We start from the raw sequence: 288,358 nt of genomic DNA, 5'->3' as shown, positions 1-288,358 counted from the left end.
GCAAATTAAAATTCCAAACACTTTTTGCATACGACATTTTTTAGTAGGATTTTATTTAGCAAAGTTATGACACTTTGAATTTTTACGATAGCCGCCATTTTGAAAAAAAAATTTATATATTTTTTTTTAACATAACGTATAGGGGCTGCACGTTAGTTCTATGCGATATTAAAAATTAAAATTTTAATTTTCGAAACCAAGCAGTTAAGAGCGTTAACTCTTCCGAAAGTCTCAAAATGGCTAGTATGGGGGTACGATCGAACTGATACATCGCTTGTTTTCAAGCAAAAATATATATTTTTTATATTTTACTTAGATGAGCTTTAGGCTTCTCAACATTTCATGTATAGAGACCTTTTTGACAAAATCAAACACTACTGAGTTATAAGTGATTGAATTTTAATACTTGTCGCCATTTTGCAAAAAATTGACAAAATGGATTTTGCTAACAAACATACACAGGATGCTTAAGAATTCTATACTGTCACAAAATTTTGAAATTCAAATATGTATAAATAAGCTCACACTGACCTTAACTATATTGAAAATCTTATGAGCGTATGTATGGTGGGTCGATCGACTCATCACACTAAACGTGTTTTGAAAAAAAAATACTTTTATTTTTTAATTTTTAATTTTTTTGTATAGTATCGTAAGTATAGTTGAAAGCTCTATTTGGTATAAAAAATTCAAGTAAATTTCTTAAATAGAAGCTTCATACGAGCGTTAACTGTATGCAGATTCGCATAAAAGCTCGTTCGAGGTCTCGGTCAATATATGGTAAGACTCGGTTTTTATTAAAAAAAAAATAATTAAAAATTGCTTTTATATGCAAATTAAAATTCCAAACACTTTTTGCATACGACATTTTTTAGTAGGATTTTATTTAGCAAAGTTATGACACTTTGAATTTTTACGATAGCCGCCATTTAAAAAAAATTTTATATATTTTTTTTAAACATAACGTATAGGGGCTGCACGTTAGTTCTATGCGATATTAAAAATTAAAATTTTAATCTTTGAAACCAAGCAGTTAAGAGCGTTAACTCTTCCGAAAGTCTCAAAATGGCTAGTATGGGGGTACGATCGAACTGATACATCGCTTGTTTTCAAGCAAAAATATATATTTTTTATATTTTACTTAGATGAGCTTTAGGCTTCTCAACATTTCATGTATAGAGACCTTTTTGACAAAATTGAACACTACTGAGTTATAAGTGATTGAATTTTAATACTTGTCGCCATTTTGCAAAAAATTGACAAAATGGATTTTGCTAACAAACATACACAGGATGCTTAAGAATTCTATACTGTCACAAAATTTTGAAATTCAAATATGTATAAATAAGCTCACACTGACCTTAACTATATTGAAAATCTTATGAGCGTATGTATGGTGGGTCGATCGACTCATCACACTAAACGTGTTTTGAAAAAAAAATACTTTTATTTTTTAATTTTTAATTTTTTTGTATAGTATCGTAAGTATAGTTGAAAGCTCTATTTGGTATAAAAAATTCAAGTCAATTTCTTAAATAGAAGCTTCATACGAGCGTTAACTGTATGCAGAGTCGCATAAAAGCTCGTTCGAGGTCTCGGTCAATATATGGTAAGACTCGGTTTTTAATAAAAAAAAAATAATACAAAATTGCTTTTATATGCAAAATAAAATTCCAAACACTTTTTGCATACGACATTTTTCAGTAGGATTTGATTTAGCAAAGTTATGACACTTTGAATTTTTACGATAGCCGCCATTTTAAAAAAAAATTTTATATATTTTTTTTAAACATAACGTATAGGGGCTGCACGTTAGTTCTATGCGATATTAAAAATTAAAATTTTAATCTTCGAAACCAAGCAGTTAAGAGCGTTAACTCTTCCGAAAGTCTCAAAATGGCTAGTATGGGGGTACGATCGAACTGATACATCGCTTGTTTTCAAGCAAAAATATATATTTTTTATATTTTACTTAGATGAGCTTTAGGCTTCTCAACATTTCATGTATAGAGACCTTTTTGACAAAATTGAACACTACTGAGTAATAAGTGATTGAATTTTAATACTTGTCGCCATTTTGCAAAAAATTGACAAAATGGATTTTGCTAACAAACATACACAGGATGCTTAAGAATTCTATGCTGTCACAAAATTTTGAAATTCAAATATGTATAAATAAGCTCACACTGACCTTAACTATATTAAAAATCTTATGAGCGTATGTATGGTGGGTCGATCGACTCATCACACTAAACGTGTTTTGAAAAAAAAATACTTTTATTTTTTAATTTTTAATTTTTTTGTATAGTATCGTAAGTATAGTTGAAAGCTCTATTTGGTATAAAAAATTCAAGTCAATTTCTTAAATAGAAGCTTCATACGAGCGTTAACTGTATGCAGAGTCGCATAAAAGCTCGTTCGAGGTCTCGGTCAATATATGGTAAGACTCGGTTTTTATTAAAAAAAAAATAATTAAAAATTGCTTTTATATGCAAATTAAAATTCCAAACACTTTTTGCATACGACATTTTTTAGTAGGATTTTATTTAGCAAAGTTATGACACTTTGAATTTTTACGATAGCCGCCATTTTGAAAAAAAAAATTATATATTTTTTTTAAACATAACGTATAGGGGCTGCACGTTACTTCTATGCGATATGAAAAATTAAAATTTTAATCTTCGAAACCAAGCAGTTAAGAGCGTTAACTCTTTCGAAAGTCTCAAAATGGCTAGTATGGGGGTACGATCGAACTGATACATCGCTTGTTTTCAAGCAAAAATATATATTTTTTATATTTTACTTAGATGAGCTTTAGGCTTCTCAACATTTCATGTATAGAGACCTTTTTGACAAAATTAAACACTACTGAGTAATAAGTGATTGAATTTTAATACTTGTCGCCATTTTGCAAAAAATTGACAAAATGGATTTTGCTAACAAACATACACAGGATGCTTAAAAATTCTATACTGTCACAAAATTTTGAAATTCAAATATGTATAAATAAGCTCACACTGACCTTAACTATATTGAAAATCTTATGAGCGTATGTATGGTGGGTCGATCGACTCATCACACTAAACGTGTTTTGAAAAAAAAATACTTTTATTTTTTAATTTTTAATTTTTTTGTATAGTATCGTAAGTATAGTTGAAAGCTCTATTTGGTATAAAAAATTCAAGTCAATTTCTTAAATAGAAGCTTCATACGAGCGTTAACTGTATGCAGAGTCGCATAAAAGCTCGTTCGAGGTCTCGGTCAATATATGGTAAGACTCGGTTTTTATAAAAAAAAAAATAATTAAAAATTGCTTTTATATGCAAATTAAAATTCCAAACACTTTTTGCATACGACATTTTTTAGTAGGATTTTATTTAGCAAAGTTATGACACTTTGAATTTTTACGATAGCCGCCATTTTGAAAAAAAATTTTATATATTTTTTTTTAACATAACGTATAGGGGCTGCACGTTAGTTCTATGCGATATTAAAAATTAAAATTTTAATCTTGAATACCAAGCAGTTAAGAGCGTTAACTCTTCCGAAAGTCTCAAAATGGCTAGTATGGGGGTACGATCGAACTGATACATCGCTTGTTTTCAAGCAAAAATATATATTTTTTATATTTTACTTAGATGAGCTTTAGGCTTCTCAACATTTCATGTATAGAGACCTTTTTGACAAAATTGAACACTACTGAGTAATAAGTGATTGAATTTTAATACTTGTCGCCATTTTGCAAAAAATTGACAAAATGGATTTTGCTAACAAACATACACAGGATGCTTAAGAATTCTATGCTGTCACAAAATTTTGAAATTCAAATATGTATAAATAAGCTCACACTGACCTTAACTATATTGAAAATCTTATGAGCGTATGTATGGTGGGTCGATCGACTCATCACACTAAACGTGTTTTGAAAAAAAAATACTTTTATTTTTTAATTTTTAATTTTTTTGTAAAGTATCGTAAGTATAGTTGAAAGCTCTATTTGGTATAAAAAATTCAAGTCAATTTCTTGAATAGAAGCTTCATACGAGCGTTAACTGTATGCAGAGTCGCATAAAAGCTCGTTCGAGGTCTCGGTCAATATATGGTAAGACTCGGTTTTTATTAAAAAAAAAATAATTAAAAATTGCTTTTATATGCAAATTAAAATTCCAAACACTTTTTGCATACGACATTTTTTAGTAGGATTTTATTTAGCAAAGTTATGACACTTTGAATTTTTACGATAGCCGCCATTTTGAAAAAAAAATTTATATATTTTTTTTAAACATAACGTATAGGGGCTGCACGTTACTTCTATGCGATATTAAAAATTAAAATTTTAATCTTCGAAACCAAGCAGTTAAGAGCGTTAACTCTTCCGAAAGTCTCAAAATGGCTAGTATGGGGGTACGATCGAACTGATACATCGCTTGTTTTCAAGCAAAAATATATATTTTTTATATTTTACTTAGATGAGCTTTAGGCTTCTCAACATTTCATGTATAGAGACCTTTTTGACAAAATTGAACACTACTGAGTTATAAGTGATTGAATTTTAATACTTGTCGCCATTTTGCAAAAAATTGACAAAATGGATTTTGCTAACAAACATACACAGGATGCTTAAGAATTCTATACTGTCACAAAATTTTGAAATTCAAATATGTATAAATAAGCTCACACTGACCTTAACTATATTCAAAATCTTATGAGCGTATGTATGGTGGGTCGATCGACTCATCACACTAAACGTGTTTTGAAAAAAAAATACTTTTATTTTTTAATTTTTAATTTTTTTGTATAGTATCGTAAGTATAGTTGAAAGCTCTATTTGGTATAAAAAATTCAAGTCAATTTCTTAAATAAAAGCTTCATACGAGCGTTAACTGTATGCAGAGTCGCATAAAAGCTCGTTCGAGGTCTCGGTCAATATATGGTAAGACTCGGTTTTATTAAAAAAAAATAATTAAAAATTGCTTTTATATGCAAATTAAAATTCCAAACACTTTTTGCATACGACATTTTTTAGTAGGATTTTATTTAGCAAAGTTATGACACTTTGAATTTTTACGATAGCCGCCATTTTGAAAAAAAATTTATATATTTTTTTTAAACATAACGTATAGGGGCTGCACGTTAGTTCTATGCGATATTAAAAATTAAAATTTTAATCTTCGAAACCAAGCAGTTAAGAGCGTTAACTCTTCCGAAAGTCTCAAAATGGCTAGTATGGGGGTACGATCGAACTGATACTCGCTTGTTTTCAAGCAAAAATATATATTTTTTATATTTTACTTAGATGAGCTTTAGGCTTCTCAACATTTCATGTATAGAGACCTTTTTGACAAAATTAAACACTACTGAGTTATATGTGATTGAATTTTAATACTTGTCGCTATTTTGCAAAAAATTGACTAAATGGATTTTGCTAACAAACATACACAGGATGCTTAAGAATTCTATACTGTCACAAAATTTTGAAATTCAAATATGTATAAATAAGCTCACACTGACCTTAACTATATTGAAAATCTTATGAGCGTATGTATGGTGGGTCGATCGACTCATCACACTAAACGTGTTTTGAAAAAAAAATACTTTTATTTTTTAATTTTTAATTTTTTTGTATAGTATCGTAAGTATAGTTGAAAGCTCTATTTGGTATGAAAAATTCAAGTCAATTTCTTAAATAGAAGCTTCATACGAGCGTTAACTGTATGCAGAGTCGCATAAAAGCTCGTTCGAGGTCTCGGTCAATATATGGTAAGACTCGGTTTTTATTAAAAAAAAAATAATTAAAAATTGCTTTTATATGCAAATTAAAATTCCAAACACTTTTTGCATACGACATTTTTTAGTAGGATTTTATTTAGCAAAGTTATGACACTTCGAATTTTTACGATAGCCGCCATTTTAAAAAAATTTTATATATTTTTTTTAAACATAACGTATAGGGGCTGCACGTTAGTTCTATGCGATATTAAAAATTAAAATTTTAATCTTCGAAACCAAGCAGTTAAGAGCGTTAACTCTTCCGAAAGTCTCAAAATGGCTAGTATGGGGGTACGATCGAACTGATACATCGCTTGTTTTCAAGCAAAAATATATATTTTTTATATTTTACTTAGATGAGCTTTAGGCTTCTCAACATTTCATGTATAAAGACTTTTTTGACAAAATTGAACACTACTGAGTAATAAGTGATTGAATTTTATTACTTGTCGCCATTTTGCAAAAAATTGACAAAATGGATTTTGCTAACAAACATACACAGGATGCTTAAGAATTCTATGCTGTCACAAAATTTTGAAATTCAAATATGTATAAATAAGCTCACACTGACCTTAACTATATTGAAAATCTTATGAGCGTATGTATGGTGGGTCGATCGACTCATCACACTAAACGTGTTTTGAAAAAAAAATACTTTTATTTTTTAATTTTTAATTTTTTTGTATAGTATCGTAAGTATAGTTGAAAGCTCTATTTGGTATAAAAAATTCAAGTCAATTTCTTAAATAGAAGCTTCATACGAGCGTTAACTGTATGCAGAGTCGCATAAAAGCTCGTTCGAGGTCTCGGTCAATATATGGTAAGACTCGGTTTTTATTAAAAAAAAAATAATTAAAAATTGCTTTTATATGCAAATTAAAATTCCAAACACTTTTTGCATACGACATTTTTTAGTAGGATTTTATTTAGCAAAGTTATGACACTTTGAATTTTTACGATAGCCGCCATTTTGAAAAAAAAATTTTTTTATTTTTTTTAAACATAACGTATAGGGGCTGCACGTTAGTTCTATGCGATATTAAAAATTAAAATTTTAATCTTCGAAACCAAGCAGTTAAGAGCGTTAACTCTTCCGAAAGTCTCAAAATGGCTAGTATGGGGGTACGATCGAACTGATACATCGCTTGTTTTCAAGCAAAAATATATATTTTTTATATTTTACTTAGATGAGCTTTAGGCTTCTCAACATTTCATGTATAGAGACCTTTTTGACAAAATTGAACACTACTGAGTAATAAGTGATTGAATTTTAATACTTGTCGCCATTTTGCAAAAAATTGACAAAATGGATTTTGCTAACAAACATACACAGGATGCTTAAGAATTCTATACTGTCACAAAATTTTGAAATTCAAATATGTATAAATAAGCTCACACTGACCTTAACTATATTGAAAATTTTATGAGCGTATGTATGGTGGGTCGATCGACTCATCACACTAAACGTGTTTTGAAAAAAAAATACTTTTATTTTTTAATTTTTAATTTTTTTGTATAGTATCGTAAGTATAGTTGAAAGCTATATTTGGTATAAAAAATTCAAGTCAATTTCTTAAATAGAAGCTTCATACGAGCGTTAACTGTATGCAGAGTCGCATAAAAGCTCGTTCGAGGTCTCGGTCAATATATGGTAAGACTCGGTTTTTATTAAAAAAAAAATAATTAAAAATTGCTTTTATATGCAAAATAAAATTCCAAACACTTTTTGCATACGACATTTTTCAGTAGGATTTGATTTAGCAAAGTTATGACACTTTGAATTTTTACGATAGCCGCCATTTTGAAAAAAAATTTTATATATTTTTTTTAAACATAACGTATAGGGGCTGCACGTTAGTTCTATGCGATATTAAAAATTAAAATTTTAATCTTCGAAACCAAGCAGTTAAGAGCGTTAACTCTTCCGAAAGTCTCAAAATGGCTAGTATGGGGGTACGATCGAACTGATACATCGCTTGTTTTCAAGCAAAAATATATATTTTTTATATTTTACTTAGATGAGCTTTAGGCTTCTCAACATTTCATGTATAGAGACCTTTTTGACAAAATTGAACACTACTGAGTTATAAGTGATTGAATTTTAATACTTGTCGCCATTTTGCAAAAAATTGACAAAATGGATTTTGCTAACAAACATAAACAGGGTGTTTAAGAATTCTATACTGTCACAAAATTTTGAAATTTAAATATGTATAAATAAGCTCACACTGACCTTAACTATATTGAAAATCTTATGAGCGTATGTATGGTGGGTCGATCGACTCATCACACTAAACGTGTTTTGAAAAAAAAATACTTTTATTTTTTAATTTTTAATTTTTTTGTATAGTATCGTAAGTATAGTTGAAAGCTCTATTTGGTATAAAAAATTCAAGTCAATTTCTTAAATAGAAGCTTCATACGAGCGTTAACTGTATGCAGAGTCGCATAAAAGCTCGTTCGAGGTCTCGGTCAATATATGGTAAGACTCGGTTTTTATTAAAAAAAAAATAATTAAAAATTGCTTTTATATGCAAATTAAAATTCCAAACACTTTTTGCATACGACATTTTTTAGTAGGATTTTATTTAGCAAAGTTATGACACTTTGAATTTTTACGATAACCGCCATTTTGAAAAAAAAATTTTTTTATTTTTTTTAAACATAACGTATAGGGGCTGCACGTTAGTTCTATGCGATATTAAAAATTAAAATTTTAATCTTTGAAACCAAGCAGTTAAGAGCGTTAACTCTTCCGAAAGTCTCAAAATGGCTAGTATGGGGGTACGATCGAACTGATACATCGCTTGTTTTCAAGCAAAAATATATATTTTTTATATTTTACTTAGATGAGCTTTAGGCTTCTCAACATTTCATGTATAGAGACCTTTTTGACAAAATTGAACACTACTGAGTAATAAGTGATTGAATTTTAATACTTGTCGCCATTTTGCAAAAAATTGACAAAATGGATTTTGCTAACAAACATACACAGGATGCTTAAGAATTCTATACTGTCACAAAATTTTGAAATTCAAATATGTATAAATAAGCTCACACTGACCTTAACTATATTCAAAATCTTATGAGCGTATGTATGGTGGGTCGATCGACTCATCACACTAAACGTGTTTTGAAAAAAAAATACTTTTATTTTTTAATTTTTAATTTTTTTGTATAGTATCGTAAGTATAGTTGAAAGCTCTATTTGGTATAAAAAATTCAAGTCAATTTCTTAAATAAAAGCTTCATACGAGCGTTAACTGTATGCAGAGTCGCATAAAAGCTCGTTCGAGGTCTCGGTCAATATATGGTAAGACTCGGTTTTATTAAAAAAAAATAATTAAAAATTGCTTTTATATGCAAATTAAAATTCCAAACACTTTTTGCATACGACATTTTTTAGTAGGATTTTATTTAGCAAAGTTATGACACTTTGAATTTTTACGATAGCCGCCATTTTGAAAAAAAATTTATATATTTTTTTTAAACATAACGTATAGGGGCTGCACGTTAGTTCTATGCGATATTAAAAATTAAAATTTTAATCTTCGAAACCAAGCAGTTAAGAGCGTTAACTCTTCCGAAAGTCTCAAAATGGCTAGTATGGGGGTACGATCGAACTGATACTCGCTTGTTTTCAAGCAAAAATATATATTTTTTATATTTTACTTAGATGAGCTTTAGGCTTCTCAACATTTCATGTATAGAGACCTTTTTGACAAAATTAAACACTACTGAGTTATATGTGATTGAATTTTAATACTTGTCGCTATTTTGCAAAAAATTGACTAAATGGATTTTGCTAACAAACATACACAGGATGCTTAAGAATTCTATACTGTCACAAAATTTTGAAATTCAAATATGTATAAATAAGCTCACACTGACCTTAACTATATTGAAAATCTTATGAGCGTATGTATGGTGGGTCGATCGACTCATCACACTAAACGTGTTTTGAAAAAAAAATACTTTTATTTTTTAATTTTTAATTTTTTTGTATAGTATCGTAAGTATAGTTGAAAGCTCTATTTGGTATGAAAAATTCAAGTCAATTTCTTAAATAGAAGCTTCATACGAGCGTTAACTGTATGCAGAGTCGCATAAAAGCTCGTTCGAGGTCTCGGTCAATATATGGTAAGACTCGGTTTTTATTAAAAAAAAAATAATTAAAAATTGCTTTTATATGCAAATTAAAATTCCAAACACTTTTTGCATACGACATTTTTTAGTAGGATTTTATTTAGCAAAGTTATGACACTTCGAATTTTTACGATAGCCGCCATTTTAAAAAAATTTTATATATTTTTTTTAAACATAACGTATAGGGGCTGCACGTTAGTTCTATGCGATATTAAAAATTAAAATTTTAATCTTCGAAACCAAGCAGTTAAGAGCGTTAACTCTTCCGAAAGTCTCAAAATGGCTAGTATGGGGGTACGATCGAACTGATACATCGCTTGTTTTCAAGCAAAAATATATATTTTTTATATTTTACTTAGATGAGCTTTAGGCTTCTCAACATTTCATGTATAAAGACTTTTTTGACAAAATTGAACACTACTGAGTAATAAGTGATTGAATTTTATTACTTGTCGCCATTTTGCAAAAAATTGACAAAATGGATTTTGCTAACAAACATACACAGGATGCTTAAGAATTCTATGCTGTCACAAAATTTTGAAATTCAAATATGTATAAATAAGCTCACACTGACCTTAACTATATTGAAAATCTTATGAGCGTATGTATGGTGGGTCGATCGACTCATCACACTAAACGTGTTTTGAAAAAAAAATACTTTTATTTTTTAATTTTTAATTTTTTTGTATAGTATCGTAAGTATAGTTGAAAGCTCTATTTGGTATAAAAAATTCAAGTCAATTTCTTAAATAGAAGCTTCATACGAGCGTTAACTGTATGCAGAGTCGCATAAAAGCTCGTTCGAGGTCTCGGTCAATATATGGTAAGACTCGGTTTTTATTAAAAAAAAAATAATTAAAAATTGCTTTTATATGCAAATTAAAATTCCAAACACTTTTTGCATACGACATTTTTTAGTAGGATTTTATTTAGCAAAGTTATGACACTTTGAATTTTTACGATAGCCGCCATTTTGAAAAAAAAATTTTTTTATTTTTTTTAAACATAACGTATAGGGGCTGCACGTTAGTTCTATGCGATATTAAAAATTAAAATTTTAATCTTCGAAACCAAGCAGTTAAGAGCGTTAACTCTTCCGAAAGTCTCAAAATGGCTAGTATGGGGGTACGATCGAACTGATACATCGCTTGTTTTCAAGCAAAAATATATATTTTTTATATTTTACTTAGATGAGCTTTAGGCTTCTCAACATTTCATGTATAGAGACCTTTTTGACAAAATTGAACACTACTGAGTAATAAGTGATTGAATTTTAATACTTGTCGCCATTTTGCAAAAAATTGACAAAATGGATTTTGCTAACAAACATACACAGGATGCTTAAGAATTCTATACTGTCACAAAATTTTGAAATTCAAATATGTATAAATAAGCTCACACTGACCTTAACTATATTGAAAATTTTATGAGCGTATGTATGGTGGGTCGATCGACTCATCACACTAAACGTGTTTTGAAAAAAAAATACTTTTATTTTTTAATTTTTAATTTTTTTGTATAGTATCGTAAGTATAGTTGAAAGCTATATTTGGTATAAAAAATTCAAGTCAATTTCTTAAATAGAAGCTTCATACGAGCGTTAACTGTATGCAGAGTCGCATAAAAGCTCGTTCGAGGTCTCGGTCAATATATGGTAAGACTCGGTTTTTATTAAAAAAAAAATAATTAAAAATTGCTTTTATATGCAAAATAAAATTCCAAACACTTTTTGCATACGACATTTTTCAGTAGGATTTGATTTAGCAAAGTTATGACACTTTGAATTTTTACGATAGCCGCCATTTTGAAAAAAAATTTTATATATTTTTTTTAAACATAACGTATAGGGGCTGCACGTTAGTTCTATGCGATATTAAAAATTAAAATTTTAATCTTCGAAACCAAGCAGTTAAGAGCGTTAACTCTTCCGAAAGTCTCAAAATGGCTAGTATGGGGGTACGATCGAACTGATACATCGCTTGTTTTCAAGCAAAAATATATATTTTTTATATTTTACTTAGATGAGCTTTAGGCTTCTCAACATTTCATGTATAGAGACCTTTTTGACAAAATTGAACACTACTGAGTTATAAGTGATTGAATTTTAATACTTGTCGCCATTTTGCAAAAAATTGACAAAATGGATTTTGCTAACAAACATAAACAGGGTGTTTAAGAATTCTATACTGTCACAAAATTTTGAAATTTAAATATGTATAAATAAGCTCACACTGACCTTAACTATATTGAAAATCTTATGAGCGTATGTATGGTGGGTCGATCGACTCATCACACTAAACGTGTTTTGAAAAAAAAATACTTTTATTTTTTAATTTTTAATTTTTTTGTATAGTATCGTAAGTATAGTTGAAAGCTCTATTTGGTATAAAAAATTCAAGTCAATTTCTTAAATAGAAGCTTCATACGAGCGTTAACTGTATGCAGAGTCGCATAAAAGCTCGTTCGAGGTCTCGGTCAATATATGGTAAGACTCGGTTTTTATTAAAAAAAAAATAATTAAAAATTGCTTTTATATGCAAATTAAAATTCCAAACACTTTTTGCATACGACATTTTTTAGTAGGATTTTATTTAGCAAAGTTATGACACTTTGAATTTTTACGATAACCGCCATTTTGAAAAAAAAATTTTTTTATTTTTTTTAAACATAACGTATAGGGGCTGCACGTTAGTTCTATGCGATATTAAAAATTAAAATTTTAATCTTTGAAACCAAGCAGTTAAGAGCGTTAACTCTTCCGAAAGTCTCAAAATGGCTAGTATGGGGGTACGATCGAACTGATACATCGCTTGTTTTCAAGCAAAAATATATATTTTTTATATTTTACTTAGATGAGCTTTAGGCTTCTCAACATTTCATGTATAGAGACCTTTTTGACAAAATTGAACACTACTGAGTAATAAGTGATTGAATTTTAATACTTGTCGCCATTTTGCAAAAAATTGACAAAATGGATTTTGCTAACAAACATACACAGGATGCTTAAGAATTCTATACTGTCACAAAATTTTGAAATTCAAATATGTATAAATAAGCTCACACTGACCTTAACTATATTGAAAATCTTATGAGCGTATGTATGGTGGGTCGATCGACTCATCACACTAAACGTGTTTTGAAAAAAAAATACTTTTATTTTTTAATTTTTAATTTTTTTGTATAGTATCGTAAGTATAGTTGAAAGCTATATTTGGTATAAAAAATTCAAGTCAATTTCTTAAATAGAAGCTTCATACGAGCGTTAACTGTATGCAGAGTCGCATAAAAGCTCGTTCGAGGTCTCGGTCAATATATGGTAAGACTCGGTTTTTATTAAAAAAAAAATAATTAAAAATTGCTTTTATATGCAAAATAAAATTCCAAACACTTTTTGCATACGACATTTTTCAGTAGGATTTGATTTAGCAAAGTTATGACACTTTGAATTTTTACGATAGCCGCCATTTTGAAAAAAAATTTTATATATTTTTTTTAAACATAACGTATAGGGGCTGCACGTTAGTTCTATGCGATATTAAAAATTAAAATTTTAATCTTCGAAACCAAGCAGTTAAGAGCGTTAACTCTTCCGAAAGTCTCAAAATGGCTAGTATGGGGGTACGATCGAACTGATACATCGCTTGTTTTCAAGCAAAAATATATATTTTTTATATTTTACTTAGATGAGCTTTAGGCTTCTCAACATTTCATGTATAGAGACCTTTTTGACAAAATTGAACACTACTGAGTAATAAGTGATTGAATTTTAATACTTGTCGCCATTTTGCAAAAAATTGACAAAATGGATTTTGCTAACAAACATACACAGGATGCTTAAGAATTCTATGCTGTCACAAAATTTTGAAATTCAAATATGTATAAATAAGCTCACACTGACCTTAACTATATTGAAAATCTTATGAGCGTATGTATGGTGGGTCGATCGACTCATCACACTAAACGTGTTTTGAAAAAAAAATACTTTTATTTTTTAATTTTTAATTTTTTTGTATAGTATCGTAAGTATAGTTGAAAGCTCTATTTGGTATAAAAAATTCAAGTCAATTTCTTAAATAGAAGCTTCATACGAGCGTTAACTGTATGCAGAGTCGCATAAAAGCTCGTTCGAGGTCTCGGTCAATATATGGTAAGACTCGGTTTTTATTAAAAAAAAAATAATTAAAAATTGCTTTTATATGCAAAATAAAATTCCAAACACTTTTTGCATACGACATTTTTCAGTAGGATTTGATTTAGCAAAGTTATGACACTTTGAATTTTTACGATAGCCGCCATTTTGAAAAAAAATTTTATATATTTTTTTTAAACATAACGTATAGGGGCTGCACGTTAGTTCTATGCGATATTAAAAATTAAAATTTTAATCTTCGAAACCAAGCAGTTAAGAGCGTTAACTCTTCCGAAAGTCTCAAAATGGCTAGTATGGGGGTACGATCGAACTGATACATCGCTTGTTTTCAAGCAAAAATATATATTTTTTATATTTTACTTAGATAAGCTTTAGGCTTCTCAACATTTCATGTATAGAGACCTTTTTGACAAAATTGAACACTACTGAGTTATAAGTGATTGAATTTTAATACTTGTCGCCATTTTGCAAAAAATTGACAAAATGGATTTTGCTAACAAACATACACAGGATGCTTAAGAATTCTATACTGTCACAAAATTTTGAAATTCAAATATGTATAAATAAGCTCACACTGACCTTAACTATATTGAAAATCTTATGAGCGTATGTATGGTGGGTCGATCGACTCATCACACTAAACGTGTTTTGAAAAAAAAATACTTTTATTTTTTAATTTTTAATTTTTTTGTATAGTATCGTAAGTATAGTTGAAAGCTCTATTTGGTATAAAAAATTCAAGTCAATTTCTTAAATAGAAGCTTCATACGAGCGTTAACTGTATGCAGAGTCGCATAAAAGCTCGTTCGAGGTCTCGGTCAATATATGGTAAGACTCGGTTTTTATTAAAAAAAAAATAATTAAAAATTGCTTTTATATGCAAAATAAAATTCCAAACACTTTTTGCATACGACATTTTTAAGTAGGATTTGATTTAGCAAAGTTATGACACTTTGAATTTTTACGATAGCCGCCATTTTGAAAAAAAATTTTATATATTGTTTTTAAACATAACGTATAGGGGCTGCACGTTAGTTCTATGCGATATTAAAAATTAAAATTTTAATCTTCGAAACCAAGCAGTTAAGAGCGTTAACTCTTCCGAAAGTCTCAAAATGGCTAGTATGGGGGTACGATCGAACTGATACATCGCTTGTTTTCAAGCAAAAATATATATTTTTTATATTTTACTTAGATGAGCTTTAGGCTTCTCGACATTTCATGTATAGAGACCTTTTTGACAAAATTGAACACTACTGAGTAATAAGTGATTGAATTTTAATACTTGTCGCCATTTTGCAAAAAATTGACAAAATGGATTTTGCTAACAAACATACACAGGATGCTTAAGAATTCTATACTGTCACAAAATTTTGAAATTCAAATATGTATAAATAAGCTCACACTGACCTTAACTATAATGAAAATCTTATGAGCGTATGTATGGTGGGTCGATCGACTCATCACACTAAACGTGTTTTGAAAAAAAAATACTTTTATTTTTTAATTTTTAATTTTTTTGTATAGTATCGTAAGTATAGTTGAAAGCTCTATTTGGTATAAAAAATTCAAGTCAATTTCTTAAATAGAAGCTTCATACGAGCGTTAACTGTATGCAGAGTCGCATAAAAGCTCGTTCGAGGTCTCGGTCAATATATGGTAAGACTCGGTTTTTATTAAAAAAAAAATAATTAAAAATTGCTTTTATATGCAAATTAAAATTCCAAACACTTTTTGCATACGACATTTTTTAGTAGGATTTTATTTAGCAAAGTTATGACACTTTGAATTTTTACGATAGCCGCCATTTTAAAAAAAATTTATATATTTTTTTTTAACATAACGTATAGGGGCTGCACGTTAGTTCTATGCGATATTAAAAATTAAAATTTTAATTTTCGAAACCAAGCAGTTAAGAGCGTTAACTCTTCCGAAAGTCTCAAAATGGCTAGTATGGGGGTACGATCGAACTGATACATCGCTTGTTTTCAAGCAAAAATATATATTTTTTATATTTTACTTAGATGAGCTTTAGGCTTCTCAACATTTCATGTATAGAGACCTTTTTGACAAAATCAAACACTACTGAGTAATAAGTGATTGAATTTTAATACTTGTCGCCATTTTGCAAAAAATTGACAAAATGGATTTTGCTAACAAACATACACAGGATGCTTAAGAATTCTATACTGTCACAAAATTTTGAAATTCAAATATGTATAAATAAGCTCACACTGACCTTAACTATATTGAAAATCTTATGAGCGTATGTATGGTGGGTCGATCGACTCATCACACTAAACGTGTTTTGAAAAAAAAATACTTTTATTTTTTAATTTTTAATTTTTTTGTATAGTATCGTAAGTATAGTTGAAAGCTATATTTGGTATAAAAAATTCAAGTCAATTTCTTAAATAGAAGCTTCATACGAGCGTTAACTGTATGCAGAGTCGCATAAAAGCTCGTTCGAGGTCTCGGTCAATATATGGTAAGACTCGGTTTTTATTAAAAAAAAAATAATTAAAAATTGCTTTTATATGCAAAATAAAATTCCAAACACTTTTTGCATACGACATTTTTCAGTAGGATTTGATTTAGCAAAGTTATGACACTTTGAATTTTTACGATAGCCGCCATTTTGAAAAAAAATTTTATATATTTTTTTTAAACATAACGTATAGGGGCTGCACGTTAGTTCTATGCGATATTAAAAATTAAAATTTTAATCTTCGAAACCAAGCAGTTAAGAGCGTTAACTCTTCCGAAAGTCTCAAAATGGCTAGTATGGGGGTACGATCGAACTGATACATCGCTTGTTTTCAAGCAAAAATATATATTTTTTATATTTTACTTAGATGAGCTTTAGGCTTCTCAACATTTCATGTATAGAGACCTTTTTGACAAAATTGAACACTACTGAGTTATAAGTGATTGAATTTTAATACTTGTCGCCATTTTGCAAAAAATTGACAAAATGGATTTTGCTAACAAACATAAACAGGGTGTTTAAGAATTCTATACTGTCACAAAATTTTGAAATTTAAATATGTATAAATAAGCTCACACTGACCTTAACTATATTGAAAATCTTATGAGCGTATGTATGGTGGGTCGATCGACTCATCACACTAAACGTGTTTTGAAAAAAAAATACTTTTATTTTTTAATTTTTAATTTTTTTGTATAGTATCGTAAGTATAGTTGAAAGCTCTATTTGGTATAAAAAATTCAAGTCAATTTCTTAAATAGAAGCTTCATACGAGCGTTAACTGTATGCAGAGTCGCATAAAAGCTCGTTCGAGGTCTCGGTCAATATATGGTAAGACTCGGTTTTTATTAAAAAAAAAATAATTAAAAATTGCTTTTATATGCAAATTAAAATTCCAAACACTTTTTGCATACGACATTTTTTAGTAGGATTTTATTTAGCAAAGTTATGACACTTTGAATTTTTACGATAACCGCCATTTTGAAAAAAAAATTTTTTTATTTTTTTTAAACATAACGTATAGGGGCTGCACGTTAGTTCTATGCGATATTAAAAATTAAAATTTTAATCTTTGAAACCAAGCAGTTAAGAGCGTTAACTCTTCCGAAAGTCTCAAAATGGCTAGTATGGGGGTACGATCGAACTGATACATCGCTTGTTTTCAAGCAAAAATATATATTTTTTATATTTTACTTAGATGAGCTTTAGGCTTCTCAACATTTCATGTATAGAGACCTTTTTGACAAAATTGAACACTACTGAGTAATAAGTGATTGAATTTTAATACTTGTCGCCATTTTGCAAAAAATTGACAAAATGGATTTTGCTAACAAACATACACAGGATGCTTAAGAATTCTATACTGTCACAAAATTTTGAAATTCAAATATGTATAAATAAGCTCACACTGACCTTAACTATATTGAAAATCTTATGAGCGTATGTATGGTGGGTCGATCGACTCATCACACTAAACGTGTTTTGAAAAAAAAATACTTTTATTTTTTAATTTTTAATTTTTTTGTATAGTATCGTAAGTATAGTTGAAAGCTATATTTGGTATAAAAAATTCAAGTCAATTTCTTAAATAGAAGCTTCATACGAGCGTTAACTGTATGCAGAGTCGCATAAAAGCTCGTTCGAGGTCTCGGTCAATATATGGTAAGACTCGGTTTTTATTAAAAAAAAAATAATTAAAAATTGCTTTTATATGCAAAATAAAATTCCAAACACTTTTTGCATACGACATTTTTCAGTAGGATTTGATTTAGCAAAGTTATGACACTTTGAATTTTTACGATAGCCGCCATTTTGAAAAAAAATTTTATATATTTTTTTTAAACATAACGTATAGGGGCTGCACGTTAGTTCTATGCGATATTAAAAATTAAAATTTTAATCTTCGAAACCAAGCAGTTAAGAGCGTTAACTCTTCCGAAAGTCTCAAAATGGCTAGTATGGGGGTACGATCGAACTGATACATCGCTTGTTTTCAAGCAAAAATATATATTTTTTATATTTTACTTAGATGAGCTTTAGGCTTCTCAACATTTCATGTATAGAGACCTTTTTGACAAAATTGAACACTACTGAGTAATAAGTGATTGAATTTTAATACTTGTCGCCATTTTGCAAAAAATTGACAAAATGGATTTTGCTAACAAACATACACAGGATGCTTAAGAATTCTATGCTGTCACAAAATTTTGAAATTCAAATATGTATAAATAAGCTCACACTGACCTTAACTATATTGAAAATCTTATGAGCGTATGTATGGTGGGTCGATCGACTCATCACACTAAACGTGTTTTGAAAAAAAAATACTTTTATTTTTTAATTTTTAATTTTTTTGTATAGTATCGTAAGTATAGTTGAAAGCTCTATTTGGTATAAAAAATTCAAGTCAATTTCTTAAATAGAAGCTTCATACGAGCGTTAACTGTATGCAGAGTCGCATAAAAGCTCGTTCGAGGTCTCGGTCAATATATGGTAAGACTCGGTTTTTATTAAAAAAAAAATAATTAAAAATTGCTTTTATATGCAAAATAAAATTCCAAACACTTTTTGCATACGACATTTTTCAGTAGGATTTGATTTAGCAAAGTTATGACACTTTGAATTTTTACGATAGCCGCCATTTTGAAAAAAAATTTTATATATTTTTTTTAAACATAACGTATAGGGGCTGCACGTTAGTTCTATGCGATATTAAAAATTAAAATTTTAATCTTCGAAACCAAGCAGTTAAGAGCGTTAACTCTTCCGAAAGTCTCAAAATGGCTAGTATGGGGGTACGATCGAACTGATACATCGCTTGTTTTCAAGCAAAAATATATATTTTTTATATTTTACTTAGATAAGCTTTAGGCTTCTCAACATTTCATGTATAGAGACCTTTTTGACAAAATTGAACACTACTGAGTTATAAGTGATTGAATTTTAATACTTGTCGCCATTTTGCAAAAAATTGACAAAATGGATTTTGCTAACAAACATACACAGGATGCTTAAGAATTCTATACTGTCACAAAATTTTGAAATTCAAATATGTATAAATAAGCTCACACTGACCTTAACTATATTGAAAATCTTATGAGCGTATGTATGGTGGGTCGATCGACTCATCACACTAAACGTGTTTTGAAAAAAAAATACTTTTATTTTTTAATTTTTAATTTTTTTGTATAGTATCGTAAGTATAGTTGAAAGCTCTATTTGGTATAAAAAATTCAAGTCAATTTCTTAAATAGAAGCTTCATACGAGCGTTAACTGTATGCAGAGTCGCATAAAAGCTCGTTCGAGGTCTCGGTCAATATATGGTAAGACTCGGTTTTTATTAAAAAAAAAATAATTAAAAATTGCTTTTATATGCAAAATAAAATTCCAAACACTTTTTGCATACGACATTTTTAAGTAGGATTTGATTTAGCAAAGTTATGACACTTTGAATTTTTACGATAGCCGCCATTTTGAAAAAAAATTTTATATATTGTTTTTAAACATAACGTATAGGGGCTGCACGTTAGTTCTATGCGATATTAAAAATTAAAATTTTATTCTTCGAAACCAAGCAGTTAAGAGCGTTAACTCTTCCGAAAGTCTCAAAATGGCTAGTATGGGGGTACGATCGAACTGATACATCGCTTGTTTTCAAGCAAAAATATATATTTTTTATATTTTACTTAGATGAGCTTTAGGCTTCTCGACATTTCATGTATAGAGACCTTTTTGACAAAATTGAACACTACTGAGTAATAAGTGATTGAATTTTAATACTTGTCGCCATTTTGCAAAAAATTGACAAAATGGATTTTGCTAACAAACATACACAGGATGCTTAAGAATTCTATACTGTCACAAAATTTTGAAATTCAAATATGTATAAATAAGCTCACACTGACCTTAACTATAATGAAAATCTTATGAGCGTATGTATGGTGGGTCGATCGACTCATCACACTAAACGTGTTTTGAAAAAAAAATACTTTTATTTTTTAATTTTTAATTTTTTTGTATAGTATCGTAAGTATAGTTGAAAGCTCTATTTGGTATAAAAAATTCAAGTCAATTTCTTAAATAGAAGCTTCATACGAGCGTTAACTGTATGCAGAGTCGCATAAAAGCTCGTTCGAGGTCTCGGTCAATATATGGTAAGACTCGGTTTTTATTAAAAAAAAAATAATTAAAAATTGCTTTTATATGCAAATTAAAATTCCAAACACTTTTTGCATACGACATTTTTTAGTAGGATTTTATTTAGCAAAGTTATGACACTTTGAATTTTTACGATAGCCGCCATTTTAAAAAAAATTTATATATTTTTTTTTAACATAACGTATAGGGGCTGCACGTTAGTTCTATGCGATATTAAAAATTAAAATTTTAATTTTCGAAACCAAGCAGTTAAGAGCGTTAACTCTTCCGAAAGTCTCAAAATGGCTAGTATGGGGGTACGATCGAACTGATACATCGCTTGTTTTCAAGCAAAAATATATATTTTTTATATTTTACTTAGATGAGCTTTAGGCTTCTCAACATTTCATGTATAGAGACCTTTTTGACAAAATCAAACACTACTGAGTAATAAGTGATTGAATTTTAATACTTGTCGCCATTTTGCAAAAAATTGACAAAATGGATTTTGCTAACAAACATACACAGGATGCTTAAGAATTCTATACTGTCACAAAATTTTGAAATTCAAATATGTATAAATAAGCTCACACTGACCTTAACTATATTGAAAATCTTATGAGCGTATGTATGGTGGGTCGATCGACTCATCACACTAAACGTGTTTTGAAAAAAAAATAATTTTATTTTTTAATTTTTAATTTTTTTGTATAGTATCGTAAGTATAGTTGAAAGCTCTATTTGGTATAAAAAATTCAAGTAAATTTCTTAAATAGAAGCTTCATACGAGCGTTAACTGTATGCAGATTCGCATAAAAGCTCGTTCGAGGTCTCGGTCAATATATGGTAAGACTCGGTTTTTATTAAAAAAAAAATAATTAAAAATTGCTTTTATATGCAAATTAAAATTCCAAACACTTTTTGCATACGACATTTTTTAGTAGGATTTTATTTAGCAAAGTTATGACACTTTGAATTTTTACGATAGCCGCCATTTAAAAAAAATTTTATATATTTTTTTTAAACATAACGTATAGGGGCTGCACGTTAGTTCTATGCGATATTAAAAATTAAAATTTTAATCTTTGAAACCAAGCAGTTAAGAGCGTTAACTCTTCCGAAAGTCTCAAAATGGCTAGTATGGGGGTACGGTCGAACTGATACATCGCTTGTTTTCAAGCAAAAATATATATTTTTTATATTTTACTTAGATGAGCTTTAGGCTTCTCAACATTTCATGTATAGAGACCTTTTTGACAAAATTGAACACTACTGAGTAATAAGTGATTGAATTTTAATACTTGTCGCCATTTTGCAAAAAATTGACAAAATGGATTTTGCTAACAAACATACACAGGATGCTTAAGAATTCTATACTGTCACAAAATTTTGAAATTCAAATATGTATAAATAAGCTCACACTGACCTTAACTATATTGAAAATCTTATGAGCGTATGTATGGTGGGTCGATCGACTCATCACACTAAACGTGTTTTGAAAAAAAAATACTTTTATTTTTTAATTTTTAATTTTTTTGTATAGTATCGTAAGTATAGTTGAAAGCTCTATTTGGTATAAAAAATTCAAGTCAATTTCTTAAATAGAAGCTTCATACGAGCGTTAACTGTATGCAGAGTCGCATAAAAGCTCGTTCGAGGTCTCGGTCAATATATGGTAAGACTCGGTTTTTATTAAAAAAAAAATAATTAAAAATTGCTTTTATATGCAAAATAAAATTTCAAACACTTTTTGCATACGACATTTTTCAGTAGGATTTGATTTAGCAAAGTTATGACACTTTGAATTTTTACGATAGCCGCCATTTTGAAAAAAAATTTTATATATTTTTTTTAAACATAACGTATAGGGGCTGCACGTTAGTTCTATGCGATATTAAAAATTAAAATTTTAATCTTCGAAACCAAGCAGTTAAGAGCGTTAACTCTTCCGAAAGTCTCAAAATGGCTAGTATGGGGGTACGATCGAACTGATACATCGCTTGTTTTCAAGCAAAAATATATATTTTTTATATTTTACTTAGATGAGCTTTAGGCTTCTCAACATTTCATGTATAGAGACCTTTTTGACAAAATTGAACACTACTGAGTAATAAGTGATTGAATTTTAATACTTGTCGCCATTTTGCAAAAAATTGACAAAATGGATTTTGCTAACAAACATACACAGGATGCTTAAGAATTCTATACTGTCACAAAATTTTGAAATTCAAATATGTATAAATAAGCTCACACTGACCTTAACTATATTGAAAATCTTATGAGCGTATGTATGGTGGGTCGATCGACTCATCACACTAAACGTGTTTTGAAAAAAAAATACTTTTATTTTTTAATTTTTAATTTTTTTGTATAGTATCGTAAGTATAGTTGAAAGCTCTATTTGGTATAAAAAATTCAAGTCAATTTCTTAAATACAAGCTTCATACGAGCGTTAACTGTATGCAGAGTCGCATAAAAGCTCGTTCGAGGTCTCGGTCAATATATGGTAAGACTCGGTTTTTATTAAAAAAAAATAACTAAAAATTGCTTTTATATGCAAATTAAAATTCCAAACACTTTTTGCATACGACATTTTTCAGTAGGATGTCATTTAGCAAAGTTATGACACTTTGAATTTTTACGATAGCCGTAATTTTGAAAAAAAAAATTATATATTTTTTTTAAACATAACGTATAGGGGCTGCGCGTTAGTTCTATGCGATACTTAAAATTTAAATTTTAATCTTTGAAACCAAGCAGTTAAGAGCGTTAACTCTTCCGAAAGTCTCAAAATGGCTAGTATGGGGGTACGATCGAACTGATACATCGCTTGTTTTCAAGCAAAAATATATATTTTTTATATTTTACTTAGATGAGCTTTAGGCTTCTCAACATTTCATGTATAGAGACCTTTTTGACAAAATTGAACACTACTGAGTAATAAGTGATTGAATTTTAATACTTGTCGCCATTTTGCAAAAAATTGACAAAATGGATTTTGCTAACAAACATACACAGGATGCTTAAGAATTCTATGCTGTCACAAAATTTTGAAATTCAAATATGTATAAATAAGCTCACACTGACCTTAACTATATTGAAAATCTTATGAGCGTATGTATGGTGGGTCGATCGACTCATCACACTAAACGTGTTTTGAAAAAAAAATACTTTTATTTTTTAATTTTTAATTTTTTTGTATAGTATCGTAAGTATAGTTGAAAGCTCTATTTGGTATAAAAAATTCAAGTCAATTTCTTAAATAGAAGCTTCATACGAGCGTTAACTGTATGCAGAGTCGCATAAAAGCTCGTTCGAGGTCTCGGTCAATATATGGTAAGACTCGGTTTTTATTTAAAAAAAAATAATTAAAAATTGCTTTTATATGCAAATTAAAATTCCAAACACTTTTTGCATACGACATTTTTTAGTAGGATTTTATTTAGCAAAGTTATGACACTTTGAATTTTTACGATAGCCGCCATTTTGAAAAAAAATTTTATATATTTTTTTTTAACATAACGTATAGGGGCTGCACGTTAGTTCTATGCGATATTAAAAATTAAAATTTTAATCTTCGAAACCAAGCAGTTAAGAGCGTTAACTCTTCCGAAAGTCTCAAAATGGCTAGTATGGGGGTACGATCGAACTGATACATCGCTTGTTTTCAAGCAAAAATATATATTTTTTATATTTTACTTAGATGAGCTTTAGGCTTCTCAACATTTCATGTATAGAGACCTTTTTGACAAAATTGAACACTACTGAGTAATAAGTGATTGAATTTTAATACTTGTCGCCATTTTGCAAAAAATTGACAAAATGGATTTTGCTAACAAACATACACAGGATGCTTAAGAATTCTATGCTGTCACAAAATTTTGAAATTCAAATATGTATAAATAAGCTCACACTGACCTTAACTATATTGAAAATCTTATGAGCGTATGTATGGTGGGTCGATCGACTCATCACACTAAACGTGTTTTGAAAAAAAAATACTTTTATTTTTTAATTTTTAATTTTTTTGTATAGTATCGTAAGTATAGTTGAAAGCTCTATTTGGTATAAAAAATTCAAGTCAATTTCTTAAATAGAAGCTTCATACGAGCGTTAACTGTATGCAGAGTCGCATAAAAGCTCGTTCGAGGTCTCGGTCAATATATGGTAAGACTCGGTTTTTATTTAAAAAAAAATAATTAAAAATTGCTTTTATATGCAAATTAAAATTCCAAACACTTTTTGCATACGACATTTTTTAGTAGGATTTTATTTAGCAAAGTTATGACACTTTGAATTTTTACGATAGCCGCCATTTTGAAAAAAAATTTTATATATTTTTTTTTAACATAACGTATAGGGGCTGCACGTTAGTTCTATGCGATATTAAAAATTAAAATTTTAATCTTCGAAACCAAGCAGTTAAGAGCGTTAACTCTTCCGAAAGTCTCAAAATGGCTAGTATGGGGGTACGATCGAACTGATACATCGCTTGTTTTCAAACAAAAATATATATTTTTTATATTTTACTTAGATGAGCTTTAGGCTTCTCAACATTTCATGTATAGAGACCTTTTTGACAAAATTGAACACTACTGAGTAATAAGTGATTGAATTTTAATACTTGTCGCCATTTTGCAAAAAATTGACAAAATGGATTTTGCTAACAAACATACACAGGATGCTTAAGAATTCTATGCTGTCACAAAATTTTGAAATTCAAATATGTATAAATAAGCTCACACTGACCTTAACTATATTGAAAATCTTATGAGCGTATGTATGGTGGGTCGATCGACTCATCACACTAAACGTGTTTTGAAAAAAAAATACTTTTATTTTTTAATTTTTAATTTTTTTGTATAGTATCGTAAGTATAGTTGAAAGCTCTATTTGGTATAAAAAATTCAAGTCAATTTCTTAAATAGAAGCTTCATACGAGCGTTAACTGTATGCAGAGTCGCATAAAAGCTCGTTCGAGGTCTCGGTCAATATATGGTAAGACTCGGTTTTTATTAAAAAAAAATAATTAAAAATTGCTATTATATGCAAATTAAAATTCCAAACACTTTTTGCATACGACATTTTTTAGTAGGATTTTATTTAGCAAAGTTATGACACTTTGAATTTTTACGATAGCCGCCATTTTGAAAAAAAAATTTATATATTTTTTTTAAACATAACGTATAGGGGCTGCACGTTACTTCTATGCGATATTAAAAATTAAAATTTTAATCTTCGAAACCAAGCAGTTAAGAGCGTTAACTCTTCCGAAAGTCTCAAAATGGCTAGTATGGGGGTACGATCGAACTGATACATCGCTTGTTTTCAAGCAAAAATATATATTTTTTATATTTTACTTAGATGAGCTTTAGGCTTCTCAACATTTCATGTATAGAGACCTTTTTGACAAAATTGAACACTACTGAGTTATAAGTGATTGAATTTTAATACTTGTCGCCATTTTGCAAAAAATTGACAAAATGGATTTTGCTAACAAACATACACAGGATGCTTAAGAATTCTATACTGTCACAAAATTTTGAAATTCAAATATGTATAAATAAGCTCACACTGACCTTAACTATATTTAAAATCTTATGAGCGTATGTATGGTGGGTCGATCGACTCATCACACTAAACGTGTTTTGAAAAAAAAATACTTTTATTTTTTAATTTTTAATTTTTTTGTATAGTATCGTAAGTATAGTTGAAAGCTCTATTTGGTATAAAAAATTCAATTCAATTTCTTAAATAGAAGCTTCATACGAGCGTTAACTGTATGCAGAGTCGCATAAAAGCTCGTTCGAGGTCTCGGTCAATATATGGTAAGACTCGGTTTTTATTAAAAAAAAAATAATTAAAAATTGCTTTTATATGCAAATTAAAATTCCAAACACTTTTTGCATACGACATTTTTTAGTAGGATTTTATTTAGCAAAGTTATGACACTTTGAATTTTTACGATAGCCGCCATTTTAAAAAAATTTTATATATTTTTTTTAAACATAACGTATAGGGGCTGCACGTTAGTTCTATGCGATATTAAAAATTAAAATTTTAATCTTCGAAACCAAGCAGTTAAGAGCGTTAACTCTTCCGAAAGTCTCAAAATGGCTAGTATGGGGGTACGATCGAACTGATACATCGCTTGTTTTCAAGCAAAAATATATATTTTTTATATTTTACTTAGATGAGCTTTAGGCTTCTCAACATTTCATGTATAGAGACCTTTTTGACAAAATTGAACACTACTGAGTAATAAGTGATTGAATTTTAATACTTGTCGCCATTTTGCAAAAAATTGACAAAATGGATTTTGCTAACAAACATACACAGGATGCTTAAGAATTCTATACTGTCACAAAATTTTGAAATTCAAATATGTATAAATAAGCTCACACTGACCTTAACTATATTGAAAATCTTATGAGCGTATGTATGGTGGGTCGATCGACTCATCACACTAAACGTGTTTTGAAAAAAAAATACTTTTATTTTTTAATTTTTAATTTTTTTGTATAGTATCGTAAGTATAGTTGAAAGCTCTATTTGGTATAAAAAATTCAAGTCAATTTCTTAAATAGAAGCTTCATACGAGCGTTAACTGTATGCAGAGTCGCATAAAAGCTCGTTCGAGGTCTCGGTCAATATATGGTAAGACTCGGTTTTTATTAAAAAAAAAATAATTAAAAATTGCTTTTATATGCAAATTAAAATTCCAAACACTTTTTGCATACGAAATTTTTAAGTAGGATTTTATTTAGCAAAGTTATGACACTTTGAATTTTTACGATAGCCGCCATTTTAAAAAAAAATTTTATATATTTTTTTTAAACATAACGTACAGGGGCTGCACGTTAGTTCTATGCGATATTAAAAATTAAAATTTTAATCTTCGAAACCAAGCAGTTAAGAGCGTTAACTCTTCCGAAAGTCTCAAAATGGCTAGTATGGGGGTACGATCGAACTGATACATCGCTTGTTTTCAAGCAAAAATATATATTTTTTATATTTTACTTAGATGAGCTTTAGGCTTCTTAACATTTCATGTATAGAGACCTTTTTGACAAAATTGAACACTACTGAGTTATAAGTGATTGAATTTTAATACTTGTCGCCATTTTGCAAAAAATTGACAAAATGGATTTTGCTAACAAACATACACAGGATGCTTAAGAATTCTATACTGTCACAAAATTTTGAAATTCAAATATGTATAAATAAGCTCACACTGACCTTAACTATATTGAAAATCTTATGAGCGTATGTATGGTGGGTCGATCGACTCATCACACTAAACGTGTTTTGAAAAAAAAATACTTTTATTTTTTAATTTTTAATTTTTTTGTATAGTATCGTAAGTATAGTTGAAAGCTCTATTTGGTATAAAAAATTCAAGTCAATTTCTTAAATAGAAGCTTCATACGAGCGTTAACTGTATGCAGAGTCGCATAAAAGCTCGTTCGAGGTCTCGGTCAATATATGGTAAGACTCGGTTTTTATTAAAAAAAAAATAATTAAAAATTGCTTTTATATGCAAAATAAAATTCCAAACACTTTTTGCATACGACATTTTTCAGTAGGATTTGATTTAGCAAAGTTATGACACTTTGAATTTTTACGATAGCCGCCATTTTGAAAAAAAATTTTATATATTTTTTTTAAACATAACGTATAGGGGCTGCACGTTAGTTCTATGCGATATTAAAAATTAAAATTTTAATCTTCGAAACCAAGCAGTTAAGAGCGTTAACTCTTCCGAAAGTCTCAAAATGGCTAGTATGGGGGTACGATCGAACTGATACATCGCTTGTTTTCAAGCAAAAATATATATTTTTTATATTTTACTTAGATGAGCTTTAGGCTTCTCAACATTTCATGTATAGAGACCTTTTTGACAAAATTGAACACTACTGAGTAATAAGTGATTGAATTTTAATACTTGTCGCCATTTTGCAAAAAATTGACAAAATGGATTTTGCTAACAAACATACACAGGATGCTTAAGAATTCTATACTGTCACAAAATTTTGAAATTCAAATATGTATAAATAAGCTCACACTGACCTTAACTATATTGAAAATCTTATGAGCGTATGTATGGTGGGTCGATCGACTCATCACACTAAACGTGTTTTGAAAAAAAAATACTTTTATTTTTTAATTTTTAATTTTTTTGTATAGTATCGTAAGTATAGTTGAAAGCTCTATTTGGTATAAAAAATTCAAGTCAATTTCTTAAATAGAAGCTTCATACGAGCGTTAACTGTATGCAGAGTCGCATAAAAGCTCGTTCGAGGTCTCGGTCAATATATGGTAAGACTCGGTTTTTATTAAAAAAAAAATAATTAAAAATTGCTTTTATATGCAAATTAAAATTCCAAACACTTTTTGCATACGACATTTTTTAGTAGGATTTTATTTAGCAAAGTTATAACACTTTGAATTTTTACGATAGCCGCCATTTTGAAAAAAAAATTTATATATTTGTTTTAAACATAACGTATAGGGGCTGCACGTTAGTTCTATGCGATATTAAAAATTAAAATATAAATCTTCGAAACCAAGCAGTTAAGAGCGTTAACTCTTCCGAAAGTCTCAAAATGGCTAGTATGGGGGTACGATCGAACTGATACATCGCTTGTTTTCAAGCAAAAATATATATTTTTTATATTTTACTTAGATGAGCTTTAGGCTTCTCAACATTTCATGTATAGAGACCTTTTTGACAAAATTGAACACTACTGAGTAATAAGTGATTGAATTTTAATACTTGTCGCCATTTTGCAAAAAATTGACAAAATGGATTTTGCTAACAAACATACACAGGATGCTTAAGAATTCTATGCTGTCACAAAATTTTGAAATTCAAATATGTATAAATAAGCTCACACTGACCTTAACTATATTGAAAATCTTATGAGCGTATGTATGGTGGGTCGATCGACTCATCACACTAAACGTGTTTTGAAAAAAAAATACTTTTATTTTTTAATTTTTAATTTTTTTGTATAGTATCGTAAGTATAGTTGAAAGCTCTATTTGGTATAAAAAATTCAAGTCAATTTCTTAAATAGAAGCTTCATACGAGCGTTAACTGTATGCAGAGTCGCATAAAAGCTCGTTCGAGGTCTCGGTCAATATATGGTAAGACTCGGTTTTTATTAAAAAAAAAATAATTAAAAATTGCTTTTATATGCAAATTAAAATTCCAAACACTTTTTGCATACGACATTTTTTAGTAGGATTTTATTTAGCAAAGTTATGACACTTTGAATTTTTACGATAGCCGCCATTTTAAAAAAATTTTATATATTTTTTTTAAACATAACGTATAGGGGCTGCACGTTAGTTCTATGCGATATTAAAAATTAAAATTTTAATCTTCGAAACCAAGCAGTTAAGAGCGTTAACTCTTCCGAAAGTCTCAAAATGGCTAGTATGGGGGTACGATCGAACTGATACATCGCTTGTTTTCAAGCAAAAATATATATTTTTTATATTTTACTTAGATGAGCTTTAGGCTTCTCAACATTTCATGTATAGAGACCTTTTTGACAAAATTGAACACTACTGAGTAATAAGTGATTGAATTTTAATACTTGTCGCCATTTTGCAAAAAATTGACAAAATGGATTTTGCTAACAAACATACACAGGATGCTTAAAAATTCTATACTGTCACAAAATTTTGAAATTCAAATATGTATAAATAAGCTCACACTGACCTTAACTATATTGAAAATCTTATGAGCGTATGTATGGTGGGTCGATCGACTCATCACACTAAACGTGTTTTGAAAAAAAAATACTTTTATTTTTTAATTTTTAATTTTTTTGTATAGTATCGTAAGTATAGTTGAAAGCTCTATTTGGTATAAAAAATTCAAGTCAATTTCTTAAATAGAAGCTTCATACGAGCGTTAACTGTATGCAGAGTCGCATAAAAGCTCGTTCGAGGTCTCGGTCAATATATGGTAAGACTCGGTTTTTATTAAAAAAAAAATAATACAAAATTGCTTTTATATGCAAAATTATATTCCAAACACTTTTTGCATACGACATTTTTCAGTAGGATTTGATTTAGCAAAGTTATGACACTTTGAATTTTTACGATAGCCGCCATTTTAAAAAAAAATTTTATATATTTTTTTTAAACATAACGTATAGGGGCTGCACGTTAGTTCTATGCGATATTAAAAATTAAAATTTTAATCTTCGAAACCAAGCAGTTAAGAGCGTTAACTCTTCCGAAAGTCTCAAAATGGCTAGTATGGGGGTACGATCGAACTGATACATCGCTTGTTTTCAAGCAAAAATATATATTTTTTATATTTTACTTAGATGAGCTTTAGGCTTCTCAACATTTCATGTATAGAGACCTTTTTGACAAAATTGAACACTACTGAGTAATAAGTGATTGAATTTTAATACTTGTCGCCATTTTGCAAAAAATTGACAAAATGGATTTTGCTAACAAACATACACAGGATGCTTAAGAATTCTATGCTGTCACAAAATTTTGAAATTCAAATATGTATAAATAAGCTCACACTGACCTTAACTATATTGAAAATCTTATGAGCGTATGTATGGTGGGTCGATCGACTCATCACACTAAACGTGTTTTGAAAAAAAAATACTTTTATTTTTTAATTTTTAATTTTTTTGTATAGTATCGTAAGTATAGTTAAAAGCTCTATTTGGTATAAAAAATTCAAGTCAATTTCTTAAATAGAAGCTTCATACGAGCGTTATCTGTATGCAGAGTCGCATAAAAGCTCGTTCGAGGTCTCGGTCAATATATGGTAAGACTCGGTTTTTATTAAAAAAAAAATAATTAAAAATTGCTTTTATATGCAAATTATAATTCCAAACACTTTTTGCATAAGACATTTTTTAGTAGGATTTTATTTAGCAAAGTTATGACACTTTGAATTTTTACGATAGCCGCCATTTTGAAAAAAAAATTTATATATTTTTTTTAAACATAACGTATAGGGGCTGCACGTTACTTCTATGCGATATGAAAAATTAAAATTTTAATCTTCGAAACCAAGCAGTTAAGAGCGTTAATTCTTCCGAAAGTCTCAAAATGGCTAGTATGGGGGTACGATCGAACTGATACATCGCTTGTTTTCAAGCAAAAATATATATTTTTTATATTTTACTTAGATGAGCTTTAGGCTTCTCAACATTTCATGTATAGAGACCTTTTTGACAAAATTGAACACTACTGAGTTATAAGTGATTGAATTTTAATACTTGTCGCCATTTTGCAAAAAATTGACAAAATGGATTTTGCTAACAAACATACACAGGATGCTTAAGAATTCTATACTGTCACAAAATTTTGAAATTCAAATACGTATAAATAAGCTCACACTGACCTTAACTATATTGAAAATCTTATGAGCGTATGTATGGTGGGTCGATCGACTCATCACACTAAACGTGTTTTGAAAAAAAAATACTTTTATTTTTTAATTTTTAATTTTTTTGTATAGTATCGTAAGTATAGTTGAAAGCTCTATTTGGTATAAAAAATTCAAGTCAATTTCTTAAATAGAAGCTTCATACGAGCGTTAACTGTATGCAGAGTCGCATAAAAGCTCGTTCGAGGTCTCGGTCAATATATGGTAAGACTCGGTTTTTATTAAAAAAAAAATAATTAAAAATTGCTTTTATATGCAAATTAAAATTCCAAACACTTTTTGCATACGACATTTTTTAGTAGGATTTTATTTAGCAAAGTTATGACACTTTGAATTTTTACGATAGCCGCCATTTTAAAAAAAAATTTTATATATTTTTTTTAAACATAACGTATAGGGGCTGCACGTTAGTTCTATGCGATATTAAAAATTAAAATTTTAATCTGAGAAACCAAGCAGTTAAGAGCGTTAACTCTTCCGAAAGTCTCAAAATGGCTAGTATGGGGGTACGATCGAACTGATATATCGCTTGTTTTCAAGCAAAAATATATATTTTTTATATTTTACTTAGATGAGCTTTAGGCTTCTCAACATTTCATGTATAGAGACCTTTTTGACAAAATTAAACACTACTGAGTTATAAGTGATTGAATTTTAATACTTGTCGCCATTTTGCAAAAAATTGACAAAATGGATTTTGCTAACAAACATACACAGGATGCTTAAGAATTCTATACTGTCACAAAATTTTGAAATTCAAATATGTATAAATAAGCTCACACTGACCTTAACTATATTGAAAATCTTATGAGCGTATGTATGGTGGGTCGATCGACTCATCACACTAAACGTGTTTTGAAAAAAAAATACTTTTATTTTTTAATTTTTAATTTTTTTGTATAGTATCGTAAGTATAGTTGAAAGCTCTATTTGGTATAAAAAATTCAAGTCAATTTCTTAAATAGAAGCTTCATACGAGCGTTAACTGTATGCAGAGTCGCATAAAAGCTCGTTCGAGGTCTCGGTCAATATATGGTAAGACTCGGTTTTTATTAAAAAAAAAATAATTAAAAATTGCTTTTATATGCAAATTAAAATTCCAAACACTTTTTGCATACGACATTTTTTAGTAGGATTTTATTTAGCAAAGTTATAACACTTTGAATTTTTACGATAGCCGCCATTTTGAAAAAAAAATTTATATATTTGTTTTAAACATAACGTATAGGGGCTGCACGTTAGTTCTATGCGATATTAAAAATTAAAATATAAATCTTCGAAACCAAGCAGTTAAGAGCGTTAACTCTTCCGAAAGTCTCAAAATGGCTAGTATGGGGGTACGATCGAACTGATACATCGCTTGTTTTCAAGCAAAAATATATATTTTTTATATTTTACTTAGATGAGCTTTAGGCTTCTCAACATTTCATGTATAGAGACCTTTTTGACAAAATTGAACACTACTGAGTAATAAGTGATTGAATTTTAATACTTGTCGCCATTTTGCAAAAAATTGACAAAATGGATTTTGCTAACAAACATACACAGGATGCTTAAGAATTCTATGCTGTCACAAAATTTTGAAATTCAAATATGTATAAATAAGCTCACACTGACCTTAACTATATTGAAAATCTTATGAGCGTATGTATGGTGGGTCGATCGACTCATCACACTAAACGTGTTTTGAAAAAAAAATACTTTTATTTTTTAATTTTTAATTTTTTTGTATAGTATCGTAAGTATAGTTGAAAGCTCTATTTGGTATAAAAAATTCAAGTCAATTTCTTAAATAGAAGCTTCATACGAGCGTTAACTGTATGCAGAGTCGCATAAAAGCTCGTTCGAGGTCTCGGTCAATATATGGTAAGACTCGGTTTTTATTAAAAAAAAAATAATTAAAAATTGCTTTTATATGCAAATTAAAATTCCAAACACTTTTTGCATACGACATTTTTTAGTAGGATTTTATTTAGCAAAGTTATGACACTTTGAATTTTTACGATAGCCGCCATTTTAAAAAAATTTTATATATTTTTTTTAAACATAACGTATAGGGGCTGCACGTTAGTTCTATGCGATATTAAAAATTAAAATTTTAATCTTCGAAACCAAGCAGTTAAGAGCGTTAACTCTTCCGAAAGTCTCAAAATGGCTAGTATGGGGGTACGATCGAACTGATACATCGCTTGTTTTCAAGCAAAAATATATATTTTTTATATTTTACTTAGATGAGCTTTAGGCTTCTCAACATTTCATGTATAGAGACCTTTTTGACAAAATTGAACACTACTGAGTAATAAGTGATTGAATTTTAATACTTGTCGCCATTTTGCAAAAAATTGACAAAATGGATTTTGCTAACAAACATACACAGGATGCTTAAAAATTCTATACTGTCACAAAATTTTGAAATTCAAATATGTATAAATAAGCTCACACTGACCTTAACTATATTGAAAATCTTATGAGCGTATGTATGGTGGGTCGATCGACTCATCACACTAAACGTGTTTTGAAAAAAAAATACTTTTATTTTTTAATTTTTAATTTTTTTGTATAGTATCGTAAGTATAGTTGAAAGCTCTATTTGGTATAAAAAATTCAAGTCAATTTCTTAAATAGAAGCTTCATACGAGCGTTAACTGTATGCAGAGTCGCATAAAAGCTCGTTCGAGGTCTCGGTCAATATATTTTAAGACTCGGTTTTTATTAAAAAAAAAAATAATTAAAAATTGCTTTTATATGCAAATTAAAATTCCAAACACTTTTTGCATACGACATTTTTTAGTAGGATTTTATTTAGCAAAGTTATGACACTTTGAATTTTTACGATAGCCGCCATTTTGAAAAAAAAATTTATATATTTTTTTTTAACATAACGTATAGGGGCTGCACGTTAGTTCTATGCGATATTAAAAATTAAAATTTTAATCTTCGAAACCAAGCAGTTAAGAGCGTTAACTCTTCCGAAAGTCTCAAAATGGCTAGTATGGGGGTACGATCGAACTGATACATCGCTTGTTTTCAAGCAAAAATATATATTTTTTATATTTTACTTAGATGAGCTTTAGGCTTCTCAACATTTCATGTATAGAGACCTTTTTGACAAAATTGAACACTACTGAGTAATAAGTGATTGAATTTTAATACTTGTCGCCATTTTGCAAAAAATTGACAAAATGGATTTTGCTAACAAACATACACAGGATGCTTAAGAATTCTATGCTGTCACAAAATTTTGAAATTCAAATATGTATAAATAAGCTCACACTGACCTTAACTATATTGAAAATCTTATGAGCGTATGTATGGTGGGTCGATCGACTCATCACACTAAACGTGTTTTGAAAAAAAAATACTTTTATTTTTTAATTTTTAATTTTTTTGTATAGTATCGTAAGTATAGTTAAAAGCTCTATTTGGTATAAAAAATTCAAGTCAATTTCTTAAATAGAAGCTTCATACGAGCGTTATCTGTATGCAGAGTCGCATAAAAGCTCGTTCGAGGTCTCGGTCAATATATGGTAAGACTCGGTTTTTATTAAAAAAAAAATAATTAAAAATTGCTTTTATATGCAAATTATAATTCCAAACACTTTTTGCATAAGACATTTTTTAGTAGGATTTTATTTAGCAAAGTTATGACACTTTGAATTTTTACGATAGCCGCCATTTTGAAAAAAAAATTTATATATTTTTTTTAAACATAACGTATAGGGGCTGCACGTTACTTCTATGCGATATGAAAAATTAAAATTTTAATCTTCGAAACCAAGCAGTTAAGAGCGTTAATTCTTCCGAAAGTCTCAAAATGGCTAGTATGGGGGTACGATCGAACTGATACATCGCTTGTTTTCAAGCAAAAATATATATTTTTTATATTTTACTTAGATGAGCTTTAGGCTTCTCAACATTTCATGTATAGAGACCTTTTTGACAAAATTGAACACTACTGAGTTATAAGTGATTGAATTTTAATACTTGTCGCCATTTTGCAAAAAATTGACAAAATGGATTTTGCTAACAAACATACACAGGATGCTTAAGAATTCTATACTGTCACAAAATTTTGAAATTCAAATACGTATAAATAAGCTCACACTGACCTTAACTATATTGAAAATCTTATGAGCGTATGTATGGTGGGTCGATCGACTCATCACACTAAACGTGTTTTGAAAAAAAAATACTTTTATTTTTTAATTTTTAATTTTTTTGTATAGTATCGTAAGTATAGTTGAAAGCTCTATTTGGTATAAAAAATTCAAGTCAATTTCTTAAATAGAAGCTTCATACGAGCGTTAACTGTATGCAGAGTCGCATAAAAGCTCGTTCGAGGTCTCGGTCAATATATGGTAAGACTCGGTTTTTATTAAAAAAAAAATAATTAAAAATTGCTTTTATATGCAAATTAAAATTCCAAACACTTTTTGCATACGACATTTTTTAGTAGGATTTTATTTAGCAAAGTTATGACACTTTGAATTTTTACGATAGCCGCCATTTTGAAAAAAAATTTTATATATTTTTTTTAAACATAACGTATAGGGGCTGCACGTTAGTTCTATGCGATATTAAAAATTAAAATTTTAATCTGAGAAACCAAGCAGTTAAGAGCGTTAACTCTTCCGAAAGTCTCAAAATGGCTAGTATGGGGGTACGATCGAACTGATATATCGCTTGTTTTCAAGCAAAAATATATATTTTTTATATTTTACTTAGATGAGCTTTAGGCTTCTCAACATTTCATGTATAGAGACCTTTTTGACAAAATTAAACACTACTGAGTTATAAGTGATTGAATTTTAATACTTGTCGCCATTTTGCAAAAAATTGACAAAATGGATTTTGCTAACAAACATACACAGGATGCTTAAGAATTCTATACTGTCACAAAATTTTGAAATTCAAATATGTATAAATAAGCTCACACTGACCTTAACTATATTGAAAATCTTATGAGCGTATGTATGGTGGGTCGATCGACTCATCACACTAAACGTGTTTTGAAAAAAAAATACTTTTATTTTTTAATTTTTAATTTTTTTGTATAGTATCGTAAGTATAGTTGAAAGCTCTATTTGGTATAAAAAATTCAAGTCAATTTCTTAAATAGAAGCTTCATACGAGCGTTAACTGTATGCAGAGTCGCATAAAAGCTCGTTCGAGGTCTCGGTCAATATATGGTAAGACTCGGTTTTTATTAAAAAAAAATAACTAAAAATTGCTTTTATATGCAAATTAAAATTCCAAACACTTTTTGCATACGACATTTTTCAGTAGGATGTCATTTAGCAAAGTTATGACACTTTGAATTTTTACGATAGCCGTAATTTTGAAAAAAAAAATTATATATTTTTTTTAAACATAACGTATAGGGGCTGCGCGTTAGTTCTATGCGATACTTAAAATTTAAATTTTAATCTTTGAAACCAAGCAGTTAAGAGCGTTAACTCTTCCGAAAGTCTCAAAATGGCTAGTATGGGGGTACGATCGAACTGATACATCGCTTGTTTTCAAGCAAAAATATATATTTTTTATATTTTACTTAGATGAGCTTTAGGCTTCTCAACATTTCATGTATAGAGACCTTTTTGACAAAATTGAACACTACTGAGTAATAAGTGATTGAATTTTAATACTTGTCGCCATTTTGCAAAAAATTGACAAAATGGATTTTGCTAACAAACATACACAGGATGCTTAAGAATTCTATACTGTCACAAAATTTTGAAATTCAAATATGTATAAATAAGCTCACACTGACCTTAACTATATTGAAAATCTTATGAGCGTATGTATGGTGGGTCGATCGACTCATCACACTAAACGTGTTTTGAAAAAAAAATACTTTTATTTTTTAATTTTTAATTTTTTTGTATAGTATCGTAAGTATAGTTGAAAGCTCTATTTGGTATAAAAAATTCAAGTCAATTTCTTAAATAGAAGCTTCATACGAGCGTTAACTGTATGCAGAGTCGCATAAAAGCTCGTTCGAGGTCTCGGTCAATATATGGTAAGACTCGGTTTTTATTTAAAAAAAAATAATTAAAAATTGCTTTTATATGCAAATTAAAATTCCAAACACTTTTTGCATACGACATTTTTTAGTAGGATTTTATTTAGCAAAGTTATGACACTTTGAATTTTTACGATAGCCGCCATTTTGAAAAAAAATTTTATATATTTTTTTTTAACATAACGTATAGGGGCTGCACGTTAGTTCTATGCGATATTAAAAATTAAAATTTTAATCTTCGAAACCAAGCAGTTAAGAGCGTTAACTCTTCCGAAAGTCTCAAAATGGCTAGTATGGGGGTACGATCGAACTGATACATCGCTTGTTTTCAAGCAAAAATATATATTTTTTATATTTTACTTAGATGAGCTTTAGGCTTCTCAACATTTCATGTATAGAGACCTTTTTGACAAAATTGAACACTACTGAGTTATAAGTGATTGAATTTTAATACTTGTCGCCATTTTGCAAAAAATTGACAAAATGGATTTTGCTAACAAACATACACAGGATGCTTAAGAATTCTATACTGTCACAAAATTTTGAAATTCAAATATGTATAAATAAGCTCACACTGACCTTAACTATATTTAAAATCTTATGAGCGTATGTATGGTGGGTCGATCGACTCATCACACTAAACGTGTTTTGAAAAAAAAATACTTTTATTTTTTAATTTTTAATTTTTTTGTATAGTATCGTAAGTATAGTTGAAAGCTCTATTTGGTATAAAAAATTCAATTCAATTTCTTAAATAGAAGCTTCATACGAGCGTTAACTGTATGCAGAGTCGCATAAAAGCTCGTTCGAGGTCTCGGTCAATATATGGTAAGACTCGGTTTTTATTAAAAAAAAAATAATTAAAAATTGCTTTTATATGCAAATTAAAATTCCAAACACTTTTTGCATACGACATTTTTTAGTAGGATTTTATTTAGCAAAGTTATGACACTTTGAATTTTTACGATAGCCGCCATTTTAAAAAAATTTTATATATTTTTTTTAAACATAACGTATAGGGGCTGCACGTTAGTTCTATGCGATATTAAAAATTAAAATTTTAATCTTCGAAACCAAGCAGTTAAGAGCGTTAACTCTTCCGAAAGTCTCAAAATGGCTAGTATGGGGGTACGATCGAACTGATACATCGCTTGTTTTCAAGCAAAAATATATATTTTTTATATTTTACTTAGATGAGCTTTAGGCTTCTCAACATTTCATGTATAGAGACCTTTTTGACAAAATTGAACACTACTGAGTAATAAGTGATTGAATTTTAATACTTGTCGCCATTTTGCAAAAAATTGACAAAATGGATTTTGCTAACAAACATACACAGGATGCTTAAGAATTCTATACTGTCACAAAATTTTGAAATTCAAATATGTATAAATAAGCTCACACTGACCTTAACTATATTGAAAATCTTATGAGCGTATGTATGGTGGGTCGATCGACTCATCACACTAAACGTGTTTTGAAAAAAAAATACTTTTATTTTTTAATTTTTAATTTTTTTGTATAGTATCGTAAGTATAGTTGAAAGCTCTATTTGGTATAAAAAATTCAAGTCAATTTCTTAAATAGAAGCTTCATACGAGCGTTAACTGTATGCAGAGTCGCATAAAAGCTCGTTCGAGGTCTCGGTCAATATATGGTAAGACTCGGTTTTTATTAAAAAAAAAATAATTAAAAATTGCTTTTATATGCAAATTAAAATTCCAAACACTTTTTGCATACGAAATTTTTAAGTAGGATTTTATTTAGCAAAGTTATGACACTTTGAATTTTTACGATAGCCGCCATTTTAAAAAAAAATTTTATATATTTTTTTTAAACATAACGTACAGGGGCTGCACGTTAGTTCTATGCGATATTAAAAATTAAAATTTTAATCTTCGAAACCAAGCAGTTAAGAGCGTTAACTCTTCCGAAAGTCTCAAAATGGCTAGTATGGGGGTACGATCGAACTGATACATCGCTTGTTTTCAAGCAAAAATATATATTTTTTATATTTTACTTAGATGAGCTTTAGGCTTCTTAACATTTCATGTATAGAGACCTTTTTGACAAAATTGAACACTACTGAGTTATAAGTGATTGAATTTTAATACTTGTCGCCATTTTGCAAAAAATTGACAAAATGGATTTTGCTAACAAACATACACAGGATGCTTAAGAATTCTATACTGTCACAAAATTTTGAAATTCAAATATGTATAAATAAGCTCACACTGACCTTAACTATATTGAAAATCTTATGAGCGTATGTATGGTGGGTCGATCGACTCATCACACTAAACGTGTTTTGAAAAAAAAATACTTTTATTTTTTAATTTTTAATTTTTTTGTATAGTATCGTAAGTATAGTTGAAAGCTCTATTTGGTATAAAAAATTCAAGTCAATTTCTTAAATAGAAGCTTCATACGAGCGTTAACTGTATGCAGAGTCGCATAAAAGCTCGTTCGAGGTCTCGGTCAATATATGGTAAGACTCGGTTTTTATTAAAAAAAAATAATTAAAAATTGCTTTTATATGCAAAATAAAATTCCAAACACTTTTTGCATACGACATTTTTCAGTAGGATTTGATTTAGCAAAGTTATGACACTTTGAATTTTTACGATAGCCGCCATTTTGAAAAAAAATTTTATATATTTTTTTTAAACATAACGTATAGGGGCTGCACGTTAGTTCTATGCGATATTAAAAATTAAAATTTTAATCTTCGAAACCAAGCAGTTAAGAGCGTTAACTCTTCCGAAAGTCTCAAAATGGCTAGTATGGGGGTACGATCGAACTGATACATCGCTTGTTTTCAAGCAAAAATATATATTTTTTATATTTTACTTAGATGAGCTTTAGGCTTCTCAACATTTCATGTATAGAGACCTTTTTGACAAAATTGAACACTACTGAGTAATAAGTGATTGAATTTTAATACTTGTCGCCATTTTGCAAAAAATTGACAAAATGGATTTTGCTAACAAACATACACAGGATGCTTAAGAATTCTATACTGTCACAAAATTTTGAAATTCAAATATGTATAAATAAGCTCACACTGACCTTAACTATATTGAAAATCTTATGAGCGTATGTATGGTGGGTCGATCGACTCATCACACTAAACGTGTTTTGAAAAAAAAATACTTTTATTTTTTAATTTTTAATTTTTTTGTATAGTATCGTAAGTATAGTTGAAAGCTCTATTTGGTATAAAAAATTCAAGTCAATTTCTTAAATAGAAGCTTCATACGAGCGTTAACTGTATGCAGAGTCGCATAAAAGCTCGTTCGAGGTCTCGGTCAATATATGGTAAGACTCGGTTTTTATTAAAAAAAAAATAATTAAAAATTGCTTTTATATGCAAATTAAAATTCCAAACACTTTTTGCATACGACATTTTTTAGTAGGATTTTATTTAGCAAAGTTATAACACTTTGAATTTTTACGATAGCCGCCATTTTGAAAAAAAAATTTATATATTTGTTTTAAACATAACGTATAGGGGCTGCACGTTAGTTCTATGCGATATTAAAAATTAAAATATAAATCTTCGAAACCAAGCAGTTAAGAGCGTTAACTCTTCCGAAAGTCTCAAAATGGCTAGTATGGGGGTACGATCGAACTGATACATCGCTTGTTTTCAAGCAAAAATATATATTTTTTATATTTTACTTAGATGAGCTTTAGGCTTCTCAACATTTCATGTATAGAGACCTTTTTGACAAAATTGAACACTACTGAGTAATAAGTGATTGAATTTTAATACTTGTCGCCATTTTGCAAAAAATTGACAAAATGGATTTTGCTAACAAACATACACAGGATGCTTAAGAATTCTATGCTGTCACAAAATTTTGAAATTCAAATATGTATAAATAAGCTCACACTGACCTTAACTATATTGAAAATCTTATGAGCGTATGTATGGTGGGTCGATCGACTCATCACACTAAACGTGTTTTGAAAAAAAAATACTTTTATTTTTTAATTTTTAATTTTTTTGTATAGTATCGTAAGTATAGTTGAAAGCTCTATTTGGTATAAAAAATTCAAGTCAATTTCTTAAATAGAAGCTTCATACGAGCGTTAACTGTATGCAGAGTCGCATAAAAGCTCGTTCGAAGTCTCGGTCAATATATGGTAAGACTCGGTTTTTATTAAAAAAAAAATAATTAAAAATTGCTTTTATATGCAAATTAAAATTCCAAACACTTTTTGCATACGACATTTTTTAGTAGGATTTTATTTACAAAGTTATGACACTTTGAATTTTTACGATAGCCGCCATTTTGAAAAAAAATTTTATATATTTTTTTTAAACATAACGTATAGGGGCTGCACGTTAGTTCTATGCGATATTAAAAATTAAAATTTTAATCTTCGAAACCAAGCAGTTAAGAGCGTTAACTCTTCCGAAAGTCTCAAAATGGCTAGTATGGGGGTACGATCGAACTGATACATCGCTTGTTTTCAAGCAAAAATATATATTTTTTATATTTTACTTAGATGAGCTTTAGGCTTCTCAACATTTCATGTATAGAGACCTTTTTGACAAAATTGAACACTACTGAGTTATAAGTGATTGAATTTTAATACTTGTCGCCATTTTGCAAAAAATTGACAAAATGGATTTTGCTAACAAACATACACAGGATGCTTAAGAATTCTATACTGTCACAAAATTTTGAAATTCAAATATGTATAAATAAGCTCACACTGACCTTAACTATATTGAAAATCTTATGAGCGTATGTATGGTGGGTCGATCGACTCATCACACTAAACGTGTTTTGAAAAAAAAATACTTTTATTTTTTAATTTTTAATTTTTTTGTATAGTATCGTAAGTATAGTTGAAAGCTTTATTTGGTATATAAAATTCAAGTCAATTTCTTAAATAGAAGCTTCATACGAGCGTTAACTGTATGCAGAGTCGCATAAAAGCTCGTTCGAGGTCTCGGTCAATATATGGTAAGACTCGGTTTTTATTAAAAAAAAAATAATTAAAAATTGCTTTTATATGCAAATTAAAATTCCAAACACTTTTTGCATACGACATTTTTAAGTAGGATTTTATTTAGCAAAGTTATGACACTTTGAATTTTTACGATAGCCGCCATTTTGAAAAAAAAATTTATATATTTTTTTTAAACATAACGTATAGGGGCTGCACGTTAGTTCTATGCGATATTAAAAATTAAAATTTTAATCTTCGAAACCAAGCAGTTAAGAGCGTTAACTCTTCCGAAAGTCTCAAAATGGCTAGTATGGGGGTACGATCGAACTGATACATCGCTTGTTTTCAAGCAAAAATATATATTTTTTATATTTTACTTAGATGAGCTTTAGGCTTCTCAACATTTCATGTATAGAGACCTTTTTGACAAAATTGAACACTACTGAGTAATAAGTGATTGAATTTTAATACTTGTCGCCATTTTGCAAAAAATTGACAAAATGGATTTTGCTAACAAACATACACAGGATGCTTAAGAATTCTATACTGTCACAAAATTTTGAAATTCAAATATGTATAAATAAGCTCACACTGACCTTAACTATATTGAAAATCTTATGAGCGTATGTATGGTGGGTCGATCGACTCATCACACTAAACGTGTTTTGAAAAAAAAATACTTTTATTTTTTAATTTTTAATTTTTTTGTATAGTATCGTAAGTATAGTTGAAAGCTTTATTTGGTATATAAAATTCAAGTCAATTTCTTAAATAGAAGCTTCATACGAGCGTTAACTGTATGCAGAGTCGCATAAAAGCTCGTTCGAGGTCTCGGTCAATATATGGTAAGACTCGGTTTTTATTAAAAAAAAAATAATTAAAAATTGCTTTTATATGCAAATTAAAATTCCAAACACTTTTTGCATACGACATTTTTTAGTAGGATTTTATTTAGCAAAGTTATGACACTTTAAATTTTTACGATAGCCGCCATTTTGAAAAAAAAATTTATATATTTTTTTTAAACATAACGTATAGGGGCTGCACGTTAGTTCTATGCGATATTAAAAATTAAAATTTTAATCTTCGAAACCAAGCAGTTAAGAGCGTTAACTCTTCCGAAAGTCTCAAAATGGCTAGTATGGGGGTACGATCGAACTGATACATCGCTTGTTTTCAAGCAAAAATATATATTTTTTATATTTTACTTAGATGAGCTTTAGGCTTCTCAACATTTCATGTATAGAGACCTTTTTGACAAAATTAAACACTACTAAGTTATAAGTGATTGAATTTTAATACTTGTCGCCATTTTGCAAAAAATTGACAAAATGGATTTTGCTAACAAACATACACAGGATGCTTAAGAATTCTATACTGTCACAAAATTTTGAAATTCAAATACGTATAAATAAGCTCACACTGACCTTAACTATATTTAAAATCTTATGAGCGTATGTATGGTGGGTCGATCGACTCATCACACTAAACGTGTTTTGAAAAAAAAATACTTTTATTTTTTAATTTTTAATTTTTTTGTATAGTATCGTAAGTATAGTTGAAAGCTCTATTTGGTATAAAAAATTCAAGTCAATTTCTTAAATAGAAGCTTCATACGAGCGTTAACTGTATGCAGAGTCGCATAAAAGCTCGTTCGAGGTCTCGGTCAATATATGGTAAGACTCGGTTTTTATTAAAAAAAAAATAATTAAAAATTGCTTTTATATGAAAATTAAAATTCCAAACACTTTTTGCATACGACATTTTTTAGTAGGATTTTATTTAGCAAAGTTATGACACTTTGAATTTTTACGATAGCCGCCATTTTGAAAAAAAAATTTATATATTTTTTTTAAACATAACGTATAGGGGCTGCACGTTACTTCTATGCGATATTAAAAATTAAAATTTTAATCTTCGAAACCAAGCAGTTAAGAGCGTTAACTCTTCCGAAAGTCTCAAAATGGCTAGTATGGGGGTACGATCGAACTGATACATCGCTTGTTTTCAAGCAAAAATATATATTTTTTATATTTTACTTAGATGAGCTTTAGGCTTCTCAACATTTCATGTATAGAGACCTTTTTGACAAAATTGAACACTACTGAGTTATAAGTGATTGAATTTTAATACTTGTCGCCATTTTGCAAAAAATTGACAAAATGGATTTTGCTAACAAACATACACAGGATGCTTAAGAATTCTATACTGTCACAAAATTTTGAAATTCAAATATGTATAAATAAGCTCACACTGACCTTAACTATATTTAAAATCTTATGAGCGTATGTATGGTGGGTCGATCGACTCATCACACTAAACGTGTTTTGAAAAAAAAATACTTTTATTTTTTAATTTTTAATTTTTTTGTATAGTATCGTAAGTATAGTTGAAAGCTCTATTTGGTATAAAAAATTCAAGTCAATTTCTTAAATAGAAGCTTCATACGAGCGTTAACTGTATGCAGAGTCGCATAAAAGCTCGTTCGAGGTCTCGGTCAATATATGGTAAGACTCGGTTTTTATTAAAAAAAAAATAATTAAAAATTTCTTTTATATGCAAATTAAAATTCCAAACACTTTTTGCATACGACATTTTTCAGTAGGATTTGATTTAGCAAAGTTATGACACTTTGAATTTTTACGATAGCCGCCATTTTGAAAAAAAATTTTATATATTTTTTTTAAACATAACGTATAGGGGCTGCACGTTAGTTCTATGCGATATTAAAAATTAAAATTTTAATTTTCGAAACCAAGCAGTTAAGAGCGTTAACTCTTCCGAAAGTCTCAAAATGGCTAGTATGGGGGTACGATCGAACTGATACATCGCTTGTTTTCAAGCAAAAATATATATTTTTTATATTTTACTTAGATGAGCTTTAGGCTTCTCAACATTTCATGTATAGAGACCTTTTTGACAAAATTGAACACTACTGAGTAATAAGTGATTGAATTTTAATACTTGTCGCCATTTTGCAAAAAATTGACAAAATGGATTTTGCTAACAAACATACACAGGATGCTTAAAAATTCTATACTGTCACAAAATTTTGAAATTCAAATATGTATAAATAAGCTCACACTGACCTTAACTATATTGAAAATCTTATGAGCGTATGTATGGTGGGTCGATCGACTCATCACACTAAACGTGTTTTGAAAAAAAAATACTTTTATTTTTTAATTTTTAATTTTTTTGTATAGTATCGTAAGTATAGTTGAAAGCTCTATTTGGTATAAATAATTCAAGTCAATTTCTTAAATAGAAGCTTCATACGAGCGTTAACTGTATGCAGAGTCGCATAAAAGCTCGTTCGAGGTCTCGGTCAATATATTTTAAGACTCGGTTTTTATTAAAAAAAAAAATAATTAAAAATTGCTTTTATATGCAAATTAAAATTCCAAACACTTTTTGCATACGACATTTTTTAGTAGGATTTTATTTAGCAAAGTTATGACACTTTGAATTTTTACGATAGCCGCCATTTTGAAAAAAAAATTTATATATTTTTTTTTAACATAACGTATAGGGGCTGCACGTTAGTTCTATGCGATATTAAAAATTAAAATTTTAATCTTCGAAACCAAGCAGTTAAGAGCGTTAACTCTTCCGAAAGTCTCAAAATGGCTAGTATGGGGGTACGATCGAACTGATACATCGCTTGTTTTCAAGCAAAAATATATATTTTTTATATTTTACTTAGATGAGCTTTAGGCTTCTCAACATTTCATGTATAGAGACCTTTTTGACAAAATTGAACACTACTGAGTAATAAGTGATTGAATTTTAATACTTGTCGCCATTTTGCAAAAAATTGACAAAATGGATTTTGCTAACAAACATACACAGGATGCTTAAGAATTCTATGCTGTCACAAAATTTTGAAATTCAAATATGTATAAATAAGCTCACACTGACCTTAACTATATTGAAAATCTTATGAGCGTATGTATGGTGGGTCGAGAGACTCATCACACTAAACGTGTTTTGAAAAAAAAATACTTTTATTTTTTAATTTTTAATTTTTTTGTATAGTATCGTAAGTATAGTTGAAAGCTCTATTTGGTATAAAAAATTCAAGTCAATTTCTTAAATAGAAGCTTCATACGAGCGTTATCTGTATGCAGAGTCGCATAAAAGCTCGTTCGAGGTCTCGGTCAATATATGGTAAGACTCGGTTATTATTAAAAAAAAAATAATTAAAAATTGCTTTTATATGCAAATTAAAATTCCAAACACTTTTTGCATAAGACATTTTTTAGTAGGATTTTATTTAGCAAAGTTATGACACTTTGAATTTTTACGATAGCCGCCATTTTGAAAAAAAAATTTATATATTTTTTTTAAACATAACGTATAGGGGCTGCACGTTACTTCTATGCGATATAAAAAATTAAAATTTGAATCTTCGAAACCAAGCAGTTAAGAGCGTTAATTCTTCCGAAAGTCTCAAAATGGCTAGTATGGGGGTACGATCGAACTGATACATCGCTTGTTTTCAAGCAAAAATATATATTTTTTATATTTTACTTAGATGAGCTTTAGGCTTCTCAACATTTCATGTATAGAGACCTTTTTGACAAAATTGAACACTACTGAGTAATAAGTGATTGAATTTTAATACTTGTCGCCATTTTGCAAAAAATTGACAAAATGGATTTTGCTAACAAACATACACAGGATGCTTAAGAATTCTATACTGTCACAAAATTTTGAAATTCAAATATGTATAAATAAGCTCACACTGACCTTAACTATATTGAAAATCTTATGAGCGTATGTATGGTGGGTCGATCGACTCATCACACTAAACGTGTTTTGAAAAAAAAATACTTTTATTTTTTAATTTTTAATTTTTTTGTATAGTATCGTAAGTATAGTTGAAAGCTCTATTTGGTATAAAAAATTCAAGTCAATTTCTTAAATAGAAGCTTCATACGAGCGTTAACTGTATGCAGAGTCGCATAAAAGCTCGTTCGAGGTCTCGGTCAATATATGGTAAGACTCGGTTTTTATTAAAAAAAAAATAATTAAAAATTGCTTTTATATGCAAATTAAAATTCCAAACACTTTTTGCATACGACATTTTTTAGTAGGATTTTATTTAGCAAAGTTATGACACTTTGAATTTTTACGATAGCCGCCATTTTGAAAAAAAATTTTATATATTTTTTTTAAACATAACGTATAGGGGCTGCACGTTAGTTCTATGCGATATTAAAAATTAAAATTTTAATCTGAGAAACCAAGCAGTTAAGAGCGTTAACTCTTCCGAAAGTCTCAAAATGGCTAGTATGGGGGTACGATCGAACTGATACATCGCTTGTTTTCAAACAAAAATATATATTTTTTATATTTTACTTAGATGAGCTTTAGGCTTCTCAACATTTCATGTATAGAGACCTTTTTGACAAAATTGAACACTACTGAGTAATAAGTGATTGAATTTTAATACTTGTCGCCATTTTGCAAAAAATTGACAAAATGGATTTTGCTAACAAACATACACAGGATGCTTAAGAATTCTATGCTGTCACAAAATTTTGAAATTCAAATATGTATAAATAAGCTCACACTGACCTTAACTATATTGAAAATCTTATGAGCGTATGTATGGTGGGTCGATCGACTCATCACACTAAACGTGTTTTGAAAAAAAAATACTTTTATTTTTTAATTTTTAATTTTTTTGTATAGTATCGTAAGTATAGTTGAAAGCTCTATTTGGTATAAAAAATTCAAGTCAATTTCTTAAATAGAAGCTTCATACGAGCGTTAACTGTATGCAGAGTCGCATAAAAGCTCGTTCGAGGTCTCGGTCAATATATGGTAAGACTCGGTTTTTATTAAAAAAAAATAATTAAAAATTGCTATTATATGCAAATTAAAATTCCAAACACTTTTTGCATACGACATTTTTTAGTAGGATTTTATTTAGCAAAGTTATGACACTTTGAATTTTTACGATAGCCGCCATTTTGAAAAAAAAATTTATATATTTTTTTTAAACATAACGTATAGGGGCTGCACGTTACTTCTATGCGATATTAAAAATTAAAATTTTAATCTTCGAAACCAAGCAGTTAAGAGCGTTAACTCTTCCGAAAGTCTCAAAATGGCTAGTATGGGGGTACGATCGAACTGATACATCGCTTGTTTTCAAGCAAAAATATATATTTTTTATATTTTACTTAGATGAGCTTTAGGCTTCTCAACATTTCATGTATAGAGACCTTTTTGACAAAATTGAACACTACTGAGTTATAAGTGATTGAATTTTAATACTTGTCGCCATTTTGCAAAAAATTGACAAAATGGATTTTGCTAACAAACATACACAGGATGCTTAAGAATTCTATACTGTCACAAAATTTTGAAATTCAAATATGTATAAATAAGCTCACACTGACCTTAACTATATTTAAAATCTTATGAGCGTATGTATGGTGGGTCGATCGACTCATCACACTAAACGTGTTTTGAAAAAAAAATACTTTTATTTTTTAATTTTTAATTTTTTTGTATAGTATCGTAAGTATAGTTGAAAGCTCTATTTGGTATAAAAAATTCAATTCAATTTCTTAAATAGAAGCTTCATACGAGCGTTAACTGTATGCAGAGTCGCATAAAAGCTCGTTCGAGGTCTCGGTCAATATATGGTAAGACTCGGTTTTTATTAAAAAAAAAATAATTAAAAATTGCTTTTATATGCAAATTAAAATTCCAAACACTTTTTGCATACGACATTTTTTAGTAGGATTTTATTTAGCAAAGTTATGACACTTTGAATTTTTACGATAGCCGCCATTTTGAAAAAAAAATTTATATATTTTTTTTAAACATAACGTATAGGGGCTGCACGTTAGTTCTATGCGATATTAAAAATTAAAATTTTAATCTTCGAAACCAAGCAGTTAAGAGCGTTAACTCTTCCGAAAGTCTCAAAATGGCTAGTATGGGGGTACGATCGAACTGATACATCGCTTGTTTTCAAGCAAAAATATATATTTTTTATATTTTACTTAGATGAGCTTTAGGCTTCTCAACATTTCATGTATAGAGACCTTTTTGACAAAATTAAACACTACTAAGTTATAAGTGATTGAATTTTAATACTTGTCGCCATTTTGCAAAAAATTGACAAAATGGATTTTGCTAACAAACATACACAGGATGCTTAAGAATTCTATACTGTCACAAAATTTTGAAATTCAAATACGTATAAATAAGCTCACACTGACCTTAACTATATTTAAAATCTTATGAGCGTATGTATGGTGGGTCGATCGACTCATCACACTAAACGTGTTTTGAAAAAAAAATACTTTTATTTTTTAATTTTTAATTTTTTTGTATAGTATCGTAAGTATAGTTGAAAGCTCTATTTGGTATAAAAAATTCAAGTCAATTTCTTAAATAGAAGCTTCATACGAGCGTTAACTGTATGCAGAGTCGCATAAAAGCTCGTTCGAGGTCTCGGTCAATATATGGTAAGACTCGGTTTTTATTAAAAAAAAAATAATTAAAAATTGCTTTTATATGAAAATTAAAATTCCAAACACTTTTTGCATACGACATTTTTTAGTAGGATTTTATTTAGCAAAGTTATGACACTTTGAATTTTTACGATAGCCGCCATTTTGAAAAAAAAATTTATATATTTTTTTTAAACATAACGTATAGGGGCTGCACGTTACTTCTATGCGATATTAAAAATTAAAATTTTAATCTTCGAAACCAAGCAGTTAAGAGCGTTAACTCTTCCGAAAGTCTCAAAATGGCTAGTATGGGGGTACGATCGAACTGATACATCGCTTGTTTTCAAGCAAAAATATATATTTTTTATATTTTACTTAGATGAGCTTTAGGCTTCTCAACATTTCATGTATAGAGACCTTTTTGACAAAATTGAACACTACTGAGTTATAAGTGATTGAATTTTAATACTTGTCGCCATTTTGCAAAAAATTGACAAAATGGATTTTGCTAACAAACATACACAGGATGCTTAAGAATTCTATACTGTCACAAAATTTTGAAATTCAAATATGTATAAATAAGCTCACACTGACCTTAACTATATTTAAAATCTTATGAGCGTATGTATGGTGGGTCGATCGACTCATCACACTAAACGTGTTTTGAAAAAAAAATACTTTTATTTTTTAATTTTTAATTTTTTTGTATAGTATCGTAAGTATAGTTGAAAGCTCTATTTGGTATAAAAAATTCAAGTCAATTTCTTAAATAGAAGCTTCATACGAGCGTTAACTGTATGCAGAGTCGCATAAAAGCTCGTTCGAGGTCTCGGTCAATATATGGTAAGACTCGGTTTTTATTAAAAAAAAAATAATTAAAAATTTCTTTTATATGCAAATTAAAATTCCAAACACTTTTTGCATACGACATTTTTCAGTAGGATTTGATTTAGCAAAGTTATGACACTTTGAATTTTTACGATAGCCGCCATTTTGAAAAAAAATTTTATATATTTTTTTTAAACATAACGTATAGGGGCTGCACGTTAGTTCTATGCGATATTAAAAATTAAAATTTTAATTTTCGAAACCAAGCAGTTAAGAGCGTTAACTCTTCCGAAAGTCTCAAAATGGCTAGTATGGGGGTACGATCGAACTGATACATCGCTTGTTTTCAAGCAAAAATATATATTTTTTATATTTTACTTAGATGAGCTTTAGGCTTCTCAACATTTCATGTATAGAGACCTTTTTGACAAAATTGAACACTACTGAGTAATAAGTGATTGAATTTTAATACTTGTCGCCATTTTGCAAAAAATTGACAAAATGGATTTTGCTAACAAACATACACAGGATGCTTAAAAATTCTATACTGTCACAAAATTTTGAAATTCAAATATGTATAAATAAGCTCACACTGACCTTAACTATATTGAAAATCTTATGAGCGTATGTATGGTGGGTCGATCGACTCATCACACTAAACGTGTTTTGAAAAAAAAATACTTTTATTTTTTAATTTTTAATTTTTTTGTATAGTATCGTAAGTATAGTTGAAAGCTCTATTTGGTATAAATAATTCAAGTCAATTTCTTAAATAGAAGCTTCATACGAGCGTTAACTGTATGCAGAGTCGCATAAAAGCTCGTTCGAGGTCTCGGTCAATATATTTTAAGACTCGGTTTTTATTAAAAAAAAAAATAATTAAAAATTGCTTTTATATGCAAATTAAAATTCCAAACACTTTTTGCATACGACATTTTTTAGTAGGATTTTATTTAGCAAAGTTATGACACTTTGAATTTTTACGATAGCCGCCATTTTGAAAAAAAAATTTATATATTTTTTTTTAACATAACGTATAGGGGCTGCACGTTAGTTCTATGCGATATTAAAAATTAAAATTTTAATCTTCGAAACCAAGCAGTTAAGAGCGTTAACTCTTCCGAAAGTCTCAAAATGGCTAGTATGGGGGTACGATCGAACTGATACATCGCTTGTTTTCAAGCAAAAATATATATTTTTTATATTTTACTTAGATGAGCTTTAGGCTTCTCAACATTTCATGTATAGAGACCTTTTTGACAAAATTGAACACTACTGAGTAATAAGTGATTGAATTTTAATACTTGTCGCCATTTTGCAAAAAATTGACAAAATGGATTTTGCTAACAAACATACACAGGATGCTTAAGAATTCTATGCTGTCACAAAATTTTGAAATTCAAATATGTATAAATAAGCTCACACTGACCTTAACTATATTGAAAATCTTATGAGCGTATGTATGGTGGGTCGAGAGACTCATCACACTAAACGTGTTTTGAAAAAAAAATACTTTTATTTTTTAATTTTTAATTTTTTTGTATAGTATCGTAAGTATAGTTGAAAGCTCTATTTGGTATAAAAAATTCAAGTCAATTTCTTAAATAGAAGCTTCATACGAGCGTTATCTGTATGCAGAGTCGCATAAAAGCTCGTTCGAGGTCTCGGTCAATATATGGTAAGACTCGGTTATTATTAAAAAAAAAATAATTAAAAATTGCTTTTATATGCAAATTAAAATTCCAAACACTTTTTGCATAAGACATTTTTTAGTAGGATTTTATTTAGCAAAGTTATGACACTTTGAATTTTTACGATAGCCGCCATTTTGAAAAAAAAATTTATATATTTTTTTTAAACATAACGTATAGGGGCTGCACGTTACTTCTATGCGATATAAAAAATTAAAATTTGAATCTTCGAAACCAAGCAGTTAAGAGCGTTAATTCTTCCGAAAGTCTCAAAATGGCTAGTATGGGGGTACGATCGAACTGATACATCGCTTGTTTTCAAGCAAAAATATATATTTTTTATATTTTACTTAGATGAGCTTTAGGCTTCTCAACATTTCATGTATAGAGACCTTTTTGACAAAATTGAACACTACTGAGTAATAAGTGATTGAATTTTAATACTTGTCGCCATTTTGCAAAAAATTGACAAAATGGATTTTGCTAACAAACATACACAGGATGCTTAAGAATTCTATACTGTCACAAAATTTTGAAATTCAAATATGTATAAATAAGCTCACACTGACCTTAACTATATTGAAAATCTTATGAGCGTATGTATGGTGGGTCGATCGACTCATCACACTAAACGTGTTTTGAAAAAAAAATACTTTTATTTTTTAATTTTTAATTTTTTTGTATAGTATCGTAAGTATAGTTGAAAGCTCTATTTGGTATAAAAAATTCAAGTCAATTTCTTAAATAGAAGCTTCATACGAGCGTTAACTGTATGCAGAGTCGCATAAAAGCTCGTTCGAGGTCTCGGTCAATATATGGTAAGACTCGGTTTTTATTAAAAAAAAAATAATTAAAAATTGCTTTTATATGCAAATTAAAATTCCAAACACTTTTTGCATACGACATTTTTTAGTAGGATTTTATTTAGCAAAGTTATGACACTTTGAATTTTTACGATAGCCGCCATTTTGAAAAAAAATTTTATATATTTTTTTTAAACATAACGTATAGGGGCTGCACGTTAGTTCTATGCGATATTAAAAATTAAAATTTTAATCTGAGAAACCAAGCAGTTAAGAGCGTTAACTCTTCCGAAAGTCTCAAAATGGCTAGTATGGGGGTACGATCGAACTGATACATCGCTTGTTTTCAAACAAAAATATATATTTTTTATATTTTACTTAGATGAGCTTTAGGCTTCTCAACATTTCATGTATAGAGACCTTTTTGACAAAATTGAACACTACTGAGTAATAAGTGATTGAATTTTAATACTTGTCGCCATTTTGCAAAAAATTGACAAAATGGATTTTGCTAACAAACATACACAGGATGCTTAAGAATTCTATGCTGTCACAAAATTTTGAAATTCAAATATGTATAAATAAGCTCACACTGACCTTAACTATATTGAAAATCTTATGAGCGTATGTATGGTGGGTCGATCGACTCATCACACTAAACGTGTTTTGAAAAAAAAATACTTTTATTTTTTAATTTTTAATTTTTTTGTATAGTATCGTAAGTATAGTTGAAAGCTCTATTTGGTATAAAAAATTCAAGTCAATTTCTTAAATAGAAGCTTCATACGAGCGTTAACTGTATGCAGAGTCGCATAAAAGCTCGTTCGAGGTCTCGGTCAATATATGGTAAGACTCGGTTTTTATTAAAAAAAAATAATTAAAAATTGCTATTATATGCAAATTAAAATTCCAAACACTTTTTGCATACGACATTTTTTAGTAGGATTTTATTTAGCAAAGTTATGACACTTTGAATTTTTACGATAGCCGCCATTTTGAAAAAAAAATTTATATATTTTTTTTAAACATAACGTATAGGGGCTGCACGTTACTTCTATGCGATATTAAAAATTAAAATTTTAATCTTCGAAACCAAGCAGTTAAGAGCGTTAACTCTTCCGAAAGTCTCAAAATGGCTAGTATGGGGGTACGATCGAACTGATACATCGCTTGTTTTCAAGCAAAAATATATATTTTTTATATTTTACTTAGATGAGCTTTAGGCTTCTCAACATTTCATGTATAGAGACCTTTTTGACAAAATTGAACACTACTGAGTTATAAGTGATTGAATTTTAATACTTGTCGCCATTTTGCAAAAAATTGACAAAATGGATTTTGCTAACAAACATACACAGGATGCTTAAGAATTCTATACTGTCACAAAATTTTGAAATTCAAATATGTATAAATAAGCTCACACTGACCTTAACTATATTTAAAATCTTATGAGCGTATGTATGGTGGGTCGATCGACTCATCACACTAAACGTGTTTTGAAAAAAAAATACTTTTATTTTTTAATTTTTAATTTTTTTGTATAGTATCGTAAGTATAGTTGAAAGCTCTATTTGGTATAAAAAATTCAATTCAATTTCTTAAATAGAAGCTTCATACGAGCGTTAACTGTATGCAGAGTCGCATAAAAGCTCGTTCGAGGTCTCGGTCAATATATGGTAAGACTCGGTTTTTATTAAAAAAAAAATAATTAAAAATTGCTTTTATATGCAAATTAAAATTCCAAACACTTTTTGCATACGACATTTTTTAGTAGGATTTTATTTAGCAAAGTTATGACACTTTGAATTTTTACGATAGCCGCCATTTTAAAAAAATTTTATATATTTTTTTTAAACATAACGTATAGGGGCTGCACGTTAGTTCTATGCGATATTAAAAATTAAAATTTTAATCTTCGAAACCAAGCAGTTAAGAGCGTTAACTCTTCCGAAAGTCTCAAAATGGCTAGTATGGGGGTACGATCGAACTGATACATCGCTTGTTTTCAAGCAAAAATATATATTTTTTATATTTTACTTAGATGAGCTTTAGGCTTCTCAACATTTCATGTATAGAGACCTTTTTGACAAAATTGAACACTACTGAGTAATAAGTGATTGAATTTTAATACTTGTCGCCATTTTGCAAAAAATTGACAAAATGGATTTTGCTAACAAACATACACAGGATGCTTAAGAATTCTATACTGTCACAAAATTTTGAAATTCAAATATGTATAAATAAGCTCACACTGACCTTAACTATATTGAAAATCTTATGAGCGTATGTATGGTGGGTCGATCGACTCATCACACTAAACGTGTTTTGAAAAAAAAATACTTTTATTTTTTAATTTTTAATTTTTTTGTATAGTATCGTAAGTATAGTTGAAAGCTCTATTTGGTATAAAAAATTCAAGTCAATTTCTTAAATAGAAGCTTCATACGAGCGTTAACTGTATGCAGAGTCGCATAAAAGCTCGTTCGAGGTCTCGGTCAATATATGGTAAGACTCGGTTTTTATTAAAAAAAAAATAATTAAAAATTGCTTTTATATGCAAATTAAAATTCCAAACACTTTTTGCATACGAAATTTTTAAGTAGGATTTTATTTAGCAAAGTTATGACACTTTGAATTTTTACGATAGCCGCCATTTTAAAAAAAAATTTTATATATTTTTTTTAAACATAACGTACAGGGGCTGCACGTTAGTTCTATGCGATATTAAAAATTAAAATTTTAATCTTCGAAACCAAGCAGTTAAGAGCGTTAACTCTTCCGAAAGTCTCAAAATGGCTAGTATGGGGGTACGATCGAACTGATACATCGCTTGTTTTCAAGCAAAAATATATATTTTTTATATTTTACTTAGATGAGCTTTAGGCTTCTTAACATTTCATGTATAGAGACCTTTTTGACAAAATTGAACACTACTGAGTTATAAGTGATTGAATTTTAATACTTGTCGCCATTTTGCAAAAAATTGACAAAATGGATTTTGCTAACAAACATACACAGGATGCTTAAGAATTCTATACTGTCACAAAATTTTGAAATTCAAATATGTATAAATAAGCTCACACTGACCTTAACTATATTGAAAATCTTATGAGCGTATGTATGGTGGGTCGATCGACTCATCACACTAAACGTGTTTTGAAAAAAAAATACTTTTATTTTTTAATTTTTAATTTTTTTGTATAGTATCGTAAGTATAGTTGAAAGCTCTATTTGGTATAAAAAATTCAAGTCAATTTCTTAAATAGAAGCTTCATACGAGCGTTAACTGTATGCAGAGTCGCATAAAAGCTCGTTCGAGGTCTCGGTCAATATATGGTAAGACTCGGTTTTTATTAAAAAAAAAATAATTAAAAATTGCTTTTATATGCAAATTAAAATTCCAAACACTTTTTGCATACGACATTTTTTAGTAGGATTTTATTTAGCAAAGTTATGACACTTTGAATTTTTACGATAGCCGCCATTTTGAAAAAAAATTTTATATATTTTTTTTAAACATAACGTATAGGGGCTGCACGTTATTTCTATGCGATATTAAAAATTAAAATTTTAATCTTCGAAACCAAGCAGTTAAGAGCGTTAACTCTTCCGAAAGTCTCAAAATGGCTAGTATGGGGGTACGATCGAACTGATACATCGCTTGTTTTCAAGCAAAAATATATATTTTTTATATTTTACTTAGATGAGCTTTAGGCTTCTCAACATTTCATGTATAGAGACCTTTTTGACAAAATTGAACACTACTGAGTAATAAGTGATTGAATTTTAATACTTGTCGCCATTTTGCAAAAAATTGACAAAATGGATTTTGCTAACAAACATACACAGGATGCTTAAAAATTCTATACTGTCACAAAATTTTGAAATTCAAATATGTATAAATAAGCTCACACTGACCTTAACTATATTGAAAATCTTATGAGCGTATGTATGGTGGGTCGATCGACTCATCACACTAAACGTGTTTTGAAAAAAAAATACTTTTATTTTTTAATTTTTAATTTTTTTGTATAGTATCGTAAGTATAGTTGAAAGCTCTATTTGGTATAAAAAATTGAAGTCAATTTCTTAAATAGAAGCTTCATACGAGCGTTAACTGTATGCAGAGTCGCATAAAAGCTCGTTCGAGGTCTCGGTCAATATATGGTAAGACTCGGTTTTTATTAAAAAAAAAATAATTAAAAATTGCTTTTATATGCAAATTAAAATTCCAAACACTTTTTCAATACGACATTTTTTAGTAGGATTTTATTTAGCAAAGTTATGACACTTTGAATTTTTACGATAGCCGCTATTTTGAAAAAAAATTTTATATATTTTTTTTAAACATAACGTATAGGGGCTGCACGTTAGTTCTATGCGATATTAAAAATTAAAATTTTAATCTTCGAAACCAAGCAGTTAAGAGCGTTAACTCTTCCGAAAGTCTCAAAATGGCTAGTATGGGGGTACGATCGAACTGATACATCGCTTGTTTTCAAGCATAAATATATATTTTTTATATTTTACTTAGATGAGCTTTAGGCTTCTCAACATTTCATGTATAGAGACCTTTTTGACAAAATTAAACACTACTGAGTAATAAGTGATTGAATTTTAATACTTGTCGCCATTTTGCAAAAAATTGACAAAATGGATTTTGCTAACAAACATACACAGGATGCTTAAGAATTCTATACTGTCACAAAATTTTGAAATTCAAATATGTATAAATAAGCTCACACTGACCTTAACTATATTAAAAATCTTATGAGCGTATGTATGGTGGGTCGATCGACTCATCACACTAAACGTGTTTTGAAAAAAAAATACTTTTATTTTTTAATTTTTAATTTTTTTGTATAGTATCGTAAGTATAGTTGAAAGCTCTATTTGGTATAAAAAATTCAAGTCAATTTCTTAAATAGAAGCTTCATACGAGCGTTAACTGTATGCAGAGTCGCATAAAAGCTCGTTCGAAGTCTCGGTCAATATATGGTAAGACTCGGTTTTTATTAAAAAAAAAATAATTAAAAATTGTTTTTATATGCAAATTAAAATTCCAAACACTTTTTGCATACGACATTTTTTAGTAGGATTTTATTTAGCAAAGTTATGACACTTTGAATTTTTACGATATATGCCATTTTGAAAAAAAATTTTATATATTTTTTTTAAACATAACGTATAGGGGCTGCACGTTAGTTCTATGCGATATTAAAACTTAAAATTTCAATCTTCGAAACCAAGCAGTTAAGAGCGTTAACTCTTCCGAAAGACTCAAAATGGCTAGTATGGGGGTACGATCGAACTGATACATCGCTTGTTTTCAAGCAAAAATATATATTTTTTATATTTTACTTAGATGAGCTTTAGGCTTCTCAACATTTCATGTATAGAGACCTTTTTGACAAAATTAAACACTACTGAGTTATAAGTGATTGAATTTTAATACTTGTCGCCATTTTGCAAAAAATTGACAAAATGGATTTTGCTAACAAACATACACAGGATGCTTAAGAATTCTATACTGTCACAAAATTTTGAAATTCAAATATGTATAAATAAGCTCACACTGACCTTAACTATATTGAAAATCTTATGAGCGTATGTATGGTGGGTCGATCGACTCATCACACTAAACGTGTTTTGAAAAAAAAATACTTTTATTTTTTAATTTTTAATTTTTTTGTATAGTATCGTAAGTATAGTTGAAAGCTCTATTTGGTATATAAAATTCAAGTCAATTTCTTGAATAAAAGCTTCATACGAGCGTTAACTGTATGCAGAGTCGCATAAAAGCTCGTTCGAGGTCTCGGTCAATATATGGTAAGACTCGGTTTTTATTAAAAAAAAATAATTAAAAATTGCTTTTATATGCAAATTAAAATTCCAAACACTTTTTGCATACGACATTTTTTAGTAGGATTTTATTTAGCAAAGTTATGACACTTTGAATTTTTACGATAGCCGCCATTTTGAAAAAAAAATTTATATATTTTTTTTAAACATAACGTATAGGGGCTGCACGTTAGTTCTATGCGATATTAAAAATTAAAATTTTAATCTTCGAAACCAAGCAGTTAAGAGCGTTAACTCTTCCGAAAGTCTCAAAATGGCTAGTATGGGGGTACGATCGAACTGATACATCGCTTGTTTTCAAGCAAAAATATATATTTTTTATATTTTACTTAGATGAGCTTTAGGCTTCTCAACATTTCATGTATAGAGACCTTTTTGACAAAATTGAACACTACTGAGTTATAAGTGATTGAATTTTAATAGTTGTCGCCATTTTGAAAAAAATTGACAAAATGGATTTTGCTAACAAACATACACAGGATGCTTAAGAATTCTATACTGTCACAAAATTTTGAAATTTAAATATGTATACATAAGCTCACACTGACCTTAACTATATTGAAAATCTTATGAGCGTATGTATGGTGGGTCGATCGACTCATCACACTAAACGTGTTTTGAAAAAAAAATACTTTTATTTTTTAATTTTTAATTTTTTTGTATAGTATCGTAAGTATAGTTGAAAGCTCTATTTATTATAAAAAATTCAAGTCAATTTCTTAAATAGAAGCTTCATACAAGCGTTAACTGTATGCAGAGTCGCATAAAAGCTCGTTCGAGGTCTCGGTCAATATATGGTAAGACTCGGTTTTTATTAAAAAAAAAATAATTAAAAATTGCTTTTATATGCAAATTAAAATTCCAAACACTTTTTGCATACGACATTTTTTAGTAGAATTTTATTTAGCAAAGTTATGACACTTTGAATTTGTACGATAGCCGACATTTTGAAAAAAAAATTTATATATTTTTTTTAAACATAACGTATAGGGGCTGCACGTTAGTTCTATGCGATATTAAAAATTAAAATTTTAATCTTTAAAACCAAGCAGTTAAGAGCGTTAACTCTTCCGAAAGTCTTTAAATGGCTAGTATGGGGGTACGATCGAACTGATACATCGCTTGTTTTCAAGCAAAAATATATATTTTTTATATTTTACTTAGATGAGCTTTAGGCTTCTCAACATTTCATGTATAGAGACCTTTTTGACAAAATTGAACACTACTGAGTTATAAGTGATTGAATTTTAATACTTGTCGCCATTTTGCAAAAAATTTACAAAATGGATTTTGCTAACAAACATACACAGGATGCTTAAGAATTCTATACTGTCACAAAATTTTGAAATTCAAATACGTATAAATAAGCTCACACTGACCTTAACTATATTGAAAATCTTATGAGCGTATGTATGGTGGGTCGATCGACTCATCACACTAAACGTGTTTTGAAAAAAAAATACTTTTATTTTTTAATTTTTAATTTTTTTGTATAGTATCGTAAGTATAGTTAAAAGCTCTATTTGGTATAAAAAATTCAAGTCAATTTCTTAAATAGAAGCTTCATACGAGCGTTAACTGTATGCAGAGTCGCATAAAAGCTCGTTCGAGGTCTCGGTCAATATATGGTAAGACTCGGTTTTTATTAAAAAAAAAATAATTAAAAATTGCTTTTATATGCAAATTAAAATTCCAAACACTTTTTGCATACGACATTTTTTAGTAGGATTTTATTTAGCAAAGTTATGACACTTTAAATTTTTACGATAGCCGCCATTTTGAAAAAAAATTTTATATATTTTTTTTAAACATAACGTATAGGGGCTGCACGTTAGTTCTATGCGATTTAAAAAATTAAAATTTTAATCTTCGAAACCAAGCAGTTAAGAGCGTTAACTCTTCCAAAAGTCTCAAAATGGCTAGTATGGGGGTACGATCGAACTGATACATCGCTTGTTTTCAAGCAAAAATATATATTTTTTATATTTTACTTAGATGAGCTTTAGGCTTCTCAACATTTCATGTATAGAGACCTTTTTGACAAAATTGAACACTACTGAGTTATAAGTGATTGAATTTTAATACTTGTCGCCATTTTGCAAAAAATTTACAAAATGGATTTTGCTAACAAACATACACAGGATGCTTAAGAATTCTATACTGTCACAAAATTTTGAAATTTAAATACGTATAAATAAGCTCACACTGACCTTAACTATATTGAAAATCTTATGAGCGTATGTATGGTGGGTCGATCGACTCATCACACTAAACGTGTTTTGAAAAAAAAATACTTTTATTTTTTAATTTTTAATTTTTTTGTATAGTATCGTAAGTATAGTTGAAAGCTCTATTTGGTATAAAAAATTCAAGTCAATTTCTTAAATAGAAGCTTCATACGAGCGTTAACTGTATGCAGAGTCGCATAAAAGCTCGTTCGAGGTCTCGGTCAATATATGGTAAGACTCGGTTTTTATTAAAAAAAAAATAATTAAAAATTGCTTTTATATGCAAATTAAAATTCCAAACACTTTTTGCATACGACATTTTTTAGTAGGATTTTATTTAGCAAAGTTATGACACTTTGAATTTTCACGATAGCCGCCATTTTGAAAAAAAAATTTATATATTTTTTTTAAACATAACGTATAGGGGCTGCCCGTTAGTTCTATGCGATATTAAAAATTAAAATTTTAATCTTCGAAACCAAGCAGTTAAGAGCGTTAACTCTTCCGAAAGTCTCAAAATGGCTAGTATGGGGGTACGATCGAACTGATACATCGCTTGTTTTCAAGCAAAAATATATATTTTTTATATTTTACTTAGATAAGCTTTAGGCTTCTCAACATTTTATGTATAGAGACCTTTTTGACAAAATTGAACACTACTGAGTAATAAGTGATTGAATTTTAATACTTGTCGCCATTTTGCAAAAAATTGACAAAATGGATTTTGCTAACAAACATACACAGGATGCTTAAGAATTCTATACTGTCACAAAATTTTGAAATTCAAATATGTATAAATAAGCTCACACTGACCTTAACTATATTGAAAATCTTATGAGCGTATGTATGGTGGGTCGATCGATTCATCACACTAAACGTGTTTTGAAAAAAAAATACTTTTATTTTTTAATTTTTAATTTTTTTGTATAGTATCGTAAGTATAGTTGAAAGCTCTATTTGGTATAAAAAATTTAAGTCAATTTCTTAAATAGAAGCTTCATACGAGCGTTAACTGTATGCAGAGTCGCATAAAAGCTCGTTCGAGGTCTCGGTCAATATATGGTAAGACTCGGTTTTTATTAAAAAAAAAATAATTAAAAATTGCTTTTATATGCAAATTAAAATTCCAAACACTTTTTGCATACGACATTTTTCAGTAGGATTTGATTTAGCAAAGTTATGACACTTTGAATTTTTACGATAGCCGCCATTTTGAAAAAAAAATTTATATATTTTTTTTAAACATAACGTATAGGGGCTGCACGTTACTTCTATGCGATATTAAAAATTAAAATTTTAATCTTCGAAACCAAGCAGTTAAGAGCGTTAACTCTTCCGAAAGTCTCAAAATGGCTAGTATGGGGGTACGATCGAACTGATACATCGCTTGTTTTCAAGCAAAAATATATATTTTTTATATTTTACTTAGATGAGCTTTAGGCTTCTCAACATTTCATGTATAGAGACCTTTTTGACAAAATTGAACACTACTGAGTTATAAGTGATTGAATTTTAATACTTGTCGCCATTTTGCAAAAAATTGACAAAATGGATTTTGCTAACAAACATACACAGGATGCTTAAGAATTCTATACTGTCACAAAATTTTGAAATTCAAATATGTATAAATAAGCTCACACTGACCTTAACTATATTTAAAATCTTATGAGCGTATGTATGGTGGGTCGATCGACTCATCACACTAAACGTGTTTTGAAAAAAAAATACTTTTATTTTTTAATTTTTAATTTTTTTGTATAGTATCGTAAGTATAGTTGAAAGCTCTATTTGGTATAAAAAATTCAATTCAATTTCTTAAATAGAAGCTTCATACGAGCGTTAACTGTATGCAGAGTCGCATAAAAGCTCGTTCGAGGTCTCGGTCAATATATGGTAAGACTCGGTTTTTATTAAAAAAAAAAAATTAAAAATTGCTTTTATATGCAAATAAAAATTCCAAACACTTTTTGCATACGACATTTTTTAGTAGGATTTTATTTAGCAAAGTTATGACACTTTGAATTTTCACGATAGCCGCCATTTTGAAAAAAAAATTTATATATTTTTTTTAAACATAACGTATAGGGGCTGCCCGTTAGTTCTATGCGATATTAAAAATTAAAATTTTAATCTTCGAAACCAAGCAGTTAAGAGCGTTAACTCTTCCGAAAGTCTCAAAATGGCTAGTATGGGGGTACGATCGAACTGATACATCGCTTGTTTTCAAGCAAAAATATATATTTTTTATATTTTACTTAGATAAGCTTTAGGCTTCTCAACATTTTATGTATAGAGACCTTTTTGACAAAATTGAACACTACTGAGTAATAAGTGATTGAATTTTAATACTTGTCGCCATTTTGCAAAAAATTGACAAAATGGATTTTGCTAACAAACATACACAGGATGCTTAAGAATTCTATACTGTCACAAAATTTTGAAATTCAAATATGTATAAATAAGCTTACACTGACCTTAACTATATTGAAAATCTTATGAGCGTATGTATGGTGGGTCGATCGATTCATCACACTAAACGTGTTTTGAAAAAAAAATACTTTTATTTTTTAATTTTTAATTTTTTTGTATAGTATCGTAAGTATAGTTGAAAGCTCTATTTGGTATAAAAAATTTAAGTCAATTTCTTAAATAGAAGCTTCATACGAGCGTTAACTGTATGCAGAGTCGCATAAAAGCTCGTTCGAGGTCTCGGTCAATATATGGTAAGACTCGGTTTTTATTAAAAAAAAAATAATTAAAAATTGCTTTTATATGCAAATTAAAATTCCAAACACTTTTTGCATACGACATTTTTCAGTAGGATTTGATTTAGCAAAGTTATGACACTTTGAATTTTTACGATAGCCGCCATTTTGAAAAAAAAATTTATATATTTTTTTTAAACATAACGTATAGGGGCTGCACGTTACTTCTATGCGATATTAAAAATTAAAATTTTAATCTTCGAAACCAAGCAGTTAAGAGCGTTAACTCTTCCGAAAGTCTCAAAATGGCTAGTATGGGGGTACGATCGAACTGATACATCGCTTGTTTTCAAGCAAAAATATATATTTTTTATATTTTACTTAGATGAGCTTTAGGCTTCTTAACATTTCATGTATAGAGACCTTTTTGACAAAATTGAACACTACTGAGTTATAAGTGATTGAATTTTAATACTTGTCGCCATTTTGCAAAAAATTGACAAAATGGATTTTGCTAACAAACATACACAGGATGCTTAAGAATTCTATACTGTCACAAAATTTTGAAATTCAAATATGTATAAATAAGCTCACACTGACCTTAACTATATTGAAAATCTTATGAGCGTATGTATGGTGGGTCGATCGACTCATCACACTAAACGTGTTTTGAAAAAAAAATACTTTTATTTTTTAATTTTTAATTTTTTTGTATAGTATCGTAAGTATAGTTGAAAGCTCTATTTGGTATAAAAAATTCAAGTCAATTTCTTAAATAGAAGCTTCATACGAGCGTTAACTGTATGCAGAGTCGCATAAAAGCTCGTTCGAGGTCTCGGTCAATATATGGTAAGACTCGGTTTTTATTAAAAAAAAAATAATTAAAAATTGCTTTTATATGCAAAATAAAATTCCAAACACTTTTTGCATACGACATTTTTCAGTAGGATTTGATTTAGCAAAGTTATGACACTTTGAATTTTTACGATAGCCGCCATTTTGAAAAAAAATTTTATATATTTTTTTTAAACATAACGTATAGGGGCTGCACGTTAGTTCTATGCGATATTAAAAATTAAAATTTTAATCTTCGAAACCAAGCAGTTAAGAGCGTTAACTCTTCCGAAAGTCTCAAAATGGCTAGTATGGGGGTACGATCGAACTGATACATCGCTTGTTTTCAAGCAAAAATATATATTTTTTATATTTTACTTAGATGAGCTTTAGGCTTCTCAACATTTCATGTATAGAGACCTTTTTGACAAAATTGAACACTACTGAGTAATAAGTGATTGAATTTTAATACTTGTCGCCATTTTGCAAAAAATTGACAAAATGGATTTTGCTAACAAACATACACAGGATGCTTAAGAATTCTATACTGTCACAAAATTTTGAAATTCAAATATGTATAAATAAGCTCACACTGACCTTAACTATATTGAAAATCTTATGAGCGTATGTATGGTGGGTCGATCGACTCATCACACTAAACGTGTTTTGAAAAAAAAATACTTTTATTTTTTAATTTTTAATTTTTTTGTATAGTATCGTAAGTATAGTTGAAAGCTCTATTTGGTATAAAAAATTCAAGTCAATTTCTTAAATAGAAGCTTCATACGAGCGTTAACTGTATGCAGAGTCGCATAAAAGCTCGTTCGAGGTCTCGGTCAATATATGGTAAGACTCGGTTTTTATTAAAAAAAAAATAATTAAAAATTGCTTTTATATGCAAATTAAAATTCCAAACACTTTTTGCATACGACATTTTTTAGTAGGATTTTATTTAGCAAAGTTATAACACTTTGAATTTTTACGATAGCCGCCATTTTGAAAAAAAAATTTATATATTTGTTTTAAACATAACGTATAGGGGCTGCACGTTAGTTCTATGCGATATTAAAAATTAAAATATAAATCTTCGAAACCAAGCAGTTAAGAGCGTTAACTCTTCCGAAAGTCTCAAAATGGCTAGTATGGGGGTACGATCGAACTGATACATCGCTTGTTTTCAAGCAAAAATATATATTTTTTATATTTTACTTAGATGAGCTTTAGGCTTCTCAACATTTCATGTATAGAGACCTTTTTGACAAAATTGAACACTACTGAGTAATAAGTGATTGAATTTTAATACTTGTCGCCATTTTGCAAAAAATTGACAAAATGGATTTTGCTAACAAACATACACAGGATGCTTAAGAATTCTATGCTGTCACAAAATTTTGAAATTCAAATATGTATAAATAAGCTCACACTGACCTTAACTATATTGAAAATCTTATGAGCGTATGTATGGTGGGTCGATCGACTCATCACACTAAACGTGTTTTGAAAAAAAAATACTTTTATTTTTTAATTTTTAATTTTTTTGTATAGTATCGTAAGTATAGTTGAAAGCTCTATTTGGTATAAAAAATTCAAGTCAATTTCTTAAATAGAAGCTTCATACGAGCGTTAACTGTATGCAGAGTCGCATAAAAGCTCGTTCGAGGTCTCGGTCAATATATGGTAAGACTCGGTTTTTATTAAAAAAAAAATAATTAAAAATTGCTTTTATATGCAAATTAAAATTCCAAACACTTTTTGCATACGACATTTTTTAGTAGGATTTTATTTAGCAAAGTTATGACACTTTGAATTTTTACGATAGCCGCCATTTTAAAAAAATTTTATATATTTTTTTTAAACATAACGTATAGGGGCTGCACGTTAGTTCTATGCGATATTAAAAATTAAAATTTTAATCTTCGAAACCAAGCAGTTAAGAGCGTTAACTCTTCCGAAAGTCTCAAAATGGCTAGTATGGGGGTACGATCGAACTGATACATCGCTTGTTTTCAAGCAAAAATATATATTTTTTATATTTTACTTAGATGAGCTTTAGGCTTCTCAACATTTCATGTATAGAGACCTTTTTGACAAAATTGAACACTACTGAGTAATAAGTGATTGAATTTTAATACTTGTCGCCATTTTGCAAAAAATTGACAAAATGGATTTTGCTAACAAACATACACAGGATGCTTAAAAATTCTATACTGTCACAAAATTTTGAAATTCAAATATGTATAAATAAGCTCACACTGACCTTAACTATATTGAAAATCTTATGAGCGTATGTATGGTGGGTCGATCGACTCATCACACTAAACGTGTTTTGAAAAAAAAATACTTTTATTTTTTAATTTTTAATTTTTTTGTATAGTATCGTAAGTATAGTTGAAAGCTCTATTTGGTATAAAAAATTCAAGTCAATTTCTTAAATAGAAGCTTCATACGAGCGTTAACTGTATGCAGAGTCGCATAAAAGCTCGTTCGAGGTCTCGGTCAATATATTTTAAGACTCGGTTTTTATTAAAAAAAAAAATAATTAAAAATTGCTTTTATATGCAAATTAAAATTCCAAACACTTTTTGCATACGACATTTTTTAGTAGGATTTTATTTAGCAAAGTTATGACACTTTGAATTTTTACGATAGCCGCCATTTTGAAAAAAAAATTTATATATTTTTTTTTAACATAACGTATAGGGGCTGCACGTTAGTTCTATGCGATATTAAAAATTAAAATTTTAATCTTCGAAACCAAGCAGTTAAGAGCGTTAACTCTTCCGAAAGTCTCAAAATGGCTAGTATGGGGGTACGATCGAACTGATACATCGCTTGTTTTCAAGCAAAAATATATATTTTTTATATTTTACTTAGATGAGCTTTAGGCTTCTCAACATTTCATGTATAGAGACCTTTTTGACAAAATTGAACACTACTGAGTAATAAGTGATTGAATTTTAATACTTGTCGCCATTTTGCAAAAAATTGACAAAATGGATTTTGCTAACAAACATACACAGGATGCTTAAGAATTCTATGCTGTCACAAAATTTTGAAATTCAAATATGTATAAATAAGCTCACACTGACCTTAACTATATTGAAAATCTTATGAGCGTATGTATGGTGGGTCGATCGACTCATCACACTAAACGTGTTTTGAAAAAAAAATACTTTTATTTTTTAATTTTTAATTTTTTTGTATAGTATCGTAAGTATAGTTAAAAGCTCTATTTGGTATAAAAAATTCAAGTCAATTTCTTAAATAGAAGCTTCATACGAGCGTTATCTGTATGCAGAGTCGCATAAAAGCTCGTTCGAGGTCTCGGTCAATATATGGTAAGACTCGGTTTTTATTAAAAAAAAAATAATTAAAAATTGCTTTTATATGCAAATTATAATTCCAAACACTTTTTGCATAAGACATTTTTTAGTAGGATTTTATTTAGCAAAGTTATGACACTTTGAATTTTTACGATAGCCGCCATTTTGAAAAAAAAATTTATATATTTTTTTTAAACATAACGTATAGGGGCTGCACGTTACTTCTATGCGATATGAAAAATTAAAATTTTAATCTTCGAAACCAAGCAGTTAAGAGCGTTAATTCTTCCGAAAGTCTCAAAATGGCTAGTATGGGGGTACGATCGAACTGATACATCGCTTGTTTTCAAGCAAAAATATATATTTTTTATATTTTACTTAGATGAGCTTTAGGCTTCTCAACATTTCATGTATAGAGACCTTTTTGACAAAATTGAACACTACTGAGTAATAAGTGATTGAATTTTAATACTTGTCGCCATTTTGCAAAAAATTGACAAAATGGATTTTGCTAACAAACATACACAGGATGCTTAAGAATTCTATACTGTCACAAAATTTTGAAATTCAAATATGTATAAATAAGCTCACACTGACCTTAACTATATTGAAAATCTTATGAGCGTATGTATGGTGGGTCGATCGACTCATCACACTAAACGTGTTTTGAAAAAAAAATACTTTTATTTTTTAATTTTTAATTTTTTTGTATAGTATCGTAAGTATAGTTGAAAGCTCTATTTGGTATAAAAAATTCAAGTCAATTTCTTAAATAGAAGCTTCATACGAGCGTTAACTGTATGCAGAGTCGCATAAAAGCTCGTTCGAGGTCTCGGTCAATATATGGTAAGACTCGGTTTTTATTAAAAAAAAAATAATTAAAAATTGCTTTTATATGCAAATTAAAATTCCAAACACTTTTTGCATACGACATTTTTTAGTAGGATTTTATTTAGCAAAGTTATGACACTTTGAATTTTTACGATAGCCGCCATTTTGAAAAAAAATTTTATATATTTTTTTTAAACATAACGTATAGGGGCTGCACGTTAGTTCTATGCGATATTAAAAATTAAAATTTTAATCTGAGAAACCAAGCAGTTAAGAGCGTTAACTCTTCCGAAAGTCTCAAAATGGCTAGTATGGGGGTACGATCGAACTGATATATCGCTTGTTTTCAAGCAAAAATATATATTTTTTATATTTTACTTAGATGAGCTTTAGGCTTCTCAACATTTCATGTATAGAGACCTTTTTGACAAAATTAAACACTACTGAGTTATAAGTGATTGAATTTTAATACTTGTCGCCATTTTGCAAAAAATTGACAAAATGGATTTTGCTAACAAACATACACAGGATGCTTAAGAATTCTATACTGTCACAAAATTTTGAAATTCAAATATGTATAAATAAGCTCACACTGACCTTAACTATATTGAAAATCTTATGAGCGTATGTATGGTGGGTCGATCGACTCATCACACTAAACGTGTTTTGAAAAAAAAATACTTTTATTTTTTAATTTTTAATTTTTTTGTATAGTATCGTAAGTATAGTTGAAAGCTCTATTTGGTATAAAAAATTCAAGTCAATTTCTTAAATAGAAGCTTCATACGAGCGTTAACTGTATGCAGAGTCGCATAAAAGCTCGTTCGAAGTCTCGGTCAATATATGGTAAGACTCGGTTTTTATTAAAAAAAAAATAATTAAAAATTGCTTTTATATGCAAATTAAAATTCCAAACACTTTTTGCATACGACATTTTTTAGTAGGATTTTATTTACAAAGTTATGACACTTTGAATTTTTACGATAGCCGCCATTTTGAAAAAAAATTTTATATATTTTTTTTAAACATAACGTATAGGGGCTGCACGTTAGTTCTATGCGATATTAAAAATTAAAATTTTAATCTTCGAAACCAAGCAGTTAAGAGCGTTAACTCTTCCGAAAGTCTCAAAATGGCTAGTATGGGGGTACGATCGAACTGATACATCGCTTGTTTTCAAGCAAAAATATATATTTTTTATATTTTACTTAGATGAGCTTTAGGCTTCTCAACATTTCATGTATAGAGACCTTTTTGACAAAATTAAACACTACTGAGTTATAAGTGATTGAATTTTAATACTTGTCGCCATTTTGCAAAAAATTGACAAAATGGATTTTGCTAACAAACATACACAGGATGCTTAAGAATTCTATACTGTCACAAAATTTTGAAATTCAAATATGTATAAATAAGCTCACACTGACCTAAACTATATTGAAAATCTTATGAGCGTATGTATGGTGGGTCGATCGACTCATCACACTAAACGTGTTTTGAAAAAAAAATACTTTTATTTTTTAATTTTTAATTTTTTTGTATAGTATCGTAAGTATAGTTGAAAGCTTTATTTGGTATATAAAATTCAAGTCAATTTCTTAAATAGAAGCTTCATACGAGCGTTAACTGTATGCAGAGTCGCATAAAAGCTCGTTCGAGGTCTCGGTCAATATATGGTAAGACTCGGTTTTTATTAAAAAAAAAATAATTAAAAATTGCTTTTATATGCAAATTAAAATTCCAAACACTTTTTGCATACGACATTTTTAAGTAGGATTTTATTTAGCAAAGTTATGACACTTTGAATTTTTACGATAGCCGCCATTTTGAAAAAAAAATTTATATATTTTTTTTAAACATAACGTATAGGGGCTGCACGTTAGTTCTATGCGATATTAAAAATTAAAATTTTAATCTTCGAAACCAAGCAGTTAAGAGCGTTAACTCTTCCGAAAGTCTCAAAATGGCTAGTATGGGGGTACGATCGAACTGATACATCGCTTGTTTTCAAGCAAAAATATATATTTTTTATATTTTACTTAGATGAGCTTTAGGCTTCTCAACATTTCATGTATAGAGACCTTTTTGACAAAATTGAACACTACTGAGTTATAAGTGATTGAATTTTAATACTTGTCGCCATTTTGCAAAAAATTGACAAAATGGATTTTGCTAACAAACATACACAGGATGCTTAAGAATTCTATACTGTCACAAAATTTTGAAATTCAAATATGTATAAATAAGCTCACACTGACCTTAACTATATTGAAAATCTTATGAGCGTATGTATGGTGGGTCGATCGACTCATCACACTAAACGTGTTTTGAAAAAAAAATACTTTTATTTTTTAATTTTTAATTTTTTTGTATAGTATCGTAAGTATAGTTGAAAGCTTTATTTGGTATATAAAATTCAAGTCAATTTCTTAAATAGAAGCTTCATACGAGCGTTAACTGTATGCAGAGTCGCATAAAAGCTCGTTCGAGGTCTCGGTCAATATATGGTAAGACTCGGTTTTTATTAAAAAAAAAATAATTAAAAATTGCTTTTATATGCAAATTAAAATTCCAAACACTTTTTGCATACGACATTTTTTAGTAGGATTTTATTTAGCAAAGTTATGACACTTTGAATTTTTACGATAGCCGCCATTTTGAAAAAAAAATTTATATATTTTTTTTAAACATAACGTATAGGGGCTGCACGTTAGTTCTATGCGATATTAAAAATTAAAATTTTAATCTTCGAAACCAAGCAGTTAAGAGCGTTAACTCTTCCGAAAGTCTCAAAATGGCTAGTATGGGGGTACGATCGAACTGATACATCGCTTGTTTTCAAGCAAAAATATATATTTTTTATATTTTACTTAGATGAGCTTTAGGCTTCTCAACATTTCATGTATAGAGACCTTTTTGACAAAATTAAACACTACTAAGTTATAAGTGATTGAATTTTAATACTTGTCGCCATTTTGCAAAAAATTGACAAAATGGATTTTGCTAACAAACATACACAGGATGCTTAAGAATTCTATACTGTCACAAAATTTTGAAATTCAAATACGTATAAATAAGCTCACACTGACCTTAACTATATTTAAAATCTTATGAGCGTATGTATGGTGGGTCGATCGACTCATCACACTAAACGTGTTTTGAAAAAAAAATACTTTTATTTTTTAATTTTTAATTTTTTTGTATAGTATCGTAAGTATAGTTGAAAGCTCTATTTGGTATAAAAAATTCAAGTCAATTTCTTAAATAGAAGCTTCATACGAGCGTTAACTGTATGCAGAGTCGCATAAAAGCTCGTTCGAGGTCTCGGTCAATATATGGTAAGACTCGGTTTTTATTAAAAAAAAAATAATTAAAAATTGCTTTTATATGAAAATTAAAATTCCAAACACTTTTTGCATACGACATTTTTTAGTAGGATTTTATTTAGCAAAGTTATGACACTTTGAATTTTTACGATAGCCGCCATTTTGAAAAAAAAATTTATATATTTTTTTTAAACATAACGTATAGGGGCTGCACGTTACTTCTATGCGATATTAAAAATTAAAATTTTAATCTTCGAAACCAAGCAGTTAAGAGCGTTAACTCTTCCGAAAGTCTCAAAATGGCTAGTATGGGGGTACGATCGAACTGATACATCGCTTGTTTTCAAGCAAAAATATATATTTTTTATATTTTACTTAGATGAGCTTTAGGCTTCTCAACATTTCATGTATAGAGACCTTTTTGACAAAATTGAACACTACTGAGTTATAAGTGATTGAATTTTAATACTTGTCGCCATTTTGCAAAAAATTGACAAAATGGATTTTGCTAACAAACATACACAGGATGCTTAAGAATTCTATACTGTCACAAAATTTTGAAATTCAAATATGTATAAATAAGCTCACACTGACCTTAACTATATTTAAAATCTTATGAGCGTATGTATGGTGGGTCGATCGACTCATCACACTAAACGTGTTTTGAAAAAAAAATACTTTTATTTTTTAATTTTTAATTTTTTTGTATAGTATCGTAAGTATAGTTGAAAGCTCTATTTGGTATAAAAAATTCAAGTCAATTTCTTAAATAGAAGCTTCATACGAGCGTTAACTGTATGCAGAGTCGCATAAAAGCTCGTTCGAGGTCTCGGTCAATATATGGTAAGACTCGGTTTTTTTAAAAAAAAAAATAATAAAAAATTGCTTTTATATGCAAATTAAAATTCCAAACACTTTTTGCATACGACATTTTTCAGTAGGATTTGATTTAGCAAAGTTATGACACTTTGAATTTTTACGATAGCCGCCATTTTGAAAAAAAATTTTATATATTTTTTTTAAACATAACGTATAGGGGCTGCACGTTAGTTCTATGCGATATAAAAAATTAAAATTTTAATCTTCGAAACCAAGCAGTTAAGAGCGTTAACTCTTCCGAAAGTCTCAAAATGGCTAGTATGGGGGTACGATCGAACTGATACATCGCTTGTTTTCAAGCAAAAATATATATTTTTTATATTTTACTTAGATGAGCTTTAGGCTTCTCAACATTTCATGTATAGAGACCTTTTTGACAAAATTGAACACTACTGAGTAATAAGTGATTGAATTTTAATACTTGTCGCCATTTTGCAAAAAATTGACAAAATGGATTTTGCTAACAAACATACACAGGATGCTTAAAAATTCTATACTGTCACAAAATTTTGAAATTCAAATATGTATAAATAAGCTCACACTGACCTTAACTATATTGAAAATCTTATGAGCGTATGTATGGTGGGTCGATCGACTCATCACACTAAACGTGTTTTGAAAAAAAAATACTTTTATTTTTTAATTTTTAATTTTTTTGTATAGTATCGTAAGTATAGTTGAAAGCTCTATTTGGTATAAAAAATTCAAGTCAATTTCTTAAATAGAAGCTTCATACGAGCGTTAACTGTATGCAGAGTCGCATAAAAGCTCGTTCGAGGTCTCGGTCAATATATTTTAAGACTCGGTTTTTATTAAAAAAAAAAATAATTAAAAATTGCTTTTATATGCAAATTAAAATTCCAAACACTTTTTGCATAAGACATTTTTTAGTAGGATTTTATTTAGCAAAGTTATGACACTTTGAATTTTTACGATAGCCGCCATTTTGAAAAAAAAATTTATATATTTTTTTTTAACATAACGTATAGGGGCTGCACGTTAGTTCTATGCGATATTAAAAATTAAAATTTTAATCTTCGAAACCAAGCAGTTAAGAGCGTTAACTCTTCCGAAAGTCTCAAAATGGCTAGTATGGGGGTACGATCGAACTGATACATCGCTTGTTTTCAAGCAAAAATATATATTTTTTATATTTTACTTAGATGAGCTTTAGGCTTCTCAACATTTCATGTATAGAGACCTTTTTGACAAAATTAAACACTACTGAGTAATAAGTGATTGAATTTTAATACTTGTCGCCATTTTGCAAAAAATTGACAAAATGGATTTTGCTAACAAACATACACAGGATGCTTAAGAATTCTATGCTGTCACAAAATTTTGAAATTCAAATATGTATAAATAAGCTTACACTGACCTTAACTATATTGAAAATCTTATGAGCGTATGTATGGTGGGTCGATCGACTCATCACACTAAACGTGTTTTGAAAAAAAAATACTTTTATTTTTTAATTTTTAATTTTTTTGTATAGTATCGTAAGTATAGTTGAAAGCTCTATTTGGTATAAAAAATTCAAGTCAATTTCTTAAATAGAAGCTTCATACGAGCGTTATCTGTATGCAGAGTCGCATAAAAGCTCGTTCGAGGTCTCGGTCAATATATGGTAAGACTCGGTTATTATTAAAAAAAAAATAATTAAAAATTGCTTTTATATGCAAATTAAAATTCCAAACACTTTTTGCATAAGACATTTTTTAGTAGGATTTTATTTAGCAAAGTTATGACACTTTGAATTTTTACGATAGCCGCCATTTTGAAAAAAAAATTTATATATTTTTTTTAAACATAACGTATAGGGGCTGCACGTTACTTCTATGCGATATAAAAAATTAAAATTTTAATCTTCGAAACCAAGCAGTTAAGAGCGTTAATTCTTCCGAAAGTCTCAAAATGGCTAGTATGGGGGTACGATCGAACTGATACATCGCTTGTTTTCAAGCAAAAATATATATTTTTTATATTTTACTTAGATGAGCTTTAGGCTTCTCAACATTTCATGTATAGAGACCTTTTTGACAAAATTGAACACTACTGAGTAATAAGTGATTGAATTTTAATACTTGTCGCCATTTTGCAAAAAATTGACAAAATGGATTTTGCTAACAAACATACACAGGATGCTTAAGAATTCTATACTGTCACAAAATTTTGAAATTCAAATATGTATAAATAAGCTCACACTGACCTTAACTATATTGAAAATCTTATGAGCGTATGTATGGTGGGTCGATCGACTCATCACACTAAACGTGTTTTGAAAAAAAAATACTTTTATTTTTTAATTTTTAATTTTTTTGTATAGTATCGTAAGTATAGTTGAAAGCTCTATTTGGTATAAAAAATTCAAGTCAATTTCTTAAATAGAAGCTTCATACGAGCGTTAACTGTATGCAGAGTCGCATAAAAGCTCGTTCGAGGTCTCGGTCAATATATGGTAAGACTCGGTTTTTATTAAAAAAAAAATAATTAAAAATTGCTTTTATATGCAAATTAAAATTCCAAACACTTTTTGCATACGACATTTTTTAGTAGGATTTTATTTAGCAAAGTTATGACACTTTGAATTTTTACGATAGCCGCCATTTTGAAAAAAAATTTTATATATTTTTTTTAAACATAACGTATAGGGGCTGCACGTTAGTTCTATGCGATATTAAAAATTAAAATTTTAATCTGAGAAACCAAGCAGTTAAGAGCGTTAACTCTTCCGAAAGTCTCAAAATGGCTAGTATGGGGGTACGATCGAACTGATATATCGCTTGTTTTCAAGCAAAAATATATATTTTTTATATTTTACTTAGATGAGCTTTAGGCTTCTCAACATTTCATGTATAGAGACCTTTTTGACAAAATTAAACACTACTGAGTTATAAGTGATTGAATTTTAATACTTGTCGCCATTTTGCAAAAAATTGACAAAATGGATTTTGCTAACAAACATACACAGGATGCTTAAGAATTCTATACTGTCACAAAATTTTGAAATTCAAATATGTATAAATAAGCTCACACTGACCTTAACTATATTGAAAATCTTATGAGCGTATGTATGGTGGGTCGATCGACTCATCACACTAAACGTGTTTTGAAAAAAAAATACTTTTATTTTTTAATTTTTAATTTTTTTGTATAGTATCGTAAGTATAGTTGAAAGCTCTATTTGGTATAAAAAATTCAAGTCAATTTCTTAAATAGAAGCTTCATACGAGCGTTAACTGTATGCAGAGTCGCATAAAAGCTCGTTCGAAGTCTCGGTCAATATATGGTAAGACTCGGTTTTTATTAAAAAAAAAATAATTAAAAATTGCTTTTATATGCAAATTAAAATTCCAAACACTTTTTGCATACGACATTTTTTAGTAGGATTTTATTTACAAAGTTATGACACTTTGAATTTTTACGATAGCCGCCATTTTAAAAAAAAATTTTATATATTTTTTTTAAACATAACGTATAGGGGCTGCACGTTAGTTCTATGCGATATTAAAAATTAAAATTTTAATCTTCGAAACCAAGCAGTTAAGAGCGTTAACTCTTCCGAAAGTCTTAAAATGGCTAGTATGGGGGTACGATCGAACTGATACATCGCTTGTTTTCAAGCAAAAATATATATTTTTTATATTTTACTTAGATGAGCTTTAGGCTTCTCAACATTTCATGTATAGAGACCTTTTTGACAAAATTGAACACTACTGAGTTATAAGTGATTGAATTTTAATACTTGTCGCCATTTTGCAAAAAATTGACAAAATGGATTTTGCTAACAAACATACACAGGATGCTTAAGAATTCTATACTGTCACAAAATTTTGAAATTCAAATACGTATAAATAAGCTCACACTGACCTTAACTATATTGAAAATCTTATGAGCGTATGTATGGTGGGTCGATCGACTCATCACACTAAACGTGTTTTGAAAAAAAAATACTTTTATTTTTTAATTTTTAATTTTTTTGTATAGTATCGTAAGTATAGTTGAAAGCTCTATTTGGTATAAAAAATTCAAGTCAATTTCTTAAATAGAAGCTTCATACGAGCGTTAACTGTATGCAGAGTCGCATAAAAGCTCGTTCGAGGTCTCGGTCAATATATGGTAAGACTCGGTTTTTATTAAAAAAAAAATAATTAAAAATTGCTTTTATATGCAAATTAAAATTCCAAACACTTTTTGCATACGACATTTTTTAGTAGGATTTTATTTAGCAAAGTTATGACACTTTGAATTTTTACGATAGCCGCCATTTTGAAAAAAAATTTTATATATTTTTTTTAAACATAACGTATAGGGGCTGCACGTTATTTCTATGCGATATTAAAAATTAAAATTTTAATCTTCGAAACCAAGCAGTTAAGAGCGTTAACTCTTCCGAAAGTCTCAAAATGGCTAGTATGGGGGTACGATCGAACTGATACATCGCTTGTTTTCAAGCAAAAATATATATTTTTTATATTTTACTTAGATGAGCTTTAGGCTTCTCAACATTTCATGTATAGAGACCTTTTTGACAAAATTGAACACTACTGAGTAATAAGTGATTGAATTTTAATACTTGTCGCCATTTTGCAAAAAATTGACAAAATGGATTTTGCTAACAAACATACACAGGATGCTTAAAAATTCTATACTGTCACAAAATTTTGAAATTCAAATATGTATAAATAAGCTCACACTGACCTTAACTATATTGAAAATCTTATGAGCGTATGTATGGTGGGTCGATCGACTCATCACACTAAACGTGTTTTGAAAAAAAAATACTTTTATTTTTTAATTTTTAATTTTTTTGTATAGTATCGTAAGTATAGTTGAAAGCTCTATTTGGTATAAAAAATTGAAGTCAATTTCTTAAATAGAAGCTTCATACGAGCGTTAACTGTATGCAGAGTCGCATAAAAGCTCGTTCGAGGTCTCGGTCAATATATGGTAAGACTCGGTTTTTATTGAAAAAAAAATAATTAAAAATTGCTTTTATATGCAAATTAAAATTCCAAACACTTTTTCAATACGACATTTTTTAGTAGGATTTTATTTAGCAAAGTTATGACACTTTGAATTTTTACGATAGCCGCTATTTTGAAAAAAAATTTTATATATTTTTTTTAAACATAACGTATAGGGGCTGCACGTTAGTTCTATGCGATATTAAAAATTAAAATTTTAATCTTCGAAACCAAGCAGTTAAGAGCGTTAACTCTTCCGAAAGTCTCAAAATGGCTAGTATGGGGGTACGATCGAACTGATACATCGCTTGTTTTCAAGCAAAAATATATATTTTTTATATTTTACTTAGATGAGCTTTAGGCTTCTCAACATTTCATGTATAGAGACCTTTTTGACAAAATTGAACACTACTGAGTAATAAGTGATTGAATTTTAATACTTGTCGCCATTTTGCAAAAAATTGACAAAATGGATTTTGCTAACAAACATACACAGGATGCTTAAAAATTCTATACTGTCACAAAATTTTGAAATTCAAATATGTATAAATAAGCTCACACTGACCTTAACTATATTGAAAATCTTATGAGCGTATGTATGGTGGGTCGATCGACTCATCACACTAAACGTGTTTTGAAAAAAAAATACTTTTATTTTTTTGTATAGTATCGTAAGTATAGTTGAAAGCTCTATTTGGTATAAAAAATTCAAGTCAATTTCTTAAATAGAAGCTTCATACGAGCGTTAACTGTATGCAGAGTCGCATAAAAGCTCGTTCGAAGTCTCGGTCAATATATGGTAAGACTCGGTTTTTATTAAAAAAAAAATAATTAAAAATTGTTTTTATATGCAAATTAAAATTCCAAACACTTTTTGCATACGACATTTTTTAGTAGGATTTTATTTAGCAAAGTTATGACACTTTGAATTTTTACGATATATGCCATTTTGAAAAAAAATTTTATATATTTTTTTTAAACATAACGTATAGGGGCTGCACGTTAGTTCTATGCGATATTAAAACTTAAAATTTCAATCTTCGAAACCAAGCAGTTAAGAGCGTTAACTCTTCCGAAAGACTCAAAATGGCTAGTATGGGGGTACGATCGAACTGATACATCGCTTGTTTTCAAGCAAAAATATATATTTTTTATATTTTACTTAGATGAGCTTTAGGCTTCTCAACATTTCATGTATAGAGACCTTTTTGACAAAATTAAACACTACTGAGTTATAAGTGATTGAATTTTAATACTTGTCGCCATTTTGCAAAAAATTGACAAAATGGATTTTGCTAACAAACATACACAGGATGCTTAAGAATTCTATACTGTCACAAAATTTTGAAATTCAAATATGTATAAATAAGCTCACACTGACCTTAACTATATTGAAAATCTTATAAGCGTATGTATGGTGGGTCGATCGACTCATCACACTAAACGTGTTTTGAAAAAAAAATACTTTTATTTTTTAATTTTTAATTTTTTTGTATAGTATCGTAAGTATAGTTGAAAGCTCTATTTGGTATATAAAATTCAAGTCAATTTCTTGAATAAAAGCTTCATACGAGCGTTAACTGTATGCAGAGTCGCATAAAAGCTCGTTCGAGGTCTCGGTCAATATATGGTAAGACTCGGTTTTTATTAAAAAAAAATAATTAAAAATTGCTTTTATATGCAAATTAAAATTCCAAACACTTTTTGCATACGACATTTTTTAGTAGGATTTTATTTAGCAAAGTTATGACACTTTGAATTTTTACGATAGCCGCCATTTTGAAAAAAAAATTTATATATTTTTTTTAAACATAACGTATAGGGGCTGCACGTTAGTTCTATGCGATATTAAAAATTAAAATTTTAATCTTCGAAACCAAGCAGTTAAGAGCGTTAACTCTTCCGAAAGTCTCAAAATGGCTAGTATGGGGGTACGATCGAACTGATACATCGCTTGTTTTCAAGCAAAAATATATATTTTTTATATTTTACTTAGATGAGCTTTAGGCTTCTCAACATTTCATGTATAGAGACCTTTTTGACAAAATTAAACACTACTGAGTTATAAGTGATTGAATTTTAATACTTGTCGCCATTTTGCAAAAAATTGACAAAATGGATTTTGCTAACAAACATACACAGGATGCTTAAGAATTCTATACTGTCACAAAATTTTGAAATTTAAATATGTATACATAAGCTCACACTGACCTTAACTATATTGAAAATCTTATGAGCGTATGTATGGTGGGTCGATCGACTCATCACACTAAACGTGTTTTGAAAAAAAAATACTTTTATTTTTTAATTTTTAATTTTTTTGTATAGTATCGTAAGTATAGTTGAAAGCTCTATTTATTATAAAAAATTCAAGTCAATTTCTTAAATAGAAGCTTCATACAAGCGTTAACTGTATGCAGAGTCGCATAAAAGCTCGTTCGAGGTCTCGGTCAATATATGGTAAGACTCGGTTTTTATTAAAAAAAAAATAATTAAAAATTGCTTTTATATGCAAATTAAAATTCCAAACACTTTTTGCATACGACATTTTTTAGTAGAATTTTATTTAGCAAAGTTATGACACTTTGAATTTGTACGATAGCCGACATTTTGAAAAAAAAATTTATATATTTTTTTTAAACATAACGTATAGGGGCTGCACGTTAGTTCTATGCGATATTAAAAATTAAAATTTTAATCTTTAAAACCAAGCAGTTAAGAGCGTTAACTCTTCCGAAAGTCTTTAAATGGCTAGTATGGGGGTACGATCGAACTGATACATCGCTTGTTTTCAAGCAAAAATATATATTTTTTATATTTTACTTAGATGAGCTTTAGGCTTCTCAACATTTCATGTATAGAGACCTTTTTGACAAAATTGAACACTACTGAGTTATAAGTGATTGAATTTTAATACTTGTCGCCATTTTGCAAAAAATTTACAAAATGGATTTTGCTAACAAACATACACAGGATGCTTAAGAATTCTATACTGTCACAAAATTTTGAAATTCAAATACGTATAAATAAGCTCACACTGACCTGAACTATATTGAAAATCTTATGAGCGTATGTATGGTGGGTCGATCGACTCATCACACTAAACGTGTTTTGAAAAAAAAATACTTTTATTTTTTAATTTTTAATTTTTTTGTATAGTATCGTAAGTATAGTTAAAAGCTCTATTTGGTATAAAAAATTCAAGTCAATTTCTTAAATAGAAGCTTCATACGAGCGTTAACTGTATGCAGAGTCGCATAAAAGCTCGTTCGAGGTCTCGGTCAATATATGGTAAGACTCGGTTTTTATTAAAAAAAAAATAATTAAAAATTGCTTTTATATGCAAATTAAAATTCCAAACACTTTTTGCATACGACATTTTTTAGTAGGATTTTATTTAGCAAAGTTATGACACTTTAAATTTTTACGATAGCCGCCATTTTGAAAAAAAATTTTATATATTTTTTTTAAACATAACGTATAGGGGCTGCACGTTAGTTCTATGCGATTTAAAAAATTAAAATTTTAATCTTCGAAACCAAGCAGTTAAGAGCGTTAACTCTTCCAAAAGTCTCAAAATGGCTAGTATGGGGGTACGATCGAACTGATACATCGCTTGTTTTCAAGCAAAAATATATATTTTTTATATTTTACTTAGATGAGCTTTAGGCTTCTCAACATTTCATGTATAGAGACCTTTTTGACAAAATTGAACACTACTGAGTTATAAGTGATTGAATTTTAATACTTGTCGCCATTTTGCAAAAAATTTACAAAATGGATTTTGCTAACAAACATACACAGGATGCTTAAGAATTCTATACTGTCACAAAATTTTGAAATTTAAATACGTATAAATAAGCTCACACTGACCTTAACTATATTGAAAATCTTATGAGCGTATGTATGGTGGGTCGATCGACTCATCACACTAAACGTGTTTTGAAAAAAAAATACTTTTATTTTTTAATTTTTAATTTTTTTGTATAGTATCGTAAGTATAGTTGAAAGCTCTATTTGGTATAAAAAATTCAAGTCAATTTCTTAAATAGAAGCTTCATACGAGCGTTAACTGTATGCAGAGTCGCATAAAAGCTCGTTCGAGGTCTCGGTCAATATATGGTAAGACTCGGTTTTTATTAAAAAAAAAATAATTAAAAATTGCTTTTATATGCAAATTAAAATTCCAAACACTTTTTGCATACGACATTTTTTAGTAGGATTTTATTTAGCAAAGTTATGACACTTTGAATTTTCACGATAGCCGCCATTTTGAAAAAAAAATTTATATATTTTTTTTAAACATAACGTATAGGGGCTGCCCGTTAGTTCTATGCGATATTAAAAATTAAAATTTTAATCTTCGAAACCAAGCAGTTAAGAGCGTTAACTCTTCCGAAAGTCTCAAAATGGCTAGTATGGGGGTACGATCGAACTGATACATCGCTTGTTTTCAAGCAAAAATATATATTTTTTATATTTTACTTAGATAAGCTTTAGGCTTCTCAACATTTTATGTATAGAGACCTTTTTGACAAAATTGAACACTACTGAGTAATAAGTGATTGAATTTTAATACTTGTCGCCATTTTGCAAAAAATTGACAAAATGGATTTTGCTAACAAACATACACAGGATGCTTAAGAATTCTATACTGTCACAAAATTTTGAAATTCAAATATGTATAAATAAGCTCACACTGACCTTAACTATATTGAAAATCTTATGAGCGTATGTATGGTGGGTCGATCGATTCATCACACTAAACGTGTTTTGAAAAAAAAATACTTTTATTTTTTAATTTTTAATTTTTTTGTATAGTATCGTAAGTATAGTTGAAAGCTCTATTTGGTATATAAAATTCAAGTCAATTTCTTAAATAGAAGCTTCATACGAGCGTTAACTGTATGCAGAGTCGCATAAAAGCTCGTTCGAGGTCTCGGTCAATATATGGTAAGACTCGGTTTTTATTAAAAAAAAAATAATTAAAAATTGCTTTTATATGCAAATTAAAATTCCAAACACTTTTTGTATATGGTATAATGGTATAAAAAATTCAAGTCAATTTCTTAAATAGAAGCTTCATACGAGCGTTAACTGTATGCAGAGTCGCATAAAAGCTCGTTCGAGGTCTCGGTCAATATATGGTAAGACTCGGTTTTTATTAAAAAAAAAATAATTAAAAATTGTTTTTATATGCAAATTAAAATTCCAAACACTTTTTGCATACGACATTTTTTAGTAGGATTTTATTTAGCAAAGTTATGACACTTTGAATTTTTACGATAGCCGCCATTTTGAAAAAAAAATTTATATATTTTTTTTAAACATAACGTATAGGGGCTGCACGTTACTTCTATGCGATATTAAAAATTAAAATTTTAATCTTCGAAACCAAGCAGTTAAGAGCGTTAACTCTTCCGAAAGTCTCAAAATGGCTAGTATGGGGGTACGATCGAACTGATACATCGCTTGTTTTCAAGCAAAAATATATATTTTTTATATTTTACTTAGATGAGCTTTAGGCTTCTCAACATTTCATGTATAGAGACCTTTTTGACAAAATTGAACACTACTGAGTAATAAGTGATTGAATTTTAATACTTGTCGCCATTTTGCAAAAAATTGACAAAATGGATTTTGCTAACAAACATACACAGGATGCTTAAGAATTCTATACTGTCACAAAATTTTGAAATTTAAATATGTATAAATAAGCTCACACTGACCTTAACTATATTGAAAATCTTATGAGCGTATGTATGGTGGGTCGATCGACTCATCACACTAAACGTGTTTTGAAAAAAAAATACTTTTATTTTTTAATTTTTAATTTTTTTGTATAGTATCGTAAGTATAGTTGAAAGCTCTATTTGGTATAAAAAATTCAAGTCAATTTCTTAAATAGAAGCTTCATACGAGCGTTAACTGTATGCAGAGTCGCATAAAAGCTCGTTCGAGGTCTCGGTCAATATATGGTAAGACTCGGTTTTTATTAAAAAAAAAATAATTAAAAATTGCTTTTATATGCAAAATAAAATTCCAAACACTTTTTGCATACGACATTTTTCAGTAGGATTTGATTTAGCAAAGTTATGACACTTTGAATTTTTACGATAGCCGCCATTTTGAAAAAAAATTTTATATATTTTTTTTAAACATAACGTATAGGGGCTGCACGTTAGTTCTATGCGATATTAAAAATTAAAATTTCAATCTATGAAACCAAGCAGTTAAGAGCGTTAACTCTTCCGAAAGTCTCAAAATGGCTAGTATGGGGGTACGATCGAACTGATACATCGCTTGTTTTCAAGCAAAAATATATATTTTTTATATTTTACTTAGATGAGCTTTAGGCTTCTTAACATTTCATGTATAGAGACCTTTTTGACAAAATTGAACACTACTGAGTAATAAGTGATTGAATTTTAATACTTGTCGCCATTTTGCAAAAAATTGACAAAATGGATTTTGCTAACAAACATACACAGGATGCTTAAGAATTCTATACTGTCACAAAATTTTGAAATTCAAATATGTATAAATAAGCTCACACTGACCTTAACTATATTGAAAATCTTATAAGCGTATGTATGGTGGGTCGATCGACTCATCACACTAAACGTGTTTTGAAAAAAAAATACTTTTATTTTTTAATTTTTAATTTTTTTGTACAGTATCGTAAGTATAGTTGAAAGCTCTATTTGGTATAAAAAATTCAAGTCAATTTCTTAAATAGAAGCTTCATACGAGCGTTAACTGTATGCAGAGTCGCATAAAAGCTCGTTCGAGGTCTCGGTCAATATATGGTAAGACTCGGTTTTTATTAAAAAAAAAATAATTAAAAATTGCTTTTATATGCAAAATAAAATTCCAAACACTTTTTGCATACGACATTTTTCAGTAGGATTTGATTTAGCAAAGTTATGACACTTTGAATTTTTACGATAGCCGCCATTTTGAAAAAAAATTTTATATATTTTTTTTAAACATAACGTATAGGGGCTGCACGTTAGTTCTATGCGATATTAAAAATTAAAATTTTAATCTTCGAAACCAAGCAGTTAAGAGCGTTAACTCTTCCGAAAGTCTCAAAATGGCTAGTATGGGGGTACGATCGAACTGATACATCGCTTGTTTTCAAGCAAAAATATATATTTTTTATATTTTACTTAGATGAGCTTTAGGCTTCTCAACATTTCATGTATAGAGACCTTTCTGACAAAATTGAACACTACTGAGTAATAAGTGATTGAATTTTAATACTTGTCGCCATTTTGCAAAAAATTGACAAAATGGATTTTGCTAACAAACATACACAGGATGCTTAAGAATTCTATACTGTCACAAAATTTTGAAATTCAAATATGTATAAATAAGCTCACACTGACCTTAACTATATTGAAAATCTTATGAGCGTATGTATGGTGGGTCGATCGACTCATCACACTAAACGTGTTTTGAAAAAAAAATACTTTTATTTTTTAATTTTTAATTTTTTTGTATAGTATCGTAAGTATAGTTGAAAGCTCTATTTGGTATAAAAAATTCAAGTAAATTTCTTAAATAGAAGCTTCATACGAGCGTTAACTGTATGCAGAGTCGCATAAAAGCTCGTTCGAGGTCTCGGTCAATATATGGTAAGACTCGGTTTTTATTAAAAAAAAAATAATTAAAAATTGCTTTTATATGCAAAATAAAATTCCAAACACTTTTTGCATACGACATTTTTCAGTAGGATTTGATTTAGCAAAGTTATGACACTTTGAATTTTTACGATAGCCGCCATTTTGAAAAAAAATTTTATATATTTTTTTTAAACATAACGTATAGGGGCTGCACGTTAGTTCTATGCGATATTAAAAATTAAAATTTCAATCTATGAAACCAAGCAGTTAAGAGCGTTAACTCTTCCGAAAGTCTCAAAATGGCTAGTATGGGGGTACGATCGAACTGATACATCGCTTGTTTTCAAGCAAAAATATATATTTTTTATATTTTACTTAGATGAGCTTTAGGCTTCTTAACATTTCATGTATAGAGACCTTTTTGACAAAATTGAACACTACTGAGTAATAAGTGATTGAATTTTAATACTTGTCGCCATTTTGCAAAAAATTGACAAAATGGATTTTGCTAACAAACATACACAGGATGCTTAAGAATTCTATACTGTCACAAAATTTTGAAATTCAAATATGTATAAATAAGCTCACACTGACCTTAACTATATTGAAAATCTTATAAGCGTATGTATGGTGGGTCGATCGACTCATCACACTAAACGTGTTTTGAAAAAAACATACTTTTATTCTTTAATTTTTAATTTTTTTGTACAGTATCGTAAGTATAGTTGAAAGCTCTATTTGGTATAAAAAATTCAAGTCAATTTCTTAAATAGAAGCTTCATACGAGCGTTAACTGTATGCAGAGTCGCATAAAAGCTCGTTCGAGGTCTCGGTCAATATATGGTAAGACTCGGTTTTTATTAAAAAAAAAATAATTAAAAATTGCTTTTATATGCAAAATAAAATTCCAAACACTTTTTGCATACGACATTTTTCAGTAGGATTTGATTTAGCAAAGTTATGACACTTTGAATTTTTACGATAGCCGCCATTTTGAAAAAAAATTTTATATATTTTTTTTAAACATAACGTATAGGGGCTGCACGTTAGTTCTATGCGATATTAAAAATTAAAATTTTAATCTTCGAAACCAAGCAGTTAAGAGCGTTAACTCTTCCGAAAGTCTCAAAATGGCTAGTATGGGGGTACGATCGAACTGATACATCGCTTGTTTTCAAGCAAAAATATATATTTTTTATATTTTACTTAGATGAGCTTTAGGCTTCTCAACATTTCATGTATAGAGACCTTTTTGACAAAATTGAACACTACTGAGTAATAAGTGATTGAATTTTAATACTTGTCGCCATTTTGCAAAAAATTGACAAAATGGATTTTGCTAACAAACATACACAGGATGCTTAAGAATTCTATACTGTCACAAAATTTTGAAATTTAAATATGTATAAATAAGCTCACACTGACCTTAACTATATTGAAAATCTTATGAGCGTATGTATGGTGGGTCGATCGACTCATCACACTAAACGTGTTTTGAAAAAAAAATACTTTTATTTTTTAATTTTTAATTTTTTTGTATAGTATCGTAAGTATAGTTGAAAGCTCTATTTGGTATAAAAAATTCAAGTCAATTTCTTAAATAGAAGCTTCATACGAGCGTTAACTGTATGCAGAGTCGCATAAAAGCTCGTTCGAGGTCTCGGTCAATATATGGTAAGACTCGGTTTTTATTAAAAAAAAAATAATTAAAAATTGCTTTTATATGCAAAATAAAATTCCAAACACTTTTTGCATACAACATTTTTCAGTAGGATTTGATTTAGCAAAGTTATGACACTTTGAATTTTTACGATAGCCGCCATTTTGAAAAAAAATTTTATATATTTTTTTTAAACATAACGTATAGGGGCTGCACGTTAGTTCTATGCGATATTAAAAATTAAAATTTTAATCTTCGAAACCAAGCAGTTAAGAGCGTTAACTCTTCCGAAAGTCTCAAAATGGCTAGTATGGGGGTACGATCGAACTGATACATCGCTTGTTTTCAAGCAAAAATATATATTTTTTATATTTTACTTAGATGAGCTTTAGGCTTCTCAACATTTCATGTATAGAGACCTTTCTGACAAAATTGAACACTACTGAGTAATAAGTGATTGAATTTTAATACTTGTCGCCATTTTGCAAAAAATTGACAAAATGGATTTTGCTAACAAACATACACAGGATGCTTAAGAATTCTATACTGTCACAAAATTTTGAAATTCAAATATGTATAAATAAGCTCACACTGACCTTAACTATATTGAAAATCTTATGAGCGTATGTATGGTGGGTCGATCGACTCATCACACTAAACGTGTTTTGAAAAAAAAATACTTTTATTTTTTAATTTTTAATTTTTTTGTATAGTATCGTAAGTATAGTTGAAAGCTCTATTTGGTATAAAAAATTCAAGTCAATTTCTTAAATAGAAGCTTCATACGAGCGTTAACTGTATGCAGAGTCGCATAAAAGCTCGTTCGAGGTCTCGGTCAATATATGGTAAGACTCGGTTTTTATTAAAAAAAAAATAATTAAAAATTGCTTTTATATGCAAAATAAAATTCCAAACACTTTTTGCATACGACATTTTTCAGTAGGATTTGATTTAGCAAAGTTATGACACTTTGAATTTTTACGATAGCCGCCATTTTGAAAAAAAATTTTATATATTTTTTTTAAACATAACGTATAGGGGCTGCACGTTAGTTCTATGCGATATTAAAAATTAAAATTTTAATCTTCGAAACCAAGCAGTTAAGAGCGTTAACTCTTCCGAAAGTCTCAAAATGGCTAGTATGGGGGTACGATCGAACTGATACATCGCTTGTTTTCAAGCAAAAATATATATTTTTTATATTTTACTTAGATGAGCTTTAGGCTTCTCAACATTTCATGTATAGAGACCTTTTTGACAAAATTGAACACTACTGAGTAATAAGTGATTGAATTTTAATACTTGTCGCCATTTTGCAAAAAATTGACAAAATGGATTTTGCTAACAAACATACACAGGATGCTTAAGAATTCTATACTGTCACAAAATTTTGAAATTCAAATATGTATAAATAAGCTCACACTGACCTTAACTATATTGAAAATCTTATGAGCGTATGTATGGTGGGTCGATCGACTCATCACACTAAACGTGTTTTGAAAAAAAAATACTTTTATTTTTTAATTTTTAATTTTTTTGTATAGTATCGTAAGTATAGTTGAAAGCTCTATTTGGTATAAAAAATTCAAGTAAATTTCTTAAATAGAAGCTTCATACGAGCGTTAACTGTATGCAGAGTCGCATAAAAGCTCGTTCGAGGTCTCGGTCAATATATGGTAAGACTCGGTTTTTATTAAAAAAAAAATAATTAAAAATTGCTTTTATATGCAAAATAAAATTCAAAACACTTTTTGCATACGACATTTTTCAGTAGGATTTGATTTAGCAAAGTTATGACACTTTGAATTTTTACGATAGCCGCCATTTTGAAAAAAAATTTTATATATTTTTTTTAAACATAACGTATAGGGGCTGCACGTTAGTTCTATGCGATATTAAAAATTAAAATTTCAATCTATGAAACCAAGCAGTTAAGAGCGTTAACTCTTCCGAAAGTCTCAAAATGGCTAGTATGGGGGTACGATCGAACTGATACATCGCTTGTTTTCAAGCAAAAATATATATTTTTTATATTTTACTTAGATGAGCTTTAGGCTTCTTAACATTTCATGTATAGAGACCTTTTTGACAAAATTGAACACTACTGAGTAATAAGTGATTGAATTTTAATACTTGTCGCCATTTTGCAAAAAATTGACAAAATGGATTTTGCTAACAAACATACACAGGATGCTTAAGAATTCTATACTGTCACAAAATTTTGAAATTCAAATATGTATAAATAAGCTCACACTGACCTTAACTATATTGAAAATCTTATAAGCGTATGTATGGTGGGTCGATCGACTCATCACACTAAACGTGTTTTGAAAAAAAAATACTTTTATTTTTTAATTTTTAATTTTTTTGTACAGTATCGTAAGTATAGTTGAAAGCTCTATTTGGTATAAAAAATTCAAGTCAATTTCTTAAATAGAAGCTTCATACGAGCGTTAACTGTATGCAGAGTCGCATAAAAGCTCGTTCGAGGTCTCGGTCAATATATGGTAAGACTCGGTTTTTATTAAAAAAAAAATAATTAAAAATTGCTTTTATATGCAAAATAAAATTCCAAACACTTTTTGCATACGACATTTTGCAGTAGGATTTGATTTAGCAAAGTTATGACACTTTGAATTTTTACGATAGCCGCCATTTTGAAAAAAAATTTTATATATTTTTTTTAAACATAACGTATAGGGGCTGCACGTTAGTTCTATGCGATATTAAAAATTAAAATTTTAATCTTCGAAACCAAGCAGTTAAGAGCGTTAACTCTTCCGAAAGTCTCAAAATGGCTAGTATGGGGGTACGATCGAACTGATACATCGCTTGTTTTCAAGCAAAAATATATATTTTTTATATTTTACTTAGATGAGCTTTAGGCTTCTCAACATTTCATGTATAGAGACCTTTTTGACAAAATTGAACACTACTGAGTAATAAGTGATTGAATTTTAATACTTGTCGCCATTTTGCAAAAAATTGACAAAATGGATTTTGCTAACAAACATACACAGGATGCTTAAGAATTCTATACTGTCACAAAATTTTGAAATTTAAATATGTATAAATAAGCTCACACTGACCTTAACTATATTGAAAATCTTATGAGCGTATGTATGGTGGGTCGATCGACTCATCACACTAAACGTGTTTTGAAAAAAAAATACTTTTATTTTTTAATTTTTAATTTTTTTGTACAGTATCGTAAGTATAGTTGAAAGCTCTATTTGGTATAAAAAATTCAAGTCAATTTCTTAAATAGAAGCTTCATACGAGCGTTAACTGTATGCAGAGTCGCATAAAAGCTCGTTCGAGGTCTCGGTCAATATATGGTAAGACTCGGTTTTTATTAAAAAAAAAATAATTAAAAATTGCTTTTATATGCAAAATAAAATTCCAAACACTTTTTGCATACGACATTTTTCAGTAGGATTTGATTTAGCAAAGTTATGACACTTTGAATTTTTACGATAGCCGCCATTTTGAAAAAAAATTTTATATATTTTTTTTAAACATAACGTATAGGGGCTGCACGTTAGTTCTATGCGATATTAAAAATTAAAATTTTAATCTTCGAAACCAAGCAGTTAAGAGCGTTAACTCTTCCGAAAGTCTCAAAATGGCTAGTATGGGGGTACGATCGAACTGATACATCGCTTGTTTTCAAGCAAAAATATATATTTTTTATATTTTACTTAGATGAGCTTTAGGCTTCTCAACATTTCATGTATAGAGACCTTTTTGACAAAATTGAACACTACTGAGTAATAAGTGATTGAATTTTAATACTTGTCGCCATTTTGCAAAAAATTGACAAAATGGATTTTGCTAACAAACATACACAGGATGCTTAAGAATTCTATACTGTCACAAAATTTTGAAATTCAAATATGTATAAATAAGCTCACACTGACCTTAACTATATTGAAAATCTTATGAGCGTATGTATGGTGGGTCGATCGACTCATCACACTAAACGTGTTTTGAAAAAAAAATACTTTTATTTTTTAATTTTTAATTTTTTTGTATAGTATCGTAAGTATAGTTGAAAGCTCTATTTGGTATAAAAAATTCAAGTCAATTTCTTAAATAGAAGCTTCATACGAGCGTTAACTGTATGCAGAGTCGCATAAAAGCTCGTTCGAGGTCTCGGTCAATATATGGTAAGACTCGGTTTTTATTAAAAAAAAAATAATTAAAAATTGCTTTTATATGCAAAATAAAATTCCAAACACTTTTTGCATACGACATTTTTCAGTAGGATTTGATTTAGCAAAGTTATGACACTTTGAATTTTTACGATAGCCGCCATTTTGAAAAAAAATTTTATATATTTTTTTTAAACATAACGTATAGGGGCTGCACGTTAGTTCTATGCGATATTAAAAATTAAAATTTTAATCTTCGAAACCAAGCAGTTAAGAGCGTTAACTCTTCCGAAAGTCTCAAAATGGCTAGTATGGGGGTACGATCGAACTGATACATCGCTTGTTTTCAAGCAAAAATATATATTTTTTATATTTTACTTAGATGAGCTTTAGGCTTCTCAACATTTCATGTATAGAGACCTTTTTGACAAAATTGAACACTACTGAGTAATAAGTGATTGAATTTTAATACTTGTCGCCATTTTGCAAAAAATTGACAAAATGGATTTTGCTAACAAACATACACAGGATGCTTAAGAATTCTATACTGTCACAAAATTTTGAAATTTAAATATGTATAAATAAGCTCACACTGACCTTAACTATATTGAAAATCTTATGAGCGTATGTATGGTGGGTCGATCGACTCATCACACTAAACGTGTTTTGAAAAAAAAATACTTTTATTTTTTAATTTTTAATTTTTTTGTATAGTATCGTAAGTATAGTTGAAAGCTCTATTTGGTATAAAAAATTCAAGTCAATTTCTTAAATAGAAGCTTCATACGAGCGTTAACTGTATGCAGAGTCGCATAAAAGCTCGTTCGAGGTCTCGGTCAATATATGGTAAGACTCGGTTTTTATTAAAAAAAAAATAATTAAAAATTGCTTTTATATGCAAAATAAAATTCCAAACACTTTTTGCATACGACATTTTTCAGTAGGATTTGATTTAGCAAAGTTATGACACTTTGAATTTTTACGATAGCCGCCATTTTGAAAAAAAATTTTATATATTTTTTTTAAACATAACGTATAGGGGCTGCACGTTAGTTCTATGCGATATTAAAAATTAAAATTTTAATCTTCGAAACCAAGCAGTTAAGAGCGTTAACTCTTCCGAAAGTCTCAAAATGGCTAGTATGGGGGTACGATCGAACTGATACATCGCTTGTTTTCAAGCAAAAATATATATTTTTTATATTTTACTTAGATGAGCTTTAGGCTTCTCAACATTTCATGTATAGAGACCTTTCTGACAAAATTGAACACTACTGAGTAATAAGTGATTGAATTTTAATACTTGTCGCCATTTTGCAAAAAATTGACAAAATGGATTTTGCTAACAAACATACACAGGATGCTTAAGAATTCTATACTGTCACAAAATTTTGAAATTCAAATATGTATAAATAAGCTCACACTGACCTTAACTATATTGAAAATCTTATGAGCGTATGTATGGTGGGTCGATCGACTCATCACACTAAACGTGTTTTGAAAAAAAAATACTTTTATTTTTTAATTTTTAATTTTTTTGTATAGTATCGTAAGTATAGTTGAAAGCTCTATTTGGTATAAAAAATTCAAGTAAATTTCTTAAATAGAAGCTTCATACGAGCGTTAACTGTATGCAGAGTCGCATAAAAGCTCGTTCGAGGTCTCGGTCAATATATGGTAAGACTCGGTTTTTATTAAAAAAAAAATAATTAAAAATTGCTTTTATATGCAAAATAAAATTCCAAACACTTTTTGCATACGACATTTTTCAGTAGGATTTGATTTAGCAAAGTTATGACACTTTGCATTTTTACGATAGCCGCCATTTTGAAAAAAAATTTTATATATTTTTTTTAAACATAACGTATAGGGGCTGCACGTTAGTTCTATGCGATATTAAAAATTAAAATTTCAATCTATGAAACCAAGCAGTTAAGAGCGTTAACTCTTCCGAAAGTCTCAAAATGGCTAGTATGGGGGTACGATCGAACTGATACATCGCTTGTTTTCAAGCAAAAATATATATTTTTTATATTTTACTTAGATGAGCTTTAGGCTTCTTAACATTTCATGTATAGAGACCTTTTTGACAAAATTGAACACTACTGAGTAATAAGTGATTGAATTTTAATACTTGTCGCCATTTTGCAAAAAATTGACAAAATGGATTTTGCTAACAAACATACACAGGATGCTTAAGAATTCTATACTGTCACAAAATTTTGAAATTCAAATATGTATAAATAAGCTCACACTGACCTTAACTATATTGAAAATCTTATAAGCGTATGTATGGTGGGTCGATCGACTCATCACACTAAACGTGTTTTGAAAAAAAAATACTTTTATTTTTTAATTTTTAATTTTTTTGTACAGTATCGTAAGTATAGTTGAAAGCTCTATTTGGTATAAAAAATTCAAGTCAATTTCTTAAATAGAAGCTTCATACGAGCGTTAACTGTATGCAGAGTCGCATAAAAGCTCGTTCGAGGTCTCGGTCAATATATGGTAAGACTCGGTTTTTATTAAAAAAAAAATAATTAAAAATTGCTTTTATATGCAAAATAAAATTCCAAACACTTTTTGCATACGACATTTTTCAGTAGGATTTGATTTAGCAAAGTTATGACACTTTGAATTTTTACGATAGCCGCCATTTTGAAAAAAAATTTTATATATTTTTTTTAAACATAACGTATAGGGGCTGCACGTTAGTTCTATGCGATATTAAAAATTAAAATTTTAATCTTCGAAACCAAGCAGTTAAGAGCGTTAACTCTTCCGAAAGTCTCAAAATGGCTAGTATGGGGGTACGATCGAACTGATACATCGCTTGTTTTCAAGCAAAAATATATATTTTTTATATTTTACTTAGATGAGCTTTAGGCTTCTCAACATTTCATGTATAGAGACCTTTTTGACAAAATTGAACACTACTGAGTAATAAGTGATTGAATTTTAATACTTGTCGCCATTTTGCAAAAAATTGACAAAATGGATTTTGCTAACAAACATACACAGGATGCTTAAGAATTCTATACTGTCACAAAATTTTGAAATTTAAATATGTATAAATAAGCTCACACTGACCTTAACTATATTGAAAATCTTATGAGCGTATGTATGGTGGGTCGATCGACTCATCACACTAAACGTGTTTTGAAAAAAAAATACTTTTATTTTTTAATTTTTAATTTTTTTGTATAGTATCGTAAGTATAGTTGAAAGCTCTATTTGGTATAAAAAATTCAAGTCAATTTCTTAAATAGAAGCTTCATACGAGCGTTAACTGTATGCAGAGTCGCATAAAAGCTCGTTCGAGGTCTCGGTCAATATATGGTAAGACTCGGTTTTTATTAAAAAAAAAATAATTAAAAATTGCTTTTATATGCAAAATAAAATTCCAAACACTTTTTGCATACGACATTTTTCAGTAGGATTTGATTTAGCAAAGTTATGACACTTTGAATTTTTACGATAGCCGCCATTTTGAAAAAAAATTTTATATATTTTTTTTAAACATAACGTATAGGGGCTGCACGTTAGTTCTATGCGATATTAAAAATTAAAATTTTAATCTTCGAAACCAAGCAGTTAAGAGCGTTAACTCTTCCGAAAGTCTCAAAATGGCTAGTATGGGGGTACGATCGAACTGATACATCGCTTGTTTTCAAGCAAAAATATATATTTTTTATATTTTACTTAGATGAGCTTTAGGCTTCTCAACATTTCATGTATAGAGACCTTTCTGACAAAATTGAACACTACTGAGTAATAAGTGATTGAATTTTAATACTTGTCGCCATTTTGCAAAAAATTGACAAAATGGATTTTGCTAACAAACATACACAGGATGCTTAAGAATTCTATACTGTCACAAAATTTTGAAATTCAAATATGTATAAATAAGCTCACACTGACCTTAACTATATTGAAAATCTTATGAGCGTATGTATGGTGGGTCGATCGACTCATCACACTAAACGTGTTTTGAAAAAAAAATACTTTTATTTTTTAATTTTTAATTTTTTTGTATAGTATCGTAAGTATAGTTGAAAGCTCTATTTGGTATAAAAAATTCAAGTCAATTTCTTAAATAGAAGCTTCATACGAGCGTTAACTGTATGCAGAGTCGCATAAAAGCTCGTTCGAGGTCTCGGTCAATATATGGTAAGACTCGGTTTTTATTAAAAAAAAAATAATTAAAAATTGCTTTTATATGCAAAATAAAATTCCAAACACTTTTTGCATACGACATTTTTCAGTAGGATTTGATTTAGCAAAGTTATGACACTTTGAATTTTTACGATAGCCGCCATTTTGAAAAAAAATTTTATATATTTTTTTTAAACATAACGTATAGGGGCTGCACGTTAGTTCTATGCGATATTAAAAATTAAAATTTTAATCTTCTCAACCAAGCAGTTAAGAGCGTTAACTCTTCCGAAAGTCTCAAAATGGCTAGTATGGGGGTACGATCGAACTGATACATCGCTTGTTTTCAAGCAAAAATATATATTTTTTATATTTTACTTAGATGAGCTTTAGGCTTCTCAACATTTCATGTATAGAGACCTTTCTGACAAAATTGAACACTACTGAGTAATAAGTGATTGAATTTTAATACTTGTCGCCATTTTGCAAAAAATTGACAAAATGGATTTTGCTAACAAACATACACAGGATGCTTAAGAATTCTATACTGTCACAAAATTTTGAAATTCAAATATGTATAAATAAGCTCACACTGACCTTAACTATATTGAAAATCTTATGAGCGTATGTATGGTGGGTCGATCGACTCATCACACTAAACGTGTTTTGAAAAAAAAATACTTTTATTTTTTAATTTTTAATTTTTTTGTATAGTATCGTAAGTATAGTTGAAAGCTCTATTTGGTATAAAAAATTCAAGTAAATTTCTTAAATAGAAGCTTCATACGAGCGTTAACTGTATGCAGAGTCGCATAAAAGCTCGTTCGAGGTCTCGGTCAATATATGGTAAGACTCGGTTTTTATTAAAAAAAAAATAATTAAAAATTGCTTTTATATGCAAAATAAAATTCAAAACACTTTTTGCATACGACATTTTTCAGTAGGATTTGATTTAGCAAAGTTATGACACTTTGAATTTTTACGATAGCCGCCATTTTGAAAAAAAATTTTATATATTTTTTTTAAACATAACGTATAGGGGCTGCACGTTAGTTCTATGCGATATTAAAAATTAAAATTTCAATCTATGAAACCAAGCAGTTAAGAGCGTTAACTCTTCCGAAAGTCTCAAAATGGCTAGTATGGGGGTACGATCGAACTGATACATCGCTTGTTTTCAAGCAAAAATATATATTTTTTATATTTTACTTAGATGAGCTTTAGGCTTCTTAACATTTCATGTATAGAGACCTTTTTGACAAAATTGAACACTACTGAGTAATAAGTGATTGAATTTTAATACTTGTCGCCATTTTGCAAAAAATTGACAAAATGGATTTTGCTAACAAACATACACAGGATGCTTAAGAATTCTATACTGTCACAAAATTTTGAAATTCAAATATGTATAAATAAGCTCACACTGACCTTAACTATATTGAAAATCTTATAAGCGTATGTATGGTGGGTCGATCGACTCATCACACTAAACGTGTTTTGAAAAAAAAATACTTTTATTTTTTAATTTTTAATTTTTTTGTATAGTATCGTAAGTATAGTTGAAAGCTCTATTTGGTATAAAAAATTCAAATAAATTTCTTAAATAGAAGCTTCATACGAGCGTTAACTGTATGCAGAGTCGCATAAAAGCTCGTTCGAGGTCTCGGTCAATATATGGTAAGACTCGGTTTTTATTAAAAAAAAAATAATTAAAAATTGCTTTTATATGCAAAATAAAATTCCAAACACTTTTTGTATACGACATTTTTTAGTAGGATTTGATTTAGCAAAGTTATGACACTTTGAATTTTTACGATAGCCGCCATTTTGAAAAAAAATTTTATATATTTTTTTTAAACATAACGTATAGGGGCTGCACGTTAGTTCTATGCGATATTAAAAATTAAAATTTTAATCTATGAAACCAAGCAGTTAAGAGCGTTAACTCTTCCGAAAGTCTCAAAATGGCTAGTATGGGGGTACGATCGAACTGATACATCGCTTGTTTTCAAGCAAAAATATATATTTTTTATATTTTACTTAGATGAGCTTTAGGCTTCTTAACATTTCATGTATAGAGACCTTTTTGACAAAATTGAACACTACTGAGTAATAAGTGATTGAATTTTAATACTTGTCGCCATTTTGCAAAAAATTGACAAAATGGATTTTGCTAACAAACATACACAGGATGCTTAAGAATTCTATACTGTCACAAAATTTTGAAATTCAAATATGTATAAATAAGCTCACACTGACCTTAACTATATTGAAAATCTTATGAGCGTATGTATGGTGGGTCGATCGACTCATCACACTAAACGTGTTTTGAAAAAAAAATACTTTTATTTTTTAATTTTTTTGTACAGTATCGTAAGTATAGTTGAAAGCTCTATTTGGTATAAAAAATTCAAGTCAATTTCTTAAATAGAAGCTTCATACGAGCGTTAACTGTATGCAGAGTCGCATAAAAGCTCGTTCGAGGTCTCGGTCAATATATGGTAAGACTCGGTTTTTATTAAAAAAAAAATAATTAAAAATTGCTTTTATATGCAAAATAAAATTCCAAACACTTTTTGCATACGACATTTTTCAGTAGGATTTGATTTAGCAAAGTTATGACACTTTGAATTTTTACGATAGCCGCCATTTTGAAAAAAAATTTTATATATTTTTTTTAAACATAACGTATAGGGGCTGCACGTTAGTTCTATGCGATATTAAAAATTAAAATTTTAATCTTCGAAACCAAGCAGTTAAGAGCGTTAACTCTTCCGAAAGTCTCAAAATGGCTAGTATGGGGGTACGATCGAACTGATACATCGCTTGTTTTCAAGCAAAAATATATATTTTTTATATTTTACTTAGATGAGCTTTAGGCTTCTCAACATTTCATGTATAGAGACCTTTCTGACAAAATTGAACACTACTGAGTAATAAGTGATTGAATTTTAATACTTGTCGCCATTTTGCAAAAAATTGACAAAATGGATTTTGCTAACAAACATACACAGGATGCTTAAGAATTCTATACTGTCACAAAATTTTGAAATTCAAATATGTATAAATAAGCTCACACTGACCTTAACTATATTGAAAATCTTATGAGCGTATGTATGGTGGGTCGATCGACTCATCACACTAAACGTGTTTTGAAAAAAAAATACTTTTATTTTTTAATTTTTAATTTTTTTGTATAGTATCGTAAGTATAGTTGAAAGCTCTATTTGGTATAAAAAATTCAAGTCAATTTCTTAAATAGAAGCTTCATACGAGCGTTAACTGTATGCAGAGTCGCATAAAAGCTCGTTCGAGGTCTCGGTCAATATATGGTAAGACTCGGTTTTTATTAAAAAAAAAATAATTAAAAATTGCTTTTATATGCAAAATAAAATTCCAAACACTTTTTGCATACGACATTTTTCAGTAGGATTTGATTTAGCAAAGTTATGACACTTTGAATTTTTACGATAGCCGCCATTTTGAAAAAAAATTTTATATATTTTTTTTAAACATAACGTATAGGGGCTGCACGTTAGTTCTATGCGATATTAAAAATTAAAATTTTAATCTTCTCAACCAAGCAGTTAAGAGCGTTAACTCTTCCGAAAGTCTCAAAATGGCTAGTATGGGGGTACGATCGAACTGATACATCGCTTGTTTTCAAGCAAAAATATATATTTTTTATATTTTACTTAGATGAGCTTTAGGCTTCTCAACATTTCATGTATAGAGACCTTTCTGACAAAATTGAACACTACTGAGTAATAAGTGATTGAATTTTAATACTTGTCGCCATTTTGCAAAAAATTGACAAAATGGATTTTGCTAACAAACATACACAGGATGCTTAAGAATTCTATACTGTCACAAAATTTTGAAATTCAAATATGTATAAATAAGCTCACACTGACCTTAACTATATTGAAAATCTTATGAGCGTATGTATGGTGGGTCGATCGACTCATCACACTAAACGTGTTTTGAAAAAAAAATACTTTTATTTTTTAATTTTTAATTTTTTTGTATAGTATCGTAAGTATAGTTGAAAGCTCTATTTGGTATAAAAAATTCAAGTAAATTTCTTAAATAGAAGCTTCATACGAGCGTTAACTGTATGCAGAGTCGCATAAAAGCTCGTTCGAGGTCTCGGTCAATATATGGTAAGACTCGGTTTTTATTAAAAAAAAAATAATTAAAAATTGCTTTTATATGCAAAATAAAATTCAAAACACTTTTTGCATACGACATTTTTCAGTAGGATTTGATTTAGCAAAGTTATGACACTTTGAATTTTTACGATAGCCGCCATTTTGAAAAAAAATTTTATATATTTTTTTTAAACATAACGTATAGGGGCTGCACGTTAGTTCTATGCGATATTAAAAATTAAAATTTCAATCTATGAAACCAAGCAGTTAAGAGCGTTAACTCTTCCGAAAGTCTCAAAATGGCTAGTATGGGGGTACGATCGAACTGATACATCGCTTGTTTTCAAGCAAAAATATATATTTTTTATATTTTACTTAGATGAGCTTTAGGCTTCTTAACATTTCATGTATAGAGACCTTTTTGACAAAATTGAACACTACTGAGTAATAAGTGATTGAATTTTAATACTTGTCGCCATTTTGCAAAAAATTGACAAAATGGATTTTGCTAACAAACATACACAGGATGCTTAAGAATTCTATACTGTCACAAAATTTTGAAATTCAAATATGTATAAATAAGCTCACACTGACCTTAACTATATTGAAAATCTTATAAGCGTATGTATGGTGGGTCGATCGACTCATCACACTAAACGTGTTTTGAAAAAAAAATACTTTTATTTTTTAATTTTTAATTTTTTTGTACAGTATCGTAAGTATAGTTGAAAGCTCTATTTGGTATAAAAAATTCAAGTCAATTTCTTAAATAGAAGCTTCATACGAGCGTTAACTGTATGCAGAGTCGCATAAAAGCTCGTTCGAGGTCTCGGTCAATATATGGTAAGACTCGGTTTTTATTAAAAAAAAAATAATTAAAAATTGCTTTTATATGCAAAATAAAATTCCAAACACTTTTTGCATACGACATTTTTCAGTAGGATTTGATTTAGCAAAGTTATGACACTTTGAATTTTTACGATAGCCGCCATTTTGAAAAAAAATTTTATATATTTTTTTTAAACATAACGTATAGGGGCTGCACGTTAGTTCTATGCGATATTAAAAATTAAAATTTTAATCTTCGAAACCAAGCAGTTAAGAGCGTTAACTCTTCCGAAAGTCTCAAAATGGCTAGTATGGGGGTACGATCGAACTGATACATCGCTTGTTTTCAAGCAAAAATATATATTTTTTATATTTTACTTAGATGAGCTTTAGGCTTCTCAACATTTCATGTATAGAGACCTTTCTGACAAAATTGAACACTACTGAGTAATAAGTGATTGAATTTTAATACTTGTCGCCATTTTGCAAAAAATTGACAAAATGGATTTTGCTAACAAACATACACAGGATGCTTAAGAATTCTATACTGTCACAAAATTTTGAAATTCAAATATGTATAAATAAGCTCACACTGACCTTAACTATATTGAAAATCTTATGAGCGTATGTATGGTGGGTCGATCGACTCATCACACTAAACGTGTTTTGAAAAAAAAATACTTTTATTTTTTAATTTTTAATTTTTTTGTATAGTATCGTAAGTATAGTTGAAAGCTCTATTTGGTATAAAAAATTCAAGTAAATTTCTTAAATAGAAGCTTCATACGAGCGTTAACTGTATGCAGAGTCGCATAAAAGCTCGTTCGAGGTCTCGGTCAATATATGGTAAGACTCGGTTTTTATTAAAAAAAAAATAATTAAAAATTGCTTTTATATGCAAAATAAAATTCCAAACACTTTTTGCATAAGACATTTTTCAGTAGGATTTGATTTAGCAAAGTTATGACACTTTGAATTTTTACGATAGCCGCCATTTTGAAAAAAAATTTTATATATTTTTTTTAAACATAACGTATAGGGGCTGCACGTTAGTTCTATGCGATATTAAAAATTAAAATTTCAATCTATGAAACCAAGCAGTTAAGAGCGTTAACTCTTCCGAAAGTCTCAAAATGGCTAGTATGGGGGTACGATCGAACTGATACATCGCTTGTTTTCAAGCAAAAATATATATTTTTTATATTTTACTTAGATGAGCTTTAGGCTTCTTAACATTTCATGTATAGAGACCTTTTTGACAAAATTGAACACTACTGAGTAATAAGTGATTGAATTTTAATACTTGTCGCCATTTTGCAAAAAATTGACAAAATGGATTTTGCTAACAAACATACACAGGATGCTTAAGAATTCTATACTGTCACAAAATTTTGAAATTCAAATATGTATAAATAAGCTCACACTGACTTAAACTATATTGAAAATCTTATAAGCGTATGTATGGTGGGTCGATCGACTCATCACACTAAACGTGTTTTGAAAAAAAAATACTTTTATTTTTTAATTTTTAATTTTTGTGTACAGTATCGTAAGTATAGTTGAAAGCTCTATTTGGTATAAAAAATTCAAGTCAATTTCTTAAATAGAAGCTTCATACGAGCGTTAACTGTATGCAGAGTCGCATAAAAGCTCGTTCGAGGTCTCGGTCAATATATGGTAAGACTCGGTTTTTATTAAAAAAAAAATAATTAAAAATTGCTTTTATATGCAAAATAAAATTCCAAACACTTTTTGCATACGACATTTTTCAGTAGGATTTGATTTAGCAAAGTTATGACACTTTGAATTTTTACGATAGCCGCCATTTTGAAAAAAAATTTTATATATTTTTTTTAAACATAACGTATAGGGGCTGCACGTTAGTTCTATGCGATATTAAAAATTAAAATTTTAATCTTCGAAACCAAGCAGTTAAGAGCGTTAACTCTTCCGAAAGTCTCAAAATGGCTAGTATGGGGGTACGATCGAACTGATACATCGCTTGTTTTCAAGCAAAAATATATATTTTTTATATTTTACTTAGATGAGCTTTAGGCTTCTCAACATTTCATGTATAGAGACCTTTCTGACAAAATTGAACACTACTGAGTAATAAGTGATTGAATTTTAATACTTTTCGCCATTTTGCAAAAAATTGACAAAATGGATTTTGCTAACAAACATACACAGGATGCTTAAGAATTCTATACTGTCACAAAATTTTGAAATTCAAATATGTATAAATAAGCTCACACTGACCTTAACTATATTGAAAATCTTATGAGCGTATGTATGGTGGGTCGATCGACTCATCACACTAAACGTGTTTTGAAAAAAAAATACTTTTATTTTTTAATTTTTAATTTTTTTGTATAGTATCGTAAGTATAGTTGAAAGCTCTATTTGGTATAAAAAATTCAAGTCAATTTCTTAAATAGAAGCTTCATACGAGCGTTAACTGTATGCAGAGTCGCATAAAAGCTCGTTCGAGGTCTCGGTCAATATATGGTAAGACTCGGTTTTTATTAAAAAAAAAATAATTAAAAATTGCTTTTATATGCAAAATAAAATTCCAAACACTTTTTGCATACGACATTTTTTAGTAGGATTTGATTTAGCAAAGTTATGACACTTTGAATTTTTACGATAGCCGCCATTTTGAAAAAAAATTTTATATATTTTTTTTAAACATAACGTATAGGGGCTGCACGTTAGTTCTATGCGATATTAAAAATTAAAATTTTAATCTTCGAAACCAAGCAGTTAAGAGCGTTAACTCTTCCGAAAGTCTCAAAATGGCTAGTATGGGGGTACGATCGAACTGATACATCGCTTGTTTTCAAGCAAAAATATATATTTTTTATATTTTACTTAGATGAGCTTTAGGCTTCTCAACATTTCATGTATGGAGACCTTTTTGACAAAATTGAACACTACTGAGTAATAAGTGATTGAATTTTAATACTTGTCGCCATTTTGCAAAAAATTGACAAAATGGATTTTGCTAACAAACATACACAGGATGCTTAAGAATTCTATACTGTCACAAAATTTTTAAATTCAAATATGTATAAATAAGCTCACACTGACCTTAACTATATTGAAAATCTTATGAGCGTATGTATGGTGGGTCGATCGACTCATCACACTAAACGTGTTTTGAAAAAAAAATACTTTTATTTTTTAATTTTTAATTTTTTTGTATAGTATCGTAAGTATAGTTGAAAGCTCTATTTGGTATAAAAAATTCAAATAAATTTCTTAAATAGAAGCTTCATACGAGCGTTAACTGTATGCAGAGTCGCATAAAAGCTCGTTCGAGGTCTCGGTCAATATATGGTAAGACTCGGTTTTTATTAAAAAAAAAATAATTAAAAATTGCTTTTATATGCAAAATAAAATTCCAAACACTTTTTGTATACGACATTTTTTAGTAGGATTTGATTTAGCAAAGTTATGACACTTTGAATTTTTACGATAGCCGCCATTTTGAAAAAAAATTTTATATATTTTTTTTAAACATAACGTATAGGGGCTGCACGTTAGTTCTATGCGATATTAAAAATTAAAATTTTAATCTATGAAACCAAGCAGTTAAGAGCGTTAACTCTTCCGAAAGTCTCAAAATGGCTAGTATGGGGGTACGATCGAACTGATACATCGCTTGTTTTCAAGCAAAAATATATATTTTTTATATTTTACTTAGATGAGCTTTAGGCTTCTTAACATTTCATGTATAGAGACCTTTTTGACAAAATTGAACACTACTGAGTAATAAGTGATTGAATTTTAATACTTGTCGCCATTTTGCAAAAAATTGACAAAATGGATTTTGCTAACAAACATACACAGGATGCTTAAGAATTCTATACTGTCACAAAATTTTGAAATTCAAATATGTATAAATAAGCTCACACTGACCTTAACTATATTGAAAATCTTATGAGCGTATGTATGGTGGGTCGATCGACTCATCACACTAAACGTGTTTTGAAAAAAAAATACTTTTATTTTTTAATTTTTTTGTACAGTATCGTAAGTATAGTTGAAAGCTCTATTTGGTATAAAAAATTCAAGTCAATTTCTTAAATAGAAGCTTCATACGAGCGTTAACTGTATGCAGAGTCGCATAAAAGCTCGTTCGAGGTCTCGGTCAATATATGGTAAGACTCGGTTTTTATTAAAAAAAAAATAATTAAAAATTGCTTTTATATGCAAAATAAAATTCCAAACACTTTTTGCATACGACATTTTTCAGTAGGATTTGATTTAGCAAAGTTATGACACTTTGAATTTTTACGATAGCCGCCATTTTGAAAAAAAATTTTATATATTTTTTTTAAACATAACGTATAGGGGCTGCACGTTAGTTCTATGCGATATTAAAAATTAAAATTTTAATCTTCGAAACCAAGCAGTTAAGAGCGTTAACTCTTCCGAAAGTCTCAAAATGGCTAGTATAAGGGTACGATCGAACTGATACATCGCTTGTTTTCAAGCAAAAATATATATTTTTTATATTTTACTTAGATGAGCTTTAGGCTTCTCAACATTTCATGTATAGAGACCTTTTTGACAAAATTGAACACTACTGAGTAATAAGTGATTGAATTTTAATACTTGTCGCCATTTTGCAAAAAATTGACAAAATGGATTTTGCTAACAAACATACACAGGATGCTTAAGAATTCTATACTGTCACAAAATTTTGAAATTCAAATATGTATAAATAAGCTCACACTGACCTTAACTATATTGAAAATCTTATGAGCGTATGTATGGTGGGTCGATCGACTCATCACACTAAACGTGTTTTGAAAAAAAAATACTTTTATTTTTTAATTTTTAATTTTTTTGTATAGTATCGTAAGTATAGTTGAAAGCTCTATTTGGTATAAAAAATTCAAGTCAATTTCTTAAATAGAAGCTTCATACGAGCGTTAACTGTATGCAGAGTCGCATAAAAGCTCGTTCGAGGTCTCGGTCAATATATGGTAAGACTCGGTTTTTATTAAAAAAAAAATAATTAAAAATTGTTTTTATATGCAAATTAAAATTCCAAACACTTTTTGCATACGACATTTTTTAGTAGGATTTTATTTAGCAAAGTTATGACACTTTGAATTTTTACGATAGCCGCCATTTTGAAAAAAAAATTTATATATTTTTTTTAAACATAACGTATAGGGGCTGCACGTTACTTCTATGCGATATTAAAAATTAAAATTTTAATCTTCGAAACCAAGCAGTTAAGAGCGTTAACTCTTCCGAAAGTCTCAAAATGGCTAGTATGGGGGTACGATCGAACTGATACATCGCTTGTTTTCAAGCAAAAATATATATTTTTTATATTTTACTTAGATGAGCTTTAGGCTTCTCAACATTTCATGTATAGAGACCTTTTTGACAAAATTGAACACTACTGAGTAATAAGTGATTGAATTTTAATACTTGTCGCCATTTTGCAAAAAATTGACAAAATGGATTTTGCTAACAAACATACACAGGATGCTTAAGAATTCTATACTGTCACAAAATTTTGAAATTTAAATATGTATAAATAAGCTCACACTGACCTTAACTATATTGAAAATCTTATGAGCGTATGTATGGTGGGTCGATCGACTCATCACACTAAACGTGTTTTGAAAAAAAAATACTTTTATTTTTTAATTTTTAATTTTTTTGTATAGTATCGTAAGTATAGTTGAAAGCTCTATTTGGTATAAAAAATTCAAGTCAATTTCTTAAATAGAAGCTTCATACGAGCGTTAACTGTATGCAGAGTCGCATAAAAGCTCGTTCGAGGTCTCGGTCAATATATGGTAAGACTCGGTTTTTATTAAAAAAAAAATAATTAAAAATTGCTTTTATATGCAAAATAAAATTCCAAACACTTTTTGCATACGACATTTTTCAGTAGGATTTGATTTAGCAAAGTTATGACACTTTGAATTTTTACGATAGCCGCCATTTTGAAAAAAAATTTTATATATTTTTTTTAAACATAACGTATAGGGGCTGCACGTTAGTTCTATGCGATATTAAAAATTAAAATTTTAATCTTAGAAACCAAGCAGTTAAGAGCGTTAACTCTTCCGAAAGTCTCAAAATGGCTAGTATGGGGGTACGATCGAACTGATACATCGCTTGTTTTCAAGCAAAAATATATATTTTTTATATTTTACTTAGATGAGCTTTAGGCTTCTCAACATTTCATGTATAGAGACCTTTTTGACAAAATTAAACACTACTGAGTAATAAGTGATTAAATTTTAATACTTGTCGCCATTTTGCAAAAAATTGACAAAATGGATTTTGCTAACAAACATACACAGGATGCTTAAGAATTCTATACTGTCACAAAATTTTGAAATTCAAATATGTATAAATAAGCTCACACTGACCTTAACTATATTGAAAATCTTATGAGCGTATGTATGGTGGGTCGATCGACTCATCACACTAAACGTGTTTTGAAAAAAAAATACTTTTATTTTTTAATTTTTAATTTTTTTGTATAGTATCGTAAGTATAGTTGAAAGCTCTATTTGGTATAAAAAATTCAAGTCAATTTCTTAAATAGAAGCTTCATACGAGCGTTAACTGTATGCAGAGTCGCATAAAAGCTCGTTCGAGGTCTCGGTCAATATATGGTAAGACTCGGTTTTTATTAAAAAAAAAATAATTAAAAATTGCTTTTATATGCAAAATAAAATTCCAAACACTTTTTGCATACGACATTTTTCAGTAGGATTTGATTTAGCAAAGTTATGACACTTTGAATTTTTACGATAGCCGCCATTTTGAGAAAAAATTTTATATATTTTTTTTAAACATAACGTATAGGGGCTGCACGTTAGTTCTATGCGATATTAAAAATTAAAATTTTAATCTTCGAAACCAAGCAGTTAAGAGCGTTAACTCTTCCGAAAGTCTCAAAATGGCTAGTATGGGGGTACGATCGAACTGATACATCGCTTGTTTTCAAGCAAAAATATATATTTTTTATATTTTACTTAGATGAGCTTTAGGCTTCTCAACATTTCATGTATAGAGACCTTTTTGACAAAATTAAACACTACTGAGTAATAAGTGATTAAATTTTAATACTTGTCGCCATTTTGCAAAAAATTGACAAAATGGATTTTGCTAACAAACATACACAGGATGCTTAAGAATTCTATACTGTCACAAAATTTTGAAATTCAAATATGTATAAATAAGCTCACACTGACCTTAACTATATTGAAAATCTTATGAGCGTATGTATGGTGGGTCGATCGACTCATCACACTAAACGTGTTTTGAAAAAAAAATACTTTTATTTTTTAATTTTTAATTTTTTTGTATAGTATCGTAAGTATAGTTGAAAGCTCTATTTGGTATAAAAAATTCAAGTCAATTTCTTAAATAGAAGCTTCATACGAGCGTTAACTGTATGCAGAGTCGCATAAAAGCTCGTTCGAGGTCTCGGTCAATATATGGTAAGACTCGGTTTTTATTAAAAAAAAAATAATTAAAAATTGCTTTTATATGCAAAATAAAATTCCAAACACTTTTTGCATACGACATTTTTCAGTAGGATTTGATTTAGCAAAGTTATGACACTTTGAATTTTTACGATAGCCGCTATTTTGAAAAAAAATTTTATATATTTTTTTTAAACATAACGTATAGGGGCTGCACGTTAGTTCTATGCGATATTAAAAATTAAAATTTTAATCTTCGAAACCAAGCAGTTAAGAGCGTTAACTCTTCCGAAAGTCTCAAAATGGCTAGTATGGGGGTACGATCGAACTGATACATCGCTTGTTTTCAAGCAAAAATATATATTTTTTATATTTTACTTAGATGAGCTTTAGGCTTCTCAACATTTCATGTATAGAGACCTTTTTGACAAAATTGAACACTACTGAGTAATAAGTGATTGAATTTTAATACTTGTCGCCATTTTGCAAAAAATTGACAAAATGGATTTTGCTAACAAACATACACAGGATGCTTAAGAATTCTATACTGTCACAAAATTTTGAAATTCAAATATGTATAAATAAGCTCACACTGACCTTAACTATATTGAAAATCTTATGAGCGTATGTATGGTGGGTCGATCGACTCATCACACTAAACGTGTTTTGAAAAAAAAATACTTTTATTTTTTAATTTTTAATTTTTTTGTATAGTATCGTAAGTATAGTTGAAAGCTCTATTTGGTATAAAAAATTCAAGTCAATTTCTTAAATAGAAGCTTCATACGAGCGTTAACTGTATGCAGAGTCGCATAAAAGCTCGTTCGAGGTCTCGGTCAATATATGGTAAGACTCGGTTTTTATTAAAAAAAAAATAATTAAAAATTGTTTTTATATGCAAATTAAAATTCCAAACACTTTTTGCATACGACATTTTTTAGTAGGATTTTATTTAGCAAAGTTATGACACTTTGAATTTTTACGATAGCCGCCATTTTGAAAAAAAAATTTATATATTTTTTTTAAACATAACGTATAGGGGCTGCACGTTACTTCTATGCGATATTAAAAATTAAAATTTTAATCTTCGAAACCAAGCAGTTAAGAGCGTTAACTCTTCCGAAAGTCTCAAAATGGCTAGTATGGGGGTACGATCGAACTGATACATCGCTTGTTTTCAAGCAAAAATATATATTTTTTATATTTTACTTAGATGAGCTTTAGGCTTCTCAACATTTCATGTATAGAGACCTTTTTGACAAAATTGAACACTACTGAGTAATAAGTGATTGAATTTTAATACTTGTCGCCATTTTGCAAAAAATTGACAAAATGGATTTTGCTAACAAACATACACAGGATGCTTAAGAATTCTATACTGTCACAAAATTTTGAAATTCAAATATGTATAAATAAGCTCACACTGACCTTAACTATATTGAAAATCTTATGAGCGTATGTATGGTGGGTCGATCGACTCATCACACTAAACGTGTTTTGAAAAAAAAATACTTTTATTTTTTAATTTTTAATTTTTTTGTATAGTATCGTAAGTATAGTTGAAAGCTCTATTTGGTATAAAAAATTCAAGTCAATTTCTTAAATAGAAGCTTCATACGAGCGTTAACTGTATGCAGAGTCGCATAAAAGCTCGTTCGAGGTCTCGGTCAATATATGGTAAGACTCGGTTTTTATTAAAAAAAAAATAATTAAAAATTGCTTTTATATGCAAAATAAAATTCCAAACACTTTTTGCATACGACATTTTTCAGTAGGATTTGATTTAGCAAAGTTATGACACTTTGAATTTTTACGATAGCCGCCATTTTGAAAAAAAATTTTATATATTTTTTTTAAACATAACGTATAGGGGCTGCACGTTAGTTCTATGCGATATTAAAAATTAAAATTTTAATCTTCGAAACCAAGCAGTTAAGAGCGTTAACTCTTCCGAAAGTCTCAAAATGGCTAGTATGGGGGTACGATCGAACTGATACATCGCTTGTTTTCAAGCAAAAATATATATTTTTCATATTTTACTTAGATGAGCTTTAGGCTTCTCAACATTTCATGTATAGAGACCTTTTTGACAAAATTGAACACTACTGAGTAATAAGTGATTGAATTTTAATACTTGTCGCCATTTTGCAAAAAATTGACAAAATGGATTTTGCTAACAAACATACACAGGATGCTTAAGAATTCTATACTGTCACAAAATTTTTAAATTCAAATATGTATAAATAAGCTCACACTGACCTTAACTATATTGAAAATCTTATGAGCGTATGTATGGTGGGTCGATCGACTCATCACACTAAACGTGTTTTGAAAAAAAAATACTTTTATTTTTTAATTTTTAATTTTTTTGTACAGTATCGTAAGTATAGTTGAAAGCTCTATTTGGTATAAAAAATTCAAGTCAATTTCTTAAATAGAAGCTTCATACGAGCGTTAACTGTATGCAGAGTCGCATAAAAGCTCGTTCGAGGTCTCGGTCAATATATGGTAAGACTCGGTTTTTTTAAAAAAAAAAATAATTAAAAATTGCTTTTATATGCAAAATAAAATTCCAAACACTTTTTGCATACGACATTTTTCAGTAGGATTTGATTTAGCAAAGTTATGACACTTTGAATTTTTACGATAGCCGCCATTTTGAAAAAAAATTTTATATATTTTTTTTAAACATAACGTATAGGGGCTGCACGTTAGTTCTATGCGATATTAAAAATTAAAATTTTAATCTTCGAAACCAAGCAGTTAAGAGCGTTAACTCTTCCGAAAGTCTCAAAATGGCTAGTATGGGGGTACGATCGAACTGATACATCGCTTGTTTTCAAGCAAAAATATAAATTTTTTATATTTTACTTAGATGAGCTTTAGGCTTCTCAACATTTCATGTATAGAGACCTTTCTGACAAAATTGAACACTACTGAGTAATAAGTGATTGAATTTTAATACTTGTCGCCATTTTGCAAAAAATTGACAAAATGGATTTTGCTAACAAACATACACAGGATGCTTAAGAATTCTATACTGTCACAAAATTTTGAAATTCAAATATGTATAAATAAGCTCACACTGACCTTAACTATATTGAAAATCTTATGAGCGTATGTATGGTGGGTCGATCGACTCATCACACTAAACGTGTTTTGAAAAAAAAATACTTTTATTTTTTAATTTTTAATTTTTTTGTATAGTATCGTAAGTATAGTTGAAAGCTCTATTTGGTATAAAAAATTCAAGTCAATTTCTTAAATAGAAGCTTCATACGAGCGTTAACTGTATGCAGAGTCGCATAAAAGCTCGTTCGAGGTCTCGGTCAATATATGGTAAGACTCGGTTTTTATTAAAAAAAAAATAATTAAAAATTGCTTTTATATGCAAAATAAAATTCCAAACACTTTTTGCATACGACATTTTTCAGTAGGATTTGATTTAGCAAAGTTATGACACTTTGAATTTTTACGATAGCCGCCATTTTGAAAAAAAATTTTATATATTTTTTTTAAACATAACGTATAGGGGCTGCACGTTAGTTCTATGCGATATTAAAAATTAAAATTTTAATCTTCGAAACCAAGCAGTTAAGAGCGTTAACTCTTCCGAAAGTCTCAAAATGGCTAGTATGGGGGTACGATCGAACTGATACATCGCTTGTTTTCAAGCAAAAATATATATTTTTTATATTTTACTTAGATGAGCTTTAGGCTTCTCAACATTTCATGTATAGAGACCTTTTTGACAAAATTGAACACTACTGAGTAATAAGTGATTGAATTTTAATACTTGTCGCCATTTTGCAAAAAATTGACAAAATGGATTTTGCTAACAAACATACACAGGATGCTTAAGAATTCTATACTGTCACAAAATTTTGAAATTCAAATATGTATAAATTAGCTCACACTGACCTTAACTATATTAAAAATCTTATGAGCGTATGTATGGTGGGTCGATCGACTCATCACACTAAACGTGTTTTGAAAAAAAAATACTTTTATTTTTTAATTTTTAATTTTTTTGTATAGTATCGTAAGTATAGTTGAAAACTCTATTTGGTATAAAAAATTCAAGTCAATTTCTTAAATAGAAGCTTCATACGAGCGTTAACTGTATGCAGAGTCGCATAAAAGCTCGTTCGAGGTCTCGGTCAATATATGGTAAGACTCGGTTTTTATTAAAAAAAAAATAATTAAAAATTGCTTTTATATGCAAAATAAAATTCCAAACACTTTTTGCATACGACAGTTTTCAGTAGGATTTGATTTAGCAAAGTTATGACACTTTGAATTTTTACGATAGCCGCCATTTTGAAAAAAAAATTTATATATTTTTTTTAAACATAACGTATAGGGGCTGCACGTTAGTTCTATGCGATATTAAAAATTAAAATTTTAATCTTCGAAACCAAGCAGTTAAGAGCGTTAACTCTTCCGAAAGTCTCAAAATGGCTAGTATGGGGGTACGATCGAACTGATACATCGCTTGTTTTCAAGCAAAAATATATATTTTTTATATTTTACTTAGATGAGCTTTAGGCTTCTCAACATTTCATGTATAGAGACCTTTTTGACAAAATTGAACACTACTGAGTAATAAGTGATTGAATTTTAATACTTGTCGCCATTTTGCAAAAAATTGACAAAATGGATTTTGCTAACAAACATACACAGGATGCTTAAGAATTCTATACTGTCACAAAATTTTGAAATTCAAATATGTATAAATAAGCTCACACTGACCTTAACTATATTGAAAATCTTATGAGCGTATGTATGGTGGGTCGATCGACTCATCACACTAAACGTGTTTTGAAAAAAAAATACTTTTATTTTTTAATTTTTAATTTTTTTGTACAGTATCGTAAGTATAGTTGAAAGCTCTATTTGGTATAAAAAATTCAAGTCAATTTCTTAAATAGAAGCTTCATACGAGCGTTACCTGTATGCAGAGTCGCATAAAAGCTCGTTCGAGGTCTCGGTCAATATATGGTAAGACTCGGTTTTTATTAAAAAAAAAATAATTAAAAATTGCTTTTATATGCAAAATAAAATTCCAAACACTTTTTGCATACAACATTTTTCAGTAGGATTTGATTTAGCAAAGTTATGACACTTTGAATTTTTACGATAGCCGCTATTTTGAAAAAAAATTTTATATATTTTTTTTAAACATAACGTATAGGGGCTGCACGTTAGTTCTATGCGATATTAAAAATTAAAATTTTAATCTTTGAAACCAAGCAGTTAAGAGCGTTAACTCTTCCGAAAGTCTCAAAATGGCTAGTATGGGGGTACGATCGAACTGATACATCGCTTGTTTTCAAGCAAAAATATATATTTTTTATATTTTACTTAGATGAGCTTTAGGCTTCTCAACATTTCATGTATAGAGACCTTTTTGACAAAATTGAACACTACTGAGTAATAAGTGATTGAATTTTAATACTTGTCGCCATTTTGCAAAAAATTGACAAAATGGATTTTGCTAACAAACATACACAGGATGCTTAAGAATTCTATACTGTCACAAAATTTTGAAATTCAAATATGTATAAATAAGCTCACACTGACCTTAACTATATTGAAAATCTTATGAGCGTATGTATGGTGGGTCGATCGACTCATCACACTAAACGTGTTTTGAAAAAAAAATACTTTTATTTTTTAATTTTTAATTTTTTTGTACAGTATCGTAAGTATAGTTAAAAGCTCTATTTGGTATAAAAAATTCAAGTCAATTTCTTAAATAGAAGCTTCATACAAGCGTTAACTGTATGCAGAGTCGCATAAAAGCTCGTTCGAGGTCTCGGTCAATATATAGTAAGACTCGGTTTTTATTAAAAAAAAATAATTAAAAATTGCTTTTATATGCAAAATAAAATTCCAAACACTTTTTGCATACGACAGTTTTCAGTAGGATTTGATTTAGCAAAGTTATGACACTTTGAATTTTTACGATAGCCGCCATTTTGAAAAAAAATTTTATATATTTTTTTTAAACATAACGTATAGGGGCTGCACGTTAGTTCTATGCGATATTAAAAATTAAAATTTTAATCTTCGAAACCAAGCAGTTAAGAGCGTTAACTCTTCCGAAAGTCTCAAAATGGCTAGTATGGGGGTACGATCGAACTGATACATCGCTTGTTTTCAAGCAAAAATATATATTTTTTATATTTTACTTAGATGAGCTTTAGGCTTCTCAACATTTCATGTATAGAGACCTTTTTGACAAAATTGAACACTACTGAGTAATAAGTGATTGAATTTTAATACTTGTCGCCATTTTGCAAACTATTGACAAAATGGATTTTGCTAACAAACATACACAGGATGCTTAAGAATTCTATACTGTCACAAAATTTTGAAATTCAAATATGTATAAATAAGCTCACACTGACCTTAACTATATTGAAAATCTTATGAGCGTATGTATGGTGGGTCGATCGACTCATCACACTAAACGTGTTTTGAAAAAAAAATACTTTTATTTTTTAATTTTTAATTTTTTTGTACAGTATCGTAAGTATAGTTGAAAGCTCTATTTGGTATAAAAAATTCAAGTCAATTTCTTAAATAGAAGCTTCATACGAGCGTTAACTGTATGCAGAGTCGCATAAAAGCTCGTTCGAGGTCTCGGTCAATATATGGTAAGACTCGGTTTTTATTAAAAAAAAAATAATTAAAAATTGCTTTTATATGCAAAATAAAATTCCAAATACTTTTTGCATACGACATTTTTCAGTAGGATTTGATTTAGCAAAGTTATGACACTTTGAATTTTTACGATAGCCGCCATTTTGAAAAAAAATTTTATATATTTTTTTTAAACATAACGTATAGGGGCTGCACGTTAGTTCTATGCGATATTAAAAATTAAAATTTTAATCTTCGAAACCAAGCAGTTAAGAGCGTTAACTCTTCCGAAAGTCTCAAAATGGCTAGTATGGGGGTACGATCGAACTGATACATCGCTTGTTTTCAAGCAAAAATATATATTTTTTATATTTTACTTAGATGAGCTTTAGGCTTCTCAACATTTCATGTATAGAGACCTTTTTGACAAAATTAAACACTACTGAGTAATAAGTGATTAAATTTTAATACTTGTCGCCATTTTGCAAAAAATTGACAAAATGGATTTTGCTAACAAACATACACAGGATGCTTAAGAATTCTATACTGTCACAAAATTTTGAAATTCAAATATGTATAAATAAGCTCACACTGACCTTAATTATATTGAAAATCTTATGAGCGTATGTATGGTGGGTCGATCGACTCATCACACTAAACGTGTTTTGAAAAAAAAATACTTTTATTTTTTAATTTTTAATTTTTTTGTACAGTATCGTAAGTATAGTTGAAAGCTCTATTTGGTATAAAAAATTCAAGTCAATTTCTTAAATAGAAGCTTCATACGAGCGTTAACTGTATGCAGAGTCGCATAAAAGCTCGTTCGAGGTCTCGGTCAATATATGGTAAGACTCGGTTTTTATTAAAAAAAAAATAATTAAAAATTGCTTTTATATGCAAAATAAAATTCCAAATACTTTTTGCATACGACATTTTTCAGTAGGATTTGATTTAGCAAAGTTATGACACTTTGAATTTTTACGATAGCCGCCATTTTGAAAAAAAATTTTATATATTTTTTTTAAACATAACGTATAGGGGCTGCACGTTAGTTCTATGCGATATTAAAAATTAAAATTTTAATCTTCGAAACCAAGCAGTTAAGAGCGTTAACTCTTCCGAAAGTCTCAAAATGGCTAGTATGGGGGTACGATCGAACTGATACATCGCTTGTTTTCAAGCAAAAATATATATTTTTTATATTTTACTTAGATGAGCTTTAGGCTTCTCAACATTTCATGTATAGAGACCTTTTTGACAAAATTGAACACTACTGAGTAATAAGTGATTGAATTTTAATACTTGTCGCCATTTTGCAAAAAATTGACAAAATGGATTTTGCTAACAAACATACACAGGATGCTTAAGAATTCTATACTGTCACAAAATTTTGAAATTCAAATATGTATAAATAAGCTCACACTGACCTTAACTATATTGAAAATCTTATGAGCGTATGTATGGTGGGTCGATCGACTCATCACACTAAACGTGTTTTGAAAAAAAAATACTTTTATTTTTTAATTTTTAATTTTTTTGTATAGTATCGTAAGTATAGTTGAAAACTCTATTTGGTATAAAAAATTCAAGTCAATTTCTTAAATAGAAGCTTCATACGAGCGTTAACTGTATGCAGAGTCGCATAAAAGCTCGTTCGAGGTCTCGGTCAATATATGGTAAGACTCGGTTTTTATTAAAAAAAAAATAATTAAAAATTGCTTTTATATGCAAAATAAAATTCCAAACACTTTTTGCATACGACATTTTTCAGTAGGATTTGATTTAGCAAAGTTATGACACTTTGAATTTTTACGATAGCCGCCATTTTGAAAAAAAATTTTATATATTTTTTTTAAACATAACGTATAGGGGCTGCACGTTAGTTCTATGCGATATTAAAAATTAAAATTTTAATCTTCGAAACCAAGCAGTTAAGAGCGTTAACTCTTCCGAAAGTCTCAAAATGGCTAGTATGGGGGTACGATCGAACTGATACATCGCTTGTTTTCAAGCAAAAATATATATTTTTTATATTTTACTTAGATGAGCTTTAGGCTTCTCAACATTTCATGTATAGAGACCTTTTTGACAAAATTGAACACTACTGAGTAATAAGTGATTGAATTTTAATACTTGTCGCCATTTTGCAAAAAATTGACAAAATGGATTTTGCTAACAAACATACACAGGATGCTTAAGAATTCTATGCTGTCACAAAATTTTGAAATTCAAATATGTATAAATAAGCTCACACTGACCTTAACTATATTGAAAATCTTATGAGCGTATGTATGGTGGGTCGATCGACTCATCACACTAAACGTGTTTTGAAAAAAAAATACTTTTATTTTTTAATTTTTAATTTTTTTGTACAGTATCGTAAGTATAGTTGAAAGCTCTATTTGGTATAAAAAATTCAAGTCAATTTCTTAAATAGAAGCTTCATACGAGCGTTAACTGTATGCAGAGTCGCATAAAAGCTCGTTCGAGGTCTCGGTCAATATATGGTAAGACTCGGTTTTTATTAAAAAAAAAATAATTAAAAATTGCTTTTATATGCAAAATAAAATTCCAAATACTTTTTGCATACGACATTTTTCAGTAGGATTTGATTTAGCAAAGTTATGACACTTTGAATTTTTACGATAGCCGCCATTTTGAAAAAAAATTTTATATATTTTTTTTAAACATAACGTATAGGGGCTGCACGTTAGTTCTATGCGATATTAAAAATTAAAATTTTAATCTTCGAAACCAAGCAGTTAAGAGCGTTAACTCTTCCGAAAGTCTCAAAATGGCTAGTATGGGGGTACGATCGAACTGATACATCGCTTGTTTTCAAGCAAAAATATATATTTTTTATATTTTACTTAGATGAGCTTTAGGCTTCTCAACATTTCATGTATAGAGACCTTTTTGACAAAATTGAACACTACTGAGTAATAAGTGATTGAATTTTAATACTTGTCGCCATTTTGCAAAAAATTGACAAAATGGATTTTGCTAACAAACATACACAGGATGCTTAAGAATTCTATACTGTCACAAAATTTTGAAATTCAAATATGTATAAATAAGCTCACACTGACCTTAACTATATTGAAAATCTTATGAGCGTATGTATGGTGGGTCGATCGACTCATCACACTAAACGTGTTTTGAAAAAAAAATACTTTTATTTTTTAATTTTTAATTTTTTTGTATAGTATCGTAAGTATAGTTGAAAACTCTATTTGGTATAAAAAATTCAAGTCAATTTCTTAAATAGAAGCTTCATACGAGCGTTAACTGTATGCAGAGTCGCATAAAAGCTCGTTCGAGGTCTCGGTCAATATATGGTAAGACTCGGTTTTTATTAAAAAAAAAATAATTAAAAATTGCTTTTATATGCAAAATAAAATTCCAAACACTTTTTGCATACGACATTTTTCAGTAGGATTTGATTTAGCAAAGTTATGACACTTTGAATTTTTACGATAGCCGCCATTTTGAAAAAAAATTTTATATATTTTTTTTAAACATAACGTATAGGGGCTGCACGTTAGTTCTATGCGATATTAAAAATTAAAATTTTAATCTTCGAAACCAAGCAGTTAAGAGCGTTAACTCTTCCGAAAGTCTCAAAATGGCTAGTATGGGGGTACGATCGAACTGATACATCGCTTGTTTTCAAGCAAAAATATATATTTTTTATATTTTACTTAGATGAGCTTTAGGCTTCTCAACATTTCATGTATAGAGACCTTTTTGACAAAATTGAACACTACTGAGTAATAAGTGATTGAATTTTAATACTTGTCGCCATTTTGCAAAAAATTGACAAAATGGATTTTGCTAACAAACATACACAGGATGCTTAAGAATTCTATACTGTCACAAAATTTTGAAATTCAAATATGTATAAATAAGCTCACACTGACCTTAACTATATTGAAAATCTTATGAGCGTATGTATGGTGGGTCGATCGACTCATCACACTAAACGTGTTTTGAAAAAAAAATACTTTTATTTTTTAATTTTTAATTTTTTTGTATAGTATCGTAAGTATAGTTGAAAGCTCTATTTGGTATAAAAAATTCAAGTCAATTTCTTAAATAGAAGCTTCATACGAGCGTTAACTGTATGCAGAGTCGCATAAAAGCTCGTTCGAGGTCTCGGTCAATATATGGTAAGACTCGGTTTTTATTAAAAAAAAAATAATTAAAAATTGCTTTTATATGCAAAATAAAATTCCAAACACTTTTTGCATACGACATTTTTCAGTAGGATTTGATTTAGCAAAGTTATGACACTTTGAATTTTTATGATAGCCGCCATTTTGAAAAAAAATTTTATATATTTTTTTTAAACATAACGTATAGGGGCTGCACGTTAGTTCTATGCGATATTAAAAATTAAAATTTTAATCTTCGAAACCAAGCAGTTAAGAGCGTTAACTCTTCCGAAAGTCTCAAAATGGCTAGTATGGGGGTACGATCGAACTGATACATCGCTTGTTTTCAAGCAAAAATATATATTTTTTATATTTTACTTAGATGAGCTTTAGGCTTCTCAACATTTCATGTATAGAGACCTTTTTGACAAAATTGAACACTACTGAGTAATAAGTGATTGAATTTTAATACTTGTCGCCATTTTGCAAACTATTGACAAAATGGATTTTGCTAACAAACATACACAGGATGCTTAAGAATTCTATACTGTCACAAAATTTTGAAATTCAAATATGTATAAATAAGCTCACACTGACCTTAACTATATTGAAAATCTTATGAGCGTATGTATGGTGGGTCGATCGACTCATCACACTAAACGTGTTTTGAAAAAAAAATACTTTTATTTTTTAATTTTTAATTTTTTTGTACAGTATCGTAAGTATAGTTGAAAGCTCTATTTGGTATAAAAAATTCAAGTCAATTTCTTAAATAGAAGCTTCATACGAGCGTTAACTGTATGCAGAGTCGCATAAAAGCTCGTTCGAGGTCTCGGTCAATATATGGTAAGACTCGGTTTTTATTAAAAAAAAAATAATTAAAAATTGCTTTTATATGCAAAATAAAATTCCAAATACTTTTTGCATACGACATTTTTCAGTAGGATTTGATTTAGCAAAGTTATGACACTTTGAATTTTTACGATAGCCGCCATTTTGAAAAAAAATTTTATATATTTTTTTTAAACATAACGTATAGGGGCTGCACGTTAGTTCTATGCGATATTAAAAATTAAAATTTTAATCTTCGAAACCAAGCAGTTAAGAGCGTTAACTCTTCCGAAAGTCTCAAAATGGCTAGTATGGGGGTACGATCGAACTGATACATCGCTTGTTTTCAAGCAAAAATATATATTTTTTATATTTTACTTAGATGAGCTTTAGGCTTCTTAACATTTCATGTATAGAGACCTTTTTGACAAAATTGAACACTACTGAGTAATAAGTGATTGAATTTTAATACTTGTCGCCATTTTGCAAAAAATTGACAAAATGGATTTTGCTAACAAACATACACAGGATGCTTAAGAATTCTATACTGTCACAAAATTTTGAAATTCAAATATGTATAAATAAGCTCACACTGACCTTAACTATATTGAAAATCTTATGAGCGTATGTATGGTGGGTCGATCGACTCATCACACTAAACGTGTTTTGAAAAAAAAATACTTTTATTTTTTAATTTTTAATTTTTTTGTATAGTATCGTAAGTATAGTTGAAAACTCTATTTGGTATAAAAAATTCAAGTCAATTTCTTAAATAGAAGCTTCATACGAGCGTTAACTGTATGCAGAGTCGCATAAAAGCTCGTTCGAGGTCTCGGTCAATATATGGTAAGACTCGGTTTTTATTAAAAAAAAAATAATTAAAAATTGCTTTTATATGCAAAATAAAATTCCAAACACTTTTTGCATACGACATTTTTCAGTAGAATTTGATTTAGCAAAGTTATGACACTTTGAATTTTTACGATAGCCGCCATTTTGAAAAAAAAATTTATATATTTTTTTTAAACATAACGTATAGGGGCTGCACGTTAGTTCTATGCGATATTAAAAATTAAAATTTTAATCTTCGAAACCAAGCAGTTAAGAGCGTTAACTCTTCCGAAAGTCTCAAAATGGCTAGTATGGGGGTACGATCGAACTGATACATCGCTTGTTTTCAAGCAAAAATATATATTTTTTATATTTTACTTAGATGAGCTTTAGGCTTCTCAACATTTCATGTATAGAGACCTTTTTGACAAAATTGAACACTACTGAGTAATAAGTGATTGAATTTTAATACTTGTCGCCATTTTGCAAAAAATTGACAAAATGGATTTTGCTAACAAACATACACAGGATGCTTAAAAATTCTATACTGTCACAAAATTTTGAAATTCAAATATGTATAAATAAGCTCACACTGACCTTAACTATATTGAAAGTCTTATGAGCGTATGTATGGTGGGTCGATCGACTCATCACACTAAACGTGTTTTGAAAAAAAAATACTTTTATTTTTTAATTTTTAATTTTTTTGTACAGTATCGTAAGTATAGTTGAAAGCTCTATTTGGTATAAAAAATTCATGTCAATTTCTTAAATAGAAGCTTCATACGAGCGTTAACTGTATGCAGAGTCGCATAAAAGCTCGTTCGAGGTCTCGGTCAATATATGGTAAGACTCGGTTTTTATTAAAAAAAAAATAATTAAAAATTGCTTTTATATGCAAAATAAAATTCCAAACACTTTTTGCATACGACATTTTTCAGTAGGATTTGATTTAGCAAAGTTATGACACTTTGAATTTTTACGATAGCCGCCATTTTGAAAAAAAATTTTATATATTTTTTTTAAACATAACGTATAGGGGCTGCACGTTAGTTCTATGCGATATTAAAAATTAAAATTTTAATCTTCGAAACCAAGCAGTTAAGAGCGTTAACTCTTCCGAAAGTCTCAAAATGGCTAGTATGGGGGTACGATCGAACTGATACATCGCTTGTTTTCAAGCAAAAATATATATTTTTTATATTTTACTTAGATGAGCTTTAGGCTTCTCAACATTTCATGTATAGAGACCTTTTTGACAAAATTGAACACTACTGAGTAATAAGTGATTGAATTTTAATACTTGTCGCCATTTTGCAAAAAATTGACAAAATGGATTTTGCTAACAAACATACACAGGATGCTTAAGAATTCTATACTGTCACAAAATTTTGAAATTCAAATATGTATAAATAAGCTCACACTGACCTTAACTATATTGAAAATCTTATGAGCGTATGTATGGTGGGTCGATCGACTCATCACACTAAACGTGTTTTGAAAAAAAAATACTTTTATTTTTTAATTTTTAATTTTTTTGTATAGTATCGTAAGTATAGTTGAAAGCTCTATTTGGTATAAAAAATTCAAGTCAATTTCTTAAATAGAAGCTTCATACGAGCGTTAACTGTATGCAGAGTCGCATAAAAGCTCGTTCGAGGTCTCGGTCAATATATGGTAAGACTCGGTTTTTATTAAAAAAAAAATAATTAAAAATTGCTTTTATATGCAAAATAAAATTCCAAACACTTTTTGCATACGACATTTTTCAGTAGGATTTGATTTAGCAAAGTTATGACACTTTGAATTTTTACGATAGCCGCCATTTTGAAAAAAAATTTTATATATTTTTTTTAAACATAACGTATAGGGGCTGCACGTTAGTTCTATGCGATATTAAAAATTAAAATTTTAATCTTCGAAACCAAGCAGTTAAGAGCGTTAACTCTTCCGAAAGTCTCAAAATGGCTAGTATGGGGGTACGATCGAACTGATACATCGCTTGTTTTCAAGCAAAAATATATATTTTTTATATTTTACTTAGATGAGCTTTAGGCTTCTCAACATTTCATGTATAGAGACCTTTTTGACAAAATTGAACACTACTGAGTAATAAGTGATTGAATTTTAATACTTGTCGCCATTTTGCAAAAAATTGACAAAATGGATTTTGCTAACAAACATACACAGGATGCTTAAGAATTCTATACTGTCACAAAATTTTGAAATTCAAATATGTATAAATAAGCTCACACTGACCTTAACTATATTGAAAATCTTATGAGCGTATGTATGGTGGGTCGATCGACTCATCACACTAAACGTGTTTTGAAAAAAAAATACTTTTATTTTTTAATTTTAAATTTTTTTGTATAGTATCGTAAGTATAGTTGAAAGCTCTATTTGGTATAAAAAATTCAAGTCAATTTCTTAAATAGAAGCTTCATACGAGCGTTAACTGTATGCAGAGTCGCATAAAAGCTCGTTCGAGGTCTCGGTCAATATATGGTAAGACTCGGTTTTTATTAAAAAAAAAATAATTAAAAATTGCTTTTATATGCAAAATAAAATTCCAAACACTTTTTGCATACGACATTTTTCAGTAGGATTTGATTTAGCAAAGTTATGACACTTTGAATTTTTACGATAGCCGCCATTTTGAAAAAAAATTTTATATATTTTTTTTAAACATAACGTATAGGGGCTGCACGTTAGTTCTATGCGATATTAAAAATTAAAATTTTAATCTTCGAAACCAAGCAGTTAAGAGCGTTAACTCTTCCGAAAGTCTCAAAATGGCTAGTATGGGGGTACGATCGAACTGATACATCGCTTGTTTTCAAGCAAAAATATATATTTTTTATATTTTACTTAGATGCGCTTTAGGCTTCTCAACATTTCATGTATAGAGACCTTTTTGACAATATTGAACACTACTGAGTTATAAGTGATTGAATTTTAATACTTGTCGCCATTTTGCAAAAAATTGACAAAATGGATTTTGCTAACAAACATACACAGGATGCTTAAGAATTCTATACTGTCACAAAATTTTGAAATTCAAATATGTATAAATAAGCTCACACTGACCTTAACTATATTGAAAATCTTATGAGCGTATGTATGGTGGGTCGATCGACTCATCACACTAAACGTGTTTTGAAAAAAAAATACTTTTATTTTTTAATTTTTAATTTTTTTGTATAGTATCGTAAGTATAGTTGAAAGCTCTATTTGGTATAAAAAATTCAAGTCAATTTCTTAAATAGAAGCTTCATACGAGCGTTAACTGTATGCAGAGTCGCATAAAAGCTCGTTCGAGGTCTCGGTCAATATATGGTAAGACTCGGTTTTTATTAAAAAAAAAATAATTAAAAATTGCTTTTATATGCAAAATAAAATTCCAAACACTTTTTGCATACGACATTTTTCAGTAGGATTTGATTTAGCAAAGTTATGACACTTTGAATTTTTACGATAGCCGCCATTTTGAAAAAAATTTTTATATATTTTTTTTAAACATAACGTATAGGGGCTGCACGTTAGTTCTATGCGATATTAAAAATTAAAATTTTAATCTTCGAAACCAAGCAGTTAAGAGCGTTAACTCTTCCGAAAGTCTCAAAATGGCTAGTATGGGGGTACGATCGAACTGATACATCGCTTGTTTTCAAGCAAAAATATATATTTTTTATATTTTACTTAGATGAGCTTTAGGCTTCTCAACATTTCATGTATAGAGACCTTTTTGACAAAATTGAACACTACTGAGTAATAAGTGATTGAATTTTAATACTTGTCGCCATTTTGCAAACTATTGACAAAATGGATTTTGCTAACAAACATACACAGGATGCTTAAGAATTCTATACTGTCACAAAATTTTGAAATTCAAATATGTATAAATAAGCTCACACTGACCTTAACTATATTTAAAATCTTATGAGCGTATGTATGGTGGGTCGATCGACTCATCACACTAAACGTGTTTTGAAAAAAAAATACTTTTATTTTTTAATTTTTAATTTTTTTGTACAGTATCGTAAGTATAGTTGAAAGCTCTATTTGGTATAAAAAATTCAAGTCAATTTCTTAAATAGAAGCTTCATACGAGCGTTAACTGTATGCAGAGTCGCATAAAAGCTCGTTCGAGGTCTCGGTCAATATATGGTAAGACTCGGTTTTTATTAAAAAAAAAATAATGAAAAATTGCTTTTATATGCAAAATAAAATTCCAAATACTTTTTGCATACGACATTTTTCAGTAGGATTTGATTTAGCAAAGTTATGACACTTTGAATTTTTACGATAGCCGCCATTTTGAAAAAAAAATTTATATATTTTTTTTAAACATAACGTATAGGGGCTGCACGTTAGTTCTATGCGATATTAAAAATTAAAATTTTAATCTTCGAAACCAAGCAGTTAAGAGCGTTAACTCTTCCGAAAGTCTCAAAATGGCTAGTATGGGGGTACGATCGAACTGATACATCGCTTGTTTTCAAGCAAAAATATATATTTTTTATATTTTACTTAGATGAGCTTTAGGCTTCTCAACATTTCATGTATAGAGACCTTTTTGACAAAATTAAACACTACTGAGTAATAAGTGATTAAATTTTAATACTTGTCGCCATTTTGCAAAAAATTGACAAAATGGATTTTGCTAACAAACATACACAGGATGCTTAAGAATTCTATACTGTCACAAAATTTTGAAATTCAAATATGTATAAATAAGCTCACACTGACCTTAACTATATTGAAAATCTTATGAGCGTATGTATGGTGGGTCGATCGACTCATCACACTAAACGTGTTTTGAAAAAAAAATACTTTTATTTTTTAATTTTTAATTTTTTTGTATAGTATCGTAAGTATAGTTGAAAGCTCTATTTGGTATAAAAAATTCAAGTCAATTTCTTAAATAGAAGCTTCATACGAGCGTTAACTGTATGCAGAGTCGCATAAAAGCTCGTTCGAGGTCTCGGTCAATATATGGTAAGACTCGGTTTTTATTAAAAAAAAAATAATTAAAAATTGCTTTTATATGCAAAATAAAATTCCAAACACTTTTTGCATACGACATTTTTCAGTAGGATTTGATTTAGCAAAGTTATGACACTTTGAATTTTTACGATAGCCGCCATTTTGAAAAAAAATTTTATATATTTTTTTTAAACATAACGTATAGGGGCTGCACGTTAGTTCTATGCGATATTAAAAATTAAAATTTTAATCTTCGAAACCAAGCAGTTAAGAGCGTTAACTCTTCCGAAAGTCTCAAAATGGCTAGTATGGGGGTACGATCGAACTGATACATCGCTTGTTTTCAAGCAAAAATATATATTTTTTATATTTTACTTAGATGAGCTTTAGGCTTCTCAACATTTCATGTATAGAGACCTTTTTGACAAAATTGAACACTACTGAGTAATAAGTGATTGAATTTTAATACTTGTCGCCATTTTGCAAAAAATTGACAAAATGGATTTTGCTAACAAACATACACAGGATGCTTAAGAATTCTATACTGTCACAAAATTTTGAAATTCAAATATGTATAAATAAGCTCACACTGACCTTAACTATATTGAAAATCTTATGAGCGTATGTATGGTGGGTCGATCGACTCATCACACTAAACGTGTTTTGAAAAAAAAATACTTTTATTTTTTAATTTTTAATTTTTTTGTATAGTATCGTAAGTATAGTTGAAAGCTCTATTTGGTATAAAAAATTCAAGTCAATTTCTTAAAAAAAAGCTTCATACGAGCGTTAACTGTATGCAGAGTCGCATAAAAGCTCGTTCGAGGTCTCGGTCAATATATGGTAAGACTCGGTTTTTATTAAAAAAAAAATAATTAAAAATTGCTTTTATATGCAAAATAAAATTCCAAACACTTTTTGCATAAAACATTTTTCAGTAGGATTTGATTTAGCAAAGTTATGACACTTTGAATTTTTACGATAGCCGCCATTTTAAAAAAAAATTTTATATATTTTTTTTAAACATAACGTATAGGGGCTGCACGTTAGTTCTATGCGATATTAAAAATTAAAATTTTAATCTTCGAAACCAAGCAGTTAAGAGCGTTAACTCTTCCGAAAGTCTCAAAATGGCTAGTATGGGGGTACGATCGAACTGATACATCGCTTGTTTTCAAGCAAAAATATATATTTTTTATATTTTACTTAGATGAGCTTTAGGCTTCTCAACATTTCATGTAAAGAGACCTTTTTGACAAAATTGAACACTACTGAGTAATAAGTGATTGAATTTTAATACTTGTCGCCATTTTGCAAAAAATTGACAAAATGGATTTTGCTAACAAACATACACAGGATGCTTAAGAATTCTATACTGTCACAAAATTTTGAAATTCAAATATGTATAAATAAGCTCACACTGACCTTAACTATATTGAAAATCTTATGAGCGTATGTATGGTGGGTCGATCGACTCATCACACTAAACGTGTTTTGAAAAAAAAATACTTTTATTTTTTAATTTTTAATTTTTTTGTATAGTATCGTAAGTATAGTTGAAAGCTCTATTTGGTATAAAAAATTCAAGTCAATTTCTTAAATAGAAGCTTCATACGAGCGTTAACTGTATGCAGAGTCGCATAAAAGCTCGTTCGAGGTCTCGGTCAATATATGGTAAGACTCGGTTTTTATTAAAAAAAAAATAATTAAAAATTGCTTTTATATGCAAAATAAAATTCCAAATACTTTTTGCATACGACATTTTTCAGTAGGATTTAATTTAGCAAAGTTATGACACTTTGAATTTTTACGATAGCCGCCATTTTGAAAAAAAATTTTATATATTTTTTTTAAACATAACGTATAGGGGCTGCACGTTAGTTCTATGCGATATTAAAAATTAAAATTTAAATCTTCGAAACCAAGCAGTTAAGAGCGTTAACTCTTCCGAAAGTCTCAAAATGGCTAGTATGGGGGTACGATCGAACTGATACATCGCTTGTTTTCAAGCAAAAATATATATTTTTTATATTTTACTTAGATGAGCTTTAGGCTTCTCAACATTTCATGTATAGAGACCTTTTTGACAAAATTGAACACTACTGAGTAATAAGTGATTGAATTTTAATACTTGTCGCCATTTTGCAAAAAATTGACAAAATGGATTTTGCTAACAAACATACACAGGATGCTTAAGAATTCTATACTGTCACAAAATTTTGAAATTCAAATATGTATAAATAAGCTCACACTGACCTTAACTATATTGAAAATCTTATGAGCGTATGTATGGTGGGTCGATCGACTCATCACACTAAACGTGTTTTGAAAAAAAAATACTTTTATTTTTTAATTTTTAATTTTTTTGTATAGTATCGTAAGTATAGTTAAAAACTCTATTTGGTATAAAAAATTCAAGTCAATTTCTTAAATAGAAGCTTCATACGAGCGTTAACTGTATGCAGAGTCGCATAAAAGCTCGTTCGAGGTCTCGGTCAATATATGGTAAGACTCGGTTTTTATTAAAAAAAAAATAATTAAAAATTGCTTTTATATGCAAAATAAAATTCCAAACACTTTTTGCATACGACATTTTTCAGTAGGATTTGATTTAGCAAAGTTATGACACTTTGAATTTTTACGATAGCCGCCATTTTGAAAAAAAATTTTATATATTTTTTTTAAACATAACGTATAGGGGCTGCACGTTAGTTCTATGCGATATTAAAAATTAAAATTTTAATCTTCGAAACCAAGCAGTTAAGAGCGTTAACTCTTCCGAAAGTCTCAAAATGGCTAGTATGGGGGTACGATCGAACTGATACATCGCTTGTTTTCAAGCAAAAATATATATTTTTTATATTTTACTTAGATGAGCTTTAGGCTTCTCAACATTTCATGTATAGAGACCTTTTTGACAAAATTGAACACTACTGAGTAATAAGTGATTGAATTTTAATACTTGTCGCCATTTTGCAAACTATTGACAAAATGGATTTTGCTAACAAACATACACAGGATGCTTAAGAATTCTATACTGTCACAAAATTTTGAAATTCAAATATGTATAAATAAGCTCACACTGACCTTAACTATATTGAAAATCTTATGAGCGTATGTATGGTGGGTCGATCGACTCATCACACTAAACGTGTTTTGCAAAAAAAATACTTTTATTTTTTAATTTTTAATTTTTTTGTACAGTATCGTAAGTATAGTTGAAAGCTCTATTTGGTATAAAAAATTCATGTCAATTTCTTAAATAGAAGCTTCATACGAGCGTTAACTGTATGCAGAGTCGCATAAAAGCTCGTTCGAGGTCTCGGTCAATATATGGTAAGACTCGGTTTTTATTAAAAAAAAAATAATTAAAAATTGCTTTTATATGCAAAATAAAATTCCAAACACTTTTTGCATACGACATTTTTCAGTAGGATTTGATTTAGCAAAGTTATGACACTTTGAATTTTTACGATAGCCGCCATTTTGAAAAAAAATTTTATATATTTTTTTTAAACATAACGTATAGGGGCTGCACGTTAGTTCTATGCGATATTAAAAATTAAAATTTTAATCTTCAAAACCAAGCAGTTAAGAGCGTTAACTCTTCCGAAAGTCTCAAAATGGCTAGTATGGGGGTACGATCGAACTGATACATCGCTTGTTTTCAAGCAAAAATATATATTTTTTATATTTTACTTAGATGAGCTTTAGGCTTCTCAACATTTCATGTATAGAGACCTTTTTGACAAAATTGAACACTACTGAGTAATAAGTGATTGAATTTTAATACTTGTCGCCATTTTGCAAAAAATTGACAAAATGGATTTTGCTAACAAACATACACAGGATGCTTAAGAATTCTATACTGTCACAAAATTTTGAAATTCAAATATGTATAAATAAGCTCACACTGACCTTAACTATATTGAAAATCTTATGAGCGTATGTATGGTGGGTCGATCGACTCATCACACTAAACGTGTTTTGAAAAAAAAATACTTTTATTTTTTAATTTTTAATTTTTTTGTACAGTATCGTAAGTATAGTTGAAAGCTCTATTTGGTATAAAAAATTCAAGTCAATTTCTTAAATAGAAGCTTCATACGAGCGTTAACTGTATGCAGAGTCGCATAAAAGCTCGTTCGAGGTCTCGGTCAATATATGGTAAGACTCGGTTTTTATTAAAAAAAAAATAATTAAAAATTGCTTTTATATGCAAAATAAAATTCCAAACACTTTTTGCATACGACATTTTTCAGTAGGATTTGATTTAGCAAAGTTATGACACTTTGAATTTTTACGATAGCCGCCATTTTGAAAAAAAATTTTATATATTTTTTTTAAACATAACGTATAGGGGCTGCACGTTAGTTCTATGCGATATTAAAAATTAAAATTTTAATCTTCGAAACCAAGCAGTTAAGAGCGTTAACTCTTCCGAAAGTCTCAAAATGGCTAGTATGGGGGTACGATCGAACTGATACATCGCTTGTTTTCAAGCAAAAATATATATTTTTTATATTTTACTTAGATGAGCTTTAGGCTTCTCAACATTTCATGTATAGAGACCTTTCTGACAAAATTGAACACTACTGAGTAATAAGTGATTGAATTTTAATACTTGTCGCCATTTTGCAAAAAATTGACAAAATGGATTTTGCTAACAAACATACACAGGATGCTTAAGAATTCTATACTGTCACAAAATTTTGAAATTCAAATATGTATAAATAAGCTCACACTGACCTTAACTATATTGAAAATCTTATGAGCGTATGTATGGTGGGTCGATCGACTCATCACACTAAACGTGTTTTGAAAAAAAAATACTTTTATTTTTTAATTTTTAATTTTTTTGTATAGTATCGTAAGTATAGTTGAAAGCTCTATTTGGTATAAAAAATTCAAGTCAATTTCTTAAATAGAAGCTTCATACGAGCGTTAACTGTATGCAGAGTCGCATAAAAGCTCGTTCGAGGTCTCGGTCAATATATGGTAAGACTCGGTTTTTATTAAAAAAAAAATAATTAAAAATTGCTTTTATATGCAAAATAAAATTCCAAACACTTTTTGCATACGACATTTTTCAGTAGGATTTGATTTAGCAAAGTTATGACACTTTGAATTTTTACGATAGCCGCCATTTTGAAAAAAAATTTTATATATTTTTTTTAAACATAACGTATAGGGGCTGCACGTTAGTTCTATGCGATATTAAAAATTAAAATTTTAATCTTCGAAACCAAGCAGTTAAGAGCGTTAACTCTTCCGAAAGTCTCAAAATGGCTAGTATGGGGGTACGATCGAACTGATACATCGCTTGTTTTCAAGCAAAAATATATATTTTTTATATTTTACTTAGATGAGCTTTAGGCTTCTCAACATTTCATGTATAGAGACCTTTTTGACAAAATTGAACACTACTGAGTAATAAGTGATTGAATTTTAATACTTGTCGCCATTTTGCAAAAAATTGACAAAATGGATTTTGCTAACAAACATACACAGGATGCTTAAGAATTCTATACTGTCACAAAATTTTGAAATTCAAATATGTATAAATAAGCTCACACTGACCTTAACTATATTGAAAATCTTATGAGCGTATGTATGGTGGGTCGATCGACTCATCACACTAAACGTGTTTTGAAAAAAAAATACTTTTATTTTTTAATTTTTAATTTTTTTGTATAGTATCGTAAGTATAGTTGAAAGCTCTATTTGGTATAAAAAATTCAAGTCAATTTCTTAAATAGAAGCTTCATACGAGCGTTAACTGTATGCAGAGTCGCATAAAAGCTCGTTCGAGGTCTCGGTCAATATATGGTAAGACTCGGTTTTTATTAAAAAAAAAATAATTAAAAATTGCTTTTATATGCAAAATAAAATTCCAAACACTTTTTGCGTACGACATTTTTCAGTAGGATTTGATTTAGCAAAGTTATGACACTTTGAATTTTTACGATAGCCGCCATTTTGAAAAAAAATTTTATATATTTTTTTTAAACATAACGTATAGGGGCTGCACGTTAGTTCTATGCGATATTAAAAATTAAAATTTTAATCTTCGAAACCAAGCAGTTAAGAGCGTTAACTCTTCCGAAAGTCTCAAAATGGCTAGTATGGGGGTACGATCGAACTGATACATCGCTTGTTTTCAAGCAAAAATATATATTTTTTATATTTTACTTAGATGAGCTTTAGGCTTCTCAACATTTCATGTATAGAGACCTTTTTGACAAAATTGAACACTACTGAGTAATAAGTGATTGAATTTTAATACTTGTCGCCATTTTGCAAAAAATTGACAAAATGGATTTTGCTAACAAACATACACAGGATGCTTAAGAATTCTATACTGTCACAAAATTTTGAAATTTAAATATGTATAAATAAGCTCACACTGACCTTAACTATATTGAAAATCTTATGAGCGTATGTATGGTGGGTCGATCGACTCATCACACTAAACGTGTTTTGAAAAAAAAATACTTTTATTTTTTAATTTTTAATTTTTTTGTACAGTATCGTAAGTATAGTTGAAAGCTCTATTTGGTATAAAAAATTCAAGTCAATTTCTTAAATAGAAGCTTCATACGAGCGTTAACTGTATGCAGAGTCGCATAAAAGCTCGTTCGAGGTCTCGGTCAATATATGGTAAGACTCGGTTTTTATTAAAAAAAAAATAATTAAAAATTGGTTTTATATGCAAAATAAAATTCCAAACACTTTTTGCATACGACATTTTTCAGTAGGATTTGATTTAGCAAAGTTATGACACTTTGAATTTTTACGATAGCCGCCATTTTGAAAAAAAATTTTATATATTTTTTTTAAACATAACGTATAGGGGCTGCACGTTAGTTCTATGCGATATTAAAAATTAAAATTTTAATCTTTGAAACCAAGCAGTTAAGAGCGTTAACTCTTCCGAAAGTCTCAAAATGGCTAGTATGGGGGTACGATCGAACTGATACATCGCTTGTTTTCAAGCAAAAATATATATTTTTTATATTTTACTTAGATGAGCTTTAGGCTTCTCAACATTTCATGTATAGAGACCTTTTTGACAAAATTGAACACTACTGAGTAATAAGTGATTGAATTTTAATACTTGTCGCCATTTTGCAAAAAATTGACAAAATGGATTTTGCTAACAAACATACACAGGATGCTTAAGAATTCTATACTGTCACAAAATTTTGAAATTCAAATATGTATAAATAAGCTCACACTGACCTTAACTATATTGAAAATCTTATGAGCGTATGTATGGTGGGTCGATCGACTCATCACACTAAACGTGTTTTGAAAAAAAAATACTTTTATTTTTTAATTTTTAATTTTTTTGTATAGTATCGTAAGTATAGTTGAAAGCTCTATTTGGTATAAAAAATTCAAGTCAATTTCTTAAATAGAAGCTTCATACGAGCGTTAACTGTATGCAGAGTCGCATAAAAGCTCGTTCGAGGTCTCGGTCAATATATGGTAAGACTCGGTTTTTATTAAAAAAAAAATAATTAAAAATTGCTTTTATATGCAAAATAAAATTCCAAACACTTTTTGCATACGACATTTTTCAGTAGGATTTGATTTAGCAAAGTTATGACACTTTGAATTTTTACGATAGCCGCCATTTTAAAAAAAAATTTTATATATTTTTTTTAAACATAACGTATAGGGGCTGCACGTTAGTTCTATGCGATATTAAAAATTAAAATTTTAATCTTCGAAACCAAGCAGTTAAGAGCGTTAACTCTTCCGAAAGTCTCAAAATGGCTAGTATGGGGGTACGATCGAACTGATACATCGCTTGTTTTCAAGCAAAAATATATATTTTTTATATTTTACTTAGATGAGCTTTAGGCTTCTCAACATTTCATGTATAGAGACCTTTTTGACAAAATTGAACACTACTGAGTAATAAGTGATTGAATTTTAATACTTGTCGCCATTTTGCAAAAAATTGACAAAATGGATTTTGCTAACAAACATACACAGGATGCTTAAGAATTCTATACTGTCACAAAATTTTGAAATTCAAATATGTATAAATAAGCTCACACTGACCTTAACTATATTGAAAATCTTATGAGCGTATGTATGGTGGGTCGATCGACTCATCACACTAAACGTGTTTTGAAAAAAAAATACTTTTATTTTTTAATTTTTAATTTTTTTGTATAGTATCGTAAGTATAGTTGAAAGCTCTATTTGGTATAAAAAATTCAAGTCAATTTCTTAAATAGAAGCTTCATACGAGCGTTAACTGTATGCAGAGTCGCATAAAAGCTCGTTCGAGGTCTCGGTCAATATATGGTAAGACTCGGTTTTTATTAAAAAAAAAATAATTAAAAATTGCTTTTATATGCAAAATAAAATTCCAAACACTTTTTGCATACGACATTTTTCAGTAGGATTTGATTTAGCAAAGTTATTACACTTTGAATTTTTACGATAGCCGCCATTTTGAAAAAAAATTTTATATATTTTTTTTAAACATAACGTATAGGGGCTGCACGTTAGTTCTATGCGATATTAAAAATTAAAATTTTAATCTTCGAAACCAAGCAGTTAAGAGCGTTAACTCTTCCGAAAGTCTCAAAATGGCTAGTATGGGGGTACGATCGAACTGATACATCGCTTGTTTTCAAGCAAAAATATATATTTTTTATATTTTACTTAGATGAGCTTTAGGCTTCTCAACATTTCATGTATAGAGACCTTTTTGACAAAATTAAACACTACTGAGTTATAAGTGATTGAATTTTAATACTTGTCGCCATTTTGCAAAAAATTGACAAAATGGATTTTGCTAACAAACATACACAGGATGCTTAAGAATTCTATACTGTCACAAAATTTTGAAATTCAAATATGTATAAATAAGCTCACACTGACCTTAACTATATTGAAAATCTTATGAGCGTATGTATGGTGGGTCGATCGACTCATCACACTAAACGTGTTTTGAAAAAAAAAATACTTTTATTTTTTAATTTTTAATTTTTTTGTATAGTATCGTAAGTATAGTTGAAAGCTCTATTTGGTATAAAAAATTCAAGTCAATTTCTTAAATAGAAGCTTCATACGAGCGTTAACTGTATGCAGAGTCGCATAAAAGCTCGTTCGAGGTCTCGGTCAATATATGGTAAGACTCGGTTTTTTTAAAAAAAAAAATAATTAAAAATTGCTTTTATATGCAAAATAAAATTCCAAACACTTTTTGCATACGACATTTTTCAGTAGGATTTGATTTAGCAAAGTTATGACACTTTGAATTTTTACGATAGCCGCCATTTTGAAAAAAAATTTTATATATTTTTTTTAAACATAACGTATAGGGGCTGCACGTTAGTTCTATGCGATATTAAAAATTAAAATTTTAATCTTCGAAACCAAGCAGTTAAGAGCGTTAACTCTTCCGAAAGTCTCAAAATGGCTAGTATGGGGGTACGATCGAACTGATACATCGCTTGTTTTCAAGCAAAAATATATATTTTTTATATTTTACTTAGATGAGCTTTAGGCTTCTCAACATTTCATGTATAGAGACCTTTTTGACAAAGTTGAACACTACTGAGTAATAAGTGATTGAATTTTAATACTTGTCGCCATTTTGCAAAAAATTGACAAAATGGATTTTGCTAACAAACATACACAGGATGCTTAAGAATTCTATACTGTCACAAAATTTTGAAATTCAAATATGTATAAATAAGCTCACACTGACCTTAACTATATTGAAAATCTTATGAGCGTATGTATGGTGGGTCGATCGACTCATCACACTAAACGTGTTTTGAAAAAAAAATACTTTTATTTTTTAATTTTTAATTTTTTTGTATAGTATCGTAAGTATAGTTGAAAGCTCTATTTGGTATAAAAAATTCAAGTCAATTTCTTAAATAGAAGCTTCATACGAGCGTTAACTGTATGCAGAGTCGCATAAAAGCTCGTTCGAGGTCTCGGTCAATATATGGTAAGACTCGGTTTTTATTAAAAAAAAAATAATTAAGAATTGCTTTTATATGCAAAATAAAATTCCAAACACTTTTTGCATACGACATTTTTCAGTAGGATTTGATTTAGCAAAGTTATGACACTTTGAATTTTTACGATAGCCGCCATTTTGAAAAAAAATTTTATATATTTTTTTTAAACATAACGTATAGGGGCTGCACGTTAGTTCTATGCGATATTAAAAATTAAAATTTTAATCTTCGAAACCAAGCAGTTAAGAGCGTTAACTCTTCCGAAAGTCTCAAAATGGCTAGTATGGGGGTACGATCGAACTGATACATCGCTTGTTTTCAAGCAAAAATATATATTTTTTATATTTTACTTAGATGAGCTTTAGGCTTCTCAACATTTCATGTATAGAGACCTTTTTGACAAAATTGAACACTACTGAGTAATAAGTGATTGAATTTTAATACTTGTCGCCATTTTGCAAAAAATTGACAAAATGGATTTTGCTAACAAACATACACAGGATGCTTAAGAATTCTATACTGTCACAAAATTTTGAAATTCAAATATGTATAAATAAGCTCACACTGACCTTAACTATATTGAAAATCTTATGAGCGTATGTATGGTGGGTCGATCGACTCATCACACTAAACGTGTTTTGAAAAAAAAATACTTTTATTTTTTAATTTTTAATTTTTTTGTACAGTATCGTAAGTATAGTTGAAAGCTCTATTTGGTATAAAAAATTCAAGTCAATTTCTTAAATAGAAGCTTCATACGAGCGTTAACTGTATGCAGAGTCGCATAAAAGCTCGTTCGAGGTCTCGGTCAATATATGGTAAGACTCGGTTTTTATTAAAAAAAAAATAATTAAAAATTGCTTTTATATGCAAAATAAAATTCCAAACACTTTTTGCATACGACATTTTTCAGTAGGATTTGATTTAGCAAAGTTATGACACTTTGAATTTTTACGATAGCCGCCATTTTGAAAAAAAATTTTATATATTTTTTTTAAACATAACGTATAGGGGCTGCACGTTAGTTCTATGCGATATTAAAAATTAAAATTTTAATCTTCGAAACCAAGCAGTTAAGAGCGTTAACTCTTCCGAAAGTCTCAAAATGGCTAGTATGGGGGTACGATCGAACTGATACATCGCTTGTTTTCAAGCAAAAATATATATTTTTTATATTTTACTTAGATGAGCTTTAGGCTTCTCAACATTTCATGTATAGAGACCTTTTTGACAAAATTGAACACTACTGAGTAATAAGTGATTGAATTTTAATACTTGTCGCCATTTTGCAAAAAATTGACAAAATGGATTTTGCTAACAAACATACACAGGATGCTTAAGAATTCTATACTGTCACAAAATTTTGAAATTCAAATATGTATAAATAAGCTCACACTGACCTTAACTATATTGAAAATCTTATGAGCGTATGTATGGTGGGTCGATCGACTCATCACACTAAACGTGTTTTGAAAAAAAAATACTTTTATTTTTTAATTTTTAATTTTTTTGTATAGTATCGTAAGTATAGTTGAAAGCTCTATTTGGTATAAAAAATTCAAGTCAATTTCTTAAATAGAAGCTTCATACGAGCGTTAACTGTATGCAGAGTCGCATAAAAGCTCGTTCGAGGTCTCGGTCAATATATGGTAAGACTCGGTTTTTATTAAAAAAAAAATAATTAAAAATTGCTTTTATATGCAAAATAAAATTCCAAACACTTTTTGCATACGACATTTTTCAGTAGGATTTGATTTAGCAAAGTTATGACACTTTGAATTTTTACGATAGCCGCCATTTTAAAAAAAAATTTTATATATTTTTTTTAAACATAACGTATAGGGGCTGCACGTTAGTTCTATGCGATATTAAAAATTAAAATTTTAATCTTCGAAACCAAGCAGTTAAGAGCGTTAACTCTTCCGAAAGTCTCAAAATGGCTAGTATGGGGGTACGATCGAACTGATACATCGCTTGTTTTCAAGCAAAAATATATATTTTTTATATTTTACTTAGATGAGCTTTAGGCTTCTCAACATTTCATGTATAGAGACCTTTTTGACAAAATTGAACACTACTGAGTAATAAGTGATTGAATTTTAATACTTGTCGCCATTTTGCAAAAAATTGACAAAATGGATTTTGCTAACAAACATACACAGGATGCTTAAGAATTCTATACTGTCACAAAATTTTGAAATTCAAATATGTATAAATAAGCTCACACTGACCTTAACTATATTGAAAATCTTATGAGCGTATGTATGGTGGGTCGATCGACTCATCACACTAAACGTGTTTTGAAAAAAAAATACTTTTATTTTTTAATTTTTAATTTTTTTGTATAGTATCGTAAGTATAGTTGAAAGCTCTATTTGGTATAAAAAATTCAAGTCAATTTCTTAAATAGAAGCTTCATACGAGCGTTAACTGTATGCAGAGTCGCATAAAAGCTCGTTCGAGGTCTCGGTCAATATATGGTAAGACTCGGTTTTTATTAAAAAAAAAATAATTAAAAATTGCTTTTATATGCAAAATAAAATTCCAAACACTTTTTGCATACGACATTTTTCAGTAGGATTTGATTTAGCAAAGTTATTACACTTTGAATTTTTACGATAGCCGCCATTTTGAAAAAAAATTTTATATATTTTTTTTAAACATAACGTATAGGGGCTGCACGTTAGTTCTATGCGATATTAAAAATTAAAATTTTAATATTCGAAACCAAGCAGTTAAGAGCGTTAACTCTTCCGAAAGTCTCAAAATGGCTAGTATGGGGGTACGATCGAACTGATACATCGCTTGTTTTCAAGCAAAAATATATATTTTTTATATTTTACTTAGATGAGCTTTAGGCTTCTCAACATTTCATGTATAGAGACCTTTTTGACAAAATTAAACACTACTGAGTTATAAGTGATTGAATTTTAATACTTGTCGCCATTTTGCAAAAAATTGACAAAATGGATTTTGCTAACAAACATACACAGGATGCTTAAGAATTCTATACTGTCACAAAATTTTGAAATTCAAATATGTATAAATAAGCTCACACTGACCTTAACTATATTGAAAATCTTATGAGCGTATGTATGGTGGGTCGATCGACTCATCACACTAAACGTGTTTTGAAAAAAAAATACTTTTATTTTTTAATTTTTAATTTTTTTGTATAGTATCGTAAGTATAGTTGAAAGCTCTATTTGGTATAAAAAATTCAAGTCAATTTCTTAAATAGAAGCTTCATACGAGCGTTAACTGTATGCAGAGTCGCATAAAAGCTCGTTCGAGGTCTCGGTCAATATATGGTAAGACTCGGTTTTTTTAAAAAAAAAAATAATTAAAAATTGCTTTTATATGCAAAATAAAATTCCAAACACTTTTTGCATACGACATTTTTCAGTAGGATTTGATTTAGCAAAGTTATGACACTTTGAATTTTTACGATAGCCGCCATTTTGAAAAAAAATTTTATATATTTTTTTTAAACATAACGTATAGGGGCTGCACGTTAGTTCTATGCGATATTAAAAATTAAAATTTTAATCTTCGAAACCAAGCAGTTAAGAGCGTTAACTCTTCCGAAAGTCTCAAAATGGCTAGTATGGGGGTACGATCGAACTGATACATCGCTTGTTTTCAAGCAAAAATATATATTTTTTATATTTTACTTAGATGAGCTTTAGGCTTCTCAACATTTCATGTATAGAGACCTTTTTGACAAAGTTGAACACTACTGAGTAATAAGTGATTGAATTTTAATACTTGTCGCCATTTTGCAAAAAATTGACAAAATGGATTTTGCTAACAAACATACACAGGATGCTTAAGAATTCTATACTGTCACAAAATTTTGAAATTCAAATATGTATAAATAAGCTCACACTGACCTTAACTATATTGAAAATCTTATGAGCGTATGTATGGTGGGTCGATCGACTCATCACACTAAACGTGTTTTGAAAAAAAAATACTTTTATTTTTTAATTTTTAATTTTTTTGTATAGTATCGTAAGTATAGTTGAAAGCTCTATTTGGTATAAAAAATTCAAGTCAATTTCTTAAATAGAAGCTTCATACGAGCGTTAACTGTATGCAGAGTCGCATAAAAGCTCGTTCGAGGTCTCGGTCAATATATGGTAAGACTCGGTTTTTATTAAAAAAAAAATAATTAAGAATTGCTTTTATATGCAAAATAAAATTCCAAACACTTTTTGCATACGACATTTTTCAGTAGGATTTGATTTAGCAAAGTTATGACACTTTGAATTTTTACGATAGCCGCCATTTTGAAAAAAAATTTTATATATTTTTTTTAAACATAACGTATAGGGGCTGCACGTTAGTTCTATGCGATATTAAAAATTAAAATTTTAATCTTCGAAACCAAGCAGTTAAGAGCGTTAACTCTTCCGAAAGTCTCAAAATGGCTAGTATGGGGGTACGATCGAACTGATACATCGCTTGTTTTCAAGCAAAAATATATATTTTTTATATTTTACTTAGATGAGCTTTAGGCTTCTCAACATTTCATGTATAGAGACCTTTTTGACAAAATTGAACACTACTGAGTAATAAGTGATTGAATTTTAATACTTGTCGCCATTTTGCAAAAAATTGACAAAATGGATTTTGCTAACAAACATACACAGGATGCTTAAGAATTCTATACTGTCACAAAATTTTGAAATTCAAATATGTATAAATAAGCTCACACTGACCTTAACTATATTGAAAATCTTATGAGCGTATGTATGGTGGGTCGATCGACTCATCACACTAAACGTGTTTTGAAAAAAAAATACTTTTATTTTTTAATTTTTAATTTTTTTGTACAGTATCGTAAGTATAGTTGAAAGCTCTATTTGGTATAAAAAATTCAAGTCAATTTCTTAAATAGAAGCTTCATACGAGCGTTAACTGTATGCAGAGTCGCATAAAAGCTCGTTCGAGGTCTCGGTCAATATATGGTAAGACTCGGTTTTTATTAAAAAAAAAATAATTAAAAATTGCTTTTATATGCAAAATAAAATTCCAAACACTTTTTGCATACGACATTTTTCAGTAGGATTTGATTTAGCAAAGTTATGACACTTTGAATTTTTACGATAGCCGCCATTTTGAAAAAAAATTTTATATATTTTTTTTAAACATAACGTATAGGGGCTGCACGTTAGTTCTATGCGATATTAAAAATTAAAATTTTAATCTTCGAAACCAAGCAGTTAAGAGCGTTAACTCTTCCGAAAGTCTCAAAATGGCTAGTATGGGGGTACGATCGAACTGATACATCGCTTGTTTTCAAGCAAAAATATATATTTTTTATATTTTACTTAGATGAGCTTTAGGCTTCTCAACATTTCATGTATAGAGACCTTTTTGACAAAATTGAACACTACTGAGTAATAAGTGATTGAATTTTAATACTTGTCGCCATTTTGCAAAAAATTGACAAAATGGATTTTGCTAACAAACATACACAGGATGCTTAAGAATTCTATACTGTCACAAAATTTTGAAATTCAAATATGTATAAATAAGCTCACACTGACCTTAACTATATTGAAAATCTTATGAGCGTATGTATGGTGGGTCGATCGACTCATCACACTAAACGTGTTTTGAAAAAAAAATACTTTTATTTTTTAATTTTTAATTTTTTTGTATAGTATCGTAAGTATAGTTGAAAGCTCTATTTGGTATAAAAAATTCAAGTCAATTTCTTAAATAAAAGCTTCATACGAGCGTTAACTGTATGCAGAGTCGCATAAAAGCTCGTTCGAGGTCTCGGTCAATATATGGTAAGACTCGGTTTTTATTAAAAAAAAAATAATTAAAAATTGCTTTTATATGCAAAATAAAATTCCAAACACTTTTTGCATACGACATTTTTCAGTAGGATTTGATTTAGCAAAGTTATGACACTTTGAATTTTTACGATAGCCGCCATTTTGAAAAAAAATTTTATATATTTTTTTTAAACATAACGTATAGGGGCTGCACGTTAGTTCTATGCGATATTAAAAATTAAAATTTTAATCTTCGAAACCAAGCAGTTAAGAGCGTTAACTCTTCCGAAAGTCTCAAAATGGCTAGTATGGGGGTACGATCGAACTGATACATCGCTTGTTTTCAAGCAAAAATATATATTTTTTATATTTTACTTAGATGAGCTTTAGGCTTCTCAACATTTCATGTATAGAGACCTTTTTGACAAAATTGAACACTACTGAGTAATAAGTGATTGAATTTTAATACTTGTCGCCATTTTGCAAAAAATTGACAAAATGGATTTTGCTAACAAACATACACAGGATGCTTAAGAATTCTATACTGTCACAAAATTTTGAAATTCAAATATGTATAAATAAGCTCACACTGACCTTAACTATATTGAAAATCCTATGAGCGTATGTATGGTGGGTCGATCGACTCATCACACTAAACGTGATTTGAAAAAAAAATACTTTTATTTTTTAATTTTTAATTTTTTTGTATAGTATCGTAAGTATAGTTGAAAGCTCTATTTGGTATAAAAAATTCAAGTCAATTTCTTAAATAGAAGCTTCATACGAGCGTTAACTGTATGCAGAGTCGCATAAAAGCTCGTTCGAGGTCTCGGTCAATATATGGTAAGACTCGGTTTTTATTAAAAAAAAATAATTAAAAATTGCTTTTATATGCAAAATAAAATTCCAAACACTTTTTGCATACGACATTTTTCAGTAGGATTTGATTTAGCAAAGTAATGACACTTTGAATTTTTACGATAGCCGCCATTTTGAAAAAAAATTTTATATATTTTTTTTAAACATAACGTATAGGGGCTGCACGTTAGTTCTATGCGATATTAAAAATTAAAATTTTAATCTTCGAAACCAAGCAGTTAAGAGCGTTAACTCTTCCGAAAGTCTCAAAATGGCTAGTATGGGGGTACGATCGAACTGATACATCGCTTGTTTTCAAGCAAAAATATATATTTTTTATATTTTACTTAGATGAGCTTTAGGCTTCTCAACATTTCATGTATAGAGACCTTTTTGACAAAATTGAACACTACTGAGTAATAAGTGATTGAATTTTAATACTTGTCGCCATTTTGCAAAAAATTGACAAAATGGATTTTGCTAACAAACATACACAGGATGCTTAAGAATTCTATACTGTCACAAAATTTTGAAATTCAAATATGTATAAATAAGCTCACACTGACCTTAACTATATTGAAAATCTTATGAGCGTATGTATGGTGGGTCGATCGACTCATCACACTAAACGTGTTTTGAAAAAAAAATACTTTTATTTTTTAATTTTTAATTTTTTTGTATAGTATCGTAAGTATAGTTGAAAGCTCTATTTGGTATAAAAAATTCAAGTCAATTTCTTAAATAGAAGCTTCATACGAGCGTTAACTGTATGCAGAGTCGCATAAAAGCTCGTTCGAGGTCTCGGTCAATATATGGTAAGACTCGGTTTTTATTAAAAAAAAAATAATTAAAAATTGCTTTTATATGCAAAATAAAATTCCAAACACTTTTTGCATACGACATTTTTCAGTAGGATTTGATTTAGCAAAGTTATGACACTTTGAATTTTTACGATAGCCGCCATTTTAAAAAAAAATTTTATATATTTTTTTTAAACATAACGTATAGGGGCTGCACGTTAGTTCTATGCGATATTAAAAATTAAAATTTTAATCTTCGAAACCAAGCAGTTAAGAGCGTTAACTCTTCCGAAAGTCTCAAAATGGCTAGTATGGGGGTACGATCGAACTGATACATCGCTTGTTTTCAAGCAAAAATATATATTTTTTATATTTTACTTAGATGAGCTTTAGGCTTCTCAACATTTCATGTATAGAGACCTTTTTGACAAAATTGAACACTACTGAGTAATAAGTGATTGAATTTTAATACTTGTCGCCATTTTGCAAAAAATTGACAAAATGGATTTTGCTAACAAACATACACAGGATGCTTAAGAATTCTATACTGTCACAAAATTTTGAAATTCAAATATGTATAAATAAGCTCACACTGACCTTAACTATATTGAAAATCTTATGAGCGTATGTATGGTGGGTCGATCGACTCATCACACTAAACGTGTTTTGAAAAAAAAATACTTTTATTTTTTAATTTTTAATTTTTTTGTATAGTATCGTAAGTATAGTTGAAAGCTCTATTTGGTATAAAAAATTCAAGTCAATTTCTTAAATAGAAGCTTCATACGAGCGTTAACTGTATGCAGAGTCGCATAAAAGCTCGTTCGAGGTCTCGGTCAATATATGGTAAGACTCGGTTTTTATTAAAAAAAAAATAATTAAAAATTGCTTTTATATGCAAAATAAAATTCCAAACACTTTTTGCATACGACATTTTTCAGTAGGATTTGATTTAGCAAAGTTATTACACTTTGAATTTTTACGATAGCCGCCATTTTGAAAAAAAAATTTATATATTTTTTTTAAACATAACGTATAGGGGCTGCACGTTAGTTCTATGCGATATTAAAAATTAAAATTTTAATATTCGAAACCAAGCAGTTAAGAGCGTTAACTCTTCCGAAAGTCTCAAAATGGCTAGTATGGGGGTACGATCGAACTGATACATCGCTTGTTTTCAAGCAAAAATATATATTTTTTATATTTTACTTAGATGAGCTTTAGGCTTCTCAACATTTCATGTATAGAGACCTTTTTGACAAAATTAAACACTACTGAGTTATAAGTGATTGAATTTTAATACTTGTCGCCATTTTGCAAAAAATTGACAAAATGGATTTTGCTAACAAACATACACAGGATGCTTAAGAATTCTATACTGTCACAAAATTTTGAAATTCAAATATGTATAAATAAGCTCACACTGACCTTAACTATATTGAAAATCTTATGAGCGTATGTATGGTGGGTCGATCGACTCATCACACTAAACGTGTTTTGAAAAAAAAATACTTTTATTTTTTAATTTTTAATTTTTTTGTATAGTATCGTAAGTATAGTTGAAAGCTCTATTTGGTATAAAAAATTCAAGTCAATTTCTTAAATAGAAGCTTCATACGAGCGTTAACTGTATGCAGAGTCGCATAAAAGCTCGTTCGAGGTCTCGGTCAATATATGGTAAGACTCGGTTTTTTTAAAAAAAAAAATAATTAAAAATTGCTTTTATATGCAAAATAAAATTCCAAACACTTTTTGCATACGACATTTTTCAGTAGGATTTGATTTAGCAAAGTTATGACACTTTGAATTTTTACGATAGCCGCCATTTTGAAAAAAAATTTTATATATTTTTTTTAAACATAACGTATAGGGGCTGCACGTTAGTTCTATGCGATATTAAAAATTAAAATTTTAATCTTCGAAACCAAGCAGTTAAGAGCGTTAACTCTTCCGAAAGTCTCAAAATGGCTAGTATGGGGGTACGATCGAACTGATACATCGCTTGTTTTCAAGCAAAAATATATATTTTTTATATTTTACTTAGATGAGCTTTAGGCTTCTCAACATTTCATGTATAGAGACCTTTTTGACAAAGTTGAACACTACTGAGTAATAAGTGATTGAATTTTAATACTTGTCGCCATTTTGCAAAAAATTGACAAAATGGATTTTGCTAACAAACATACACAGGATGCTTAAGAATTCTATACTGTCACAAAATTTTGAAATTCAAATATGTATAAATAAGCTCACACTGACCTTAACTATATTGAAAATCTTATGAGCGTATGTATGGTGGGTCGATCGACTCATCACACTAAACGTGTTTTGAAAAAAAAATACTTTTATTTTTTAATTTTTAATTTTTTTGTATAGTATCGTAAGTATAGTTGAAAGCTCTATTTGGTATAAAAAATTCAAGTCAATTTCTTAAATAGAAGCTTCATACGAGCGTTAACTGTATGCAGAGTCGCATAAAAGCTCGTTCGAGGTCTCGGTCAATATATGGTAAGACTCGGTTTTTATTAAAAAAAAAATAATTAAAAATTGCTTTTATATGCAAAATAAAATTCCAAACACTTTTTGCATACGACATTTTTCAGTAGGATTTGATTTAGCAAAGTTATGACACTTTGAATTTTTACGATAGCCGCCATTTTGAAAAAAAATTTTATATATTTTTTTTAAACATAACGTATAGGGGCTGCACGTTAGTTCTATGCGATATTAAAAATTAAAATTTTAATCTTCGAAACCAAGCAGTTAAGAGCGTTAACTCTTCCGAAAGTCTCAAAATGGCTAGTATGGGGGTACGATCGAACTGATACATCGCTTGTTTTCAAGCAAAAATATATATTTTTTATATTTTACTTAGATGAGCTTTAGGCTTCTCAACATTTCATGTATAGAGACCTTTTTGACAAAATTGAACACTACTGAGTAATAAGTGATTGAATTTTAATACTTGTCGCCATTTTGCAAAAAATTGACAAAATGGATTTTGCTAACAAACATACACAGGATGCTTAAGAATTCTATACTGTCACAAAATTTTGAAATTCAAATATGTATAAATAAGCTCACACTGACCTTAACTATATTGAAAATCTTATGAGCGTATGTATGGTGGGTCGATCGACTCATCACACTAAACGTGTTTTGAAAAAAAAATACTTTTATTTTTTAATTTTTAATTTTTTTGTATAGTATCGTAAGTATAGTTGAAAGCTCTATTTGGTATAAAAAATTCAAGTCAATTTCTTAAATAAAAGCTTCATACGAGCGTTAACTGTATGCAGAGTCGCATAAAAGCTCGTTCGAGGTCTCGGTCAATATATGGTAAGACTCGGTTTTTATTAAAAAAAAAATAATTAAAAATTGCTTTTATATGCAAAATAAAATTCCAAACACTTTTTGCATACGACATTTTTCAGTAGGATTTGATTTAGCAAAGTTATGACACTTTGAATTTTTACGATAGCCGCCATTTTGAAAAAAAATTTTATATATTTTTTTTAAACATAACGTATAGGGGCTGCACGTTAGTTCTATGCGATATTAAAAATTAAAATTTTAATCTTCGAAACCAAGCAGTTAAGAGCGTTAACTCTTCCGAAAGTCTCAAAATGGCTAGTATGGGGGTACGATCGAACTGATACATCGCTTGTTTTCAAGCAAAAATATATATTTTTTATATTTTACTTAGATGAGCTTTAGGCTTCTCAACATTTCATGTATAGAGACCTTTTTGACAAAATTGAACACTACTGAGTAATAAGTGATTGAATTTTAATACTTGTCGCCATTTTGCAAAAAATTGACAAAATGGATTTTGCTAACAAACATACACAGGATGCTTAAGAATTCTATACTGTCACAAAATTTTGAAATTCAAATATGTATAAATAAGCTCACACTGACCTTAACTATATTGAAAATCCTATGAGCGTATGTATGGTGGGTCGATCGACTCATCACACTAAACGTGATTTGAAAAAAAAATACTTTTATTTTTTAATTTTTAATTTTTTTGTATAGTATCGTAAGTATAGTTGAAAGCTCTATTTGGTATAAAAAATTCAAGTCAATTTCTTAAATAGAAGCTTCATACGAGCGTTAACTGTATGCAGAGTCGCATAAAAGCTCGTTCGAGGTCTCGGTCAATATATGGTAAGACTCGGTTTTTATTAAAAAAAAATAATTAAAAATTGCTTTTATATGCAAAATAAAATTCCAAACACTTTTTGCATACGACATTTTTCAGTAGGATTTGATTTAGCAAAGTAATGACACTTTGAATTTTTACGATAGCCGCCATTTTGAAAAAAAATTTTATATATTTTTTTTAAACATAACGTATAGGGGCTGCACGTTAGTTCTATGCGATATTAAAAATTAAAATTTTAATCTTCGAAACCAAGCAGTTAAGAGCGTTAACTCTTCCGAAAGTCTCAAAATGGCTAGTATGGGGGTACGATCGAACTGATACATCGCTTGTTTTCAAGCAAAAATATATATTTTTTATATTTTACTTAGATGAGCTTTAGGCTTCTCAACATTTCATGTATAGAGACCTTTTTGACAAAATTGAACACTACTGAGTAATAAGTGATTGAATTTTAATACTTGTCGCCATTTTGCAAAAAATTGACAAAATGGATTTTGCTAACAAACATACACAGGATGCTTAAGAATTCTATACTGTCACAAAATTTTGAAATTCAAATATGTATAAATAAGCTCACACTGACCTTAACTATATTGAAAATCTTATGAGCGTATGTATGGTGGGTCGATCGACTCATCACACTAAACGTGTTTTGAAAAAAAAATACTTTTATTTTTTAATTTTTAATTTTTTTGTATAGTATCGTAAGTATAGTTGAAAGCTCTATTTGGTATAAAAAATTCAAGTCAATTTCTTAAATAGAAGCTTCATACGAGCGTTAACTGTATGCAGAGTCGCATAAAAGCTCGTTCGAGGTCTCGGTCAATATATGGTAAGACTCGGTTTTTATTAAAAAAAAAATAATTAAAAATTGCTTTTATATGCAAAATAAAATTCCAAACACTTTTTGCATACGACATTTTTCAGTAGGATTTGATTTAGCAAAGTTATGACACTTTGAATTTTTACGATAGCCGCCATTTTAAAAAAAAATTTTATATATTTTTTTTAAACATAACGTATAGGGGCTGCACGTTAGTTCTATGCGATATTAAAAATTAAAATTTTAATCTTCGAAACCAAGCAGTTAAGAGCGTTAACTCTTCCGAAAGTCTCAAAATGGCTAGTATGGGGGTACGATCGAACTGATACATCGCTTGTTTTCAAGCAAAAATATATATTTTTTATATTTTACTTAGATGAGCTTTAGGCTTCTCAACATTTCATGTATAGAGACCTTTTTGACAAAATTGAACACTACTGAGTAATAAGTGATTGAATTTTAATACTTGTCGCCATTTTGCAAAAAATTGACAAAATGGATTTTGCTAACAAACATACACAGGATGCTTAAGAATTCTATACTGTCACAAAATTTTGAAATTCAAATATGTATAAATAAGCTCACACTGACCTTAACTATATTGAAAATCTTATGAGCGTATGTATGGTGGGTCGATCGACTCATCACACTAAACGTGTTTTGAAAAAAAAATACTTTTATTTTTTAATTTTTAATTTTTTTGTATAGTATCGTAAGTATAGTTGAAAGCTCTATTTGGTATAAAAAATTCAAGTCAATTTCTTAAATAGAAGCTTCATACGAGCGTTAACTGTATGCAGAGTCGCATAAAAGCTCGTTCGAGGTCTCGGTCAATATATGGTAAGACTCGGTTTTTATTAAAAAAAAAATAATTAAAAATTGCTTTTATATGCAAAATAAAATTCCAAACACTTTTTGCATACGACATTTTTCAGTAGGATTTGATTTAGCAAAGTTATTACACTTTGAATTTTTACGATAGCCGCCATTTTGAAAAAAAAATTTATATATTTTTTTTAAACATAACGTATAGGGGCTGCACGTTAGTTCTATGCGATATTAAAAATTAAAATTTTAATATTCGAAACCAAGCAGTTAAGAGCGTTAACTCTTCCGAAAGTCTCAAAATGGCTAGTATGGGGGTACGATCGAACTGATACATCGCTTGTTTTCAAGCAAAAATATATATTTTTTATATTTTACTTAGATGAGCTTTAGGCTTCTCAACATTTCATGTATAGAGACCTTTTTGACAAAATTAAACACTACTGAGTTATAAGTAATTGAATTTTAATACTTGTCGCCATTTTGCAAAAAATTGACAAAATGGATTTTGCTAACAAACATACACAGGATGCTTAAGAATTCTATACTGTCACAAAATTTTGAAATTCAAATATGTATAAATAAGCTCACACTGACCTTAACTATATTGAAAATCTTATGAGCGTATGTATGGTGGGTCGATCGACTCATCACACTAAACGTGTTTTGAAAAAAAAATACTTTTATTTTTTAATTTTTAATTTTTTTGTATAGTATCGTAAGTATAGTTGAAAGCTCTATTTGGTATAAAAAATTCAAGTCAATTTCTTAAATAGAAGCTTCATACGAGCGTTAACTGTATGCAGAGTCGCATAAAAGCTCGTTCGAGGTCTCGGTCAATATATGGTAAGACTCGGTTTTTTTAAAAAAAAAAATAATTAAAAATTGCTTTTATATGCAAAATAAAATTCCAAACACTTTTTGCATACGACATTTTTCAGTAGGATTTGATTTAGCAAAGTTATGACACTTTGAATTTTTACGATAGCCGCCATTTTGAAAAAAAATTTTATATATTTTTTTTAAACATAACGTATAGGGGCTGCACGTTAGTTCTATGCGATATTAAAAATTAAAATTTTAATCTTCGAAACCAAGCAGTTAAGAGCGTTAACTCTTCCGAAAGTCTCAAAATGGCTAGTATGGGGGTACGATCGAACTGATACATCGCTTGTTTTCAAGCAAAAATATATATTTTTTATATTTTACTTAGATGAGCTTTAGGCTTCTCAACATTTCATGTATAGAGACCTTTTTGACAAAGTTGAACACTACTGAGTAATAAGTGATTGAATTTTAATACTTGTCGCCATTTTGCAAAAAATTGACAAAATGGATTTTGCTAACAAACATACACAGGATGCTTAAGAATTCTATACTGTCACAAAATTTTGAAATTCAAATATGTATAAATAAGCTCACACTGACCTTAACTATATTGAAAATCTTATGAGCGTATGTATGGTGGGTCGATCGACTCATCACACTAAACGTGTTTTGAAAAAAAAATACTTTTATTTTTTAATTTTTAATTTTTTTGTATAGTATCGTAAGTATAGTTGAAAGCTCTATTTGGTATAAAAAATTCAAGTCAATTTCTTAAATAGAAGCTTCATACGAGCGTTAACTGTATGCAGAGTCGCATAAAAGCTCGTTCGAGGTCTCGGTCAATATATGGTAAGACTCGGTTTTTATTAAAAAAAAAATAATTAAAAATTGCTTTTATATGCAAAATAAAATTCCAAACACTTTTTGCATACGACATTTTTCAGTAGGATTTGATTTAGCAAAGTTATGACACTTTGAATTTTTACGATAGCCGCCATTTTGAAAAAAAATTTTATATATTTTTTTTAAACATAACGTATAGGGGCTGCACGTTAGTTCTATGCGATATTAAAAATTAAAATTTTAATCTTCGAAACCAAGCAGTTAAGAGCGTTAACTCTTCCGAAAGTCTCAAAATGGCTAGTATGGGGGTACGATCGAACTGATACATCGCTTGTTTTCAAGCAAAAATATATATTTTTTATATTTTACTTAGATGAGCTTTAGGCTTCTCAACATTTCATGTATAGAGACCTTTTTGACAAAATTGAACACTACTGAGTAATAAGTGATTGAATTTTAATACTTGTCGCCATTTTGCAAAAAATTGACAAAATGGATTTTGCTAACAAACATACACAGGATGCTTAAGAATTCTATACTGTCACAAAATTTTGAAATTCAAATATGTATAAATAAGCTCACACTGACCTTAACTATATTGAAAATCCTATGAGCGTATGTATGGTGGGTCGATCGACTCATCACACTAAACGTGATTTGAAAAAAAAATACTTTTATTTTTTAATTTTTAATTTTTTTGTATAGTATCGTAAGTATAGTTGAAAGCTCTATTTGGTATAAAAAATTCAAGTCAATTTCTTAAATAGAAGCTTCATACGAGCGTTAACTGTATGCAGAGTCGCATAAAAGCTCGTTCGAGGTCTCGGTCAATATATGGTAAGACTCGGTTTTTATTAAAAAAAAATAATTAAAAATTGCTTTTATATGCAAAATAAAATTCCAAACACTTTTTGCATACGACATTTTTCAGTAGGATTTGATTTAGCAAAGTAATGACACTTTGAATTTTTACGATAGCCGCCATTTTGAAAAAAAATTTTACATATTTTTTTTAAACATAACGTATAGGGGCTGCACGTTAGTTCTATGCGATATTAAAAATTAAAATTTTAATCTTCGAAACCAAGCAGTTAAGAGCGTTAACTCTTCCGAAAGTCTCAAAATGGCTAGTATGGGGGTACGATCGAACTGATACATCGCTTGTTTTCAAGCAAAAATATATATTTTTTATATTTTACTTAGATGAGCTTTAGGCTTCTCAACATTTCATGTATAGAGACCTTTTTGACAAAATTGAACACTACTGAGTAATAAGTGATTGAATTTTAATACTTGTCGCCATTTTGCAAAAAATTGACAAAATGGATTTTGCTAACAAACATACACAGGATGCTTAAGAATTCTATACTGTCACAAAATTTTGAAATTCAAATATGTATAAATAAGCTCACACTGACCTTAACTATATTGAAAATCCTATGAGCGTATGTATGGTGGGTCGATCGACTCATCACACTAAACGTGATTTGAAAAAAAAATACTTTTATTTTTTAATTTTTAATTTTTTTGTATAGTATCGTAAGTATAGTTGAAAGCTCTATTTGGTATAAAAAATTCAAGTCAATTTCTTAAATAGAAGCTTCATACGAGCGTTAACTGTATGCAGAGTCGCATAAAAGCTCGTTCGAGGTCTCGGTCAATATATGGTAAGACTCGGTTTTTATTAAAAAAAAATAATTAAAAATTGCTTTTATATGCAAAATAAAATTCCAAACACTTTTTGCATACGACATTTTTCAGTAGGATTTGATTTAGCAAAGTAATGACACTTTGAATTTTTACGATAGCCGCCATTTTGAAAAAAAATTTTATATATTTTTTTTAAACATAACGTATAGGGGCTGCACGTTAGTTCTATGCGATATTAAAAATTAAAATTTTAATCTTCGAAACCAAGCAGTTAAGAGCGTTAACTCTTCCGAAAGTCTCAAAATGGCTAGTATGGGGGTACGATCGAACTGATACATCGCTTGTTTTCAAGCAAAAATATATATTTTTTATATTTTACTTAGATGAGCTTTAGGCTTCTCAACATTTCATGTATAGAGACCTTTTTGACAAAATTGAACACTACTGAGTAATAAGTGATTGAATTTTAATACTTGTCGCCATTTTGCAAAAAATTGACAAAATGGATTTTGCTAACAAACATACACAGGATGCTTAAGAATTCTATACTGTCACAAAATTTTGAAATTCAAATATGTATAAATAAGCTCACACTGACCTTAACTATATTGAAAATCTTATGAGCGTATGTATGGTGGGTCGATCGACTCATCACACTAAACGTGTTTTGAAAAAAAAATACTTTTATTTTTTAATTTTTAATTTTTTTGTATAGTATCGTAAGTATAGTTGAAAGCTCTATTTGGTATAAAAAATTCAAGTCAATTTCTTAAATAGAAGCTTCATACGAGCGTTAACTGTATGCAGAGTCGCATAAAAGCTCGTTCGAGGTCTCGGTCAATATATGGTAAGACTCGGTTTTTATTAAAAAAAAAATAATTAAAAATTGCTTTTATATGCAAAATAAAATTCCAAACACTTTTTGCATACGACATTTTTCAGTAGGATTTGATTTAGCAAAGTTATGACACTTTGAATTTTTACGATAGCCGCCATTTTAAAAAAAAATTTTATATATAATTTTTTTAAACATAACGTATAGGGGCTGCACGTTAGTTCTATGCGATATTAAAAATTAAAATTTTAATCTTCGAAACCAAGCAGTTAAGAGCGTTAACTCTTCCGAAAGTCTCAAAATGGCTAGTATGGGGGTACGATCGAACTGATACATCGCTTGTTTTCAAGCAAAAATATATATTTTTTATATTTTACTTAGATGAGCTTTAGGCTTCTCAACATTTCATGTATAGAGACCTTTTTGACAAAATTGAACACTACTGAGTAATAAGTGATTGAATTTTAATACTTGTCGCCATTTTGCAAAAAATTGACAAAATGGATTTTGCTAACAAACATACACAGGATGCTTAAGAATTCTATACTGTCACAAAATTTTGAAATTCAAATATGTATAAATAAGCTCACACTGACCTTAACTATATTGAAAATCTTATGAGCGTATGTATGGTGGGTCGATCGACTCATCACACTAAACGTGTTTTGAAAAAAAAATACTTTTATTTTTTAATTTTTAATTTTTTTGTATAGTATCGTAAGTATAGTTGAAAGCTCTATTTGGTATAAAAAATTCAAGTCAATTTCTTAAATAGAAGCTTCATACGAGCGTTAACTGTATGCAGAGTCGCATAAAAGCTCGTTCGAGGTCTCGGTCAATATATGGTAAGACTCGGTTTTTATTAAAAAAAAAATAATTAAAAATTGCTTTTATATGCAAAATAAAATTCCAAACACTTTTTGCATACGACATTTTTCAGTAGGATTTGATTTAGCAAAGTTATGACACTTTGAATTTTTACGATAGCCGCCATTTTGAAAAAAAATTTTATATATTTTTTTTAAACATAACGTATAGGGGCTGCACGTTAGTTCTATGCGATATTAAAAATTAAAATTTTAATCTTCGAAACCAAGCAGTTAAGAGCGTTAACTCTTCCGAAAGTCTCAAAATGGCTAGTATGGGGGTACGATCGAACTGATACATCGCTTGTTTTCAAGCAAAAATATATATTTTTTATATTTTACTTAGATGAGCTTTAGGCTTCTCAACATTTTATGTATAGAGACCTTTTTGACAAAATTGAACACTACTGAGTAATAAGTGATTGAATTTTAATACTTGTCGCCATTTTGCAAAAAATTGACAAAATGGATTTTGCTAACAAACATACACAGGATGCTTAAGAATTCTATACTGTCACAAAATTTTGAAATTCAAATATGTATAAATAAGCTCACACTGACCTTAACTATATTGAAAATCTTATGAGCGTATGTATGGTGGGTCGATCGACTCATCACACTAAACGTGTTTTGAAAAAAAAATACTTTTATTTTTAAATTTTTAATTTTTTTGTATAGTATCGTAAGTATAGTTGAAAGCTCTATTTAGTATAAAAAATTCAAGTCAATTTCTTAAATAGAAGCTTCATACGAGCGTTAACTGTATGCAGAGTCGCATAAAAGCTCGTTCGAGGTCTCGGTCAATATATGGTAAGACTCGGTTTTTATTAAAAAAAAAATAATTAAAAATTGCTTTTATATGCCAAATAAAATTCCAAACACTTTTTGCATACGACATTTTTCAGTAGGATTTGATTTAGCAAAGTTATGACACTTTGAATTTTTACGATAGCCGCTATTTTGAAAAAAAAATTTATATATTTTTTTTAAACATAACGTATAGGGGCTGCACGTTAGTTCTATGCGATATTAAAAATTAAAATTTTAATCTTTAAAACCAAGCAGTTAAGAGCGTTAACTCTTCCGAAAGTCTCAAAATGGCTAGTATGGGGGTACGATCGAACTGATACATCGCTTGTTTTCAAGCAAAAATATATATTTTTTATATTTTACTTAGATGAGCTTTAGGCTTCTCAACATTTCATGTATAGAGACCTTTTTGACAAAATTGAACACTACTGAGTAATAAGTGATTGAATTTTAATACTTGTCGCCATTTTGCAAAAAATTGACAAAATGGATTTTGCTAACAAACATACACAGGATGCTTAAGAATTCTATACTGTCACAAAATTTTGAAATTCAAATATGTATAAATAAGCTCACACTGACCTTAACTATATTGAAAATCTTATGAGCGTATGTATGGTGGGTCGATCGACTCATCACACTAAACGTGTTTTGATAAAAAAATACTTTTATTTTTTAATTTTTAATTTTTTTGTATAGTATCGTAAGTATAGTTGAAAGCTCTATTTGGTATAAAAAATTCAAGTCAATTTCTTAAATAGAAGCTTCATACGAGCGTTAACTGTATGCAGAGTCGCATAAAAGCTCGTTCGAGGTCTCGGTCAATATATGGTAAGACTCGGTTTTTATTAAAAAAAAAATAATTAAAAATTGCTTTTATATGCAAAATAAAATTCCAAACACTTTTTGCATACGACATTTTTCAGTAAGATTTGATTTAGCAAAGTTATGACACTTTGAATTTTTACGATAGCCGCCATTTTGAAAAAAAATTTTATATATTTTTTTTAAACATAACGTATAGGGGCTGCACGTTAGTTCTATGCGATATTAAAAATTAAAATTTTAATCTTCGAAACCAAGCAGTTAAGAGCGTTAACTCTTCCGAAAGTCTCAAAATGGCTAGTATGGGGGTACGATCGAACTGATACATCGCTTGTTTTCAAGCAAAAATATATATTTTTTATATTTTACTTAGATGAGCTTTAGGCTTCTCAACATTTCATGTATAGAGACCTTTTTGACAAAATTGAACACTACTGAGTAATAAGTGATTGAATTTTAATACTTGTCGCCATTTTGCAAAAAATTGACAAAATGGATTTTGCTAACAAACATACACAGGATGCTTAAGAATTCTATACTGTCACAAAATTTTGAAATTCAAATATGTATAAATAAGCTCACACTGACCTTAACTATATTGAAAATCTTATGAGCGTATGTATGGTGGGTCGATCGACTCATCACACTAAACGTGTTTTGAAAAAAAAATACTTTTATTTTTTAATTTTTAATTTTTTTGTATAGTATCGTAAGTATAGTTGAAAGCTCTATTTGGTATAAAAAATTCAAGTCAATTTCTTAAATAGAAGCTTCATACGAGCGTTAACTGTATGCAGAGTCGCATAAAAGCTCGTTCGAGGTCTCGGTCAATATATGGTAAGACTCGGTTTTTATTAAAAAAAAAATAATTAAAAATTGCTTTTATATGCAAAATAAAATTCCAAACACTTTTTGCATACGACATTTTTCAGTAGGATTTGATTTAGCAAAGTTATGACACTTTGAATTTTTACGATAGCCGCCATTTTGAAAAAAAATTTTATATATTTTTTTTAAACATAACGTATAGGGGCTGCACGTTAGTTCTATGCGATATTAAAAATTAAAATTTTAATCTTCGAAACCAAGCAGTTAAGAGCGTTAACTCTTCCGAAAGTCTCAAAATGGCTAGTATGGGGGTACGATCGAACTGATACATCGCTTGTTTTCAAGCAAAAATATATATTTTTTATATTTTACTTAGATGAGCTTTAGGCTTCTCAACATTTCATGTAAAGAGACCTTTTTGACAAAATTGAACACTACTGAGTAATAAGTGATTGAATTTTAATACTTGTCGCCATTTTGCAAAAAATTGACAAAATGGATTTTGCTAACAAACATACACAGGATGCTTAAGAATTCTATACTGTCACAAAATTTTGAAATTCAAATATGTATAAATAAGCTCACACTGACCTTAACTATATTGAAAATCTTATGAGCGTATGTATGGTGGGTCGATCGACTCATCACACTAAACGTGTTTTGAAAAAAAAATACTTTTATTTTTTAATTTTTAATTTTTTTGTATAGTATCGTAAGTATAGTTGAAAGCTCTATTTGGTATAAAAAATTCAAGTCAATTTCTTAAATAGAAGCTTCATACGAGCGTTAACTGTATGCAGAGTCGCATAAAAGCTCGTTCGAGGTCTCGGTCAATATATGGTAAGACTCGGTTTTTATTAAAAAAAAAATAATTAAAAATTGCTTTTATATGCAAAATTATAATTTAAACACTTTTTGCATACGACATTTTTCAGTAGGATTTGATTTAGCAAAGTTATGACACTTAGAATTTTTACGATAGCCGCCATTTTAAAAAAAAATTTTATATATTTTTTTTAAACATAACGTATAGGGGCTGCACGTTAGTTCTATGCGATATTAAAAATTAAAATTTTAATCTTCGAAACCAAGCAGTTAAGAGCGTTAACTCTTCCGAAAGTCTCAAAATGGCTAGTATGGGGGTACGATCGAACTGATACATCGCTTGTTTTCAAGCAAAAATATATATTTTTTATATTTTACTTAGATGAGCTTTAGGCTTCTCAACATTTCATGTATAGAGACCTTTTTGACAAAATTGAACACTACTGAGTAATAAGTGATTGAATTTTAATACTTGTCGCCATTTTGCAAAAAATTGACAAAATGGATTTTGCTAACAAACATACACAGGATGCTTAAGAATTCTATACTGTCACAAAATTTTGAAATTCAAATATGTATAAATAAGCTCACACTGACCTTAACTATATTGAAAATCCTATGAGCGTATGTATGGTGGGTCGATCGACTCATCACACTAAACGTGTTTTGAAAAAAAAATACTTTTATTTTTTAATTTTTAATTTTTTTGTATAGTATCGTAAGTATAGTTGAAAGCTCTATTTGGTATAAAAAATTCAAGTCAATTTCTTAAATAGAAGCTTCATACGAGCGTTAACTGTATGCAGAGTCGCATAAAAGCTCGTTCGAGGTCTCGGTCAATATATGGTAAGACTCGGTTTTTATTAAAAAAAAATAATTAAAAATTGCTTTTATATGCAAAATAAAATTCCAAACACTTTTTGCATACGACATTTTTCAGTAGGATTTGATTTAGCAAAGTAATGACACTTTGAATTTTTACGATAGCCGCCATTTTGAAAAAAAATTTTATATATTTTTTTTAAACATAACGTATAGGGGCTGCACGTTAGTTCTATGCGATATTAAAAATTAAAATTTTAATCTTCGAAACCAAGCAGTTAAGAGCGTTAACTCTTCCGAAAGTCTCAAAATGGCTAGTATGGGGGTACGATCGAACTGATACATCGCTTGTTTTCAAGCAAAAATATATATTTTTTATATTTTACTTAGATGAGCTTTAGGCTTCTCAACATTTCATGTATAGAGACCTTTTTGACAAAATTGAACACTACTGAGTAATAAGTGATTGAATTTTAATACTTGTCGCCATTTTGCAAAAAATTGACAAAATGGATTTTGCTAACAAACATACACAGGATGCTTAAGAATTCTATACTGTCACAAAATTTTGAAATTCAAATATGTATAAATAAGCTCACACTGACCTTAACTATATTGAAAATCTTATGAGCGTATGTATGGTGGGTCGATCGACTCATCACACTAAACGTGTTTTGAAAAAAAAATACTTTTATTTTTTAATTTTTAATTTTTTTGTATAGTATCGTAAGTATAGTTGAAAGCTCTATTTGGTATAAAAAATTCAAGTCAATTTCTTAAATAGAAGCTTCATACGAGCGTTAACTGTATGCAGAGTCGCATAAAAGCTCGTTCGAGGTCTCGGTCAATATATGGTAAGACTCGGTTTTTATTAAAAAAAAAATAATTAAAAATTGCTTTTATATGCAAAATAAAATTCCAAACACTTTTTGCATACGACATTTTTCAGTAGGATTTGATTTAGCAAAGTTATGACACTTTGAATTTTTACGATAGCCGCCATTTTGAAAAAAAATTTTATATATTTTTTTTAAACATAACGTATAGGGGCTGCACGTTAGTTCTATGCGATATTAAAAATTAAAATTTTAATCTTCGAAACCAAGCAGTTAAGAGCGTTAACTCTTCCGAAAGTCTCAAAATGGCTAGTATGGGGGTACGATCGAACTGATACATCGCTTGTTTTCAAGCAAAAATATATATTTTTTATATTTTACTTAGATGAGCTTTAGGCTTCTCAACATTTCATGTAAAGAGACCTTTTTGACAAAATTGAACACTACTGAGTAATAAGTGATTGAATTTTAATACTTGTCGCCATTTTGCAAAAAATTGACAAAATGGATTTTGCTAACAAACATACACAGGATGCTTAAGAATTCTATACTGTCACAAAATTTTGAAATTCAAATATGTATAAATAAGCTCACACTGACCTTAACTATATTGAAAATCTTATGAGCGTATGTATGGTGGGTCGATCGACTCATCACACTAAACGTGTTTTGAAAAAAAAATACTTTTATTTTTTAATTTTTAATTTTTTTGTATAGTATCGTAAGTATAGTTGAAAGCTCTATTTGGTATAAAAAATTCAAGTCAATTTCTTAAATAGAAGCTTCATACGAGCGTTAACTGTATGCAGAGTCGCATAAAAGCTCGTTCGAGGTCTCGGTCAATATATGGTAAGACTCGGTTTTTATTAAAAAAAAAATAATTAAAAATTGCTTTTATATGCAAAATTATATTCCAAACACTTTTTGCATACGACATTTTTCAGTAGGATTTGATTTAGCAAAGTTATGACACTTTGAATTTTTACGATAGCCGCCATTTAAAAAAAAAATTTTATATATTTTTTTTAAACATAACGTATAGGGGCTGCACGTTAGTTCTATGCGATATTAAAAATTAAAATTTTAATCTTCGAAACCAAGCAGTTAAGAGCGTTAACTCTTCCGAAAGTCTCAAAATGGCTAGTATGGGGGTACGATCGAACTGATACATCGCTTGTTTTCAAGCAAAAATATATATTTTTTATATTTTACTTAGATGAGCTTTAGGCTTCTCAACATTTCATGTATAGAGACCTTTTTGACAAAATTGAACACTACTGAGTAATAAGTGATTGAATTTTAATACTTGTCGCCATTTTGCAAAAAATTGACAAAATGGATTTTGCTAACAAACATACACAGGATGCTTAAGAATTCTATACTGTCACAAAATTTTGAAATTCAAATATGTATAAATAAGCTCACACTGACCTTAACTATATTGAAAATCTTATGAGCGTATGTATGGTGGGTCGATCGACTCATCACATTAAACGTGTTTTAAAAAAAAAATACTTTTATTTTTTAATTTTTAATTTTTTTGTATAGTATCGTAAGTATAGTTGAAAGCTCTATTTGGTATAAAAAATTCAAGTCAATTTCTTAAATAGAAGCTTCATACGAGCGTTAACTGTATGCAGAGTCGCATAAAAGCTCGTTCGAGGTCTCGGTCAATATATGGTAAGACTCGGTTTTTATTAAAAAAAAAATAATTAAAAATTGCTTTTATATGCAAAATAAAATTCCAAACACTTTTTGCATACGACATTTTTCAGTAGGATTTGATTTAGCAAAGTTATGACACTTTGAATTTTTACGATAGCCGCCATTTTGAAAAAAAATTTTATATATTTTTTTTAAACATAACGTATAGGGGCTGCACGTTAGTTCTATGCGATATTAAAAATTAAAATTTTAATCTTCGAAACCAAGCAGTTAAGAGCGTTAACTCTTCCGAAAGTCTCAAAATGGCTAGTATGGGGGTACGATCGAACTGATACATCGCTTGTTTTCAAGCAAAAATATATATTTTTTATATTTTACTTAGATGAGCTTTAGGCTTCTCAACATTTCATGTATAGAGACCTTTTTGACAAAATTGAACACTACTGGGTAATAAGTGATTGAATTTTAATACTTGTCGCCATTTTGCAAAAAATTGACAAAATGGATTTTGCTAACAAACATACACAGGATGCTTAAGAATTCTATACTGTCACAAAATTTTGAAATTCAAATATGTATAAATAAGCTCACACTGACCTTAACTATATTGAAAATCTTATGAGCGTATGTATGGTGGGTCGATCGACTCATCACACTAAACGTGTTTTGAAAAAAAAATACTTTTATTTTTTAATTTTTAATTTTTTTGTATAGTATCGTAAGTATAGTTGAAAGCTCTATTTGGTATAAAAAATTCAAGTCAATTTCTTAAATAGAAGCTTCATACGAGCGTTAACTGTATGCAGAGTCGCATAAAAGCTCGTTCGAGGTCTCGGTCAATATATGGTAAGACTCGGTTTTTATTAAAAAAAAAATAATTAAAAATTGCTTTTATATGCAAAATAAAATTCCAAACACTTTTTGCATACGACATTTTTTAGTAGGATTTGATTTAGCAAAGTTATGACACTTTGAATTTTTACGATAGCCGCCATTTTGAAAAAAAATTTTATATATTTTTTTTAAACATAACGTATAGGGGCTGCACGTTAGTTCTATGCGATATTAAAAATTATAATTTTAATCTTCGAAACCAAGCAGTTAAGAGCGTTAACTCTTCCGAAAGTCTCAAAATGGCTAGTATGGGGGTACGATCGAACTGATACATCGCTTGTTTTCAAGCAAAAATATATATTTTTTATATTTTACTTAGATGAGCTTTAGGCTTCTCAACATTTCATGTATAGAGACCTTTTTGACAAAATTGAACACTACTGAGTAATAAGTGATTGAATTTTAATACTTGTCGCCATTTTGCAAAAAATTGACAAAATGGATTTTGCTAACAAACATACACAGGATGCTTAAGAATTCTATACTGTCACAAAATTTTGAAATTCAAATATGTATAAATAAGCTCACACTGACCTTAACTATATTGAAAATCTTATGAGCGTATGTATGGTGGGTCGATCGACTCATCACACTAAACGTGTTTTGAAAAAAAAATACTTTTATTTTTTAATTTTTAATTTTTTTGTATAGTATCGTAAGTATAGTTGAAAGCTCTATTTGGTATAAAAAATTCAAGTCAATTTCTTAAATAGAAGCTTCATACGAGCGTTAACTGTATGCAGAGTCGCATAAAAGCTCGTTCGAGGTCTCGGTCAATATATGGTAAGACTCGGTTTTTATTAAAAAAAAAATAATTAAAAATTGCTTTTATATGCAAAATTATAATTTAAACACTTTTTGCATACGACATTTTTCAGTAGGATTTGATTTAGCAAAGTTATGACACTTTGAATTTTTACGATAGCCGCCATTTTAAAAAAAAATTTTATATATTTTTTTTAAACATAACGTATAGGGGCTGCACGTTAGTTCTATGCGATATTAAAAATTAAAATTTTAATCTTCGAAACCAAGCAGTTAAGAGCGTTAACTCTTCCGAAAGTCTCAAAATGGCTAGTATGGGGGTACGATCGAACTGATACATCGCTTGTTTTCAAGCAAAAATATATATTTTTTATATTTTACTTAGATGAGCTTTAGGCTTCTCAACATTTCATGTATAGAGACCTTTTTGACAAAATTGAACACTACTGAGTAATAAGTGATTGAATTTTAATACTTGTCGCCATTTTGCAAAAAATTGACAAAATGGATTTTGCTAACAAACATACACAGGATGCTTAAGAATTCTATACTGTCACAAAATTTTGAAATTCAAATATGTATAAATAAGCTCACACTGACCTTAACTATATTAAAAATCCTATGAGCGTATGTATGGTGGGTCGATCGACTCATCACACTAAACGTGTTTTGAAAAAAAAATACTTTTATTTTTTAATTTTTAATTTTTTTGTATAGTATCGTAAGTATAGTTGAAAGCTCTATTTGGTATAAAAAATTCAAGTCAATTTCTTAAATAGAAGCTTCATACGAGCGTTAACTGTATGCAGAGTCGCATAAAAGCTCGTTCGAGGTCTCGGTCAATATATGGTAAGACTCGGTTTTTATTAAAAAAAAAATAATTAAAAATTGCTTTTATATGCAAAATAAAATTCCAAACACTTTTTGCATACGACATTTTTCAGTAGGATTTGATTTAGCAAAGTTATGACACTTTGAATATTTACGATAGCCGCCATTTTGAAAAAAAATTTTATATATTTTTTTTAAACATAACGTATATGGGCTGCACGTTAGTTCTATGCGATATAAAAAATTAAAATTTTAATCTTCGAAACCAAGCAGTTAAGAGCGTTAACTCTTCCGAAAATCTCAAAATGGCTAGTATGGGGGTACGATCGAACTGATACATCGCTTGTTTTCAAGCAAAAATATATATTTTTTATATTTTACTTAGATGAGCTTTAGGCTTCTCAACATTTCATGTATAGAGACCTTTTTGACAAAATTGAACACTACTGAGTAATAAGTGATTGAATTTTAATACTTGTCGCCATTTTGCAAAAAATTGACAAAATGGATTTTGCTAACAAACATACACAGGATGCTTAAGAATTCTATACTGTCACAAAATTTTGAAATTCAAATATGTATAAATAAGCTCACACTGACCTTAACTATATTGAAAATCTTATGAGCGTATGTATGGTGGGTCGATCGACTCATCACACTAAACGTGTTTTGAAAAAAAAATACTTTTATTTTTTAATTTTTAATTTTTTTGTATAGTATCGTAAGTATAGTTGAAAGCTCTATTTGGTATAAAAAATTCAAGTCAATTTCTTAAATAGAAGCTTCATACGAGCGTTAACTGTATGCAGAGTCGCATAAAAGCTCGTTCGAGGTCTCGGTCAATATATGGTAAGACTCGGTTTTTATTAAAAAAAAAATAATTAAAAATTGCTTTTATATGCAAAATTATAATTTAAACACTTTTTGCATACGACATTTTTCAGTAGGATTTGATTTAGCAAAGTTATGACACTTTGAATTTTTACGATAGCCGCCATTTTAAAAAAAAATTTTATATATTTTTTTTAAACATAACGTATAGGGGCTGCACGTTAGTTCTATGCGATATTAAAAATTAAAATTTTAATCTTCGAAACCAAGCAGTTAAGAGCGTTAACTCTTCCGAAAGTCTCAAAATGGCTAGTATGGGGGTACGATCGAACTGATACATCGCTTGTTTTCAAGCAAAAATATATATTTTTTATATTTTACTTAGATGAGCTTTAGGCTTCTCAACATTTCATGTATAGAGACCTTTTTGACAAAATTGAACACTACTGAGTAATAAGTGATTGAATTTTAATACTTGTCGCCATTTTGCAAAAAATTGACAAAATGGATTTTGCTAACAAACATACACAGGATGCTTAAGAATTCTATACTGTCACAAAATTTTGAAATTCAAATATGTATAAATAAGCTCACACTGACCTTAACTATATTGAAAATCCTATGAGCGTATGTATGGTGGGTCGATCGACTCATCACACTAAACGTGTTTTGAAAAAAAAATACTTTTATTTTTTAATTTTTAATTTTTTTGTATAGTATCGTAAGTATATTTGAAAGCTCTATTTGGTATAAAAAATTCAAGTCAATTTCTTAAATAGAAGCTTCATACGAGCGTTAACTGTATGCAGAGTCGCATAAAAGCTCGTTCGAGGTCTCGGTCAATATATGGTAAGACTCGGTTTTTATTAAAAAAAAAATAATTAAAAATTGCTTTTATATGCAAAATAAAATTCCAAACACTTTTTGCATACGACATTTTTCAGTAGGATTTGATTTAGCAAAGTTATGACACTTTGAATATTTACGATAGCCGCCATTTTGAAAAAAAATTTTATATATTTTTTTTAAACATAACGTATATGGGCTGCACGTTAGTTCTATGCGATATAAAAAATTAAAATTTTAATCTTCGAAACCAAGCAGTTAAGAGCGTTAACTCTTCCGAAAATCTCAAAATGGCTAGTATGGGGGTACGATCGAACTGATACATCGCTTGTTTTCAAGCAAAAATATATATTTTTTATATTTTACTTAGATGAGCTTTAGGCTTCTCAACATTTCATGTATAGAGACCTTTTTGACAAAATTGAACACTACTGAGTAATAAGTGATTGAATTTTAATACTTGTCGCCATTTTGCAAAAAATTGACAAAATGGATTTTGCTAACAAACATACACAGGATGCTTAAGAATTCTATACTGTCACAAAATTTTGAAATTCAAATATGTATAAATAAGCTCACACTGACCTTAACTATATTGAAAATCTTATGAGCGTATGTATGGTGGGTCGATCGACTCATCACACTAAACGTGTTTTGAAAAAAAAATACTTTTATTTTTTAATTTTTAATTTTTTTGTATAGTATCGTAAGTATAGTTGAAAGCTCTATTTGGTATAAAAAATTCAAGTCAATTTCTTAAATAGAAGCTTCATACGAGCGTTAACTGTATGCAGAGTCGCATAAAAGCTCGTTCGAGGTCTCGGTCAATATATGGTAAGACTCGGTTTTTATTAAAAAAAAATAATTAAAAATTACTTTTATATGCAAAATAAAATTTCAAACACTTTTTGCATACGACATTTTTCAGTAGGATTTGATTTAGCAAAGTTATGACACTTTGAATTTTTACGATAGCCGCCATTTTGAAAAAAAAATTTATATATTTTTTTTAAACATAACGTATAGGGGCTGCACGTTAGTTCTATGCGATATTAAAAATTAAAATTTTAATCTTCGAAACCAAGCAGTTAAGAGCGTTAACTCTTCCGAAAGTCTCAAAATGGCTAGTATGGGGGTACGATCGAACTGATACATCGCTTGTTTTCAAGCAAAAATATATATTTTTTATATTTTACTTAGATGAGCTTTAGGCTTCTCAACATTTCATGTATAGAGACCTTTTTGACAAAATTGAACACTACTGGGTAATAAGTGATTGAATTTTAATACTTGTCGCCATTTTGCAAAAAATTGACAAAATGGATTTTGCTAACAAACATACACAGGATGCTTAAGAATTCTATACTGTCACAAAATTTTGAAATTCAAATATGTATAAATAAGCTCACACTAACCTTAACTATATTGAAAATCTTATGAGCGTATGTATGGTGGGTCGATCGACTCATCACACTAAACGTGTTTTGAAAAAAAAATACTTTTATTTTTTAATTTTTAATTTTTTTGTATAGTATCGTAAGTATAGTTGAAAGCTCTATTTGGTATAAAAAATTCAAGTCAATTTCTTAAATAGAAGCTTCATACGAGCGTTAACTGTATGCAGAGTCGCATAAAAGCTCGTTCGAGGTCTCGGTCAATATATGGTAAGACTCGGTTTTTATTAAAAAAAAAATAATTAAAAATTGCTTTTATATGCAAAATAAAATTCCAAACACTTTTTGCATACGACATTTTTTAGTAGGATTTGATTTAGCAAAGTTATGACACTTTGAATTTTTACGATAGCCGCCATTTTGAAAAAAAATTTTATATATTTTTTTTAAACATAACGTATAGGGGCTGCACGTTAGTTCTATGCGATATTAAAAATTAAAATTTTAATCTTCGAAACCAAGCAGTTAAGAGCGTTAACTCTTCCGAAAGTCTCAAAATGGCTAGTATGGGGGTACGATCGAACTGATACATCGCTTGTTTTCAAGCAAAAATATATATTTTTTATATTTTACTTAGATGAGCTTTAGGCTTCTCAACATTTCATGTATAGAGACCTATTTGACAAAATTGAACACTACTGAGTAATAAGTGATTGAATTTTAATACTTGTCGCCATTTTGCAAAAAATTGACAAAATGGATTTTGCTAACAAACATACACAGGATGCTTAAGAATTCTATACTGTCACAAAATTTTGAAATTCAAATATGTATAAATAAGCTCACACTGACCTTAACTATATTGAAAATCTTATGAGCGTATGTATGGTGGGTCGATCGACTCATCACACTAAACGTGTTTTGAAAAAAAAATACTTTTATTTTTTAATTTTAAATTTTTTTGTATAGTATCGTAAGTATAGTTGAAAGCTCTATTTGGTATAAAAAATTCAAGTCAATTTCTTAAATAGAAGCTTCATACGAGCGTTAACTGTATGCAGAGTCGCATAAAAGCTCGTTCGAGGTCTCGGTCAATATATGGTAAGACTCGGTTTTTATTAAAAAAAAAATAATTAAAAATTGCTTTTATATGCAAAATAAAATTCCAAACACTTTTTGCATACGACATTTTTCAGTAGGATTTGATTTAGCAAAGTTATGACACTTTGAATTTTTACGATAGCCGCCATTTTGAAAAAAAATTTTATATATTTTTTTTAAACATAACGTATAGGGGCTGCACGTTAGTTTTATGCGATATTAAAAATTAAAATTTTAATCTATGAAACCAAGCAGTTAAGAGCGTTAACTCTTCCGAAAGTCTCAAAATGGCTAGTATGGGGGTACGATCGAACTGATACATCGCTTGTTTTCAAGCAAAAATATATATTTTTTATATTTTACTTAGATGAGCTTTAGGCTTCTTAACATTTAATGTATAGATACCTTTTTGACAAAATTGAACACTACTGAGTAATAAGTGATTGAATTTTAATACTTGTCGCCATTTTGCAAAAAATTGACAAAATGGATTTTGCTAACAAACATACACAGGATGCTTAAGAATTCTATACTGTCACAAAATTTTGAAATTCAAATATGTATTAATAAGCTCACACTGACCTTAACTATATTGAAAATCTTATGAGCGTATGTATGGTGGGTCGATCGACTCATCACACTAAACGTGTTTTGAAAAAAAAATACTTTTATTTTTTAATTTTTAATTTTTTTGTATAGTATCGTAAGTATAGTTGAAAGCTCTATTTGGTATAAAAAATTCAAGTCAATTTCTTAAATAGAAGCTTCATACGAGCGTTAACTGTATGCAGAGTCGCATAAAAGCTCGTTCGAGGTCTCGGTCAATATATGGTAAGACTCGGTTTTTATTAAAAAAAAAATAATTAAAAATTGCTTTTATATGCAAAATAAAATTCCAAACACTTTTTGCATACGACATTTTTCAGTAGGATTTGATTTAGCAAAGTTATGACACTTTGAATTTTTACGATAGCCGCCATTTTGAAAAAAAATTTTATATATTTTTTTTAAACATAACGTATAGGGGCTGCACGTTAGTTCTATGCGATATAAAAAATTAAAATTTTAATCTTCGAAACCAAGCAGTTAAGAGCGTTAACTCTTCCGAAAATCTCAAAATGGCTAGTATGGGGGTACGATCGAACTGATACATCGCTTGTTTTCAAGCAAAAATATATATTTTTTATATTTTACTTAGATGAGCTTTAGGCTTCTCAACATTTCATGTATAGAGACCTTTTTGACAAAATTGAACACTACTGAGTAATAAGTGATTGAATTTTAATACTTGTCGCCATTTTGCAAAAAATTGACAAAATGGATTTTGCTAACAAACATACACAGGATGCTTAAGAATTCTATACTGTCACAAAATTTTGAAATTCAAATATGTATAAATAAGCTCACACTGACCTTAACTATATTGAAAATCTTATGAGCGTATGTATGGTGGGTCGATCGACTCATCACACTAAACGTGTTTTGAAAAAAAAATACTTTTATTTTTTAATTTTTAATTTTTTTGTTTAGTATCGTAAGTATAGTTGAAAGCTCTATTTGGTATAAAAAATTCAAGTCAATTTCTTAAATAGAAGCTTCATACGAGCGTTAACTGTATGCAGAGTCGCATAAAAGCTCGTTCGAGGTCTCGGTCAATATATGGTAAGACTCGGTTTTTATTAAAAAAAAATAATTAAAAATTGCTTTTATATGCAAAATAAAATTCCAAACACTTTTTGCATACGACATTTTTCAGTAGGATTTGATTTAGCAAAGTTATGACACTTTGAATTTTTACGATAGCCGCCATTTTGAAAAAAAAATTTATATATTTTTTTTAAACATAACGTATAGGGGCTGCACGTTAGTTCTATGCGATATTAAAAATTAAAATTTTAATCTTCGAAACCAAGCAGTTAAGAGCGTTAACTCTTCCGAAAGTCTCAAAATGGCTAGTATGGGGGTACGATCGAACTGATACATCGCTTGTTTTCAAGCAAAAATATATATTTTTTTCGGAAGAGTTAACGCTCTTAACTGCTTGGTTTCGAAGATTAAAATTTAAATTAAAATTAGCGTTAACTCTTCCGAAAAAAATATATATTTTTGCTTGAAAACAAGCGATGTATCAGTTCGATCGTACCCCCATACTAGCCATTTTGAGACTTTCGGAAGAGTTAACGCTCTTAACTGCTTGGTTTCGAAGATTAAAATTTTAATTTTTAATATCGCATAGAACTAACGTGCAGCCCCTATACGTTATGTTTAAAAAAAATATATAAAAATTTTTTTCAAAATGGCGGCTATCGTAAAAATTCAAAGTGTCATAACTTTGCTAAATCAAATCCTACTGAAGAATGTCGTATGCAAAAAGTGTTTGGAATTTTATTTTGCATATAAAAGCAATTTTTAATTATTTTTTTTTTAATAAAAACCGAGTCTTACCATATATTGACCGAGACCTCGAACGAGCTTTTTTGCGACTCTGCATACAGTTAACGCTCGTATGAAGCTTCTATTAAAGAAATTGACTTGAATTTTTTATGCCAAATAGAGCTTTCAACTATACTTACGATACTATACAAAAAAATTAAAAATTAAAAAATAAAAGTATTTTTTTTTCAAAACACGTTTAGTGTGATGAGTCGATCGACCCACCATACATACGCTCATAAGATTTTCAATATAGTTAAGGTCAGTGTGAGCTTATTTATACATATTTGAATTTCAAAATTTTGTGACAGTATAGAATTCTTAAGCATCCTGTGTATGTTTGTTAGCAAAATCCATTTTGTCAATTTTTTGCAAAATGGCGACAAGTATTAAAATTCAATCACTTATTACTCAGTAGTGTTCAATTTTGTCAAAAAGGTCTCTATACATGAAATGTTGAGAAGCCTAAAGCTCATCTAAGTAAAATATAAAAAATATATATTTTTGCTTGAAAACAAGCGATGTATCAGTTCGATCGTACCCCCATACTAGCCATTTTGAGACTTTCGGAAGAGTTAACGCTCTTAACTGCTTGGTTTCGAAGATTAAAATTTTAATTTTTAATATCGCATAGAACTAACGTGCAGCCCCTATACGTTATGTTTAAAAAAAATATATAAAATTTTTTTTCAAAATGGCGGCTATCGTAAAAATTCAAAGTGTCATAACTTTGCTAAATCAAATCCTACTGAAAAATGTCGTATGCAAAAAGTGTTTGGAATTTTATTTTGCATATAAAACCAATTTTTAATTATTTTTTTTTTAATAAAAACCGAGTCTTACTATATATTGACCGAGACCTCGAACGAGCTTTTATGCGACTCTGCATACAGTTAACGCTCGTATGAAGCTTCTATTTAAGAAATTGACTTGAATTTTTTATACCAAATAGAGCTTTCAACTATACTTACGATACTATACAAAAAAATTAAAAATTAAAAAATAAAAGTATTTTTTTTTCAAAACACGTTTAGTGTGATGAGTCGATCGACCCACCATACATACGCTCATAAGATTTTCAATATAGTTAAGGTCAGTGTGAGCTTATTTATACATATTTGAATTTCAAAATTTTGTGACAGTATAGAATTCTTAAGCATCCTGTGTATGTTTGTTAGCAAAATCCATTTTGTCAATTTTTTGCAAAATGGCGACAAGTATTAAAATTCAATCACTTATTACTCAGTAGTGTTCAATTTTGTCAAAAAGGTCTCTATACATGAAATGTTGAGAAGCCTAAAGCTCATCTAAGTAAAATATAAAAAATATATATTTTTGCTTGAAAACAAGCGATGTATCAGTTCGATCGTACCCCCATACTAGCCATTTTGAGACTTTCGGAAGAGTTAACGCTCTTAACTGCTTGGTTTCGAAGATTAAAATTTTAATTTTTAATATCGCATAGAACTAACGTGCAGCCCCTATACGTTATGTTTAAAAAAAATATATAAATTTTTTTTTCAAAATGGCGGCTATCGTAAAAATTCTAAGTGTCATAACTTTGCTAAATCAAATCCTACTGAAAAATGTCGTATGCAAAAAGTGTTTGGAATTTTATTTTGCATATAAAAGCAATTTTTAATTATTTTTTTTTTAATAAAAACCGAGTCTTACCATATATTGACCGAGACCTCGAACGAGCTTTTATGCGACTCTGCATACAGTTAACGCTCGTATGAAGCTTCTATTTAAGAAATTGACTTGAATTTTTTATACCAAATAGAGCTTTCAACTATACTTACGATACTATACAAAAAAATTAAAAATTAAAAAATAAAAGTATTTTTTTTTCAAAACACGTTTAGTGTGATGAGTCGATCGACCCACCATACATACGCTCATAAGATTTTCAATATAGTTAAGGTCAGTGTGAGCTTATTTATACATATTTGAATTTCAAAATTTTGTGACAGTATAGAATTCTTAAGCATCCTGTGTATGTTTGTTAGCAAAATCCATTTTGTCAATTTTTTGCAAAATGGCGACAAGTATTAAAATTCAATCACTTATTACTCAGTAGTGTTCAATTTTGTCAAAAAGGTCTCTATACATGAAATGTTGAGAAGCCTAAAGCTCATCTAAGTAAAATATAAAAAATATATATTTTTGCTTGAAAACAAGCGATGTATCAGTTCGATCGTACCCCCATACTAGCCATTTTGAGACTTTCGGAAGAGTTAACGCTCTTAACTGCTTGGTTTCGAAGATTAAAATTTTAATTTTTAATATCGCATAGAACTAACGTGCAGCCCCTATACGTTATGTTTAAAAAAAATATATAAAAATTTTTTTCAAAATGGCGGCTATCGTAAAAATTCAAAGTGTCATAACTTTGCTAAATCAAATCCTACTGAAAAATGTCGTATGCAAAAAGTGTTTGGAATTATATTTTGCATATAAAAGCAATTTTTAATTATTTTTTTTTTAATAAAAACCGAGTCTTACCATATATTGACCGAGACCTCGAACGAGCTTTTATGCGACTCTGCATACAGTTAACGCTCGTATGAAGCTTCTATTTAAGAAATTGACTTGAATTTTTTAAACCAAATAGAGCTTTCAACTATACTTACGATACTATACAAAAAAATTAAAAATTAAAAAATAAAAGTATTTTTTTTTCAAAACACGTTTAGTGTGATGAGTCGATCGACCCACCATACATACGCTCATAAGATTTTCAATATAGTTAAGGTCAGTGTGAGCTTATTTATACATATTTGAATTTCAAAATTTTGTGACAGTATAGAATTCTTAAGCATCCTGTGTATGTTTGTTAGCAAAATCCATTTTGTCAATTTTTTGCAAAATGGCGACAAGTATTAAAATTCAATCACTTATTACTCAGTAGTGTTCAATTTTGTCAAAAAGGTCTCTATACATGAAATGTTGAGAAGCCTAAAGCTCATCTAAGTAAAATATAAAAAATATATATTTTTGCTTGAAAACAAGCGATGTATCAGTTCGATCGTACCCCCATACTAGCCATTTTGAGACTTTCGGAAGAGTTAACGCTCTTAACTGCTTGGTTTCGAAGATTAAAATTTTAATTTTTAATATCGCATAGAACTAACGTGCAGCCCCTATACGTTATGTTTAAAAAAAATATATAAAATTTTTTTTCAAAATGGCGGCTATCGTAAAAATTCAAAGTGTCATAACTTTGCTAAATCAAATCCTACTGAAAAATGTCGTATGCAAAAAGTGTTTGGAATTTTATTTTGCATATAAAAGCAATTTTTAATTATTTTTTTTTAATAAAAACCGAGTCTTACCATATATTGACCGAGACCTCGAACGAGCTTTTATGCGACTCTGCATACAGTTAACGCTCGTATGAAGCTTCTATTTAAGAAATTGACTTGAATTTTTTATACCAAATAGAGCTTTCAACTATACTTACGATACTATACAAAAAAATTAAAAATTAAAAAATAAAAGTATTTTTTTTTCAAAACACGTTTAGTGTGATGAGTCGATCGACCCACCATACATACGCTCATAAGATTTTCAATATAGTTAAGGTCAGTGTGAGCTTATTTATACATATTTGAATTTCAAAATTTTGTGACAGTATAGAATTCTTAAGCATCCTGTGTATGTTTGTTAGCAAAATCCATTTTGTCAATTTTTTGCAAAATGGCGACAAGTATTAAAATTCAATCACTTATTACTCAGTAGTGTTCAATTTTGTCAAAAAGGTCTCTATACATGAAATGTTGAGAAGCCTAAAGCTCATCTAAGTAAAATATAAAAAATATATATTTTTGCTTGAAAACAAGCGATGTATCAGTTCGATCGTACCCCCATACTAGCCATTTTGAGACTTTCGGAAGAGTTAACGCTCTTAACTGCTTGGTTTCGAAGATTAAAATTTTAATTTTTATTATCGCATAGAACTAACGTGCAGCCCCTATACGTTATGTTTAAAAAAAATATATAAAATTTTTTTTCAAAATGGCGGCTATCGTAAAAATTCAAAGTGTCATAACTTTGCTAAATCAAATCCTACTGAAAAATGTCGTATGCAAAAAGTGTTTGGAATTTTATTTTGCATATAAAAGCAATTTTTAATTATTTTTTTTTTAATAAAAACCGAGTCTTACCATATATTGACCGAGACCTCGAACGAGCTTTTATGCGACTCTGCATACAGTTAACGCTCGTATGAAGCTTCTATTTAAGAAATTGACTTGAATTTTTTATACCAAATAGAGCTTTCAACTATACTTACGATACTATACAAAAAAATTAAAAATTAAAAAATAAAAGTATTTTTTTTTCAAAACACGTTTAGTGTGATGAGTCGATCGACCCACCATACATACGCTCATAAGATTTTCAATATAGTTAAGGTCAGTGTGAGCTTATTTATACATATTTGAATTTCAAAATTTTGTGACAGTATAGAATTCTTAAGCATCCTGTGTATGTTTGTTAGCAAAATCCATTTTGTCAATTTTTTGCAAAATGGCGACAAGTATTAAAATTCAATCACTTATTACTCAGTAGTGTTCAATTTTGTCAAAAAGGTCTCTATACATGAAATGTTGAGAAGCCTAAAGCTCATCTAAGTAAAATATAAAAAATATATATTTTTGCTTGAAAACAAGCGATGTATCAGTTCGATCGTACCCCCATACTAGCCATTTTGAGACTTTCGGAAGAGTTAACGCTCTTAACTGCTTGGTTTCGAAGATTAAAATTTTAATTTTTAATATCGCATAGAACTAACGTGCAGCCCCTATACGTTATGTTTAAAAAAAATATATAAAATTTTTTTTCAAAATGGCGGCTATCGTAAAAATTCAAAGTGTCATAACTTTGCTAAATCTAATCCTACTGAAAAATGTCGTATGCAAAAAGTGTTTGGAATTTTATTTTGCATATAAAAGCAATTCTTAATTATTTTTTTTTTAATAAAAACCGAGTCTTACCATATATTGACCGAGACCTCGAACGAGCTTTTATGCGACTCTGCATACAGTTAACGCTCGTATGAAGCTTCTATTTAAGAAATTGACTTGAATTTTTTATACCAAATAGAGCTTTCAACTATACTTACGATACTATACAAAAAAATTAAAAATTAAAAAATAAAAGTATTTTTTTTTCAAAACACGTTTAGTGTGATGAGTCGATCGACCCACCATACATACGCTCATAAGATTTTCAATATAGTTAAGGTCAGTGTGAGCTTATTTATACATATTTGAATTTCAAAATTTTGTGACAGTATAGAATTCTTAAGCATCCTGTGTATGTTTGTTAGCAAAATCCATTTTGTCAATTTTTTGCAAAATGGCGACAAGTATTAAAATTCAATCACTTATTACTCAGTAGTGTTCAATTTTGTCAAAAAGGTCTCTATACATGAAATGTTGAGAAGCCTAAAGCTCATCTAAGTAAAATATAAAAAATATATATTTTTGCTTGAAAACAAGCGATGTATCAGTTCGATCGTACCCCCATACTAGCCATTTTGAGACTTTCGGAAGAGTTAACGCTCTTAACTGCTTGGTTTCGAAGATTAAAATTTTAATTTTTAATATCGCATAGAACTAACGTGCAGCCCCTATACGTTATGTTTAAAAAAAATATATAAAATTTTTTTTCAAAATGGCGGCTATCGTAAAAATTCAAAGTGTCATAACTTTGCTAAATCAAATCCTACTGAAAAATGTCGTATGCAAAAAGTGTTTGGAATTTTATTTTGCATATAAAAGCAATTTTTAATTATTTTTTTTTTAATAAAAACCGAGTCTTACCATATATTGACCGAGACCTCGAACGAGCTTTTATGCGACTCTGCATACAGTTAACGCTCGTATTAAGCTTCTATTTAAGAAATTGACTTGAATTTTTTAAACCAAATAGAGCTTTCAACTATACTTACGATACTATACAAAAAAATTAAAAATTAAAAAATAAAAGTATTTTTTTTTCAAAACACGTTTAGTGTGATGAGTCGATCGACCCACCATACATACGCTCATAAGATTTTCAATATAGTTAAGGTCAGTGTGAGCTTATTTATACATATTTGAATTTCAAAATTTTGTGACAGTATAGAATTCTTAAGCATCCTGTGTATGTTTGTTAGCAAAATCCATTTTGTCAATTTTTTGCAAAATGGCGACAAGTATTAAAATTCAATCACTTATTACTCAGTAGTGTTCAATTTTGTCAAAAAGGTCTCTATACATGAAATGTTGAGAAGCCTAAAGCTCATCTAAGTAAAATATAAAAAATATATATTTTTGCTTGAAAACAAGCGATGTATCAGTTCGATCGTACCCCCATACTAGCCATTTTGAGACTTTCGGAAGAGTTAACGCTCTTAACTGCTTGGTTTCGAAGATTAAAATTTTAATTTTTAATATCGCATAGAACTAACGTGCAGCCCCTATACGTTATGTTTAAAAAAAATATATAAAATTTTTTTTCAAAATGGCGGCTATCGTAAAAATTCAAAGTGTCATAACTTTGCTAAATCAAATCCTACTGAAAAATGTCGTATGCAAAAAGTGTTTGGAATTTTATTTTGCATATAAAAGCAATTTTTAATTATTTTTTTTTAATAAAAACCGAGTCTTACCATATATTGACCGAGACCTCGAACGAGCTTTTATGCGACTCTGCATACAGTTAACGCTCGTATGAAGCTTCTATTTAAGAAATTGACTTGAATTTTTTATACCAAATAGAGCTTTCAACTATACTTACGATACTATACAAAAAAATTAAAAATTAAAAAATAAAAGTATTTTTTTTTCAAAACACGTTTAGTGTGATGAGTCGATCGACCCACCATACATACGCTCATAAGATTTTCAATATAGTTAAGGTCAGTGTGAGCTTATTTATACATATTTGAATTTCAAAATTTTGTGACAGTATAGAATTCTTAAGCATCCTGTGTATGTTTGTTAGCAAAATCCATTTTGTCAATTTTTTGCAAAATGGCGACAAGTATTAAAATTCAATCACTTATTACTCAGTAGTGTTCAATTTTGTCAAAAAGGTCTCTATACATGAAATGTTGAGAAGCCTAAAGCTCATCTAAGTAAAATATAAAAAATATATATTTTTGCTTGAAAACAAGCGATGTATCAGTTCGATCGTACCCCCATACTAGCCATTTTGAGACTTTCGGAAGAGTTAACGCTCTTAACTGCTTGGTTTCGAAGATTAAAATTTTAATTTTTATTATCGCATAGAACTAACGTGCAGCCCCTATACGTTATGTTTAAAAAAAATATATAAAATTTTTTTTCAAAATGGCGGCTATCGTAAAAATTCAAAGTGTCATAACTTTGCTAAATCAAATCCTACTGAAAAATGTCGTATGCAAAAAGTGTTTGGAATTTTATTTTGCATATAAAAGCAATTTTTAATTATTTTTTTTTTAATAAAAACCGAGTCTTACCATATATTGACCGAGACCTCGAACGAGCTTTTATGCGACTCTGCATACAGTTAACGCTCGTATGAAGCTTCTATTTAAGAAATTGACTTGAATTTTTTATACCAAATAGAGCTTTCAACTATACTTACGATACTATACAAAAAAATTAAAAATTAAAAAATAAAAGTATTTTTTTTTCAAAACACGTTTAGTGTGATGAGTCGATCGACCCACCATACATACGCTCATAAGATTTTCAATATAGTTAAGGTCAGTGTGAGCTTATTTATACATATTTGAATTTCAAAATTTTGTGACAGTATAGAATTCTTAAGCATCCTGTGTATGTTTGTTAGCAAAATCCATTTTGTCAATTTTTTGCAAAATGGCGACAAGTATTAAAATTCAATCACTTATTACTCAGTAGTGTTCAATTTTGTCAAAAAGGTCTCTATACATGAAATGTTGAGAAGCCTAAAGCTCATCTAAGTAAAATATAAAAAATATATATTTTTGCTTGAAAACAAGCGATGTATCAGTTCGATCGTACCCCCATACTAGCCATTTTGAGACTTTCGGAAGAGTTAACGCTCTTAACTGCTTGGTTTCGAAGATTAAAATTTTAATTTTTAATATCGCATAGAACTAACGTGCAGCCCCTATACGTTATGTTTAAAAAAAATATATAAAATTTTTTTTCAAAATGGCGGCTATCGTAAAAATTCAAAGTGTCATAACTTTGCTAAATCTAATCCTACTGAAAAATGTCGTATGCAAAAAGTGTTTGGAATTTTATTTTGCATATAAAAGCAATTCTTAATTATTTTTTTTTTAATAAAAACCGAGTCTTACCATATATTGACCGAGACCTCGAACGAGCTTTTATGCGACTCTGCATACAGTTAACGCTCGTATGAAGCTTCTATTTAAGAAATTGACTTGAATTTTTTATACCAAATAGAGCTTTCAACTATACTTACGATACTATACAAAAAAATTAAAAATTAAAAAATAAAAGTATTTTTTTTTCAAAACACGTTTAGTGTGATGAGTCGATCGACCCACCATACATACGCTCATAAGATTTTCAATATAGTTAAGGTCAGTGTGAGCTTATTTATACATATTTGAATTTCAAAATTTTGTGACAGTATAGAATTCTTAAGCATCCTGTGTATGTTTGTTAGCAAAATCCATTTTGTCAATTTTTTGCAAAATGGCGACAAGTATTAAAATTCAATCACTTATTACTCAGTAGTGTTCAATTTTGTCAAAAAGGTCTCTATACATGAAATGTTGAGAAGCCTAAAGCTCATCTAAGTAAAATATAAAAAATATATATTTTTGCTTGAAAACAAGCGATGTATCAGTTCGATCGTACCCCCATACTAGCCATTTTGAGACTTTCGGAAGAGTTAACGCTCTTAACTGCTTGGTTTCGAAGATTAAAATTTTAATTTTTAATATCGCATAGAACTAACGTGCAGCCCCTATACGTTATGTTTAAAAAAAATATATAAAATTTTTTTTCAAAATGGCGGCTATCGTAAAAATTCAAAGTGTCATAACTTTGCTAAATCAAATCCTACTGAAAAATGTCGTATGCAAAAAGTGTTTGGAATTTTATTTTGCATATAAAAGCAATTTTTAATTATTTTTTTTTTAATAAAAACCGAGTCTTACCATATATTGACCGAGACCTCGAACGAGCTTTTATGCGACTCTGCATACAGTTAACGCTCGTATTAAGCTTCTATTTAAGAAATTGACTTGAATTTTTTATACCAAATAGAGCTTTCAACTATACTTACGATACTATACAAAAAAATTAAAAATTAAAAAATAAAAGTATTTTTTTTTCAAAACACGTTTAGTGTGATGAGTCGATCGACCCACCATACATACGCTCATAAGATTTTCAATATAGTTAAGGTCAGTGTGAGCTTATTTATACATATTTGAATTTCAAAATTTTGTGACAGTATAGAATTCTTAAGCATCCTGTGTATGTTTGTTAGCAAAATCCATTTTGTCAATTTTTTGCAAAATGGCGACAAGTATTAAAATTCAATCACTTATTACTCAGTAGTGTTCAATTTTGTCAAAAAGGTCTCTATACATGAAATGTTGAGAAGCCTAAAGCTCATCTAAGTAAAATATAAAAAATATATATTTTTGCTTGAAAACAAGCGATGTATCAGTTCGATCGTACCCCCATACTAGCCATTTTGAGACTTTCGGAAGAGTTAACGCTCTTAACTGCTTGGTTTCGAAGATTAAAATTTTAATTTTTAATATCGCATAGAACTAACGTGCAGCCCCTATACGTTATGTTTAAAAAAAATATATAAAATTTTTTTTCAAAATGGCGGCTATCGTAAAAATTCAAAGTGTCATAACTTTGCTAAATCAAATCCTACTGAAAAATGTCGTATGCAAAAAGTGTTTGGAATTTTATTTTGCATATAAAAGCAATTTTTAATTATTTTTTTTTTAATAAAAACCGAGTCTTACCATATATTGACCGAGACCTCGAACGAGCTTTTATGCGACTCTGCATACAGTTAACGCTCGTATTAAGCTTCTATTTAAGAAATTGACTTGAATTTTTTATACCAAATAGAGCTTTCAACTATACTTACGATACTATACAAAAAAATTAAAAATTAAAAAATAAAAGTATTTTTTTTTCAAAACACGTTTAGTGTGATGAGTCGATCGACCCACCATACATACGCTCATAAGATTTTCAATATAGTTAAGGTCAGTGTGAGCTTATTTATACATATTTGAATTTCAAAATTTTGTGACAGTATAGAATTCTTAAGCATCCTGTGTATGTTTGTTAGCAAAATCCATTTTGTCAATTTTTTGCAAAATGGCGACAAGTATTAAAATTCAATCACTTATTACTCAGTAGTGTTCAATTTTGTCAAAAAGGTCTCTATACATGAAATGTTGAGAAGCCTAAAGCTCATCTAAGTAAAATATAAAAAATATATATTTTTGCTTGAAAACAAGCGATGTATCAGTTCGATCGTACCCCCATACTAGCCATTTTGAGACTTTCGGAAGAGTTAACGCTCTTAACTGCTTGGTTTCGAAGATTAAAATTTTAATTTTTAATATCGCATAGAACTAACGTGCAGCCCCTATACGTTATGTTTAAAAAAATTATATATAAAATTTTTTTTTAAAATGGCGGCTATCGTAAAAATTCAAAGTGTCATAACTTTGCTAAATCAAATCCTACTGAAAAATGTCGTATGCAAAAAGTGTTTGGAATTTTATTTTGCATATAAAAGCAATTTTTAATTATTTTTTTTTTAATAAAAACCGAGTCTTACCATATATTGACCGAGACCTCGAACGAGCTTTTATGCGACTCTGCATACAGTTAACGCTCGTATGGAGCTTCTATTTAAGAAATTGACTTGAATTTTTTATACCAAATAGAGCTTTCAACTATACTTACGATACTATACAAAAAAATTAAAAATTAAAAAATAAAAGTATTTTTTTTTCAAAACACGTTTAGTGTGATGAGTCGATCGACCCACCATACATACGCTCATAAGATTTTCAATATAGTTAAGGTCAGTGTGAGCTTATTTATACATATTTGAATTTCAAAATTTTGTGACAGTATAGAATTCTTAAGCATCCTGTGTATGTTTGTTAGCAAAATCCATTTTGTCAATTTTTTGCAAAATGGCGACAAGTATTAAAATTCAATCACTTATTACTCAGTAGTGTTCAATTTTGTCAAAAAGGTCTCTATACATGAAATGTTGAGAAGCCTAAAGCTCATCTAAGTAAAATATAAAAAATATATATTTTTGCTTGAAAACAAGCGATGTATCAGTTCGATCGTACCCCCATACTAGCCATTTTGAGACTTTCGGAAGAGTTAACGCTCTTAACTGCTTGGTTTCGAAGATTAAAATTTTAATTTTTAATATCGCATAGAACTAACGTGCAGCCCCTATACGTTATGTTTAAAAAAAATATATAAAATTTTTTTTCAAAATGGCGGCTATCGTAAAAATTCAAAGTGTCATAACTTTGCTAAATCAAATCCTACTGAAAAATGTCGTATGCAAAAAGTGTTTGGAATTATATTTTGCATATAAAAGCAATTTTTAATTATTTTTTTTTTAATAAAAACCGAGTCTTACCATATATTGACCGAGACCTCGAACGAGCTTTTATGCGACTCTGCATACAGTTAACGCTCGTATGAAGCTTCTATTTAAGAAATTGACTTGAATTTTTTATACCAAATAGAGCTTTCAACTATACTTACGATACTATACAAAAAAATTAAAAATTAAAAAATAAAAGTATTTTTTTTTCAAAACACGTTTAGTGTGATGAGTCGATCGACCCACCATACATACGCTCATAAGATTTTCAATATAGTTAAGGTCAGTGTGAGCTTATTTATACATATTTGAATTTCAAAATTTTGTGACAGTATAGAATTCTTAAGCATCCTGTGTATGTTTGTTAGCAAAATCCATTTTGTCAATTTTTTGCAAAATGGCGACAAGTATTAAAATTCAATCACTTATTACTCAGTAGTGTTCAATTTTGTCAAAAAGGTCTCTATACATGAAATGTTGAGAAGCCTAAAGCTCATCTAAGTAAAATATAAAAAATATATATTTTTGCTTGAAAACAAGCGATGTATCAGTTCGATCGTACCCCCATACTAGCCATTTTGAGACTTTCGGAAGAGTTAACGCTCTTAACTGCTTGGTTTCGAAGATTAAAATTTTAATTTTTAATATCGCATAGAACTAACGTGCAGCCCCTATACGTTATGTTTAAAAAAAATATATAAAAATTTTTTTCAAAATGGCGGCTATCGTAAAAATTCAAAGTGTCATAACTTTGCTAAATCAAATCCTACTGAAAAATGTCGTATGCAAAAAGTGTTTGGAATTTTATTTTGCATATAAAAGCAATTTTTAATTATTTTTTTTTTAATAAAAACCGAGTCTTACCATATATTGACCGAGACCTCGAACGAGCTTTTATGCGACTCTGCATACAGTTAACGCTCGTATGAAGCTTCTATTTAAGAAATTGACTTGAATTTTTTATACCAAATAGAGCTTTCAACTATACTTACGATACTATATAAAAAAATTAAAAATTAAAAAATAAAAGTATTTTTTTTTCAAAACACGTTTAGTGTGATGAGTCGATCGACCCACCATACATACGCTCATAAGATTTTCAATATAGTTAAGGTCAGTGTGAGCTTATTTATACATATTTGAATTTCAAAATTTTGTGACAGTATAGAATTCTTAAGCATCCTGTGTATGTTTGTTAGCAAAATCCATTTTGTCAATTTTTTGCAAAATGGCGACAAGTATTAAAATTCAATCACTTATTACTCAGTAGTGTTCAATTTTGTCAAAAAGGTCTCTATACATGAAATGTTGAGAAGCCTAAAGCTCATCTAAGTAAAATATAAAAAATATATATTTTTGCTTGAAAACAAGCGATGTATCAGTTCGATCGTACCCCCATACTAGCCATTTTGAGACTTTCGGAAGAGTTAACGCTCTTAACTGCTTGGTTTCGAAGATTAAAATTTTAATTTTTAATATCGCATAGAACTAACGTGCAGCCCCTATACGTTATGTTTAAAAAAATTATATATAAAATTTTTTTTTAAAATGGCGGCTATCGTAAAAATTCAAAGTGTCATAACTTTGCTAAATCAAATCCTACTGAAAAATGTCGTATGCAAAAAGTGTTTGGAATTTTATTTTGCATATAAAAGCAATTTTTAATTATTTTTTTTTTAATAAAAACCGAGTCTTACCATATATTGACCGAGACCTCGAACGAGCTTTTATGCGACTCTGCATACAGTTAACGCTCGTATGAAGCTTCTATTTAAGAAATTGACTTGAATTTTTTATACCAAATAGAGCTTTCAACTATACTTACGATACTATACAAAAAAATTAAAAATTAAAAAATAAAAGTATTTTTTTTTCAAAACACGTTTAGTGTGATGAGTCGATCGACCCACCATACATACGCTCATAAGATTTTCAATATAGTTAAGGTCAGTGTGAGCTTATTTATACATATTTGAATTTCAAAATTTTGTGACAGTATAGAATTCTTAAGCATCCTGTGTATGTTTGTTAGCAAAATCCATTTTGTCAATTTTTTGCAAAATGGCGACAAGTATTAAAATTCAATCACTTATTACTCAGTAGTGTTCAATTTTGTCAAAAAGGTCTCTATACATGAAATGTTGAGAAGCCTAAAGCTCATCTAAGTAAAATATAAAAAATATATATTTTTGCTTGAAAACAAGCGATGTATCAGTTCGATCGTACCCCCATACTAGCCATTTTGAGACTTTCGGAAGAGTTAACGCTCTTAACTGCTTGGTTTCGAAGATTAAAATTTTAATTTTTAATATCGCATAGAACTAACGTGCAGCCCCTATACGTTATGTTTAAAAAAAATATATAAAATTTTTTTTCAAAATGGCGGCTATCGTAAAAATTCAAAGTGTCATAACTTTGCTAAATCAAATCCTACTGAAAAATGTCGTATGCAAAAAGTGTTTGGAATTATATTTTGCATATAAAAGCAATTTTTAATTATTTTTTTTTAATAAAAACCGAGTCTTACCATATATTGACCGAGACCTCGAACGAGCTTTTATGCGACTCTGCATACAGTTAACGCTCGTATGAAGCTTCTATTTAAGAAATTGACTTGAATTTTTTATACCAAATAGAGCTTTCAACTATACTTACGATACTATACAAAAAAATTAAAAATTAAAAAATAAAAGTATTTTTTTTTCAAAACACGTTTAGTGTGATGAGTCGATCGACCCACCATACATACGCTCATAAGATTTTCAATATAGTTAAGGTCAGTGTGAGCTTATTTATACATATTTGAATTTCAAAATTTTGTGACAGTATAGAATTCTTAAGCATCCTGTGTATGTTTGTTAGCAAAATCCATTTTGTCAATTTTTTGCAAAATGGCGACAAGTATTAAAATTCAATCACTTATTACTCAGTAGTGTTCAATTTTGTCAAAAAGGTCTCTATACATGAAATGTTGAGAAGCCTAAAGCTCATCTAAGTAAAATATAAAAAATATATATTTTTGCTTGAAAACAAGCGATGTATCAGTTCGATCGTACCCCCATACTAGCCATTTTGAGACTTTCGGAAGAGTTAACGCTCTTAACTGCTTGGTTTCGAAGATTAAAATTTTAATTTTTAATATCGCATAGAACTAACGTGCAGCCCCTATACGTTATGTTTAAAAAAAATATATAAAATTTTTTTTCAAATTGGCGGCTATCGTAAAAATTCAAAGTGTCATAACTTTGCTAAATCAAATCCTACTGAAAAATGTCGTATGCAAAAAGTGTTTGGAATTTTATTTTGCATATAAAAGCAATTTTTAATTATTTTTTTTTTAATAAAAACCGAGTCTTACCATATATTGACCGAGACCTCGAACGAGCTTTTATGCGACTCTGCATACAGTTAACGCTCGTATGAAGCTTCTATTTAAGAAATTGACTTGAATTTTTTATACCAAATAGAGCTTTCAACTATACTTACGATACTATACAAAAAAATTAAAAATTAAAAAATAAAAGTATTTTTTTTTCAAAACACGTTTAGTGTGATGAGTCGATCGACCCACCATACATACGCTCATAAGATTTTCAATATAGTTAAGGTCAGTGTGAGCTTATTTATACATATTTGAATTTCAAAATTTTGTGACAGTATAGAATTCTTAAGCATCCTGTGTATGTTTGTTAGCAAAATCCATTTTGTCAATTTTTTGCAAAATGGCGACAAGTATTAAAATTCAATCACTTATTACTCAGTAGTGTTCAATTTTGTCAAAAAGGTCTCTATACATGAAATGTTGAGAAGCCTAAAGCTCATCTAAGTAAAATATAAAAAATATATATTTTTGCTTGAAAACAAGCGATGTATCAGTTCGATCGTACCCCCATACTAGCCATTTTGAGACTTTCGGAAGAGTTAACGCTCTTAACTGCTTGGTTTCGAAGATTAAAATTTTAATTTTTAATATCGCATAGAACTAACGTGCAGCCCCTATACGTTATGTTTAAAAAAAATATATAAAATTTTTTTTTAAAATGGCGGCTATCGTAAAAATTCAAAGTGTCATAACTTTGCTAAATCAAATCCTACTGAAAAATGTCGTATGCAAAAAGTGTTTGGAATTTTATTTTGCATATAAAAGCAATTTTTAATTATTTTTTTTTTAATAAAAACCGAGTCTTACCATATATTGACCGAGACCTCGAACGAGCTTTTATGCGACTCTGCATACAGTTAACGCTCGTATGAAGCTTCTATTTAAGAAATTGACTTGAATTTTTTATACCAAATAGAGCTTTCAACTATACTTACGATACTATACAAAAAAATTAAAAATTAAAAAATAAAAGTATTTTTTTTTCAAAACACGTTTAGTGTGATGAGTCGATCGACCCACCATACATACGCTCATAAGATTTTCAATATAGTTAAGGTCAGTGTGAGCTTATTTATACATATTTGAATTTCAAAATTTTGTGACAGTATAGAATTCTTAAGCATCCTGTGTATGTTTGTTAGCAAAATCCATTTTGTCAATTTTTTGCAAAATGGCGACAAGTATTAAAATTCAATCACTTATTACTCAGTAGTGTTCAATTTTGTCAAAAAGGTCTCTATACATGAAATGTTGAGAAGCCTAAAGCTCATCTAAGTAAAATATAAAAAATATATATTTTTGCTTGAAAACAAGCGATGTATCAGTTCGATCGTACCCCCATACTAGCCATTTTGAGACTTTCGGAAGAGTTAACGCTCTTAACTGCTTGGTTTCGAAGATTAAAATTTTAATTTTTAATATCGCATAGAACTAACGTGCAGCCCCTATACGTTATGTTTAAAAAAAATATATAAAATTTTTTTTTAAAATGGCGGCTATCGTAAAAATTCAAAGTGTCATAACTTTGCTAAATCTAATCCTACTGAAAAATGTCGTATGCAAAAAGTGTTTGGAATTATATTTTGCATATAAAAGCAATTTTTAATTATTTTTTTTTTAATAAAAACCGAGTCTTACCATATATTGACCGAGACCTCGAACGAGCTTTTATGCGACTCTGCATACAGTTAACGCTCGTATGAAGCTTCTATTTAAGAAATTGACTTGAATTTTTTATACCAAATAGAGCTTTCAACTATACTTACGATACTGTACAAAAAAATTAAAAATTAAAAAATAAAAGTATTTTTTTTTCAAAACACGTTTAGTGTGATGAGTCGATCGACCCACCATACATACGTTCATAAGATTTTCAATATAGTTAAGGTCAGTGTGAGCTTATTTATACATATTTGAATTTCAAAATTTTGTGACAGTATAGAATTCTTAAGCATCCTGTGTATGTTTGTTAGCAAAATCCATTTTGTCAATTTTTTGCAAAATGGCGACAAGTATTAAAATTCAATCACTTATTACTCAGTAGTGTTCAATTTTGTCAAAAAGGTCTCTATACATGAAATGTTGAGAAGCCTAAAGCTCATCTAAGTAAAATATAAAAAATATATATTTTTGCTTGAAAACAAGCGATGTATCAGTTCGATCGTACCCCCATACTAGCCATTTTGAGACTTTCGGAAGAGTTAACGCTCTTAACTGCTTGGTTTCGAAGATTAAAATTTTAATTTTTAATATCGCATAGAACTAACGTGCAGCCCCTATACGTTATGTTTAAAAAAAATATATAAAATTTTTTTTTAAAATGGCGGCTATCGTAAAAATTCAAAGTGTCATAACTTTGCTAAATTAAATCCTACTGAAAAATGTCGTATGCAAAAAGTGTTTGGAATTTTATTTTGCATATAAAAGCAATTTTTAATTATTTTTTTTTTAATAAAAACCGAGTCTTACCATATATTGACCGAGACCTCGAACGAGCTTTTATGCGACTCTGCATACAGTTAACGCTCGTATAAAGCTTCTATTTAAGAAATTGACTTGAATTTTTTATACCAAATAGAGCTTTCAACTATACTTACGATACTATACAAAAAAATTAAAAATTAAAAAATAAAAGTATTTTTTTTTCAAAACACGTTTAGTGTGATGAGTCGATCGACCCACCATACATACGCTCATAAGATTTTCAATATAGTTAAGGTCAGTGTGAGCTTATTTATACATATTTGAATTTCAAAATTTTGTGACAGTATAGAATTCTTAAGCATCCTGTGTATGTTTGTTAGCAAAATCCATTTTGTCAATTTTTTGCAAAATGGCGACAAGTATTAAAATTCAATCACTTATTACTCAGTAGTGTTCAATTTTGTCAAAAAGGTCTCTATACATGAAATGTTGAGAAGCCTAAAGCTCATCTAAGTAAAATATAAAAAATATATATTTTTGCTTGAAAACAAGCGATGTATCAGTTCGATCGTACCCCCATACTAGCCATTTTGAGACTTTCGGAAGAGTTAACGCTCTTAACTGCTTGGTTTCGAAGATTAAAATTTTAATTTTTAATATCGCATAGAACTAACGTGCAGCCCCTATACGTTATGTTTAAAAAAAATATATAAAATTTTTTTTTAAAATGGCGGCTATCGTAAAAATTCAAAGTGTCATAACTTTGCTAAATCAAATCCTACTGAAAAATGTCGTATGCAAAAAGTGTTTGGAATTTTATTTTGCATATAAAAGCAATTTTTAATTATTTTTTTTTTAATAAAAACCGAGTCTTACCATATATTGACCGAGACCTCGAACGAGCTTTTATGCGACTCTGCATACAGTTAACGCTCGTATGAAGCTTCTATTTAAGAAATTGACTTGAATTTTTTATACCAAATAGAGCTTTCAACTATACTTACGATACTATACAAAAAAATTAAAAATTAAAAAATAAAAGTATTTTTTTTTCAAAACACGTTTAGTGTGATGAGTCGATCGACCCACCATACATACGCTCATAAGATTTTCAATATAGTTAAGGTCAGTGTGAGCTTATTTATACATATTTGAATTTCAAAATTTTGTGACAGTATAGAATTCTTAAGCATCCTGTGTATGTTTGTTAGCAAAATCCATTTTGTCAATTTTTTGCAAAATGGCGACAAGTATTAAAATTCAATCACTTATTACTCAGTAGTGTTCAATTTTGTCAAAAAGGTCTCTATACATGAAATGTTGAGAAGCCTAAAGCTCATCTAAGTAAAATATAAAAAATATATATTTTTGCTTGAAAACAAGCGATGTATCAGTTCGATCGTACCCCCATACTAGCCATTTTGAGACTTTCGGAAGAGTTAACGCTCTTAACTGCTTGGTTTCGAAGATTAAAATTTTAATTTTTAATATCGCATAGAACTAACGTGCAGCCCCTATACGTTATGTTTAAAAAAAATATATAAAAATTTTTTTCAAAATGGCGGCTATCGTAAAAATTCAAAGTGTCATAACTTTGCTAAATCAAATCCTACTGAAAAATGTTGTATGCAAAAAGTGTTTGGAATTTTATTTTGCATATAAAAGCAATTTTTAATTATTTTTTTTTTAATAAAAACCGAGTCTTACCATATATTGACCGAGACCTCGAACGAGCTTTTATGCGACTCTGCATACAGTTAACGCTCGTATGAAGCTTCTATTTAAGAAATTGACTTGAATTTTTTATACCAAATAGAGCTTTCAACTATACTTACGATACTATATAAAAAAATTAAAAATTAAAAAATAAAAGTATTTTTTTTTCAAAACACGTTTAGTGTGATGAGTCGATCGACCCACCATACATACGCTCATAAGATTTTCAATATAGTTAAGGTCAGTGTGAGCTTATTTATACATATTTGAATTTCAAAATTTTGTGACAGTATAGAATTCTTAAGCATCCTGTGTATGTTTGTTAGCAAAATCCATTTTGTCAATTTTTTGCAAAATGGCGACAAGTATTAAAATTCAATCACTTATTACTCAGTAGTGTTCAATTTTGTCAAAAAGGTCTCTATACATGAAATGTTGAGAAGCCTAAAGCTCATCTAAGTAAAATATAAAAAATATATATTTTTGCTTGAAAACAAGCGATGTATCAGTTCGATCGTACCCCCATACTAGCCATTTTGAGACTTTCGGAAGAGTTAACGCTCTTAACTGCTTGGTTTCGAAGATTAAAATTTTAATTTTTAATATCGCATAGAACTAACGTGCAGCCCCTATACGTTATGTTTAAAAAAATTATATATAAAATTTTTTTTTAAAATGGCGGCTATCGTAAAAATTCAAAGTGTCATAACTTTGCTAAATCAAATCCTACTGAAAAATGTCGTATGCAAAAAGTGTTTGGAATTTTATTTTGCATATAAAAGCAATTTTTAATTATTTTTTTTTTAATAAAAACCGAGTCTTACCATATATTGACCGAGACCTCGAACGAGCTTTTATGCGACTCTGCATACAGTTAACGCTCGTATGAAGCTTCTATTTAAGAAATTGACTTGAATTTTTTATACCAAATAGAGCTTTCAACTATACTTACGATACTGTACAAAAAAATTAAAAATTAAAAAATAAAAGTATTTTTTTTTCAAAACACGTTTAGTGTGATGAGTCGATCGACCCACCATACATACGCTCATAAGATTTTCAATATAGTTAAGGTCAGTGTGAGCTTATTTATACATATTTGAATTTCAAAATTTTGTGACAGTATAGAATTCTTAAGCATCCTGTGTATGTTTGTTAGCAAAATCCATTTTGTCAATTTTTTGCAAAATGGCGACAAGTATTAAAATTCAATCACTTATTACTCAGTAGTGTTCAATTTTGTCAAAAAGGTCTCTATACATGAAATGTTGAGAAGCCTAAAGCTCATCTAAGTAAAATATAAAAAATATATATTTTTGCTTGAAAACAAGCGATGTATCAGTTCGATCGTACCCCCATACTAGCCATTTTGAGACTTTCGGAAGAGTTAACGCTCTTAACTGCTTGGTTTCGAAGATTAAAATTTTAATTTTTAATATCGCATAGAACTAACGTGCAGCCCCTATACGTTATGTTTAAAAAAAATATATAAAATTTTTTTTTAAAATGGCGGCTATCGTAAAAATTCAAAGTGTCATAACTTTGCTAAATTAAATCCTACTGAAAAATGTCGTATGCAAAAAGTGTTTGGAATTTTATTTTGCATATAAAAGCAATTTTTAATTATTTTTTTTTTAATAAAAACCGAGTCTTACCATATATTGACCGAGACCTCGAACGAGCTTTTATGCGACTCTGCATACAGTTAACGCTCGTATGAAGCTTCTATTTAAGAAATTGACTTGAATTTTTTATACCAAATAGAGCTTTCAACTATACTTACGATACTATACAAAAAAATTAAAAATTAAAAAATAAAAGTATTTTTTTTTCAAAACACGTTTAGTGTGATGAGTCGATCGACCCACCATACATACGCTCATAAGATTTTCAATATAGTTAAGGTCAGTGTGAGCTTATTTATACATATTTGAATTTCAAAATTTTGTGACAGTATAGAATTCTTAAGCATCCTGTGTATGTTTGTTAGCAAAATCCATTTTGTCAATTTTTTGCAAAATGGCGACAAGTATTAAAATTCAATCACTTATTACTCAGTAGTGTTCAATTTTGTCAAAAAGGTCTCTATACATGAAATGTTGAGAAGCCTAAAGCTCATCTAAGTAAAATATAAAAAATATATATTTTTGCTTGAAAACAAGCGATGTATCAGTTCGATCGTACCCCCATACTAGCCATTTTGAGACTTTCGGAAGAGTTAACGCTCTTAACTGCTTGGTTTCGAAGATTAAAATTTTAATTTTTAATATCGCATAGAACTAACGTGCAGCCCCTATACGTTATGTTTAAAAAAAATATATAAAATTTTTTTTCAAATTGGCGGCTATCGTAAAAATTCAAAGTGTCATAACTTTGCTAAATCAAATCCTACTGAAAAATGTCGTATGCAAAAAGTGTTTGGAATTTTATTTTGCATATAAAAGCAATTTTTAATTATTTTTTTTTTAATAAAAACCGAGTCTTACCATATATTGACCGAGACCTCGAACGAGCTTTTATGCGACTCTGCATACAGTTAACGCTCGTATGAAGCTTCTATTTAAGAAATTGACTTGAATTTTTTATACCAAATAGAGCTTTCAACTATACTTACGATACTATACAAAAAAATTAAAAATTAAAAAATAAAAGTATTTTTTTTTCAAAACACGTTTAGTGTGATGAGTCGATCGACCCACCATACATACGCTCATAAGATTTTCAATATAGTTAAGGTCAGTGTGAGCTTATTTATACATATTTGAATTTCAAAATTTTGTGACAGTATAGAATTCTTAAGCATCCTGTGTATGTTTGTTAGCAAAATCCATTTTGTCAATTTTTTGCAAAATGGCGACAAGTATTAAAATTCAATCACTTATTACTCAGTAGTGTTCAATTTTGTCAAAAAGGTCTCTATACATGAAATGTTGAGAAGCCTAAAGCTCATCTAAGTAAAATATAAAAAATATATATTTTTGCTTGAAAACAAGCGATGTATCAGTTCGATCGTACCCCCATACTAGCCATTTTGAGACTTTCGGAAGAGTTAACGCTCTTAACTGCTTGGTTTCGAAGATTAAAATTTTAATTTTTAATATCGCATAGAACTAACGTGCAGCCCCTATACGTTATGTTTAAAAAAAATATATAAAAATTTTTTTCAAAATGGCGGCTATCGTAAAAATTCAAAGTGTCATAACTTTGCTAAATCAAATCCTACTAAAAAATGTCGTATGCAAAAAGTGTTTGGAATTATATTTTGCATATAAAAGCAATTTTTAATTATTTTTTTTTTAATAAAAACCGAGTCTTACCATATATTGACCGAGACCTCGAACGAGCTTTTATGCGACTCTGCATACAGTTAACGCTCGTATGAAGCTTCTATTTAAGAAATTGACTTGAATTTTTTATACCAAATAGAGCTTTCAACTATACTTACGATACTATACAAAAAAATTAAAAATTAAAAAATAAAAGTATTTTTTTTTCAAAACACGTTTAGTGTGATGAGTCGATCGACCCACCATACATACGCTCATAAGATTTTCAATATAGTTAAGGTCAGTGTGAGCTTATTTATACATATTTGAATTTCAAAATTTTGTGACAGTATAGAATTCTTAAGCATCCTGTGTATGTTTGTTAGCAAAATCCATTTTGTCAATTTTTTGCAAAATGGCGACAAGTATTAAAATTCAATCACTTATTACTCAGTAGTGTTCAATTTTGTCAAAAAGGTCTCTATACATGAAATGTTGAGAAGCCTAAAGCTCATCTAAGTAAAATATAAAAAATATATATTTTTGCTTGAAAACAAGCGATGTATCAGTTCGATCGTACCCCCATACTAGCCATTTTGAGACTTTCGGAAGAGTTAACGCTCTTAACTGCTTGGTTTCGAAGATTAAAATTTTAATTTTTAATATCGCATAGAACTAACGTGCAGCCCCTATACGTTATGTTTAAAAAAAATATATAAAATTTTTTTTTAAAATGGCGGCTATCGTAAAAATTCAAAGTGTCATAACTTTGCTAAATCAAATCCTACTGAAAAATGTCGTATGCAAAAAGTGTTTGGAATTTTATTTTGCATATAAAAGCAATTTTTAATTATTTTTTTTTTAATAAAAACCGAGTCTTACCATATATTGACCGAGACCTCGAACGAGCTTTTATGCGACTCTGCATACAGTTAACGCTCGTATGAAGCTTCTATTTAAGAAATTGACTTGAATTTTTTATACCAAATAGAGCTTTCAACTATACTTACGATACTATACAAAAAAATTAAAAATTAAAAAATAAAAGTATTTTTTTTTCAAAACACGTTTAGTGTGATGAGTCGATCGACCCACCATACATACGCTCATAAGATTTTCAATATAGTTAAGGTCAGTGTGAGCTTATTTATACATATTTGAATTTCAAAATTTTGTGACAGTATAGAATTCTTAAGCATCCTGTGTATGTTTGTTAGCAAAATCCATTTTGTCAATTTTTTGCAAAATGGCGACAAGTATTAAAATTCAATCACTTATTACTCAGTAGTGTTCAATTTTGTCAAAAAGGTCTCTATACATGAAATGTTGAGAAGCCTAAAGCTCATCTAAGTAAAATATAAAAAATATATATTTTTGCTTGAAAACAAGCGATGTATCAGTTCGATCGTACCCCCATACTAGCCATTTTGAGACTTTCGGAAGAGTTAACGCTCTTAACTGCTTGGTTTCGAAGATTAAAATTTTAATTTTTAATATCGCATAGAACTAACGTGCAGCCCCTATACGTTATGTTTAAAAAAAATATATAAAATTTTTTTTTAAAATGGCGGCTATCGTAAAAATTCAAAGTGTCATAACTTTGCTAAATCTAATCCTACTGAAAAATGTCGTATGCAAAAAGTGTTTGGAATTATATTTTGCATATAAAAGCAATTTTTAATTATTTTTTTTTTAATAAAAACCGAGTCTTACCATATATTGACCGAGACCTCGAACGAGCTTTTATGCGACTCTGCATACAGTTAACGCTCGTATGAAGCTTCTATTTAAGAAATTGACTTGAATTTTTTATACCAAATAGAGCTTTCAACTATACTTACGATACTGTACAAAAAAATTAAAAATTAAAAAATAAAAGTATTTTTTTTTCAAAACACGTTTAGTGTGATGAGTCGATCGACCCACCATACATACGTTCATAAGATTTTCAATATAGTTAAGGTCAGTGTGAGCTTATTTATACATATTTGAATTTCAAAATTTTGTGACAGTATAGAATTCTTAAGCATCCTGTGTATGTTTGTTAGCAAAATCCATTTTGTCAATTTTTTGCAAAATGGCGACAAGTATTAAAATTCAATCACTTATTACTCAGTAGTGTTCAATTTTGTCAAAAAGGTCTCTATACATGAAATGTTGAGAAGCCTAAAGCTCATCTAAGTAAAATATAAAAAATATATATTTTTGCTTGAAAACAAGCGATGTATCAGTTCGATCGTACCCCCATACTAGCCATTTTGAGACTTTCGGAAGAGTTAACGCTCTTAACTGCTTGGTTTCGAAGATTAAAATTTTAATTTTTAATATCGCATAGAACTAACGTGCAGCCCCTATACGTTATGTTTAAAAAAAATATATAAAATTTTTTTTCAAAATGGCGGCTATCGTAAAAATTCAAAGTGTCATAACTTTGCTAAATTAAATCCTACTGAAAAATGTCGTATGCAAAAAGTGTTTGGAATTTTATTTTGCATATAAAAGCAATTTTTAATTATTTTTTTTTTAATAAAAACCGAGTCTTACCATATATTGACCGAGACCTCGAACGAGCTTTTATGCGACTCTGCATACAGTTAACGCTCGTATAAAGCTTCTATTTAAGAAATTGACTTGAATTTTTTATACCAAATAGAGCTTTCAACTATACTTACGATACTATACAAAAAAATTAAAAATTAAAAAATAAAAGTATTTTTTTTTCAAAACACGTTTAGTGTGATGAGTCGATCGACCCACCATACATACGCTCATAAGATTTTCAATATAGTTAAGGTCAGTGTGAGCTTATTTATACATATTTGAATTTCAAAATTTTGTGACAGTATAGAATTCTTAAGCATCCTGTGTATGTTTGTTAGCAAAATCCATTTTGTCAATTTTTTGCAAAATGGCGACAAGTATTAAAATTCAATCACTTATTACTCAGTAGTGTTCAATTTTGTCAAAAAGGTCTCTATACATGAAATGTTGAGAAGCCTAAAGCTCATCTAAGTAAAATATAAAAAATATATATTTTTGCTTGAAAACAAGCGATGTATCAGTTCGATCGTACCCCCATACTAGCCATTTTGAGACTTTCGGAAGAGTTAACGCTCTTAACTGCTTGGTTTCGAAGATTAAAATTTTAATTTTTAATATCGCATAGAACTAACGTGCAGCCCCTATACGTTATGTTTAAAAAAAATATATAAAATTTTTTTTTAAAATGGCGGCTATCGTAAAAATTCAAAGTGTCATAACTTTGCTAAATCAAATCCTACTGAAAAATGTCGTATGCAAAAAGTGTTTGGAATTTTATTTTGCATATAAAAGCAATTTTTAATTATTTTTTTTTTAATAAAAACCGAGTCTTACCATATATTGACCGAGACCTCGAACGAGCTTTTATGCGACTCTGCATACAGTTAACGCTCGTATGAAGCTTCTATTTAAGAAATTGACTTGAATTTTTTATACCAAATAGAGCTTTCAACTATACTTACGATACTATACAAAAAAATTAAAAATTAAAAAATAAAAGTATTTTTTTTTCAAAACACGTTTAGTGTGATGAGTCGATCGACCCACCATACATACGCTCATAAGATTTTCAATATAGTTAAGGTCAGTGTGAGCTTATTTATACATATTTGAATTTCAAAATTTTGTGACAGTATAGAATTCTTAAGCATCCTGTGTATGTTTGTTAGCAAAATCCATTTTGTCAATTTTTTGCAAAATGGCGACAAGTATTAAAATTCAATCACTTATTACTCAGTAGTGTTCAATTTTGTCAAAAAGGTCTCTATACATGAAATGTTGAGAAGCCTAAAGCTCATCTAAGTAAAATATAAAAAATATATATTTTTGCTTGAAAACAAGCGATGTATCAGTTCGATCGTACCCCCATACTAGCCATTTTGAGACTTTCGGAAGAGTTAACGCTCTTAACTGCTTGGTTTCGAAGATTAAAATTTTAATTTTTAATATCGCATAGAACTAACGTGCAGCCCCTATACGTTATGTTTAAAAAAAATATATAAAATTTTTTTTCAAAATGGCGGCTATCGTAAAAATTCAAAGTGTCATAACTTTGCTAAATCAAATCCTACTGAAAAATGTCGTATGCAAAAAGTGTTTGGAATTTTATTTTGCATATAAAAGCAATTTTTTATTATTTTTTTTTTAATAAAAACCGAGTCTTACCATATATTGACCGAGACCTCGAACGAGCTTTTATGCGACTCTGCATACAGTTAACGCTCGTATGAAGCTTCTATTTAAGAAATTGACTTGAATTTTTTATACCAAATAGAGCTTTCAACTATACTTACGATACTATACAAAAAAATTAAAAATTAAAAAATAAAAGTATTTTTTTTTCAAAACACGTTTAGTGTGATGAGTCGATCGACCCACCATACATACGCTCATAAGATTTTCAATATAGTTAAGGTCAGTGTGAGCTTATTTATACATATTTGAATTTCAAAATTTTGTGACAGTATAGAATTCTTAAGCATCCTGTGTATGTTTGTTAGCAAAATCCATTTTGTCAATTTTTTGCAAAATGGCGACAAGTATTAAAATTCAATCACTTATTACTCAGTAGTGTTCAATTTTGTCAAAAAGGTCTCTATACATGAAATGTTGAGAAGCCTAAAGCTCATCTAAGTAAAATATAAAAAATATATATTTTTGCTTGAAAACAAGCGATGTATCAGTTCGATCGTACCCCCATACTAGCCATTTTGAGACTTTCGGAAGAGTTAACGCTCTTAACTGCTTGGTTTCGAAGATTAAAATTTTAATTTTTAATATCGCATAGAACTAACGTGCAGCCCCTATACGTTATGTTTAAAAAAAATATATAAAATTTTTTTTTAAAATGGCGGCTATCGTAAAAATTCAAAGTGTCATAACTTTGCTAAATCAAATCCTACTGAAAAATGTCGTATGCAAAAAGTGTTTGGAATTTTATTTTGCATATAAAAGCAATTTTTAATTATTTTTTTTTTAATAAAAACCGAGTCTTACCATATATTGACCGAGACCTCGAACGAGCTTTTATGCGACTCTGCATACAGTTAACGCTCGTATGAAGCTTCTATTTAAGAAATTGACTTGAATTTTTTATACCAAATAGAGCTTTCAACTATACTTACGATACTATACAAAAAAATTAAAAATTAAAAAATAAAAGTATTTTTTTTTCAAAACACGTTTAGTGTGATGAGTCGATCGACCCACCATACATACGCTCATAAGATTTTCAATATAGTTAAGGTCAGTGTGAGCTTATTTATAAATATTTGAATTTTAAAATTTTGTGACAGTATAGAATTCTTAAGCATCCTGTGTATGTTTGTTAGCAAAATCCATTTTGTCAATTTTTTGCAAAATGGCGACAAGTATTAAAATTCAATCACTTATTACTCAGTAGTGTTCAATTTTGTCAAAAAGGTCTCTATACATGAAATGTTGAGAAGCCTAAAGCTCATCTAAGTAAAATATAAAAAATATATATTTTTGCTTGAAAACAAGCGATGTATCAGTTCGATCGTACCCCCATACTAGCCATTTTGAGACTTTAGGAAGAGTTAACGCTCTTAACTGCTTGGTTTCGAAGATTAAAATTTTAATTTTTAATATCGCATAGAACTAACGTGCAGCCCCTATACGTTATGTTTAAAAAAAATATATAAAATTTTTTTTCAAAATGGCGGCTATCGTAAAAATTCAAAGTGTCATAACTTTGCTAAATCAAATCCTACTGAAAAATGTCGTATGCAAAAAGTGTTTGGAATTTTATTTTGCATATAAAAGCAATTTTTAATTATTTTTTTTTTAATAAAAACCGAGTCTTACCATATATTGACCGAGACCTCGAACGAGCTTTTATGCGACTCTGCATACAGTTAACGCTCGTATGAAGCTTCTATTTAAGAAATTGACTTGAATTTTTTATACCAAATAGAGCTTTCAACTATACTTACGATACTATACAAAAAAATTAAAAATTAAAAAATAAAAGTATTTTTTTTTCAAAACACGTTTAGTGTGATGAGTCGATCGACCCACCATACATACGCTCATAAGATTTTCAATATAGTTAAGGTCAGTGTGAGCTTATTTATACATATTTGAATTTCAAAATTTTGTGACAGTATAGAATTCTTAAGCATCCTGTGTATGTTTGTTAGCAAAATCCATTTTGTCAATTTTTTGCAAAATGGCGACAAGTATTAAAATTCAATCACTTATTACCCAGTAGTGTTCAATTTTGTCAAAAAGGTCTCTATACATGAAATGTTGAGAAGCCTAAAGCTCATCTAAGTAAAATATAAAAAATATATATTTTTGCTTGAAAACAAGCGATGTATCAGTTCGATCGTACCCCCATACTAGCCATTTTGAGACTTTCGGAAGAGTTAACGCTCTTAACTGCTTGGTTTCGAAGATTAAAATTTTAATTTTTAATATCGCATAGAACTAACGTGCAGCCCCTATACGTTATGTTTAAAAAAAATATATAAAATTTTTTTTTAAAATGGCGGCTATCGTAAAAATTAAAAGTGTCATAACTTTGCTAAATCAAATCCTACTGAAAAATGTCGTATGCAAAAAGTGTTTGGAATTTTATTTTGCATATAAAAGCAATTTTTAATTATTTTTTTTTTAATAAAAACCGAGTCTTACCATATATTGACCGAGACCTCGAACGAGCTTTTATGCGACTCTGCATACAGTTAACGCTCGTATGAAGCTTCTATTTAAGAAATTGACTTGAATTTTTTATACCAAATAGAGCTTTCAACTATACTTACGATACTATACAAAAAAATTAAAAATTAAAAAATAAAAGTATTTTTTTTTCAAAACACGTTTAGTGTGATGAGTCGATCGACCCACCATACATACGCTCATAAGATTTTCAATATAGTTAAGGTCAGTGTGAGCTTATTTATACATATTTGAATTTCAAAATTTTGTGACAGTATAGAATTCTTAAGCATCCTGTGTATGTTTGTTAGCAAAATCCATTTTGTCAATTTTTTGCAAAATGGCGACAAGTATTAAAATTCAATCACTTATTACTCAGTAGTGTTCAATTTTGTCAAAAAGGTCTCTATACATGAAATGTTGAGAAGCCTAAAGCTCATCTAAGTAAAATATAAAAAATATATATTTTTGCTTGAAAACAAGCGATGTATCAGTTCGATCGTACCCCCATACTAGCCATTTTGAGACTTTCGGAAGAGTTAACGCTCTTAACTGCTTGGTTTCGAAGATTAAAATTTTAATTTTTAATATCGCATAGAACTAACGTGCAGCCCCTATACGTTATGTTTAAAAAAAATATATAAAATTTTTTTTCAAAATGGCGGCTATCGTAAAAATTCAAAGTGTCATAACTTTGCTAAATCAAATCCTACTGAAAAATGTCGTATGCAAAAAGTGTTTGGAATTTTATTTTGCATATAAAAGCAATTTTTAATTATTTTTTTTTTATTAAAAACCGAGTCTTACCATATATTGACCGAGACCTCGAACGAGCTTTTATGCGACTCTGCATACAGTTAACGCTCGTATGAAGCTTCTATTTAAGAAATTGACTTGAATTTTTTATACCAAATAGAGCTTTCAACTATACTTACGATACTATACAAAAAAATTAAAAATTAAAAAATAAAAGTATTTTTTTTTCAAAACACGTTTAGTGTGATGAGTCGATCGACCCACCATACATACGCTCATAAGATTTTCAATATAGTTAAGGTCAGTGTGAGCTTATTTATACATATTTGAATTTCAAAATTTTGTGACAGTATAGAATTCTTAAGCATCCTGTGTATGTTTGTTAGCAAAATCCATTTTGTCAATTTTTTGCAAAATGGCGACAAGTATTAAAATTCAATCACTTATTACTCAGTAGTGTTCAATTTTGTCAAAAAGGTCTCTATACATGAAATGTTGAGAAGCCTAAAGCTCATCTAAGTAAAATATAAAAAATATATATTTTTGCTTGAAAACAAGCGATGTATCAGTTCGATCGTACCCCCATACTAGCCATTTTGAGACTTTCGGAAGAGTTAACGCTCTTAACTGCTTGGTTTCGAAGATTAAAATTTTAATTTTTAATATCGCATAGAACTAACGTGCAGCCCCTATACGTTATGTTTAAAAAAAATATATAAATTTTTTTTTCAAAATGGCGGCTATCGTAAAAATTCAAAGTGTCATAACTTTGCTAAATCAAATCCTACTAAAAAATGTCGTATGCAAAAAGTGTTTGGAATTTTATTTTGCATATAAAAGCAATTTTGTATTATTTTTTTTTTATTAAAAACCGAGTCTTACCATATATTGACCGAGACCTCGAACGAGCTTTTATGCGACTCTGCATACAGTTAACGCTCGTATAAAGCTTCTATTTAAGAAATTGACTTGAATTTTTTATACCAAATAGAGCTTTAAACTATACTTACGATACTATACAAAAAAATTAAAAATTAAAAAATAAAAGTATTTTTTTTTCAAAACACGTTTAGTGTGATGAGTCGATCGACCCACCATACATACGCTCATAAGATTTTCAATATAGTTAAGGTCAGTGTGAGCTTATTTATACATATTTGAATTTCAAAATTTTGTGACAGTATAGAATTCTTAAGCATCCTGTGTATGTTTGTTAGCAAAATCCATTTTGTCAATTTTTTGCAAAATGGCGACAAGTATTAAAATTCAATCACTTATTACTCAGTAGTGTTCAATTTTGTCAAAAAGGTCTCTATACATGAAATGTTGAGAAGCCTAAAGCTCATCTAAGTAAAATATAAAAAATATATATTTTTGCTTGAAAACAAGCGATGTATCAGTTCGATCGTACCCCCATACTAGCCATTTTGAGACTTTCGGAAGAGTTAACGCTCTTAACTGCTTGGTTTCAAAGATTAAAATTTTAATTTTTAATATCGCATAGAACTAACGTGCAGCCCCTATACGTTATGTTTAAAAAAAATATATAAAATTTTTTTTTAAAATGGCGGCTATCGTAAAAATTCAAAGTGTCATAACTTTGCAAAATCAAATCCTACTGAAAAATGTCGTATGCAAAAAGTGTTTGGAATTTTATTTTGCATATAAAAGCAATTTTTAATTATTTTTTTTTTAATAAAAACCGAGTCTTACCATATATTGACCGAGACCTCGAACGAGCTTTTATGCGACTCTGCATACAGTTAACGCTCGTATGAAGCTTCTATTTAAGAAATTGACTTGAATTTTTTATACCAAATAGAGCTTTCAACTATACTTACGATACTATACAAAAAAATTAAAAATTAAAAAATAAAAGTATTTTATTTTCAAAACACGTTTAGTGTGATGAGTCGATCGACCCACCATACATACGCTCATAAGATTTTCAATATAGTTAAGGTCAGTGTGAGCTTATTTATACATATTTGAATTTCAAAATTTTGTGACAGTATAGAATTCTTAAGCATCCTGTGTATGTTTGTTAGCAAAATCCATTTTGTCAATTTTTTGCAAAATGGCGACAAGTATTAAAATTCAATCACTTATTACTCAGTAGTGTTCAATTTTGTCAAAAAGGTCTCTATACATGAAATGTTGAGAAGCCTAAAGCTCATCTAAGTAAAATATAAAAAATATATATTTTTGCTTGAAAACAAGCGATGTATCAGTTCGATCGTACCCCCATACTAGCCATTTTGAGACTTTCGGAAGAGTTAACGCTCTTAACTGCTTGGTTTCGAAGATTAAAATTTTAATTTTTAATATCGCATAGAACTAACGTGCAGCCCCTATACGTTATGTTTAAAAAAAATATATAAAATTTTTTTTCAAAATGGCGGCTATCGTAAAAATTCAAAGTGTCATAACTTTGCTAAATCAAATCCTACTGAAAAATGTCGTATGCAAAAAGTGTTTGGAATTTTATTTTGCATATAAAAGCAATTTTTTATTATTTTTTTTTTAATAAAAACCGAGTCTTACCATATATTGACCGAGACCTCGAACGAGCTTTTATGCGACTCTGCATACAGTTAACGCTCGTATGAAGCTTCTATTTAAGAAATTGACTTGAATTTTTTATACCAAATAGAGCTTTCAACTATACTTACGATACTATACAAAAAAATTAAAAATTAAAAAATAAAAGTATTTTTTTTTCAAAACACGTTTAGTGTGATGAGTCGATCGACCCACCATACATACGCTCATAAGATTTTCAATATAGTTAAGGTCAGTGTGAGCTTATTTATACATATTTGAATTTCAAAATTTTGTGACAGTATAGAATTCTTAAGCATCCTGTGTATGTTTGTTAGCAAAATCCATTTTGTCAATTTTTTGCAAAATGGCGACAAGTATTAAAATTCAATCACTTATTACTCAGTAGTGTTCAATTTTGTCAAAAAGGTCTCTATACATGAAATGTTGAGAAGCCTAAAGCTCATCTAAGTAAAATATAAAAAATATATATTTTTGCTTGAAAACAAGCGATGTATCAGTTCGATCGTACCCCCATACTAGCCATTTTGAGACTTTCGGAAGAGTTAACGCTCTTAACTGCTTGGTTTCGAAGATTAAAATTTTAATTTTTAATATCGCATAGAACTAACGTGCAGCCCCTATACGTTATGTTTAAAAAAAATATATAAAATTTTTTTTTAAAATGGCGGCTATCGTAAAAATTCAAAGTGTCATAACTTTGCTAAATCAAATCCTACTGAAAAATGTCGTATGCAAAAAGTGTTTGGAATTTTATTTTGCATATAAAAGCAATTTTTAATTATTTTTTTTTTAATAAAAACCGAGTCTTACCATATATTGACCGAGACCTCGAACGAGCTTTTATGCGACTCTGCATACAGTTAACGCTCGTATGAAGCTTCTATTTAAGAAATTGACTTGAATTTTTTATACCAAATAGAGCTTTCAACTATACTTACGATACTATACAAAAAAATTAAAAATTAAAAAATAAAAGTATTTTATTTTCAAAACACGTTTAGTGTGATGAGTCGATCGACCCACCATACATACGCTCATAAGATTTTCAATATAGTTAAGGTCAGTGTGAGCTTATTTATACATATTTGAATTTCAAAATTTTGTGACAGTATAGAATTCTTAAGCATCCTGTGTATGTTTGTTAGCAAAATCCATTTTGTCAATTTTTTGCAAAATGGCGACAAGTATTAAAATTCAATCACTTATTACTCAGTAGTGTTCAATTTTGTCAAAAAGGTCTCTATACATGAAATGTTGAGAAGCCTAAAGCTCATCTAAGTAAAATATAAAAAATATATATTTTTGCTTGAAAACAAGCGATGTATCAGTTCGATCGTACCCCCATACTAGCCATTTTGAGACTTTAGGAAGAGTTAACGCTCTTAACTGCTTGGTTTCGAAGATTAAAATTTTAATTTTTAATATCGCATAGAACTAACGTGCAGCCCCTATACGTTATGTTTAAAAAAAATATATAAAATTTTTTTTCAAAATGGCGGCTATCGTAAAAATTCAAAGTGTCATAACTTTGCTAAATCAAATCCTACTGAAAAATGTCGTATGCAAAAAGTGTTTGGAATTTTATTTTGCATATAAAAGCAATTTTTAATTATTTTTTTTTTAATAAAAACCGAGTCTTACCATATATTGACCGAGACCTCGAACGAGCTTTTATGCGACTCTGCATACAGTTAACGCTCGTATGATGCTTCTATTTAAGAAATTGACTTGAATTTTTTATACCAAATAGAGCTTTCAACTATACTTACGATACTATACAAAAAAATTAAAAATTAAAAAATAAAAGTATTTTTTTTTCAAAACACGTTTAGTGTGATGAGTCGATCGACCCACCATACATACGCTCATAAGATTTTCAATATAGTTAAGGTCAGTGTGAGCTTATTTATACATATTTGAATTTCAAAATTTTGTGACAGTATAGAATTCTTAAGCATCCTGTGTATGTTTGTTAGCAAAATCCATTTTGTCAATTTTTTGCAAAATGGCGACAAGTATTAAAATTCAATCACTTATTACCCAGTAGTGTTCAATTTTGTCAAAAAGGTCTCTATACATGAAATGTTGAGAAGCCTAAAGCTCATCTAAGTAAAATATAAAAAATATATATTTTTGCTTGAAAACAAGCGATGTATCAGTTCGATCGTACCCCCATACTAGCCATTTTGAGACTTTCGGAAGAGTTAACGCTCTTAACTGCTTGGTTTCGAAGATTAAAATTTTAATTTTTAATATCGCATAGAACTAACGTGCAGCCCCTATACGTTATGTTTAAAAAAAATATATAAAATTTTTTTTTAAAATGGCGGCTATCGTAAAAATTAAAAGTGTCATAACTTTGCTAAATCAAATCCTACTGAAAAATGTCGTATGCAAAAAGTGTTTGGAATTTTATTTTGCATATAAAAGCAATTTTTAATTATTTTTTTTTTAATAAAAACCGAGTCTTACCATATATTGACCGAGACCTCGAACGAGCTTTTATGCGACTCTGCATACAGTTAACGCTCGTATGAAGCTTCTATTTAAGAAATTGACTTGAATTTTTTATACCAAATAGAGCTTTCAACTATACTTACGATACTATACAAAAAAATTAAAAATTAAAAAATAAAAGTATTTTTTTTTCAAAACACGTTTAGTGTGATGAGTCGATCGACCCACCATACATACGCTCATAAGATTTTCAATATAGTTAAGGTCAGTGTGAGCTTATTTATACATATTTGAATTTCAAAATTTTGTGACAGTATAGAATTCTTAAGCATCCTGTGTATGTTTGTTAGCAAAATCCATTTTGTCAATTTTTTGCAAAATGGCGACAAGTATTAAAATTCAATCACTTATTACTCAGTAGTGTTCAATTTTGTCAAAAAGGTCTCTATACATGAAATGTTGAGAAGCCTAAAGCTCATCTAAGTAAAATATAAAAAATATATATTTTTGCTTGAAAACAAGCGATGTATCAGTTCGATCGTACCCCCATACTAGCCATTTTGAGACTTTCGGAAGAGTTAACGCTCTTAACTGCTTGGTTTCGAAGATTAAAATTTTAATTTTTAATATCGCATAGAACTAACGTGCAGCCCCTATACGTTATGTTTAAAAAAAATATATAAAATTTTTTTTCAAAATGGCGGCTATCGTAAAAATTCAAAGTGTCATAACTTTGCTAAATCAAATCCTACTGAAAAATGTCGTATGCAAAAAGTGTTTGGAATTATATTTTGCATATAAAAGCAATTTTTAATTATTTTTTTTTTAATAAAAACCGAGTCTTACCATATATTGACCGAGACCTCGAACGAGCTTTTATGCGACTCTGCATACAGTTAACGCTCGTATGAAGCTTCTATTTAAGAAATTGACTTGAATTTTTTATACCAAATAGAGCTTTCAACTATACTTACGATACTATACAAAAAAATTAAAAATTAAAAAATAAAAGTATTTTTTTTTCAAAACACGTTTAGTGTGATGAGTCGATCGACCCACCATACATACGCTCATAAGATTTTCAATATAGTTAAGGTCAGTGTGAGCTTATTTATACATATTTGAATTTCAAAATTTTGTGACAGTATAGAATTCTTAAGCATCCTGTGTATGTTTGTTAGCAAAATCCATTTTGTCAATTTTTTGCAAAATGGCGACAAGTATTAAAATTCAATCACTTATTACTCAGTAGTGTTCAATTTTGTCAAAAAGGTCTCTATACATGAAATGTTGAGAAGCCTAAAGCTCATCTAAGTAAAATATAAAAAATATATATTTTTGCTTGAAAACAAGCGATGTATCAGTTCGATCGTACCCCCATACTAGCCATTTTGAGACTTTCGGAAGAGTTAACGCTCTTAACTGCTTGGTTTCGAAGATTAAAATTTTAATTTTTAATATCGCATAGAACTAACGTGCAGCCCCTATACGTTATGTTTAAAAAAAATATATAAATTTTTTTTTCAAAATGGCGGCTATCGTAAAAATTCAAAGTGTCATAACTTTGCTAAATCAAATCCTACTAAAAAATGTCGTATGCAAAAAGTGTTTGGAATTTTATTTTGCATATAAAAGCAATTTTGTATTATTTTTTTTTTATTAAAAACCGAGTCTTACCATATATTGACCGAGACCTCGAACGAGCTTTTATGCGACTCTGCATACAGTTAACGCTCGTATAAAGCTTCTATTTAAGAAATTGACTTGAATTTTTTATACCAAATAGAGCTTTAAACTATACTTACGATACTATACAAAAAAATTAAAAATTAAAAAATAAAAGTATTTTTTTTTCAAAACACGTTTAGTGTGATGAGTCGATCGACCCACCATACATACGCTCATAAGATTTTCAATATAGTTAAGGTCAGTGTGAGCTTATTTATACATATTTGAATTTCAAAATTTTGTGACAGTATAGAATTCTTAAGCATCCTGTGTATGTTTGTTAGCAAAATCCATTTTGTCAATTTTTTGCAAAATGGCGACAAGTATTAAAATTCAATCACTTATTACTCAGTAGTGTTCAATTTTGTCAAAAAGGTCTCTATACATGAAATGTTGAGAAGCCTAAAGCTCATCTAAGTAAAATATAAAAAATATATATTTTTGCTTGAAAACAAGCGATGTATCAGTTCGATCGTACCCCCATACTAGCCATTTTGAGACTTTCGGAAGAGTTAACGCTCTTAACTGCTTGGTTTCGAAGATTAAAATTTTAATTTTTAATATCGCATAGAACTAACGTGCAGCCCCTATACGTTATGTTTAAAAAAAATATATAAAATTTTTTTTCAAAATGGCGGCTATCGTAAAAATTCAAAGTGTCATAACTTTGCTAAATCAAATCCTACTGAAAAATGTCGTACGCAAAAAGTGTTTGGAATTTTATTTTGCATATAAAAGCAATTTTTAATTATTTTTTTTTTAATAAAAACCGAGTCTTACCATATATTGACCGAGACCTCGAACGAGCTTTTATGCGACTCTGCATACAGTTAACGCTCGTATGAAGCTTCTATTTAAGAAATTGACTTGAATTTTTTATACCAAATAGAGCTTTCAACTATACTTACGATACTATACAAAAAAATTAAAAATTAAAAAATAAAAGTATTTTTTTTTCAAAACACGTTTAGTGTGATGAGTCGATCGACCCACCATACATACGCTCATAAGATTTTCAATATAGTTAAGGTCAGTGTGAGCTTATTTATACATATTTGAATTTCAAAATTTTGTGACAGTATAGAATTCTTAAGCATCCTGTGTATGTTTGTTAGCAAAATCCATTTTGTCAATTTTTTGCAAAATGGCGACAAGTATTAAAATTCAATCACTTATTACTCAGTAGTGTTCAATTTTGTCAAAAAGGTCTCTATACATGAAATGTTGAGAAGCCTAAAGCTCATCTAAGTAAAATATAAAAAATATATATTTTTGCTTGAAAACAAGCGATGTATCAGTTCGATCGTACCCCCATACTAGCCATTTTGAGACTTTCGGAAGAGTTAACGCTCTTAACTGCTTGGTTTCGAAGATTAAAATTTTAATTTTTAATATCGCATAGAACTAACGTGCAGCCCCTATACGTTATGTTTAAAAAAAATATATAAAATTTTTTTTCAAAATGGCGGCTATCGTAAAAATTCAAAGTGTCATAACTTTGCTAAATCAAATCCTACTGAAAAATGTCGTATGCAAAAAGTGTTTGGAATTTTATTTTGCATATAAAAGCAATTTTTAATTATTTTTTTTTTAATAAAAACCGAGTCTTACCATATATTGACCGAGACCTCGAACGAGCTTTTATGCGACTCTGCATACAGTTAACGCTCGTATGAAGCTTCTATTTAAGAAATTGACTTGAATTTTTTATACCAAATAGAGCTTTCAACTATACTTACGATACTATACAAAAAAATTAAAAATTAAAAAATAAAAGTATTTTTTTTTCAAAACACGTTTAGTGTGATGAGTCGATCGACCCACCATACATACGCTCATAAGATTTTCAATATAGTTAAGGTCAGTGTGAGCTTATTTATACATATTTGAATTTCAAAATTTTGTGACAGTATAGAATTCTTAAGCATCCTGTGTATGTTTGTTAGCAAAATCCATTTTGTCAATTTTTTGCAAAATGGCGACAAGTATTAAAATTCAATCACTTATTACTCAGTAGTGTTCAATTTTGTCAAAAAGGTCTCTATACATGAAATGTTGAGAAGCCTAAAGCTCATCTAAGTAAAATATAAAAAATATATATTTTTGCTTGAAAACAAGCGATGTATCAGTTCGATCGTACCCCCATACTAGCCATTTTGAGACTTTCGGAAGAGTTAACGCTCTTAACTGCTTGGTTTCGAAGATTAAAATTTTAATTTTTAATATCGCATAGAACTAACGTGCAGCCCCTATACGTTATGTTTAAAAAAAATATATAAATTTTTTTTTCAAAATGGCGGCTATCGTAAAAATTCAAAGTGTCATAACTTTGCTAAATCAAATCCTACTAAAAAATGTCGTATGCAAAAAGTGTTTGGAATTTTATTTTGCATATAAAAGCAATTTTGTATTATTTTTTTTTTATTAAAAACCGAGTCTTACCATATATTGACCGAGACCTCGAACGAGCTTTTATGCGACTCTGCATACAGTTAACGCTCGTATAAAGCTTCTATTTAAGAAATTGACTTGAATTTTTTATACCAAATAGAGCTTTAAACTATACTTACGATACTATACAAAAAAATTAAAAATTAAAAAATAAAAGTATTTTTTTTTCAAAACACGTTTAGTGTGATGAGTCGATCGACCCACCATACATACGCTCATAAGATTTTCAATATAGTTAAGGTCAGTGTGAGCTTATTTATACATATTTGAATTTCAAAATTTTGTGACAGTATAGAATTCTTAAGCATCCTGTGTATGTTTGTTAGCAAAATCCATTTTGTCAATTTTTTGCAAAATGGCGACAAGTATTAAAATTCAATCACTTATTACTCAGTAGTGTTCAATTTTGTCAAAAAGGTCTCTATACATGAAATGTTGAGAAGCCTAAAGCTCATCTAAGTAAAATATAAAAAATATATATTTTTGCTTGAAAACAAGCGATGTATCAGTTCGATCGTACCCCCATACTAGCCATTTTGAGACTTTCGGAAGAGTTAACGCTCTTAACTGCTTGGTTTCGAAGATTAAAATTTTAATTTTTAATATCGCATAGAACTAACGTGCAGCCCCTATACGTTATGTCTAAAAAAATTATATATAAAATTTTTTTTTAAAATGGCGGCTATCGTAAAAATTCAAAGTGTCATAACTTTGCTAAATCAAATCCTACTGAAAAATGTCGTATGCAAAAAGTGTTTGGAATTTTATTTTGCATATAAAAGCAATTTTTAATTATTTTTTTTTTAATAAAAACCGAGTCTTACCATATATTGACCGAGACCTCGAACGAGCTTTTATGCGACTCTGCATACAGTTAACGCTCGTATGAAGCTTCTATTTAAGAAATTGACTTGAATTTTTTATACCAAATAGAGCTTTCAACTATACTTACGATACTATACAAAAAAATTAAAAATTAAAAAATAAAAGTATTTTTTTTTCAAAACACGTTTAGTGTGATGAGTCGATCGACCCACCATACATACGCTCATAAGATTTTCAATATAGTTAAGGTCAGTGTGAGCTTATTTATACATATTTGAATTTCAAAATTTTGTGACAGTATAGAATTCTTAAGCATCCTGTGTATGTTTGTTAGCAAAATCCATTTTGTCAATTTTTTGCAAAATGGCGACAAGTATTAAAATTCAATCACTTATTACTCAGTAGTGTTCAATTTTGTCAAAAAGGTCTCTATACATGAAATGTTGAGAAGCCTAAAGCTCATCTAAGTAAAATATAAAAAATATATATTTTTGCTTGAAAACAAGCGATGTATCAGTTCGATCGTACCCCCATACTAGCCATTTTGAGACTTTCGGAAGAGTTAACGCTCTTAACTGCTTGGTTTCGAAGATTAAAATTTTAATTTTTAATATCGCATAGAACTAACGTGCAGCCCCTATACGTTATGTTTAAAAAAAATATATAAAATTTTTTTTCAAAATGGCGGCTATCGTAAAAATTCAAAGTGTCATAACTTTGCTAAATCAAATCCTACTGAAAAATGTCGTATGCAAAAAGTGTTTGGAATTTTATTTTGCATATAAAAGCAATTTTTAATTTTTTTTTTTTTAATAAAAACCGAGTCTTACCATATATTGACCGAGACCTCGAACGAGCTTTTATGCGACTCTGCATACAGTTAACGCTCGTATGAAGCTTCTATTTAAGAAATTGACTTAAATTTTTTATACCAAATAGAGCTTTCAACTATACTTACGATACTATACAAAAAAATTAAAAATTAAAAAATAAAAGTATTTTTTTTTCAAAACACGTTTAGTGTGATGAGTCGATCGACCCACCATACATACGCTCATAAGATTTTCAATATAGTTAAGGTCAGTGTGAGCTTATTTATACATATTTGAATTTCAAAATTTTGTGACAGTATAGAATTCTTAAGCATCCTGTGTATGTTTGTTAGCAAAATCCATTTTGTCAATTTTTTGCAAAATGGCGACAAGTATTAAAATTCAATCACTTATTACTCAGTAGTGTTCAATTTTGTCAAAAAGGTCTCTATACATGAAATGTTGAGAAGCCTAAAGCTCATCTAAGTAAAATATAAAAAATATATATTTTTGCTTGAAAACAAGCGATGTATCAGTTCGATCGTACCCCCATACTAGCCATTTTGAGACTTTCGGAAGAGTTAACGCTCTTAACTGCTTGGTTTCGAAGATTAAAATTTTAATTTTTAATATCGCATAGAACTAACGTGCAGCCCCTATACGTTATGTTTAAAAAAAATATATAAATTTTTTTTTCAAAATGGCGGCTATCGTAAAAATTCAAAGTGTCATAACTTTGCTAAATCAAATCCTACTAAAAAATGTCGTATGCAAAAAGTGTTTGGAATTTTATTTTGCATATAAAAGCAATTTTGTATTATTTTTTTTTTATTAAAAACCGAGTCTTACCATATATTGACCGAGACCTCGAACGAGCTTTTATGCGACTCTGCATACAGTTAACGCTCGTATAAAGCTTCTATTTAAGAAATTGACTTGAATTTTTTATACCAAATAGAGCTTTAAACTATACTTACGATACTATACAAAAAAATTAAAAATTAAAAAATAAAAGTATTTTTTTTTCAAAACACGTTTAGTGTGATGAGTCGATCGACCCACCATACATACGCTCATAAGATTTTCAATATAGTTAAGGTCAGTGTGAGCTTATTTATACATATTTGAATTTCAAAATTTTGTGACAGTATAGAATTCTTAAGCATCCTGTGTATGTTTGTTAGCAAAATCCATTTTGTCAATTTTTTGCAAAATGGCGACAAGTATTAAAATTCAATCACTTATTACTCAGTAGTGTTCAATTTTGTCAAAAAGGTCTCTATACATGAAATGTTGAGAAGCCTAAAGCTCATCTAAGTAAAATATAAAAAATATATATTTTTGCTTGAAAACAAGCGATGTATCAGTTCGATCGTACCCCCATACTAGCCATTTTGAGACTTTCGGAAGAGTTAACGCTCTTAACTGCTTGGTTTCGAAGATTAAAATTTTAATTTTTAATATCGCATAGAACTAACGTGCAGCCCCTATACGTTATGTCTAAAAAAATTATATATAAAATTTTTTTTTAAAATGGCGGCTATCGTAAAAATTCAAAGTGTCATAACTTTGCTAAATCAAATCCTACTGAAAAATGTCGTATGCAAAAAGTGTTTGGAATTTTATTTTGCATATAAAAGCAATTTTTAATTATTTTTTTTTTAATAAAAACCGAGTCTTACCATATATTGACCGAGACCTCGAACGAGCTTTTATGCGACTCTGCATACAGTTAACGCTCGTATGAAGCTTCTATTTAAGAAATTGACTTGAATTTTTTATACCAAATAGAGCTTTCAACTATACTTACGATACTATACAAAAAAATTAAAAATTAAAAAATAAAAGTATTTTTTTTTCAAAACACGTTTAGTGTGATGAGTCGATCGACCCACCATACATACGCTCATAAGATTTTCAATATAGTTAAGGTCAGTGTGAGCTTATTTATACATATTTGAATTTCAAAATTTTGTGACAGTATAGAATTCTTAAGCATCCTGTGTATGTTTGTTAGCAAAATCCATTTTGTCAATTTTTTGCAAAATGGCGACAAGTATTAAAATTCAATCACTTATTACTCAGTAGTGTTCAATTTTGTCAAAAAGGTCTCTATACATGAAATGTTGAGAAGCCTAAAGCTCATCTAAGTAAAATATAAAAAATATATATTTTTGCTTGAAAACAAGCGATGTATCAGTTCGATCGTACCCCCATACTAGCCATTTTGAGACTTTCGGAAGAGTTAACGCTCTTAACTGCTTGGTTTCGAAGATTAAAATTTTAATTTTTAATATCGCATAGAACTAACGTGCAGCCCCTATACGTTATGTTTAAAAAAAATATATAAAATTTTTTTTCAAAATGGCGGCTATCGTAAAAATTCAAAGTGTCATAACTTTGCTAAATCAAATCCTACTGAAAAATGTCGTATGCAAAAAGTGTTTGGAATTTTATTTTGCATATAAAAGCAATTTTTAATTTTTTTTTTTTTAATAAAAACCGAGTCTTACCATATATTGACCGAGACCTCGAACGAGCTTTTATGCGACTCTGCATACAGTTAACGCTCGTATGAAGCTTCTATTTAAGAAATTGACTTAAATTTTTTATACCAAATAGAGCTTTCAACTATACTTACGATACTATACAAAAAAATTAAAAATTAAAAAATAAAAGTATTTTTTTTTCAAAACACGTTTAGTGTGATGAGTCGATCGACCCACCATACATACGCTCATAAGATTTTCAATATAGTTAAGGTCAGTGTGAGCTTATTTATACATATTTGAATTTCAAAATTTTGTGACAGTATAGAATTCTTAAGCATCCTGTGTATGTTTGTTAGCAAAATCCATTTTGTCAATTTTTTGCAAAATGGCGACAAGTATTAAAATTCAATCACTTATTACTCAGTAGTGTTCAATTTTGTCAAAAAGGTCTCTATACATGAAATGTTGAGAAGCCTAAAGCTCATCTAAGTAAAATATAAAAAATATATATTTTTGCTTGAAAACAAGCGATGTATCAGTTCGATCGTACCCCCATACTAGCCATTTTGAGACTTTCGGAAGAGTTAACGCTCTTAACTGCTTGGTTTCGAAGATTAAAATTTTAATTTTTAATATCGCATAGAACTAACGTGCAGCCCCTATACGTTATGTTTAAAAAAAATATATAAAATTTTTTTTCAAAATGGCGGCTATCGTAAAAATTCAAAGTGTCATAACTTTGCTAAATCAAATCCTACTGAAAAATGTCGTATGCAAAAAGTGTTTGGAATTATATTTTGCATATAAAAGCAATTTTTAATTATTTTTTTTTTAATAAAAACCGAGTCTTACCATATATTGACCGAGACCTCGAACGAGCTTTTATGCGACTCTGCATACAGTTAACGCTCGTATGAAGCTTCTATTTAAGAAATTGACTTGAATTTTTTATACCAAATAGAGCTTTCAACTATACTTACGATACTATACAAAAAAATTAAAAATTAAAAAATAAAAGTATTTTTTTTTCAAAACACGTTTAGTGTGATGAGTCGATCGACCCACCATACATACGCTCATAAGATTTTCAATATAGTTAAGGTCAGTGTGAGCTTATTTATACATATTTGAATTTCAAAATTTTGTGACAGTATAGAATTCTTAAGCATCCTGTGTATGTTTGTTAGCAAAATCCATTTTGTCAATTTTTTGCAAAATGGCGACAAGTATTAAAATTCAATCACTTATTACTCAGTAGTGTTCAATTTTGTCAAAAAGGTCTCTATACATGAAATGTTGAGAAGCCTAAAGCTCATCTAAGTAAAATATAAAAAATATATATTTTTGCTTGAAAACAAGCGATGTATCAGTTCGATCGTACCCCCATACTAGCCATTTTGAGACTTTCGGAAGAGTTAACGCTCTTAACTGCTTGGTTTCGAAGATTAAAATTTTAATTTTTAATATCGCATAGAACTAACGTGCAGCCCCTATACGTTATGTTTAAAAAAAATATATAAATTTTTTTTTCAAAATGGCGGCTATCGTAAAAATTCAAAGTGTCATAACTTTGCTAAATCAAATCCTACTGAAAAATGTCGTATGCAAAAAGTGTTTGGAATTTTATTTTGCATATAAAAGCAATTTTTAATTATTTTTTTTTTAATAAAAACCGAGTCTTACCATATATTGACCGAGACCTCGAACGAGCTTTTATGCGACTCTGCATACAGTTAACGCTCGTATGAAGCTTCTATTTAAGAAATTGACTTGTATTTTTTATACCAAATAGAGCTTTCAACTATACTTACGATACTATACAAAAAAATTAAAAATTAAAAAATAAAAGTATTTTTTTTTCAAAACACGTTTAGTGTGATGAGTCGATCGACCCACCATACATACGCTCATAAGATTTTCAATATAGTTAAGGTCAGTGTGAGCTTATTTATACATATTTGAATTTCAAAATTTTGTGACAGTATAGAATTCTTAAGCATCCTGTGTATGTTTGTTAGCAAAATCCATTTTGTCAATTTTTTGCAAAATGGCGACAAGTTTTAAAATTCAATCACTTATTACTCAGTAGTGTTCAATTTTGTCAAAAATGTCTCTATACATGAAATGTTGAGAAGCCTAAAGCTCATCTAAGTAAAATATAAAAAATATATATTTTTGCTTGAAAACAAGCGATGTATCAGTTCGATCGTACCCCCATACTAGCCATTTTGAGACTTTCGGAAGAGTTAACGCTCTTAACTGCTTGGTTTCGAAGATTAAAATTTTAATTTTTAATATCGCATAGAACTAACGTGCAGCCCCTATACGTTATGTTTAAAAAAAATATATAAAATTTTTTTTCAAAATGGCGGCTATCGTAAAAATTCAAAGTGTCATAACTTTGCTAAATCTAATCCTACTGAAAAATGTCGTATGCAAAAAGTGTTTGGAATTTTATTTTGCATATAAAAGCAATTTTTAATTATTTTTTTTTTAATAAAAACCGAGTCTTACCATATATTGACCGAGACCTCGAACGAGCTTTTATGCGACTCTGCATACAGTTAACGCTCGTATGAAGCTTCTATTTAAGAAATTGACTTGAATTTTTTATACCAAATAGAGCTTTCAACTATACTTACGATACTATACAAAAAAATTAAAAATTAAAAAATAAAAGTATTTTTTTTTCAAAACACGTTTAGTGTGATGAGTCGATCGACCCACCATACATACGCTCATAAGATTTTCAATATAGTTAAGGTCAGTGTGAGCTTATTAATACATATTTGAATTTCAAAATTTTGTGACAGTATAGAATTCTTAAGCATCCTGTGTATGTTTGTTAGCAAAATCCATTTTGTCAATTTTTTGCAAAATGGCGACAAGTATTAAAATTCAATCACTTATTACTCAGTAGTGTTCAATTTTGTCAAAAAGGTCTCTATACATGAAATGTTGAGAAGCCTAAAGCTCATCTAAGTAAAATATAAAAAATATATATTTTTGCTTGAAAACAAGCGATGTATCAGTTCGATCGTACCCCCATACTAGCCATTTTGAGACTTTCGGAAGAGTTAACGCTCTTAACTGCTTGGTTTCGAAGATTAAAATTTTAATTTTTAATATCGCATAGAACTAACGTGCAGCCCCTATACGTTATGTTTAAAAAAAAAATATAAAATTTTTTTTCAAAATGGCGGCTATCGTAAAAATTCAAAGTGTCATAACTTTGCTAAATCAAATCCTACTGAAAAATGTCGTATGCAAAAAGTGTTTGGAATTTTATTTTGCATATAAAAGCAATTTTTAATTATTTTTTTTAATAAAAACCGAGTCTTACCATATATTGACCGAGACCTCGAACGAGCTTTTATGCGACTCTGCATACAGTTAACGCTCGTATGAAGCTTCTATTTAAGAAATTGACTTGAATTTTTTATACCAAATAGAACTTTCAACTATACTTACGATACTATACAAAAAAATTAAAAATTAAAAAATAAAAGTATTTTTTTTTCAAAACACGTTTAGTGTGATGAGTCGATCGACCCACCATACATACGCTCATAAGATTTTCAATATAGTTAAGGTCAGTGTGAGCTTATTTATACATATTTGAATTTCAAAATTTTGTGACAGTATAGAATTCTTAAGCATCCTGTGTATGTTTGTTAGCAAAATCCATTTTGTCAATTTTTTGCAAAATGGCGACAAGTATTAAAATTCAATCACTTATTACTCAGTAGTGTTCAATTTTGTCAAAAAGGTCTCTATACATGAAATGTTGAGAAGCCTAAAGCTCATCTAAGTAAAATATAAAAAATATATATTTTTGCTTGAAAACAAGCGATGTATCAGTTCGATCGTACCCCCATACTAGCCATTTTGAGACTTTCGGAAGAGTTAACGCTCTTAACTGCTTGGTTTCGAAGATTAAAATTTTAATTTTTAATATCGCATAGAACTAACGTGCAGCCCCTATACGTTATGTTTAAAAAAAATATATAAAATTTTTTTTCAAAATGGCGGCTATCGTAAAAATTCAAAGTGTCATAACTTTGCTAAATCAAATCCTACTGAAAAATGTCGTATGCAAAAAGTGTTTGGAATTTTATTTTGCATATAAAAGCAATTTTTAATTATTTTTTTTTTAATAAAAACCGAGTCTTACCATATATTGACCGAGACCTCGAACGAGCTTTTATGCGACTCTGCATACAGTTAACGCTCGTATGAAGCTTCTATTTAAGAAATTGACTTGAATTTTTTATACCAAATAGAGCTTTCAACTATACTTACGATACTATATAAAAAAATTAAAAATTAAAAAATAAAAGTATTTTTTTTTCAAAACACGTTTAGTGTGATGAGTCGATCGACCCACCATACATACGCTCATAAGATTTTTAATATAGTTAAGGTCAGTGTGAGCTTATTTATACATATTTGAATTTCAAAATTTTGTGACAGTATAGAATTCTTAAGCATCCTGTGTATGTTTGTTAGCAAAATCCATTTTGTCAATTTTTTGCAAAATGGCGACAAGTATTAAAATTCAATCACTTATTACTCAGTAGTGTTTAATTTTGTCAAAAAGGTCTCTATACATGAAATGTTGAGAAGCCTAAAGCTCATCTAAGTAAAATATAAAAAATATATATTTTTGCTTGAAAACAAGCGATGTATCAGTTCGATCGTACCCCCATACTAGCCATTTTGAGACTTTCGGAAGAGTTAACGCTCTTAACTGCTTGGTTTCGAAGATTAAAATTTTAATTTTTAATATCGCATAGAACTAACGTGCAGCCCCTATACGTTATGTTTAAAAAAAATATATAAATTTTTTTTTCAAAATGGCGGCTATCGTAAAAATTCAAAGTGTCATAACTTTGCTAAATCAAATCCTACTGAAAAATGTCGTATGCAAAAAGTGTTTGGAATTTTATTTTGCATATAAAAGCAATTTTTAATTATTTTTTTTTTAATAAAAACCGAGTCTTACCATATATTGACCGAGACCTCGAACGAGCTTTTATGCGACTCTGCATACAGTTAACGCTCGTATGAAGCTTCTATTTAAGAAATTGACTTGAATTTTTTATACCAAATAGAGCTTTCAACTATACTTACGATACTATACAAAAAAATTAAAAATTAAAAAATAAAAGTATTTTTTTTTCAAAACACGTTTAGTGTGATGAGTCGATCGACCCACCATACATACGCTCATAAGATTTTCAATATAGTTAAGGTCAGTGTGAGCTTATTTATACATATTTGAATTTCAAAATTTTGTGACAGTATAGAATTCTTAAGCATCCTGTGTATGTTTGTTAGCAAAATCCATTTTGTCAATTTTTTGCAAAATGGCGACAAGTATTAAAATTCAATCACTTATTACTCAGTAGTGTTCAATTTTGTCAAAAAGGTCTCTATACATGAAATGTTGAGAAGCCTAAAGCTCATCTAAGTAAAATATAAAAAATATATATTTTTGCTTGAAAACAAGCGATGTATCAGTTCGATCGTACCCCCATACTAGCCATTTTGAGACTTTCGGAAGAGTTAACGCTCTTAACTGCTTGGTTTCGAAGATTAAAATTTTAATTTTTAATATCGCATAGAACTAACGTGCAGCCCCTATACGTTATGTTTAAAAAAAATATATAAAATTTTTTTTCAAAATGGCGGCTATCGTAAAAATTCAAAGTGTCATAACTTTGCTAAATCAAATCCTACTGAAAAATGTCGTATGCAAAAAGTGTTTAGAATTATATTTTGCATATAAAAGCAATTTTTAATTATTTTTTTTTTAATAAAAACCGAGTCTTACCATATATTGACCGAGACCTCGAACGAGCTTTTATGCGACTCTGCATACAGTTAACGCTCGTATGAAGCTTCTATTTAAGAAATTGACTTGAATTTTTTATACCAAATAGAGCTTTCAACTATACTTACGATACTATACAAAAAAATTAAAAATTAAAAAATAAAAGTATTTTTTTTTCAAAACACGTTTAGTGTGATGAGTCGATCGACCCACCATACATACGCTCATAAAATTTTCAATATAGTTAAGGTCAGTGTGAGCTTATTTATACATATTTGAATTTCAAAATTTTGTGACAGTATAGAATTCTTAAGCATCCTGTGTATGTTTGTTAGCAAAATCCATTTTGTCAATTTTTTGCAAAATGGCGACAAGTATTAAAATTCAATCACTTATTACTCAGTAGTGTTCAATTTTGTCAAAAAGGTCTCTATACATGAAATGTTGAGAAGCCTAAAGCTCATCTAAGTAAAATATAAAAAATATATATTTTTGCTTGAAAACAAGCGATGTATCAGTTCGATCGTACCCCCATACTAGCCATTTTGAGACTTTCGGAAGAGTTAACGCTCTTAACTGCTTGGTTTCGAAGATTAAAATTTTAATTTTTAATATCGCATAGAACTAACGTGCAGCCCCTATACGTTATGTTTAAAAAAAATATATAATTTTTTTTTTAAAATGGCGGCTATCGTAAAAATTCAAAGTGTCATAACTTTGCTAAATCAAATCCTACTGAAAAATGTCGTATGCAAAAAGTGTTTGGAATTTTATTTTGCATATAAAAGCAATTTTTAATTATTTTTTTTTTATTAAAAACCGAGTCTTACCATATATTGACCGAGACCTCGAACGAGCTTTTATGCGATTCTGCATACAGTTAACGCTCGTATGAAGCTTCTATTTAAGAAATTGACTTGAATTTTTTATACCAAATAGAGCTTTCAACTATACTTACGATACTATACAAAAAAATTAAAAATTAAAAAATAAAAGTATTTTTTTTTCAAAACACGTTTAGTGTGATGAGTCGATCGACCCACCATACATACGCTCATAAGATTTTCAATATAGTTAAGGTCAGTGTGAGCTTATTTATACATATTTGAATTTCAAAATTTTGTGACAGTATAGAATTCTTAAGCATCCTGTGTATGTTTGTTAGCAAAATCCATTTTGTCAATTTTTTGCAAAATGGCGACAAGTATTAAAATTCAATCACTTATTACTCAGTAGTGTTCAATTTTGTCAAAAAGGTCTCTATACATGAAATGTTGAGAAGCCTAAAGCTCATCTAAGTAAAATATAAAAAATATATATTTTTGCTTGAAAACAAGCGATGTATCAGTTCGATCGTACCCCCATACTAGCCATTTTGAGACTTTCGGAAGAGTTAACGCTCTTAACTGCTTGGTTTCGAAGATTAAAATTTTAATTTTTAATATCGCATAGAACTAACGTGCAGCCCCTATACGTTATGTTTAAAAAAAATATATAAAATATTTTTTCAAAATGGCGGCTATCGTAAAAATTCAAAGTGTCATAACTTTGCTAAATCAAATCCTACTGAAAAATGTCGTATGCAAAAAGTGTTTGGAATTTTATTTTGCATATAAAAGCAATTTTTAATTATTTTTTTTTTAATAAAAACCGAGTCTTACCATATATTGACCGAGACCTCGAACGAGCTTTTATGCGACTCTGCATACAGTTAACGCTCGTATGAAGCTTCTATTTAAGAAATTGACTTGAATTTTTTATACCAAATAGAGCTTTCAACTATACTTACGATACTATATAAAAAAATTAAAAATTAAAAAATAAAAGTATTTTTTTTTCAAAACACGTTTAGTGTGATGAGTCGATCGACCCACCATACATACGCTCATAAGATTTTTAATATAGTTAAGGTCAGTGTGAGCTTATTTATACATATTTGAATTTCAAAATTTTGTGACAGTATAGAATTCTTAAGCATCCTGTGTATGTTTGTTAGCAAAATCCATTTTGTCAATTTTTTGCAAAATGGCGACAAGTATTAAAATTCAATCACTTATTACTCAGTAGTGTTTAATTTTGTCAAAAAGGTCTCTATACATGAAATGTTGAGAAGCCTAAAGCTCATCTAAGTAAAATATAAAAAATATATATTTTTGCTTGAAAACAAGCGATGTATCAGTTCGATCGTACCCCCATACTAGCCATTTTGAGACTTTCGGAAGAGTTAACGCTCTTAACTGCTTGGTTTCGAAGATTAAAATTTTAATTTTTAATATCGCATAGAACTAACGTGCAGCCCCTATACGTTATGTTTAAAAAAAATATATAAATTTTTTTTTCAAAATGGCGGCTATCGTAAAAATTCAAAGTGTCATAACTTTGCTAAATCAAATCCTACTGAAAAATGTCGTATGCAAAAAGTGTTTGGAATTTTATTTTGCATATAAAAGCAATTTTTAATTATTTTTTTTTTAATAAAAACCGAGTCTTACCATATATTGACCGAGACCTCGAACGAGCTTTTATGCGACTCTGCATACAGTTAACGCTCGTATGAAGCTTCTATTTAAGAAATTGACTTGAATTTTTTATACCAAATAGAGCTTTCAACTATACTTACGATACTATACAAAAAAATTAAAAATTAAAAAATAAAAGTATTTTTTTTTCAAAACACGTTTAGTGTGATGAGTCGATCGACCCACCATACATACGCTCATAAGATTTTCAATATAGTTAAGGTCAGTGTGAGCTTATTTATACATATTTGAATTTCAAAATTTTGTGACAGTATAGAATTCTTAAGCATCCTGTGTATGTTTGTTAGCAAAATCCATTTTGTCAATTTTTTGCAAAATGGCGACAAGTATTAAAATTCAATCACTTATTACTCAGTAGTGTTCAATTTTGTCAAAAAGGTCTCTATACATGAAATGTTGAGAAGCCTAAAGCTCATCTAAGTAAAATATAAAAAATATATATTTTTGCTTGAAAACAAGCGATGTATCAGTTCGATCGTACCCCCATACTAGCCATTTTGAGACTTTCGGAATAGTTAACGCTCTTAACTGCTTGGTTTCGAAGATTAAAATTTTAATTTTTAATATCGCATAGAACTAACGTGCAGCCCCTATACGTTATGTTTAAAAAAAATATATAAAATTTTTTTTCAAAATGGCGGCTATCGTAAAAATTCAAAGTGTCATAACTTTGCTAAATCAAATCCTACTGAAAAATGTCGTATGCAAAAAGTGTTTAGAATTATATTTTGCATATAAAAGCAATTTTTAATTATTTTTTTTTTAATAAAAACCGAGTCTTACCATATATTGACCGAGACCTCGAACGAGCTTTTATGCGACTCTGCATACAGTTAACGCTCGTATGAAGCTTCTATTTAAGAAATTGACTTGAATTTTTTATACCAAATAGAACTTTCAACTATACTTACGATACTATACAAAAAAATTAAAAATTAAAAAATAAAAGTATTTTTTTTTCAAAACACGTTTAGTGTGATGAGTCGATCGACCCACCATACATACGCTCATAAGATTTTCAATATAGTTAAGGTCAGTGTGAGCTTATTTATACATATTTGAATTTCAAAATTTTGTGACAGTATAGAATTCTTAAGCATCCTGTGTATGTTTGTTAGCAAAATCCATTTTGTCAATTTTTTGCAAAATGGCGACAAGTTTTAAAATTCAATCACTTATTACTCAGTAGTGTTCAATTTTGTCAAAAAGGTCTCTATACATGAAATGTTGAGAAGCCTAAAGCTCATCTAAGTAAAATATAAAAAATATATATTTTTGCTTGAAAACAAGCGATGTATCAGTTCGATCGTACCCCCATACTAGCCATTTTGAGACTTTCGGAAGAGTTAACGCTCTTAACTGCTTGGTTTCGAAGATTAAAATTTTAATTTTTAATATCGCATAGAACTAACGTGCAGCCCCTATACGTTATGTTTAAAAAAAATATATAAAATTTTTTTTCAAAATGGCGGCTATCGTAAAAATTCAAAGTGTCATAACTTTGCTAAATCAAATCCTACTGAAAAATGTCGTATGCAAAAAGTGTTTGGAATTTTATTTTGCATATAAAAGCAATTTTTAATTATTTTTTTTTTAATAAAAACCGAGTCTTACCATATATTGACCGAGACCTCGAACGAGCTTTTATGCGACTCTGCATACAGTTAACGCTCGTATGAAGCTTCTATTTAAGAAATTGACTTGAATTTTTTATACCAAATAGAGCTTTCAACTATACTTACGATACTATACAAAAAAATTAAAAATTAAAAAATAAAAGTATTTTTTTTTCAAAACACGTTTAGTGTGATGAGTCGATCGACCCACCATACATACGCTCATAAGATTTTCAATATAGTTAAGGTCAGTGTGAGCTTATTTATACATATTTGAATTTCAAAATTTTGTGACAGTATAGAATTCTTAAGCATCCTGTGTATGTTTGTTAGCAAAATCCATTTTGTCAATTTTTTGCAAAATGGCGACAAGTATTAAAATTCAATCACTTATTACTCAGTAGTGTTCAATTTTGTCAAAAAGGTCTCTATACATGAAATGTTGAGAAGCCTAAAGCTCATCTAAGTAAAATATAAAAAATATATATTTTTGCTTGAAAACAAGCGATGTATCAGTTCGATCGTACCCCCATACTAGCCATTTTGAGACTTTCGGAAGAGTTAACGCTCTTAACTGCTTGGTTTCGAAGATTAAAATTTTAATTTTTAATATCGCATAGAACTAACGTGCAGCCCCTATACGTTATGTTTAAAAAAAAAATATAAAATTTTTTTTCAAAATGGCGGCTATCGTAAAAATTCAAAGTGTCATAACTTTGCTAAATCAAATCCTACTGAAAAATGTCGTATGCAAAAAGTGTTTGGAATTTTATTTTGCATATAAAAGCAATTTTTAATTATTTTTTTTAATAAAAACCGAGTCTTACCATATATTGACCGAGACCTCGAACGAGCTTTTATGCGACTCTGCATACAGTTAACGCTCGTATGAAGCTTCTATTTAAGAAATTGACTTGAATTTTTTATACCAAATAGAACTTTCAACTATACTTACGATACTATACAAAAAAATTAAAAATTAAAAAATAAAAGTATTTTTTTTTCAAAACACGTTTAGTGTGATGAGTCGATCGACCCACCATACATACGCTCATAAGATTTTCAATATAGTTAAGGTCAGTGTGAGCTTATTTATACATATTTGAATTTCAAAATTTTGTGACAGTATAGAATTCTTAAGCATCCTGTGTATGTTTGTTAGCAAAATCCATTTTGTCAATTTTTTGCAAAATGGCGACAAGTATTAAAATTCAATCACTTATTACTCAGTAGTGTTCAATTTTGTCAAAAAGGTCTCTATACATGAAATGTTGAGAAGCCTAAAGCTCATCTAAGTAAAATATAAAAAATATATATTTTTGCTTGAAAACAAGCGATGTATCAGTTCGATCGTACCCCCATACTAGCCATTTTGAGACTTTCGGAAGAGTTAACGCTCTTAACTGCTTGGTTTCGAAGATTAAAATTTTAATTTTTAATATCGCATAGAACTAACGTGCAGCCCCTATACGTTATGTTTAAAAAAAATATATAAAATTTTTTTTCAAAATGGCGGCTATCGTAAAAATTCAAAGTGTCATAACTTTGCTAAATCAAATCCTACTGAAAAATGTCGTATGCAAAAAGTGTTTGGAATTTTATTTTGCATATAAAAGCAATTTTTAATTATTTTTTTTTTAATAAAAACCGAGTCTTACCATATATTGACCGAGACCTCGAACGAGCTTTTATGCGACTCTGCATACAGTTAACGCTCGTATGAAGCTTCTATTTAAGAAATTGACTTGAATTTTTTATACCAAATAGAGCTTTCAACTATACTTACGATACTATATAAAAAAATTAAAAATTAAAAAATAAAAGTATTTTTTTTTCAAAACACGTTTAGTGTGATGAGTCGATCGACCCACCATACATACGCTCATAAGATTTTTAATATAGTTAAGGTCAGTGTGAGCTTATTTATACATATTTGAATTTCAAAATTTTGTGACAGTATAGAATTCTTAAGCATCCTGTGTATGTTTGTTAGCAAAATCCATTTTGTCAATTTTTTGCAAAATGGCGACAAGTATTAAAATTCAATCACTTATTACTCAGTAGTGTTTAATTTTGTCAAAAAGGTCTCTATACATGAAATGTTGAGAAGCCTAAAGCTCATCTAAGTAAAATATAAAAAATATATATTTTTGCTTGAAAACAAGCGATGTATCAGTTCGATCGTACCCCCATACTAGCCATTTTGAGACTTTCGGAAGAGTTAACGCTCTTAACTGCTTGGTTTCTAAGATTAAAATTTTAATTTTTAATATCGCATAGAACTAACGTGCAGCCCCTATACGTTATGTTTAAAAAAAATATATAAATTTTTTTTTCAAAATGGCGGCTATCGTAAAAATTCAAAGTGTCATAACTTTGCTAAATCAAATCCTACTGAAAAATGTCGTATGCAAAAAGTGTTTGGAATTTTATTTTGCATATAAAAGCAATTTTTAATTATTTTTTTTTTAATAAAAACCGAGTCTTACCATATATTGACCGAGACCTCGAACGAGCTTTTATGCGACTCTGCATACAGTTAACGCTCGTATGAAGCTTCTATTTAAGAAATTGACTTGAATTTTTTATACCAAATAGAGCTTTCAACTATACTTACGATACTATACAAAAAAATTAAAAATTAAAAAATAAAAGTATTTTTTTTTCAAAACACGTTTAGTGTGATGAGTCGATCGACCCACCATACATACGCTCATAAGATTTTCAATATAGTTAAGGTCAGTGTGAGCTTATTTATACATATTTGAATTTCAAAATTTTGTGACAGTATAGAATTCTTAAGCATCCTGTGTATGTTTGTTAGCAAAATCCATTTTGTCAATTTTTTGCAAAATGGCGACAAGTATTAAAATTCAATCACTTATTACTCAGTAGTGTTCAATTTTGTCAAAAAGGTCTCTATACATGAAATGTTGAGAAGCCTAAAGCTCATCTAAGTAAAATATAAAAAATATATATTTTTGCTTGAAAACAAGCGATGTATCAGTTCGATCGTACCCCCATACTAGCCATTTTGAGACTTTCGGAAGAGTTAACGCTCTTAACTGCTTGGTTTCGAAGATTAAAATTTTAATTTTTAATATCGCATAGAACTAACGTGCAGCCCCTATACGTTATGTTTAAAAAAAATATATAAAATTTTTTTTCAAAATGGCGGCTATCGTAAAAATTCAAAGTGTCATAACTTTGCTAAATCAAATCCTACTGAAAAATGTCGTATGCAAAAAGTGTTTAGAATTATATTTTGCATATAAAAGCAATTTTTAATTATTTTTTTTTTAATAAAAACCGAGTCTTACCATATATTGACCGAGACCTCGAACGAGCTTTTATGCGACTCTGCATACAGTTAACGCTCGTATGAAGCTTCTATTTAAGAAATTGACTTGAATTTTTTATACCAAATAGAGCTTTCAACTATACTTACGATACTATACAAAAAAATTAAAAATTAAAAAATAAAAGTATTTTTTTTTCAAAACACGTTTAGTGTGATGAGTCGATCGACCCACCATACATACGCTCATAAAATTTTCAATATAGTTAAGGTCAGTGTGAGCTTATTTATACATATTTGAATTTCAAAATTTTGTGACAGTATAGAATTCTTAAGCATCCTGTGTATGTTTGTTAGCAAAATCCATTTTGTCAATTTTTTGCAAAATGGCGACAAGTATTAAAATTCAATCACTTATTACTCAGTAGTGTTCAATTTTGTCAAAAAGGTCTCTATACATGAAATGTTGAGAAGCCTAAAGCTCATCTAAGTAAAATATAAAAAATATATATTTTTGCTTGAAAACAAGCGATGTATCAGTTCGATCGTACCCCCATACTAGCCATTTTGAGACTTTCGGAAGAGTTAACGCTCTTAACTGCTTGGTTTCGAAGATTAAAATTTTAATTTTTAATATCGCATAGAACTAACGTGCAGCCCCTATACGTTATGTTTAAAAAAAATATATAAATTTTTTTTTAAAATGGCGGCTATCGTAAAAATTCAAAGTGTCATAACTTTGCTAAATCAAATCCTACTGAAAAATGTCGTATGCAAAAAGTGTTTGGAATTTTATTTTGCATATAAAAGCAATTTTTAATTATTTTTTTTTTATTAAAAACCGAGTCTTACCATATATTGACCGAGACCTCGAACGAGCTTTTATGCGACTCTGCATACAGTTAACGCTCGTATGAAGCTTCTATTTAAGAAATTGACTTGAATTTTTTATACCAAATAGAGCTTTCAACTATACTTACGATACTATACAAAAAAATTAAAAATTAAAAAATAAAAGTATTTTTTTTTCAAAACACGTTTAGTGTGATGAGTCGATCGACCCACCATACATACGCTCATAAGATTTTCAATATAGTTAAGGTCAGTGTGAGCTTATTTATACATATTTGAATTTCAAAATTTTGTGACAGTATAGAATTCTTAAGCATCCTGTGTATGTTTGTTAGCAAAATCCATTTTGTCAATTTTTTGCAAAATGGCGACAAGTATTAAAATTCAATCACTTATTACTCAGTAGTGTTCAATTTTGTCAAAAAGGTCTCTATACATGAAATGTTGAGAAGCCTAAAGCTCATCTAAGTAAAATATAAAAAATATATATTTTTGCTTGAAAACAAGCGATGTATCAGTTCGATCGTACCCCCATACTAGCCATTTTGAGACTTTCGGAAGAGTTAACGCTCTTAACTGCTTGGTTTCGAAGATTAAAATTTTAATTTTTAATATCGCATAGAACTAACGTGCAGCCCCTATACGTTATGTTTAAAAAAAATATATAAAATTTTTTTTCAAAATGGCGGCTATCGTAAAAATTCAAAGTGTCATAACTTTGCTAAATCAAATCCTACTGAAAAATGTCGTATGCAAAAAGTGTTTGGAATTTTATTTTGCATATAAAAGCAATTTTTAATTATTTTTTTTTTAATAAAAACCGAGTCTTACCATATATTGACCGAGACCTCGAACGAGCTTTTATGCGACTCTGCATACAGTTAACGCTCGTATGAAGCTTCTATTTAAGAAATTGACTTGAATTTTTTATACCAAATAGAGCTTTCAACTATACTTACGATACTATATAAAAAAATTAAAAATTAAAAAATAAAAGTATTTTTTTTTCAAAACACGTTTAGTGTGATGAGTCGATCGACCCACCATACATACGCTCATAAGATTTTTAATATAGTTAAGGTCAGTGTGAGCTTATTTATACATATTTGAATTTCAAAATTTTGTGACAGTATAGAATTCTTAAGCATCCTGTGTATGTTTGTTAGCAAAATCCATTTTGTCAATTTTTTGCAAAATGGCGACAAGTATTAAAATTCAATCACTTATTACTCAGTAGTGTTTAATTTTGTCAAAAAGGTCTCTATACATGAAATGTTGAGAAGCCTAAAGCTCATCTAAGTAAAATATAAAAAATATATATTTTTGCTTGAAAACAAGCGATGAATCAGTTCGATCGTACCCCCATACTAGCCATTTTGAGACTTTCGGAAGAGTTAACGCTCTTAACTGCTTGGTTTCGAAGATTAAAATTTTAATTTTTAATATCGCATAGAACTAACGTGCAGCCCCTATACGTTATGTTTAAAAAAAATATATAATTTTTTTTTTCAAAATGGCGGCTATCGTAAAAATTCAAAGTGTCATAACTTTGCTAAATCAAATCCTACTGAAAAATGTCGTATGCAAAAAGTGTTTGGAATTTTATTTTGCATATAAAAGCAATTTTTAATTATTTTTTTTTTAATAAAAACCGAGTCTTACCATATATTGACCGAGACCTCGAACGAGCTTTTATGCGACTCTGCATACAGTTAACGCTCGTATGAAGCTTCTATTTAAGAAATTGACTTGAATTTTTTATACCAAATAGAGCTTTCAACTATACTTACGATACTATACAAAAAAATTAAAAATTAAAAAATAAAAGTATTTTTTTTTCAAAACACGTTTAGTGTGATGAGTCGATCGACCCACCATACATACGCTCATAAGATTTTCAATATAGTTAAGGTCAGTGTGAGCTTATTTATACATATTTGAATTTCAAAATTTTGTGACAGTATAGAATTCTTAAGCATCCTGTGTATGTTTGTTAGCAAAATCCATTTTGTCAATTTTTTGCAAAATGGCGACAAGTATTAAAATTCAATCACTTATTACTCAGTAGTGTTCAATTTTGTCAAAAAGGTCTCTATACATGAAATGTTGAGAAGCCTAAAGCTCATCTAAGTAAAATATAAAAAATATATATTTTTGCTTGAAAACAAGCGATGTATCAGTTCGATCGTACCCCCATACTAGCCATTTTGAGACTTTCGGAAGAGTTAACGCTCTTAACTGCTTGGTTTCGAAGATTAAAATTTTAATTTTTAATATCGCATAGAACTAACGTGCAGCCCCTATACGTTATGTTTAAAAAAAATATATAAAATTTTTTTTCAAAATGGCGGCTATCGTAAAAATTCAAAGTGTCATAACTTTGCTAAATCAAATCCTACTGAAAAATGTCGTATGCAAAAAGTGTTTAGAATTATATTTTGCATATAAAAGCAATTTTTAATTTTTTTTTTTTTAATAAAAACCGAGTCTTACCATATATTGACCGAGACCTCGAACGAGCTTTTATGCGACTCTGCATACAGTTAACGCTCGTATGAAGCTTCTATTTAAGAAATTGACTTGAATTTTTTATACCAAATAGAGCTTTCAACTATACTTACGATACTATACAAAAAAATTAAAAATTAAAAAATAAAAGTATTTTTTTTTCAAAACACGTTTAGTGTGATGAGTCGATCGACCCACCATACATACGCTCATAAAATTTTCAATATAGTTAAGGTCAGTGTGAGCTTATTTATACATATTTGAATTTCAAAATTTTGTGACAGTATAGAATTCTTAAGCATCCTGTGTATGTTTGTTAGCAAAATCCATTTTGTCAATTTTTTGCAAAATGGCGACAAGTATTAAAATTCAATCACTTATTACTCAGTAGTGTTCAATTTTGTCAAAAAGGTCTCTATACATGAAATGTTGAGAAGCCTAAAGCTTATCTAAGTAAAATATAAAAAATATATATTTTTGCTTGAAAACAAGCGATGTATCAGTTCGATCGTACCCCCATACTAGCCATTTTGAGACTTTCGGAAGAGTTAACGCTCTTAACTGCTTGGTTTCGAAGATTAAAATTTTAATTTTTAATATCGCATAGAACTAACGTGCAGCCCCTATACGTTAGGTTTAAAAAAAATATATAAATTTTTTTTTAAAATGGCGGCTATCGTAAAAATTCAAAGTGTCATAACTTTGCTAAATCAAATCCTACTGAAAAATGTCGTATGCAAAAAGTGTTTGGAATTTTATTTTGCATATAAAAGCAATTTTTAATTATTTTTTTTTTATTAAAAACCGAGTCTTACCATATATTGACCGAGACCTCGAACGAGCTTTTATGCGACTCTGCATACAGTTAACGCTCGTATGAAGCTTCTATTTAAGAAATTGACTTGAATTTTTTATACCAAATAGAGCTTTCAACTATACTTACGATACTATACAAAAAAATTAAAAATTAAAAAATAAAAGTATTTTTTTTTCAAAACACGTTTAGTGTGATGAGTCGATCGACCCACCATACATACGCTCATAAGATTTTCAATATAGTTAAGGTCAGTGTGAGCTTATTTATACATATTTGAATTTCAAAATTTTGTGACAGTATAGAATTCTTAAGCATCCTGTGTATGTTTGTTAGCAAAATCCATTTTGTCAATTTTTTGCAAAATGGCGACAAGTATTAAAATTCAATCACTTATTACTCAGTAGTGTTCAATTTTGTCAAAAAGGTCTCTATACATGAAATGTTGAGAAGCCTAAAGCTCATCTAAGTAAAATATAAAAAATATATATTTTTGCTTGAAAACAAGCGATGTATCAGTTCGATCGTACCCCCATACTAGCCATTTTGAGACTTTCGGAAGAGTTAACGCTCTTAACTGCTTGGTTTCGAAGATTAAAATTTTAATTTTTAATATCGCATAGAACTAACGTGCAGCCCCTATACGTTATGTTTAAAAAAAATATATAAAATTTTTTTTCAAAATGGCGGCTATCGTAAAAATTCAAAGTGTCATAACTTTGCTAAATCAAATCCTACTGAAAAATGTCGTATGCAAAAAGTGTTTAGAATTATATTTTGCATATAAAAGCAATTTTTAATTATTTTTTTTTTAATAAAAACCGAGTCTTACCATATATTGACCGAGACCTCGAACGAGCTTTTATGCGACTCTGCATACAGTTAACGCTCGTATGAAGCTTCTATTTAAGAAATTGACTTGAATTTTTTATACCAAATAGAGCTTTCAACTATACTTACGATACTATACAAAAAAATTAAAAATTAAAAAATAAAAGTATTTTTTTTTCAAAACACGTTTAGTGTGATGAGTCGATCGACCCACCATACATACGCTCATAAAATTTTCAATATAGTTAAGGTCAGTGTGAGCTTATTTATACATATTTGAATTTCAAAATTTTGTGACAGTATAGAATTCTTAAGCATCCTGTGTATGTTTGTTAGCAAAATCCATTTTGTCAATTTTTTGCAAAATGGCGACAAGTATTAAAATTCAATCACTTATTACTCAGTAGTGTTCAATTTTGTCAAAAAGGTCTCTATACATGAAATGTTGAGAAGCCTAAAGCTCATCTAAGTAAAATATAAAAAATATATATTTTTGCTTGAAAACAAGCGATGTATCAGTTCGATCGTACCCCCATACTAGCCATTTTGAGACTTTCGGAAGAGTTAACGCTCTTAACTGCTTGGTTTCGAAGATTAAAATTTTAATTTTTAATATCGCATAGAACTAACGTGCAGCCCCTATACGTTATGTTTAAAAAAAATATATAAATTTTTTTTTAAAATGGCGGCTATCGTAAAAATTCAAAGTGTCATAACTTTGCTAAATCAAATCCTACTGAAAAATGTCGTATGCAAAAAGTGTTTGGAATTTTATTTTGCATATAAAAGCAATTTTTAATTATTTTTTTTTTATTAAAAACCGAGTCTTACCATATATTGACCGAGACCTCGAACGAGCTTTTATGCGACTCTGCATACAGTTAACGCTCGTATGAAGCTTCTATTTAAGAAATTGACTTGAATTTTTTATACCAAATAGAGCTTTCAACTATACTTACGATACTATATAAAAAAATTAAAAATTAAAAAATAAAAGTATTTTTTTTTCAAAACACGTTTAGTGTGATGAGTCGATCGACCCACCATACATACGCTCATAAGATTTTTAATATAGTTAAGGTCAGTGTGAGCTTATTTATACATATTTGAATTTCAAAATTTTGTGACAGTATAGAATTCTTAAGCATCCTGTGTATGTTTGTTAGCAAAATCCATTTTGTCAATTTTTTGCAAAATGGCGACAAGTATTAAAATTCAATCACTTATTACTCAGTAGTGTTCAATTTTGTCAAAAAGGTCTCTTTACATGAAATGTTGAGAAGCCTAAAGCTCATCTAAGTAAAATATAAAAAATATATATTTTTGCTTGAAAACAAGCGATGTATCAGTTCGATCGTACCCCCATACTAGCCATTTTGAGACTTTCGGAAGAGTTAACGCTCTTAACTGCTTGGTTTCAAAGATTAAAATTTTAATTTTTAATATCGCATAGAACTAACGTGCAGCCCCTATACGTTATGTTTAAAAAAAATATATAAATTTTTTTTTCAAAATGGCGGCTATCGTAAAAATTCAAAGTGTCATAACTTTGCGAAATCAAATCCTACTGAAAAATGTCGTATGCAAAAAGTGTTTGGAATTTTATTTTGCATATAAAAGCAATTTTTAATTATTTTTTTTTTAATAAAAACCGAGTCTTACCATATATTGACCGAGACCTCGAACGAGCTTTTATGCGACTCTGCATACAGTTAACGCTCGTATGAAGCTTCTATTTAAGAAATTGACTTGAATTTTTTATACCAAATAGAGCTTTCAACTATACTTACGATACTATACAAAAAAATTAAAAATTAAAAAATAAAAGTATTTTTTTTTCAAAACACGTTTAGTGTGATGAGTCGATCGACCCACCATACATACGCTCATAAGATTTTCAATATAGTTAAGGTCAGTGTGAGCTTATTTATACATATTTGAATTTCAAAATTTTGTGACAGTATAGAATTCTTAAGCATCCTGTGTATGTTTGTTAGCAAAATCCATTTTGTCAATTTTTTGCAAAATGGCGACAAGTATTAAAATTCAATCACTTATTACTCAGTAGTGTTCAATTTTGTCAAAAAGGTCTCTATACATGAAATGTTGAGAAGCCTAAAGCTCATCTAAGTAAAATATAAAAAATATATATTTTTGCTTGAAAACAAGCGATGTATCAGTTCGATCGTACCCCCATACTAGCCATTTTGAGACTTTCGGAAGAGTTAACGCTCTTAACTGCTTGGTTTCGAAGATTAAAATTTTAATTTTTAATATCGCATAGAACTAACGTGCAGCCCCTATACGTTATGTTTAAAAAAAATATATAAAATTTTTTTTCAAAATGGCGGCTATCGTAAAAATTCAAAGTGTCATAACTTTGCTAAATCAAATCCTACTGAAAAATGTCGTATGCAAAAAGTGTTTGGAATTTTATTTTGCATATAAAAGCAATTTTTAAATTTTTTTTTTAATAAAAACCGAGTCTTACCATATATTGACCGAGACCTCGAACGAGCTTTTATGCGACTCTGCATACAGTTAACGCTCGTATGAAGCTTCTATTTAAGAAATTGACTTGAATTTTTTATACCAAATAGAGCTTTCAACTATACTTACGATACTATATAAAAAAATTAAAAATTAAAAAATAAAAGTATTTTTTTTTCAAAACACGTTTAGTGTGATGAGTCGATCGACCCACCATACATACGCTCATAAGATTTTTAATATAGTTAAGGTCAGTGTGAGCTTATTTATACATATTTGAATTTCAAAATTTTGTGACAGTATAGAATTCTTAAGCATCCTGTGTATGTTTGTTAGCAAAATCCATTTTGTCAATTTTTTGCAAAATGGCGACAAGTATTAAAATTCAATCACTTATTACTCAGTAGTGTTTAATTTTGTCAAAAAGGTCTCTATACATGAAATGTTGAGAAGCCTAAAGCTCATCTAAGTAAAATATAAAAAATATATATTTTTGCTTGAAAACAAGCGATGTATCAGTTCGATCGTACCCCCATACTAGCCATTTTGAGACTTTCGGAAGAGTTAACGCTCTTAACTGCTTGGTTTCGAAGATTAAAATTTTAATTTTTAATATCGCATAGAACTAACGTGCAGCCCCTATACGTTATGTTTAAAAAAAATATATAAAATTTTTTTTTAAAATAGCGGCTATCGTAAAAATTCAAAGTGTCATAACTTTGCTAAATCAAATCCTACTGAAAAATGTCGTATGCAAAAAGTGTTTGGAATATAATTTTGCATATAAAAGCAATTTTTAATTATTTTTTTTTTAATAAAAACCGAGTCTTACCATATATTGACCGAGACCTCGAACGAGCTTTTATGCGACTCTGCATACAGTTAACGCTCGTATGAAGCTTCTATTTAAGAAATTGACTTGAATTTTTTATACCAAATAGAGCTTTCAACTATACTTACGATACTATACAAAAAAATTAAAAATTAAAAAATAAAAGTATTTTTTTTTCAAAACACGTTTAGTGTGATGAGTCGATCGACCCACCATACATACGCTCATAAGATTTTCAATATAGTTAAGGTCAGTGTGAGCTTATTTATACATATTTGAATTTCAAAATTTTGTGACAGTATAGAATTCTTAAGCATCCTGTGTATGTTTGTTAGCAAAATCCATTTTGTCAATTTTTTGCAAAATGGCGACAAGTATTAAAATTCAATCACTTATTACTCAGTAGTGTTCAATTTTGTCAAAAAGGTCTCTATACATGAAATGTTGAGAAGCCTAAAGCTCATCTAAGTAAAATATAAAAAATATATATTTTTGCTTGAAAACAAGCGATGTATCAGTTCGTTCGTACCCCCATACTAGCCATTTTGAGACTTTCGGAAGAGTTAACGCTCTTAACTGCTTGGTTTCGAAGATTAAAATTTTAATTTTTAATATCGCATAGAACTAACGTGCAGCCCCTATACGTTATGTTTAAAAAAAATATATAAAATTTTTTTTCAAAATGGCGGCTATCGTAAAAATTCAAAGTGTCATAACTTTGCTAAATCAAATCCTACTGAAAAATGTCGTATGCAAAAAGTGTTTAGAATTATATTTTGCATATAAAAGCAATTTTTAATTATTTTTTTTTTAATAAAAACCGAGTCTTACCATATATTGACCGAGACCTCGAACGAGCTTTTATGCGACTCTGCATACAGTTAACGCTCGTATGAAGCTTCTATTTAAGAAATTGACTTGAATTTTTTATACCAAATAGAGCTTTCAACTATACTTACGATACTATACAAAAAAATTAAAAATTAAAAAATAAAAGTATTTTTTTTTCAAAACACGTTTAGTGTGATGAGTCGATCGACCCACCATACATACGCTCATAAAATTTTCAATATAGTTAAGGTCAGTGTGAGCTTATTTATACATATTTGAATTTCAAAATTTTGTGACAGTATAGAATTCTTAAGCATCCTGTGTATGTTTGTTAGCAAAATCCATTTTGTCAATTTTTTGCAAAATGGCGACAAGTATTAAAATTCAATCACTTATTACTCAGTAGTGTTCAATTTTGTCAAAAAGGTCTCTATACATGAAATGTTGAGAAGCCTAAAGCTTATCTAAGTAAAATATAAAAAATATATATTTTTGCTTGAAAACAAGCGATGTATCAGTTCGATCGTACCCCCATACTAGCCATTTTGAGACTTTCGGAAGAGTTAACGCTCTTAACTGCTTGGTTTCGAAGATTAAAATTTTAATTTTTAATATCGCATAGAACTAACGTGCAGCCCCTATACGTTATGTTTAAAAAAAATATATAAATTTTTTTTTAAAATGGCGGCTATCGTAAAAATTCAAAGTGTCATAACTTTGCTAAATCAAATCCTACTGAAAAATGTCGTATGCAAAAAGTGTTTGGAATTTTATTTTGCATATAAAAGCAATTTTTAATTATTTTTTTTTTATTAAAAACCGAGTCTTACCATATATTGACCGAGACCTCGAACGAGCTTTTATGCGACTCTGCATACAGTTAACGCTCGTATGAAGCTTCTATTTAAGAAATTGACTTGAATTTTTTATACCAAATAGAGCTTTCAACTATACTTACGATACTATACAAAAAAATTAAAAATTAAAAAATAAAAGTATTTTTTTTTCAAAACACGTTTAGTGTGATGAGTCGATCGACCCACCATACATACGCTCATAAGATTTTCAATATAGTTAAGGTCAGTGTGAGCTTATTTATACATATTTGAATTTCAAAATTTTGTGACAGTATAGAATTCTTAAGCATCCTGTGTATGTTTGTTAGCAAAATCCATTTTGTCAATTTTTTGCAAAATGGCGACAAGTATTAAAATTCAATCACTTATTACTCAGTAGTGTTCAATTTTGTCAAAAAGGTCTCTATACATGAAATGTTGAGAAGCCTAAAGCTCATCTAAGTAAAATATAAAAAATATATATTTTTGCTTGAAAACAAGCGATGTATCAGTTCGATCGTACCCCCATACTAGCCATTTTGAGACTTTCGGAAGAGTTAACGCTCTTAACTGCTTGGTTTCGAAGATTAAAATTTTAATTTTTAATATCGCATAGAACTAACGTGCAGCCCCTATACGTTATGTTTAAAAAAAATATATAAAATTTTTTTTCAAAATGGCGGCTATCGTAAAAATTCAAAGTGTCATAACTTTGCTAAATCAAATCCTACTGAAAAATGTCGTATGCAAAAAGTGTTTAGAATTATATTTTGCATATAAAAGCAATTTTTAATTATTTTTTTTTTAATAAAAACCGAGTCTTACCATATATTGACCGAGACCTCGAACGAGCTTTTATGCGACTCTGCATACAGTTAACGCTCGTATGAAGCTTCTATTTAAGAAATTGACTTGAATTTTTTATACCAAATAGAGCTTTCAACTATACTTACGATACTATACAAAAAAATTAAAAATTAAAAAATAAAAGTATTTTTTTTTCAAAACACGTTTAGTGTGATGAGTCGATCGACCCACCATACATACGCTCATAAAATTTTCAATATAGTTAAGGTCAGTGTGAGCTTATTTATACATATTTGAATTTCAAAATTTTGTGACAGTATAGAATTCTTAAGCATCCTGTGTATGTTTGTTAGCAAAATCCATTTTGTCAATTTTTTGCAAAATGGCGACAAGTATTAAAATTCAATCACTTATTACTCAGTAGTGTTCAATTTTGTCAAAAAGGTCTCTATACATGAAATGTTGAGAAGCCTAAAGCTCATCTAAGTAAAATATAAAAAATATATATTTTTGCTTGAAAACAAGCGATGTATCAGTTCGATCGTACCCCCATACTAGCCATTTTGAGACTTTCGGAAGAGTTAACGCTCTTAACTGCTTGGTTTCGAAGATTAAAATTTTAATTTTTAATATCGCATAGAACTAACGTGCAGCCCCTATACGTTATGTTTAAAAAAAATATATAAATTTTTTTTTAAAATGGCGGCTATCGTAAAAATTCAAAGTGTCATAACTTTGCTAAATCAAATCCTACTGAAAAATGTCGTATGCAAAAAGTGTTTGGAATTTTATTTTGCATATAAAAGCAATTTTTAATTATTTTTTTTTTATTAAAAACCGAGTCTTACCATATATTGACCGAGACCTCGAACGAGCTTTTATGCGACTCTGCATACAGTTAACGCTCGTATGAAGCTTCTATTTAAGAAATTGACTTGAATTTTTTATACCAAATAGAGCTTTCAACTATACTTACGATACTATATAAAAAAATTAAAAATTAAAAAATAAAAGTATTTTTTTTTCAAAACACGTTTAGTGTGATGAGTCGATCGACCCACCATACATACGCTCATAAGATTTTTAATATAGTTAAGGTCAGTGTGAGCTTATTTATACATATTTGAATTTCAAAATTTTGTGACAGTATAGAATTCTTAAGCATCCTGTGTATGTTTGTTAGCAAAATCCATTTTGTCAATTTTTTGCAAAATGGCGACAAGTATTAAAATTCAATCACTTATTACTCAGTAGTGTTCAATTTTGTCAAAAAGGTCTCTTTACATGAAATGTTGAGAAGCCTAAAGCTCATCTAAGTAAAATATAAAAAATATATATTTTTGCTTGAAAACAAGCGATGTATCAGTTCGATCGTACCCCCATACTAGCCATTTTGAGACTTTCGGAAGAGTTAACGCTCTTAACTGCTTGGTTTCAAAGATTAAAATTTTAATTTTTAATATCGCATAGAACTAACGTGCAGCCCCTATACGTTATGTTTAAAAAAAATATATAAATTTTTTTTTCAAAATGGCGGCTATCGTAAAAATTCAAAGTGTCATAACTTTGCGAAATCAAATCCTACTAAAAAATGTCGTATGCAAAAAGTGTTTGGAATTTTATTTTGCATATAAAAGCAATTTTTAATTATTTTTTTTTTAATAAAAACCGAGTCTTACCATATATTGACCGAGACCTCGAACGAGCTTTTATGCGACTCTGCATACAGTTAACGCTCGTATGAAGCTTCTATTTAAGAAATTGACTTGAATTTTTTATACCAAATAGAGCTTTCAACTATACTTACGATACTATACAAAAAAATTAAAAATTAAAAAATAAAAGTATTTTTTTTTCAAAACACGTTTAGTGTGATGAGTCGATCGACCCACCATACATACGCTCATAAGATTTTCAATATAGTTAAGGTCAGTGTGAGCTTATTTATACATATTTGAATTTCAAAATTTTGTGACAGTATAGAATTCTTAAGCATCCTGTGTATGTTTGTTAGCAAAATCCATTTTGTCAATTTTTTGCAAAATGGCGACAAGTATTAAAATTCAATCACTTATTACTCAGTAGTGTTCAATTTTGTCAAAAAGGTCTCTATACATGAAATGTTGAGAAGCCTAAAGCTCATCTAAGTAAAATATAAAAAATATATATTTTTGCTTGAAAACAAGCGATGTATCAGTTCGATCGTACCCCCATACTAGCCATTTTGAGACTTTCGGAAGAGTTAACGCTCTTAACTGCTTGGTTTCGAAGATTAAAATTTTAATTTTTAATATCGCATAGAACTAACGTGCAGCCCCTATACGTTATGTTTAAAAAAAATATATAAAATTTTTTTTCAAAATGGCGGCTATCGTAAAAATTCAAAGTGTCATAACTTTGCTAAATCAAATCCTACTGAAAAATGTCGTATGCAAAAAGTGTTTGGAATTTTATTTTGCATATAAAAGCAATTTTTAAATTTTTTTTTTAATAAAAACCGAGTCTTACCATATATTGACCGAGACCTCGAACGAGCTTTTATGCGACTCTGCATACAGTTAACGCTCGTATGAAGCTTCTATTTAAGAAATTGACTTGAATTTTTTATACCAAATAGAGCTTTCAACTATACTTACGATACTGTACAAAAAAATTAAAAATTAAAAAATAAAAGTATTTTTTTTTCAAAACACGTTTAGTGTGATGAGTCGATCGACCCACCATACATACGCTCATAAGATTTTCAATATAGTTAAGGTCAGTGTGAGCTTATTTATACATATTTGAATTTCAAAATTTTGTGACAGTATAGAATTCTTAAGCATCCTGTGTATGTTTGTTAGCAAAATCCATTTTGTCAATTTTTTGCAAAATGGCGACAAGTATTAAAATTCAATCACTTATTACTCAGTATTGTTCAATTTTGTCAAAAAGGTCTCTATACATGAAATGTTGAGAAGCCTAAAGCTCATCTAAGTAAAATATAAAAAATATATATTTTTGCTTGAAAACAAGCGATGTATCAGTTCGATCGTACCCCCATACTAGCCATTTTGAGACTTTCGGAAGAGTTAACGCTCTTAACTGCTTGGTTTCGAAGATTAAAATTTTAATTTTTAATATCGCATAGAACTAACGTGCAGCCCCTATACGTTATGTTTAAAAAAAATATATAAAATTTTTTTTTAAAATAGCGGCTATCGTAAAAATTCAAAGTGTCATAACTTTGCTAAATCAAATCCTACTGAAAAATGTCGTATGCAAAAAGTGTTTGGAATATAATTTTGCATATAAAAGCAATTTTTAATTATTTTTTTTTTAATAAAAACCGAGTCTTACCATATATTGACCGAGACCTCGAACGAGCTTTTATGCGACTCTGCATACAGTTAACGCTCGTATGAAGCTTCTATTTAATAAATTGACTTGAATTTTTTATACCAAATAGAGCTTTCAACTATACTTACGATACTATACAAAAAAATTAAAAATTAAAAAATAAAAGTATTTTTTTTTCAAAACACGTTTAGTGTGATGAGTCGATCGACCCACCATACATACGCTCATAAGATTTTCAATATAGTTAAGGTCAGTGTGAGCTTATTTATACATATTTGAATTTCAAAATTTTGTGACAGTATAGAATTCTTAAGCATCCTGTGTATGTTTGTTAGCAAAATCCATTTTGTCAATTTTTTGCAAAATGGCGACAAGTATTAAAATTCAATCACTTATTACTCAGTAGTGTTCAATTTTGTCAAAAAGGTCTCTATACATGAAATGTTGAGAAGCCTAAAGCTCATCTAAGTAAAATATAAAAAATATATATTTTTGCTTGAAAACAAGCGATGTATCAGTTCGTTCGTACCCCCATACTAGCCATTTTGAGACTTTCGGAAGAGTTAACGCTCTTAACTGCTTGGTTTCGAAGATTAAAATTTTAATTTTTAATATCGCATAGAACTAACGTGCAGCCCCTATACGTTATGTTTAAAAAAAATATATAAATTTTTTTTTCAAAATGGCGGCTATCGTAAAAATTCAAAGTGTCATAACTTTGCTAAATCAAATCCTACTGAAAAATGTCGTATGCAAAAAGTGTTTGGAATTTTATTTTGCATATAAAAGCAATTTTTAATTATTTTTTTTTTAATAAAAACCGAGTCTTACCATATATTGACCGAGACCTCGAACGAGCTTTTATGCGACTCTGCATACAGTTAACGCTCGTATGAAGCTTCTATTTAAGAAATTGACTTGAATTTTTTATACCAAATAGAGCTTTCAACTATACTTACGATACTATACAAAAAAATTAAAAATTAAAAAATAAAAGTATTTTTTTTTCAAAACACGTTTAGTGTGATGAGTCGATCGACCCACCATACATACGCTCATAAGATTTTCAATATAGTTAAGGTCAGTGTGAGCTTATTTATACATATTTGAATTTCAAAATTTTGTGACAGTATAGAATTCTTAAGCATCCTGTGTATGTTTGTTAGCAAAATCCATTTTGTCAATTTTTTGCAAAATGGCGACAAGTATTAAAATTCAATCACTTATTACTCAGTAGTGTTCAATTTTGTCAAAAAGGTCTCTATACATGAAATGTTGAGAAGCCTAAAGCTCATCTAAGTAAAATATAAAAAATATATATTTTTGCTTGAAAACAAGCGATGTATCAGTTCGATCGTACCCCCATACAAGCCATTTTAAGACTTTCGGAAGAGTTAACGCTCTTAACTGCTTGGTTTCGAAGATTAAAATTTTAATTTTTAATATCGCATAGAACTAACGTGCAGCCCCTATACGTTATGTTTAAAAAAAATATATAAAATTTTTTTTTAAAATTGCGGCTATCGTAAAAATTCAAAGTGTCATAACTTTGCTAAATCAAATCCTACTGAAAAATGTCGTATGCAAAAAGTGTTTGGAATTATATTTTGCATATAAAAGCAATTTTTAATTATTTTTTTTTTAATAAAAACCGAGTCTTACCATATATTGACCGAGACCTCGAACGAGCTTTTATGCGACTCTGCATACAGTTAACGCTCGTATGAAGCTTCTATTTAAGAAATTGACTTGAATTTTTTATACCAAATAGAGCTTTCAACTATACTTACGATACTATACAAAAAAATTAAAAATTAAAAAATAAAAGTATTTTTTTTTCAAAACACGTTTAGTGTGATGAGTCGATCGACCCACCATACATACGCTCATAAGATTTTCAATATAGTTAAGGTCAGTGTGAGCTTATTTATACATATTTGAATTTCAAAATTTTGTGACAGTATAGAATTCTTAAGCATCCTGTGTATGTTTGTTAGCAAAATCCATTTTGTCAATTTTTTGCAAAATGGCGACAAGTATTAAAATTCAATCACTTATTACTCAGTAGTGTTCAATTTTGTCAAAAAGGTCTCTATACATGAAATGTTGAGAAGCCTAAAGCTCATCTAAGTTAATTATAAAAAATATATATTTTTGCTTGAAAACAAGCGATGTATCAGTTCGATCGTACCCCCATACTAGCCATTTTGAGACTTTCGAAAGAGTTAACGCTCTTAACTGCTTGGTTTCGAAGATTAAAATTTTAATTTTTAATATCGCATAGAACTAACGTGCAGCCCCTATACGTTATGTTTAAAAAAAATATATAAATTTTTTTTTCAAAATGGCGGCTATCGTAAAAATTCAAAGTGTCATAACTTTGCTAAATCAAATCCTACTGAAAAATGTCGTATGCAAAAAGTGTTTGGAATTTTATTTTGCATATAAAAGCAATTTTTAATTATTTTTTTTTTAATAAAAACCGAGTCTTACCATATATTGACCGAGACCTCGAACGAGCTTTTATGCGACTCTGCATACAGTTAACGCTCGTATGAAGCTTCTATTTTAAAAATTGACTTGAATTTTTTATACCAAATATAGCTTTCAACTATACTTACGATACTATACAAAAAAATTAAAAATTAAAAAATAAAAGTATTTTTTTTTCAAAACACGTTTAGTGTGATGAGTCGATCGACCCACCATACATACGCTCATAAGATTTTCAATATAGTTAAGGTCAGTGTGAGCTTATTTATACATATTTGAATTTCAAAATTTTGTGACAGTATAGAATTCTTAAGCATCCTGTGTATGTTTGTTAGCAAAATCCATTTTGTCAATTTTTTGCAAAATGGCGACAAGTATTAAAATTCAATCACTTATTACTCAGTAGTGTTCAATTTTGTCAAAAAGGTCTCTATACATGAAATGTTGAGAAGCCTAAAGCTCATCTAAGTAAAATATAAAAAATATATATTTTTGCTTGAAAACAAGCGATGTATCAGTTCGATCGTACCCCCATACTAGCCATTTTGAGACTTTCGGAAGAGTTAACGCTCTTAACTGCTTGGTTTCGAAGATTAAAATTTTAATTTTTAATATCGCATAGAACTAACGTGCAGCCCCTATACGTTATGTTTAAAAAAAATATATATAATTTTTTTTCAAAATGGCGGCTATCGTAAAAATTCAAAGTGTAATAACTTTGCTAAATCAAATCCTACTGAAAAATGTCGTATGCAAAAAGTGTTTGGAATTTTATTTTGCATATAAAAGCAATTTTTAATTATTTTTTTTTTAATAAAAACCGAGTCTTACCATATATTGACCGAGACCTCGAACGAGCTTTTATGCGACTCTGCATACAGTTAACGCTCGTATGAAGCTTCTATTTAAGAAATTGACTTGAATTTTTTATACCAAATAGAGCTTTCAACTATACTTACGATACTATACAAAAAAATTAAAAATTAAAAAATAAAAGTATTTTTTTTTCAAAACACGTTTAGTGTGATGAGTCGATCGACCCACCATACATACGCTCATAAGATTTTCAATATAGTTAAGGTCAGTGTGAGCTTATTTATACATATTTGAATTTCAAAATTTTGTGACAGTATAGAATTCTTAAGCATCCTGTGTATGTTTGTTAGCAAAATCCATTTTGTCAATTTTTTGCAAAATGGCGACAAGTATTAAAATTCAATCACTTATTACTCAGTAGTGTTCAATTTTGTCAAAAAGGTCTCTATACATGAAATGTTGAGAAGCCTAAAGCTCATCTAAGTTAATTATAAAAAATATATATTTTTGCTTGAAAACAAGCGATGTATCAGTTCGATCGTACCCCCATACTAGCCATTTTGAGACTTTCGGAAGAGTTAACGCTCTTAACTGCTTGGTTTCGAAGATTAAAATTTTAATTTTTAATATCGCATAGAACTAACGTGCAGCCCCTATACGTTATGTTTAAAAAAAATATATAAATTTTTTTTTCAAAATGGCGGCTATCGTAAAAATTCAAAGTGTCATAACTTTGCTAAATCAAATCCTACTGAAAAATGTCGTATGCAAAAAGTGTTTGGAATTTTATTTTGCATATAAAAGCAATTTTTAATTATTTTTTTTTTAATAAAAACCGAGTCTTACCATATATTGACCGAGACCTCGAACGAGCTTTTATGCGACTCTGCATACAGTTAACGCTCGTATGAAGCTTCTATTTAAGAAATTGACTTGAATTTTTATACCAAATAGAGCTTTCAACTATACTTACGATACTATACAAAAAAATTAAAAATTAAAAAATAAAAGTATTTTTTTTTCAAAACACGTTTAGTGTGATGAGTCGATCGACCCACCATACATACGCTCATAAGATTTTCAATATAGTTAAGGTCAGTGTGAGCTTATTTATACATATTTGAATTTCAAAATTTTGTGACAGTATAGAATTCTTAAGCAACCTGTGTATGTTTGTTAGCAAAATCCATTTTGTCAATTTTTTGCAAAATGGCGACAAGTATTAAAATTCAATCACTTATTACTCAGTAGTGTTCAATTTTGTCAAAAAGGTCTCTATACATGAAATGTTGAGAAGCCTAAAGCTCATCTAAGTAAAATATAAAAAATATATATTTTTGCTTGAAAACAAGCGATGTATCAGTTCGATCGTACCCCCATACTAGCCATTTTGAGACTTTCGGAAGAGTTAACGCTCTTAACTGCTTGGTTTCGAAGATTAAAATTTTAATTTTTAATATCGCATAGAACTAACGTGCAGCCCCTATACGTTATGTTTAAAAAAAATATATAAAATTTTTTTTCAAAATGGCGGCTATCGTAAAAATTCAAAGTGTCATAACTTTGCTAAATCAAATCCTACTGAAAAATGTCGTATGCAAAAAGTGTTTGGAATTTTATTTTGCATATAAAAGCAATTTTTAATTATTTTTTTTTTAATAAAAACCGAGTCTTACCATATATTGACCGAGACCTCGAACGAGCTTTTATGCGACTCTGCATACAGTTAACGCTCGTATGAAGCTTCTATTTAAGAAATTGACTTGAATTTTTTATACCAAATAGAGCTTTCAACTATACTTACGATACTATACAAAAAAATTAAAAATTAAAAAATAAAAGTATTTTTTTTTCAAAACACGTTTAGTGTGATGAGTCGATCGACCCACCATACATACGCTCATAAGATTTTCAATATAGTTAAGGTCAGTGTGAGCTTATTTATACATATTTGAATTTCAAAATTTTGTGACAGTATAGAATTCTTAAGCATCCTGTGTATGTTTGTTAGCAAAATCCATTTTGTCAATTTTTTGCAAAATGGCGACAAGTATTAAAATTCAATCACTTATTACTCAGTAGTGTTCAATTTTGTCAAAAAGGTCTCTATACATAAAATGTTGAGAAGCCTAAAGCTCATCTAAGTAAAATATAAAAAATATATATTTTTGCTTGAAAACAAGCGATGTATCAGTTCGATCGTACCCCATACTAGCCATTTTGAGACTTTCGGAAGAGTTAACGCTCTTAACTGCTTGGTTTCGAAGAATAAAATTTTAATTTTTAATATCGCATAGAACTAACGTGCAGCCCCTATACGTTATGTTTAAAAAAAATATATAAAATTTTTTTTTAAAATGGCAGCTATCGTAAAAATTCAAAGTGTCATAACTTTGCTAAATCAAATCCTACTGAAAAATGTCGTATGCAAAAAGTGTTTGGAATTTTATTTTGCATATAAAAGCAATTTTTAATTATTTTTTTTTTAATAAAAACCGAGTCTTACCATATATTGACCGAGACCTCGAACGAGCTTTTATGCGACTCTGCATACAGTTAACGCTCGTATGAAGCTTCTATTTAAGAAATTGACTTGAATTTTTTATACCAAATAGAGCTTTCAACTATACTTACGATACTATACAAAAAAATTAAAAATTAAAAAATAAAAGTATTTTTTTTTCAAAACACGTTTAGTGTGATGAGTCGATCGACCCACCATACATACGCTCATAAGATTTTCAATATAGTTAAGGTCAGTGTGAGCTTATTTATACATATTTGAATTTCAAAATTTTGTGACAGTATAGAATTCTTAAGCAACCTGTGTATGTTTGTTAGCAAAATCCATTTTGTCAATTTTTTGCAAAATGGCGACAAGTATTAAAATTCAATCACTTATTACTCAGTAGTGTTCAATTTTGTCAAAAAGGTCTCTATACATGAAATGTTGAGAAGCCTAAAGCTCATCTAAGTAAAATATAAAAAATATATATTTTTGCTTGAAAACAAGCGATGTATCAGTTCGATCGTACCCCCATACTAGCCATTTTGAGACTTTCGGAAGAGTTAACGCTCTTAACTGCTTGGTTTCGAAGATTAAAATTTTAATTTTTAATATCGCATAGAACTAACGTGCAGCCCCTATACGTTATGTTTAAAAAAAATATATAAAATTTTTTTTCAAAATGGCGGCTATCGTAAAAATTCAAAGTGTCATAACTTTGCTAAATCAAATCCTACTGAAAAATGTCGTATGCAAAAAGTGTTTGGAATTTTTATTTGCATATAAAAGCAATTTTTAATTATTTTTTTTTAAATAAAAACCGAGTCTTACCATATATTGACCGAGACCTCGAACGAGCTTTTATGCGACTCTGCATACAGTTAACGCTCGTATGAAGCTTCTATTTAAGAAATTGACTTGAATTTTTTATACCAAATAGAGCTTTCAACTATACTTACGATACTATACAAAAAAATTAAAAATTAAAAAATAAAAGTATTTTTTTTTCAAAACACGTTTAGTGTGATGAGTCGATCGACCCACCATACATACGCTCATAAGATTTTCAATATAGTTAAGGTCAGTGTGAGCTTATTTATACATATTTGAATTTCAAAATTTTGTGACAGTATAGAATTCTTAAGCATCCTGTGTATGTTTGTTAGCAAAATCCATTTTGTCAATTTTTTGCAAAATGGCGACAAGTATTAAAATTCAATCACTTATTACTCAGTAGTGTTCAATTTTGTCAAAAAGGTCTCTATACATAATATGTTGAGAAGCCTAAAGCTCATCTAAGTAAAATATAAAAAATATATATTTTTGCTTGAAAACAAGCGATGTATCAGTTCGATCGTACCCCCATACTAGCCATTTTGAGACTTTCGGAAGAGTTAACGCTCTTAACTGCTTGGTTTCGAAGATTAAAATTTTAATTTTTAATATCGCATAGAACTAACGTGCAGCCCCTATACGTTATGTTTAAAAAAAATTAATAAAATTTTTTTTCAAAATGGCGGCTATCGTAAAAATTCAAAGTGTCATAACTTTGCTAAATCAAATCCTACTAAAAAATGTCGTATGCAAAAAGTGTTTGGAATTTTATTTTGCATATAAAAGCAATTTTTAATTATTTTTTTTTTAATAAAAACTGAGTCTTACCATATATTGACCGAGACCTCGAACGAGCTTTTATGCGACTCTGCATACAGTTAACGCTCGTATGAAGCTTCTATTTAAGAAATTGACTTGAATTTTTTATACCAAATAGAGCTTTCAACTATACTTACGATACTATACAAAAAAATTAAAAATTAAAAAATAAAAGTATTTTTTTTTCAAAACACGTTTAGTGTGATGAGTCGATCGACCCACCATACATACGCTCATAAGATTTTCAATATAGTTAAGGTCAGTGTGAGCTTATTTATACATATTTGAATTTCAAAATTTTGTGACAGTATAGAATTCTTAAGCAACCTGTGTATGTTTGTTAGCAAAATCCATTTTGTCAATTTTTTGCAAAATGGCGACAAGTATTAAAATTCAATCACTTATTACTCAGTAGTGTTCAATTTTGTCAAAAAGGTCTCTATACATGAAATGTTGAGAAGCCTAAAGCTCATCTAAGTAAAATATAAAAAATATATATTTTTGCTTGAAAACAAGCGATGTATCAGTTCGATCGTACCCCCATACTAGCCATTTTGAGACTTTCGGAAGAGTTAACGCTCTTAACTGCTTGGTTTCGAAGATTAAAATTTTAATTTTTAATATCGCATAGAACTAACGTGCAGCCCCTATACGTTATGTTTAAAAAAAATATATAAAATTTTTTTTCAAAATGGCGGCTATCGTAAAAATTCAAAGTGTCATAACTTTGCTAAATCAAATCCTACTGAAAAATGTCGTATGCAAAAAGTGTTTGGAATTTTATTTTGCATATAAAAGCAATTTTTAATTATTTTTTTTTAAATAAAAACCGAGTCTTACCATATATTGACCGAGACCTCGAACGAGCTTTTATGCGACTCTGCATACAGTTAACGCTCGTATGAAGCTTCTATTTAAGAAATTGACTTGAATTTTTTATACCAAATAGAGCTTTCAACTATACTTACGATACTATACAAAAAAATTAAAAATTAAAAAATAAAAGTATTTTTTTTTCAAAACACGTTTAGTGTGATGAGTCGATCGACCCACCATACATACGCTCATAAGATTTTCAATATAGTTAAGGTCAGTGTGAGCTTATTTATACATATTTGAATTTCAAAATTTTGTGACAGTATAGAATTCTTAAGCATCCTGTGTATGTTTGTTAGCAAAATCCATTTTGTCAATTTTTTGCAAAATGGCGACAAGTATTAAAATTCAATCACTTATTACTCAGTAGTGTTCAATTTTGTCAAAAAGGTCTCTATACATGAAATGTTGAGAAGCCTAAAGCTCATCTAAGTAAAATATAAAAAATATATATTTTTGCTTGAAAACAAGCGATGTATCAGTTCGATCGTACCCCCATACTAGCCATTTTGAGACTTTCGGAAGAGTTAACGCTCTTAACTGCTTGGTTTCGAAGATTAAAATTTTAATTTTTAATATCGCATAGAACTAACGTGCAGCCCCTATACGTTATGTTTAAAAAAAATATATAAATTTTTTTTTCAAAATGGCGGCTATCGTAAAAATTCAAAGTGTCATAACTTTGCTAAATCAAATCCTACTGAAAAATGTCGTATGCAAAAAGTGTTTGGAATTTTATTTTGCATATAAAAGCAATTTTGTATTATTTTTTTTTTAATAAAAACCGAGTCTTACCATATATTGACCGAGACCTCGAACGAGCTTTTATGCGACTCTGCATACAGTTAACGCTCGTATGAAGCTTCTATTTAAGAAATTGACTTGAATTTTTTATACCAAATAGAGCTTTCAACTATACTTACGATACTATACAAAAAAATTAAAAATTAAAAAATAAAAGTATTTTTTTTTCAAAACACGTTTAGTGTGATGAGTCGATCGACCCACCATACATACGCTCATAAGATTTTCAATATAGTTAAGGTCAGTGTGAGCTTATTTATACATATTTGAATTTCAAAATTTTGTGACAGTATAGAATTCTTAAGCATCCTGTGTATGTTTGTTAGCAAAATCCATTTTGTCAATTTTTTGCAAAATGGCGACAAGTATTAAAATTCAATCACTTATTACTCAGTAGTGTTCAATTTTGTCAAAAAGGTCTCTATACATGAAATGTTGAGAAGCCTAAAGCTCATCTAAGTAAAATATAAAAAATATATATTTTTGCTTGAAAACAAGCGATGTATCAGTTCGATCGTACCCCCATACTAGCCATTTTGAGACTTTCGGAAGAGTTAACGCTCTTAACTGCTTGGTTTCGAAGATTAAAATTTTAATTTTTAATATCGCATAGAACTAACGTGCAGCCCCTATACGTTATGTTTAAAAAAAATATATAAAATTTTTTTTCAAAATGGCGGCTATCGTAAAAATTCAAAGTGTCATAACTTTGCTAAATCAAATCCTACTGAAAAATGTCGTATGCAAAAAGTGTTTGGAATTATATTTTGCATATAAAAGCAATTTTTAATTATTTTTTTTTTAATAAAAACCGAGTCTTACCATATATTGACCGAGACCTCGAACGAGCTTTTATGCGACTCTGCATACAGTTAACGCTCGTATGAAGCTTCTATTTAAGAAATTGACTTGAATTTTTTATACCAAATAGAGCTTTCAACTATACTTACGATACTATACAAAAAAATTAAAAATTAAAAAATAAAAGTATTTTTTTTTCAAAACACGTTTAGTGTGATGAGTCGATCGACCCACCATACATACGCTCATAAGATTTTCAATATAGTTAAGGTCAGTGTGAGCTTATTTATACATATTTGAATTTCAAAATTTTGTGACAGTATAGAATTCTTAAGCATCCTGTGTATGTTTGTTAGCAAAATCCATTTTGTCAATTTTTTGCAAAATGGCGACAAGTATTAAAATTCAATCACTTATTACTCAGTAGTGTTCAATTTTGTCAAAAAGGTCTCTATACATGAAATGTTGAGAAGCCTAAAGCTCATCTAAGTAAAATATAAAAAATATATATTTTTGCTTGAAAACAAGCGATGTATCAGTTCGATCGTACCCCCATACTAGCCATTTTGAGACTTTCGGAAGAGTTAACGCTCTTAACTGCTTGGTTTCGAAGATTAAAATTTTAATTTTTAATATCGCATAGAACTAACGTGCAGCCCCTATACGTTATGTTTAAAAAAAATATATAAAATTTTTTTTCAAAATGGCGGCTATCGTAAAAATTCAAAGTGTCATAACTTTGCTAAATCAAATCCTACTGAAAAATGTCGTATGCAAAAAGTGTTTGGAATTTTATTTTGCATATAAAAGCAATTTTTAATTATTTTTTTTTTAATAAAAACCGAGTCTTACCATATATTGACCGAGACCTCGAACGAGCTTTTATGCGACTCTGCATACAGTTAACGCTCGTATGAAGCTTCTATTTAAGAAATTGACTTGAATTTTTTATACCAAATAGAGCTTTCAACTATACTTACGATACTATACAAAAAAATTAAAAATTAAAAAATAAAAGTATTTTTTTTTCAAAACACGTTTAGTGTGATGAGTCGATCGACCCACCATACATACGCTCATAAGATTTTCAATATAGTTAAGGTCAGTGTGAGCTTATTTATACATATTTGAATTTCAAAATTTTGTGACAGTATAGAATTCTTAAGCATCCTGTGTATGTTTGTTAGCAAAATCCATTTTGTCAATTTTTTGCAAAATGGCGACAAGTATTAAAATTCAATCACTTATTACTCAGTAGTGTTCAATTTTGTCAAAAAGGTCTCTATACATGAAATGTTGAGAAGCCTAAAGCTCATCTAAGTAAAATATAAAAAATATATATTTTTGCTTGAAAACAAGCGATGTATCAGTTCGATCGTACCCCCATACTAGCCATTTTGAGACTTTCGGAAGAGTTAACGCTCTTAACTGCTTGGTTTCGAAGATTAAAATTTTAATTTTTAATATCGCATAGAACTAACGTGCAGCCCCTATATGTTATGTTTAAAAAAAATATATAAAATTTTTTTTCAAAATGGCGGCTATCGTAAAAATTCAAAGTGTCATAACTTTGCTAAATCAAATCCTACTGAAAAATGTCGTATGCAAAAAGTGTTTGGAATTTTATTTTGCATATAAAAGCAATTTTTAATTATTTTTTTTTTAATAAAAACCGAGTCTTACCATATATTGACCGAGACCTCGAACGAGCTTTTATGCGACTCTGCATACAGTTAACGCTCGTATGAAGCTTCTATTTAAGAAATTGACTTGAATTTTTTATACCAAATAGAGCTTTCAACTATACTTACGATACTATACAAAAAAATTAAAAATTAAAAAATAAAAGTATTTTTTTTTCAAAACACGTTTAGTGTGATGAGTCGATCGACCCACCATACATACGCTCATAAGATTTTCAATATAGTTAAGGTCAGTGTGAGCTTATTTATACATATTTGAATTTCAAAATTTTGTGACAGTATAGAATTCTTAAGCATCCTGTGTATGTTTGTTAGCAAAATCCATTTTGTCAATTTTTTGCAAAATGGCGACAAGTATTAAAATTCAATCACTTATTACTCAGTAGTGTTCAATTTTGTCAAAAAGGTCTCTATACATGAAATGTTGAGAAGCCTAAAGCTCATCTAAGTAAAATATAAAAAATATATATTTTTGCTTGAAAACAAGCGATGTATCAGTTCGATCGTACCCCCATACTAGCCATTTTGAGACTTTCGGAAGAGTTAACGCTCTTAACTGCTTGGTTTCGAAGATTAAAATTTTAATTTTTAATATCGCATAGAACTAACGTGCAGCCCCTATACGTTATGTTTAAAAAAAATATATAAAATTTTTTTTCAAAATGGCGGCTATCGTAAAAATTCAAAGTGTCATAACTTTGCTAAATCAAATCCTACTAAAAAATGTCGTATGCAAAAAGTGTTTGGAATTTTATTTTGCATATAAAAGCAATTTTGTATTATTTTTTTTTTATTAAAAACCGAGTCTTACCATATATTGACCGAGACCTCGAACGAGCTTTTATGCGACTCTGCATACAGTTAACGCTCGTATGAAGCTTCTATTTAAGAAATTGACTTGAATTTTTTATACCAAATAGAGCTTTAAACTATACTTACGATACTATACAAAAAAATTAAAAATTAAAAAATAAAAGTATTTTTTTTTCAAAACACGTTTAGTGTGATGAGTCGATCGACCCACCATACATACGCTCATAAGATTTTCAATATAGTTAAGGTCAGTGTGAGCTTATTTATACATATTTGAATTTCAAAATTTTGTGACAGTATAGAATTCTTAAGCATCCTGTGTATGTTTGTTAGCAAAATCCATTTTGTCAATTTTTTGCAAAATGGCGACAAGTATTAAAATTCAATCACTTATTACTCAGTAGTGTTCAATTTTGTCAAAAAGGTCTCTATACATGAAATGTTGAGAAGCCTAAAGCTCATCTAAGTAAAATATAAAAAATATATATTTTTGCTTGAAAACAAGCGATGTATCAGTTCGATCGTACCCCCATACTAGCCATTTTGAGACTTTCGGAAGAGTTAACGCTCTTAACTGCTTGGTTTCACAGATTAAAATTTTAATTTTTAATATCGCATAGAACTAACGTGCAGCCCCTATACGTTATGTTTAAAAAAAATATATAAAATTTTTTTTCAAAATGGCGGCTATCGTAAAAATTCAAAGTGTCATAACTTTGCTAAATCAAATCCTACTGAAAAATGTCGTACGCAGAAAGTGTTTGGAATTTTATTTTGCATATAAAAGCAATTTTTAATTATTTTTTTTTTAATAAAAACCGAGTCTTACCATATATTGACCGAGACCTCGAACGAGCTTTTATGCGACTCTGCATACAGTTAACGCTCGTATGAAGCTTCTATTTAAGAAATTGACTTGAATTTTTTATACCAAATAGAGCTTTCAACTATACTTACGATACTATACAAAAAAATTAAAAATTAAAAAATAAAAGTATTTTTTTTTCAAAACACGTTTAGTGTGATGAGTCGATCGACCCACCATACATACGCTCATAAGATTTTCAATATAGTTAAGGTCAGTGTGAGCTTATTTATACATATTTGAATTTCAAAATTTTGTGACAGTATAGAATTCTTAAGCATCCTGTGTATGTTTGTTAGCAAAATCCATTTTGTCAATTTTTTGCAAAATGGCGACAAGTATTAAAATTCAATCACTTATTACTCAGTAGTGTTCAATTTTGTCAAAAAGGTCTCTATACATGAAATGTTGAGAAGCCTAAAGCTCATCTAAGTAAAATATAAAAAATATATATTTTTGCTTGAAAACAAGCGATGTATCAGTTCGATCGTACCCCCATACTAGCCATTTTGAGACTTTCGGAAGAGTTAACGCTCTTAACTGCTTGGTTTCGAAGATTAAAATTTTAATTTTTAATATCGCATAGAACTAACGTGCAGCCCCTATACGTTATGTTTAAAAAAAATATATAAAATTTTTTTTTAAAATGGCGGCTATCGTAAAAATTCAAAGTGTCATAACTTTGCTAAATCTAATCCTACTGAAAAATGTCGTATGCAAAAAGTGTTTGGAATTATATTTTGCATATAAAAGCAATTTTTAATTATTTTTTTTTTAATAAAAACCGAGTCTTACCATATATTGACCGAGACCTCGAACGAGCTTTTATGCGACTCTGCATACAGTTAACGCTCGTATGAAGCTTCTATTTAAGAAATTGACTTGAATTTTTTATACCAAATAGAGCTTTCAACTATACTTACGATACTATACAAAAAAATTAAAAATTAAAAAATAAAAGTATTTTTTTTTCAAAACACGTTTAGTGTGATGAGTCGATCGACCCACCATACATACGCTCATAAGATTTTCAATATAGTTAAGGTCAGTGTGAGCTTATTTATACATATTTGAATTTCAAAATTTTGTGACAGTATAGAATTCTAAAGCATCCTGTGTATGTTTGTTAGCAAAATCCATTTTGTCAATTTTTTGCAAAATGGCGACAAGTATTAAAATTCAATCACTTATTACTCAGTAGTGTTCAATTTTGTCAAAAAGGTCTCTATACATGAAATGTTGAGAAGCCTAAAGCTCATCTAAGTAAAATATAAAAAATATATATTTTTGCTTGAAAACAAGCGATGTATCAGTTCGATCGTACCCCCATACTAGCCATTTTGAGACTTTCGGAAGAGTTAACGCTCTTAACTGCTTGGTTTCGAAGATTAAAATTTTAATTTTTAATATCGCATAGAACTAACGTGCAGCCCCTATACGTTATGTTTAAAAAAAATATATAAAATTTTTTTTTAAAATGGCGGCTATCGTAAAAATTAAAAGTGTCATAACTTTGCTAAATCAAATCCTACTGAAAAATGTCGTATGCAAAAAGTGTTTGGAATTTTATTTTGCATATAAAAGCAATTTTTAATTATTTTTTTTTTAATAAAAACCGAGTCTTACCATATATTGACCGAGACCTCGAACGAGCTTTTATGCGACTCTGCATACAGTTAACGCTCGTATGAAGCTTCTATTTAAGAAATTGACTTGAATTTTTTATACCAAATAGAGCTTTCAACTATACTTACGATACTATACAAAAAAATTAAAAATTAAAAAATAAAAGTATTTTTTTTTCAAAACACGTTTAGTGTGATGAGTCGATCGACCCACCATACATACGCTCATAAGATTTTCAATATAGTTAAGGTCAGTGTGAGCTTATTTATACATATTTGAATTTCAAAATTTTGTGACAGTATAGAATTCTTAAGCATCCTGTGTATGTTTGTTAGCAAAATCCATTTTGTCAATTTTTTGCAAAATGGCGACAAGTATTAAAATTCAATCACTTATTACTCAGTAGTGTTCAATTTTGTCAAAAAGGTCTCTATACATGAAATGTTGAGAAGCCTAAAGCTCATCTAAGTAAAATATAAAAAATATATATTTTTGCTTGAAAACAAGCGATGTATCAGTTCGATCGTACCCCCATACTAGCCATTTTGAGACTTTCGGAAGAGTTAACGCTCTTAACTGCTTGGTTTCGAAGATTAAAATTTTAATTTTTAATATCGCATAGAACTAACGTGCAGCCCCTATACGTTATGTTTAAAAAAAATATATAAAATTTTTTTTCAAAATGGCGGCTATCGTAAAAATTCAAAGTGTCATAACTTTGCTAAATCAAATCCTACTACAAAATGTCGTATGCAAAAAGTGTTTGGAATTATATTTTGCATATAAAAGCAATTTTTAATTTTTTTTTTTTTAATAAAAACCGAGTCTTACCATATATTGACCGAGACCTCGAACGAGCTTTTATGCGACTCTGCATACAGTTAACGCTCGTATGAAGCTTCTATTTAAGAAATTGACTTGAATTTTTTATACCAAATAGAGCTTTCAACTATACTTACGATACTATACAAAAAAATTAAAAATTAAAAAATAAAAGTATTTTTTTTTCAAAACACGTTTAGTGTGATGAGTCGATCGACCCACCATACATACGCTCATAAGATTTTCAATATAGTTAAGGTCAGTGTGAGCTTATTTATACATATTTGAATTTCAAAATTTTGTGACAGTATAGAATTCTTAAGCATCCTGTGTATGTTTGTTAGCAAAATCCATTTTGTCAATTTTTTGCAAAATGGCGACAAGTATTAAAATTCAATCACTTATTACTCAGTAGTGTTCAATTTTGTCAAAAAGGTCTCTATACATGAAATGTTGAGAAGCCTAAAGCTCATCTAAGTAAAATATAAAAAATATATATTTTTGCTTGAAAACAAGCGATGTATCAGTTCGATCGTACCCCCATACTAGCCATTTTGAGACTTTCGGAAGAGTTAACGCTCTTAACTGCTTGGTTTCGAAGATTAAAATTTTAATTTTTAATATCGCATAGAACTAACGTGCAGCCCCTATACGTTATGTTTAAAAAAAATATATAAAATTTTTTTTTAAAATGGCGGCTATCGTAAAAATTCAAAGTGTCATAACTTTGCTAAATCTAATCCTACTGAAAAATGTCGTATGCAAAAAGTGTTTGGAATTATATTTTGCATATAAAAGCAATTTTTAATTATTTTTTTTTTAATAAAAACCGAGTCTTACCATATATTGACCGAGACCTCGAACGAGCTTTTATGCGACTCTGCATACAGTTAACGCTCGTATGAAGCTTCTATTTAAGAAATTGACTTGAATTTTTTATACCAAATAGAGCTTTCAACTATACTTACGATACTATACAAAAAAATTAAAAATTAAAAAATAAAAGTATTTTTTTTTCAAAACACGTTTAGTGTGATGAGTCGATCGACCCACCATACATACGCTCATAAGATTTTCAATATAGTTAAGGTCAGTGTGAGCTTATTTATACATATTTGAATTTCAAAATTTTGTGACAGTATAGAATTCTAAAGCATCCTGTGTATGTTTGTTAGCAAAATCCATTTTGTCAATTTTTTGCAAAATGGCGACAAGTATTAAAATTCAATCACTTATTACTCAGTAGTGTTCAATTTTGTCAAAAAGGTCTCTATACATGAAATGTTGAGAAGCCTAAAGCTCATCTAAGTAAAATATAAAAAATATATATTTTTGCTTGAAAACAAGCGATGTATCAGTTCGATCGTACCCCCATACTAGCCATTTTGAGACTTTCGGAAGAGTTAACGCTCTTAACTGCTTGGTTTCGAAGATTAAAATTTTAATTTTTAATATCGCATAGAACTAACGTGCAGCCCCTATACGTTATGTTTAAAAAAAATATATAAAATTTTTTTTTAAAATGGCGGCTATCGTAAAAATTAAAAGTGTCATAACTTTGCTAAATCAAATCCTACTGAAAAATGTCGTATGCAAAAAGTGTTTGGAATTTTATTTTGCATATAAAAGCAATTTTTAATTATTTTTTTTTTAATAAAAACCGAGTCTTACCATATATTGACCGAGACCTCGAACGAGCTTTTATGCGACTCTGCATACAGTTAACGCTCGTATGAAGCTTCTATTTAAGAAATTGACTTGAATTTTTTATACCAAATAGAGCTTTCAACTATACTTACGATACTATACAAAAAAATTAAAAATTAAAAAATAAAAGTATTTTTTTTTCAAAACACGTTTAGTGTGATGAGTCGATCGACCCACCATACATACGCTCATAAGATTTTCAATATAGTTAAGGTCAGTGTGAGCTTATTTATACATATTTGAATTTCAAAATTTTGTGACAGTATAGAATTCTTAAGCATCCTGTGTATGTTTGTTAGCAAAATCCATTTTGTCAATTTTTTGCAAAATGGCGACAAGTATTAAAATTCAATCACTTATTACTCAGTAGTGTTCAATTTTGTCAAAAAGGTCTCTATACATGAAATGTTGAGAAGCCTAAAGCTCATCTAAGTAAAATATAAAAAATATATATTTTTGCTTGAAAACAAGCGATGTATCAGTTCGATCGTACCCCCATACTAGCCATTTTGAGACTTTCGGAAGAGTTAACGCTCTTAACTGCTTGGTTTCGAAGATTAAAATTTTAATTTTTAATATCGCATAGAACTAACGTGCAGCCCCTATACGTTATGTTTAAAAAAAATATATAAAATTTTTTTTCAAAATTGCGGCTATCGTAAAAATTCAAAGTGTCATAACTTTGCTAAATCAAATCCTACTGAAAAATGTCGTATGCAAAAAGTGTTTGGAATTTTATTTTGCATATAAAAGCAATTTTTAATTATTTTTTTTTTAATAAAAACCGAGTCTTACCATATATTGACCGAGACCTCGAACGAGCTTTTATGCGACTCTGCATACAGTTAACGCTCGTATGAAGCTTCTATTTAAGAAATTGACTTGAATTTTTTATACCAAATAGAGCTTTCAACTATACTTACGATACTATACAAAAAAATTAAAAATTAAAAAATAAAAGTATTTTTTTTTCAAAACACGTTTAGTGTGATGAGTCGATCGACCCACCATACATACGCTCATAAGATTTTCAATATAGTTAAGGTCAGTGTGAGCTTATTTATACATATTTGAATTTCAAAATTTTGTGACAGTATAGAATTCTTAAGCATCCTGTGTATGTTTGTTAGCAAAATCCATTTTGTCAATTTTTTGCAAAATGGCGACAAGTATTAAAATTCAATCACTTATTACTCAGTAGTGTTCAATTTTGTCAAAAAGGTCTCTATACATGAAATGTTGAGAAGCCTAAAGCTCATCTAAGTAAAATATAAAAAATATATATTTTTGCTTGAAAACAAGCGATGTATCAGTTCGATCGTACCCCCATACTAGCCATTTTGAGACTTTCGGAAGAGTTAACGCTCTTAACTGCTTGGTTTCGAAGATTAAAATTTTAATTTTTAATATCGCATAGAACTAACGTGCAGCCCCTATACGTTATGTTTAAAAAAAATATATAAAATTTTTTTTCAAAATGGCGGCTATCGTAAAAATTCAAAGTGTCATAACTTTGCTAAATCAAATCCTACTACAAAATGTCGTATGCAAAAAGTGTTTGGAATTATATTTTGCATATAAAAGCAATTTTTAATTTTTTTTTTTTTAATAAAAACCGAGTCTTACCATATATTGACCGAGACCTCGAACGAGCTTTTATGCGACTCTGCATACAGTTAACGCTCGTATGAAGCTTCTATTTAAGAAATTGACTTGAATTTTTTATACCAAATAGAGCTTTCAACTATTCTTACGATACTATACAAAAAAATTAAAAATTAAAAAATAAAAGTATTTTTTTTTCAAAACACGTTTAGTGTGATGAGTCGATCGACCCACCATACATACGCTCATAAGATTTTCAATATAGTTAAGGTCAGTGTGAGCTTATTTATACATATTTGAATTTCAAAATTTTGTGACAGTATAGAATTCTTAAGCATCCTGTGTATGTTTGTTAGCAAAATCCATTTTGTCAATTTTTTGCAAAATGGCGACAAGTATTAAAATTCAATCACTTATTACTCAGTAGTGTTCAATTTTGTCAAAAAGGTCTCTATACATGAAATGTTGAGAAGCCTAAAGCTCATCTAAGTAAAATATAAAAAATATATATTTTTGCTTGAAAACAAGCGATGTATCAGTTCGATCGTACCCCCATACTAGCCATTTTGAGACTTTCGGAAGAGTTAACGCTCTTAACTGCTTGGTTTCGAAGATTAAAATTTTAATTTTTAATATCGCATAGAACTAACGTGCAGCCTCTATACGTTATGTTTAAAAAAAATATATAAAATTTTTTTTCAAAATGGCGGCTATCGTAAAAATTCAAAGTGTCATAACTTTGCTAAATCAAATCCTACTGAAAAATGTCGTATGCAAAAAGTGTTTGGAATTTTATTTTGCATATAAAAGCAATTTTTAATTATTTTTTTTTTAATAAAAACCGAGTCTTACCATATATTGACCGAGACCTCGAACGAGCTTTTATGCGACTCTGCATACAGTTAACGCTCGTATGAAGCTTCTATTTAAGAAATTGACTTGAATTTTTTATACCAAATAGAGCTTTCAACTATACTTACGATACTATACAAAAAAATTAAAAATTAAAAAATAAAAGTATTTTTTTTTCAAAACACGTTTAGTGTGATGAGTCGATCGACCCACCATACATACGCTCATAAGATTTTCAATATAGTTAAGGTCAGTGTGAGCTTATTTATACATATTTGAATTTCAAAATTTTGTGACAGTATAGAATTCTTAAGCATCCTGTGTATGTTTGTTAGCAAAATCCATTTTGTCAATTTTTTGCAAAATGGCGACAAGTATTAAAATTCAATCACTTATTACTCAGTAGTGTTCAATTTTGTCAAAAAGGTCTCTATACATGAAATGTTGAGAAGCCTAAAGCTCATCTAAGTAAAATATAAAAAATATATATTTTTGCTTGAAAACAAGCGATGTATCAGTTCGATCGTACCCCCATACTAGCCATTTTGAGACTTTCGGAAGAGTTAACGCTCTTAACTGCTTGGTTTCGAAGATTAAAATTTTAATTTTTAATATCGCATAGAACTAACGTGCAGCCCCTATACGTTATGTTTAAAAAAAATATATAAAATTTTTTTTCAAAATGGCGGCTATCGTAAAAATTCAAAGTGTCATAACTTTGCTAAATCAAATCCTACTGAAAAATGTCGTATGCAAAAAGTGTTTGGAATTTTATTTTGCATATAAAAGCAATTTTTAATTATTTTTTTTTTAATAAAAACCGAGTCTTACCATATATTGACCGAGACCTCGAACGAGCTTTTATGCGACTCTGCATACAGTTAACGCTCGTATGAAGCTTCTATTTAAGAAATTGACTTGAATTTTTTATACCAAATAGAGCTTTCAACTATACTTACGATACTATACAAAAAAATTAAAAATTAAAAAATAAAAGTATTTTTTTTTCAAAACACGTTTAGTGTGATGAGTCGATCGACCCACCATACATACGCTCATAAGATTTTCAATATAGTTAAGGTCAGTGTGAGCTTATTTATACATATTTGAATTTCAAAATTTTGTGACAGTATAGAATTCTTAAGCATCCTGTGTATGTTTGTTAGCAAAATCCATTTTGTCAATATTTTGCAAAATGGCGACAAGTATTAAAATTCAATCACTTATTACTCAGTAGTGTTCAATTTTGTCAAAAAGGTCTCTATACATGAAATGTTGAGAAGCCTAAAGCTCATCTAAGTAAAATATAAAAAATATATATTTTTGCTTGAAAACAAGCGATGTATCAGTTCGATCGTACCCCCATACTAGCCATTTTGAGACTTTCGGAAGAGTTAACGCTCTTAACTGCTTGGTTTCGAAGATTAAAATTTTAATTTTTAATATCGCATAGAACTAACGTGCAGCCCCTATACGTTATGTTTAAAAAAAATATATAAAATTTTTTTTCAAAATGGCGGCTATCGTAAAAATTCAAAGTGTCATAACTTTGCTAAATCAAATCCTACTGAAAAATGTCGTATGCAAAAAGTGTTCGAAATTTTATTTTGCATATAAAAGCAATTTTTAATTATTTTTTTTTTAATAAAAACCGAGTCTTACCATATATTGACCGAGACCTCGAACGAGCTTTTATGCGACTCTGCATACAGTTAACGCTCGTATGAAGCTTCTATTTAAGAAATTGACTTGAATTTTTTATACCAAATAGAGCTTTCAACTATACTTACGATACTATACAAAAAAATTAAAAATTAAAAAATAAAAGTATTTTTTTTTCAAAACACGTTTAGTGTGATGAGTCGATCGACCCACCATACATACGCTCATAAGATTTTCAATATAGTTAAGGTCAGTGTGAGCTTATTTATACATATTTGAATTTCAAAATTTTGTGACAGTATAGAATTCTTAAGCATCCTGTGTATGTTTGTTAGCAAAATCCATTTTGTCAATTTTTTGCAAAATGGCGACAAGTATTAAAATTCAATCACTTATTACTCAGTAGTGTTCAATTTTGTCAAAAAGGTCTCTATACATGAAATGTTGAGAAGCCTAAAGCTCATCTAAGTAAAATATAAAAAATATATATTTTTGCTTGAAAACAAGCGATGTATCAGTTCGATCGTACCCCCATACTAGCCATTTTGAGACTTTCGGAAGAGTTAACGCTCTTAACTGCTTGGTTTCGAAGATTAAAATTTTAATTTTTAATATCGCATAGAACTAACGTGCAGCCCCTATACGTTATGTTTAAAAAAAATATATAAAATTTTTTTTCAAAATGGCGGCTATCGTAAAAATTCAAAGTGTCATAACTTTGCTAAATCAAATCCTACTGAAAAATGTCGTATGCAAAAAGTGTTTGGAATTATATTTTGCATATAAAAGCAATTTTTAATTATTTTTTTTTAATAAAAACCGAGTCTTACCATATATTGACCGAGACCTCGAACGAGCTTTTATGCGACTCTGCATACAGTTAACGCTCGTATGAAGCTTCTATTTAAGAAATTGACTTGAATTTTTTATACCAAATAGAGCTTTCAACTATACTTACGATACTATACAAAAAAATTAAAAATTAAAAAATAAAAGTATTTTTTTTTCAAAACACGTTTAGTGTGATGAGTCGATCGACCCACCATACATACGCTCATAAGATTTTCAATATAGTTAAGGTCAGTGTGAGCTTATTTATACATATTTGAATTTCAAAATTTTGTGACAGTATAGAATTCTTAAGCATCCTGTGTATGTTTGTTAGCAAAATCCATTTTGTCAATTTTTTGCAAAATGGCGACAAGTATTAAAATTCAATCACTTATTACTCAGTAGTGTTCAATTTTGTCAAAAAGGTCTCTATACATGAAATGTTGAGAAGCCTAAAGCTCATCTAAGTAAAATATAAAAAATATATATTTTTGCTTGAAAACAAGCGATGTATCAGTTCGATCGTACCCCCATACTAGCCATTTTGAGACTTTCGGAAGAGTTAACGCTCTTAACTGCTTGGTTTCGAAGATTAAAATTTTAATTTTTAATATCGCATAGAACTAACGTGCAGCCCCTATACGTTATGTTTAAAAAAAATATATAAAATTTTTTTTCAAAATGGCGGCTATCGTAAAAATTCAAAGTGTCATAACTTTGCTAAATCAAATCCTACTAAAAAATGTCGTATGCAAAAAGTGTTTGGAATTATATTTTGCATATAAAAGCAATTTTTAATTATTTTTTTTTTAATAAAAACCGAGTCTTACCATATATTGACCGAGACCTCGAACGAGCTTTTATGCGACTCTGCATACAGTTAACGCTCGTATGAAGCTTCTATTTAAGAAATTGACTTGAATTTTTTATACCAAATAGAGCTTTCAACTATACTTACGATACTATACAAAAAAATTAAAAATTAAAAAATAAAAGTATTTTTTTTTCAAAACACGTTTAGTGTGATGAGTCGATCGACCCACCATACATACGCTCATAAGATTTTCAATATAGTTAAGGTCAGTGTGAGCTTATTTATACATATTTGAATTTCAAAATTTTGTGACAGTATAGAATTCTTAAGCATCCTGTGTATGTTTGTTAGCAAAATCCATTTTGTCAATTTTTTGCAAAATGGCAACAAGTATTAAAATTCAATCACTTATTACTCAGTAGTGTTCAATTTTGTCAAAAAGGTCTCTATACATGAAATGTTGAGAAGCCTAAAGCTCATCTAAGTAAAATATAAAAAATATATATTTTTGCTTGAAAACAAGCGATGTATCAGTTCGATCGTACCCCCATACTAGCCATTTTGAGACTTTCGGAAGAGTTAACGCTCTTAACTGCTTGGTTTCGAAGATTAAAATTTTAATTTTTAATATCGCATAGAACTAACGTGCAGCCCCTATACGTTATGTTTAAAAAAAATATATAAAATTTTTTTTCAAAATGGCGGCTATCGTAAAAATTCAAAGTGTCATAACTTTGCTAAATCAAATCCTACTGAAAAATGTCGTATGCAAAAAGTGTTTGGAATTTTATTTTGCATATAAAAGCAATTTTTAATTATTTTTTTTTTAATAAAAACCGAGTCTTACCATATATTGACCGAGACCTCGAACGAGCTTTTATGCGACTCTGCATACAGTTAACGCTCGTATGAAGCTTCTATTTAAGAAATTGACTTGAATTTTTTATACCAAATAGAGCTTTCAACTATACTTACGATACTATACAAAAAAATTAAAAATTAAAAAATAAAAGTATTTTTTTTTCAAAACACGTTTAGTGTGATGAGTCGATCGACCCACCATACATACGCTCATAAGATTTTCAATATAGTTAAGGTCAGTGTGAGCTTATTTATACATATTTGAATTTCAAAATTTTGTGACAGTATAGAATTCTTAAGCATCCTGTGTATGTTTGTTAGCAAAATCCATTTTGTCAATTTTTTGCAAAATGGCGACAAGTATTAAAATTCAATCACTTATTACTCAGTAGTGTTCAATTTTGTCAAAAAGGTCTCTATACATGAAATGTTGAGAAGCCTAAAGCTCATCTAAGTAAAATATAAAAAATATATATTTTTGCTTGAAAACAAGCGATGTATCAGTTCGATCGTACCCCCATACTAGCCATTTTGAGACTTTCGGAAGAGTTAACGCTCTTAACTGCTTGGTTTCGAAGATTAAAATTTTAATTTTTAATATCGCATAGAACTAACGTGCAGCCCCTATACGTTATGTTTAAAAAAAATATATAAAATTTTTTTTCAAAATGGCGGCTATCGTAAAAATTCAAAGTGTCATAACTTTGCTAAATCAAATCCTACTGAAAAATGTCGTATGCAAAAAGTGTTTGGAATTTTATTTTGCATATAAAAGCAATTTTGTATTATTTTTTTTTTAATAAAAACCGAGTCTTACCATATATTGACCGAGACCTCGAACGAGCTTTTATGCGACTCTGCATACAGTTAACGCTCGTATGAAGCTTCTATTTAAGAAATTGACTTGAATTTTTTATACCAAATAGAGCTTTCAACTATACTTACGATACTATACAAAAAAATTAAAAATTAAAAAATAAAAGTATTTTTTTTTCAAAACACGTTTAGTGTGATGAGTCGATCGACCCACCATACATACGCTCATAAGATTTTCAATATAGTTAAGGTCAGTCTAAGCTTATTTATACATATTTGAATTTCAAAATTTTGTGACAGTATAGAATTCTTAAGCATCCTGTGTATGTTTGTTAGCAAAATCCATTTTGTCAATTTTTTGCAAAATGGCGACAAGTATTAAAATTCAATCACTTATTACTCAGTAGTGTTCAATTTTGTCAAAAAGGTCTCTATACATGAAATGTTGAGAAGCCTAAAGCTCATCTAAGTAAAATATAAAAAATATATATTTTTGCTTGAAAACAAGCGATGTATCAGTTCGATCGTACCCCCATACTAGCCATTTTGAGACTTTCGGAAGAGTTAACGCTCTTAACTGCTTGGTTTCGAAGATTAAAATTTTAATTTTTAATATCGCATAGAACTAACGTGCAGCCCCTATACGTTATGTTTAAAAAAAATATATAAATTTTTTTTTCAAAATGGCGGCTATCGTAAAAATTCAAAGTGTCATAACTTTGCTAAATCAAATCCTACTAAAAAATGTCGTATGCAAAAAGTGTTTGGAATTTTATTTTGCATATAAAAGCAATTTTGTATTATTTTTTTTTTATTAAAAACCGAGTCTTACCATATATTGACCGAGACCTCGAACGAGCTTTTATGCGACTCTGCATACAGTTAACGCTCGTATAAAGCTTCTATTTAAGAAATTGACTTGAATTTTTTATACCAAATAGAGCTTTAAACTATACTTACGATACTATACAAAAAAATTAAAAATTAAAAAATAAAAGTATTTTTTTTTCAAAACACGTTTAGTGTGATGAGTCGATCGACCCACCATACATACGCTCATAAGATTTTCAATATAGTTAAGGTCAGTGTGAGCTTATTTATACATATTTGAATTTCAAAATTTTGTGACAGTATAGAATTCTTAAGCATCCTGTGTATGTTTGTTAGCAAAATCCATTTTGTCAATTTTTTGCAAAATGGCGACAAGTATTAAAATTCAATCACTTATTACTCAGTAGTGTTCAATTTTGTCAAAAAGGTCTCTATACATGAAATGTTGAGAAGCCTAAAGCTCATCTAAGTAAAATATAAAAAATATATATTTTTGCTTGAAAACAAGCGATGTATCAGTTCGATCGTACCCCCATACTAGCCATTTTGAGACTTTCGGAAGAGTTAACGCTCTTAACTGCTTGGTTTCGAAGATTAAAATTTTAATTTTTAATATCGCATAGAACTAACGTGCAGCCCCTATACGTTATGTTTAAAAAAAATATATAAAATTTTTTTTCAAAATGGCGGCTATCGTAAAAATTCAAAGTGTCATAACTTTGCTAAATCAAATCCTACTGAAAAATGTCGTATGCAAAAAGTGTTTGGAATTTTATTTTGCATATAAAAGCAATTTTTAATTATTTTTTTTTTAATAAAAACCGAGTCTTACCATATATTGACCGAGACCTCGAACGAGCTTTTATGCGACTCTGCATACAGTTAACGCTCGTATGAAGCTTCTATTTAAGAAATTGACTTGAATTTTTTATACCAAATAGAGCTTTCAACTATACTTACGATACTATACAAAAAAATTAAAAATTAAAAAATAAAAGTATTTTTTTTTCAAAACACGTTTAGTGTGATGAGTCGATCGACCCACCATACATACGCTCATAAGATTTTCAATATAGTTAAGGTCAGTGTGAGCTTATTTATACATATTTGAATTTCAAAATTTTGTGACAGTATAGAATTCTTAAGCATCCTGTGTATGTTTGTTAGCAAAATCCATTTTGTCAATTTTTTGCAAAATGGCGACAAGTATTAAAATTCAATCACTTATTACTCAGTAGTGTTCAATTTTGTCAAAAAGGTCTCTATACATGAAATGTTGAGAAGCCTAAAGCTCATCTAAGTAAAATATAAAAAATATATATTTTTGCTTGAAAACAAGCGATGTATCAGTTCGATCGTACCCCCATACTAGCCATTTTGAGACTTTCGGAAGAGTTAACGCTCTTAACTGCTTGGTTTCGAAGATTAAAATTTTAATTTTTAATATCGCATAGAACTAACGTGCAGCCCCTATACGTTATGTTTAAAAAAAATATATAAAATTTTTTTTCAAAATGGCGGCTATCGTAAAAATTCAAAGTGTCATAACTTTGCTAAATCAAATCCTACTGAAAAATGTCGTATGCAAAAAGTGTTTGGAATTTTATTTTGCATATAAAAGCAATTTTTAATTATTTTTTTTTTAATAAAAACCGAGTCTTACCATATATTGACCGAGACCTCGAACGAGCTTTTATGCGACTCTGCATACAGTTAACGCTCGTATGAAGCTTCTATTTAAGAAATTGACTTGAATTTTTTATACCAAATAGAGCTTTCAACTATACTTACGATACTATACAAAAAAATTAAAAATTAAAAAATAAAAGTATTTTTTTTTCAAAACACGTTTAGTGTGATGAGTCGATCGACCCACCATACATACGCTCATAAGATTTTCAATATAGTTAAGGTCAGTGTGAGCTTATTTATACATATTTGAATTTCAAAATTTTGTGACAGTATAGAATTCTTAAGCATCCTGTGTATGTTTGTTAGCAAAATCCATTTTGTCAATTTTTTGCAAAATGGCGACAAGTATTAAAATTCAATCACTTATTACTCAGTAGTGTTCAATTTTGTCAAAAAGGTCTCTATACATGAAATGTTGAGAAGCCTAAAGCTCATCTAAGTAAAATATAAAAAATATATATTTTTGCTTGAAAACAAGCGATGTATCAGTTCGATCGTACCCCCATACTAGCCATTTTGAGACTTTCGGAAGAGTTAACGCTCTTAACTGCTTGGTTTCTAAGATTAAAATTTTAATTTTTAATATCGCATAGAACTAACGTGCAGCCCCTATATGTTATGTTTAAAAAAAATATATAAAATTTTTTTTCAAAATGGCGGCTATCGTAAAAATTCAAAGTGTCATAACTTTGCTAAATCAAATCCTATTGAAAAATGTCGTATGCAAAAAGTGTTTGGAATTTTATTTTGCATATAAAAGCAATTTTTAATTATTTTTTTTTTAATAAAAACCGAGTCTTACCATATATTGACCGAGACCTCGAACGAGCTTTTATGCGACTCTGCATACAGTTAACGCTCGTATGAAGCTTCTATTTAAGAAATTGACTTGAATTTTTTATACCAAATAGAGCTTTCAACTATACTTACGATACTATACAAAAAAATTAAAAATTAAAAAATAAAAGTATTTTTTTTTCAAAACACGTTTAGTGTGATGAGTCGATCGACCCACCATACATACGCTCATAAGATTTTCAATATAGTTAAGGTCAGTGTGAGCTTATTTATACATATTTGAATTTCAAAATTTTGTGACAGTATAGAATTCTTAAGCATCCTGTGTATGTTTGTTAGCAAAATCCATTTTGTCAATTTTTTGCAAAATGGCGACAAGTATTAAAATTCAATCACTTATTACTCAGTAGTGTTCAATTTTGTCAAAAAGGTCTCTATACATGAAATGTTGAGAAGCCTAAAGCTCATCTAAGTAAAATATAAAAAATATATATTTTTGCTTGAAAACAAGCGATGTATCAGTTCGATCGTACCCCCATACTAGCCATTTTGAGACTTTCGGAAGAGTTAACGCTCTTAACTGCTTGGTTTCGAAGATTAAAATTTTAATTTTTAATATCGCATAGAACTAACGTGCAGCCCCTATACGTTATGTTTAAAAAAAATATATAAAATTTTTTTTCAAAATGGCGGCTATCGTAAAAATTCAAAGTGTCATAACTTTGCTAAATCAAATCCTACTGAAAAATGTCGTATGCAAAAAGTGTTTGGAATTTTATTTTGCATATAAAAGCAATTTTTAATTATTTTTTTTTTAATAAAAACCGAGTCTTACCATATATTGACCGAGACCTCGAACGAGCTTTTATGCGACTCTGCATACAGTTAACGCTTGTATGAAGCTTCTATTTAAGAAATTGACTTGAATTTTTTATACCAAATAGAGCTTTCAACTATACTTACGATACTATACAAAAAAATTAAAAATTAAAAAATAAAAGTATTTTTTTTTCAAAACACGTTTAGTGTGATGAGTCGATCGACCCACCATACATACGCTCATAGGATTTTCAATATAGTTAAGGTCAGTGTGAGCTTATTTATACATATTTGAATTTCAAAATTTTGTGACAGTATAGAATTCTTAAGCATCCTGTGTATGTTTGTTAGCAAAATCCATTTTGTCAATTTTTTGCAAAATGGCGACAAGTATTAAAATTCAATCACTTATTACTCAGTAGTGTTCAATTTTGTCAAAAAGGTCTCTATACATGAAATGTTGAGAAGCCTAAAGCTCATCTAAGTAAAATATAAAAAATATATATTTTTGCTTGAAAACAAGCGATGTATCAGTTCGATCGTACCCCCATACTAGCCATTTTGAGACTTTCGGAAGAGTTAACGCTCTTAACTGCTTGGTTTCGAAGATTAAAATTTTAATTTTTAATATCGCATAGAACTAACGTGCAGCCCCTATACGTTATGTTTAAAAAAAATATATAAAATTTTTTTTCAAAATGGCGGCTATCGTAAAAATTCAAAGTGTCATAACTTTGCTAAATCAAATCCTACTGAAAAATGTCGTACGCAGAAAGTGTTTGGAATTTTATTTTGCATATAAAAGCAATTTTTAATTATTTTTTTTTTAATAAAAACCGAGTCTTACCATATATTGACCGAGACCTCGAACGAGCTTTTATGCGACTCTGCAAACAGTTAACGCTCGTATGAAGCTTCTATTTAAGAAATTGACTTGAATTTTTTATACCAAATAGAGCTTTCAACTATACTTACGATACTATACAAAAAAATTAAAAATTAAAAAATAAAAGTATTTTTTTTTCAAAACACGTTTAGTGTGATGAGTCGATCGACCCACCATACATACGCTCATAAGATTTTCAATATAGTTAAGGTCAGTGTGAGCTTATTTATACATATTTGAATTTCAAAATTTTGTGACAGTATAGAATTCTTAAGCATCCTGTGTATGTTTGTTAGCAAAATCCATTTTGTCAATTTTTTGCAAAATGGCGACAAGTATTAAAATTCAATCACTTATTACTCAGTAGTGTTCAATTTTGTCAAAAAGGTCTCTATACATGAAATGTTGAGAAGCCTAAAGCTCATCTAAGTAAAATATAAAAAATATATATTTTTGCTTGAAAACAAGCGATGTATCAGTTCGATCGTACCCCCATACTAGCCATTTTGAGACTTTCGGAAGAGTTAACGCTCTTAACTGCTTGGTTTCGAAGATTAAAATTTTAATTTTTAATATCGCATAGAACTAACGTGCAGCCCCTATACGTTATGTTTAAAAAAAATATATAAAATTTTTTTTTAAAATGGCGGCTATCGTAAAAATTCAAAGTGTCATAACTTTGCTAAATCTAATCCTACTGAAAAATGTCGTATGCAAAAAGTGTTTGGAATTATATTTTGCATATAAAAGCAATTTTTAATTATTTTTTTTTTAATAAAAACCGAGTCTTACCATATATTGACCGAGACCTCGAACGAGCTTTTATGCGACTCTGCATACAGTTAACGCTCGTATGAAGCTTCTATTTAAGAAATTGACTTGAATTTTTTATACCAAATAGAGCTTTCAACTATACTTACGATACTATACAAAAAAATTAAAAATTAAAAAATAAAAGTATTTTTTTTTCAAAACACGTTTAGTGTGATGAGTCGATCGACCCACCATACATACGCTCATAAGATTTTCAATATAGTTAAGGTCAGTGTGAGCTTATTTATACATATTTGAATTTCAAAATTTTGTGACAGTATAGAATTCTTAAGCATCCTGTGTATGTTTGTTAGCAAAATCCATTTTGTCAATTTTTTGCAAAATGGCGACAAGTATTAAAATTCAATCACTTATTACTCAGTAGTGTTCAATTTTGTCAAAAAGGTCTCTATACATGAAATGTTGAGAAGCCTAAAGCTCATCTAAGTAAAATATAAAAAATATATATTTTTGCTTGAAAACAAGCGATGTATCAGTTCGATCGTACCCCCATACTAGCCATTTTGAGACTTTCGGAAGAGTTAACGCTCTTAACTGCTTGGTTTCGAAGATTAAAATTTTAATTTTTAATATCGCATAGAACTAACGTGCAGCCCCTATACGTTATGTTTAAAAAAAATATATAAAATTTTTTTCAAAATGGCGGCTATCGTAAAAATTCAAAGTGTCATAACTTTGCTAAATCAAATCCTACTGAAAAATGTCGTATGCAAAAAGTGTTTGGAATTTTATTTTGCATATAAAAGCAATTTTTAATTATTTTTTTTTAATAAAAACCGAGTCTTACCATATATTGACCGAGACCTCGAACGAGCTTTTATGCGACTCTGCATACAGTTAACGCTCGTATGAAGCTTCTATTTAAGAAATTGACTTGAATTTTTTATACCAAATAGAGCTTTCAACTATACTTACGATACTATACAAAAAAATTAAAAATTAAAAAATAAAAGTATTTTTTTTTCAAAACACGTTTAGTGTGATGAGTCGATCGACCCACCATACATACGCTCATAAGATTTTCAATATAGTTAAGGTCAGTGTGAGCTTATTTATACATATTTGAATTTCAAAATTTTGTGACAGTATAGAATTCTTAAGCATCCTGTGTATGTTTGTTAGCAAAATCCATTTTGTCAATTTTTTGCAAAATGGCGACAAGTATTAAAATTCAATCACTTATTACTCAGTAGTGTTCAATTTTGTCAAAAAGGTCTCTATACATGAAATGTTGAGAAGCCTAAAGCTCATCTAAGTAAAATATAAAAAATATATATTTTTGCTTGAAAACAAGCGATGTATCAGTTCGATCGTACCCCCATACTAGCCATTTTGAGACTTTCGGAAGAGTTAACGCTCTTAACTGCTTGGTTTCGAAGATTAAAATTTTAATTTTTAATATCGCATAGAACTAACGTGCAGCCCCTATACGTTATGTTTAAAAAAAATATATAAAATTTTTTTTCAAAATGGCGGCTATCGTAAAAATTCAAAGTGTCATAACTTTGCTAAATCAAATCCTACTGAAAAATGTCGTATGCAAAAAGTGTTTGGAATTTTATTTTGCATATAAAAGCAATTTTTAATTATTTTTTTTTTAATAAAAACCGAGTCTTACCATATATTGACCGAGACCTCGAACGAGCTTTTATGCGACTCTGCATACAGTTAACGCTCGTATGAAGCTTCTATTTAAGAAATTGACTTGAATTTTTTATACCAAATAGAGCTTTCAACTATACTTACGATACTATACAAAAAAATTAAAAATTAAAAAATAAAAGTATTTTTTTTTCAAAACACGTTTAGTGTGATGAGTCGATCGACCCACCATACATACGCTCATAAGATTTTCAATATAGTTAAGGTCAGTGTGAGCTTATTTATACATATTTGAATTTCAAAATTTTGTGACAGTATAGAATTCTTAAGCATCCTGTGTATGTTTGTTAGCAAAATCCATTTTGTCAATTTTTTGCAAAATGGCGACAAGTATTAAAATTCAATCACTTATTACTCAGTAGTGTTCAATTTTGTCAAAAAGGTCTCTATACATGAAATGTTGAGAAGCCTAAAGCTCATCTAAGTAAAATATAAAAAATATATATTTTTGCTTGAAAACAAGCGATGTATCAGTTCGATCGTACCCCCATACTAGCCATTTTGAGACTTTCGGAAGAGTTAACGCTCTTAACTGCTTGGTTTCGAAGATTAAAATTTTAATTTTTAATATCGCATAGAACTAACGTGCAGCCCCTATACGTTATGTTTAAAAAAAATATATAAAATTTTTTTTCAAAATGGCGGCTATCGTAAAAATTCAAAGTGTCATAACTTTGCTAAATCAAATCCTACTGAAAAATGTCGTATGCAAAAAGTGTTCGAAATTTTATTTTGCATATAAAAGCAATTTTTAATTATTTTTTTTTTAATAAAAACCGAGTCTTACTATATATTGACCGAGACCTCGAACGAGCTTTTATGCGACTCTGCATACAGTTAACGCTCGTATGAAGCTTCTATTTAAGAAATTGACTTGAATTTTTTATACCAAATAGAGCTTTCAACTATACTTACGATACTATACAAAAAAATTAAAAATTAAAAAATAAAAGTATTTTTTTTTCAAAACACGTTTAGTGTGATGAGTCGATCGACCCACCATACATACGCTCATAAGATTTTCAATATAGTTAAGGTCAGTGTGAGCTTATTTATACATATTTGAATTTCAAAATTTTGTGACAGTATAGAATTCTTAAGCATCCTGTGTATGTTTGTTAGCAAAATCCATTTTGTCAATTTTTTGCAAAATGGCGACAAGTATTAAAATTCAATCACTTATTACTCAGTAGTGTTCAATTTTGTCAAAAAGGTCTCTATACATGAAATGTTGAGAAGCCTAAAGCTCATCTAAGTAAAATATAAAAAATATATATTTTTGCTTGAAAACAAGCGATGTATCAGTTCGATCGTACCCCCATACTAGCCATTTTGAGACTTTCGGAAGAGTTAACGCTCTTAACTGCTTGGTTTCGAAGATTAAAATTTTAATTTTTAATATCGCATAGAACTAACGTGCAGCCCCTATATGTTATGTTTAAAAAAAATATATAAAATTTTTTTTCAAAATGGCGGCTATCGTAAAAATTCAAAGTGTCATAACTTTGCTAAATCAAATCCTACTGAAAAATGTCGTATGCAAAAAGTGTTTGGAATTATATTTTGCATATAAAAGCAATTTTTAATTATTTTTTTTTTAATAAAAACCGAGTCTTACCATATATTGACCGAGACCTCGAACGAGCTTTTATGCGACTCTGCATACAGTTAACGCTCGTATGAAGCTTCTATTTAAGAAATTGACTTGAATTTTTTATACCAAATAGAGCTTTCAACTATACTTACGATACTATACAAAAAAATTAAAAATTAAAAAATAAAAGTATTTTTTTTTCAAAACACGTTTAGTGTGATGAGTCGATCGACCCACCATACATACGCTCATAAGATTTTCAATATAGTTAAGGTCAGTGTGAGCTTATTTATACATATTTGAATTTCAAAATTTTGTGACAGTATAGAATTCTTAAGCATCCTGTGTATGTTTGTTAGCAAAATCCATTTTGTCAATTTTTTGCAAAATGGCGACAAGTATTAAAATTCAATCACTTATTACTCAGTAGTGTTCAATTTTGTCAAAAAGGTCTCTATACATGAAATGTTGAGAAGCCTAAAGCTCATCTAAGTAAAATATAAAAAATATATATTTTTGCTTGAAAACAAGCGATGTATCAGTTCGATCGTACCCCCATACTAGCCATTTTGAGACTTTAGGAAGAGTTAACGCTCTTAACTGCTTGGTTTCGAAGAATAAAATTTTAATTTTTAATATCGCATAGAACTAACGTGCAGCCCCTATACGTTATGTTTAAAAAAAATATATAAAATTTTTTTTCAAAATGGCGGCTATCGTAAAAATTCAAAGTGTCATAACTTTGCTAAATCAAATCCTACTGAAAAATGTCGTATGCAAAAAGTGTTTGGAATTTTATTTTGCATATAAAAGCAATTTTTAATTATTTTTTTTTTAATAAAAACCGAGTCTTACCATATATTGACCGAGACCTCGAACGAGCTTTTATGCGACTCTGCATACAGTTAACGCTCGTATGAAGCTTCTATTTAAGAAATTGACTTGAATTTTTTATACCAAATAGAGCTTTCAACTATTCTTACGATACTATACAAAAAAATTAAAAATTAAAAAATAAAAGTATTTTTTTTTCAAAACACGTTTAGTGTGATGAGTCGATCGACCCACCATACATACGCTCATAAGATTTTCAATATAGTTAAGGTCAGTGTGAGCTTATTTATACATATTTGAATTTCAAAATTTTGTGACAGTATAGAATTCTTAAGCATCCTGTGTATGTTTGTTAGCAAAATCCATTTTGTCAATTTTTTGCAAAATGGCGACAAGTATTAAAATTCAATCACTTATTACCCAGTAGTGTTCAATTTTGTCAAAAAGGTCTCTATACATGAAATGTTGAGAAGCCTAAAGCTCATCTAAGTAAAATATAAAAAATATATATTTTTGCTTGAAAACAAGCGATGTATCAGTTCGATCGTACCCCCATACTAGCCATTTTGAGACTTTCGGAAGAGTTAACGCTCTTAACTGCTTGGTTTCGAAGATTAAAATTTTAATTTTTAATATCGCATAGAACTAACGTGCAGCCCCTATACGTTATGTTTAAAAAAAATATATAAAATTTTTTTTCAAAATGGCGGCTATCGTAAAAATTCAAAGTGTCATAACTTTGCTAAATCAAATCCTACTGAAAAATGTCGTATGCAAAAAGTGTTTGGAATTTTATTTTGCATATAAAAGCAATTTTTAATTATTTTTTTTTTAATAAAAACCGAGTCTTACCATATATTGACCGAGACCTCGAACGAGCTTTTATGCGACTCTGCATACAGTTAACGCTCGTATGAAGCTTCTATTTAAGAAATTGACTTGAATTTTTTATACCAAATAGAGCTTTCAACTATACTTACGATACTATACAAAAAAATTAAAAATTAAAAAATAAAAGTATTTTTTTTTCAAAACACGTTTAGTGTGATGAGTCGATCGACCCACCATACATACGCTCATAAGATTTTCAATATAGTTAAGGTCAGTGTGAGCTTATTTATACATATTTGAATTTCAAAATTTTGTGACAGTATAGAATTCTTAAGCATCCTGTGTATGTTTGTTAGCAAAATCCATTTTGTCAATTTTTTGCAAAATGGCGACAAGTATTAAAATTCAATCACTTATTACTCAGTAGTGTTCAATTTTGTCAAAAAGGTCTCTATACATGAAATGTTGAGAAGCCTAAAGCTCATCTAAGTAAAATATAAAAAATATATATTTTTGCTTGAAAACAAGCGATGTATCAGTTCGATCGTACCCCCATACTAGCCATTTTGAGACTTTCGGAAGAGTTAACGCTCTTAACTGCTTGGTTTCGAAGATTAAAATTTTAATTTTTAATATCGCATAGAACTAACGTGCAGCCCCTATACGTTATGTTTAAAAAAAATATATAAATTTTTTTTTCAAAATGGCGGCTATCGTAAAAATTCAAAGTGTCATAACTTTGCTAAATTAAATCTTACTGAAAAATGTCGTATGCAAAAAGTGTTTGGAATTTTATTTTGCATATAAAAGCAATTTTTAATTATTTTTTTTTTAATAAAAACCGAGTCTTATTATATATTGACCGAGACCTCGAACGAGCTTTTATGCGACTCTGCATACAGTTAACGCTCGTATGAAGCTTCTATTTTGGAAATTGACTTGAATTTTTTATACCAAATAGAGCTTTCAACTATACTTACGATACTATACAAAAAAATTAAAAATTAAAAAATAAAAGTATTTTTTTTTCAAAACACGTTTAGTGTGATGAGTCGATCGACCCACCATACATACGCTCATAAGATTTTCAATATAGTTAAGGTCAGTGTGAGCTTATTTATACATATTTGAATTTCAAAATTTTGTGACAGTATAGAATTCTTAAGCATCCTGTGTATGTTTGTTAGCAAAATCCATTTTGTCAATTTTTTGCAAAATGGCGACAAGTATTAAAATTCAATCACTTATTACTCAGTAGTGTTCAATTTTGTCAAAAAGGTCTCTATACATGAAATGTTGAGAAGCCTAAAGCTCATCTAAGTAAAATATAAAAAATATATATTTTTGCTTGAAAACAAGCGATGTATCAGTTCGATCGTACCCCCATACTAGCCATTTTGAGACTTTCGGAAGAGTTAACGCTCTTAACTGCTTGGTTTCGAAGATTAAAATTTTAATTTTTAATATCGCATAGAACTAACGTGCAGCCCCTATACGTTATGTTTAAAAAAAATATATAAAATTTTTTTTCAAAATGGCGGCTATCGTAAAAATTCAAAGTGTCATAACTTTGCTAAATTAAATCTTACTGAAAAATGTCGTATGCAAAAAGTGTTTGGAATTTTATTTTGCATATAAAAGCAATTTTTAATTATTTTTTTTTTAATAAAAACCGAGTCTTATTATATATTGACCGAGACCTCGAACGAGCTTTTATGCGACTCTGCATACAGTTAACGCTCGTATGAAGCTTCTATTTTGGAAATTGACTTGAATTTTTTATACCAAATAGAGCTTTCAACTATACTTACGATACTATACAAAAAAATTAAAAATTAAAAAATAAAAGTATTTTTTTTTCAAAACACGTTTAGTGTGATGAGTCGATCGACCCACCATACATACGCTCATAAGATTTTCAATATAGTTAAGGTCAGTGTGAGCTTATTTATACATATTTGAATTTCAAAATTTTGTGACAGTATAGAATTCTTAAGCATCCTGTGTATGTTTGTTAGCAAAATCCATTTTGTCAATTTTTTGCAAAATGGCGACAAGTATTAAAATTCAATCACTTATTACTCAGTAGTGTTCAATTTTGTCAAAAAGGTCTCTATACATGAAATGTTGAGAAGCCTAAAGCTCATCTAAGTAAAATATAAAAAATATATATTTTTGCTTGAAAACAAGCGATGTATCAGTTCGATCGTACCCCCATACTAGCCATTTTGAGACTTTCGGAAGAGTTAACGCTCTTAACTGCTTGGTTTCGAAGATTAAAATTTTAATTTTTAATATCGCATAGAACTAACGTGCAGCCCCTATACGTTATGTTTAAAAAAAATATATAAAATTTTTTTTCAAAATGGCGGCTATCGTAAAAATTCAAAGTGTCATAACTTTGCTAAATCAAATCCTACTGAAAAATGTCGTATGCAAAAAGTGTTTGGAATTATATTTTGCATATAAAAGCAATTTTTAATTATTTTTTTTTTATTAAAAACCGAGTCTTACCATATATTGACCGAGACCTCGAACGAGCTTTTATGCGACTCTGCATACAGTTAACGCTCGTATAAAGCTTCTATTTAAGAAATTGACTTAAATTTTTTATACCAAATAGAGCTTTCAACTATACTTACGATACTATACAAAAAAATTAAAAATTAAAAAATAAAAGTATTTTTTTTTCAAAACACGTTTAGTGTGATGAGTCGATCGACCCACCATACATACGCTCATAAGATTTTTAATATAGTTAAGGTCAGTGTGAGCTTATTTATACATATTTGAATTTCAAAATTTTGTGACAGTATAGAATTCTTAAGCATCCTGTGTATGTTTGTTAGCAAAATCCATTTTGTCAATTTTTTGCAAAATGGCGACAAGTATTAAAATTCAATCACTTATTACCCAGTAGTGTTCAATTTTGAAAAAAAGGTCTCTATACATGAAATGTTGAGAAGCCTAAAGCTCATCTAAGTAAAATATAAAAAATATATATTTTTGCTTGAAAACAAGCGATGTATCAGTTCGATCGTACCCCCATACTAGCCATTTTGAGACTTTCGGAAGAGTTAACGCTCTTAACTGCTTGGTTTCGAAGATTAAAATTTTAATTTTTAATATCGCATAGAACTAACGTGCAGCCCCTATACGTTATGTTTAAAAAAAATATATAAAATTTTTTTTTAAAATGGCGGCTATCGTAAAAATTCAAAGTGTCATAACTTTGCTAAATCAAATCCTACTGAAAAATGTCGTATGCAAAAAGTGTTTGGAATTTTATTTTGCATATAAAAGCAATTTTTAATTATTTTTTTTTTAATAAAAACCGAGTCTTACCATATATTGACCGAGACCTCGAACGAGCTTTTATGCGACTCTGCATACAGTTAACGCTCGTATGAAGCTTCTATTTAAGAAATTGACTTGAATTTTTTATACCAAATAGAGCTTTCAACTATACTTACGATACTATACAAAAAAATTAAAAATTAAAAAATAAAAGTATTTTTTTTTCAAAACACGTTTAGTGTGATGAGTCGATCGACCCACCATACATACGCTCATAAGATTTTCAATATAGTTAAGGTCAGTGTAAGCTTATTTATACATATTTGAATTTCAAAATTTTGTGACAGTATAGAATTCTTAAGCATCCTGTGTATGTTTGTTAGCAAAATCCATTTTGTCAATTTTTTGCAAAATGGCGACAAGTATTAAAATTCAATCACTTATTACTCAGTAGTGTTCAATTTTGTCAAAAAGGTCTCTATACATGAAATGTTGAGAAGCCTAAAGCTCATCTAAGTAAAATATAAAAAATATATATTTTTGCTTGAAAACAAGCGATGTATCAGTTCGATCGTACCCCCATACTAGCCATTTTGAGACTTTAGGAAGAGTTAACGCTCTTAACTGCTTGGTTTTGAAGATTAAAATTTTAATTTTTAATATCGCATAGAACTAACGTGCAGCCCCTATACGTTATGTTTAAAAAAAATATATAAAATTTTTTTTCCAAATGGCGGCTATCGTAAAAATTCAAAGTGTCATAACTTTGCTAAATCAAATCCTACTGAAAAATGTCGTATGCAAAAAGTGTTTGGAATTTTATTTTGCATATAAAAGCAATTTTTAATTATTTTTTTTTTAATAAAAACCGAGTCTTACCATATATTGACCGAGACCTCGAACGAGCTTTTATGCGACTCTGCATACAGTTAACGCTCGTATGAAGCTTCTATTTAAGAAATTGACTTGAATTTTTTATACCAAATAGAGCTTTCAACTATACTTACGATACTATACAAAAAAATTAAAAATTAAAAAATAAAAGTATTTTTTTTTCAAAACACGTTTAGTGTGATGAGTCGATCGACCCACCATACATACGCTCATAAGATTTTCAATATAGTTAAGGTCAGTGTGAGCTTATTTATACATATTTGAATTTCAAAATTTTGTGACAGTATAGAATTCTTAAGCATCCTGTGTATGTTTGTTAGCAAAATCCATTTTGTCAATTTTTTGCAAAATGGCGACAAGTATTAAAATTCAATCACTTATTACCCAGTAGTGTTCAATTTTGTCAAAAAGGTCTCTATACATGAAATGTTGAGAAGCCTAAAGCTCATCTAAGTAAAATATAAAAAATATATATTTTTGCTTGAAAACAAGCGATGTATCAGTTCGATCGTACCCCCATACTAGCCATTTTGAGACTTTCGGAAGAGTTAACGCTCTTAACTGCTTGGTTTCGAAGATTAAAATTTTAATTTTTAATATCGCATAGAACTAACGTGCAGCCCCTATACGTTATGTTTAAAAAAAATATATAAAATTTTTTTTCAAAATGGCGGCTATCGTAAAAATTCAAAGTGTCATAACTTTGCTAAATCAAATCCTACTGAAAAATGTCGTATGCAAAAAGTGTTTGGAATTTTATTTTGCATATAAAAGCAATTTTTAATTATTTTTTTTTTAATAAAAACCGAGTCTTACCATATATTGACCGAGACCTCGAACGAGCTTTTATGCGACTCTGCATACAGTTAACGCTCGTATGAAGCTTCTATTTAAGAAATTGACTTGAATTTTTTATACCAAATAGAGCTTTCAACTATACTTACGATACTATACAAAAAAATTAAAAATTAAAAAATAAAAGTATTTTTTTTTCAAAACACGTTTAGTGTGATGAGTCGATCGACCCACCATACATACGCTCATAAGATTTTCAATATAGTTAAGGTCAGTGTGAGCTTATTTATACATATTTGAATTTCAAAATTTTGTGACAGTATAGAATTCTTAAGCATCCTGTGTATGTTTGTTAGCAAAATCCATTTTGTCAATTTTTTGCAAAATGGCGACAAGTATTAAAATTCAATCACTTATTACTCAGTAGTGTTCAATTTTGTCAAAAAGGTCTCTATACATGAAATGTTGAGAAGCCTAAAGCTCATCTAAGTAAAATATAAAAAATATATATTTTTGCTTGAAAACAAGCGATGTATCAGTTCGATCGTACCCCCATACTAGCCATTTTGAGACTTTAGGAAGAGTTAACGCTCTTAACTGCTTGGTTTCGAAGATTAAAATTTTAATTTTTAATATCGCATAGAACTAACGTGCAGCCCCTATACGTTATGTTTAAAAAAAATATATAAAATTTTTTTTCCAAATGGCGGCTATCGTAAAAATTCAAAGTGTCATAACTTTGCTAAATCAAATCCTACTGAAAAATGTCGTATGCAAAAAGTGTTTGGAATTTTATTTTGCATATAAAAGCAATTTTTAATTATTTTTTTTTTAATAAAAACCGAGTCTTACCATATATTGACCGAGACCTCGAACGAGCTTTTATGCGACTCTGCATACAGTTAACGCTCGTATGAAGCTTCTATTTAAGAAATTGACTTGAATTTTTTATACCAAATAGAGCTTTCAACTATACTTACGATACTATACAAAAAAATTAAAAATTAAAAAATAAAAGTATTTTTTTTTCAAAACACGTTTAGTGTGATGAGTCGATCGACCCACCATACATACGCTCATAAGATTTTCAATATAGTTAAGGTCAGTGTGAGCTTATTTATACATATTTGAATTTCAAAATTTTGTGACAGTATAGAATTCTTAAGCATCCTGTGTATGTTTGTTAGCAAAATCCATTTTGTCAATTTTTTGCAAAATGGCGACAAGTATTAAAATTCAATCACTTATTACCCAGTAGTGTTCAATTTTGTCAAAAAGGTCTCTATACATGAAATGTTGAGAAGCCTAAAGCTCATCTAAGTAAAATATAAAAAATATATATTTTTGCTTGAAAACAAGCGATGTATCAGTTCGATCGTACCCCCATACTAGCCATTTTGAGACTTTCGGAAGAGTTAACGCTCTTAACTGCTTGGTTTCGAAGATTAAAATTTTAATTTTTAATATCGCATAGAACTAACGTGCAGCCCCTATACGTTATGTTTAAAAAAAATATATAAAATTTTTTTTCAAAATGGCGGCTATCGTAAAAATTCAAAGTGTCATAACTTTGCTAAATCAAATCCTACTGAAAAATGTCGTATGCAAAAAGTGTTTGGAATTTTATTTTGCATATAAAAGCAATTTTTAATTATTTTTTTTTTAATAAAAACCGAGTCTTACCATATATTGACCGAGACCTCGAACGAGCTTTTATGCGACTCTGCATACAGTTAACGCTCGTATGAAGCTTCTATTTAAGAAATTGACTTGAATTTTTTATACCAAATAGAGCTTTCAACTATACTTACGATACTATACAAAAAAATTAAAAATTAAAAAATAAAAGTATTTTTTTTTCAAAACACGTTTAGTGTGATGAGTCGATCGACCCACCATACATACGCTCATAAGATTTTCAATATAGTTAAGGTCAGTGTGAGCTTATTTATACATATTTGAATTTCAAAATTTTGTGACAGTATAGAATTCTTAAGCATCCTGTGTATGTTTGTTAGCAAAATCCATTTTGTCAATTTTTTGCAAAATGGCGACAAGTATTAAAATTCAATCACTTATTACTCAGTAGTGTTCAATTTTGTCAAAAAGGTCTCTATACATGAAATGTTGAGAAGCCTAAAGCTCATCTAAGTAAAATATAAAAAATATATATTTTTGCTTGAAAACAAGCGATGTATCAGTTCGATCGTACCCCCATACTAGCCATTTTGAGACTTTAGGAAGAGTTAACGCTCTTAACTGCTTGGTTTCGAAGATTAAAATTTTAATTTTTAATATCGCATAGAACTAACGTGCAGCCCCTATACGTTATGTTTAAAAAAAATATATAAAATTTTTTTTCCAAATGGCGGCTATCGTAAAAATTCAAAGTGTCATAACTTTGCTAAATCAAATCCTACTGAAAAATGTCGTATGCAAAAAGTGTTTGGAATTTTATTTTGCATATAAAAGCAATTTTTAATTATTTTTTTTTTAATAAAAACCGAGTCTTACCATATATTGACCGAGACCTCGAACGAGCTTTTATGCGACTCTGCATACAGTTAACGCTCGTATGAAGCTTCTATTTAAGAAATTGACTTGAATTTTTTATACCAAATAGAGCTTTCAACTATACTTACGATACTATACAAAAAAATTAAAAATTAAAAAATAAAAGTATTTTTTTTTCAAAACACGTTTAGTGTGATGAGTCGATCGACCCACCATACATACGCTCATAAGATTTTCAATATAGTTAAGGTCAGTGTGAGCTTATTTATACATATTTGAATTTCAAAATTTTGTGACAGTATAGAATTCTTAAGCATCCTGTGTATGTTTGTTAGCAAAATCCATTTTGTCAATTTTTTGCAAAATGGCGACAAGTATTAAAATTCAATCACTTATTACTCAGTAGTGTTCAATTTTGTCAAAAAGGTCTCTATACATGAAATGTTGAGAAGCCTAAAGCTCATCTAAGTAAAATATAAAAAATATATATTTTTGCTTGAAAACAAGCGATGTATCAGTTCGATCGTACCCCCATACTAGCCATTTTGAGACTTTCGGAAGAGTTAACGCTCTTAACTGCTTGGTTTCGAAGATTAAAATTTTAATTTTTAATATCGCATAGAACTAACGTGCAGCCCCTATACGTTATGTTTAAAAAAAATATATAAAATTTTTTTTCAAAATGGCGGCTATCGTAAAAATTCAAAGTGTCATAACTTTGCTAAATCAAATCCTACTGAAAAATGTCGTATGCAAAAAGTGTTTGGAATTTTATTTTGCATATAAAAGCAATTTTTAATTATTTTTTTTTTAATAAAAACCGAGTCTTACCATATATTGACCGAGACCTCGAACGAGCTTTTATGCGACTCTGCATACAGTTAACGCTCGTATGAAGCTTCTATTTAAGAAATTGACTTGAATTTTTTATACCAAATAGAGCTTTCAACTATACTTACGATACTATACAAAAAAATTAAAAATTAAAAAATAAAAGTATTTTTTTTTCAAAACACGTTTAGTGTGATGAGTCGATCGACCCACCATACATACGCTCATAAGATTTTCAATATAGTTAAGGTCAGTGTGAGCTTATTTATACATATTTGAATTTCAAAATTTTGTGACAGTATAGAATTCTTAAGCATCCTGTGTATGTTTGTTAGCAAAATCCATTTTGTCAATTTTTTGAAAAATGGCGACAAGTATTAAAATTCAATCACTTATTACTCAGTAGTGTTCAATTTTGTCAAAAAGGTCTCTATACATGAAATGTTAAGAAGCCTAAAGCTCATCTAAGTAAAATATAAAAAATATATATTTTTGCTTGAAAACAAGCGATGTATCAGTTCGATCGTACCCCCATACTAGCCATTTTGAGACTTTCGGAAGAGTTAACGCTCTTAACTGCTTGGTTTCGAAGATTAAAATTTTAATTTTTAATATCGCATAGAACTAACGTGCAGCCCCTATACGTTATGTTTAAAAAAAATATATAAAATTTTTTTTTAAAATGGCGGCTATCGTAAAAATTCAAAGTGTCATAACTTTGCTAAATCAAATCCTACTGAAAAATGTCGTATGCAAAAAGTGTTTGGAATTTTATTTTGCATATAAAAGCAATTTTTAATTATTTTTTTTTTAATAAAAACCGAGTCTTACCATATATTGACCGAGACCTCGAACGAGCTTTTATGCGACTCTGCATACAGTTAACGCTCGTATGAAGCTTCTATTTAAGAAATTGACTTGAATTTTTTATACCAAATAGAGCTTTCAACTATACTTACGATACTATACAAAAAAATTAAAAATTAAAAAATAAAAGTATTTTTTTTTCAAAACACGTTTAGTGTGATGAGTCGATCGACCCACCATACATACGCTCATAAGATTTTCAATATAGTTAAGGTCAGTGTGAGCTTATTTATACATATTTGAATTTCAAAATTTTGTGACAGTATAGAATTCTTAAGCATCCTGTGTATGTTTGTTAGCAAAATCCATTTTGTCAATTTTTTGCAAAATGGCGACAAGTATTAAAATTCAATCACTTATTACTCAGTAGTGTTCAATTTTGTCAAAAAGGTCTCTATACATGAAATGTTAAGAAGCCTAAAGCTCATCTAAGTAAAATATAAAAAATATATATTTTTGCTTGAAAACAAGCGATGTATCAGTTCGATCGTACCCCCATACTAGCCATTTTGAGACTTTCGGAAGAGTTAACGCTCTTAACTGCTTGGTTTCGAAGATTAAAATTTTAATTTTTAATATCGCATAGAACTAACGTGCAGCCCCTATACGTTATGTTTAAAAAAAATATATAAATTTTTTTTTTCAAAATGGCGGCTATCGTAAAAATTCAAAGTGTCATAACTTTGCTAAATCAAATCCTACTGAAAAATGTTGTATGCAAAAAGTGTTTGGAATTTTATTTTGCATATAAAAGCAATTTTTAATTATTTTTTTTTTAATAAAAACCGAGTCTTACCATATATTGACCGAGACCTCGAACGAGCTTTTATGCGACTCTGCATACAGTTAACGCTCGTATGAAGCTTCTATTTAAGAAATTGACTTGAATTTTTTATACCAAATAGAGCTTTCAACTATACTTACGATACTATACAAAAAAATTAAAAATTAAAAAATAAAAGTATTTTTTTTTCAAAACACGTTTAGTGTGATGAGTCGATCGACCCACCATACATACGCTCATAAGATTTTCAATATAGTTAAGGTCAGTGTGAGCTTATTTATACATATTTGAATTTCAAAATTTTGTGACAGTATAGAATTCTTAAGCATCCTGTGTATGTTTGTTAGCAAAATCCATTTTGTCAATTTTTTGCAAAATGGCGACAAGTATTAAAATTCAATCACTTATTACTCAGTAGTGTTCAATTTTGTCAAAAAGGTCTCTATACATGAAATGTTGAGAAGCCTAAAGCTCATCTAAGTAAAATATAAAAAATATATATTTTTGCTTGAAAACAAGCGATGTATCAGTTCGATCGTACCCCCATACTAGCCATTTTGAGACTTTCGGAAGAGTTAACGCTCTTAACTGCTTGGTTTCGAAGATTAAAATTTTAATTTTTAATATCGCATAGAACTAACGTGCAGCCCCTATACGTTATGTTTAAAAAAAATATATAAAATTTTTTTTCAAAATGGCGGCTATCGTAAAAATTCAAAGTGTCATAACTTTGCTAAATCAAATCCTACTGAAAAATGTCGTATGCAAAAAGTGTTTGGAATTTTATTTTGCATATAAAAGCAATTTTTAATTATTTTTTTTTTAATAAAAACCGAGTCTTACCATATATTGACCGAGACCTCGAACGAGCTTTTATGCGACTCTGCATACAGTTAACGCTCGTATGAAGCTTCTATTTAAGAAATTGACTTGAATTTTTTATACCAAATAGAGCTTTCAACTATACTTACGATACTATACAAAAAAATTAAAAATTAAAAAATAAAAGTATTTTTTTTTCAAAACACGTTTAGTGTGATGAGTCGATCGACCCACCATACATACGCTCATAAGATTTTCAATATAGTTAAGGTCAGTGTGAGCTTATTTATACATATTTGAATTTCAAAATTTTGTGACAGTATAGAATTCTTAAGCATCCTGTGTATGTTTGTTAGCAAAATCCATTTTGTCAATTTTTTGCAAAATGGCGACAAGTATTAAAATTCAATCACTTATTACTCAGTAGTGTTCAATTTTGTCAAAAAGGTCTCTATACATGAAATGTTGAGAAGCCTAAAGCTCATCTAAGTAAAATATAAAAAATATATATTTTTGCTTGAAAACAAGCGATGTATCAGTTCGATCGTACCCCCATACTAGCCATTTTGAGACTTTCGGAAGAGTTAACGCTCTTAACTGCTTGGTTTCGAAGATTAAAATTTTAATTTTTAATATCGCATAGAACTAACGTGCAGCCCCTATACGTTATGTTTAAAAAAAATATATAAAATTTTTTTTCAAAATGGCGGCTATCGTAAAAATTCAAAGTGTCATAACTTTGCTAAATCAAATCCTACTGAAAAATGTCGTATGCAAAAAGTGTTTGGAATTTTATTTTGCATATAAAAGCAATTTTTAATTATTTTTTTTTTAATAAAAA

Source organism: Plectrocnemia conspersa, unplaced genomic scaffold (genome assembly GCF_051122295.1).
Source record: "Plectrocnemia conspersa isolate PC_06_02 unplaced genomic scaffold, ASM5112229v1 ptg000014l, whole genome shotgun sequence".
In the NCBI taxonomy this organism is placed as follows: domain Eukaryota; kingdom Metazoa; phylum Arthropoda; class Insecta; order Trichoptera; family Polycentropodidae; genus Plectrocnemia; species Plectrocnemia conspersa.
This window is presented reverse-complemented; position numbering follows the sequence as displayed.